The following is a 288,358-nucleotide window of genomic DNA, read 5'->3' as shown; positions in this document are numbered from 1 at the left end:
ATGAAAAAACAATTATATGACACTCAGAGCAGAGTTGTCTGAAATATTCTTCTGAGTTTCAGCTCTCTTGCCCTTTTTTCCAGAATATCGTTTCACTATATCCCACCTGCATTTGTTTCAGCATGATTGCCTTTCCTCACTCCAGTATTGATATCAAATTTTGCAAGTTCTCCAGGTTCAATCAGTTATTATTTTTATAATAAAGAGGCCTCCAGCTTTACTAAATTAAAAAAAACAACAAAGGCGTGAATGTCATACAGTGATATCACAGGATAGGGAAATTTTAGGCATTCAACATTTGTTGAAGAAATGAATTTATGAGGATTGATTCATTCTGAAAATGTGTATTTTCACTAATTTGTATTTCTGGAACATGTTGGGACTTTATTGGGCTGAAGGTTTTACTGATGCAAAATATGCTACCACGGGACCAACAAATCAAAGCCTGTCATTGACAGATATTACTTTGCAATGTATCCAAATATAACACTTACAGTAGTTAATTAGTTGCCACTCATCCCAAAAACCTCAAAATTTAATCTGCAATCGTTGTAACAAAGAAGATTGAAGTTTAAGATTGGTATGCACAACTTGCTCAAATTCCATTTAGTGTACCACAGAAGAAAATCCAGTCTAAAGAAAATGAGGTGTTTCGTGGCAGGGTGTAAAAAGGATTTATACACAAAGCCTTTCAAAACTAAAGAAGAATAAAACCAATAAAATCAAGGACAAATAATTAGTAGGCTTCTTTAGGAAATTTTCCAGGCAGTGCCTGGAGTTTATTAGTAATTGTATGACTAAGCTTACCTCATGTTTTGAATATCACTCTGTAGTGTCTGAACAATTCTGTTAAGAAGACTGAAATTAAGTAGTTTAAGACATATACCAGTGGAGTCATCAGATATGGTCACTAAGAAAAAACATGTCATCTGTTTAGATAAAAATCTCCCTTGGTATTATTTAGCACTTTGTGGCTACAGGCATTGTGGTATACAATACCCCTGAAATTGTTCCATATACCACTTTTTAATGAAAAATGGATAGGAAAAGTGCCCTGTTGTCACTACAGAAATCATCCTCATTATTCAGTATTTACAAAGCTCTAATAGGATTGAGAATCAGCTGTTCTAGTCCGTATTTTCAATCTTCTTTCTTCTCCATCATATAATCCGTGTAAGATGGCAGACACTCTCTTTACCCATAAACTTGGCTTTTGAGTAATTACTCTTTCTACTATTTTAAATTTGCAAGAGGTACTTCAGTGTAAGTTCCAAATGAACATGGGTTCATTTGTCTCAATATCCCTTCTCAAAACTTTGGAAAGTAAGAAAGAACTGTAAGAAAGAACCAGTCTTTCTTAAATTTCAGCTGTAGGTATGGATAAGTTATTTGATAAACAATAAATTATATCTGTAATATAGGAGATCGCATTTAAAAGTATATGGTAGCTGAGCATTTCCTTCTGCTTTTCAGATTCTAAAATTCATACTACTTTTTATATCTATTTGGCCAGTTGCCCATTATCTTAAACAGTTGCATAGTTGGAGGTATGCATGTGCTCACGGTCCTTACATAGGAGACATGAAACCTTCTGAATAAAGATAGTGTTGGTGTTTCTTTTCATAGTAATAACAGGATTTTGTACAGAAATTCAGGAAAGCTAAAAAAGCAAAACTTTTAAATCAGAAGCTTATGTGAATCCTGATTTTTATTTATTTACTTGAACATATGTAATTTTTGTGAATATAATCCACCCACCCCTTGAAGGCAGATGCCGCTTGTATTTTCAGAGATTTCCCTCAAATCCTAATAAACACATCTATGTACTATTTTTGTCTATGTCAGTATTATACAGTACAAAAGGATACATTAATCCTGTTACATGGTAAATTAGGCAATGAGCTACGGACGTTTCCATTCCTTAATAAAACAGCAACTATTTCTGGTTTGCTCTCCTTAAATTAGAAGTTTTCAGAATAGTAGAGATGTAGGAAGCGATGAGAGTGGGGTTCCAGAGATTTGGACGGTTTATTTGGGTGAACTATGTTTGGATTTATTTTCAATTTCATGTATTTCACTTAGAGAGCTCAGGGCTGTCCATCTTGTCAGCTTTAAAAATAAAGCCCTGTTTCAAAGCTGAGTGGTTGCTTTTGACAAGTGGATGCCTGTTACCAAACTTGCACTTTCTGCTTCAGAAGGATGATTATCTGCCTCCTACTTACGTAAGTAGATTGCTCAAACCAGATTAATTAGCCTAGAAAAAAATGCTGAAAATGCTTTTTCTTCTTATCAATTTCCCATAAAAACATTAATATATACTCTATTCCTCAAAATGACTTACTGTTTTGTGGATAGCAGAATGCAAAATAATTGACCAGAGGTACTCCGGTGATTTAGTCCATTGTGCAAATATTTAGAAAGAAAAGTGTCTATTTGTTCCTGATTGTTTTAAAAAGAGGCCATTAAAATCTAATACATCTCCTCAAATTTGATGAGATCATTTTTTCAGCATACTCAACGAACTATGTACCGTAGAAAATGCAGATAGAATCTCCTCATTACCTGCTGCCTTTAGAGAGTTGTTTTCTTTGAACATGTCTAATGCATCCTGTATTTTGAATTAGATTTAGGAAAAAGACTTATTGAGATAAAAAAATGCAGGATTCATATTTTTCTACTTGTGTAGTCTTAGGAAAAAAGCTTTTCTTTTCTGAGATTGCTAAAATCAACCCTTCAAGATAATACTGTGCTAGATAAAACAGATTATCGTACCCTCTGAAGCATTATTTTTTAAAAATAGATCCCTATACATAAACATTCCATTATAAATCATGATTAAAATGGACCAGTATCTGAACTTATTCTACACTAGCAGATCTCCTGACATTAAATACATATGCCGGCACTTATGAAAATAATTCTGTGGAGTTAGTTAATTTATACCCAGTTAATTTATACCCTTCCAAATTTACTGCAACACCTGACTAGAAAAACTACACCCCCATTGAGACAGACATTTGTCTTTTTGATATAAAAATAATAAGAAAGGTTTCTTTGGAAGAGATATACTCTTAGTTTTTTGTGCCATTTATGACATGAATAGTATAAACTCCCATTGTACAGGATTTTCTATATATCTGGACTGAAGCCACGTAAAGAGTGAAATGAGAGGAATGAGAGAAACAGAATCTGGAGGCTGCCGGAGGATTTCTGAAGCTGAGTTTCACATTTACATTAGGCAACAAACCATCAACATTCTGGATAAATGGACTGAACATCTCGGTTTCTCTCCCAAGAACTTACTAACCCTCAACTAGATTTCATTCTGTATGAAGTGATTAGAGACTGCCTTTTTTATCTGTTTGCTATATTACATCTGAATGGCCCAGATTTGTTTCTGCTAAATTTAGCCATTTAAATGTAGGCATCTAATCTGGTCATCTAAATTACCTAAGAGCTTAGAAAGTCCTCTGAAGGCCTGTACCACACTCTCATGTGAAGGAAAGTAGCTGGGAAAGACATACATTATAATAACAAATACTGTAAAAGTGATTTTTGTTAACTCAGGAATAACCTTTCCTGAAAAAAGAAGTGCCCTCTATGGTTCAGTTTTTCTTGCCCTTCTCCAAAACTGTGGAAAGTGGACACTGCTGGAGTCAGGGGCATTGGTACTCCCTCTAGCGTGGGGTTTTATCTGGTGCCCAGTTAATGTGTCCTCATATGCTCAGAATTAGAATGATTTATGAATTCACTAAGGCTTCTGCCTGAAAGTGTATCGCGCTTGCATATATTCACACACACAAACCAATGTACACTTGATTGGATGTAGACCCATTGGCTTAACCACGCACTGCCATAAGCTTTTTCAAAGGAAGTTAAACATACGCTTTTAAAACAAACTCGTGAGAACACCAAATCCATTCTCCTTAAGATTCAGTACAGGAGATGGGCATTTTCAAGTTTTCTTGACTTTGTGGGAAATTGAGTTTATTCAATGTGGGTAACATTTTAACTGTAGTTATAGCTAATAGGTAAGTTATAGTTACAGTTAAAACTATAAAAAAAAGTTATAGATAATAGGGAAATAAATGGTTTTCAAAAGACCAAAACCTGATGTTTTTGTTGAAACTTGTTTTGCCAAGCCATGCAATCCTTTATTCAAGTAAACAACTGTTCTTAGTTCAGCAGCTGATGCAAATACCAGCCACGATACGTATATTATCTTTTTGCTACAGGATCAATTTTCAGATTTAAAGTTTTCAATCAGTTACTGCAATACCATTTTTTAAGATGGAAAAAAATGTAGAAACATCACCAAATACATTCATTTACAAAATTTTCAACACGGCAACAGCAGAAATTATTTATTCCCTTACTTATTTTGATTCCCAACTAAAAAAAAAAAACAACAAACAAAAAAACCCACAAAACAAAACTAAAAGAAGCAAGTATGAATTCACTTCAACAAACTGTGACATTACAGAAAAGACACTACAATAACAAGATGATAAGTAAGATATGTGCTGAAAGTAAAATTATCTGCCTATGCATTCTGTTAATTAGGTCTTCTAATTAGTAATCGTTGTAGTACAAGAACTAAGGTACTGCAGCTTGGAAAGAAATGATTGAGAGGAGATATAATAAAGGATTCTGAAAGGAATAGGAGAAGGATTTACACAGAACATTTATTTATTGCTTCTTGAAATGGAAGAGCTAGTTGTGACCAAGGATAGTGCCAGGCAGAAGATTTTAAGTAAACAATATAAACTATTTTTGCAAAGTGTATACTTATACTGTGGAACTCATTTGTAAAGCTGTGGTGGCTAAAAGAATAAATGGGAATAGTAGAGGGATTAAGCAAATTAATTAACTAGGGCAGGCCAGGCACAGCCATAGTCTTATTTTCTGGAACCTGGAAGGACACAGAGGTGAAAAAATCTTTCTGTATTTTTCCTATTTCATATATTCTTCTTACAATTATTTGCTACTGGCTTCCTTCAGAAACAAGATGTGGGAATGTTTGGACTTATCATTACAGTTGTTGGAACACCTGGGAAATAAGAAACTAGAAGTGTCTGTCCAAACTTAAGCAGTTTTCATACGAAGAGATTACAGGACTAGGTTCCTTCAGCCTGGAAGAGAGATGATGGGAAAGTCATACACACATGTAATGCCATCGATGATCTAGGGAAAATATGTTTTTCATCTGCTACTGTAAAAGATGGCACAATGAGTAAATCAGACCTTAGTTTGATCCCCTGTGACAGCTATTAGAGAACAGCTAATCCTAAAAGAAATGGAAATGTTAAATCAGGCTTTCAGAAATATACCAAAACATTCTTGAAATCCCTGCTAGGCATTTGTTTATTATTTTAGGATAAGGTTTGTTATTTTTCTTATGCAAACCCACACTGGGCATTTTGAGAATAGACTGGCATAAAATAGTAATTTTTATTGAGAACATTTCGGTAATAAAATGATGTTGTAGAAAATAAATCTTTAAAGCAACTTTCTGGAAAAAATAATCTGGATCATATCAAAAAAGCCTGTATGAAAGAAACACACAAAAACTAAAGTAATTGAAGGTTTTTTAAGGAAACAAAGCTTATTCTGAAAAGCCAATTATCTGCATGAAAAAAGTATATGAATTATATAATTTATCTAGTATGGTCTCTAGTCACATTAAGGATTTAGGTTTAGCATAATGAACAGTTTCTTATGGTGAGAACGACTGCACAGAAATGTTGTGGAATTTCAGCAACAGATGCACTTTAAAATCACACATGACAAATGTTTGGAATGGTGTATTTAGACTTGGTCCAGGTTTGAAAGAATGAGATGGACTATATGATCTTTCCCATTCCCTTTCAAGTCTATTATTAGAAATTTCTATTATTCTATGATTTACTGAGAGCATATGACATTTACTCAGCTTCAGTATTACACAGAGCCAGATCCCCAAAAAGGACTTTGCTAAAGGTTAGATAACAGAACTGAGATCTCTCAATCCCAAGTGGAGAGCCTGAAAATCCTGATTAATAGGTGCCAAGTCCTGCAGACATATAAACAGCATAGTGCTCTTGAGGATCACACAGGAGAGTTTCTAAAGAACCATGGGATCCTCATCCGCATGTGCTGCAAAGTTGTGCAGCTGTGCAGGCATCAACAGCACAGGCATACAAGTAACTGCAGCATGGTACAGAGATACGTGAGCAAACTGTGGGTTAAAGCTGGTCTTAATCACTATTGGCAAAGTAGTTGCAGAATAAAGGATTTTGTGCAGGCAGTTCACCTTGCTTCCCAGACAGTGCACAACTATGCCAGGAACATAAATGCTGTGACAGTGTTGTCAGGCTTGACATGACTGAATATTGTTTTGCATCCTCGTAACACAAACCTGAATCTAAAAACTGAGTATTCTCGATCTCTCGCTCTTGAAAGACTCACACAAGCAAATGTGCTCTGAAAATATCTATTCTACAATCTCTGACCTGGGCTCATGATACACTGCAGGCATCTGACTTCAAGTCCAGGTGGACAAAGTGCCTCTTGCCTATTTATACACCCTTCAGATAGCTGCAAAAGCTAAGAAAAGCAAGCAAACTCAGTAAGTCTACATAGGCATTTCCCTTCTTCTTAAAAATGTGGAGATTGCAAACTGTTATCCTTTTACTCCAAATAGCCCCTTAGCTTGCAGGAGACCTGGGTAGAATACCGTTTGTCCCTGCAAACCCCTGTGGGCTTCAAACCCACATCTCTACCTCCCCAGATGATGCTGTAACTTCCAGATCATACACTACTCTTAAGCGGTACTTACTCTCAAGCCTCCCTCTTGAAGCACTGCCACTCTTCAACAGAGTGGGGAAGTGAAAAAAATCCTGACTTTATTGAGTTGTTGGAGGAATTCTGTGTTCTTGTGTGTGTTTCAAGGACAGGGTACATTGATCAGTGAAGAACTGAGGACAGAAACAGGTTTCAAATACCGTTTCTCTGCAGAAGTGCCTGGCCCAGTGCTACAAGTGCTGCCCAATACAATAAGCTGATGCTTATTTTTATTCTGAAGCACTAAGTCAGAAAGTTTTACAATAAGGCAGACTTAAGATATAATACTTCTGCTCAGATTATTTTTCTGTTCTGTGTCTGAATCTTGCCAAGTCGTCACTGAACATACTTGTTATGTTTCCCTCTCTGAGACTCCTAGCTACATAAACAAAGTAGGGAGCCAATGCACTTGGCCCAGAGATCTGGAGTCTACTGTGGAGGCCAGGCATCTAGAAGCTTAGGCAATATGTACTCAACACTGTCAGTGTCACTGAGTGTTATGGATACAGCTCACAGTCCGCAGCTGGTGGGCTTGGTTTAAATGCTTTACTTTCCATGTAAGATATTGCTTCTGTGTGTAGACATTTCGGTGGGACTTCTCAGCTCCCTACAGGTGAGCATTTACCCAGACCATAGACTGACTCTGGAAATAATTGGTCTTCGAAATGGACCTCATCCTACCCTTCCAGTATGTCCCTGAGAGCTAACTAGTGAGATTGTTCTCTTCTGGGGAAAAATACAGAGGAAGCAAACCTCAAACAAAGCTATGCTTATTTCACATGCACATTATTAAAGCTTCACAAGCTTTCCTTTTCTAATTTTTGTCAAAACACCCTATGCTTCCTTGAGAAGTAAGTTAATGTTTCACTGCTTGCTATTCCAATACTTCTGCCTGATTATTTCAATGATGTAACTTCTGACGTGGGAAGAAACTATCTGAATTTAACTTGGCACCAGGAAAAAAGTCCTTACAGTCAGATCAAGTAGGTTAGAATAGTCTTTTAATGGAATGAAAAAAATCTGTGCATCTGCAGTCACTTAAAATGATATTAGGCAAAACATTCTGTCACTGCATTGACAGTTTGTGTAACAATTTTGCTTAATTTGTCTGTTCTTCCTGTTGACCCATCGGTTTTCTGAGAAAGTTTTCTGTAATAGATTTCAGGGCATGACTGTTTTTCAGATTAAAAATAGAGGTTCTTGAATGTCTCAATTATATTTCTAATAATAGAAGCATATATTCAGTATGAGAAATTTCACAGGCATTTTTAGTGAAATTAATTGGGGAAATCTGTCTAACAGATTCTTGCTTTCCTTTTTTTGTTCCAATGACTTTAAGAGAAAGATTTCATCTGTGCATCTGTGGACACAAAGTATTTGCATAAAAGGTTGTAGTATACCAATATAATACAGTTTGTAAAGATTTGGATGGGATTTTTTCCAACATTATTCTGTTAAGAAGATTGAGTCTGTTTGTCCTTTCAGTGATAGGGAATGTAACCTACATTTGCAGTTGTTATCAGATCCACACTGACAGAGGCAAGTGGTAGAAGATGGTAGGCATCAACCATGGGCCTACATGTGCTCTTCACATCCATTAAAAAGCTTCCACATATCAAATTCATTGTGCCTATTTGTTTATTTCCACCACAATTTGTTGTGCTACAACACAGCCACCGAGGCGAAGGGCTCCGGAGCGGAGGATCGCGACGGGGGACCCTTCCTGAAGCGGCAAAAAACCGCGGCCAAACCCGCGAAAAAGCAAAAGCGCAGGGAGCGAGAGGGAGCCCCAGCCCCGCCATTCCCCGAGCCGGAGGAGGGCGTTCCTGACGAGCGGCAGCTCTGACTCAGCGTGGGCGGGGACAAGAGGGGCGGCGGCCAAACCCCCTCACTTACAAGAGCAGCTCCAGGGAGCGCGAGCGACCCGGAGCGCGGCGAACAGGGCGGGCAAACAGGACGTGGCGCGTCAGAAGGGCGTGGCGCGGCAGTTTGCGCGGCAGTTCACGAGGGAGGGCGTGCAGGGAAGGCGAGCGGGTAAGGCGCAGCCCCACTCCCGGCTCTAGAGGTCAACTCAACTGGTAATCGTCGGCTTCCGAGAAGAGGACCGGCTATGGTTTCCACTCGGCCGAAAGCCGTCGCCAGAAGGAATGTGGCGACCCAGACGGAGCTCACACGCAAGCATACAGCTGTCCAGGTCTCTGGCTGCAGGGAGTGCCTGAGCCTGTCAGCTGTGCCGGAGGGCAGCAGAGACAACACCTGTGTGCGGTGTGACCAGGTGGATGATCTGCTCGGCCTGGTGGCAGAGCTGAAGGAGGAGGTGGAAAGGTTGAGGAGTATCCGGGAGTGTGAGAGGGAGATAGATTGGTGGAGCCGCACCCTACCATCCCTGAGGCAGAGGCAGCAGAAGGAGGCTCCGCGAGAAGCAGAGGATCCCCTGCCTTCTTGCCACCAGGTAGAAAGAGGGGACCTAAGCGACGGGGGGGGATGGAAACGGGTCCCTGCTCGGCGTGCCAGGCGAACCCCTGCCCGGCCTCCCTCACCTTCCCGGTTGCCTTTACACAACAGATATGGGGCCCTGGAACTTGAGGGCGAGGCAAGCGAGGATGTAGATGAAGGTCCATCCGGGGGGTCGCCTAGGGTGAGGCAGTCAGCCCCACGCATTACGACTGCCGCTGCTAAGAAAAAAAGGAGGGTAATTGTCATAGGCGATTCCCTTCTGAGGGGAACAGAGGGCCCGATATGCCGACCGGACCCGTCCCACAGGGAAGTCTGCTGCCTCCCTGGGGCCCGGGTCAGAGACATCACTAGGAAGCTCCCTGGTTTGGTACGGCCTTCTGATTACTACCCGCTGCTGGTTATACAGGCTGGCAGTGATGAGGTTGTGGAGAGAAGTCCTGCAGCGATCAAAAGGGACTTAAGGGCACTGGGGCGACTGGTTCAAGGATCGGGAGCACAGGTAGTGTTTTCCTCTATCCCTGCAGTGGCAGGGAAGGATACCGAAAGGAGCAGGAAAACACACCTGATCAACGCGTGGCTCAGGGGCTGGTGCCGTCGGAGGAATTTTGGCTTTTTTGATCATGGGGAGGTTTACATGGCACCGGGCCTGCTGGTGACAGACGGAGTCCAGCTGTCTCACAAGGGAAAAAGGATCATGGCTCATGAATTGGCAGGGCTCATTGAGAGGGCTTTAAACTAGGTTCGAAGGGGGAAGGGGATAAAACCAGGCTCGCTAGAGATGAGCCGAGGGGTGGCGTGCCGATGCCGGGGGCGAAATCGATAGCCCAGCTCAAGTGCATATACACCAATGCACGCAGCATGGGCGGCAAGCAGGAGGAGCTGGAAGCCATTGTGCAGCGGGAGAGATATGACTTAGTCGCCCTCACAGAAACATGGTGGGGTGACTCTCACGACTGGAGTGCTGCAATGGATGGCTATAGACTCTTCAGAAGGGACAGGCGAGGAAGGAGAGGCGGTGGGGTGGCCCTGTATGTTAGGGAGTGTTTTGATTGTATAGAGCTCAACGATTGTGATGATGGTACGGTTGAGTGTCTATGGGTAAGGATGAGGGGGAAGGCCAACGAGGCAGATATCCTGCTGGGAGTCTGTTATAGACCACCCAACCAGGATGAAGGGGCGGATGAAGCGTTCTATAAGCGGCTGGCAGAAGTCTCTCAATCGCTAGCCCTTGTTCTCGTGGGGGACTTCAACTTCCCGGATGTCTGCTGGAAATACAACACGGCAGAGAGGAAGCAGTCTAGGAGGTTCCTGGAGTGTGTGGAAGACACCTTCCTGACACAGCTGGTAAGTGAGCCTACCAGGGGAGGTGCCTCGCTCGACCTGCTGTTTACTAACAGAGAAGGACTGGTGGGAGATGTGGTGGTCGGAGGCCGTCTTGGGCTTAGCGACCATGAAATGATAGAATTCTCGCTTCTTGGTGAAGTAAGGAGGGGGGGCAGCAAAACTGCAACCATGGACTTCCGGAGGGCGGACTTTGGCCTGTTCAGGACGCTGGTTGAGAGAGTCCCGTGGGAGACGGTCCTGAAGGGCAAAGGGGTCCAGGAAGGCTGGACGATCTTCAAGAAGGAAGTCTTAAAGGCGCAGGAGCAGGCTGTCCCTGTACGCCGTAAGAAGAATGGGCGGGGAAGACGACCGGCCTGGCTGAACGGGGAGCTCTTGCTGGGACTCAGGAAAAAAAGGAGAGTTTACCGCTTGTGGAAGAAGGGGCAGGCGACTCAAGAAGAGTACAGGGATCTCGTTAGGTCGTGCAGAGAGGAAATGAGAAAGGCAAAAGCCCAGCTAGAACGCAATCTGGCTGCTGTCGTTAAAGACAACAAAAAAAGTTTTTACAAATATATTAATGACAAGAAGAGAGCCAAGGAGAATCTCCATCCTTTATTGGATGCAAGGGGGAACATTGTCACTGAGGATGAGGAAAAGGCTGAGGTACTCAATGCCTTCTTTGCCTCAGTCTTTAACAGGCAGACCAGTTATCCTCAGGGTACTCGGCCCCCCGAGCTGGAAGACGGGGACGGCGAGCAGGATGAACCCCCCGTAATCCAGGAGGAAGCAGTCAATGACCTGCTATGCCACCTGGACACTCACAAGTCTATGGGGCCGGATGGGATCCACCCGAGAGTGCTGAGGGAGCTGGCGGAGGTGCTCGCCAAGCCGCTCTCCATCATTTATCAGCAGTCCTGGTTAACGGGGGAGGTCCCGGAAGACTGGAGGCTTGCCAATGTGACGCCCATCCACAAGAAGGGCCGGAAGGAGGATCCGGGGAACTACAGGCCTGTCAGCCTGACCTCGGTGCCGGGGAAGATTATGGAGCGGCTCATCTTGAGGGCGCTCACAAGGCATGAGCGGGACAACCAGGGGATCCGGCCTAGCCAGCACGGGTTCATGAGAGGCAGGTCCTGCTTGACCAACCTGATCTCCTTCTATGACCAGGTGACCCGCCTAGTGGATGAGGGAAAGGCTGTGGATGTGGTCTACCTGGACTTCAGCAAGGCCTTTGACACTGTCTCCCACAGCATTCTCCTAGAGAAGCTGGCGGCTCACGGCTTAGACAGGTGGACTCTGCGCTGGGTCAAAAACTGGCTGGACGGCCGGGCCCAGAGAGTTGTGGTGAATGGAGTTACATCCAGTTGGCGGCCGGTCACGAGCGGTGTTCCCCAGGGCTCAGTACTGGGGCCGGTCTTGTTTAATATCTTTATTGATGATCTGGATGAGGGGATTGAGTGCACCCTCAGTAAGTTTGCAGACGACACCAAGTTGGGTGGGAGTGTTGATCTGCTCGAGGGTAGGAAGGCTCTGCAGAGGGACCTGGACAGGCTGGATGGATGGGCCCAGGCCAACTGTATGAGGTTCAACAAGGCCAAGTGCCGGGTCCTGCACTTCGGCCACAACAACCCCATGCAGCGCTACAGGCTTGGGGAAGAGTGGCTGGAAAGCTGCCTGGCGGAAAAGGACCTGGGGGTGTTGGTCGACAGCCGGCTGAACATGAGCCGGCAGTGTGCCCAGGCGGCCAAGAAGGCCAATGGCATCCTGGCCTGTATCAGAAATAGTGTGGCCAGTAGGAGTAGGGAAGTGATTGTGCCCCTGTACTCGGCCCTGGTGAGGCCGCACCTCGAATACTGTGTTCAGTTTTGGGCCCCTCACTACAAGAAGGACGTTGAGGTGCTGGAGCGTGTCCAGAGAAGGGCAACGAGGCTGGTGAGGGGTCTGGAGCACAAGTCTTATGAGGAGCGGCTGAGGGAACTGGGACTGTTCAGCCTGGAGAAAAGGAGGCTGAGGGGAGACCTCATCGCTCTCTACAACTACCTGAAAGGAGGTTGTAGCGAGGTGGGTGTTGGTCTTTTCTCCGAAGTAACAAGCGATAGGACGAGAGGAAATGGCCTCAAGTTGCGCCAGGGGAGGTTTAGATTGGATGTAAGGAAAAATTTCTTTACTGAAAGAGTGGTGAAACATTGGAACAGGCTGCCCAGGGAAGTAGTGGAGTCCCCATCCCTGGAGGTATTTAAAAGACGTGTAGATGAGGCGCTTAGGGACATGGTTTAGTGGGCCTGGTGGTGTTGGGTTGACGGTTGGACTCGATGATCTTAGAGGTCTTTTCCAACCTCAATGATTCTATGATTCTATGATTCTATGATTAACGCTATCAATGAAAATACAAACCTTCCCCTCAAAGGTCATAGGACTGTAGAATAAGTTAGGCTGGAAGGGACCTTTGGAGATCCTCTAGACTTGCTTCAAGGCAGGACTAACTACAAAGTTAGATCAGGTGGCTCAGGGCCTAACATTGCACTGATTCTAATGTGGCAAAAGGGTGAGAAAGGCAAACTAACAAAAGGCCTGCAAACTTATCTTTCCGCTTGCCACCTGTGTCTTTTCTAGGGCAGCACCTTCTTGATCTGTTTCTTTCAAGTGAAATTTTAAGAGACTTTCCTAGCTGCACAAACTCCACATGGTCTTACTGGGATCCCTTTGAAAGTCATCTTTTCTGTCACTTCTGAGGCCTGGTTTTGGATCTGCATCTTGCTATAAATGAGCTCCCCACCACTGCAACCTGCCCTCCCATAGGTTACTGCTTATTATTATTTCCCCCGTCTAACCAGACCATCTTCTTCTCCCTACTCAGCTTCTCTCAATCCTCCCCCAATTTATTGTATTATTGAAGCTGCTCCCAACAAGCATGCATGCTTTCTTCCAGGAAGAGAAACTCTTCTTCTAGAGATTCTCACCTGACCCAGAGCAAAACAAGAAAGACAGAGGACCTCACCTACACCTTTTTAAACAAAGCATGCAGCTTATGATACACTGAAAACAAGCAAATGTAATGCAACCACCACAGCGTTCTTAAGGAATATTTTCAAAGTGACTTAGGGATATTAGTTTTCTAGGGATCCCAGCCACAGAGGAATTGTATGCAAACAGGCAGGTTAAGCTAGTTTTTGAAAGCGAAGGTGAAAGCACAGATTTGTTCTCTTCTAAATGTCTGTAGAACATCTGAGTCCCAACCCTTTCCAGCCCCTGTTTTGGCAGCTACTTCTGACAACAAATAGCATTTGGTTTCTCACATGTAAATTGCCTGTTAGTTACTTTGTGTAATTGACTCTGCTTAATCTAATTTAGGTAAATGTTCTGGAGCACATTAATTACTTAGAACTTTAGCTATAAAATAATCATATTCTCCATGAACACGATGTAAATTACTAAGTTTCTTCAGGCCCAAATAGGAATTTTTTATGTTTTAATAAATATTTCGTACCCTTTTCATAAATGAAAACATAAGGAATGCTAGCTGTGTCTCTGTTATATGATCCAGTCTACTTAACCAAAATTATTGCTGGCAGAGGGCCAAATGCTTGCAATTTTTCACATATAAAATTCATAACAATTTCCATTTAATAAGACCTTGACATGAGGAAGGCCAGCCAGATGGATTAAAAAATAATTCTATCTAAACCAGAATGCATTTAAAATATTTTCAGCATTTCTTGACTTAAATAAATTCTTTAAGTTTTCCTTTCCTAACAAATTAGCATTTCATAATCTGGGACGAATACAGAAAGCTGTCTCTGAAATTAGGCATTCTGGGACTTACAAGGTAACTCACTCAGATAAGAAAGCTATTTATTGATTTTAATTTTCTGTAAATTGATTTTTTGAATATTTTCTCCTATTAACTGAAACTTTTCATGGGGCTTTATATTACCTAGATGAGGGGTTACATTTTTAAATCTAAACATTTAGCCAGCCATATGATGGATAGGGATTAAATTTCCCTTTTTTCTCAAGCACAGATCATGGCTGATTCCCCCCCCCACTTAATTGCCACCATTTTCAAATAGTGAATTTCTTAATGTTCACCTAAGAGCATAAATTCCCAGGGTTTTGGATTTTTTTTCTGGCACTGATGAACACACTCTGCCATGAACTAGGTAATAAGCCTTGCAATGACTTTTGACAGATGATTCCAGTCTGATATTTTCCCTGCAAATGTTTCTTTATTGATATTTTCATGCTAGTTTTGATTTAAAATCACGGCATATATATAAGTTTTACTTTGAATTTTTTTTCTACCTGATATGTAATCTGACAATAGATTCTATTTTCACCGTTTCACAATTGTTCCTCTAATATTCCATATAACTGAATTTATTTTATTTATTTTGGTACCTGGAGTATATGTGTAATATACAGTGTTGTGCATAAATATACATGTATACGTATACATATATATAATATAAATGTATAGTGTCATGGATATCTTCTGTGCATCTTCTATGGTGCCCTATGGTGGTGCAAGATATAAAACTGAAAGTGTTCATGAATGTTGGATGAAAATAACGACACGGTGATATTGATGTGTTGTGATCAAAGAAAACAGTGCAACTATGTGTGCAGGTTTTGGCTGGGGTAGAGTTAATTTTCTTCATAGCAGCTAGTATGGGGCTATGTTTTGGATTTGTGCTGGAAACAGTGTTGATAACACAGGGATGTTTTCATTATTGCTGAGCAGGGCTTACACAGAGTCAAGGCCTTTTCTGCTTCTCACCCCACCCCACCAGCGAGCAGGCTGGGGGTGCACAAGAAGTTGGGAGGGGACACAGCTGGGACAGCTGGCCCCAACTGACCACAGGGATATTCCATGCCATATGACGTCATGCTCAGTATATAAAGCTGGGGGAAGAAGAAGGAAGGGGGGCACGTTTGGAGTGATGGCGTTTGTCTTCCCAAGTAACTGTTACGCATGATGGAGCCCTGCTTTCCTGGAGATGGCTGAACACCTGCCTGCCGATGGGAAGGAGTGAATGAATTCCTTGTTTTGCTTTGCTTGCGTGCGCAGCTTTTGCTTTACTTATTAAACTGTCTTTATCTCAACTCATGAGTTTTCTCAATTTTACCCTTCTGGTTCTCTCCTACCCCATCAGGGGGGAGTGAGTGAGCAGCTGTGTGGTGCTCTAGTTGCTGGCTGGGGTTAAATGACAACACTATGTTATTTGATATTGCCTTTCTTTTCATAGCAAAATGTTTGGTTGCTGGTTTAATTTCTCAAGGTGCATGGAAAATTATCTCCCCAAATAAGTATATTTAAATGTAAATTCTGTAGTTGATTGATGCTATGATATTGTTTTTTGACTGCTTCACGATTCATTAGAAGTGATTAATAACTGGTTGGCATTTGCATATGTGAATATGCATTCACCTGTTCAAGAGATATCAGAGGTACTGGCTGATCTGAGGATGTACCAGTAGGGAACGTTTGTGGTGCCAGCTCCCGGTGCGGGCTGAACTCCTACCCAGGCAGTGGGCTCAGGTTCAGATCCTCCACAAAGCAAGTGCAACAGTTATATCCAGAGTGTATTTGGTGCCTTACACTATATCAGGTACCTTTTCACCTCAGCAAATCAAGCCTTTTTTCATGAAAAGGGGAAGAGTGCCTTATGCACCCACTGTCTTTTATAAAAGGGGCACCCTTCACTCACAACCTCCATTCTGAGTGTGCACAGCATTTGTGCTGCCTATTGCTGCTGTTGCTGTTGTCAGTGATCCAGATGAGATCTGTGACCAGGAGGCCTGCTACAGGCCATTGTCAACTTCTGGTAGCTAAACAAAATGTATTGTCGCCTGATCCACCCCGAGGGAAAAGCACATACTTTCTGGTGAGCAAGGCTGCTTGTCCCTGCTCTCTCCTCATCCTCATAGCAAAATGGGTTACATGCATGTAGGATGGTTTGGACTCAAGTGTATAGGGCAACACACCTCCTTCAAGGAATCACATCCCCAAGGCAAGAAATAGCCATCATCTTATGAAACCTGGCTATGCCAACGGGTGTCAGTAGAAAGTTGAGTGCTAGAATAGTCTTCCTTTTGTTTGCTGAACAGCAAAATAGTCTAGCCAGGCTACACAGAGTGTGTATATTCCTCCTTCCTTTTCCAGTTTCTGAATTGAAAACTGCTAAGCTTAATGGAAACACTATCTATCCCCTTATCTTTGGAGAGATATGCTATCTGCTCTTTAACCATCTGTTCCATTTATTTTTTACAGTTTTGTCCATTTTCACTATTTCATATAAAGGAGTTAAGCACAGATTTCTAAAATTTGCCTTCAAATTCTCAGTCTTCACAGGAATGACTTTCGGATGTGATTCACTTGCATTTGTGTAGTTGCACTGTGAAGGAGCAGTCTGTCTATGAGTTTGTGCTATTGCTTTCTAGATTGTTGCTGATTACCTCTATGGTCTGTTTGATATTCATTCCCACAGTCCTGAAGGCTACTGATGGGTAACTTAAGCTGAGCTCTATGGGGCACATTTTTTCCCTGTGGATGGCCAGGGACAATGAATGACAATGAAAGATTATGCTCTTTTCCAGAGGATTAATCAATCATGATGCAAAGTTAATTTATAATTTTTTTTCAATTAGATTCTAAATAGCTGATAATTGAGCAACTTTGCTCTTGATGTGGGAGAGCTCCTAGAAGAGTAGAAAGTTTTTGAAAATTTAATTCTCTCTGGAGTGGTCTAACACACCATGAACCTTACAAGCTTCCAGGCTTAATGGGCTTTCCTTCCAGCTTGCCAGCTCTAATTAAAGGCAAACTCTGTTTCAGTATGTTATTCTATTAGCTTGCAGAAAATCACTCACATTTGCATGAACCTGTCAAACCTCATATTCAAACCTGCCTAGTCTCCTGAATGAAGCAGGAGATTTCCTTTCTTTTTCTTCTGGCCATCATGGTCTTCTGAATTAATTGTTCAAACTCTTTGCTTCTGCAACTGTGAACCTAACAGGTAGTGCATTTCTCATTAACAAGGTATTTTGCTTGTTCTTGTGTCATACTGCTACTTTTCTTCATGCTGCATGGTAAGACTGCTTCCTAGTCAAAGAAGTAGTAAGTCAAAGGGTCTGGGAGGCTATCTCTATAAAAATGACTGGCACTACATAATGGCACAGATGTATCCTAGAGAAAGAAACTTGACAAAATATTCAGTATTATATATTCTCACATTCACAGAAAAAACCTCATTGAATTTACATTATTCTCTTACTTCATTTACAGCTTAATAGACATTAGTATCTTTAGTTGTGATTATGACATATAATCCATAAAAGTAATATGAAAAATGGAGTGATAGGAAGCCAACAAAATTCCTCCTACAAACTCTCTGTAAAGATATTGGCCTTTAGTTTGAAAAATTGGGTAACAACAATATGTAAAATGATTGACCATCCTTTTCTTGTTATATATATTTGTTTTATTTGCTTCCACAATTAAAACATTAATTAGAAAGAAAAAAACAGAATCCATCATGACTCTAGTTCTCTCTATCCAGAAAATTTGCAAACAACTTTACAAATCATACACTTTTACTCCATTGATACGGAGCTGCTTTGTAGTGAAATAGGGTGCTTATCCATGTAGAACAACTCTGTAATATGTTTGAGGCAGATACTGTAGCGTATTGCATCAAATGCAAATTCCAATGTGATTTTTCAGGTAGATAGAGTGTAATTATCCGCTTTAAGTTTTAGCTAGGGCCATTCAGCCATAGGCCTAATTTGTTCCTACTGCTTTGTAATGTCTGAGTGCTTCACTGGGCATTAATGGATTTAACTTCACAATACCATTGAGATATGGTAGTATGATTAACTTTATTATGCAAAAGCAGAACTGAGACACTGAGAAACATAGGATCCAAATTAAAATCCATTGAGAAAAGAAAATATTTGGTCAGCTACAGCTGGCCTTGGATCACACCCAAGCTTATAGATGAGACCTGGAAAGACTCTATTGTTGGCAAACAGTCTCTTAAGCAAAAAATTATTCTATTATGAAAGGGTAACGGGATCTTTAATCAGTGCAAGTGATATGAGCTGTAGTTTGAAATGCCAGGAACACTGAAATGTCAGTATTTGTACTAAACAGTCACCAAGAAAAAAAATAATATCATCAGTAGTTCTCTCCCGAAGGAAAAACAATTACAATGGGACAGTTTTTCTTACTATTTTCTAATTGAATAGTAAAGTATTTGAGTTGTGATTACAACAGAATTACTATCCCTGAAGCTTTCACGTGTGTCTCTATTAAGAGCAATTTCTTGCTGCAGGCATTTTCATAAAATAATATCAGCAAAGAACTCCTACAGTGAATGCATCCATACATCTGTTAGTACAGTTGGTTTCACTCAGGAAAACTGTCTCCTCACACCCAGGATTCATACAGCATCTCTTATACAAGGACTGCAGGATTGATCTAACATTAATGAACAAAATATTGTACACACAGATTGCTGGAAATATAAATGTTAAATTGGCAATGTATTATAAAAATACTGGTAGATCTCAGCTGATATGATTTAGCTTTTAGAGAATTTACTATGGATTTATATATTGAGGATGACACTAAGAAAATTCTAACATTTTAGTAATTTTTAAGGGTCTTTTTATCCTCTTTGATATTTGTAACTGTAGTGAGCTTTAGTATACCCAGCTCCAGCTTCTGTCAGGATTAAAAAGCTCCCCAAAGCTCATTACAATTATATGTATCAGTGAAGACTACAGCAACATCCATGCTAGAAAACAAGTTATAAATTCCCTAATGAGAGAGGTCAAACAAACTGAAACCTTCAGCTTAAGGTCTCATTATGTGCTATTACTCAAATAAACTCATCTGTTGGGATGCTAGGTAAATAAAAACATTTTAATAATTTTTACTCTTAAGAAGGGGGAAAAAAGGCAGAGAAACCTTGATGTTCAACCATATGGGATTTCATAATTCTAATGGATGGATTTGGACCACTGTAATGACCCAGCAATACCACACAGCATTTTGGTATGTCAGCTTTTGTAGAACAGCTCTTCCAGACCTGTTCTTTGTGTTACTACCCACGTGATTTTTTGAATGAAAGCTAACTCCTGGACCCAAGGTGCTTCCAAGGCAGTTGGATCTAAGAAGTGGCTGGTTAGTGTCTGCCTCTGGCCATCACAGCATGCTTATTATGGTGCCATTGTTCCCATTTGGCCCTGTTCTTTAGATGTAGGATTATTTAGCTCTAGTAACCAAAACAACCTGCAGACAAAGCTCTCGCCTTCCAGCTCACCGCAGTAGTTTATTTATTCCTTTCTCTTAAATTTTCTATTCTGTACTGAGAGTCATTTGACACATCCTTTGCATCATAATTATAGAAAAGTCCAAATAGTAGTTTCCCTTTTATTTTGATTATTTGTGTGTTTGTTAAGCAATCAAAATTATTCTAGGAGTCAGACACATAAAAAAGACACAAACCTTTCTTCAAGGTAATCAGTGTGAGAGACCTGAAGAAAGAACTGTTGATGGAGCAAGAACAGATCATTTATGTTCTAATACAAAGCAAATCACCTTGAACTTTCATCTTAAAAGTGAGAAATTGATATCAGATTGTTCAACAGATTATTAGACAAAATTCAGTAAACGGACCCTTGTTAGAAGAAAACTTTTCAGTTGTCTGTTCCAAATCAAGCTCTTACACAAGTGTTGCGTTATGAACCCAGATGTTGTCATCTATAAGCAGAATTTGAGCTACATCACATAAGTTATTCTGATATCTCTTGTTATAGTTTTTCAGTTCACATACTCATTTTCTGATTTTTTTGGCAAAGTCATACTGTATTTTCTTTTCTTTTTCCCCTATGAAATGACATTGCATATGCTGCCATCATATTTGAAAAATTCTTGTGTGGCCTTCCTTCGCCTGTGTATATCTTACCTGCTTAGATTAAAACTCCCTGAAGCAATGCTAAAGAATAATATCAGTCTGTTGCTCCTTTTCTTGAAGCAGTCTGAGTCATCAATAACTTTTTATATTTAATATATAATCATAAATATCAATTATCCATTCCAATTTTGGTAAAAGAACACTAATAATGATCAAGGATTAAATGATTGCTTTACTCTTACAAATACCCAGAAGGTTCAAACCATCTGAAGTCTAAAATTGTGTACACAAAGGGTACTTTAATATAAATTCCAGCACTCCAAAGAATGGCATTGTGTCTTTTTTTCCATCACAGAAGAGACTGCCTGAAATGAATGACAATTGCAGTTAAGATGACCGAAGTCTGAAGTGGCTTGACTTAAGTGTCTCTGGTGAATAAGTTGACCAAGGCTTCTGCCTTGTACTTTGATAAGCAGGTGAATACAGAATTACTTCATTTCTGCATGCAGGTGTGCCAAGACAGTCTGTTAAATGACTACATTACCTAAACTATTAATACATTGGTAGATAACTGGAATTGGAGAGGCATAGGTTCTTACTGATTAGGTTTAAACAAATCACAGAATTGTGAGGGGGGAAAAGAAGTCTTTGGCAAAAGCAAAGAAATAGTGACATGAAGGCCAAAATTTAATATGGGACTTAGTGTGTGGTGAGCCAGCAGAATCTGTTAGTCTTGGTTGCGTAGATATCAGCCTGTTTTCAAGTGGTAGTAACAGTTCAAGTGGTCTCCAGGGATAGGACTGCAGTACTTCCCTTATGAACCACGAAGAAAGGGCAATGGGTCTGCACAAACCAATTACTAACAAACAAAATCAACCCACTGACTTCACACTGGACGTCCCAAACATGAAGGACATGCCAGGAACCAGGGCGCAACCTGAGTGAATCTTGCACTTTTCTTTTACAGGTTTGTCTATTTTAGTGAAACCTATTTATTTCTTCCAATCAGTGATTAAGATGAAGTGTGACAAGGGAGGAAAACACCTTGGAGAGAACAGATCTTCCAGTCCCAAAAAGGAGGGAAGACTCTACTTTCTCTCTGCCTTTGCCTAACTTAAGCTTGGCCCTGTTTAGAGCATCTCTAAGTGGATTACCTTAGTCCTTACTGATTGAGAAATGAAATGCAGGATCCAGTCCAAGGGCATTTCTGTCTTTGAAAGTGTTTTTTCTTATAGTTCATGAGCCAAATTCCTCTGAATACACAGCTCCCAGGTTGCCCTGTCTTACACTAGTCCAACAGCTTTTTCTGTTCTGAACATTAATCTCTCCTTACCCATAACTCCAAATGTCCTCTAACATTTATATTGACAGATGTGCCGCTACTTCAGCAGCTTCCATATGTCCTTCCTCTCTCCTGGCAGGGCTCCCTTATGTCCCTCCTGCCTCCTGGCACAGCTCTACTTTCAAGAGTTAGAATTCCTTTCACTTTTCTGTTTGACATTTCCATTTCTCTCATCATTAATAAATGTCTGTTGTTCAAGTTCTGTGATGCCCTATTAATCATTAACTAAAGTTACCAGGTACTTTTTTTTTAACTTAGATCATTTTTTCCCCGCTTGCTTTTGCACTGTCACTTTGACTGTGTTTAAAAAATACCTGGTATCTGTAGATTATTTTAGCCAAAGACTTTCTGCACTTTCATCAGATTGGAAGGTGTGCAAGTATTAACAAAATATGTTACAAAGTTCTACCAACCTTCATCTTCGTGACGCAAAGAAAATTCAGTTGGAAACCAAAAGATGCAGATTTAAAAGCTTTTAGAAATATTCTTCCAGGTGAAAAGTCAAAATGTAATGAATGAGAACAGATTAATTTGTTTCTCTATTCTTGGTCTTCAGTCTGAAAGGAATTCTTTTATTGAATTACAGACAGATCTTTGTCCCTTTAGAAAATATCAGTTGTAGGTTTTCCATATTGTCAAAATTTAAAAAATAAATTCCAAAGAGGTGAATGATCTAACTAATTGACCTAAGAATCCATAGTCTAATTTAGTATTTTTCTAGTACATAGCTTGATCCTGAAGTGGAATTTCCTGTATCTGCCTGAATCTGTTTTGATTTCTATGGTAAAATTTGAGAATCTGCCTCATTTTCATTAAAATTGTTGAAAGTGTAGATCATTATAAGTAGACGAGTATAATAGATGCTAAGAATCATGTATTTGTTTTATGTAATTTTATTTATCTAAATCTGTTGGTGCCTTCCAGAGTTGGAGATCCACAACTATTTTTAGTAGGCAGTCAAAGCATGTTAAAAATACATATAATAAAACATTTTATTTTTATCCCAAAACCATTGAAGTCAAATCCAAAAGATAATGGTAACTACTTCTTAAATTGTAGGAAAAGTTAAACTGTAGCCTTTTTGAGAATAAAAAAGGATTATAGTTTTCCTCTGTCCATTTCTGAATACTAGGACTCAGCTGGTATTCCTGGTAAGAAACAGAAAAATGCTTAAAACTTTTTCTCATAAATTTCCATTCTTCAGTTGAACTGGAAGTCAAAACAATTCACAAACTTAATACATTTTGTACCCTTTTGAATTCAGGTACAGAAAGAATTATAAGGAGTAGTCCTTCCTACTAATTTATTGCCTTATTTACTATTAAAAGAATATGTAGATATTTTTATGAGATAAATTTAATTCAGATCACTTTTGTGCTCTGAATAAGGCTAAAGTGTTATGCTTTCCCTGGGAATATAGTCTGCTCATGTGTGCCTGAATGTCCTTTCTATATGCATGAGTGCTCACAACTTGCAGCACCAACAAATTAACAGTCTGCACTGTCTTTTCAAAGAGGAAGTCGAGACGCATGAGTCACTTTACTATTGATTCAGGGATTGGGACTGCCAACTTGCTACCAATAAAGTAATTTCCTAAAATCCTAGCAATCATGGTCTAAAATTTATCACTGTCTTTATGTAGCAAAGCATCACTTTTAAAAGACAGAAGAAAATTAATTAGAAATCCAGTGATGTTCAGATGGCAATAGCAAAGCTCTTTGAAATAATGCAATATATAGAAAGAAGATATGTTGATAGCAGGAAAAAAACCTTTAATTTTTATGTGTTTTATCTAAAATCACTAGGGAGAAAGGATTTAAAATAGTGATTCATCTGCAGTATTACAAATCGTATTATGGTTCAAGAAAAAAATTAAATTGGATCAATCCCGGACACAGTGTACTATTTAGTTAAGGTAAAATGGTCTCTTCATTGACAAAATGTATGGTTGCCTAAAGAGTTTCTCATTTCTCAGAAATGGTTGTAGATAAATCAGGTGACGGTCAGATCCACTGTGTTATTTTCACTACTCCCGCTCTACCACAGAGGAAGCCCATGTCATTTCTCCTTCCTTTAAATATGTCCCCAACTATCTTACTGCCAGGGGTAGCATAATAAGCCTGTAGGATCCTGCCATGATGTGACTACAAAATGGCTCTTTCTTTCAGGCCACTGTATTAACAAGGTGTTCTTCAGTTACTGACATTATTTTGTTGCTTTGTTTTCTTGCTTCCCAATCTTACTGTATTTCTATAGAAGCAGAATTTGAAGGCCCAGAAACATCTGCTGGAGACTTGACAGTCCAACAGTTTAACCAGAAAAGAAGCATCAATTATAGATATGATTTTTTTCTATTAAGGTTAACTCTACTTTCAACCCGAATAGCATTCTCCTAAAGTTATTAAATGCAAAATCTGTCTCCTCAATTTCATCTCTGATCTCAGTGGGATGTACATCATCTCTTATGAAAATTTTTAGATATTTGTGGCAATTCCCTTGCCCCAGTGGCACAGCATCAATATGTCCTTGATACGTTATCTTGTCTAGAGAAGATATAGTCACAAAAGAATATGAGAATCAACCTTTAGTTTATGTTGAAAGGCACTCTACAACCCCCCTGCAAATTTAGCTCTGGCGTTATTCTTTCCCTCAACCCAAATGCTATGCAGAACCTTGGGCAAGGTAACTTTGCCCTTCCTAAGGCTAAAAATTCCTCAGGGTTATTTCTTCTGGCAGCTTTCTGTCTCCTCTGGCAGTCCCGTTCCAGAGTCCCTTCAGCTGTAGTTGTGTACTCTCTTGCTCTGAACCCCATCTCTAACCATATGTAGGTTATCATACCCCAGGGGATCCCTCTACCTCCTGGAACTAAATAGTCTCCACCAGAGAGTTCCAGCATCAGCCCTTGGCTGTTTGTACATAATTCTTTCCAGTGCCCAGCCATGTATGTAGCTCCAAGCATTGCCTCTGTTTAATCTTCATCCTCACCCTAGGCTGAGCCATAGGGAGCCAGGGCTCTTTGATTCATGCAGAAACAAAATGCTCGTTATTTAAAAATCCCCAATTTCCTTTGACAGCTCTTCTCTATCGTTATTTCTTTTGTAGCTCTGGGCTTTCCCTTTCTCTCATCCCTAAGCTGAGACTTAGACAAGACACCCTTTGTCTTTCTTCCTCACAGAGAAGAGTCATTCTTGTGTACTTCATTTTCCTCTCACAGCCCCTCTCTGGCTATATTACATCTGTAGCTGGGGACTTTTTCTTTCTTTCACCACCTAACTGTAGGCTGAGCCATTGGTCAAATTCCCTGCTCCATCCAGGGACTAAACCAGTAGCAGCTCTAATGCTGCTTAGTTTCTGGGGATCTCCATGGAGTATTTTGCAGTAAGCTTGTGTTTATGCATGTCTATGTATAACACACCGGAGATTTAGAACAGTATCATAGAAAACATGAACAGTTTAGGCTATTTGCTGTCAAGACAGTACTAAGAAAAAAAAATCTTTCTATACTTTGGAAAACTGAAAGTCCTTCTAAATTTTTCCTACATGTCCCCCTGCCTTTTTTTGTTGTTGTTTAGCCTGTATTGCCAGAGAAATTCCCACTAAGATTTACTCTGCACAAGAGCTGTAATGCATTAGTGAAAGCTGTATCAATGTGAGCATTAATGGAAAGAGGGGTATGTCACTTTACATGTGACAAGTTGCTACACATCCCACATTGCTCCCACTTCTACATCTTACGTTCATATTACAAGTTATGTTTGCTGTGTTGTTCATGACACTAGTAGCACAAAATGACAAAAATGTCAGTGAGGTTTGAACAGTTCTGTTGGGTTGGCCCCAAGGTAAGAGCTGCCCCTGACCTTGGGCAGAGAGCCCGGATTTTACTTTTCGTGTCAGCTGCTGTTTATGCAGATTGTGTTTAAACCTGCCTCCCGCTTCAGCCCCAAAATCTACATTTTGCCATTGAGATTGAACCAAGATACTTAGCAAACCGTACAGAAAGGCTGGAAATATGTTTCGTTCTCTGAAACAATTTCTTGTAAGGAATTGACATTGGACAATCTTCATCTTAGGTGAATGCTCTAGCCATACTGACATTGATCTCTGTGAGAGACTGTATTCTGAAAAATCTGGCCATTGTTTTTTATTTAGCTGGAAAAAGGGCTTTAAGACCTGCACAGAGATAGACATAACCAAGACATGCCCAGAAAATGGCAAGATTTAAGATATATGTCCTCAGCATCGATATTGGCTGCCTCAGCTGACATATGATGCATTTTAAGGTATATGTATAGGGCACATAGGGTTATGGAGTGCACTCGAGGACCCAGAAGCCAAACTCACTCCACTAAATTAGGGTTCAAAGTTAAGAGTACAAACATTTTAGGTTCCATAAATTCTGGATCACCAAATGAAGGTGAAATGCTTCTCTTTCCATTAACAGACTGGAAGACTTTAATGATTATGCTTTTAACTCAGATATGTTTTAGGTGTTTGAGTCTAGAAGCCTGTCTCTTTGTAGAAAATCCTGTACAAAGTACTCAACAATTACATTTTTTTAATAGGCAAAATTATTTTGTTGTTTTTGTTGTTAAGCTAAATTTAACAATGATGAGGAATTGCTTCAGGATATAGTTGTTTTGAACTTCCTCATGCTTTAAAAATCATTAGCTGAGCTACTATGAATGCAATATTTTTCATAAGATTTCTGTGTAAAGAATGAGTTTTGAGGATGAAGCATAACTTTTAGAGGCACTTCCAAGAAATTCTGCAATAAGGTATTATATAGTGCTGAAATACTGTACATTCACTCAAGAAGGCTTCTTCCAGGGAATGTGGAATTTCTTCTGGAGGATGAAATGCCTATATTGACTAAACCCTAAAACTTAAATGCACAATTGTTTCTCTAGACATGTGGATCTAACCCCAAATTTATAAAAGTAGGTTAAAATGAGCTCAGTCAAGCTATTAAAACAGGTCTGTTATTTAGGCACCAAAAATAAATGGTCAGATTTTTCAATACCTTTTCTGTCAGGTACAGAAGGGTGCCAGACCATTACCCTTGCACTTTTTTGAGATGTGAGAGTTGTGGATTGGTATACCTCTAGGCAGGAAGGAAATTGTATTTGGCTTATTAAAATCTTGATAAGTGACTCATATAAAGGGAGCTGCACTATCAGCATTTAATTAAAAGAAAATACCTGGTGCTGTTTTTGCAGGGTTCATGTTCAGAGAACATATTGTATTGGCCTATGAGAGCCTTGTGCATCTAAATGCCTGTGATGACCGAGGTAGACCTGGGGATGTACAGAAGTATAACTTTGGACTCCTGGGGAATTTTAAGATTAAAAAAAAAATTATTAAACAGAGTTCTTTTGCTTGGGTATTCTGTCTAGGTCACTGAATACAGAAAAGCTGGATTTCAATCCTGAAGGGTACCAAGTACCTCTTAGGGTATTTTCTTGGAATTCTTTTGTGAAATGACAAAGTGTTAAATACCAAAATGACCTGAATTGTCTTCAGTCCTGCGGACAGGTAACTACCCTGCTGGTGACTCTTAAGTGAGCTATGCAAAAATTATATAATAGCTTATATAGCTGATAAATGTAGCTGTTTTTCATCCTTTTGATTTTAGTTGGAGAAACATATTAAAACACACACACACAAAAAGAGGTTTCCTTAAGTTTTAAAATCCTGGTCACTTGTTTCCAGATTTAACTGATATAACTGAATAACACTTGAAAGAAGCAAATAGAAGAGGACAAGTGAGGTATGATAGGACATGTCTGTGTTTGTGTAATAAATTTCATATGAACGAATCCCAGCAGAATCCTCACAGGGAACTCAAACCATCATCCCATGGACTGGGAAAGAGGATTCTCTCTCCAGTAGATAGAGGAACTGGGAACTCTTTATTAAATCAATTCCATCAGAATCTTTCTCCACCAGCTGTGCACAGGCACATATGCATGTTTACACTCTTCTCATATATTCATTAAAATACAAAATCAAGTTGATAGATGCTACAATAATTACAGGGAATGTGATGAGTTAGAGAATATCACCGGTGATTTTTAAGAGTCTGTGTACAGTTATTTCTCTTTGGGGCACACTTTATGATTGCCTAAGGTCCTTTCTAGCCTTATTTTCTACGATTCTACAGTTAAATGCTATTCAAAATATGTTCTAAAAAAAAATATAGAAGATTTGTATGTGCTTATATAGATAGTATCTGACAAGTAGAAAAATCTGTGGACAATAGTACTAAATTACGTCTGAATTGCCCTCGTGCTTAACCTTATGACTATACGCACATAAGTATACACAACAATAATGCACAATAAGTATACACAAATTAATGTTTTCAGGCAGCTACAAATTTATACTTAAGCTCTTTGTGGCTGACTGATTTTGTATAACTTGATACCGTAAATAAGATTTAAAGAAAAGGTTGAGGTTTTTTAGCATGTATATATTTCTAATGGAGTATTTTCATATGTTAGATATTATGGTATGAAGATGAGGACTGTAGACCACTGTTGTTTTGGCACAGCAGATGATATAATTGGAGTACACTTATATCATACCTTTTATTTTAAACAGTTAGTGACCTAAGTTGTAACTTTAAAGGAAATGTTAAAAGTTCAAGAGGAATCAAGAAGACCTGATCTTAGTGCAAACCAGATGTACTTCAGAGAGGTCACTTAATTCATTACATCTGTTTGACACTATCTAAAAAGCAAGTTCTAAACCAAGTTTGTAAATGAATTAAGTTTAAATACTGTGAAGTGAGGTTCCTATGCTGTATAAAATATGTCTCTAACAGCAGTGCTATACTGTACCTAGTGCTGCTGTTGAGGTTTTATTCCTCTTTGTTCCAGTATGAAAAAGATCATTTTCTTTTCTAATATTATCCTGTAATTGGTCTGGCTTCATTATACCAATGTCAGTGTACTAAACTAGAAAATATATGTCCAGTTTATCTTCATTATAATGATGAAAACAATATTAGCAGATTCACAGAAATTAGTCTCTTTTCTCTACTTCTAAACTTCATTTTGTGCTGTTGAAGGTCTTATATCCTGTGACTTTTGGGAAACACTAGGGAATTTTAACCAGTCAGGTTTTCTTTTCTAATAATTTCTGAAAGAAATATGAAGAAGTGACTCTCATGAAATGTTGATACCCCAACATCATACTAGCAGATCTGGTAGTGCAGCATGTTCAAATAAATCTGTAAATTAGTGAATAGACATTTATATAAACAATCTTGTAATACAGAAGAAAAATGTTATATTTTGTGAAAAGACTGGCATGGCTTCTGAATGCTAGTGGAGACAATGAAACAGTAAATTGTAGTACGTCATTTCCTTGGATAATTTTTATTTCATCTCTGACACATTGTAAGTGAAACGAGTGTGTTGTTTACATGTGAAGACATAACGTCAGTTTTTCTGTATTATACCAAAAGAGAGTAAATTCCCAGTGGGTAATTTTTATTTAAAATCCTTTTGTCATCATTTCAACACATATAGTAGAGTTGAAAATGTAACTGATCTGATTCCTGAAAATCCTGAAGGAAAGCTTTAGCTATAATTTATACATTACAAGGTATACCTTTCAGGCTCTTGACCTCTAGAATTGTTTATTCCCTCTGTTAACTGATGAGGCTCCCAAATATGGTGAGCTAGGTACCTAGGGATGGGCTCTGGGCAGAAGAGAAAACCTGGATGTCAAGTATCTTAGAGCTAGTCAAAACAAAATGCACAAAAAGGTGTGATTGAAACCCTACCATTCTCTGCAGAGCAGAAGGGCTTTTGAGAAAGCACCTCCACCCCTTTGAGATCCCAAAATCACTCCTTGGAGTAGGCATCTGCAGCCATTCTTACAAACAGATGAACAGGGCTTACTGTTTTGTTTTAAAATGTGGCAAAAGGAAAGAGTAGTGGTGGTGCTATTACATTTTGTGGGTAAAGCATTTGTCAGACAGGAGGTAAACAGTTCCTGTGTTTCCCTTTCTTCCCTCTTGGATGACACTGCTTAGCATGCAGCTCTGAGGGTGAGACATCTACTTGGTAATGGGTGGATGTTAATCCCCTCAGGCTATGGAGAACCTAAGACCAACACTTTCTGGATGGCACTTTCATTATTAGGATGAGGTCTCTTGGAAAGTTAGTGATTGCAACTGCTTTTTACATTGTACTTACTTGTTAGGTGCTGAGGGAGAACAAAAAATGAAAGGTCAGGATTTAGAAGGAGAAAAAAAAGAAGATACTTTCTGCATACTTGTATTTCTCCTCTCTGATAACTGTTGAATGTTAACTAAAAGGAGTATATATTGGAACTCGATCTGTATGCTAAAACATATTTCTGTGGTATTTGGCTGTTGAAGTTATAACTAGCAAGAAATACCTAACACTGCTGGAAAACATCAGAAATAAAAGATGTTCTAGAATATAAAAGCTAGCAGCAGAGGCCAGGATACTAAATGAAGCAAGTATAAATCAACAATTTAAACAGGACGTGCTGAATTGACTAAACACTGTGAAAAGAATCAGGGTTTATATTTGCATGTTAAACCTCAGACTGAACCTGTGTTCAAGCTTTAAGCTGTTGCTTTTCACATCTTTTAACTGAAGCCTAGGCTTGAGCATATAAACCCTGAAAACCAGCAACCCACCCAAATTCAGATGGGTCCTGAAGACGGGTCCTACAGCAACACAAATGTCCATGAACAAGCTAGTCCAAGGGCTATTTAATCTAGGTGCTTTTGTGCTCAGTTACTAGCTATTTTTGATGCGAATTGTCTCTTATTTCTTACCAAACTCATTTACAGGGTAACAAAGACTTCTCAATCTTCCAGTACTTGTCTATCTCTTCACATACTTTCAAATGTCTATAAAAGCACTAAAAAAGCAAACTCCTTAAACTTGAAATGACCTTTATATAAAATTGATAGTAAAGTGCTGGCTATGTAGCAAAAGACAAAGAGAATCACCTTTCTTTTTAACAAACAAAGGCTGGTTGACAAACTCACAAGTCACTTTTCTCTCCTTCCTCCACATAGATGATTCAGCCATAACTGATTGTGCTGACCCCTTATACTCATTAAGCAGTCTGTTAACCTGACATTAAATTGAAGAGCAGAGAGGAGGGTTGGTAGTACACTGAAGGCATTCATCAGGTACTTGTGGATATTGCTGCTGCTTCTCCTGGATCTAGATACTTGACTATATCTGTTCGATTGAATGCTGATAACCTAAGCTAAAACTGTGGCTTAGGAAGCAAAATGTTTTGCCATCTACGCTGGTGCGCTAAAAATTTAAAGTTGTCAGGGGAGGCAAGGAGCAAGGGGAAAGCTCTTCTGAACTTATTTTGAAAAGAAGAACAAACTATTAATTCAGACCTCCAAGCTGGAACTAATACTTTTGGTGTACCTACAGAAATAAATAAACCAGTCTTAAACCAGTTCAGTCTACACAAATTTTTCAGTGGGTACAGAGGATCATCTATTGGTGATCTATATCTATCATATCTATATGATCTATATCTATCTATCACAATCAGGGAAGTGATCGTGCCCCTGTACTCGGCAGTGGTGAGGCCGCACCTCGAATACTGTGTTCAGTTTTGGGCCCCCCACTACAAGAAGGACGTCGAGGTGCTGGAGCATGTGCAGAGAAGGGCAACGAGGCTGGTGAGGGGTCTGGAGAACAAGTCTTATGAGGAGCGGCTGAGGGAACTGGGGTTGTTTAGCCTGGAGAAAAGGAGGCTGAGGGGAGACCTCATCGCTCTCTACAACTCCCTGAAAGGAGGTTGTAGCGAGGTGGGTGTTGGTCTCTTCTCCCAAGTAACTAGCAATAGGACAAGAGGAAATGGCCTCAAGTTGCGCCAGGGGAGGTTTAGATTGGATGTAAGGAAAAATTTCTTTACTGAAAGAGTGGTTAAACATTGGAACAGGCTGCCCAGGGAAGTGGTGGAGTCCCCATCCCTGGAAGTATTTAAAAGATGTGTAGATGAGGCACTTAGGGACATGGTTTAGTGGGCATGGTGGTGTTGGGTCGATGGTTGGACTCGATGATCTTAGAGGTCTTTTCCAACCTCAATGATTCTATGGTTCTATGATTCTATGATTCTATTTATTTATCCTGCAGAAATGACTGCAACGTAGTATGAAGGCAATATTTCCTGGACTTACAGTATCTCAGTATTAGATTAATATCAACACATTCTTTCTGTGTAAGAATACTTTGACAGTCTTTTTGAAGGCTTACAACTATTGTTATAAGGCTTATAACTTTCGACATTTCCGTATCAGGGAGCCATCTATAGAATTTCATAAAACAGTGAACTGAATTAAATAATAAAGTTCTAGGAACTTTTTGCTATTTCATCTGCAGTCACATTTCTGTGGAGATGAAGAATGTATTTGCCAACTCTACTGTCTTTGAAGGCTGACTCCAAAACAGTTGTTTCTTACTGTCCTCTTTTTTTCTGTATCTCTACTGATTCAGAGTTAGAAGGTTTGTTTTCACATGGTATTACTGATGAATTGATGGATAATACCTTGTCTCTGATACTCTGCCTCTAATACTGAGATTGGAGTGCCTCACAGTTTGTCAGAACTCAAATGCTACAATAAATAATTCCTGCAGCTGCGTGGAGAGAACCTCATCTTTGGTGAATAACTTGTATTTGAAATTAAACATAGACACGTATTAAAGCAAAGACTTCATTGTCTATGAAGACCCATACCCATATCTTTTGTAGTTGACTTCAAAAAAGGGTAGTTTATCTGTTGGTAAATAATTTTCCATCCTTTTTGCTCATGTATTTTGACACCTAAGATACATTTTTCCTAGCTATCACTTTGAATTCTACAAGTTCTTTCTTTCCAGACAAAAAACTAAGTGCAAGCCAGCCTTCTGTTCTACTATGTTGTTAGAGTGTGTTCCTATTCCTCACTTACTGTTGGCTGCTCAAAGCAGGTTTAAAGGCAGGAAGAAATGGTCCTGAGGAGTGGTAATGAAGGAGGTTCTTCCTATTGCTTTACTAACTATAGATCCTGAAAGATATTTAGAAAACTTGGAAGGGTACAGAAGAAGAGGAGGAAGTGTGTCAGAATGAAGATTATGAGTTGCCCACAGAACTGGAGTTTGTCTTTGCTGCAAAATTCTTTTCATATGTAGCTACTGACTTTCTGTTTGTTATTTTTGCCACTCTGAATTTTTCAGACAACCAGCTGAGCCAAAAAGAACTCTCTGAAGATTGCTTAAAGAATGGGACTTGCCTATATAGTAATTCCTGAAGTGTCACTTGTTTTTCTCTTAGTATATCACCTTTATTCAGTCTCAAATCTTGGGTAGACAATCTTACTTGGGTAGAATTTGAGGAATTGGTGTGTTTGCATGAATTACATTTTTCTGGAGGTTAACAGCAAGAAAACAAGGAAATGTCCAAGGTGTGAATGTCACACAACTGTGCAGTACATGGTCTCTAGGAGAGGTGCTCCCTGAAAAATGATCCTCCCTAACAAATGACTTTTTCTATTGCTGTGCACAGTGTCAGTTGATCTAATTCTTTCAGGATATGGTTGTACACCCAACGTACATAAGTGGTCTATTATATATCACTAGGTTACAAACAGAAATGTTGTAGCCTATCTCGCTTTGAATATTGCTGCCTGTTCATGCTGCACTCCTATATTTAGTCAGTACTTTATGGCACAATTTATGAAATGGGCATATTATGCATTTTTAGGTTTGCTTTTAGTGGGGGAAATGACTTATTCTTTAAGAACTTTTAGCATGGGTCTTTTTATCATGGGTCATTATTTCTAGGTAAACTATATTATTAACCTGTGTTCTGAATAGGAATTTTCAACATTAGTTGAAATGTTAAAATACCTGTTCACTGACTGAAGGATACATTCAGGTATGTGTGATCACTGCACTCTTTCTCAGAGCAAATCTTTCTTCATTTTGATACCTTCCTAGCTAAAGTTATAAAGGCATCAACTTCGGTGTTACAGGCAAATCAATGATCTTTTTATTGTAGCATAGCAGTTGCTGCTCTCATGTATTCTTATTTTCAGGAACTGAAAGCTGCTAACAATTCTATTACATAGAATACAGTACATTTAAATATTTACTCTGTAAAGAGATTATTTCTAGCAGGCTAAAATCTGTCCAGAGGGAGTATTTTGACTGGGCTTTCTGGATCTTTTCAGGCTATAATGACTTTCTTATTCCTTCTCCCTTCCATATTTCTTCACTACTTGGGACAGAAGCTAATATTTTGGATCTATATTAAACCACTCTGAATCAGACTCCTTAAAACAAGCCAAATGTCTCGGGCTGCAAAAGTAAGAGCTCTACTTGTGTCTTGCTCCCTTCATGGAATATTAAAATATGAGTATGTCATGATACCCAGTGGTCTTTTTTCTAATTTTTGGAGGCCTGTACATGTTTTTGAGGTAGAACATCTATTATATCTTTCTGCCTTTTGTATGTGGAGCAGAAATGCCTTTGCCTTACTAATCCAAGACAGTATGTTTTCATACCAGAGATTCGATTCTCTAATGTTGTGGTAAAACCACCTACAACTTTTTCCTTGTCTTTACAAGTGGGAGTTGGAAGAAGTAGGTTAATTCTCAGCTCAGCCACAGAAATGCCTGTACAATGTTAATGAGCCAGTTAACTTACTGAGCTCCAGTTTCCAAATTTGTAAAATAGGATATTATTAACTGCCCATCTCAGATTCAATAACAATTTTAAAATGCTGTAAGATTTGGAATTGCTTTTTTCCAAAAGTACACGTGACTAACAAAGCTTTTTGGAGAATTTGTTGCTAAGTTGAGCTGACCTTTCTCCCCTTAGTTATGCCTGCATTAGCAATGATTCTGCCTACAAGAGAAGATTTGCAGAGTGAAATGGTTGGTACTGAGAGCCTTATATTCAGAAAAAAGGGTTTATTTTGGACTAGTTTTAGTCTGATCTCATGGACTGAATGTTTGGAATGTGGTAAGTAAGCTCCTGGATCATATCTTCTCGTCCAGTTTAATCAAAAAGAAAAGCATTTATTTGCTCCAAGACCACTCCACAATGTAAGTTAAACACACAGTAAGTGCAGGTGGTTAGTACATTCAAAAGTACACTGTTGATGCAAACTCAAACACTAATGTAATTGCACCCTTAGCCTCTTATGGGAGAATCAAATTTGAATACAGCAGATTTTTTCTGTGTTCTCACAGAAGTCAGAGAGTATAAATTTCACCCTTTAATAAAAAGACTTAATTCAAAGTATTTGGTTCTCTCGGACCAGTCAGACCAGTCATTTGTGATAGCTCCCAACAGTCCCTCTCCCTCAAATTCCCAACCTTGTTCTGGCAACAGATTCCTTCTCCAAATCTTTTTAATGCCAGTTTTGAAAGGAATTTTCCTAAGGATTTCCATTTTTTCAGACACTGCTTTTCTCTCTCTTCACTCCCTTACCTAGGTCATTATGATATAAGTAAAAATCTTGTGCAGGACAGAAACTGTAGTTTCTTTATAGCTCTGTGTCACAGGTGAAACTGCTACTCCTTTGGAGAAAGCTATAATGGATAAGGAATAAAAATCATTGCAGCTGCTTGTTTTGACCACAGGGAATGCAATAGATCTGTAGGCTTCAAGCTGGTGAAAAACAGAGAAAAGCCTCATAACTCTCGCAATCATAATAAAGGCTGGAAGTGAGGCAGGGAAGAAGACCTGCGATAAAATCCAAAATATGTCATTTGCAGACAATGGTTCCCCCTCAACTGTGATGAGACCATTTTGTGTATACTTTCACAAGGATAATGAGGTGGGAATATGGTATTTCATAGAAACTTTATGAAAGAGTTCTTGTCACACACACAGAGAAAGGAACTGAAAAGTATATTCACATCTTTCAGTCTGTCTGTCTTGGAATACCAACTGGAGTATAACAATAACTAAGCATTCATCAGCTTGTGCTTGGGGTTTCAAAGTAGGCCAAATCCTGTGTTTGAAACAGTCAAAATGTGTATGTGAAACTATGTAGAAAATTACATTAGTAAATTTATATGTAAACTTTAAATAAAATGTTCTGACTGAGTAATCTTTAAACTTGAACCAATTCTACCGCAGTCTGGGCAGAGTGCCACATTGATTTTCAAATGGGATCCATTCTAGTACCATAATGCAGAACAAACTAAATCTGTTCATTTTTAAGTAAAAATCCAACAGATTGTTCATACAGGTTGATATCTGACTAAATAAATAAATTTTAAAAAGTATTATTAATACATGTTCCAATAATAATAATAATAATAATAATAATAATAATAATAATAATAATAATAATAAAAGGTTTAAAGGGCAGATGTTTGTATACACATATATATTCTACTAATAGCCCTGAGCATGGCTTTACAAAACACAGTTATAAGCAGTTATTCTGTCATTAATGCAAAAAAAAAAAAAAACAAAAAAACCCCACCATCATGCCATGCTTACTTGTCAGATGCAATCCCATAAAGCTTAGTGCATAAACATGCCAATGAACTCTTCATATATATTCCTGTTAGAGCAAACATATGTAAAATTGTTAGCACAACTGCATGGATTGTTTAGAAAGAAAGTTAAAAGAGACTTAATTCTGCCTCCTTGTACGCACCTGGAATGGCAGGATTATCCTAAGGGATTTTTTTCAGTGCTTCACTTTTTCATCTCTTCATCCTAATTACCTAAAACAACTGTAGAGAGAGCAAGGAACTGCTAACAAAGATTGCCATCATTCATGCAATGGCAGCTGCGGTTGAGCTCTCAGGATCAGTTGATATGAGTATTAGTTATCGCAGTATCAAGATTTATTCTACAGTCAGCATAATACAAAAATAGAACACAAAAATTTCCAAGCTTCAATACTTACTACAAAATTCGTTCCACATTTAAATACTTTTTTCAAATAAGATAAAATATACAAGATTTAAAAAAATTAGTTTTCACTTAATATGCTGTTCAGGAAGAGCTAATAAGAGCAGCGGGTTCAAACTTTGTAAACCTTTTTTTATGCTATCTTTTTCCTTACATCTATCTCTTTTTCCTGATAAAATCATCCTTGCAATTTGTCAGGAATCTTCCAATAAAAACTAACTTTACAGGTGCGGTGAAAAATTATTAGTATTTTTTTGAGAGGTCTGGCTAAGTTTATCCTAACAAAATTTTGCCTAAAGGCTAGCAGTCTATGATGGTTTCCAACCCCCACTTCCCAGCTAAGATGATACCGGGCGTACCACTCCCGCAGGCTCCACCAGGAGCCATCTCTCTCTAGTGTCAACTGTGGCAGTTAACAAGCTCCCTAAGGAGTCCATCCCTCACAGGCATGGGTACTTGGCTTTCTTAACGTATTAATGATTGTCTGGAGTCCATCCTCCCCATGAACGCACACCTGGCTTTGTTAACGTTAGAATGATTTTCCTTACCTCTTTCCTTTCTTTGAAACAGTATGTAAGTGGGGTCTCTGCGACCACTTGGCAGAGAACAGGGGCGCAGGGCTGAACCCTGCCTGAAGGATCTCTTGTTATGATCACAGCTAACAAAGCTTCTGTCCTGCCTATCTTAATTTGTACTGGCATTACAAGTCCTGAGATTATTTCACATCACCTCTTTAATTTAGCAAATTAGGTGGTACATATGTGGATGGCGCATATGTAGGTGGCTTTCTAACCAGTTCTACAAGGCACAGACCAATTTATTAGAAACTGAGCAGTTGATAGTGTGTATATGAATACCATTAATTCAGTAGAGATCCTGAAATGCAAAGTTGCTCAGATGTTTGAGCATTCTAGTTGAAGAGGTTTATTATCGCTTTGCAAAATGTTATGTATGTACATTTGCACGAAGAGCACAACTTTGCACATAGCGAAAAATATAAAGTATTCTTGATACGCTATCTATTAGTGCCACTGTGTTGTCTGGAAAAAGCCTAGAAAATGGGTCTTTGAGTTCAAACATTGTCATTTACCCAGCTGTACAAAGAAGCTGGATTCCACACCTTGTTTCCCTTCGTAGCTGGAAAAATTTTGGCTACACTTGCATAGAATGGGTTACATGAAAATAATAATTTAGGTTGAGCTTGGGAAAACTACAGGTATGAGAAGAAGTTCCTCTAATTAAAATCTAAAACTAGAATATTTTTGGGATATAAATGTTACTGTATGAAATAATGTGCTTGCATTTGTTCTTCATTTCTTTATTGATAAGAAGTACAAAATATTTTAATTCCTGATATCATTGGGGTAACATGCAAAGTGCAAGGTGCAGTTTGTATTAAATTTTTTTAAATTAATATCATTGTTGCTGGTTGTGCATTCATATTTACTGTCTCAACCAACAGGTTGAGATAGTGTTTCTTTTATGTATTCCATATAAATACTCTTTGTCGTGGGTAGCAGCTGTGTTATGGTAAGAGGGGAAGAAGAAAGGTCATAGCTCAGAATTGTAAACCAAAGTGTATGTTAAGGAGAAAGAGGAAAGCAGAGTGAATGAAGCTGAATCTCCCTCTGCTCAGCCAAAATGAGATCATCACTTATATGGGTAATTAAAATTGCAAGAGGCTAAGATCATGTATTACCAGTAACCCTTACAGGTGAAGTTCATGCATTGCATTCACTTATAAATTATTTTGCTCTTATTCTTTGTATGCAAAAACTTGCTTTTACCTTTCCAGCAAACACATTGCTTCTGTGACTCCTAGGAGAAGGAATTACCATTAGATGGTACCTTAGATGATTTTCCATTATTATCTGACCCTCTGCTATCTTATCACTGTCTTCTATTACCCTTACAGGTTCTGTCAGTTCATGGCTTTGGACTCCAGAGTGTCATCTGGAGATCAAATATTTTGCTAGGGAGCTGTGCCAGTGCAGAGCAATGATCAAAGATACACAGTAAACAAAACAAATTGCTCAGTATCTATGTGGTTAAGCTGACTAAGTGCTGTTATTACAACTCCTTTTTTTTTTTTTTCTTTGATGTGGATGCATCAGTGCAAATATTTCAATTTTCCATTGTAAATACACACAGGAGAGCCTGAATTCATATAGGGGACTGATCTCTTGAGTGTGAGATCCAGGCAGCTTAAAAACCCATGCCCCTGTGTAATTTATAGTACTATTTTAATGTCTGGCATCTACCCCACTTCATCTCAGTCTAAAACTGTCCCTTTGACAGTTTTTCATAGTTATTGTGAAGACCTTTTAATTTTCTGTTCTGTTACAGAATGATGTAATTCATGAGCAGCATTCATACAATTGTCAAATTGTGTTGATACATCTATGTGTATTTGTCTCGCTGTCTATCTTCAATCTATCTTCAATGTGTAGTAGGAAAATAAGCATATGACCTCTTGTACAGAGCAAACATCTCATGAAGTACAGATGCGGTGACATACATAGTTCAGAAAAAAGTGGCATAACCAAAAACATCTGATCAAATTCAATTGTTATGAAAATAAAATAGTTCATACTAGAAGAGCAGTCATAGGGCAAAACAAAGTTATAGAAAGTTTTGATAAACAGCTGGCTATAATGGGAACACATAGGAGAATAATATGTAAAGGAGGTGTCAAACCAAGCATGCAAAAGAGAAGTTGTTTTATTCAAGCTTGTAAGGTATTTCTATCAAACTCAAATGGCCTATGCCTTTGACAGCAGTGTTATTTTAGTCCCAAAAGGCACAAGCCTTTTACTGATATCCATTATGAATGAGCATTTAAGAAGCAGTAATACAAAGCCATTATAATTTCTTCCAGAGTTAAATGAAATAATGACTTTTAGGGGTAAGACTTCTGAGAATTAAAATTTAAGAGTAAAAAGAAACAGAGACGGACGGGGTTGGCAAGAAAAGTGTGCAGGATGATGCAGGCAAGACAGACCTTGTAATCAACAAACTGGATCCTATCAATGTGTATAAATACCTGATGGGAAGATGTAAATTCTCAGTGGTGCCCAGTGCCAGGAGAAGAGACAATGGGCACAGATTGAAATACAGGAGCCAAGGAGAAGCTGAAAAAGAAACTCTTGTTTTCTTGGTGTGAGTAATTAAGATTGGCCGAACTGATCTAAGAGTTCACTGACACCAAAAAGGCAAGCTCACGCCAGTTTCCTCCCATCCCACTGTCAGCTGCCTGGACCTATTTCTGTGTGCTGGAGGCAGTTTTCAGGCACCTAGATAAACTAGTAGGTAACGCATCAGATCAGCTTGGGGGTGGATGAACACCAGGGCAGAGTACCTGGCAAAGAAGAGGGAGTACAATGTCCTTTTGGTTAGCAGCAAGCTATTAGATCGTTTCAGCATCTTATTTTGGACGTAGGCATAGAAAATTGCAGAGCCTCTTTTCTTTATGAGCAATACAGCCTGTGTGTAGTTTCTCTGGAGAGCTAGTAACACATCAGGAATCATAAGTTTAATAGAATACATTTGTGATATTTAACAGCTTTATACTGAGTACGTTTGATTTGATGAGAAGCAGGCCCAACAAAGGAAAAAAGGAGTAAGAATACAAGGTGTGTCCATCAGTGGCACTCATCAAAGATATTTGATGATCACTGATTAGGTGTGAAACAGGATGATAAATGAATGGCCTTTAAGCGTGAATAGCACCTAGGTTCAGAAAAAGACATCAAAGACATTTGCATGGTGGTCCCACCACTGAAAATAAAGAAGTGGGATGAGGAAGAGATGAAAGTCACTCAGGAAAAGGTAGTGGGTATGACAGAACTGATCCACAGAAATTCGGTCAGGGGATCTGAAAGCTGACATGTGTCTTGGGAAGAAATACCAGATTCAGAACTTGCAGCATAGCTGAGGGCTCTATCCATCCTGAAATGCTGGATCCCTGATGCTGACTTCTGGGACAGGTTTCCAGTGAAAGGTTCTGCTTGAGTTAAGTCACACTGGGTTTTTTGATTTGGAAAACTTATCAGAGAAACAGTGCTTAGCCTGAATGCTAGCCTTTGAATGGCACTAAATACATCTTTTCTATGTTCAGCTGCTAATCTTAGCTGTAGCTGAAGGATCTTGAATCGGTCAGTTGAAGGTTTCTCCATAAGTGAATCCAGCTCAGGCATCCCATGGAAGCTATGCCTTAGAGATTAAAATGCTGGTCTTCTAACTAACAGTGCTTTAAACAGTCAGGTATGAGGGCTGATATAGCCATGTCGTAAGCTTTGGGAAAGTGTTGCTTCTGGTAGGTGCTAATGTTTTCTACAAGGAAAAAGTACCGAAAAACTTCTAAAAGTAGCTCTGGGTAAATCCAGAAATGTCACATTTTGCCATTGACTTCAACTGGGTTTTAGTGAGGTCCAGGAAACGCAGTATTAGAATAATTTTCAGATGCCTCACACACCTGAAACACAGAGTTGCCAGTCTCTATTGGAGGCTTTAAGCAACTCATACATGCGATTATATTTAATCACTAATACTGGTACTGCCGCAGTGTTTTCAGTAGAGTAGATGACACGGTTTAGTTCCAAGTATGTTATCTCTTCAAATGAGAGATATTGCTGAAACTCCAGCTCTGTTTCAACACAGCATAAATCTATTGTCTTTAATAAATTTACACTGATATAAGCAGATTGTGACATGAAATGAATAATGCATTTCAAAGTTGCCTTGCACATTTAGGCCACACTTTCCCCTCCCTCCTGCTTTTGGAAGCTTTCCTAGTCCAAGGCTGGAGGAATCGCTGTGTTCATGTCCAGTTCCACCTGCACAGAATCTGTTAAAGTTGGTGTTACAATTCATAAACAAGCAGCTGAAATAATGGTAAACTAGGTTTCCAGGGCTGAAGTGAGTTTCCCTTTTAGTAATTTGAATAGATGAAAGGTGGAAGTTACTTAATAAACTGGTCAATGGAAAAAGTTCTCCAACCATAACAGTAATTAATTCTTCTCGGTCAAAAGCTATTTGACTAATCATTAATCAACTCACTAATAGGTAGATATTCTCTGGCTTATTTTACATAAAATGAGATTAGATGATCATAATGGTCCCATATAATCTTCTGTGAATCAGTGGGTAGAACTCTTCTCTTAATCAATCTTGTCAGAAATAATCTCAATATACCTACAAATAAAATGGCTTTTAATCAGAAAACAACATCTTCCAGTGCAACTTTCATTTTTGATTATGTGAAATTCAGTTATTTGTGAAAGCAATGTAAAACAAGATAATTTACTGTCCCTTTCTCTAAGCCTTTTTCTCTGCATCTACATGGTTCTCAATGCATTTTCAGTTTTGCTTCGTAGCTGGGGTTTGGATTCTTCTTTTCAATACGTATAGAGGACTCCACACAGAAGAAGACATTCTGACTTCTTTGAACTATTTGCCAGCAGTCTTTCAGTGAGGTATCAGAAACGTCTATGCTCATTGATAGGCAGGAAACATTTAAACTTTCCTTCTCTGTGGATGACTTTTTCTTGCTTCCTCTTCTCCGTGTCATTTTGCTGCTTTATCACACATATTTTCAGTTTCTTCTCTCACCCCTGCCTGAACTCTCACGTATTCACTACACATTGTCTTCTTTTCATCCAGAGTGTTTCAGTTTATATATCTGAGCAAAAAATGAAAGAATTATAGGTCCCATAAATTGACTTCAGACATGTTCATTGCTGTTGCACTTTACAAAGGTTTGGAAGTTCAATAGATGCAGAATCACAACCACAAAGCGTGGAAGTGGTTGTCATCCTACTCCAGCCACAGTATATAATTTCAGTTTAAAATAATTAACGTAAGTAAGTTCCTTGCTGCAAAATCCAGGTAAATGAACAGGAAGAAAATGAATTGAAGAAACAGTGATAAAAGACAGAGTGATGGAAGAGATTAAAAGAAAATTATTTTGAAAAACTCTAACTCTTTTGTAGACTCAGAGACAGAAGAGAACATTGGCTTAAATGCACAGTGATGAAGCATTTCAAATACACAATAAGAATTCTATCTGTAGAGGATTAAAACAAAAACATCTGTACTACTAAATTAAACATGAAAGATGTAACTGAAGTTACTGTAAAAGACAAATGCAAAACTATTTGTAGGAGCTCTGGCTTATGGTTTTTTTTTTAATTTACTTTGTTCATTTTACTATTCATTCATCCCTTGAAAGTGGGAACAGTCTGTTTCTATGAGAAACAGATGTGGGTTTACTTTTTTCTTCCCCCCCCACCCCAAATGTCTAAAACTTAGGGAAACCTTAGTATGGAAAAAGGATGGTGGAGGCTCCAGCTGGAGATGGAGAACAAGTTATACTTTTACCCTTTCTTTTGTTAAATATTCTGTCTATGTTGGAATTGCAAATAGTGGACTTGTTTCTCACTTGAAGTATAGCGGTAGTTATTATAACATGGTGCAGCAAAGAAATGGGGCCAATATAAGAGCTTGGATGAAGGAGCTCCAGCTAGTAGCCTAGTGGATAGGTCACTCCTAACTTCAAGTCCATGATCTGAAATCTGTCTTCCAAGGACTGTTTCTGCACCTTATCTAAATATTACTTACTGTAAAAAGCATAAATAACTTGCACTCAATTACCTATCTTGCAGTTACTCATATTATTCACTGCAAATAATTGGTCATCAGTTTGTAAAGATTTTCTTCTTTGCAAAGAGACCAGAAAAATCTAAGGCCTAAAAGACGAAATACCGAAGTGAAATAATTTCTGTGAGTCCGGGATTTTGGGGTTTTGGGTGTGAATGCTGGGGGGTGTAATTCCAGTAATCAGCTGGTATCTGAGACTTGGATGTGAAATGTAGGACATCAAAGTTTATGGATAAATTCAGTAGTTATAAAAAACAGCAGACTGTAAGGAGTCTGAATTTCTGCACAGCTTTTAATAGATGCTACAGGGCAAATCTTCAGCTATTATAAAACAGCCATGCTTATTGTGGAATGAAACAGATGCCAAAGCTACAAGAAAAGGGTTAATTTGGTCTTGCTATTGAGGATCTACAAGCTCCTCTGAGTTCAGTAACATGGTTTGAATAGCTATGAACAAGATGATTCAGATGATCAGCCGGCCAAAAAGGGTACCAGATGAAAAATTCTTGAGTGCAATTAGTTTATCAGATGGACCAAATCTGAAAAATATCCATAGTCTCAACAAGATTGGGGGACCAAACCCATGTTCTGAGCTGGACCGAAGCTTTGAAGTAGCAGCACCACTGGTGATAGGATGCTTGCTGGAAATTAAATGGTGGGGGAGGAGTCTGAATCTTTCTAAGCTAATGAGAGATTTGGAGACTCTTTATATGAAGTTATGAAGATGCAGAATTACAGGATTTAAGATGCAAATTATATTACTTCTTGACCATCTGTGGAAAAAAGATGTTTTTTTCTGTTGCTTCTAGAAGGAGGCAGATGGAAATGTTACCTTCAGGAGTGAAGCAGAAGATGAACAGAAATATTTATCATGAAAACACGAAAACTTCACAAGTTTAATTTTACTGATGGCAGAATCACAACACGAGCAAGCAAGATAGCAGTGAAATTCAAAGATACTATGAGTTACAAATGAACATCTGAGTGTTGCTGTTGACTTCAGCAAATGCAACAGACACACTACTTAACGGGATTTGAAATGGAACAAGTGGCATTATACTCCTCTTTGTGTTTTCATTGCTGCTATTTCATTCACTTACCACTGAATGCCACATTACACAATATAAGTGCATATTTTACATTACGAATACATCATCAGTGAATTTAGTCTCATAATACTATGACGAACTGTTTTCTGTATTCAAACATACAAAAGAATTTTGGGATGATATAAAATAGTTTTGCCTAAATTGTTTTTAAAAGATGAGGTAGGAGGCTGGAAAAATATCTTGCTTGCTCTTTAGAATTAAATAGATATAATCTACCCAATAATATATATTGTGGGATATATATCTTTTATATTTTTCAAGGTAGAGTTTCCTGCCTGTATATTCATATACTCTATTCTTATAATAGCTTATTATTGTATTTCAAGAAAGCATTTTCTTGTGATATTAAAGGCTTTTTGCAATACAAATAGCTGGACACCTCTAAAATGCTTTAAGACATTTACTAACTGTGAAAGCCTTATCTTTCCTCTTAAAGCTCATGTTTATTTTTTCGTGCTGCCTACATAAGATTAAATGCATATAGGTCTGCCTTTGTAGAATTTAATGGAGTAAAATCAGCATTTACATTTTGTAATTTTATTTTTAATATACACTAAAATTATTTTTACATTGGATGGAATCAACAGATTCATTATACAAAACTGTTTTTCTTGCTCAAGTTCAGATGTCCCAGTTTGCTCATAACCAGGAATGGGTCTCTACGCTGTGAGACTCAACAAGCCTGAAAGGAAAGCACCTGCTGTCATGCTAATTTCAAGAAAAGCATTCATCCTATTAGAACCTATTCTAAAATAAGAATTACTGAGAAAAGAAAAAACTCATGAAAAATTTCTCTCTGGTCTTTCTAATTTATGCATTTTTCAATCAGCTGATCCCTGTTTGCAGTGTTTATGTGCCAGTATAACAACTTTTAGAAGCACATTATTTCAGCAGTGCCAATAAAGCCACAGACTAGTGTGTAAAACCCTGTGTAAATCATTTGTTGGACAAGCAAGCAAAGATCTTGAGGCTGAATTCATCATTTAGTTGGAAGTGTTTATGTCTTACAGATGAGCAATCATTATGGTTTAGTGGATAATATTTTATATTCGCAACACTTGTAAAACCTATGTGATGCTTGCTGCAAGAAACAAATTATGGGAGGGAATGAGGATCTAAGTTTACATTTGAAACAAAAAAGGTGACCTGAAGCCACAGTGGCTAAGTCATCTTGATATAGATTTAAGTGCTATGCCTTCTTCTATATGCTTCCCTGTGTAGGGTCTGTATAGCTTGTGTGCCTGAATGTAAGAGAACTTTACCCTTACAGCAGGGAGCTGAATGTGAGTGACTGTTCTGTACATTAGAAATGCTGGCGTGCTTTGACTGTGCTAACATGGATTCATTGGAGTTGTAACCCCAGTTTCAAGAATTATTTAAGAACAAATGCAGCTAAGTTCAAGAATGGATTTTAAAGAGACTATTTTAATTTATAGGTACTACAATGAAAAAAAAAAATACTCTGTCCTTCAACGCTGAAGCACAACAAAGCCTGACCGATTTCTGTGCATGAAGGGAGGAAGAGATGCAGTGAGTGATAGTATTGGGTTGCTATTTAGACAAAGTAGTAGAGGAGTAGGTGTGAACCATCAGCCTGTACTTGGCTTCTATCTAATTCCATTGTTCGACAGGAGTACAGATGTAGAGAGCTTTATTGGATGGACACATTTGCTTGAGAAGGTAACAAGCCACTATGGACTCCTTTTAATCTTTGCTGGCAATAGCATGGATAGAACTTATCCTAAGAAAGGAAAAAGGATAGACTTACAAATATTGGAAGTAAGTGGTAAGGAGGGCTGGCATGAGTTCATCCTTCAAAGGGCAAAAGACTGCCCTAAAGTATAGCTCCCAATGTCAGCAGCAAATCATGGTTTAAAAATGTCTCAGATAATGGATAGGGTGTTCACTGGGAAATATAAGCAAGTATTAGCTGCCAGTATTCCAGCTGACAATGTGAGTGGATACTTGGGCCTAAAAAGTCATTTATTGTATATTTTATTGGCAGATTATTTTTACATATCTAGTAAATCAAAACTTAGCTCTGAAATTTTGAGTTGTTATATCTAAACCTGCTGATATACCCTAAGTAATAATAAAACTTCTTGAGGTCCTGAGCTTTGAAGATATTAAATGCAGTCTTTCCTACCTTGTCCTTTGTAATTGTTAAGCAAAGACACACATACTTATTGTTTGTTCTTAAATATCCAAATCAAATCCTCCAGCCCTTTAATGGTTTTCCTCTTTTTCCTGAATTCCCTCCACAATGTAGTGTTAGTGAGATGCCCTGTCCCCTTTTTCCCACACATACACACTTGATGTAAAGCTATGGAAAACTTCAGCGTTCAAATACAGGCTGTCCTTTCCTCACACTTGAAAGAACTGAATTTGGTATGTATTTTGTGATCCAATACCCTTCCAAGATGTTCTGATTTTATTTTGTTTGCTATCAAAAGTTAAAAATGGCAATCTGAATGATATAGTCCTATTCATGTTTGCACTTAGTAAACCATACAGAAACAAATTAATCTAAAACCTTTCATGAATTTTTTTTTATACAATAGCAATTTCCACTGCTACCTGTTGAGAGAGGAGGTTGTTGGTTTTTTTTTTTTTTCCTTTCATTTAAAAGAAAAAGGATTAATTGGACAGTTCTATTCACAAAGGTGGAACGCAATAATAAAAAATTCATTTGGAAAATTTAATATACAAATATTTTACATGACAGTATTCAATTATCTCTTCCTTGCCTGACAACTGTTCATTATTGGTAGTGTAAATGGGTCTGAATTACAACCAAGGATCTGAACAGTTTCAGCATGTGAAAAGTTGATAGGCATGCTTGAATTTTAATGCATGTCCTATATTTCTCCAGTGAGCTTCATCAAAGCTAAGATACAGCCAGCACTTTTCCAAATTTTAATAAGCTAAGACAATTTGTGATAATTTCATCGGTGCTTGGTACCTTAATGCCTAGTGGCTTCAGAGTTCTAGAATTACACATTATGTGTCACCTTTGAAGGTAAGAGGACCTGATTTTGCCAACACATGAAAAAAAAAGATTCCTTACTTAACAGTGAACATAATTTTGTTTTAATACTTCAACAGTTGACACTGATAATATACTGCATGGAAAATCTACCTATTTTGTCTATGTTTTCTCCATAATATTTTTTCAAAGATCAGATAACTAAGGGAAAAACAAAAAGCTTTTATCCAATCAATTTAATTGCACCTATCTTTTACATAGGTATATTAGATACCTAGATGAAGCTCCTTCTGTAGTCAGTGGACAGAACTCAATGGTCCCAAAGAACAATTAACCATCTTCCAAAGGCCAACACAATTGTTGTAAATCTCCTGAGTGTGCCTGGCTTTTTCTGTTGATTTTAGAGTATCCAGATGTTGAATTTAGACTAGATGTGTAACTTTCAGAGAGTTTGATTCTGAGAGATGAATCCCATCCTGAGCCTAATAAATGGAATCTCCTACAGTCAGATGACCGAATTGGTACAAAAAACTATTTTAACAATATCACTGAGATTAGCAGAAATTATCCAATGAAACAATTTACAAAATAAAAAAAATGTTTACTGATATGGTGAGATCACAACCATTTAAGTCAGTCCTTCTATCTTTCCTCCCTCCCCTCCCTACCCGCATGGAAAAGAAAATCTTTTTTTGCAGAAGGAAAGCCCCATGAGGTAGAACAAAATAAATGCAAATACACACATTTTTTTCAGAGCAAAGGTGTTCATTGTAATCAGTAACGCATAGGCAATAGAAAGCACACACTAGAGTTGAGTACATACAGACACAACCTGGAGTTCTAGTTGCCCATCATATTTGTTTTCCTATCCACATGCATAGTAGACTCACGAGAGCACAGCATTGAAATACCCGTTTTTATCTATTACTATCTCATGGTAGATTAGACATAACTAACATCAGGTGACCATATTTTTTCTCTTTAAATAGGAATTATTTTTCCAGAGGCTCTTCTAATGTGTTTATCACCATTCTATATGAATTCCTCATAAACAGCAGCAAGTTTATGCTCATAATATCTCTGTGAAATACAGGTAAAAATGTTGCTAGCAGGAGCAGATGTTGACAAGGTCTAATTGACATCAGTACAGAGATGTCTATACATTTCAAGGGGACAATGAACCTAGCAGCCCTTATCAAGTAGGCACTTGCAATTGTATGCTGAAGTCCCATCGACTGTAGTGGGATTTGAGAATGTACTTATACATGTATATAAGCACTTTGCTGAATGCAGATGCATATCACAGAGGATTGGAAAAGATGTAAGATTCCCGAATGAATATCTCAGTCACAGAGTCATTCCTCTGACTGCTCTGTCTGTTAGCTCTCCAATACAAAGCTTAGGATTAAAAAAAACAACAACTCCCCTAACCCAACGAGTACTCTCTGCTGGCAGGTATGTTTTATCTGACTAAAAGTGTGAGTTCATCAGTTGCTACTGCCATTACTTGTAGTCTAAATTGATAATAATCATTAACAATGTAATGAAAAAACCCAACAAAACATTTCTACCTTTTCAGTCAATGTATGATGTGAAAAAAAATAACATTTTGTATTAAATCAAAGAAATTTTGCTGAATAGAAAACTTTTATTTCCATCTTCTCTTAGTTAACCCATAAAAGATCTTAATCTCTAGTTTGCAACTGTTCAGTTGTGAGAACAGGGAGAGGAGGATAATTAAGCTTTCAAGCCCTAAGGAGATATCAGTGTGATGTGTTGACCTATGATTAAAATACACCAGCTATTGGAAATGAAATCACTGTATGACAGTCTTCACATGCTGGTTTTGGCTGGCATAGAGTTAATTTTCTTCATAGCAGCTAGTATGGGGCTATGTTTTGGATTTGTGCTGAAAACAGTGTTGATAACACAGGGATGTTTTAGTTACTGCTGAGCAGTGCTTACACAGAGTCAAGGCCTTTTCTGCGTCTCACACCACCCCACCAGCGAGCGGGCTGGGGGTGCACAAGAAGTTGGGAGGGGACACAGCTGGGACAGCTGACCCCAACTGACCACAGGGATATTCCATACCATGTGACGTCATGCTCAGCATACGAAGCTGGGGGAAGAAGAAGGAAGGGGAGCACGTTTGGAGTGATGGCGTTTGTCTTCCCAAGTAACCATTACCGCGTGATGGAGCCCTGCTTTCCTGGAGGTGGCTGAACACCTGCCTGCCGATGGGAAGGAGTGAATGAATTTGCAGCTGAGTCAGTTGTGAGGACTGGGAGAGGAGGATAACTGAGCTTTTAAGCCCTAACGAGACATCAGCGTGATATGTTGACCTATAGCTAAAATATATCAGCTACTGGAAATGAAATCACTGTATGACAGTCTTTGCATGTGAGGCCTCATATGAGTCATGGGGATGCACAGATGTGGACAATAATGTATAAGATGGAGAAAAGGACAGGGTATGTCCACCCCTGGTGGCCTGCAGTCAAAAAATCAAGGTCTGTGGCTTTTAAAATTTTCAAACCGCGAGTGTGGTAGAGACATTTGGTCCATGAACGAGACTGCATCTATTCCAAAATAACCCTGTGGAAATATGTAAAATACAAATGTGAGGAATTTCAGCACGTACTGTTTTAATCCACCAATTTGCTCTTTTTGCATTGATTGGTAATGTATAACATACTAACAAAGTACGTTGAAGCCTACAGGAACACAGTGCATATGTAGTGGGGGAAAATTAAAAGGTTGTGTCCTTTTAAAGACAGAGTTTCACACAGTGCATTCTAAGACTTACTAGCAGTTTCTCATCAGCAGCACCTACATACAAACCATCATGCTTTAGAAAAAAGGTTTTCCTGTGCACTGAATTTTTAACTCTTCTATTAAACAGCAGAGAAATAACTATCAGAATAAGAGCAGTTATTTTGCTTCTAGAAGGCATAGCTTTATCAATTAGAAATAGTTACTTTGTCAGCCAAATTTTAAACCCGGGTACTAATCTATGAATTAGCTGCCTGTTGTCTGAGGCTATGTATCACTATGCAAATATGCATATTGCTAAATGACCTTTGTGGTTAAATTTAGATGATCACTTAAGGAAAAACTGTCAGTTTCATTTAATTTCCCCAAAGTCTTTGTCAGTGCATTCAAGGATCTCAGTCACCCCGGAGTGTTACCCAAAGTACACGAATAATTAAGGAGATCTTATAATTGAATATTTTGAAGTAGTTGTTTAAAAAAATGCTAAAATGCATTGATGACGTGATTAACAAAACAAACTTGACTAGTTTCCTCTTTCATGGTCCCTGTTGCCTCTTTTTGTTTGAGAGTTGTTCCTTGACTTGTTTTACTTAAAACTATGCACTATTAATGCATAACTATTTTATTATAGGTATTGTTTAATCTGCATTTTCCCTCAGAGACTTCTTTCAAATATGGGGGCAAATTTTTATGAAGTGGCACCTCCTGAGACAAATGATGGTGGGATTTTTTAAAGCTAAAAGTTCTATTGTAATGAACTGGTTATACTTCTATATATGTGAAAACACAATCCTTTCTGGTTTAGAAAAGAGGAAGTCACAGTAAATGTTTTCATAAGTAATTGAACTTCATTTACCTGGTAGAAATGCACTGCAGCAGTGATATTTACCACATCAGTGATTACAAGGCAATTATAAAATCACACCAGCTTATTAAAATTGATGAGAAATGTTATACCTATACATGATTTGTTAAAAGTATCACTGTAGCTGATAATTTTACTAAGTATGCAGTGAGAAAATTAACAAGTTATGCTTATAGTAAAAACAGGAACATTTAAATTCTTCAAATCATTTCTTGCTTGCATTTTTTTGAGTGATAAATCACAGGAAAGAACTTACAATTAAACTGGTTTTTTCCACTAAAGTTGTAGTAACAGGACCACTTAAGATCAAGGCCTTCCCTTGATCTTATCCCCTGAAAATAGTTCTGCATATTTCACATTTCCTTTAACAGTTTTCTAACAACAACAACAATAGCTGATATACTTATACTTGTCTTTCTGGTTTAGACTAAAATTTCAACTTTTAAAATATGCATCTATTTAGGTAGGTTTTCTTAAGAAATTGCTTGGGCTCTTCCATGAACTTAAATAAACTAAAATTAATTTTTACTTCAGGTATGGTTTATTTAAAGTCTATTGAAGCTCATAGGAATGTTTCTGTGGACCTGCACTGGCTTAGAACTTCAGTCAGCAAAGTTTTTGTGGTATTTTAATTGTTAGGGGTTGCTGAATTCAGTAGCCTTACAGCGGTGAGGCTGCTGCAGCTCTGTGTTCCCTGGTCCAGCTTGCAGTGAGTCTAAGCATGTCAGTTTGTGAATTTGTATAGTGAGTGTATTGGAAAAAAAAAGATTACTGATGAAATTTTAATTAAAAAAACAGTATTCAAATCTATATCTGAAAATATTCTGAGTTATGTTTCTATAAATGCACAAGTGCTCAGCCAAAGAGCAAAAATATTAGCAGTATTACCTAGCCAATATCCAGTGTGCAATATTTAAATTTTGAGTCATTATTCAAATTATTCAAGATTTTTATATGACAGCTATTGTACAAATTTAAATAACTAGCAAATTGAAGGAAATTGTAGTTTGCTCCTAAAATTTCAAAAGCAGAAACAGCAGCTAAACTAATTATTCATCTAATATGTAGGTAATTCAATTTTCATTCTGAATTAAATAAATTAACTAGAGAAATTAACATAGGGAGTTCAGGAAAAAGTAGGGAATGATGCTATCTAATAGTTTCCTTTTAAATTTACTGTTAAATTTGTTCTTTAGTCAAGAGTTATAAAGGTGACACCGTGTGGTAATAAAGAATATTGCTCCAGTATTCGCCACCAAAAGGGTGTTTTAAACTGCCTTTTCTACACATACAAACAGAATAATGTCATAATTGAATCACCGATTTGGCCAGTAATCTTTATCTCTGAAAGATACTCATTATACATCATGTTAATACTATTTTAGATTCAAAGTGTCTTAATTTAAAAAAAAATAAGAAATCTTCACTTTGCCTTTTTTTTTTTTTTAACTTGCTCTGGGCTTTTGTAATAATTTTACATCTTTACAGTACTAAGTGGATTTAAACACTGCTCCTCAAGTTCAGCTGAATGTTACGCTTACTCCTGGTTTAGGTGAACATGGAAAGCACAGAAAACCCGAGAATCAGATTAATTGTCTGCTCTATATAGATACCATGTGCACGAATACGCCCTCAAAGGCAATACAGAGCACAGATCATGTAACTACATCTGCAACATACCCAAGGACTATACAGTGGTATCTGTGTGCCTGCCACCTTCCTTTTTTGTCTATGCACAGGCTAAAAGGATAGTTCAGTGGTCTTAAATGATGTTGGGAAAAGGGGTAGCCAAACTATTGCATGTTTAAAGCTGCTCTCCTAGCAGCTTGATCATTACAGCTGCACAGCGCTGAGCCTGAACTGATGAGGTCTCTAATTCTGGTATGAGTGGGCAGGAGTCATTGTGTAAGTTTGAAGTATTTCTTATTCCCTTCAGTCTTAGCAGTGTACTTAAATGATATGTTTAGATCATATTTACCATTGGATGTATGTTCACTGCCCTGCATAAGTTATAAGAGGTATGAACTAAGAAGCATATTCCAACTGCTTTCCCCTCATTAGGCTCAGTGATTAAAGTTGAGGGCTAGGGTGAGAGAAAAGTTGCTAAAAAAAATTTAACAAATGGGTGACGAATTTCCCTGAGTAGGTGGCCAGATATCAGCCAAAAAGTTATTAATATTGGTGAAAGCAGTAGTTAAATGGATTCCATCTTAATGAAATGGTTCACCCATGAAACAACATGGAAGAATTTGAAATATTGCATGACATCAAGCAATTTATTAAAGGAGTAACTAAAATGTGACAGAATTATAATCATCGTTCTTACTTTTAAAGCCTTTGTTCCACTGGGAGGAAAGATGAAAAATAAAGGCGATTTTAAGAACACTGTAACAACCTACTGAAGAAATAAAACAGAAAGGGATAAAGAAAGATCTTTTAAGGTTAATATAATTTTAGGAAAGGATTGATAAGTATTTTACTTAAACCTGAGGATTTTTTGTGGTATTCCAATGGCACATTTGGTTATAATAAATGATTCTGTAGTTCTATTTGAGAAATATTATCAGGAAATTTTATGTTGCAGCATTGCATAGAGAGTAGAATAAGTAATGCTATAGTAGGTGTAGATACTGATGACCTAGAAAAATTCAACATTAAATATCACTCAATCCAATGAGCAGACAACATCACAGGGTGGTATGAATATGATTATGAGTTGATACAAATTAATTACAGATGAACAGTAAATGAAAGAAGATCTTTAAGTCTGTGACAAATTATGGTGGAACGAAGTGAAAACTTGCAGAGTAGTCAATTGTACATATGGTCACACTATTTGTAAAGTCAGATCAGTTCACTCTTCTTTCAGTGAGGTATTAGGCAGGTACAAGGGACTGTACAGGTGGTTACTGTGGAGCAGCTGACATGCTGGATTTCAGTGCATAATTTATACTTATTCATATACCCATTCCATGAGGTTCTCATTTTCAAAAGGCAATCTTTCATTCATCAAGGGAACTAATTAATAGAATCAACTAGTTAAAGAAGCTATATAAGACTATAAAAATTGATAAAACTATGAGGTGTCAGCATCTCAAGCAAAAGTGGTGTGGAGACAACTCATATAATTGGGGTCTAACCTGATGGATTGCCATCTGTGAAGTGCCAAACAAGCTGATAACCTACATGGAATGGAAAAATCGCGTGATCAGAGGAAAAATATTATCTCTCAGAGGTCATATGTAAGGGTAATATGAGAATTGCCAAGATTCAAGGAGAATTACATCTTGCCAGGATACTAAAATAAAGTAAAAAAGGCTTTTCTATTTTATATTAAAATAAATATAAGCTGTTCACACCCAGTGCCAGAGTCCTATTCCTGCTACCCAGGAAGTGTCAAAGCTGGCAGGTGTTGTGTAGGACAAAACCAAGTAAGTTAAGTCAACCTCCTAACAGCTAGGGGTAGTAGAGCATCAACCTCATTGTGAAGTTGTAAAATCCGGGATAGGGGGTAGGGTACAAGGCTGTTATCATCTTCTCTTTCTCCAGTGAACAGACTTAGTGCCTCAGATCTACTTTTCAAAGAAAAAAATCCAGCCACACATTTATAGGCGAGCCAGCACATCCACGAAAGGAATAGTCTGCACACCTGCCACTGACCTTTGTTTATATGAACTCCCAGTCCATTTCAGAAAGACTTCACTGATCCAATACAACAAAGAAATTGAGTAAATGGCATAATTTACAAGAACCCCTAGTAGCTGCAGCCATGGGAGCAGAGGACACAAGCAGCATCAAATCTTGACCTCTTTGAAGGTCGGTAAGTAAATAGTGATATAGCACTGTCATGAGGCAGGTCTTAAGGCACATTTTTGTATTGACTTTAAACATTTGACTGTCCGATTCAGTGAGTATCTCACATCAAGCCTGGCCAACTGTGCAGCTGGCAGGCAGGAAACTGAATAGACTGGTTGTGCTGTGGATAATAGCAAAGGCTAACACATATACACACACTCACACACAAATCAAACAAACCTAAGTTCCTGAGAATGCAGGCACTTCTTACACTTTTCTGTCACCATCAAAAGAGCAGTCACCAGTATCCATTCTGTATAATGATTTTACTTAACATTTCTACTGATGGCTCCAGAATAGAACAGAAAAATTAGAAGTGGACTAATGACAAATACCACTAATAAAACAGCACTGTCAAGAATAACTGGAGAAGACAGAAATAATACAATTGAGGAAATGAGTATAGAGTTTCAAAGTACAAGGTGGTGCACTAGCAGATCAGTGAGGAGCAGCCTTGCCATCAAAACCTCCCAGCTAAGCATAGCAGCTGGAAGCATCTCTGTGCACTAATTAGTCATGGAGTGACTACTGCTGAGATGCAGCTGCAAAAAAGAAAGCTTAGGTATTTCAAACAGGTGAAGTATTTATCAGTGCCAGGAAAAATCTAATTAAAGTCAGACAGTTTTAAATAGTTTAGGCCTGATGAAATTTACTGCAGGATGCTTAGAGAATGGGTGAAGTGCTTTTAATGCAGTTAGTGCGTATCTATGAGAATCCTTGCAGGTTAGGAAATATATCAAAGACTGGAGAAATCATGTCCTCTTTAAAAAGTGAGTGTCATTGGGCAGAAGAAAGAGGGATGATATCTGGATTCTAGCTGTTGAAAAACAACAAAATAACCAAAATTTATAAGCCTCAAGAATTCTACAGGTAACAGATCCATGTTACTTTTCAGGTACAAATTATGACAATCTAGCTACTTTTTGTGTTAGGCTAACAGGTTTACTGGACAACCGAATCAAGTATCTTTTGGTTATTTTCTAGTCCAGGTAACAAATGTGGCTTTGGCCATCCTTTAACAGTTTGTCAGAGAAACTATATTTTCTCTTCTTGAATAGATGTAACTAGATATTCCATTTTAAAGAAACTGATAATCTCGAATTAGGCATCAGTGCTCTTTGGGGCTCAGAAGGCAAACCCTTTTCACTGTAGTTTCCAAGAGGTTTCTCTGGAAAAAGCACACTTTTCTATTTTTTGCTATGGGCTCATTTCTATTTTAGTTTACTGACTGTGAATCATGCCTCCCAGATGATTTCCAGCATCTGTGTACTGTTTGTTCATAGAGCAGAGCAGATGCTTGTTTAGACCCTTAAGGTGTGCTGTTATATGTTGTTCTGCTACAAGATTAGAGTTAGGAATAGTCTTCAAATATCACTTTGGTATTACTCCTGGGAAAAATTCTCCATGTATGTGGTTCAGGCAGCTGGTATACATGAAGGTTTGAAGCTCAAGATACCAGTAGATCAGTCTGGGGTTCATCTTCTGCGTGATTTCTAGCAACTTCAAAGGAACACGGTTAGTCACTTGAGAGAAAAGAACATTGGAAAGTTTCGATTAAATGTATTTAACTTCTTTTGTTGCAAGGTGCTTTCTACTTCTTTGTGCTTTTGCTCTTGGAGGTTTTGGCTGCTATATAGTATAGTATATATATAGTATGCACACTGCTGTGAAAGTTCTTCCCCAGGGTGCTGTTCAGAGCATTTATAAAGAATTCTTTTTCAAATCTGATTTTTAGATGAGAGTATCTAAGAGTAGCTAAGAACCACTAAGCAACAGTAGACAGTATCTTCCTTGCAGTTAAGCACACTCAGCTAACTGGGTGATTTGGGCCTGTTCTTGGGCTCCCCACAGCTTTAAACATTGATTCCAGCTGCCAGTTAACCACATGCGTTTCCCTTTGTGATTTCATTTCTCACACATTTTATACCACATGGAATTTCATACCACATTACCATTTTTGTTGGAACAGAAATTTACTTTTTTGTGTCCAAGACAGAACTCCAAACATTTGAGTTCCCTCCTCCAAAGCATAGGGATTCCAGACTTCAAATAAAAGGTCATCAGAATTTGTTTTGTTCTCTAAATTCTTCAAAATTACAGTTATTTTTGCAATAGCAAAAAACTCTCAAGTAACTTGGCCAGACAACATAGAATACCTTCAATAGTACTTGTCAGTGGCAGAAACCTAACAAGCAAAATATCAGCGCACACTGATATTTGAAGCTTGGCAACTGAGAAAATGAGCTCTGATAATGAAGAGACCTAAGAGAATCTTAATGACAAACAGTGGTATCAGTCCCAACTGTAACTATTCAATGCTGCATCTAGTATTCAGATCGCACCTGCTAATGGAAACACTTTCTAAACTAGGACCTTTGATGACAAGCAAATGACAGCTAATAAATGAATTCAGCCTCCTGTGTGTGGCCCTAAACTTTCAATATCTTACTGCTGTCATCAGTCTCATGACCTCAGAAAAATACTATTGCCCAGAAAATAAGATTAAAAGAGAGGAGTTAAGAAATTAATGAAAATCCTTTACAGGAGACAGGTACAGCTGCATGCTACAATTCCCACACAATCCTTACTCGGGCAAGCTGCCTAAGGTCAAGATTGCAAAATGGCAGTAGAGCTGCTTAACCCTTTGTAAAGCCTAAGACAACGTTTGTACTGAGTCATGAGTCACTTTAGGAGATCGGTGTCAGGGCCTTGAGTGATTTTCCCCTGACCTTCCTGGGGGTTCGGCTGCCTGAGCTCAGCGCCAACTTAGAAATAGTACAGCTGAGGGCCTTGAAAGAAAGAGCAAGCAGACACATCCTTGGAGGCTTGCTCCAAGCAGCTCTGCTAGGAAGACTGAGCTAGGGCTCCTTCCACCTTCGCTTGGGGCTGCCGAGGCTCTTGTAGTTGATCCCTGCCTGAGCTATGCTGCAGCCATGTTGCGACTGTGCCCTGTTGATCCAGATCCTGAGCCACTGACTTGACATCTGCGCTGGAGCTTGGCCCTGCTCTGTCACCACAAACATCCCTGATGACAGGGGCTGTGGGCTGCCCTCCCTGGCCCTTCTTCCTCACTGGGGGTGGTGGGAGAGGCCCTGGCTGGCAAGGTCCTGCCCTGCCAGTGCTGCTCTGTGTATGGGTGTGCATCTTTGGGGGAAAGTGTAGGGTGAGAGGGGTGTTTGTCATTTTACTGAATAGCCTTTAATACTGTAGACACTCAGAACCTCAGTGATTATACAACTCTTTGCAGTTCTTATTTTTCTTCACAGTTCTGAAATCACATTATGGTATCTTGTGCCAAGCAAACTGTGCTTTCGAAGCACACTTGAAAAAAAAGGTTTTGTTCCAGTTCCTTTAGGTATTTCTATTACATCAATTTCAATAATAATAACAACAGATTAACTCACTGCTGCAAAATTATTGGTGGGAATATATTGCTGAACCTCTCCCAAAGTTGTAGAAGCTGTACAACCAGTTTTATCAGCTCATAGCTCAGCCTCAGCCTGGTGATGATAGGTTCACTTCCTAGCATGTTTCCATGCTCTTGATAAAGTTGTTTCTGTAGTATTCATATGGCTGGAAAATTCCACAACTCCTATGCTAGTACATCCATCTTTCAATGATGTCTTCCACGCCACATATTGCCTTGTACTGTGATTATATTTCCTAATTCACAGATAATAATTCTAATGGTTTAAGAAAAGCCAACGTGTTTGTATAAAAGAGCGTCTTTGCCTACTTCCCCTTAAAAATATATCCAGATTGTATTCATGGGTACAGCTTGTGGGCGTCCTCAAGGACATCTCCCATGGGATGAAGAATGTCTGGGAAGTGCCATTACAGAGACAAATAAACTGTTAGCTCAGCTCTGTTCTAGGGTCTGAGCTGTGGTGAAACAGAAAGGGGAAGTAAAATCCAGTCATATAGAGAAAATTATCTGTGAAATATCTATAAAAAGTAAAAAGGAAACAGTAGTTTCACAGATCATTTTAAAGCTGTCTTTTCTACAAAAGAAAACTAATAGTTCCTTTCTTGAAGAAGAGAATTTCCACCATATGTTTCCATCTCCAATTCCTCCAAAATACAGATGTGGGTGTAGAACTGCAAATTATCTCTTTTCTACTGAGATGTTTCAGCCCTATAGGAGTGATTGCAGGCATCAGGATGCACATCACACTTTCAGAAGTTACCTTCCAGTCCTACTTCTTCAGGAAGTTTTACTCCCTTTTAAAGTCAAGGGAAGATAACTATATAAAACTGAAAATGAAATATTGAAAAAAGTTCTTTTAAAACTCTATTTTTAATTAATAGTGAGACATTTGCCTCCTAGGATCTGGCATTACTTTGTAACTTGGAAATACTCTACAAACCTGTAAGTTTCTCCGACTTGTTTGTTATTTCTGTGACAAGTAGCTCTACAATACACATAAAAAATAAGAGAAAAAAATCTTTTTATAGCTGACTGTTCCCAAGAACTTGGAAAGTCTGGACTCATGTTGAGTTCAGATTATATGCTGAAGCAAACACACTTTATGTAGTCTAAAACAATACATTCAGATTGTGATGCAGTGACTTGCAATGAAACAGTTAAGAAAATGTTTTTGTGGACCTAAATATTATTCTGTTAATTCTCATGCTTAAAGGTTAAAGTAGGTTCTGACAATGTAGGATGGGATCACCTCACATAAATGAGCTGGGATAGATTGGAGAGCATAAGATATTTTCTGATCTAGAATATGACAAATATACCTAAAGAATGCATATAGAGCAAGGTATTTCTTTGGCTGACAAAAAGGCTCTTTTGGCTGAAAAAGGCTTCTAGCCAGAAGCGACTGTGGCTTCATGACTTTCTATGTAATGTTGGAATTAGGATTCCAGAACATATTCCTTCAGGTACAATAGTTAACTTGGAGCTAAATCACAGTTTTCTGTGTATAGGCAACATTCAGAACCTACTATGATATTCCCCTGCAGCGTTCTCCCAGTAGCTGTTCCTGTGGTTAACCATCCTCACTTGCAAAGGTATTTGTTTTTTTCTCTGAATTTCTGTGTGTTCATCTGTAGTGAATTAAACTGAAGAGCTGTATAAGCACTCTTCTAGCTGCTCAACTCATCTCCATCCTTTAAGATAAACAGACAGAGCTTCTTGAGGTTTTTTTTCTATAACACATTTTATGTCTTCTACTGCTTTGAGTAATTCTTTTAGTGCTTCTTTCATCTGTCATCCTTACAACTGTAGCTTACTCAGAATCAGGGCTTTGAGCTCAGCTTAGTACTATAGCAGCTTCTCCCACTGGATATGGGAGCATTACAATTGCATGTTTCCAGCCTGTCAGCCCCACGGAACTGCCCTACAGCACTGGTGGGTCAGCTCTTTTCCTTGGCCCTCGCCATTGCATCCCCTTCTGTTATCACTGGGACTAGGGTCCAGGTATGTTTCTGTGCACCATGTGTTGAGATCTCTGGGGAAATATTCAGATGTTCAGATTGATGGCAAAGGAGAAGAGACTGAGTTGTGTCTCCGTTATCTGAGTCCTGCCCAGGGAATCTCAAACTCTTTCTTTCGTTCTGTAAGAATGGCCTCCATCCTCTGCTCCCAAATGCACATATTACCATATTGAATTTTTCCTTCATTGACTGAACCTGCCTTCCTTGATCACTCATTGAGTCAACAACAAAATTTATCAGCACTGACTGAATTATTTTTGTCCTCAGCTCTGTAAAAATATAAATAAATGTAAAATCAGTCCTGGAAAAGTGTGATGAAAGAAAAATAGCCACTTGGTGATATTCCCTATTTACATTGCATGTTGAGATCTGTTTGTTACTCAGCTTTTAATCCCATTAGTATGTGCCTTGATGATTTTTATCAACTGAATTTATAATTTCATAAAAATTATACCAACTTAATTTGACAAGATCTATTTTCCATGTACCCATGTTGATTAGCAGTAATTATATTATCCTCCTTTAGTTGCTTATTACTTGAAACCCATATCAGGCTTTACATAATTACAACAATCTCCTAATACTGGCAGCATGAGACCTTTCACTGATGACACTTAGATTATCTTCCCCATGATAATGCAAGGTGTTTTTTTTTCCTCTAAATATTCCAGATAGATGCTTAGATACCTATTTATACCATTCACTAAAATGTTATGATAGTTGAACATAATAATGGACTGAATAATACCCTGTCTCATATTTTATGTGGTGAAAGATTTGACCAAAAGGTTCAGAATTACTTCAGTCTGAGTTATCACTTCCCTGGAAACTTGGGGCTTTTCATATTCAAAAATCTTTCTACAAGATTTCAGTACATTAAACATTTTTTTCCTAACAAAGGAATACATTCCAGGCCTTATTCTTTATTCCTGAGGATTCTTACATTGTTGTATTGGAAGTTACAATCTGAAAGAGTTGATGACTAGATTTTATGTAGCCTTTATGCAAGCACATATTACATAAGGAACAAAAGAGCCCCACTTACTGCAAAGACTACAAATCAAACTGACCCTTAGTGAATGTTTTTCAGATGCACCTCCCAGAAAAAGCAACTGGCCTCAAAGTAGGGGGGTAAGGGGAGGATGGGGGATTGAGGGAATCTTGGTTACCTATCATCTCCTTCTATCTTTTTTCTAAGAATTTAAGGTTTATCGTACTTTCACTATTGGACTTCATACATAGTTTATCTTCATGCATTCAGTGGCTAGAATGTACTTTGAAAATTTGATTTTATTTGTCTATAAAGTGTCAGGTCCCTGGTATGTTTTGCCTACAAGATAAAGTTCAGTGAACCTAGTCACATCAGCTATATGTTTAAAAACAAGAATTACCTATATTTTCACACCTACAGTAGACAGGAAAATATTTTTCTATGTCTTTTTGTAAGCAGATATCAATTTCTGGCATTCAAAATACCAAAGGCACACCTGTGTAAATAATACAATGAAGAACAAATTCAGAAATTAAAGAACAAAGTCAACTGGACATTTTTATCCTCCGTGTACTTATTTGGATTAATTTGGTCCAACAATTATATTGTTTTGTTTCCAATTAGTAAAATAGTTTGCAATAGCCTAGGTCCTCAGATGACTGAAGAACTGATATTCAAGTGAATTTATACTTCTGCTTCTGATTTTGTTTTGCTGTGATTTTATTTTAATTATAAAATATGATCAATTTTGCTTTGTTTGTCACATTCCTTCATCAATTTTAATTAGTGAAGTCATAGCATTTTTAATAGTAAGAAGCCTTTGAACACAGTGGAAAATCAACATCTATAGGATAAATGAAAGTCTTTGCAAAGTTCAGAGGCTCTAATTAGAAGATTGAATCTAATACATCTCTTTCCCTAAGTGATATTGGATTTTATACATGATTTATAAGATCTGAAAGGCCAGAATAAATGTAAAACACTTAATACTGATCGTATAGATTGATGTCCCCTGACTTTTTGAAAAGAGTATCTGAATTTACTTAAATGTATATCAGCTTATCAGGAACTTTGCTGCTGTTTCTGGAAAACTTGTATCTTTTTCTGAACAACAACTTTGTTTAAAGTGTTTTGTTTAAAGATCAGTGAATATTTAATATCCTTTTCTAACTAGTTTCTTTCCTTTGGAAGATCCCTTGAAAACCAATCTTTTTTCTGAGATAGGTCTTAAGTATGCGATTAAAGGAATGAAGGACATCCATACTTCTGTCGTGTGGTTATCACTGGCCATGCTGCTATTGGCTTAATGATAATGATTTTCTCAAAGGAAGAAGATAAGTGTTTTTTTGGTATTGCTATCTGGGGAATGATTTGATGGATTTTTATCTGGAAGAAATAAATATGATATTTTATATCACCTTTGGATTCACTAAGAACTTTTTTTATTATTCTGTGTTTCAGTGAAATCTTTGAGAGATACCTGTGACCAGGAGCTTGGGGTGAAGGTGAGAAATATGTGAGTGCTCTAAGATAATGATGCTTAATGATTTTGAACTGAGAATGACATATATTCATGTTTTAATGGTTAGTCTTCCTTGATCTTTAGTGGTTTGGTGTCATAGGACATTAAGTTGATAGGTAAGTTTCTCACATGCAAAGGCAGAACTCCTGTCTGGTTGTAGATGCAAAAGACCTACAATTATATGTAGGAAGCAAAATGTAGAGCATATTACAAAGAAAAAGAGCTGTGGGTTAGATCCTTAGCTACTAGTGGAGCACAGTGATTGATACCAGGTAGGGACATGGTCCTAGATAAAAACCCCTATATATAAATCTGATAACAGTGATTTTATACTCTCTCAAATATTATTTGGAAAGTTTTTATTTTTCATGTAATTGTTTTCAGAAGATGGTGGGGAGAGGTGTTAATCTTTCTAACTTCTGAATCCAGAGTAGCACATCTATCTGGGATACTCCAAAAGGGAAAATAAAAGAGTCTATGCCTGCTAGAATGTTTTGTATAGAAAAAGAGCTATGTAACACATATTATTTTTCTTATTTTTTCCCTGCAAAACTTCTAAAGGGAAAATGACTGGTAGGAAGAAAGAAAATATTTATTGAACTTTTGCAATGGCTGTTAAAATTCAATACTTCAGTTCAAGCTGAACTGTATGTCATTGTATAATCCATGAGGCATCTTGAATCATCCTTCGTAGGCACCTTGAACATCCCTTTAGTAGGGTGGCAGAATTTGGTGTACAGGGAGGATTCATTCCCATACCAAGTGTTTGAACACTGTATAAAGATGCAGGGTGACTGCTGCTGAGTCATAGTGGTTCATGCATCTTATTAAATTCAACTGGAATATAAAGTGAGTTGAACTGGCCGAGTGACAGCATCATGCCATGGAAAAATATCTGTATGTCAAAGATGATGTTAAACTTTCCTATGTGTAGAAGTAGGGCTTCTAGGGTGTATCACTTACTCTTAAGAAGTAGCAGAAGGTTGAGCTGCTCAGTGAATATTTTCCAATGCCAATCTTGGCATCCAGGGTAATTGGGACAGTGCTGGGAGATTAGGAGTGTTCAAAATGGAAATATTCTGTGTTTATACTGCAGAATAGTGGGTAATCAGTTCTCCAGACATAAGCTTTAGTTTATACCCTTAAATAGGAGTGGTGGGAAGTTAAGAGCAACACTGGAGGAAGAGATATTGTACATGGATGGCACTGCCATCTGGAGAAGCCTTTTTCACTGCAGTTTTCAGTAAAGATGCTGTGTTTTCAAAGAGAAAATTCCAGGAAGAAGGAATTTGTTTCAGAGGCATAACATTTGTAATCTACAGCAGTGTCATATGATGACCTGCTTACAATTGTCCACCACGTAAACATGTATGTTTAAATGAAGCTTTCAGCTAGTTTTTGAAACTGGCTTGAACAAGAGAATTTGAAGATATTTAAAATAAGGCTGAAGTCATTGTTAGCATCAAAAAGAGGCAGAACTAGACTTGCTCATGGAATTTTCCATAAAGCAGGTTCTTTTCTGCATAAACAAGGAAACTTATTACCCTGTTTTGTTCATTTCTCTCAAAAGAGAAGACTTTTCTGAGTTGTTCAGAATAAAAATGCAATAGAATTGCTTGCCCTAGATAAGATTTGAAATTTAACAGGCTTCCTTTCAATATTCAAAAATTAAAATAGCAATCAAAAAATATATATATTTAAATTCTTATGCCTAATCAGCTATTCCCTCCATTCTTAAAGTTTGGCATTTTATTTCTTTTTCCCAAATATAACACTTGTGCTTTGAATTTCATCATACCTTTTCTAAGATCATTTTTTTATTTTGATGCTGTGCTTATAACCTTTCCTGTCTTGGTGTCATGCACTATTTTTAAAGTGTATTCTTTATTATGTATTTTACAACATTAATGAAAGGGTTTAATAGGATTTGATCCTTGATTGTTTTCTCCTCTTGCTCCCTGTCACATTCCATTTGCTTCGTCATCTTAATTTGTAGTTATGCTCCTTTAGTTTCCTTCTTGCCTCAGGGATTGTTTCCAAGTTGATTATTACCCCTCAGGCAGTTCCTTTTCTCCTGGGGACTGTCCTTCTCTTTTTCTGAGCCCTCCTAAACTTTAACTGACTGGCTAGCTTTACATGAACACTCTACAGTGGATGCTCCTTGCTCCACTTTCTTTAATTACAGTTAATTTTTTATAGGGTATATTTAGCATTTCGTGACGAGCATTCAAGCCAGAAGATGACAAAGCTAAGGTTTCACTGTCAGCTTTTACTCTGTTCTTTTAAAGCACATCTAGTATTATGCAATCCTGATGTGCAAAACCATACTGTTCTTTTTGTTCTGGTTCTGTCAAGTGCAATGCAGGCAAAATGTTCAGGAAAGAAAAAAATTGTTCAATGCAGATGTTATGGACCAAATGCTAAAGGACAGATCTGATGACATGGCAGATACTATACATCGGTTTATTCCATGAGTAGTATCCCACTTCCCTGAGGGAAGTGTTGAATTGAATGATAGTATTTGCCTGGCTATGTAAGAGGATGTACAAAATATCGTGTAGTTCAGCTTTGGTTTTAGAGCGTTTGAACCTACAGGTTCACTAAGCTTTTTCTGGAACTCGGGAATGTCAGACATGCAACATAGTACAAATGTCCCTCTGGTCTAATTTGACAGTGGCCCTAATCTGTTGCTCCAGGAAAGAATTGCTATGGCATGCTGTGATGACATATTTTCTTAATGCAAAGCTATTAGTGGTACAGTTTATGCTCTGAAGCATGGCCTAGTGATGTTCTAGGCTATTTTATTTTACCCTAATGTAACTCTAGATGATGGTCTTATACATGTGGACATCTTAGGCCTGTAAAGCTTCACTGTTGTCTCTGGCGGAGTCTTATTGTGGCAATTATAGTTTAGGGGTTTTTTTTCTTTTTTTTTTCCCCATCTTCCCCTTAACAAAAAATATCTGTCCTAAAATGCTCCCTTCTTACTATCTCTAGTGCCATAAGTACATAAAAGAAATAAAAATACTGGTTTACTTCTTGCAGACACTAAATTTTTCAAGCTTCTAAGCAACATCATGGGAGTGCAAACAAATATGATTCCAACTTGCACAGGCATATGGAGTTTGCCCAGGGTCCCAGTTATTGTTACCAACTGAGATCATGTTCCACAGCATTACCACTCTCCTGTGAACATGAGGCTTGGATGGACAAAGATGATCAGAAATTAGCACTTGGTCTCCAAGTACCAGGTACCTTCAGTGCATTGGAAAAATCAAATTCCAGAATCTCTAAATCTCAGTTTTCCCAGGTGATAGTGTTTTTTGTTTTGTTTTGTTTTTAAGGCAGGTCACAAAACTCTTGTTTTACAGCTTCAGAGTTGCTGTAATTCTGGCTATCTAGTAAGACTTAAAGAGGTATTTGAGATCCATGAATACTTGTGGTTAAATTGCAAATGTAGCTTTCAAAGAGAAACCCACTGCAGAAAATAAAGTTGGCTGCAATCCCATCATAATTTTGAGTATAGTAACAGAAGGAAGTCTGCAACAGATTTTGAAGCCCAAACAGCATCAATTATGAGCACAAAAAATAAGTCAGAATTGTACTTTAGCAGACTACAAAAAATATTGCAAGTGTAAAATTTGCCAGAATAAGCCTTCTGCTTTGGTTTACAAGCTCATTTGAAAGATTTCACTTGAACTTTTTCATCTTAGAGGTTACATGCTACGATGTAAATTAATTTTTTCAGAAAAGGGGAGAACTGCATGCTTTAATTGATTTATTTTTTTCTCAATTCAAAGTTTAAAATTCTTGTGGAAGATAAATGCACCTTCTTTCATATCATACAGACTTTTATGGCAACTTATTGTACATCTATGTTTTTTTCCTCTTGTACCTAATTTTATAATAAGAAACCCTCCTGTAGCCCAGGGGTGGACTTAAGAGGCCTGTGGAGACACAACATTTAAACTCCTTATTGCAGTGTATGGTATCATGGCAAAGAGGAAAAAAACAAATACTTGCCATCCCATTGCATGTTATAATTCTTCTTTTATTTTAAAACCGTTATAACAACATATGCATATTTGAAGCATCGCATGAAAGCATGTTCTCAAGGCATTTTTGTCTGTTACATGTAATCTCTATTCTCCCTGACTCAAGCGTCTAGAAGACTGTAATAAATTATCTGTCAAGGAATCAGCATTTTATTTGGTGTCACTAAGAGATTCTGTCCTGTTTCACCCCTCACAGTAGCTGAACTTTAGCACAAGTGGAAACAGGTTCTGAGAGCTATTCCCACTATTACATAAATTTTTAAAAAAATTAAAAATCAAGTACTTATGGCTTGTACTGTAACAACATCAACCGTCCTCATGGCTACTGGGGATTGCAGATGTATGGTAGTATAACCACATCCTGTCCTCCCTCTACCACAGATATTTCTAGTTTATTTTCTCTGACTATGGGTGATAGAAATTCTTCTCTTCCTCTTAGAAATATCCCCTTATTGAACACATTTCACTGCTGAGCACAACATTGGACCACTACTGTAAGAAATATCTGAAGTTTTTTTCCACTTTTGATATTTGAGCCTGTACCAAGCTTTTACCAAACCCATTAAAACTGAAGTAGCATTACTTACTTTCGATCACTTTCCAATATTAATTCATCTAAAAATGTACTCGTTCCTTGTACTTAATTTAATCTTCTTACTTTTTTTTAATCTTTAAAAACTTCTGACTAATATTCTATATAATAAAATTTTTGAATAGAGCTCTTGCTCACCTGTCTATTTTTAGGTAACAGAACATCCATTTACAGAATGAGTCGTCATATCCCAGACGTATTTGTTTATCATCGTCATAGACTAACATCATAAATATGTGTTGAGTTTAAAAAAAAAATCTTAAAAGCTAGCAGTAGAAGAATAAGCTAGAGGTAGATACCATCTACAAAACTTGGCTTCAGATTTTAAGACTGCAGTTCTGAGGCTAGTACAGGTAGAGGATTTTGAATTAATTTCTTACAGATAAAATAGAAATTAGTAGAAGTTAGCTCCTTGTCCTTTTTTTAGGGTGTTAGATATGGAAATTTAGCTTAGCCAAGCCATACAGAAACATCTAGTGAGTTTTGTGGGCTTTTGAAGAAGATTATTTCCATTCATGACCAGAATGATGAATATACAATTACGTTGTTAAAATGTTCTGTAGTTCAGAAATAGTTGACAGAAATGGATCAATTCTCACGGAAAAGAACTGAGTCACCTAATCCAGTTGGATCATGTTTCAGCCAAAGGATGCATGTTCCTGTCCCTTTGGATGAACAGGTAATAATATTTTTGTTTCTGCTCCTCACATTTGTACACAAAACTGCTATGGTTAGTTCTTAAACAGAGTTTTCATGTCTTTTACACCAGAGATTGGTCCTGGCCCTGATCCAGGAAAGTAGAGATAACAAAAGATTTGCAGGTAAATACTGATGTTCCAAGAGGCCCAGCATGAATGCAGTGAAGAAGGCATTCAAGGAAAAGGTGAAATTGGAATGATGGTCTCTATACCACCAGCTTCTATACTGCTTGTTGATAAATAGTTCAAATGAATTTTAGTGACGAAAAGCAGTTGAAAGTGGAGAATTATTGGATGGCAACATAAACAGCTACATAATGGGAAATGGAACAAAAATATGCACATCAGTTGTGTCCCAGCCTGTTCAGAATAAAGTGAAAATGTTTAGCTACCTTGAGTTTAAACTATGGAAAAAAACATTAATGTAAATGCAAATACTACCTCCAAAAACTTGTAATTGAAACACTTTCCCTCCCCCAGGGCAATTAACTAAAATCTACCTTTTTTCCAAGCTTCTATTAATTTTTCCTGCGGAGGAAAACTTTAAATTGATATGGAAATATAAACTGTAGTATAGAGAATCATATTGTTATTACTATTTGAATGAACTATAGATGCTAATCTATAAATTAAAAAATAAAGAAGCTATTTTGTATAAAACATTTTTATGTCAGTTAAAAGAAGCAAGGGGTTAAAATATTACCCCAGCTAAATCTATTAAACATAAAATGGCTAGAATAGCTTTGACAAGCTCATTAAAATTAATACGAACATTTCAATGGGACAGACTGGCTGTCATAAATTATTCAGGAAAAGAAATTATGCCATTCAACAAAGCATGCATATTTTATTAAAATACAAGCAAAATTTTAACTGGTAGCTAATTTCCATTTCACCCTGAGTTACTAGTTTTATTTTGGGGTTTCATAACAAAATAATTTACCATAAACACACCCTGTATTACAGCATTGTGGATCACTTAACTTTATTATATTGTGTAGCCATGGTTACCAGTCACTGAGAAGAAAAGAGACAAAGACTTGACAGCAGTTTATTGTCAGCCAGAAAACCATAAATCAGATTAATTTTATACCTTTTTAGACATGAACTAAGGCTATTAGTTGCTTGTCAGGTTTAGGTGTGTGTATGTGTGTCTGTGCGTGTTCACAGTGTGTAATGTGACAAGGAGTGGCAGGAGTCCGCTTGCAAGATGAGGTGGATTGAGCAACTGGTATAAAGGATACGTTGATAATTCCTGTCCAGTCTATATCTGTCTGTATAATCTAGAAACACAAAAATGGACAGAGAATTCCTCTCCTTGTGACTTCAGTTCTCCACTGTTGAAGGCTGCTGTTATAAAACCTTTCCTGAACTTTAAAAACTCCATTTTAAAATGCTTTAGGTATTTTCTCCTATTAATCCTGCTGGAAGGTTGTGATGGTTAGGAAAGTACTTCTAATTCCCAATCTATATTTATGTTTATGTTCAGGAACCAGTATTGTGTTTATCTAACTGGAAATAATTTTTCATATTTTCCTTTTTACTGGCTAGACAAGCTTTTTTTAGTTTCCTTTCAAGATCCCTTCTCCTTTTCCATGATCTTTTAACTATTTCTTCTCTGCAGAAGGGCTCAGCAAAGAGATTCAGTGCTTTAAGTTCATTCTTTTTGAACATACATGAGCAGAACTATGCACCATGCTGCAGAGGAGATCTCCTCAACCTCTTCTAGACTGGCATTGACAGTTTGCTGCCCCTCTTAGAAATATTTTCTCAGTATGTACTGGGATCGTATTTACATTTGGCATGGCAATGATGAGAAAAATGTGAAGCTCTTGATTAAAACTCACAGTACTTATACAGTATGTAATGAATGAATCAAAAAGACTCCCAAGCAAAGCCTAAGGGCAGAATAAATTGAGTACAAATGGTTCAGTAAGCCCACAGTAGCTTTGCTGACTTTGCATGCTGAGTCAATGTAGTTTTACCTTGTGTCCCTCCTTGTTTTGTTCTAAACCATTCAGCTCTATGCACACTCTTGGTAGCATTTGTTTCTGGAAGATTTTGGAAGATCTTGCAGACTGACAAAAATCTAAGACTTCTAGGAGTTTCTGTATGTCTAAACAGAGAGATGAGCTAAACTATTCTTGAAACCATTTGGTTTTATAAGTACCATAAAATCTGTTATTGTATCAGCTTATTTTAATGCTTGACAGGTGTTCTCAGAAAAACTTCCAGATTTTTTTGTAGCATCTTGTTTTCTCTGAGGAATGACATTTCACCAAAACTCCATAAGAAAAAAAAAAAGAACATAAATTGGCTATCTCCATTAGTAATTATTCATTTAGCCTGAAAAGTGCTAGTTTTTTAAAATGTTTGGAAGTATATGAAACAGTAATCTTCTGATATTATGAGTTTCTTCAGTACAGAATAATTTCCTCTTTCTTTCTAGAAATAAAATACTCCAAAATACTTTTACACATTTGGTTCTATACCACTTCAACCTTTTTTAATTCCTTTCCTTAATTCCTCAGGCACGGACATGGATCTTAAGAAAGTATTACTGTTAACACTTAGAAATAAGCATTCTTGTTTCTGATTGCATAATATCTGCATTTTAAATGATTTGCATCCCTTCACCTCAAAAGACTCTAAAAGGGGCTAACTCATTAAAAGACAAGCGAATAATGCACAGTCTTTCAGGAATTTCTCTTCCATTCTCTTACTGAAGTGACTTTTTATAGATGGAGTTCAGCTTTGAAAATACTAGAAATAGTATCTTTGTAGAAGCTCTTCTGCGACATCTGCTGGTTAAATTGGCACTTGCCGTATAAAGCTGGCATGTAATAATAATAATTCTGGCTGGAATCCTTACAGTTCTATTAAGCTCTTCTTATACGTAATTAGTCTTCTAATATGTAGAAAACTAGATAGCTTCTGATACGTAATTAATCTGCTCTGGCCACAATCTGACCAAAGGCCAAAATTAAAATGAGTGATAACATTTCTTGAAGTCATACTATCAAAATTGGACTCCTAAATAGAGTGCAATGATGATAAAGGTTATGTATGGATTTTAAAGTATTTTAACAAGTTGAAGAACCAGCAGTTTTTCATTTGGGAAGTACAGCACAAAAAGTCTTAATGGGAACAATGAAGTGGTAGGTGTTCAATGGACAAAAAAGGTCAGTGAGATCTAGGCATGTAAGACCCCACATATGGCTTTGGAAAATCTTCCGTCAAGGGGATATACACACTGTGACATAAAGAATTTATATATATAATGGGGACTTCAAAAGCATATGAAATTTTTGAAAGACTAAGAATAGGCTTACAATAGTAATGACAAACGGTTGTCTTTCACTTAGAATATGGATAAGGACAAAGTCTTACACTTGCATATTGTGTTATAGAATAATTTTTCTTACATTTATGATACTTTCATTGTTCAGGGAGAAAGGATGAAACATGGACTTTGCTTTTCTATTCTTGTGAGCTTTACTATGATTTATTACAATATCAGAGTAGATTACTAATTCATAACAAGCCTTTTGTTAACCTCTAATAGTATATGAGAAAATTGTTTTCATTATCAGTCTGTATTAACAATGGGAGCTCTTCAAATTGCCAGATTATAAATGAATTTTTATTAAAATAAAACATTAATAAAGTAATTGAAGTACTAAGGCAATATTTTTCAGTTTATCAGAATCTTGTAATGATGCAGGCTGTTGCAAAAACCGAGTTGGGTATTTGGGAGGAGCGGTGTTTGGGAATTTTTTTTTTTCTGTAGATTATGTTGTTGTGATGACTGAGAAAGACTGTTGAGTGTTTCCTGGAGAACATGAAATACAATATGAGGAATCAACCTTAAAGTTGCACTTTCTGTTTTAGAGTTTATCTAGTAATCATATTAATGATTCTTCCTCTCTGAAGAAAAAAGTATGTCTGTTCACAAGGAAACTTGCCATTAAATTCTTTCAGCCCCATAACATTCATTGTGTACGATATGATTCAACTCAATTTCAGACCAGCTGAAATAGGTATGCTTGCACTTTTCCAAATGTCTACACTATCTAGAATTATTAGGAGACCTCCTAAGTATATTTTCAGAGCATCATGCAAAGACCTTGTTTCTACTGATATATTAATAATGATTGCATAATTAATGGGTAGGCAGAGTCATTAGAGGAAAATATTCTAGCATCTTCATGAAAAAGGAGACTTTGAAGGAGTGTCGGAACAGGCTGGTACCTGGTATTCAGTATTCAGATATACGTTCAAGCTCCTCTACTGCTTAGAACGAGAGGAGTTGCAGATAATGCGTTTCTTTGGTTGACAACTTTTCCGAGATGCATCAGAGATGCTCAAGAACTTTTTGTTGCGTCTTAGAGTAAAGATTATATGGAAATAAAGGAGTGGTTTCAACTGGGCTATTTTATGCCAGGTTCCTGAGTGCCCCTGCCCTTTCAGGGGTTTAGCTCACTGCACTTAAGACCAGCTCATTGAAATGAGTTGAGAAGAGCTGGAAGGAGCCTCTGCTGAGGCTCCCCCGCCAAACAGCTCTGCATGTGAGCTCCCTCCCACTTTACTTGGGAGGCACTTTTAAGTTGGGACTCTTGTGCTTGAAGATGACTTTGCTACAGATAGTTATTTCTATGAAAACAGTACTTCTCCCAAGACTATTGAAAGCATAAAATAACTCGTTTTTGCAAGGGGCTTGGATAGTATATTGATTAAATGCCATCTTAGTTTTTTTTAATTAAACCCATCTGTTGTATTCAACAGCTTACTGATCGTGCTTATTGAGCCCCGTTTCACTAAGTAAAGAGAATTTGTATTTTAAATGTTGAATATGCAAAGTCTGCTTTATACCTTTGCACTTCATCAGTCTCAGACGCAGTTGGCAACCCATCCTGTAACAATGCCACAAAAGGAATACACGTGTTCCTTCCTTTCTTTTCTGTGTAACTGTTCAGTATTTAAATAATTAGCTTCTGTATTCAGTCAGCCAAATTATAGTTGTCTAGGTGGTTTCTGTATGAGCAACTGGCTTCCTATTTTAGCTCATTTTCTGTTCAGTTGCCTTCACCATTTAGCAGAAATATGCAGCATCACCTTTTATTTAGGGGTAGAAAACATACCCATTCTAAGCAATAAAGCTCAGATTTTGCTCTCAGTCCTGCATATTTTTTACAGCCAATAAAAACACATAGCACAGAGCAGATTTGTCCCATATAGGCCACATTCTTTCCTACATTTTGATTTCAGTTCAGTGAATCTAAATCTCACTGAGGGAACCCTTTCATTCAGGAGAAAATATTTGATTGAATGAAAAGCAAATGACTGCTTTGATGCTGGATAAGAAATTGGATTTTCCACAGCAATAGTCCAGTCATATCAGCCTGTGACTGGCATTTGCTATTTGGAAAGAAGCAGAATAGTCAGATATTCATCCTTCCATAAGGATTGAGAGCTGTCTCAGCTGACGTTCCATTGCTCCTCCCTTTTCGACAAGGTCTCTTTGGATTCTGCTACAGCTTGATTTTAATTTACTTCAGCCAGAAAGACCTACATTTTGGGGTCTAATTGCTGCTATTGTCTAGTTGCTGTCATTGTTCTGTTGCATAGAAGGCCACATTTTGGTCTGAAACCTGTTTTGTTTGGAGGTTTTGTTTACAGACTATGAACTTTAGAGGGGGAAGAATCTCTTCTCTGACAAAATATTGGAATAAAAAATGTATCTGTATATAAACCTGTTGGTTGAGACCTAACATGAAGGGAACCCCCACCCATATTCCCTCCTCCTGCCAGGAGTCCCTGGGGTCAGGGAGACCTAGAGAAGGAGGGTGCTTCTGGTAGAGCAAAGGAAACCTGGTAGAGCAAAGGAAACAAAGTGGGCAGGCGTAAGCATGTTTGCTTTGCATGACTTGTTTATATAAATTTTTGTTAAAATGTGCATTTTAAATATGCTTTTCTGTTAAAATGTTTTTGTGAGCACAGAAAGTGTGTGCTCAATGATACCATACTCTTCCAGGAGCTGAAATAACAAAAAAGTGGGAACAAAAGCTATGACGGTTACCAAGAACAGCTAACAGGGAAAGCCCCAGCACAAGGCAGAACTGGTGGCAGAGATGAGGAGGGAGAGGAACAGAGGAAAAGCACATCACCAGCCAGCTCAGCTTTGCTGGGCCAGAGCAAGACTAGCTACTAGTTTTAGACTGTGAGTGTTACTGCAAGAAGAGAAAAATAACTAGTGGGCCTAATGGTTACCTCCTTAGAGAAGAAGAACATGAATTGTTATGGTTATATTAAAAATTGTTATTTTTTTATCTACCTTATTAGGCTTTTCCCACTCTTTAATAAAATATATGGTTTGTTTACTTACTTGATTAGTGTTTGCCACTAATAAAAATGAGCTTTTAACATGAGCAAATTTAATATAATTTTACCATTCAGTTAATGTAAAAAATAATCCAAAAATCCTAGGAAGAGGAGGCTGAATGCAGTTGTTCCCATTGTATGGGAAACATACTACTGAAATGCCCATACTTCTTGCTGCTTTGCACTAATGTTAATGATACTGTACAATGGAGTATCCAGGTCTTTATAGATGGCTTTTAGTTTTTAGCAGTGTTCTATTCACATATTTTTCAGCATGTTAATTAGAATATAATTTCAGTAGAAACACAGTTATAAAAGTCCAACCCTGCTAATGCTCTGACTTTTAAAAATTAGATTAGTCTTACTTAGCATTCTGGAAAGAAATGAGTTTTTAGAGATTAAAATACATGGCTAAGGAATAACACAAATACACCTGGCTTACTATCTGTACCTTCAATACAAGAACCCAGTATAATGAATGAAATTGCAAAGCACTACATTTTAAAACGTATATGAAGAAATACTCCTTTTTCCAAATTTGATGGTAACCTGAAAAAAAAACATTACCATGACAGATAAAAGTGAGGCAACAAGTCTGGTAAATTCTGGAAACAGATTAGATATTCACATGTGGTAACACTGAAATCTGCTATGACATTCACAAGGATAAAAAACATTCACTGAGAATATAAAAGTCAGGATTAATTGCTAACAAACCCGAAAGTAAGAAGAAATTTCCTGTCTGTGCATTATAATGATCTATTATGCTTTCTTCTGAAGAACGTGGTAGCTATTACTACTGGATGTAGAGTAATCCATATATCATGGAATGAATCATAAGATTTTGATAAAGTATAGTGAATAATTCCTAGTGTTTAAAGTATGTAGAAATATGATTCTGTTAATTGAGTATGGTATGTGCAAATAATTAAAGTCCTTAGAAACCTATGCAGACCAGTCTATAATCCTTCATACCTATATTTTCAATATCTCACTTTTCCACAGGAGAAATGTTCACTTTTAGCAAGCGAGGACGTTGCTATTATACTTTGCTTTAGTAAAGAGGTTGCAAAGTAACAAATAAATAACCAGTCTGATCCTGGACTGGTATCCCTGTCACTTGTTCATCCAAAGATATCACAGAAATATTCACACTTTTCAACCAGAAAGAAGAGAAATGGGGCTGTTAGTTGCCAGTGATTCTGTCAAGTGAACACTTTATTTTGCCACTTAAAACAAAGTTCTTCTGAAAGATCACTTCTGCCACTCTTCCGCAAATAACGAGACAGGAGCTGCTGTTTATCAGCTGACCTTGGAAGGGTCTTTTTCCAGCAGCAAAGCAGCTCATAGATCTGGTGTGTTAAATTATCAGGGCACTTCAGCCTAACAAGCTGAAGTACGCTCCGCCGAACAGGTAAGCATAAAGCAAGCAATGATGTATTGTCTTCTGCAAGCTCTTCTGCAAGCCAATATAGCAAGTTGTCCCATAGGGCCTCTGAAGGGTAAAAATTAGTAAATTAAGATCATTATTCTTCTGCTATGTAAATCTTTCTTTCTTTTGAAAAGCTTTCTAAAGCCGGAGGCTCAGCAGGTGAACTCCCCACCTAAATATGGTTTGGTTTTTACTTTAATGAAAACATCGTCACTTCTTATTTCTGATGTAATTTTTGGTAACTGCACTGAGACATGAAGTGAATTTAGTCAAAAGCAGATTCAGCAATGATCTGTAACTTCTGGGACTGCATGGGGAAAGCTATCAATAAAATAAAAGGGTATGGGCATTTCCTATGACTGATACATAACTCCATACTGGAGCTTTCCAGTACAAACTGAATCTCCTTATACAGAAAATTATATGCTGCTCAAGCACCCCACCACAACATTATCTCACAAGAGCTTTTGCATTTCCTGGTAAACAGATCACTTTTTTTTTTTTTCTTTGAATATCTTTTAACACATTAACTATTTTGGTTCATGAATATGGCATTTTAAAATGTCAGTAATAGCTGAAACAAATCTTGGCATTTAAAAGAAGTAAATAGGAAATATAACTATTATTTATATTGATATTAATATATTATGTATGTATTCTTACCTGATGAATCGGAAGAAATTCTTCTTGTGCTTCGTGGACGGTTGATCAACTTTTCATGCTATCAAAGAAAATGTGTTGAGGAAAGAGAAATGACTAAATGAGTAAGGGATAAGGTGTAGGATATGGGGGTGGATTGCAGTAAATCAGCATTTAAGATTGGTCCTACCTACATAGAGGATTTGTGTCATTATTAAAAACCAGTTAACACCATCAGCAGGTAAAAATCAGTATACAGCTATTAAAATAATGAAACTGTTTACAGCAAATGCATCTTATTAAAAAGCTTATAATTTACATAATTTTATAAATGTTTGATCAGTAGCATTATGTCATGACTGGTGTATAGAAACTGGGTGTATAGAACATCTGTATGGAACCTTCATACATGAAATGGATGCTAATTTTGAATACTGCATTAACTTCGCCTTGCTGTCTCTGTGTTCTTATTACAACCGTGTGCATACCATACTGTTTCAAGGAAAATAACAGTTTCTAGGTATGCAGTAGCTATTGTTAGGTCTAGAAATCATACTATGTTTGTAGCTATAGTTATTCATTTTACACGGTTCAACTTTTAATTCTAAATCACTAATAAACATCAGAATTCAAAAGACGAGTTCCATTAGAAAGTAAAGAGTTTCTCTTTCTTCCTCTGAACACTGGAGGGAAAGAAAAAAATACTTTGTCCTTTTTCCCTATGACTGAGAAAGAGGAAAGTCTTGTGGGCTTTACTGTTGTTCCCTACTCCATATAGCACAAGAAATTACTTACATAAGCACTGAGCACAAGAAGAGATTAATTTGTATCAAGTGGAGTTCAGCTCTTTTTTTGTTTAAAAGCTGTAATTTTCCTCTTTTAGTGCCCATGTTACTTTTGTCACACACATTCAGTTGCGTTACCTGGCTGTTTATGCACAGCTTTCCCTGTGAGACTTTCTCCAGGTTTATTCATTGAGCTTCTTTTTTCCATTTGTGAATTAAGAGCATGAAACGCTGACTGGATAAATTACTCCCCTTTTCCTGCTGGGCATACTGAGCCTTGCTGAGCTTATCTTAAATACTCTTACAATACAGACTTTATATATTGTTCAATATTTGGAGTGTTTCATATGTACTGAGCTACACATCCAAAAGGTCCATATAATCATAACTGTTACCTATTCACTTGTGAATTAAACAACTTTTTATCAGGCCTGTACTCAGTCATCTTGGTAGGGGGGTTCAGTGTGCACAGGATGCACACAGTAAGCACTGCTTAGCAGTCCAAAACCGTCCTGTGCTGTACTCATCTTGAGATCTGAATCTGCCTCGTCTTGCGTGCTTCTACAGCAATTCTGTCACCGGACGTGCCCTAGTGGCATAACATGGCTAAAAAAAGCCCTCAAAATAAAGGGAATATAAAGCTCTCCCAGAAGGGGGCACTGTTTTTCTTCCAAGACTCAGCTTGCTTTGGCTGCGTTTAATTATGCATTTATATTTAAACTTATTTTCATTCATTAATGAGAATTTAGCACCTCAAAGGCCTGTATGAGATTTTCAAAGTTATTGTAGATGAACTCAGTTACCCATGCATTGACTTCAATCTGAACCACTTTATGCTACATAATGTTAAAATAGTAGTACAAATGGTAAGAATTGAAAATGAGTATTGTCTAGAAACAGTGTAATAATATACAATGCATTAGATCCAAAACATTAAATCTGCCTTTAAAGATTAAATATCTGTGGTGAAGCGCTAAATTCACCCACGGTCCAGCTGCACTGGCATGTGGCCCCACTGTTCTGGTTGATAGCGTAAGTAAAATACTCTTAGCGGTCAAAGCAGTTTTCTAGTCTGGAAGGCCCTTCAATTAGCTAAGCCTTTCTGAAGCAGAGGATCACATGCTATTTTGCTGTTAGACAGTCATTAGACATAAAACTTCAGCAGAATAGTAATTTGATAATGCTTGTATGTATTACAACAATGTCTTTTTGCAAAGCACTCTGATTTCAGCCAGCAATACTGAAGTGCTCTGTCGAATGGACCTCTCAGACATGACCAGACTCTACTAGCATATCAAACAGGACAGACAGAAAAGGAGAAATTAACCTTTTAAACTCTTTAGCCCAGTTTCACATAAATAGAACTGCTTTGAAATCAGTAGAAATATTAGTGATATGCATACACATACTTGACATCAGAACCTAATCCACTGTATTTAACTTGTGTTGAAAATAACAGGTTTGACCAACCAGTGTTTTCCAATGCTGAGGAAATGAAAGCTCCATGATAGGAATTGTTAGTGAAGATCAGCTTACTTCTGTACAAGTGTAGCATGTTTAAACTAAAAACTGACGTGAATGGCGGCATACAAGGTAAACAACCACTGCTTCGACCACTGTCAGAAATACATTAGTAAGACAGTGGATAATGTGGGCACATACATATAAATATGGCTTACAATCTATATATATAGTCATGGCTTATAATCTATATATAGTTACTGTCTTCTCTCCGCAATTCAAGAGAAATTTAGGTGGGAATTTTACAGAAATGAGTGAAAATGTAGTCAGAATGGTTGCCTTAAAAAGATTCCATCTGTCTTTGTCGCAATCAAAATCAGGCACTGTGGATGGTACTAACTTTATCATCTGGCAAAAAAAGGAAAAAGCCAAAACTTAATTTCATTTTATTAAGAAAATTTCTGTTGTTACTGGCAACACTGAGTATTTGTGATCTCATGTGTATTAAAACTAATCTGTTAAACATGTTTAAACTAAACTTAAGATATTTATTACTCAACGAAGTAGTAGAAATGTAAACAGTCTTTGCTGTTCTTACCCTGCATTTACTGCTATTTCAGGGATTTTATTCCCAAACCATGAAAGGTTCCCCCAGCATAATGGGAGCAAGTGAGAAGTCCATCAAAAATGCTACAACTTAGAGTCAACCAATTCACAGTTAAGACACTAGAGCCTTACTGTGACAACTGGAATTTTGTAAGCAGCTGTGTTAGCGTGAACAATGCTGTAAACAACACAGCATCATCAATAGGCCAGATATGAACACTGAGCATTACATTTTAATATGCTTGTGAGATTTGCGACAGTTTAATTGCTGTACTGTAGTAGCATACATGTGATAGAAACTAGCAAAATTGAAGGATCATTGCTTGAGTGTATGTCTGTGCACACGAATGTGGTCAGAGAGTTCCAGGTGCTTTGGCAATATATATTAATAGCATCAACATATGACTAATTATGGACAGTGCCAGTCTCGGTTCATATTATATGAACATTAACACAAGACTTGTACTTTAATGAAGTGGTAAATAGCAGTTGCATTTGACAGATGGTTGGTGTAGTTGTTTGTATAATTAGTGCATTAAATTTCTCCATAACTGTGTTTTCTCATCCAATTTTAACTATTTCCTTCTATTTCTTGTATTCATTAGAAAGCCCACCTAGATGTGAAGATATATCTGATTAAAATTTGTTGATCAGATCATGGATAGTAAAAACAGGATAAAGTTCTGATGTTAATTTTTACTGTCAGTGCTTTCATCACTGTTAATAATTATAGAACACATAATAAGATATGGTAAGTAATTAGAATTTCCTTTTCATTGCTCTGGCATTTAATTGCATCTGGATCATTATGTTTAATATATGGTTCTGTCTCTCTTCCAGTCAATTCCTTTTCTAGCTCAAACACATTTTTAACTGCTGCAAATATCCTGTGAAAATGAGTTCACCTTTTGATTATTTTTGTATGTAAAAAGTACGTTCTTTTATATTATTGGTTAAACCTGCAATGTACCAATATCATTGTTCTTATATCCTGCAAGAGGGGATATAATCATTCCTTTTTCAGTTCCTCCATAATATTCATACGTGTACACAATATTTCAACTTCTATCAAAACTGCATTAAGCGTTGTCATCAACATATTGTCTCTCTACCTGGAACCACTCCATGTTTCTGATCACCTTCTCTCTGTCCTCTGCTTCCAAATCCTCTTTCTGAGTTCTATGGCCAGGACTGCAGAGTGCAGTCATGATGTGGATGCCTCATAGATATATGGCGTAATCTTGTTTTCATTTTTGTTCTCTAATAATTTTGAACATTCTGCTTACCTTTTTATTTGCTGCTGAATGCTCTGGAAGTTTTCAGAGAGCAAAATGACCAAAGATTTTTTTTTTGAGTGGTAATAGGTAATTTAGAGTCTACCAGTATAAAATTAGATAGGTATTTCCATGCCAACAACACACTTATTGGCATCTAAATTATCTAGTTTATTTTCTAGTCACTCAGTATCATTATATTCTGTGATTCTTCACAGACAGCTTTAGTACTCTGAATATTTTGTACTGTCATCAGACTTTTCACTTACTTATTCAAAAGTTTCTGATGAATATATTAGCATGGATCTGTGTGGGACTTTACTAGTAATCATCTTGAGAAAACCAACTGCTTTTTCCTACTCTTTTTTTCCTATCTTTCAGCCAGCAAACAAGCCAAAAGAAAATATTTTTTGTTCTTAAAATTTCTGTGAGTTTGTTCAGTATGGAATTCAAGATTTACTTGGCTGGAAGAAGGTATGAAGAACAAAAGAGTGAACAACATTATAACTTTGTGTTAATGAATGTTACATACCACTAGATATTCCCATTTGCCTTCTGTATTTATATACCAATTGTAAGGTATGTTGTATTTAATTACTAATTATTTGCTAAAGTCAAATAATCAGCTTCATTGATGTTTTATAATTCTTCAAAAAGATGATAACTGAACTAGCTAAATTATTAAGGAATATTTCTTCTCTATTAAAAAACCTGACTTTAAGCATTATCAATTTTAAATTATTACACTGGATGGATGAAGATAGATCAAAAAGTAGGAGGGTTCACCAACTATAGCAGAGTATAACATTTTGTGTACTAAGATGACTTGCAACATAAGGGAAGATGTTATTTTGATGCTATTCTTCATTCTAGAGAGAGGTATTTCATTCTGTGTAAGACAGAAAATACAAATCACGTAATGAAAAAGTTATCAATATGCAAATGTTTTCAAGCATTTTGATCGCTTTTTTTGGCCTAATATTTGCATTTAATCAAGATTCTGACTCCTTTGAAATGCATTTCTCTTAAAATTTATTTACCAGAAGCAAAAGAAAAATTATTTGCAAGATGCTGCAACACTGATTTTCTAAAGTGATATAATAACTGTCTCTCTAAGTAGACTTTTTGCGCATCAAACTTGGGTCTTCTGTGCTTGAACTGATTCAGTTGAAAGTAGAGCCACTACTCAAAAAATAGATGTAGAGAAAATATTCCCAAAGGCTATCACCATTCCTGAAGTTTGACTTCATTTCTAATTTTTAATTTACCAGCGATGATCATGTTACACAGTTCCTCCATTTATTTCCATTTGAATGAGGAGGCTGCCTGGGTGCTACTGTGTACCCACATATATATTCTCACACGCTTATACAGACTGACCAGACTTCAAGATCTCAGCCACACTGGGAAAGAGGAAATGCAGCCTTAAATTTAGCAGGAGAAAACGGGTAGTCAGAAATACTTGTTTTGAAAAGTCTGAATAGAACATTTAAGGACTAATATGTCTAGCAGTAGACCATATATGCCAACCCAAATCTAAGACACTTGATAATTACCTTTGTGGTTTAATACACATGGAGTTCAATCCTTTAAATCTTATTCTTATTATGCAGTAAGATTAGATAAAGTGGAACAATGGGATGGAAGCTAGGCAGGCGGATGGAAGAAAACTTACTGATGCCTAGGGTGAGCCACAGATTACTTTTTTTTTTTTAATCATCCCACTGAACCTCTAGGGTTTGTGTTTCCCTCTCTGTGAATACTGCACATGGAATGCTAGCCCTGTGGAAAAGCAAAATGCTTGAAAGCATGTGATTCTCAAAAGAAAATTTACATTTTATACGGAGTTTGTCACTACAAGAGACGTCCTCTCAAAATTTTGTGCAGGTAATTGTTCTTAATTTTTACTTGGGATAGTGGAGATGAGAGAGAAATCAAGAGGTATGCTTATGAAATAAAAGATGTATTTGCAGGTGATAGCTTAAGGACGAGTGAAATCAATTAAATTCAAAAAGAGAGAGATGCTACTGCTTGTCACCAGAGATTTAGACCAAGTGTTACTGTACATATTTTGACATTAAAATGTATGCAAATTTGATAGCAGTACTCTAGCAACAGCATTTTGCACAATACAGGGTGCTGATACCTAGGCTCTTTGAAAAGATTACAATGAGATTTCATTGTAGGAATGTTGAAGGTTAATCTTTGTAGCAATAGCTTTCACCAGAGATGGAGATAATTGCCCACATGGCTGTATTGCAGAGGCTTATCAGGCATAGTAGGAGAATCAGGTGATAGGAGAAAGATAGGTTACATGAACCACTTACTGCTCCTACAATTTGCAGTTCTGCACTCCCAAGACAAGGATACAAGAAGTATATAACTGAAACTTAAGTAATAATTTCTCAGGGCCATATCATTTGGGGAGAGCAAATGGGTGAAAAACTTCTGCTAAACATTTTTTTCCATGCTCATGCTTGGATGAGGGTCCCTCCCACATGCTAAGAGAAACTGAGGGTGTTTGTACATTGCTGATGGATCAGAACTGCTCCATCAGTGACTCCCGTGTGTATCTGTAAAGCAAAAATCATACCAAGATCCTTTTGCCTAATAAGTATATGGTAAGGGAAAAAGGGAAAGATCTCTAACATTATCAAATGAGAAACCCACCTTTGGTAATGTTAGTGCTAATTTACACAGTGGAGACTGGTGTTGATATTCACCATATGGCAAGGGTTGTTCCCATTTCTTGGTTATCATCTCTCTGGTAATTTTATAAAACACAGCTGTTCCTTTGTAATGAGGTGAACTGTGGTTACCAAATTCATCCACTTCTTTAATTTGGAGCTTCAGCCTGGGTTTTCTTTGTGAATGAAAAATCAGCCTGTAGACTTTTCCAAAATCTTTTCCATTCTCTGCAGTCCATACAAAAAAAAAAGGTTTTTTTACATTGTATTTAGATGTGTGGCATCTAAATTAATTCATTAGGGTGAGTCAAATACGGGTAATCACATAACATTCAGTTGTTCTTTATCATTATTATTACTTTAAATTGAACATCTGAGGTTCAAACATTCCTGCCAGCCTGCTTCAGTAGTTGAAATGTCTTCATAGTTAGCTGTCTTAGCCCCTGAATTGTTGGCATAAGGGACAAGTGGTGAAGGCTGTGCTACAAGTTGAAAAGTGAGGAACATGGAACAAAGTACATAACAGAGAGAGAAATAAAAATAAAACAGTGTTGTGAATGGAATTAGAAGTATATGCTTTCTGGTTATTCAGGATGGATATCTGTCTATCTGTAACAACAAAATGAGTGGAGGCAGAGGGGTAGGTGCATTTTTAGGATTTGTAATTCCATTTTAATTGATACATCTATAACACTATCCTTTGCATATATGAGCAGGCAATCCTTGGGGGCTGTAGACTTCTCTTTTTGAAGAATAGTCCTTTCTTTAGGGTAAACGGAGTTTTCAATGGGAGAGTTTATGTACAAAATGTTCAGAGGGCCAAATATATATTTATATGTTCTTTCCAAAACTGACAGAAAAGACTATACGTAATTTTGGGTGAAAACTTTTCTGAGGCTTCTTATCTCTTCCCTTTAAGCAAATCTCTGAATGGTGGCAGCCACTGCACGGAATTTTCGAGGCTGCTAATGGCAACGGCGTAACAACTCTCTCTCATCACCGCAATTCATAATGCAACTCACAAAAAGCAACATTGTGCCCTGGATTTCAGTGTTTAATCTTGCTCATTTTAAGTGAATTTACACAGATAAAATAGCAGACTGTTTCTTTTTGTCTGGAATCTGTTTAATTCCTATCAAATGTTCTTTATATTAAAAAGCCATTTATGGAATCCTGCCCTTTGGAAACAAAAGATAAAATACCAGCTGTTTCCAAGGGACCAGGTTTCACAGAATGGCCGAGATTGGAAGAGATCTCAGAAGATCATCTTGTCCAACCCCCCTGCTCAAAGCAGGGTCACCTAGAGCAGGTTGCTCAGGATCTTATTTAACTACTACATTTTATTTTTCAGTTGGAACTGTTTCCAATGTAGTTCCACGTGCCTATCATTTACCAGAAATAAAACATTGAAATAACTAAATGTGCTGTGACTAACCACAATCTACTAATGTTCACATACAGTATTTCTGAATAGTTGAGGTGATTTATAATGTTTATCCAGATGCATGAAATAATTACCTTACCTGAAGCAAAAATATTGCCTCTAAATCTAAAATGAATCTGCTCTCCTTCTCTTAATGGGAACTGCTGCGTAGGTTCTGGGGGACCAAAGTAGCCCTCCTCGTGGAGATTTTGAAGTTCGCAGGTCAATTTTTTGGATGCAGATAGCAAAACTACTATTTTATATGGGTTTTCTCTTTTCCGATACAGTATCACATTAGCCATTGTGCTACAAACAGCTTCTTCCAGAGCCCGAGCAAAGAGGAGAAGATATGTGTTTTCCAAGAGGAACGAAAAGCGAATGACCACAAAGCTGTATTAAAAAAAAGGTAAGAAAATAAATAGCTCCATCTTAAACAATTTTATCAATTGCTAACAATTTATTATGCAATAATAATACAGGGCTTAGTCTCCAATGGACCTTTTGCTACCTCCTTTTCATGCTTGTTTCCAACACATGAAAGTGTGGAAATTTGCCTGCATCTGTAGCACAGAGATTCTGTATCTATGAATTCAAATACATACAAATTTTAGATGAAAGGAATAGAATATTTCCTAATAAGAAATTCCAAAAAATATTATGGTTTTGTAGTTAGAGAGCTAAATCACATTTTTAAATTAAAATTAATATCTGCATTTCCTGTTTCAAGTTTTGTATGTATTATGTTGTGTACAGTCTATAGATGAAAAAATATTTAAACAAATTTATATTTTCTGTAATTATGAGTAACAAATCTAAATGATCTTATACTGCAAAGTGGAAGAGATGCTGGCATGTTAATAACTAATAGTGGATGATTTCTTAACTCTACTAATTTCCATTGATCCGTATACTTGGAAGTAAATATTTTAGTAAATACAACTTTATGAAATTATTCATACATTACCTTTCTAAATGCTCATTTAGTTCAAATGATACAAGCCCATTCCGTGCATTCTGGATAATAACATCATCAAACACCTTCCACCCCTCTTCTTTGTTTCTGTGACCTAATAGTTTCAAAGTATCACTGAGATTCTCCCCATTTTTTCTCAAAGAAGCACTCACAGCCCTGGAAAGCCAAGGAATTATAGGAAAAAATATAATGAAAACTAGATCCTGCAGAAAGAGTAAGCTTGTATTTATAGCTCTGCCTTCCCTTCTGCTTTCCTTGATGACTACATATGTTTTTCCCACCTTGCTGAAAATCTACATCTGGAACTATACTCCAGAGTACATAAGTGATGTAATTGTTAAGAGAGATTTTTTAATTTTTTCAAATTCTCCAGAAAGAAGAAAAAAAAGGAAAAAGAAGGCTTCTATCTAAACGAATCTAGTTTAATCTATCATTTAATATCATGCATAGTAATTATTATAGATTGTTTTTGATTCATTCATCAAGATTTAGATTCTCTAGAAGTAGATAACTGAAAAAAAAACCCAACCCAAAACACCCACCTTTTCTTCCAGAAGCAAATATTACTCAATAACCACAAAAGAATTTAGAAAATAAGACATGACTGCTATCCATTATCTCTTTCAAAAGAGAAAATAAAAGTAGTTTCTCTTCAAATCAGGTGATTACTTTGATATCACACTCAGAATCAAGCAACTGTGACATGACATGTTCTGGCTAATTTATTCTAATGAATGAAACATGAGGGTTTTTTCACAGAAGCCCATAGTTCTCGTCTCACACACACCTCTCCTTATCAGTTTTTTAAAACTGGATGTGAATAACCCATTCACCTCAAATGCATACCCTATGTACAATCCAAAAAAGAAAATACTCCAGACAGGACAGCCTAAGCATTTCTCAGCCTCAGCCCATGTGCAAATACAGGCATGTTGGCATCATTTCCTAAGGAATTTGTATAGAAATAAGCAATCAAGCCATGGTCTTTTCATGGATGTGCTTTGACTGAGAATCTAAAGTGCCATTTAGACTGGTATTAAGAACAGACAGATGCCATGAGGGTACTGCAACAAAATTAAATGCTTCTGGTACAGGAAATGAAATTTGAATCTCCTATAAACTGACATGGGCACCCTTCCCAAATCTGAAGTTTGTGATAAAGATAGATGTCTACTCTAAGAGACCAGTGTGAGTGTAGAGCTCTTTAAAACATGATCTGAGTTGTTTAGAAATGGAAAGCTAGAACATTGTCTACCTTCTCCATCTGTACCTTGCTTATTTTCAAGACAATCATAATCTGGGCATGTAGATGAATTTTGAAAAAGATAATGTTTAGCGTAGTAGGAATAAGCTAACTCTTTAATGACCTGAAGTAGAAGTACTTCAAAGCTGACCCTTGTTCCAAGCTAGTCACTACCAAGAAATCCCAGTAAGCCTTTCTGAACCTGGAGTTGTCCATGATAGCAGAACTGGAAGGACAACAATCAAATGGTAAGTTCATATTGATTTTTTTTCCTGCATGGGATGGTAAAAACACCATTTATTTTGCTGACTGTCAAAATAGATGAGGTCAGCTTTGGCCTTTTTTTCCACCAAAAAATTTTATCCATGCCTCATGTGCATGATGGATAAATTTTATTGAACTGCCAGTTAACAACTGAACTGTAGAGATTTTTTAGGAGTCCCCATGTTTTAATGCTTTTTTAAGACATTCCACAAGGTCTAAGTTTTAGAAATTTTGTAGTGAGTGCTTTGGAAAAATCTGGGCCTTCATATAGTGTGCCAGTTACCACAAAACTGACCTACTCCAAACTGTTGTGTCATAAATTTTGACTCAGGTAGCCATTGGAATGTGTAGAAATAGAGATCAGAAAATTCAAAGGCCAGGTAACCAAGCCACCAGCTGGTAAAATAATGATCACAGCAGCTTTGAGACTTGGTTATTCTCTATGTTCAATATTTGGCTTTGGTGAAAATGGCTGAACATTTCCTGCTGAAAAAAACCCATGCATTTTTCATCCTGACTCCTGCTAGAAATATAGTAGTCAGTATATTTAAGGCTTATACATCAAATGCTGTATGAATTTTCCCGGTGAAGTTATAGCATGAGAATTGTGGGGATTTGCTCTAGTGTTTCTTATAATGTTTCTAAGTATAGCAGACTGTATTAAGGAACTAACACATTTTTAATACAAAAAATTATTAATCAGCAACTGTTAAAATTAATTCATTTTGATGTTTTGAAAATGCTGAGTTTGTAGTGAAGTTGTTCTTACCGAGGATGGTATGCTGTAGCAACCCTCTTTACTGTAGCTCTAATGGCTCTCGCATGTTCTGTCTCATCTCCTTCCCTTTTTTTTTCTGGGTTTGGAGGACAGGGTAGAGTAATAGTGACTGAGCTGTTAAATGGTTGGGCTGAAGGATGCTGGACATAAACCAGTGCACTAGCAGATACCACTGAGTGGTACATATCGTGTCTTGCTTTCAGTGTAGAAACCAATGATGGTTCAATAGGCTGAACCTAAATATGGAAAGCAATTGTACAATTAATTTGCAAGTTAATAAATCTTCTTTTACATGGCTGCTTTTTTACAAATTGATTTATCTTTTGGAATTGGATTAGACTATCACTATCGGGGAGACCTTATTGCAGCCAATCAGTACTTCAAGGGGGCTTATAAAAAAGATGGCGGCAAACTTTTGAGCAGGGCCTGTTGCGACAGGACAAGGGGGAATGGCTTTAAACTAAACGGGGGTAGATTTAGACTAGATACAAGGAAGAAATTTTTTATGCTGAGGGTGGTGAAACACTGGCACAGGTTGCCCAGAGAGGTGGTGGATGCCCCATCCCTGGCAACATTCAAGCTCAGGTTGGAGGGGGCTCTGAGCAACCTGATCTAGTTGAAGATGTCCCTGCCCACGGCAGGGGGGTTGGACTAGATGACCTTTAGAGGTCCCTTCCAAACTGTTCTATGATTCTATACTTTTAGAAGTTTTAGGCTCCTCTCTATAACGCAGGAACAACCCTATCAATGTATCAGCACTTTATACAATGCACAACCAAGTGCTTGAAAGTCATCAAAAACTGGAACCTTTACTGACTAAAATATTTTGATATTGTTTTGTTCCTGCTTTGAGTTGAAGTTTTCAAACTCCCGAGTTCCCTCAGAGTATGATAATTTTTTAAGATTTTTCAAATCTGTATTTTTTTCACTGTTAATTTTAGCTTCTCTGTACCTCAGAATCAATGTTTTTGTGGGGGAAGGGAGAAACACATTATAACTGAAGCAAATTTTGAGATTATTCTCAGCCTAAGACTAAGAGGTGACAAAACCTTCTGTTGCACTGCCTGGTACAAATGATGAATGTCAGGTGAGAAAAATTGTTCTGTTAACTTAAACACTATGCCAAGCAGTTGAAGTTTGGAGTTGATGCTTATGTCATTGTTGAAAATAACTGTATTTTCTGAAGTATATCAAACAAAGGTAGATGGTTCTTTTTTTTAGCTAGAGATATCATGTTGACTACTGACAATATTATGCGGCTTTAACAAAATTGACAGGAAACCATTTGCTGTGTATACAGGATGTGGAGCTGCAACTACTTTTCACTTTTTCTACTAATGGAACAGGTTGCCCTTTAACATTATTGGCATCCTTGCTTCAGAACTGATCAGATAACAGACTTATGGTACAAGTATTGTGTATTTCAAGCTCACCTTTAACTGCATGGGTGCTGGAGAACTGAATGTTTCTGGTGGGTAATAGAAAGAGATTCTAGAATCCACGCTCAGCTTTTGTGAAAGTCCTACTTTTGGAACAGTAAATGTTTGTTTCTTTAAGCATGACAACACAGAAAAAACACCCAGCTGATAAATTTTCACTTCCGCAAAGGTTTCCTGTATAAAGAGATTGTGGGGTTAGAGTACATCAGAGGGAAAGGAAGCTGTATTCCGCAGCAGATCAGCATTTTGAGAAGGCAACATTATTTATAGAGCAAGGTGTGAAATGAAAATAAATTTAATATTATTGCCACCTGGATGCCCAGTTATCTGGTGATCTATAGTCATCATGTGATGTCATTAATATTCCTGTGTATGATTGGGGTGAAATGAAATAAGCTTGTAAACTGGGTGTTGAACCTGGCCCAATGCAATTCTGCAGTTAAAAAAAGGAACCATCCTGTGTTTCTTTGAGATGGAGTTTGGACTCATACACACAGAATTGTGTTACTTCTCTGTGATCTGAATGCAAAATAATTCCCCTCAAGTTTTTACTTTTATCAAATAATGCAATGTATTACACTTATTTACAAAAATCATGAACAATTACTCAATCACTAGTATTGTGGGACCAAGCGCTTGCCTTAACATTATGAGTGGAAAAAAAAGGACCTTGTTAAATACTAGGTTTCAAACAGAATTAGTTCTTGAGAAAGTAGGAAGAAAAGTTGTTTAACCCCACATAGTGGGCAATACAGCTTAATAATGACTTTACTTGTATAACTCCACAGAAGTTTAACTGGGAACCTGGAATGATGTTTTTACAATGCTTAGATGAGAGGTTACCAACCTTATGGTTTCCTTGGTATCCCTCCAAAGAAATAGGAGTTAAGTAGTTTGATTGAAAGTTCACATCAGTCACCTTCACCACAATCTCCCGATAATTTCCTCTGAAGCATGAAGTAAATGGGATTGCAATGTTGATAGGGAAAGGGATTGTTTTGTCATCATCAGAGCATTCAATACTGATGACATTGCTGACCAGCTCCTCAGAATCATCCACCACCAAAGAACTAATGTCATTGACTATCTTACACTTGAGATTCTCCAGAGCAGTTGCAGGGGCTTTAATAAAACAAGCTACTTCACACTCATTCTTACCACTCTCTTCCACTAGAAATCTGGAGAAAAAGAATATAAAATATTATTCTTTGTATTTTGGGTGGGATAGTGTCTTGTATTTTTAATTAAATACTTTACTGGAATGATGTGCTACAGTGTAGCATAAGCAGATCATTCATAAAAATATATGTTTATGAATAGATGGGAAAATAATGAAAATTTTTATGTTCAGCTTGTTTCAGAACAGCTTACAAGTTATCATAAAACTGACTAATTGGGGCCCTTCCCTACCGATTTCCAACAATTTGGGAATTATTGACCTTACTGGCTGTGACTCAGTCCCTCTCTGGCATACAGAAAATCTATGCAATCAAATAGAAAGTTACAGTTTACTTTAGACCAAATGGAAGATCTTCATTGTGCATGCTTAAGTTGTAAACTGTTATTATATGCATGACCAGCAGCTGTTCAATACATGCATATTGAGTTTCTGGGCCCACAGATGTTTATGTGTGTGCTAATAAGCAATATTTATGTACATCTGTTCCTAAAAAGAAGAACATGTGCTTACCCTTTGTTCATCCAGTGCCTAGATTTTTGTATTTCTTCTGAATCATTCATAGAAGGATTCACAGCAGTAAGATCACATGTTTGTGCTGAAGATGTGAGGGTAATTAGGTCATTCCTACAAATCTCATGATTTGTTTCCATTTTACTGTCTTCCATTTGCTCTGCCAGTCTATATTCTTCACTTTCTACCCCTTTTGAAGATTCTTTGACTACCTCCTTTTTTTCCTGTTCAAAAAGATTCGTGACAGTTCTGTCATAAATGTCTTTCAATGTCCCAGATAGAATGCCTTCCTCACGGCTCGCAAGAGCATCTTGAAAAGCCAGTTCTGGAGACTTTTCAGTAACAGAGCTACCTCCATGAGGTTTATCCTTTCCATTGCAATCTTTTTTCTGTGTAACAGAGTTCATTAGTAGTCTGTGTTCACCATCTTCCTTTTTCACTGGACGTTCTCTGCTAACGTCCTGTTCTCGAGCAGATACATTTTCAGCTAATGATACAACAACATCTTTTTCCACAGTTTTAGTTTCACTTGGCTGGATTTGATTAACATTCTGACTTTCCATCTTGTTCAGGGAAGGAGTTCTTTGGGATTGCTGACTGGGACTAGAAGATGCTTGCACAGACTCTGTTGCTTGTCCTTCAGAACAACACGCATCTATTTCTCTAGAAGCATTTTGAACAGTCTGGACCTGAGAATTATCATCTTGTCTGCAGCTAGCAGCATAAAGTTTATTTTCTGCCTCTTGAATGTGTGAGACTGTATTTATCAAATAATCCTTCACTTTCTGCAGACAATCTATAATTCCATTGTACTCTGAGGAAAAAAATAGGTAACCAATTGAATTTTGCTATGAAAGCTAGCCAAAAATGTGAAAACTCTTATACACACACCTAATGCCATAGTGCCATTCAGTACATGAAGCACAATGTATTTCCTGGCTTCCATTTAATATTTTTGCATTGATTTTTATTCATTTTGAGTGAATTTCTGAAGAATTGAATACGGACAAGTACATTTGTTTACTTGTCCAAGTACAACTGTGTATTTGTCAAAATACTACTGTGGCAACTCTAATGAACACCTTTCTAATGATCAGACGCTAGCTAAATTTTTAATGACAATCAATCTATGTATCTAAAGCACGGAATTGGTAAATAATAGTCAAATCAATTTGGGAAGAGCTTTAAAACTTAACATTAATTATATATATTTCCTAAAATTGAATCCTGCAAGATTCTAACACATAGTTCTCTAACAAAGCTGTTATACATGGGCTTAATATTAAACATGCTTAGCAGCTTTGAATTTTTGCTATGGAGAATAGAGGATAACACAAAAACACCAGCACATATACAATACTGAAGTTCAGCAGTTTTTTAGCATCCAGTTATAGGAATGGTGGAGGTTGCTCTTGCATATAACTAAAACACTTGGTGAAGAAGGATGCACAAAAAGCACACAATCACTGTGTGCCATTCATGTAAGATTTTATCTTTAACCTATTTATTTTATGACCCCTCATTTTTCTTATCTTACACCTTTTCTTAGAAATCCTTCAGATATTCTCTCCAAGGATTTCAGATGTATTACTTTCAGCTCTCCCCTCACCTTATGCTGTCAATCTCTATAACTGGAACTGTATCTTCATTAGTTAGGTATATTGCAAACCTCTTGGAAAATTTCTTGCTTATTTCTGTTTGCTGCATGAGATCCTGGAAAGCTTTGTTTTGCAGATTAAATCCAATGAAAGTCAATACAAATAAGAAAATTGTACACAATGAAACACAGTATGGTGTGCTCTCCACTTATAATGGACAGAGACAGACAAGGGAAGGACAACAGATATGGCTGATACAAGTCTTATGGGAAACCACTGGCTTACAGTCACTTTTTTAAATAATGTCATATGAGGTAAATCAATATCTCAAGGTTTTCGACTTGGAAAATAATTTTATTGAGTAAGAATGTCATCACACATCAATGCGTGATGTTATATGATCTAGATAGGCCTTTCACTTTCATTTCTATTTGCATCTGATTAATTTAAACCTACAAAGAGTATACAGTTCAGAATAAAGTTTTTTTCTTGTTGAACTCAGCCTAAAAATTATTCCTTTGCAAAACTTTCTCAGTTCCCAAATGACTTGTTATTGGATTTTGACTATACTTGGGGGGGGGGGAAGCAGCAAACACATTTTTAATATATTTTTCTACTGGTAGTTCAAAGGAAAAATAAGTTTGTTCTAAGGTACTGCTGTTTTTCCAGGGGCACTTTTACAATAATGAAGAAGAACTTCTAAATAGTTTAACAGGGCTGAGAAATAAAACAAAAGGATTGGAAATAACATAGCTTCATTTGCATAAGAGGTTGTAAAAGACCACTTCCCAGTCTCACTGTAAGGCAAAGTTCAAGCTTTGGCAAAACTGCCAAAATTAACCTGTTTTCTCCCTGAATTTTGCATTCTATAAAAAACCCCAAAACCCTAAAACAAATTGTACAGCTCTTTAAACTTCCCTAAAATCAAATTTTAAGATAACGGGGTCATTTGAAACAATGGCATTTTCCTACACTGTGAATGTGACTTTTCTAATACTTCAGTGCTTAAAGCCAAGCAAAGACACAGCCTTGTAACTTTACACTACCCAACTGTGTCACATGAAAAGACACTTTTTGCATTCTGTCACAAGGCTAACCTCAAAAGAAGCCTTCTTTTGTGTTACACCCTGCCTCCATCACTTTTCTAACACTGCTTTCTGTGCTTTTTTGATGTTTGATAACATGGCTTTAGAATACAGTGGCACTTTATATGCAATTGTCTTCAAACCTTTTTGCTGAGTGTTTCATGGGAAAGTGTCAGATGAGGAAAAGTAGCTTTTTGGAAGGAGAATGATACTGAATTCTTAGAAATCTAAAAAAAACAATAATAATCACATATGCCATGAGGCCAACAGGGCAAAGTTAGCTTGATCTTGGAGCCTGGAAGCAGGTCCTTTTCTTTACAAAAATGTTCTTTTATTATTGCGGACACTCTATAAACCTGTAGAACAAAGACTCATAAACGTGGGCATAGCTAAAGATTTCTGCCTGGAGTCTCTCTCTTTCTCTGTTATGCATCATGCTGTTAGACCATTATTAAATGCAGAAATGTTAGTTTTCTTTTCTACTTTGATAAATGTTTGTTAAGATGTTGTTTCTGAGGAAAGAGAGTTTGTTTCATTTGTCTCAAAATGATCCTGCCTTTTTTTCAGGAATAAAATCTGGATTTGGTCCTCACAATAAATAACACTATTATTATATCCACACCGTTATTATAAATGCAAGAAATTAAATTCCATGTGTTTACCTGTGCATGAAGAAGGCAGAAGTGTTTCTTATTTTTATTGTCATCTTTTTAACTATGTTGTTACTTGTAGAGGACTGTAGACTATATATATTGGGTTTACTTGGTGAGGTGCTGGCAGCGGGGGGGCTGCAGGGGCGGCCTCTGTGTGGAGGGGCCGGGGCTGCCCCGTGCCGGACACAGCCGGTTCCACAACAGACCCACTGCAGGACTGAGCTGAGCCTGTCAGCGAAGCTGGTGCTGCCTCTGTGAAAAGATATTTAAGAAAGGGCAAGAACACCAGAGAACAGTGAGGAGTGAAGAAAAAAGTGTGAGAAACAGCCCTGCAAACAGCAAGGTCAGAGAAGAAGGAAGGGGAGGTGCTCCAGGAATGGAGTGGAGAGTCCCTTTCAGCCCATGGGAGACCAGGCTGGAGCAGGTATCACTCTGCAGCCCGTGGAGGACCCCACACTGGAGCAGGTAGATGTTCCCTGAAGAAAATGCAGTCCATGGAGAGCCCAGGTTTTCCTGACAGGAATTGTGGGCCATGGGAAAGGACCCATTCCGGAGCAGGGAAAAATACGAGGAGGAAGGAGTGGCAGAGGGAAACTGTTATGGACTGATTGGCACCCCATTCCCCATCCCCCTGCTCTCCTCCGGACGAGGAGTCAGGAATGAGGGAGTGAAGTTGAACCTGGAAAAAAGGTGGGGTGGGGAAAGGTGTTGTTTTAACTTTTTGCCTTTGTTTCTCACTATCCAAATCTATTTCAACTGGCAATAAATTAAATTAATGTTTTCCGTAAGTGGAGTCCGATTTGCCCGTGATGGTAAGTGGTAAGTGATTTCCCTGCCTTTATATTGACCCACGAGCTTTTCCATCTTATTTTCTCCCCCTGTCCTGTTGAGGAGGGGGAGTAAGTTGCTGGGTGGGCATCTGGTGTCTGGCCAAGATAAACCCACCAAAGTATAATATACATAAAACTTTGAAACAATTCTATTTACTTAATTTTATTTTTTTATATATATTTTTTCTCACATAATGAGAATTACGAGTCTTATATTGAATCTCATGTAATAGACTCAAAAACACTGTGATACAACTGTTGAAATATGAATTAATTTGGTCTAATGAATGACCAAATACTGAAATACTAACAAATGAAAAGTGAGGTCCCCCAGCATCATCACACAGCAGAACTTAGCATGCAATATACCCAGTCCATTCTCTTTACAGGTAAGTCCCTCCATACTTGCCTGGACTTGCAGTCAATTCTTTGTGTTTGTCATGGAGAGCACTCAGCAAGTGGCAGGTGTCTTGAATACTTTCTGTAACGTTCTCCAGCTGCTGGCTGAGAGATCTGTTCAGCTCTTTTGTTAAAGAGATCAGTCTAAGCACATACTCCACTATACCTTCATTATCCAGATCACTTTTCAGAAGCATATCTCTCGCTAGCAAGTTTAGGTGCCAGATTTTTTCCAGGAGTTGTTCTGATTTGCCTGCAGGTGTAATCTTACCTTCAGCCATTTCCATTTTTTGTTCAGAATATACTACTACAATTTTTTTTCTGCTCAAACACTTCCACAGGGTGTTGTCCTTGGTTCAGTCTACTACACTGTTTAGTGTTTGTAGCCTAAACAGCATTTTTAAAAGTACTGTATTCCACACACACTGACAAATCAAACTCTAGCTCAGAAACTCTGAGTTGATGTTGACTATTAAAAAGTTACTAGGTGACAGAAAGGAGTGGCTCTCCTGTAACTACGGGCAAGGATTGCCAAGAGATGCCAATGTACACCATACACTTCTAAGGGAGGTTATGTAACTCAGTTGACTTAAATTTCAGGAGCTCTGAGCAATTTCTCACTTCAGTGGCTGTAAATGATCAGTACCTATGAAATCAAACTTAATTGTGAATTGATAATTATATAGTCACCAACAACGAGGAAGTGTTTTCATTGCAAGCTAACATTAAATGCTGTAGGTCACTTGACGCCATTTTCAGACAACTGTATTTCGTTTGTTAGACTCATAGAATCATAGAATCATTAAGGTTGGAAAAGACCTCTAAGATCATCGAGTCCAACCATCGACCCAACACCACCATGCCCACTAAACCATGTCCCTAAGCACCTCATCTACACATCTTTTAAATACTTCCAGGGATGGAGACTCAACCACTTCCCTGGGCAGCCTGTTCCAATGTTTAACCGCTCTTTCAGTAAAGAAATTTTTCCTTACATCCAATCTAAACCTCCCCTGGCGCAACTTGAGGCCATTTCCTCTCGTCCTATTGCTTGTTACTTGGGAGAAGAGACCGACACCCACCTCGCTACAACCTCCTTTCAGGTAGTTGTAGAGAGCGATGAGGTGTCCCCTGAGCCTCCTTTTCTCCAGGCTAAACAACCCCAGTTCCCTCAGCCCCTCCTCATAAGACTTGTTCTCCAGACCCTTCACCAGCTTCGTTGCCCTTCTCTGGACACGCTCCAGCACCTCAACATCCTTCTTGCAGTGAGGGGCCCAAAACTGAACACAGTATTCGAGGTGCGGCCTCACCAGTGCCGAGTACAGGGGCACGATCACTTCCCTGGTCCTGCTGGCCACACTATTTCTGATACAGGCCAGGATATTACTGGCCTTCTTGGCCGCCTGGGCACACTGCCGGCTCATGTTCAGCCGGCTGTCAACCAGCACCCCCAGGTCCTTTTCCGACAGGCAGCTTTCCAGCCACTCTTCCCCAAGCCTGTAGCGCTGCATGGGGTTGTTGCGGCCGAAGTGCAGGACCCGGCACTTGGCCTTGTTGAATCTCATACAGTTGGCCTGGGCCCATCGATCCAGCCTGTCCAGGTCCCTCTGCAGAGCCTTCCTACCCTCGAGCAGATCAACAGTCCCTCTCCTCTTGTTGTTCAGAGACATCAAATAGGTGGGACAAGTCCAAGCTGCTATGCAGTCTGAATGATGTATATGAATTTTGCGTAGGTTTCAGCAATACAAGAATCTACAAATCTAATTTTGTGGTTAGCAAGAATTATTTATTAGCAATAGACATTTAAAGAAACGTACAATGTTTTCTGGGGTGTGTTTATATAACAGGTGAAGATATGTAAAGAAAAAGCAGTAACAGCTAAAAGTTCAAATAACTAATGACTGAAATTTTGCTTGACACTTTAGAAGTTGAGAAGCAAACTTACAAGAAAAACATGAGTTCACTGACCTTAACTGCGGCATCAAGAATTGACTATATGGAGATCACAGGGAAAAAGGACTGTCCTCAAGAGTACCCCCATGAAAGCGGGCAGCACTGCTTTCGCAGGGGCTCACAACCATGTGCTCCTGGAGGCAACCTGGGCCAGTGCCTGTCAGGGCTCCTGTGCTGTTCATTGTCTTCAGTGGGTGAAATTTGAGCACTGGTACCTCAATGATAGTGTTTGCAATGATTTCCATCTCACCCAGCAAGTTCAGGAAAAGAATTCTCACCAGGACAGCAATGAAAACAAGTGGAGAAACAGCACTGACATTCTCTTACCGATGCTAGTTCACATCGTGCTCTGCTAGGGGAGGACAGGCCTGAAACCCTCGTTAGCAGAGTTCAGTACTGTGCTAAATCTGAAGTATCACATACACTAAAATATTTTATAGTTTAAGAAATGTACTACACAAATTGTTGGTACAGTGGCTTTCCTTCTAAACATTCCTTTTTATGGCCCATTATAAATATAAGTAATGCAGGTTTAAATAGCAATTAAAATGGGACTGTGATATAAAAGCACACTGAAAATTGCATCTAAGCATTGCAAGAACTAATAAGGTAATGTCAGCAGAGTGCTTTGAAGATGTAAAGCACTGTATAAATGTTAAAATAACAATGAAAGATATAAAGTGTCTTTTATCAAACTTATGAGCTGAAACCAGCTGTAATTATTAAATTCAAAAGGAAAATTTCTTTTGACTCATTATACTTTGCTTGATCACACTGAAAGTACACTGCACAGCTAACACAAAAAGGTATGTGAATCATTAACCTATTTACCATTTCTGATGGCCCAGCATCTCCACATTTTTCCAAATTATTCCCAGTACAAAGGGAACTCTGAGAAGAATATATACTTTCATGTACAGGAAGTGAAAAATATCATCTTCCTACCCAAAATTTTTGGGATGTGTAATGAAAAAAAAAGATGGGCAAAAATGTATTATTATATATTTACTGTATAGCATTGCATAGACCAACTTCTCGGTGTGAATCCATATTGTTCCCCTAACCATAGTATAGCTGGATTCATCAGCTCTGGATCTTTTCCAATATCAGTATTTGTTTAGATTACTTCAGACTAAATCAATTAGTGATGTACAGATGTGAGTTATTGTGCAGGTTTTGGCTGGGGTAGAGTTAATTTTCTTCATAGCAGCTAGTATGGGGCTATGTTTTGGATTTGTGCTGAAAACAGTGTTGATAACACAGGGATGTTTTAGTTACTGCTGAGCAGTGCTTACACAGAGTCAAGGCCTTTTCTGCTTCTCACACCACCCCACCAGCGAGCAGGCTGGGGGTGCACAAGAAGTTGGGAGGGGACACAGCTGGGACAGCTGACCCCAACTGACCACAGGGATATTCCATGCCATATGACGTCATGCTCAGCATGTGTAGCTGGGGGAAGAAGAAGGAAGGGGGGATGTTTGGAGTGATGGCGTTTTGTCTTCCCAAGTAACCGTTACGCGTGATGGAGCCCTGCTTTCCTGGAGATGGCTGAACACCTGCCTGCCGATGGGAAGGAGTGAATGAATTCCTTGTTTTGCTTTGCTTGCATGCATGGCTTTTGCTTTACCTATTAAACTGCCTTTATCTCAACCCACAAGTTTTCTCACTTTTACCCTTCTGATTCTCTCCCCCATCCCATCGGGGAGGAGTGAGCGAGCGGCTGTGTGGTGCTTAGTTGCTGGCTGGGGTTAAACTACGACAGTTATGAAATAAGACATTAATTTGAATAAAGCTAAAAGATCTGATTTTTAAAAAGTAACCTTTGTGTGTGAAATAGATAATAATAAATGGACCTATTGTCAGAATATGCTATTCATTGAATGTTGTAGAGCTTATGAGAAGCTACTACAACACACTGTTATAAACACAGTTTTAGAAGATATGACAAGAACTGATCTATATTCATGTTCTTTGCCATAAGCAAACTGTTTTGTATTGTTTTTTTTGTCAAAAAATTACATATCTAACTCCTGCTTCAGCTAATACATGCTATCTGTATAAATTGTCTGTGCATATTTGAAAGAAGACATTAGTTTAGAAAATACTTTTGTCTAAAACATAATCAATAGGTGGATAAACTGTTGTGATTTTTTAATGGGTAGTTAAAACAATTTCAGGCCTTAGAGGTAATATTTTTTATTGGTCTTCTCTGTAAACATGAGTGAAACATGCAAAAAAAAAGCTTTTGTAAAAATATGAAGTACTATATGGTATAAGGTTCTGTAATTATTCAGTGGTCTGTATAAGAATTTATTGTAAAGGCAATTAGGTAAGCTACATTCTTACTGAAACAGTTACTACACAAGCACTGCTATTGGAAGACATTTGAATTTTAAACACATGATTATGTATCAGGTTTCATGACAGAAAATGAGGCAGTAATGGCCACTCAAATTACAGTTGACTCTTCCAGCTTTTTTAGTCTTCAGCAGTAGTAAAGAGAATGTATATTTAGGTTGTCTGAGGTCTTTAAATTAATCTATTCATATAGCAAAAACATAGTTTTGGTTAAACAAAAATAGGTCCCACACCCTATTTTAATTTCAGTCCCAGTGTTGGACTATGAAAACCTGTTCTTTGTGATATTTGCTACTAATTCACCAGTTTCTCCTTACTTGAAGAATGGTGATAAATTATGTAAATGGAATTTATTAATCTTTGATGCTATTTAGTGGATAGTCTTATGATTTAAGGCTTGTGTTTATGTACCATACTGGCAGGTATTAGTCAATATAACTACAAAGTCTTTGGGAACAATCAGACATTTTTTATTTGACACAAGCTCTTTCTCAAAGAGATCCAGTTGCAGTAGTAGCTTTCAGGGCCCTGCATGCACCCATAGGCCTTCATGGCCCAGACCAGGCTCACGTGGTGCGTGCAGGTGATTAGCTGGGCCATGTTTGAAGCTTTCTGAACACTGCAGATTGTAAAAGTAAATGTTGCTGAAATGAGTAAAATATAAATGGAAAACATGAAGGGTAAAGAAAGTACAGAACATGAGTCATTCAGAAATATTACAGAAAAGTGAGTGTATGTTCTCTGAAAATATATGACTCCCTATATTAATATATAGTATAGAGTATACTGAAGAAAATAAGATCCTATAATAGATGACATACGTGAAAGAGGAAGTCTTTTCAATGCAATATGATAAAGAATCTAGTACAAAGGTTATTTAAATAGAGTTTATATCATACAGTTAATGCTGGAGTTTTACAACCACTTTAAGCTCGTACTTTTGTGAAGTCAAATTCAGCCTGGATTAGTTATCTGAGATGGTTTACTATGCAGCACACCAGCTACACAGAGGAGGTTGAGACAGTAGGAATAAGCCAACTTGATAAGGACAATATTATTCCATTTTCCAGCAGAGTCAACTTTAACAGTGAAACTATAGTTTGATCTTTCAGCTTTTACTACAAAATCCTGAGCAGAAGAAAAAAAGACACACAAAAAAAGAGATGCAAAGAAAACCAGTTCTGGGATATTGTATCAGAAGAAACTCACAATTTGGCCACTGTGGATCCCCAGCCTCACTGGAAATCACTGCCTAAAACATATCCTTTAACTGAGAAAGAATCAGGCCCATAGGGGTAGGATGAAGACGCAAGCTATCATGTTTACCATTACATATGGACACCAGCTAATCGGTCTTACAATAACAGACTCACAGGAAAAGAGACATGGGTGTCCTGCAACCCGATTGTCAACATAGGGCCCTATGTCTGGGTAGGTAATATAATATAGAGGAAAGAAAATGAAAATAATTAACAGACAATATGTAAGAAATAAAAGTGCAAGAACAATTGTGATAGATGTAGAATTGTTACTAGATTGTATCTTTTCAGGTCTTGGGTTGTTTTTTATTTATTTATTTTGTGTGAAAGAACTAATAACAAAAGAGCTGTGAACCCATCCTCAGAGCTTAGTTCTCCATTGAATTTCGCCTTTTTGAAGAGAGATCCTACTCTTCAGCAAAACTACATCAGCAAAAAAAACAAAGCAGAAAATTGGCTCTCTGCTTGATTTTGTTTTAAAACAATTCCTGTTGCTGGGTTACTTTCACTCTTAACTATATTCTGTAACTATTCGAAGAGTCCTTAAAAAAGAGAGCTTTCACATCCATATTAAATAGTGGCCTTGGATGTAGGAGGAACAAAGTAACAAATTTAGAAAAATAGGGATCAAAGTATACATTTAAATTAAGTTATCCTTTAGCAGATGTACATGTTCTTTTCAGAATACCTTAACACTGTTGCACAGCTGATAAAGGAAGTGGACTTTGCTCTGCTAGGAAAAGAGATTAGACTGTATGATGCAGACCCAGTAAGTTCTATCTTTATACTCTGTGCATAGTGCTAAGTTCAGTATGTGACAATAAATACATTTTGGTGTGTTTATTGATCTATTCATTTTTGAAAATATGTGTAATGGTTTATCTTCCTCTCTGGTATTCTAAGGCCCAGGTGAGAAAACAATAATAGTATAAGAAAAGCAAAGAAAGTGCTATAGATGTATCGTGCCATAGAAATTATATTATATGCTCATGTGGGTGGTTCATTTAGCATTATACTATAGCGACCAGTGCTGGATGTTTTGAAGAAAGTCATAATACCCTTCAAATACATAATTATGAAATAACATGGTTAGAAAAGGTATATCTCTCTCAGCACAGTCACAGTACTCGACATTAAGCCATCTTAACTATGAATCAGGGTGCATGAGCCTCACGTTAGGAAAGGCAAAGCTCCAGACCGTAGGAGGGAAGGAAGTCTGAGCCTGTGCTAAACCCCGGTGCGGGGCCACCTATGTACCTATATTCACTTAAATGCAGCATAGCATTCTTGACCTGAATTTGCCATTATATTTAAGTTAGCTTCTGTGGAGGTTTCAGGCGACCGATGTTGAGAAAACAAGCCATGCTCAGCTGTGCTGCGGTAGAGCTAACACACAGAACATGGGATCAGGGTGCTAACCGTGCTTTTCTCATTTCTGAGCCTGATCTATGCCAAACTGCATAGGCACAGCCTTTGGTTAGCTTTGTGATCTGGGGGGAAAAGAAAAAGCAGCTTATGTTTTTTATGTGTTCTCTTTTAGTTTAATTGTTGATAACTATTTGTAAGTGGTTTGAATAATATTCCCTGGGAACAAATAATCATGTACATACTGATCAAAGACAAAGAGATTGCAGACTGGGATTTTATGAGTCCTCAGCTTTGGTGGGAGAGGTCCTCATCTTTGGAATGGCCAGAGGAACTTCTAGCCCATCTAATCTGTCCTTTACTACTTGAGCACAGACCTACAAAATATAGCAAGAATGTAGGGGAAGACAAACATAGCAATATATACTCTCAAATCCATATAATATATTATCCTATTTACATTCTTCTGCCCGAGATAATCTTGACTTAGCTGAAAACCTACTCTGCCTGAAATCCACCTTGAACTGTAATATTAATTTCCTATACCTCCCTTTTGTGAAAGAAATACAAACCACTTTTACTGATGCTTCTCTTACAATGGACAATTCCTTGCAGGCACAAAAGCAGTGAACTTTGATGACAGACACGAAGAAAAAGTGGCCTTTCCATAGCCACTGAAATACCCTAATCAGTTTTCATTACATTTTTTCATGCTCATTTAGACCCTTGGTGCACTGTAGAAATGGTGAATGGTTTTAATGCGTTAATTTAAACTAGAATTTCCTTTATTTTTAAATTTATTTCCTTTTAATTTTGTTCAGTATGCAAGAACTGTGAAGGCCTCCAGGATTCTGAGCATTCATAAACAAGCGATGTTTTCTATTGCAGTAACTGAACAGAGTATGTAATTTGAATTCCATACCAGTGATTTAGTCAAGAAGCAAAAACATTTAGTCAAGGTTTTGATCTTGCATAGTTTTTTTTCTTTGTGCATACAAAATTGAATTATCTTGAGCCTTTATCTGATACATTGGCTTTCCAATTATTTTGTAAGGAAAGGACAAGATTACCACAGTGTCTCTGAAAGGTCAGAAGCTTGATTAACTGTTTACCTGGAGAAGATCATAATTTTCACAGCCTCTCTGTTGTTTTGTCTCATTTTATAAGATTAAGTTATAATTTAATAATAACCTTTGGGAAAAACTAATTCTTGAAAGAAAAATGCCTTTTGATGTGATCAGTAATAGTATTTTGTAGTTATTAATCATGATTGATGTTGTTTTGATGTTAGTGTTTAATCAGGTAAGAAAAACTGTAGGCTTTTCTATCCAATATTGAAGTGACACTTACTTAATTGCAATTTTAATTAATTTTTAGAAAAGGAGAGGCCGTAGAAAGTGTTGTTTTCACTTGATGGTATTTCTTTTCCTAATGACAAAGTCCTACTCTCAGTTATACTGCTGTCCTCAATAGTGGAGTTAAACCTTCATTGCTCTTAAGAGATAGCCTTTGGTACCAAACAATCCTTGAAGGAAGTATGAAATTTTCTGAGTAGAAGGTGAAAAAGATAGCAAGAACTATAACTATCTGGATATAGAATGGTGTGGTGTGACCAATTTCAGTAAAGCTTGTAACATCAGCTGAGTATTTGAATGAGATTTCTTAAATGGCAATCTAATTCAAAATTGTAGGCAGAACATATATGCCATCCTTTGTTTACCTAAAATGACTAAGTTTACTGGTACTCACAGTACCACCTAGTACTCCCCAGGTGGCTTGGCTACTTTTAAGTTTTCTTTTAGCATTTTACGTTTAAGGCTGTTTCTCAATTTGTTATTTAGAAAAGAGACTGAAAACTAAGGAAACAGTATGTGAAATGGTATGTATGTAGTAAAACTTCAAAGATTTGATACTTCTCAGCTTCTGACTTAACCTAGTAACTTCACAAGAAATTATTCATGGACAGATGGGGTATCTTCATTATGAGTTTTCTATTGAAGTATTATTTGTATATACAGTAAGCCTCCAGTTTAGTTCCTTTAATAGCATCAGAATCCTGGGGAGTGAGCCAACTATCATGAGTTGGTTTCTTTGGTTGGGCGGAAAGCAAGGAAGAAAAGAGGAAACAGAAGAGAGATAATGTGTTTCACCAGACCTAAATAATAATATGAAATTATGTTGAACTATATACAGTTTTAACTGTGATTGTACTTTGGAAATTTTTTCCTCTAAAAATAGTTCTGTGATGTCTATTATGTCTCATTACTTTCCATGCCAAATTTGCTGAAGCAACAAGTAAAATGAAAGAGGGAAGGAGGTATCTGAGACAGTGACCTTTAAAACTAATAGCATCTTTAAATGTATCATATGTGGTTTCTGTAGAATGTGAGCAAGCCAATGCTGTGTAGATAAAACCTTAATGATGTGTGATTCATTACAATTCAATGAACCGCGCAAAAGATGAATATGGGAAAAATTTAGCACTTTGATGTGCAGGAAAGTTCCTCGGAGGGATTTATTTTCAAATAAGTTTAAGAATGCTCCATTAGACTTCTCAAAGATGACAAGAAGTTATGCCAAGGTAACTAGGTTCCCTAAATGAGAGCAATAGCAAAGAAATAAAAAGGAACTTACCACATGCTTTGAAGCTGCATTTGTATTCAAAAGTAACTTGAAAACTTTTAGATATAAATGAGAGACGGAAGTGCTGGGATAAGGTCCCACTGAACACAGGTACTCTGAAAAGAAAGTATTGAAGCCACCTCTCTAGCTTTTCTAGTGACAGATTTCTTGAAGAAACCCTAAGCAGCAGCTAGAATGAGAGATTCATGCCAGGTATTTTTTAAATCTGTTTTTTTTTCTTGGTTAGATGCCTTTCATTTGAAGCAAGAGCTTAACCCCCCTGCCTTGCCTAGAATAAATTTGTTGTTTTCATTTTTAGGCTTGTGAACTCAGGTGAATCTTATACACAGGACATGCTTTTACTTCCCCATAAGCAATGAATTCAAATAAAGCTGTACTGCAGACAAAATTCTCAGGTTGTCTGCAGATTGAAACACATATCAACGTATATAAAAGTGGGGGATCACCAGTCCATAGGGCTGTATCAACAGGCTTGGGTGCTGGCTCAAGACAGGACATGGAGCGGGTTAGTCCAGGGAAGTACTGTATTGTATGCTTTGGCAAAAGGCAGTAGATAGACCCTCCTTAACTTCCAGAAACCTCACATTGTCCCAGGGGTGTATTTTGAATTGCCATCTTTGCAGACTCCCATTGAGAGTGAGGTCAAGTTCAATGTTTCTGATTCACCCATCACCACTATACAAGAGATGTTTTTAGAGCAAACATTACCATTGGTTTATAAGTGTTTTTGTTCTCAGAAAGCGTATTTCAGTTAATCTGAATAACTTCTTGCCTTTAGAGGATTTTGCATGTGTAGTTGAGTGCAATATGCAATACACAAGCCAGAAAATTCACTCTGACTTAACTGTCACCAGAATTGGTAAGGGAAAGAAAAAAAAATCAGTATATTGTAAAAGTAATCAGTAAACAGTATATCACCCTGTTACACCATCTTTATGTCATTTGTTTCAAAAGTCATATATCAATATCAAAATAGCTTAAAGGGACTACCTCATGAGCCCATCAGTAGTTTTAAGAAAACAGAGACTGTGTTAAGGTCAAACATATAACCATTAAGGAAATAAGATGGCAAAAGCCACAATCATTGTGTTTTCATACCTGTAAAGAAGAACATTAACTAGTTTATAAAGCGATAGTCTAAAAATACAAATCCATCATATAGTACAGGGAGCTATCTTACGATGCTTCTTGGAAATCAGATTGACTATTATACAATTACATTAAAATACGGGGTATGGGTCAAACTGGCTTACGCGTCTGAGTAAAAATGTAGATTGGTGTCCAGTGAGACATACAAAAGAAACTGAATTATAATGCACTGAATAATTGGCTGAGAGGAATCCCAAGGTCACATAAACAGTTGATAGCAAACGCAAAAACTGAACCCAGATATCCCAAGTCTTGTGCTTATTCTTAACTAGAGTCCTACCATTTTTCTGAAGCTTTGTAGCAATTTCCAAGGTTAGCTTTTCTGATATTTTATTAGCAGTAATATCGATGCTATAGAATCATAGAATCATAGAATAGTTTGGGTTGGAAGGGACCTTTAAAGGTCATCTAGTCCAACCCCCCTGCCATGGGCAGGGACATCTTCAACTAGATCAGGTTGCTCAGAGCCCCGTCCAACCCCACCTTGAACGTTTCCAGGGATGGGGCATCCACCACCTCTCTGGGCAACCTGTGCCAGTGTTTCACCACCCTCAGCATAAAAAATTTCTTCCTTGTATCTAGTCTAAATCTACCTCCCTTTAGTTTAAAGCCATTCCCCCTTGTCCTGTTGCAACAGGCCCTGATAAAATGTTTGTCCCCATCTTTTTTATAAGCCCCCTTGCAGTACTGATAGGCTGCAATAAGGTCTCCCCAAAGCCTTCTCTTCTCTAGGCTGAACAACCCCAACTCTCTCAGCCTTTCTTCAGAGGAGAGGTGTTCCATCCCCCTGATCATTTTCATGGCCCTCCTCTGGACCCGCTCCAACAGGTCCATGTCTTTCTTATGCTGAGGGCTCCAGAGCTGGACGCAGGACTCCAGGTGGGGTCTCACCAGAGCAGAGTAGAGGGGCAGAATCACCTCCCTCGACCTGCTGGCCACGCTTCTTTTGATGCAGCCCAGGATACGATTGGCCTTCTGGGCTGTGAGCACACATTGCTGGCTCATGTCCAGCTTTTCATCCACCAGTATCCCCAAGTCCTTCTCGGCAGGGCTGCTCTCAAGCCCTTCATCCCCCAGCCTGTATTGATACTGGGGGTTGCCCCGACCCAGGTGCAGGACCTTGCACTTGGCCTTGTTAAACCTCATGAGGTTCACACAGGCTTACTTCTCAAGCTTGTCCCGTCCCTCTGGCGTGTCGACCACACCACTCAGCTTGGTGTCATGCGCAAACTTGCTGAGGGTGCACTCAATCCCACTGTCCATGTCATTGATGAAGTTATTAAACAGTACCAGTCCCAATATGGACCCCTGCGGGATGCCACTCGTCACCAATCTCCATCTGGACATTGAGCCATTGACCACTACCCTCTGGATGTGACCATCTAACCAATTCCTCACCCACCGGACAGTCCACCCATCAAATCCATACCTCTCCAGTCTAGAGAGAAGGATGTTGTGGGGGACCATGTCAAAGACCTTACAGAGGTCCAGAGAGACAACATCTGTAGCCCTTCCCGTGTCCACTGATGTAGTCACTCCATCACAGAAGGCCACTAGGTTGGTCAGGCAGGACTTGCCCTTGGTGAAGCCATCCTGGCTGTCTCGAATCACCTCCCTGTCCTCCACGTGCCTTAGCATAGCTTCCAGGAGGATCTGTTCCATGATCTTCCCAGGCACAGACATGAGACTGACTGGCCTGTAGTTCCCTGGGTCTTCCTTTTTGCCCTTTTTAGAAATGGGGGTTATGTTTCTCCTTTTCCAGTCAGTGGGAACTTCTCTGGACTGCCACGACTTCTCAAATATGATGGATAGTGGCTTAGCAACTTCATCCGCCAGTTCCTTCAGGACCCACGGATGGATCTCATTGGGTCCCATGGACTTGTGCACCTTTAGGTGCCTTAGATGGTCTCGAACCTGATGTTCTCCCACAGTGGGCGGCTCTTCCTTCTCCCAGTCCCCGCCTTTGCCTTCTGCGGCTTGGGCGCAAGGCAAAAAAGTCATTGAGTACCTCAGCCTTCTCCGTGTCCCGGGTAACCAGGTCTCCTGTTTCGTTCCAGAGAGGGCCCACATTTTCCCTTGTCTTCCTTTTATCCCCGACGTACCTACAGAATCTTTTCTTGTTGCCCTTGATGCCCCTGGCCAGATGTAATTCTATCAGGGCTTTAGCTTTCCTAACCTGATCCCTGGCTGCTCAGACAATTGCTCTGTATTCCTCCCAGGCTACCTGTCCTTGCTTCCACCCTCTGTAGGCTTCCTTTGTGTGTCTGAGTTTGTCCAGGAGCTCCTTGTTCATCCATGCAGGCCTCCTGGCGTTTTTGCCTGACTTCCTCTTTGTTGGGATGCATCACTCCTGAGCTTGAAGGAGGTGATCCTTGAATATTACGCAGCTTTCTTGGGCCCCTCTTCCCTCCAGGGCTTTGTCCCATGGCACTCTACCAAGCAGATCCCTGAAGAGGCCAAAGTCCGCTCTCCTGAAGTCCAGGGTAGTGAGCTTGCAGTGTGCTCTCCTCGGTGCCCTCAGGATCTTGAACTCCACCATTTCGTGGTCACTGCAGCCCAGGGTGCCCTTGAGCTTCCCATTCCCCACCAGCCCCTCCTTGTTGGTGAGAACAAGGTCCAGCATAGCACCTCTCCTCGTTGGGTCCTCTACCACTTGGAGAAGGAAGTTATCATCGGCGGACTCCAGGAACCTCCCAGATTGCTTATGCCCTGCCGTGTTGTCCCTCCAACAGATGTCGGGGTGGTTGAAGTCCCCCATGAGGACCAGGGCTTGTGAGCGTGAGGCTGCTCCTATCTGTCTATAGAGGGCCTCATCCGCTCGGTCTTCCTGGTCGGCTGGCCTGTAGCAGACCCCCACCATAATGTCACCTGTCCCTGCCTTCCCTTTAATTCTGACCCATAAGCTCTCGGTTGGCTCCTCATCCATGCCCAGGCAGAGCTCCATGCACTCCAGCTGGTCATTGACATGGAGGGCGACACCCCCTCCTCATCTCCCCTGCCTGTCCTTCCTAAAGAGCCTGTACCCCTCCATCCCAACACTCCAATCATAGGAGCCATCCCACCACGTCTCCGTGATGCCAAGAAGGTCGTAGCCCTGCAGGCATGCGCACATCTCTAACTCCTCTTGTTTATTCCCCAAGCTACATGCATTTGCATAGAGGCATTGAAGTTGGGCCCCCGATGAAGCGGTCGTACTGGCTGGAGTTCCTTTGTGCTGCTCTTCAGGCGCTCTCCTGCTGACCTGTGTCCCTTCTCCAGGCTCTGGGCATCTATTGCTGGCCCTGGCATCAAACTGGTAGGAGTGGGATGGATTGAGGTTCCCCTCCCCCAGCATCTCTAGTTTAAAGCCCTCTTCACCAGCTTGGCAAGCCTATGACCAAAGATGCTCTTCCCCTCCTCTGACAGATGGACCCCATCAGCCCCCAGTAGACCACGTTTCTCAAAGCGAGTCCCATGGTCTAATATATAATATATTAATATATACAATATATATTAGATATATAAATATATGTTATATATTTATATATAATAAATATATTAATATATAATAATAATGTAGTGAAGCTCAAGTCATAAAAGGCCTAGATATTCACCTGCTGGTTGTTTGAGATGTAGCTAACATTCCATTTCTTACAATGCTTCATAAGCTCAAAAACTAAACACATTTAACCTTCTCAACACCTTGAGGAGACTGGTGGATGAATTTTATTACCTGTGCTTTAAAGAGGAGCAAATGAGCCTGAAAAGATTGCTGAAGACCAAGTTTAGAACTTAGACCTTGCCACCTAGCTTGGTCTGTGTTCAATGGGAATATGTGCTATTTTTACAGCAGAAGGAAAAATTATCTCATTAAAAGTCACAAATAAACTCAGTTCTTCGGTGTATTTTTAGATAGCTGACAAACTTGTACAATATCAGAGCTACTTGTAGGCCATCCATAAAGGAAGGAGTAGCAGTTGTTTCCCCCAGTTTATCTTATAAATTTTCTGTTTGTGCAGCTAGTTTTGGAGTTCTTAAATGCAATAAATATGCAGCAAGTAGAATTGATCCATAGTTTTAAAGATACACACATCCAAAAATTACAATATTTGAGAACTGGAAAATGGCTGACCAGTTTGAATCAGTTATATTACTAGCTTAATGAACAATAAAAAAATGTGGAAAACATCTACTTTGACTTATGACAAACCACACAGGTAGAGTGTGGAAATCTGGGGTAGATTCATATTCTAAGGATCAGTTTCTGTACAGTTTAGATGATATTATTCCATCTTCAGTTAAACACAGACTTACATGGTTATTCTCATGGACTGATAATATTAAAAATAATCAGGCCAATATCAAGTAATGGAAAACAAGGCTATTTTAAAGGTTTTTGTAACCATAAATCTGAGTTGGAAGGCAATCTTAGCATGTTCACTATGAATGACCTTCTTGTACGGTCAAATGTAGTTGCGGATGCAAAAGGCCCTAATATCTTTCAGAGGATGTAGCAAAAGTCTTACAACTTCTTTTTATAATTAATCTTTAAACTGAAATTTTATCTTCACCTACTAGAAAAACATTACCTACCTAACATTTTTTCATTATAGCAACATAGAAACTCAAGGGAAGACAAAATTACCAGATAATAAAATCTCTGCAGTTTTCAAGCCTGTCAGCAGATTTTCAAAACTCAGTATCAACAAGCCATAGAACAGTACTGTGCCTTATGTCATATCTGAATTACATCAGAATTAGTAAGATGCAATTTCCTTTTAGATTTTTGTAAGATTTTTTTTACCATAGTGATAGAAAGCTGCCATTCCATGCTCTGACAGAGAACTATATGCTGTAGATAAACCAGAGACTTGGGAGCTTTCTTAGCATCTCATAAATTATGCTACTTTATTTCTAAAAAAGAGTAAAATAGCGTATAGGTTTGCCTGATACTGATAATGTCATTTAGACATACACAAAAGGACAAGAAAAACCCCTAAACCCCCAAAAGCACAACATGGCTTAAAATGAACTTTTATATACTGCAATTCTTCTGGACATACTGCAAACAGAAATATGTAAACACAACTGAGTAGGTGTTTCAGACATTTAATGTCTATTTCTCCCATTCCTCGCCCCCCCAAAAAAAAACCAACCCTGAAAAAAAAAAATCTCAGATCTTGTGATCTCGTACTGTGGTCAAGAAAAGTAGGTAAGTATAATTCTGGTTGATACGCAGTGTGTCAGGGTGCAGTGTCACGTTATGCTCTGAGGGGAGATGCTATTACTGCACAAGCATAAATGTGCTGAAGGCAACCTCTTTTAGTGGGTTCCATGTGAGAGACTGACATCTGTTTCAAAGACAAACACTGAGGGGACCATTATCTGTGGTCTCTGCTGCTGGCCCACTTACACGGGCAAATCACACGGGTCTCCTGGAAGAGAAAGAAAGGTGGACTTTATAGAAGGACTTGGGAGTTTCTTGACAGAGAAGAGAGAAGAGCTCAAGGGTATTAATCAATGACTATAGCTTAAGACTTGCAGGAAAAAGAAATTCAGCCCAGCATAAACTGCTAATTAATTGGGTTTTTGCATGGCAAGGCAAGCCTTACAAAGGGGGTAGGTTTTTTGTTGTTTACAAGACCTGAATCTTTCAAATATTTTAAGTTACTGTGGTTAAAATTCCTTTTCTAAGTCAGCATTCGTTGGCATTCTTACTGTTCTGAAAGGAAGCTAGGCTTAGGTGGAAATCTTAGGCAAATATGTGATCGGATGACTCTGTGAGTCATTAGGTTACAATCCAGAAAGGCTATGACCAAAAAGGGTGTTAGTATACTTACCTGAATCACATCTGTGCACTAACTTGATTTGGAAACATATGGGTCCCTTTGCAAATAATTGGGAATGACACTGAGACAGACTCAGCAAAAGCATTAGTAAAAAGCCAAGCAAAAACATAACGAATTTCTATAGGTTATCTAAAAAGGGAAAACCAAAAGTTCGCACTGGAGTGGGACTTTCTTGCCACAGAATTTCCTTGCATAATGCAAGTTTAGGAGGTAAAATTAACTGCATTTTTTTGGTACACTGGTATTTAGGCATCTAATAATTAGGACTCGCAGCGGGATTTTCAGAGGTGCTTTGGCACTGGTGGAATTGGTTCTGTAATGCTGAACTTCAAACTTCTAATTGTTTTGACTGGGAGCTGGAGTGAAAAAGTTGTTTACATTCAAAATTGTGATCCTGAAACCTCATTTTACTACCATGGCACCAACAGTTTTTAACAGCCTTACTATTAGTAAGGATATTTAGTAAGGCTGTATCTAGCATGTAGTAAGCAGTCTTTGAAGCAGGAAAAAGAACCGAGGTTTACTTGCTCCTAAATGAGCACTTTAATTACTGGCCTCTTTTTCTCAGTAAATCTTTCCGTCTTTTCTGCTTCAATAGAGCGGCAGACCTCAGACTTCACCTACAGCAGTGTGAGCCTTCTGGTATGTCCTTAGATTTAATTAGAAAAAATCAGAACTGATACATCAAGAGGAAGATGTGTACGTACACTGATGGAATATACGAACGCACTTTTCAGTCTCATTTTGTGTAACAAAAAGCTAGTTTCAGCTGAGCGACAGTAATTCACAGATGTGGGCGAGTTCCTAGAAGTGGGGAAGTTACATGCATTACCGAAAGCTTAGTAATTTTTTTTTTTTTTTAAAGCAAGCGATCACTCAACAGCTGTTCCACTACTGTAAGGCAATACTGCTTCCTCGCACCTGGAGCGCCTGCCCTCAGCGTGCCTCCGTTTGGTGCCGGAGGTGACACAGGGAAGCCCTTTCCTCGCTGGCCGGGCTGCCGGCTGCCTCGCAGCCCGCGGCCCCCAGGCAGGCAGGGAGGGAGGGAGGCCCGCCGTCACCCCACCCCACTCCACCCCTCCCCAGGCTGCGGGGGGGAATACGGGCGCCTGTGAAGCGACGCGCTGGGGCAGCAAGTGCTCCCAGAGCCGAAGCTTGCGGCTGCAAGCGGGCTTCCTCCCGACTCCTCAAGAAATATGCTGCCCGGCGAGCACGCCCTGAGCACCCGCCCCGGCGGCCCACGCGCGGAGCGGCGGCGCGGAGGGGCGCGGAGCGGCAGGCGCTCCCCGCCCGCGCCCAGGTGCGGCCGCCTTCTGCGGAAGCGAAGGAGGGAGGGAGCTCCGCGCCGCGGGCGCGGCTTGCTGGGGAGCAGCGCGGGGGTGGGGTGGGGTGTGGAGGCAGGCAGGCAGGAAGGAAGGAAGGAAAGAAAGAGACAGAAAGCAAGAAAGCGAGCGAGCGGAGAGCCGGAGGGAGAAAAGAAAGCTGAAGCGATCTAAAGTCCTGCTCTTCCTTCCCCCTGCCCCCCTCCCCCGCCTTCCCCCGCTGCTTTTTCCCAGAGGTAAGCCAGCCTCCGCGGGGTGCGGAGTTTGCGAGGCAGAGGGCAAGGACTGCCCGCCCGCTGCCCCGTGCGCGGCGCGGCGGCCTGCGCGGGCGGCTCCCCGGGCCGGGCCGGGCCGGGCCGCGCCGCTGCCGGCACGGAGCTTTTCCGCGGGCCGCTGCTGTGATGCTGGAGGTCCCGGTCCCGCCGGCAGCGCAGCGGCCAGCGACAACAGCACTGCTGGAGAGTAAAGTTACCGGCGAGTTCCGGGGCGAGGCTGAGTAGTTTGGTACAGGGCATGTCTCAGAGGAGCGTCAGATATCCAATTTGGAATCTGACAAGAAATAGCTCGTAGGCAGGTAGAAAGTAAGGCGTGTGGTTTTTTTTCTCCTGTTTTCTTTCTGGCTTAAATTATTTTAACGGCCTGTATGTAAATGTCATACTAAGGAATAGTGTTTTATTATTGTGTATTTATTTACTCTATGAGTTGTTTTTGTGAAGTTAGACACGAACAGACTTCTTGTTAGCTGCCAGTATATTTCTGGAAATTTTATCAGGAAGTGCATGAAGTTCACTGTGAGAAAGTCAAAGAGCCACTAGGATGTCCTAGATAGAAAAAACAAATTGAATGATACAGCACCGAAGTGTTGCCACAGCAACTTGCTAAAGTGTACTCAGCCAATTCCACCTTTAGTTTGCTTGTTTATGCCGTGCAGTTCCTTACCCCAGAGACTATCTGCAAGTTGTCCCACTGGAATTTCTTGCAGTATGAGGTTTGACTCCGAGGTAGTGAAGGTGGCTGAACTTTTCTCTGGAAGAGAAGTGTTCTGAAATTAAAAAAAAAAAACCCAAACAAAAAAACCCCCAAAAAAACCAACAAAGAAACATTTTGACAGAGGATGTGCTTAATGGTATTTCGTAATTATCTACTACGTTGAACTACACTTAGTAACTTCTCGCATTTGGAAGGGGAACAGTTCTATCGGAATTGTTGCAATCAGTTATCCAAATGTTAATTCATTAAGTAACCACTTTAAAAAGGTCATTGCAGAGGTTGGGTGGTGGTTTTTTTTTTTTTTTTGAGCATGCAGTCAGTATGCTGATTGCATTATGTAGGTTTTTGGAAAGATCTTTAATGATCTACAGCGTTTTCTAGGCCTGTTAATCTTGTCAGTTTGTATGCAGTCAAGTACAATGGGAAGATGAAATTCACTACTGGCAGATTTCATTCTGCTTGATGGTAAGTCCTGTTGTAGTGGTTTTTTGTTTTGGGTTTTTTACCTGTTTTATTTGGATCTTAATCTAGTATGTAGTTTAGCAGAAGCTGGGAGCAAGCCTGAACTTGCTTGTGTTTGTTGAACTGATTGCTTAAAGTGTGGTTATCTTGCCATGCAGTTCTAAAGGTTTGACACTTTCTTCAGGCTAATATCTGTAGTGATCTTAAAAAGGGGGAAAAAAAGAGTCTCACTTGAGTCTTTCTATATTCAGCTATATCCTACTGTTCACACGTTTCATTATTAAAAGTTGGATTGCTTGCTTGCTTCAACATAGATTCGTCTGTCTATCTTCCAATTAATGTTGTCTTGAAGACTTTGCAACATGAAAATCATAGAATAGAAGAATCATAGAATCAACTGATACGGCTTTTCAGAATGTTAGATGCAAGTACTTATCCTCAGTGTGAGGAAAGGTCCTGAAAGTTATGTATGTTTTTCTGTGCTGTGCCAGTGTTGTCATTTTTCTTTGGTGCTATTTAGCTGTCACTTTTAGTAAAACAAAAAGAACTGTTATGCCAGTCTGAGTTGTTGTACCTCCTTGTGTGAGCCCCTTCCATAAGATGGGAAAAGGAAGGATGTGAAAATCAGTTTGAAAAGGAGTGTGAGAAACATCATCTTCTGTGGAAGAAAGTTGGATGATCCCATGCAAGGCTTGGGATGTGCAACACAAATTGAAATTCATCCCCTGCCAAAACATATTTTCTTGGAAGAAAAGCCCAGATGGTCTCCCTTGTGTTGTTTTCTGCACATTAGCAATTTAGATGTTTTACCCTTATTTCTATAAAATTGAATGGTCAAGTGTCTTCCAAGAAGCTTGATTTTTGTATAACAGCTATAGCATTTTCCTGGTTTTGGTAACCATGTTGAATGATGACTTTTGTCTTGGTTACTCTATATTGGAGAATATGATAGTACAGCAAGAATCAGTTTTATTTAAGCAAGACCAAATTCCCCTCGATTTTTTTTTTTCTTTTCTTTTTTGATATTTATTTCTATCAAATACTGTGGGAAAAATCTATTTTGCCTTGCTGCTGAGAGAAAAAGTTTTGTTTTACAGGCTGTATGCAACCACGTGCACTAATGTCGAAGACTATTGTTTACTTAAACTTGTAGTGGTACAAATATGGATGTGAAAGTGAATGTATGCATATAAATGTGTATGTAGCATATATATGCACTACATATCTAATGCTGTACAAACATTCTTTAGGGTTTGTTGTGACTTATTCTGCAATTAAAGCCATGGAGGAGATTAAATTCTTTTTTTAATTGATATTAATTACATTGAAATAGATTAATATATTGGATAAGGTGGTCCTCGAGTTCTGCTTTTCTGTATACTTCTTGAGCTTAAGCCTTTACTAAGGATAAAACATTGTAATGTAAGAAACGATTCAGTATTTATCTTCTAGCCTGCGATACAAACATTCACCAATGTGTGTAGATTTGTTTAGCTGTTTGTTACTTGAATCTTTGTCTGAGTAGTCAAACCAAAACAGGTGTCAGTATAACCCTTTGCTCAGACCCACAGAATATGTGTGACTGTGAACTTGCTGGTATCTAACCAGCTGTATAGCTAGGCCAGATCTATAGCATGTCTTTATAAATCTTGATGGATGCATTGACAGCTTCTGCCATAGATTACTACAGAAACAAAAAGTGGCTTGGGCTTCAGCATCTAGCAGTGCTGGCATTTTGTGGTCAAAATGTCTTCTCAGTGAGCATTTTCTTCCTTTCTCAGTCTGCTACACGTTTCATTTATAAAAATACACTGCAAAAAGTAATGGTTCTTGCAAATTTGGAAAGAAAGTTTGTTCTGTGCTAGGTAATCCTCTGCGTTGTTATGTGGTTTATACAGAGATAGGTTAGGATCCAAATAACTGATAATACCTGGCTATTTCAGTTCCTGAAGTAACAACAGTGGAGGTGTTCCAGAATAAGGTGTGGGCAAAGCATGTAGAAAAAACAGTATTTAGATACCGAAAAGAGTATGTGTGGGTTTAAATGTATATGTTTATACAAAAATATATATTTATTTATAAATGTATAACTAAAAGCTACTTTCCTAAGTGTCTTTTTTGTTACTGCTGAAGATGGAGGATTGAGAGAATGATACTGTCTGAAAATAAACACTAACACCTCAGGGAAAGAATACCCAAACAACACCGTGAAACCCAGAACGGCCAAGGAAGGTGGAAATGGCTGAGATAAAATTGCAACTCTAACTTTAAAACACTTGGACTCATATGCTAACATTGCAGGGGGGTTATATACTTGAACATGTGGGGTTTTTTTGTTTTGTTTTGGGTTTGGGTTTTTGTTTTTTTTCATTAATGGATACCTGAAAGACTGTTCTTTGGCACAAACAGTGCCTGCCTGATACTTTTTGCCCACTTTAGTAATTTCTGTACTATTTCTCATTCTGGACTCAGAATATTATTCAACTTCTTAAGAGACTATGTATTTATATTTGTATTTTTCAGGGTTTAGAGATGTGTGGAGGCCATACTGTTGAATTTTGTCTTGTATGGCTAGAGGCTTACATGAAAAGCTTGAAGAAATGCTGATGTCTGAAACTTTTAAAGGAACGATGAGTGTTTAGATAAGTACGCATGTTGGGAAAGGACAAAGTTAAATCTAAAAGCTGATTGTTAATCAGTTTAGCTCAATACAAGGCTTTTTGAATTTAAATGACTTTTTGGAATCTTTTAGTGAGGGTTAACTCCCTAACAAACTTCATCGCTCTTGAGAGGTTGATATCTGATTGGCCTATAGAACTCTCTCTCTAAAAAGTTTTAACTGTATCAATTTCGTATTCGAGATAGTAAGTCACTTCTCAGGCTTGTGGACAGTGATCAAAGCTGATAAAAATATTGCCCCAAAAATGAAGTTAAAGAGATTAGCAAGAATTTAAAGACTTACTATAAATGTTCCATTATTTAAAATGTGTGCTGTGTTGATTTTTATATCTTCCAGAAAAATGTAGGTTTGTTCATCATCTTTTTTTCCTCTTATTATGTTGCCTATATATATGGTGTAAGTATAAAGAGGATTTTTTTTCCCTGTTTTTGATTACCAGTTTTTGAAAGTGTGGGATTAATAAAGTTATTTACAAAATTTTGCAATAAAAGACTTCTAGTGATTGAGTCGGTTATTTAATCATTTATTTCATAATCATAATAAAGTACAGTCACCAATAGCAGTGATAACAGTTGTGCTCCATTCAGTACATGATTTTAAATTTATATTTATTTGTATGTGGCTTTGGGCAATGAGGAGGGGCACAAAGATTTATTTATGACTGCTTTTCTGAATAACGACTTAGTTATTCAAAAGACATTGGGGAAATCTTACAGGAAGAGGTTCTATCTTTTATTGGAGGAATTGATACAGTACAAAAGCAAGCAATCTTTTAAGCTTCAATTCTAGATCATAAGTAGTGCCCTTTTTGTCAGGAAATATTTTGAAGAATAAGGTATCAATACCTGCTACTATGGATATTTTCTGGGCATATGATTTCTTTTCTTTCTAATTGCTACTCAAGTCTTAGGCTGTTCTACCGAAGCTATTCTTTCTTTTCCAGGCTGCTTAAGGCTAGTACCTGCATGCCACGACAGCTGCTACAGTCAGCAGGTTTCCCTAAGGCCAAATTACTCTTTATACAGGAAGAGGGAGGTGAAAAAAACTGCTGCTGATCTTAAACCTTCTTTAAAGAGATGCAATTTCAGGCTGTCTCAAACACCTTCAGGATGGTAGCTTCTCCATCTGCTTTGGATTTTGTAAATTGTGAATTTGGATATGGCCCTGAAAGAAAGAACAACTCACATAGGTGGAGTCTGGAGAGTGCAAGAGCTGAGTTGGAAAATGCTGAGGAAAAACTGTCATGAGCATTGAGATACTAAATGTCCCTAGTGTAGAGGCCAGAATTTTCTATGGGGTTATGCCTCTGCTACTGTTTGTGGCCAAGGGAAAACTGCTTCCTTGACAGAGTTGAAAAGCTAGTAGTTAGTCGTTTCCTGTTTTCCCTCCCGACAGTTCTTTGAAGGACCTGATCTGCAAGATGTATTTTGATCACCTCCATAGCTTTCTGATTGTAGTTATTTAAACAATTAAGGCACTTCTACCCATGCCGCCACCCCCCCTGCTCCCCCATGTTCAGAAGTGATTCTACCTTTGTAAACTTTACTGGTTATGGTACTTGTTCAGTTGGATTCTCAGTTGAAGAGGGCTTGAACCCACAGTTCACATAGAGTGCTCTAGGCAGTCATTTTTCCTTTTTCCCATTGAAGGTGTGTTTCTGTGCTAAAAAGAGTTTAAGGCTCAGAAGATAAAGGAGTAGAAGCTCTACGCTGTAGTTAATTGGTGCTAGCGTGGGAATAGGAAAGCTTTGGGTTCCAGTTCTGGTCTTAGATCACTTTTTCTCCCCCTTATATCCAAGTACTGTATAATAAGAGTGTGTGCGTACATAAGTGGTTCATCTCTTAACTGTTCATCTTAACGTTAACTACTAGCATTATATGTTTTAAGACTGTATTACTTGTGCTGAGTTAAGACTTTGATTTCTCTGTTCTCTTTATACAGGCCAAGATAAAAGAATGGAGAGGTTATGCTGTTTACCCTCCTTGAAATTTTCATATATAAGCAATTAAAAAATATTACTGTACAAATGACAGGCAGCCTTTCAGAATTTTATCCAAGATTAATGTGAATTCAGGTGGGAATTTTTTTTAATGCCCTTTTTCTTTTCCATAGGTTTGCAGTCTTTAAAAAAAAATAAAAATCAGTTGGAACTGAAGAAACTTGAAGTGTCTTGAAGAAACTGATATTCTCCATTGGCTGGATGACACCAAATTTAGAGAGCTCTCTTGCTAGTGAATATGCATGCATCCTGACTATATTTCTACATGACTGTGTGGGGCAATACTCGGAATGAAGCTGCCATCATGTCATCCACAGGCAATGGCATAGATATTGAAGAATTCTTGGTCAACATTAACTTGGGACAGTATCTTCCTAACTTTAAAGAATATGGCTATAACATTGTGACAGATTGCTTGGGAATAAATAACAATGTGCTTCAGCAAATGGGAGTGTTGCCTACAGGGCACCGGAGAAGGATTCTTAAGCAATTAGACACCACTCTTTCAAAAATGCAAGGAAATTCTCTTTTCCGTGAAAATCTAAAACTCAAAGACTTGAAAGGTTTAGAAGAGAAGCAATATTCGTCCTCGGATCAGGAGTCTCCAATAAGCAATTCAAGTGTAGATGGGACTAGTTTGATGCCTGCAACATTGTCAGAACAACTTCTTAATAAAGCTTACCTTGATAAAGAAAGGTTTGAACTTGCAGAGCAAAACTTACTGGAGGCAAATGATGATAGCTTTACAAATTTGGATTTTTCTAGTTTATACCAGAATTCAGACAGCATACTAAAAGCTATCAATGTAAGTGGAAGTATTAAGATGAATACTCAGCCAGATACATCACTGGAAGAAGCTGCTGCATACCAAGCTGATGAGCACTTGACTGGCTGTTTGGCATTTCATGATCCTCCTTCTTCATTTGCTCATTCATGTGAGACAAAATACAGTGAAAACAAACATCTGATGTTTGCAGATGAGGATGATTTATCTGATAGTGAGCCAAATTCTCCATTCTTTAAGTTTAAAGGAGAAATGATAGACAATGACTTATATGATTCTTATACGCAAAACTGCATGAAAGTATTTCCAAGAGCAAGCCGGTCTTTTATATTAAGGCATCGACCTGTACCAGAAATTCCCGAATCAAGTAAAGTTCAAGCTTCGTCAAGGTAACTGCTGTTTCCTTTTAATGAATAATGGCTATCATTGTAGAAATTACGGTTTGGGGTTTCTCACAGGTTTTTTATGTAATTTTTTTTTAAATTTTTTTAGTATGTGTTGTAAGTACACTGGATCTGGTATGAATGTTGCCAGGTTAACTGAAGGAGGATTAAGCTTCAATGCAAGTTAAAAGCGCAAATGAGAGTATAAAGGGAAATTTTAGAACAGTGTTTCCTTATAACCTCCCCAATTATCTCTGTGTCTACTTATTTTCACAGAAAGGAATCTTTATTGCTTTAGATATAACCCTTGTTAAAAACAACTATATCAAGCATTTTTTAAACTTAATCTGTATGCTGTTAAGATAGGGTAGAATGGAAATACACAAATGTTACAAAACCAAGATTGAAAAATAACAGAAAAAGCTGTTGAATCTATTCCAAACCAAAACATTGCTAATAATATTAATTAGACCTTAGCTCCAGTGTTTCTGACGAAATTCTGATCTATCACAGGAAAATGGTGACAAAATGGTGATTTCAAGAGGACTAAAAATTCACCCTTAGGTATAAAAATCTACTTTTATGAGACAGCAGTTATAGTGAAACACAAGTTTTCAGGTTGTGTCTTGGTAACTTTTAAGGTCGTACCTTTCAAGGGATACTGTTCTTGGAAAATACAAGTTTATTATTTTTATATATGTAACTCAAAAGAAAGATCTAGGAAGTTTTACACACCTACACATATTAATGTAGTTTTATCTAAAAAGTCGGGCAAAATTTAGAAAATCCTTCTTGTCTGTTTTGTGCATTATATGGTGTAGCCACCCTGTAAAGAAAGCAGGATGTATCGATATGATTGCATGCATGGGCATAACAAGATGATTACATGAGAATCTTAAGTCTCAGCCTTAAAGCACGTAAAATTTATATGTAAATATAAATATGTAAATTTTTTGTTTTAAATTAGAATAGGATACTTTGTGGAGGAGGAAATTACATTATACTGCGGGTCTAAAGCAAGGACTTTCTTCAAGATGGCTCTTAGATTAATTTCTAAACTGGTTGTCATTTAACTGTTAACTCAGAGGATGAATGCAACCAGTTTGTAATATTAGGTGTTGGCTTTTGCTGGTGTTCTCATGATAACAAAACCTTAGCTTTTAATGATGCCTGTAATATAAAATATTTTTGAGGCATTCCAGCAGGAAAAAGAAAGTGGAAAAAGGGAAAGAAAAAAAAGGATAGATGTGGGGGGCGTTCAGAGTTTATCCTTGTACAGATAGTTCTGTGCAGCATTGGTGAGGATAGTATTGGATAGAGTCCAATAAAGTTTGTTATGATAAATTGCATAGGAGAGTTTGAATTTGTTTCAAAATATTCATGTGATGTGTGTGTGGATTTTTCTTCCTTCAAAATGGTTGAGTTCATAATTTGAATCCACAAATTAGTGAGTAGCGCTTATTGTCTTGAATAAGCATCAGTTGTTGTAGCTTGTCTTGCAAAAATGGGATAAAATGTAGAGGAAAAGGTCTGATGTTAGAACTTAACTCTAGGCCTATCTTAATAAAAGTAATATTGTTTGAATGTTAAAAATAATAGGCACTGAATGTGCAGTTGATCACAATATTACAGGCTGTGTAAACGAAGAATATCTCCCCACAGATTAATTTGTGATAATTTTGGTTCTGTTAACTATAAGCTTTTACTGATCATGTTGGTTAAGTGTCTTAGAGAAGAAAAATTCATGCAAAGGCATATGCAAAGTTTTGTCGGTGTAGCCATATCCAAATCATTAGGTTGCACTTTTTTTAGTCAACTTTTTTTTTTTTAAACCACTAGCTATGCCTGGGAGGGACATGTCTGAGAATGTTTTGTATTTATCTTGTCTTTTTCATCTGCATATCTCAGCAGTTAGAAACATCATTAGCAAGTTTATACATGCCCTAAATGCGGAGTTTTCCCAGCATTTATAAGTTTCTTTTAGATTATTGGAAGAAGTCAGTATTAAATGTTGTAATGCAATTGTTTGATTGAACAGATGGAGAGGCAAAGATTCTTTGCAACAATTAAGAGATTTTTGTGTGCCTTAAAAAACTGTTTCATCAGTTCCTTCTAAATCACCAAAAAATTGTGCTTATTGAAACTTAAGTATAACCATCTTTCAGTGAGAAGTAGCTTTACGTTAACTTTTGTAGAGCGATTATCCCTACTTCATATAATAAAGCTATTCCTGCTGGGCTGAAATGGGAATCTCATCCTAAAAGATGATAATAACTAGCTACTAAAAGAGTACTCTTAATGTCTTTTGAGAAACAGTCATCCAGTAGAGAGAATATGCTGTATTTGTAATGTTCCCACCATTGAAGTAAATCCTCCAAATCCCAGTCTATTAGTGATTGATATGTGACTGGGTCACTAACTTCATTACCCACCATTTTGATTTGTGAGCGCCAGCTTATTTTCTTCATCTTTATGCTCCAGTTATAACAATATGGAAATCCTGAAGGACAAGTATGAGGAGACAGGACCTTCCTGTCTGAGGAAGATCAAGGCTAAACCAGAACTTCAAACCAGAACTTAAACTTCACAGAAACATTCTTGATAACCTTGCCGGGTATTTTTTTAGAGGCAAAGAATTAATACAGAATTTTAAAATGGCAGCTTGCAGCATCTTTACCCTCAGGAAAGATCATGTCTGTCTTACAGAATTGCATAGACAAACATTCTCAACTGACTTTTATTGATAGATGCTGGTTTCATCCTTATTACATTGTATGAAGGCTTTTCCATAGAGGCAGAGAAATCCTGCTGAAATCTTCTGGGAAACTCAACATTTCCTTCTAGTTGTGCATGGATATTAGTCATTACATTTTTATGCAAGGAAATGCTTTTCTCATGATCTCCTATGTGCCTTCTGGCACAAAAAGTTCATACAGTGGGTCTCCTTGTGCCCCTTAGTAGTGCTGTGACCATGTCACTTTTTATTACTAATAACATGCTTGCCTCTTTTGCAATTATATCTGCTTCCCTGTGCGTCAGTTGTGCTCCTGGCTCTTGCCTGTAACAAAACACGCTGTCAGCTGGTAAGACACCATAGCATTTTAGAAGTTGGAAATATTTTGGTTTTGTTTCTTCTTTGAAGTATATGTGGCATCACTGTAGTACTGAGGGGTGCAGAATTAAAAAAAAAAAAAGTGTCAATTACACAGTGTTCTTGATAGTGGGGTTATTGTGCAGATTTTAGTAGTGTTTTTGGTTGATCAGTATTGAAGTGATGTGTAATTATGCTAGATTCTTGTCAGCTAGACTTTTCCTTCTTACCATAACATTATGAGCTCTCTGTTGATACAGAACTAGTAAAGATCACTCTAAAGGTGTTTAAAAGCACTGGAATTGTTAAGAGGATTGCAAATCATCTTCTAAAATTGAAATAATCTGCATCCAAAACATCTTTATTAGACAAAGTCATCACCCTTTCTGAGACCCTGCATTCTGCGTTTCACTGAGCAGTCTTAAATTTTTAATATGGTTTCCCAGTCATGTTGTGAGACAGAATGAAGGGTTAAACACAGTGGATTGGAAGTTTCATGGTCTCTCTTGATACTTTTGGTCTATGACTTCTTCCATACAGACATAAGTGAAAAATTGAGGCTTTTGTAAGACAAAGTAGTGAAAGTAATGCAACAGATGGAGCTAACCACTGACGTGCCTTTAGTGCAAGATTAAGGATAATAAGTATAGAGATAGTTTTAGAGGCTTTGGATGCTTTGGATCATGTCATTTAGCAGTCACTCTTAGTTGAAATAGCTACTGTTGCATCATTCAGAGCAGCAATCTGTTCAAAGAAAAAGCTTAAGCAGATTTACAATGTGGTAAACCTGTTTGTTATACAGAATGCTACACAGATAAAATTTCAGGCTGATGAACTCTATATACTGTTAATTTTTTTCATATCCCCCAACTTTGTTACTTGTATTGTTCAGTAGTGGGATTGCTCTGATTCTTTATCAAAAGAAATAAAAAGAAATAGACCAAAAGTAATTCTGGAAAATATTCTGCATTTGGGGGAAAATATAAATAAATAAAATAGATAATGATGCTTGGCCTGAGCAGGCACTATTCGTTTTCTGCAACTGGCAGATCCTATGGTTGAAACTTCTTCCTTGGTACTGATATTCTTTAGACTCCATTTCTTAACATGTAAGTAGTCAAGATTCCTACTGAGGTGCCCAAGCTGATGCTGCTGTGTCTCTCTACTCTGTGTTCTGTCACAGAAAGCAAATTTTTTAGGAGAGAGAAGCTATTCCCTCTCTTTTCCTATGGTCAAGCATCACCATTAATTTACCTCTGCAAGCAGTCTATGAACCCCAAAGCTCTAACACAGCATGCTAGAGCACTTTTGACGTGTTTGCATTACGGGAGGGTTAGGTCTTGAGGTAGATAGAAAAGAAAACATGTCTTGAATGAGTTTGACAACAAAAGCTTCATTCATTTAAAACACTCAGCAGATGAATGCCAGTAAAGACTTTGAAGCACTGGCTGCTTACACTGACCGACAGGAGTATATTGAATAAAACAGCTCAGCCCAGTGCTACGCTCTTACCTTTCCAGTCTCTCAGCCTTTAGCAAGACGACTCGCTGCCTCATCACACCCTTTCATCCTGTTTATGCATAAGGAAATGGCGGTGGGGAAGAGTATGCAGCCTGAGCCTCATCCGGTACCTCTTAATATGTGAAAATAGTGGGTCTTAATCTCCACAGTGGTAACAAAGTGATAATTTAATTGAAATTATTATTATATCTTTGTAAAATTGGCACACTGTGACTGGCAGACTGCTTGCACTAACCTTACTTTAAAGAGCAAAATAAAGAAGACCATTAATCTGAAGAGGTCTTAAATTTTGGAAATGGTTAAGGAAAGTCATAGATTGGTGTAGATACAAGATTTTTTTTTTTCAATCTTATTTGACCCCAAAGAAGTCTTCAGTATTTTCCTGTCTTTTAATCCAAGTATTCAATTTGTACAATAACTATCTAACTATTCTATTCTATTGAGCATTGACAAATTATCAAGATGGCGGCAAACTTTTTAGCAGGGCCTGTTGTGACAGGACAAGGGGGAATGGCTTTAAACTAAAGGGGGGTAGATATGAAGAAGAAATTTTTTATGCTGAGGGTGGTGAAACACTGGCACAGCTTGCCCAGGGAGGTGGTGGATGCCCCATCCCTGGAAATATTCAAGGTCAGGTTGGACGGGGCTCTGAGCAACCTGATCTAGTTGAGGATGTCCCTGTGCACGGCAGGGGGGTTGGACTAGATGACCTTTAGAGGTCCCTTCCAACCCAAACTGTTCTATGATTCTGTGATTTTATAGCTTGTACTGTTTGTTGTTTGTTACACATAATCTTTGAAGCAGATATTCAGAGTAAACGTGTTTGTTTGATTTTATATCTTGAGATAGTTTTTACTTGATGTAAGTTAGAACTTTATTTTCCAAAAATGACAAAAAGGTTTTACTTTTGATTGCTGGAAAAAAAGACTATGATTGCTTATTAGCAGGTTTTCTTGCTGTGCATACATACATGTAGGTACATAATCAAAAAAGAATACACAAGTCCTGAAAAATACATGAATTAAAAAATTGCAGGTCTTTGTAAGCTGATTTGTTATTTTTAATTTCCTGGTGAATTTATCTTCACTTGTTGCTATTGCCATTACCCACTTTTAAATCCATCCACCCTGAAACTAAGCCAATGACTCACTGTTTTACATAAGGAAGAAAACCATCATTTTAAAAGCTCTTTGAGTCAAAGCTGCTTATCTGTATCTCTAATTTATTTTAATGCTATTAATAGACCTAAAACCCCCCAACCTAACAACAAAAGAATCTGTTCTGTGTTGAAAAAGTTAAGTTTGTTTTGGTTTTTTTTTTTGTAAGCATACCAGGTTCTTTAAAATTACGTTACTACAAATGCATGAAGTTAGTTTGCTAATGTAGCTTCAAAAGATGTAAGCACATCAATTTTAGTAAAATGTATGAAGAAACAGAGACTTTTAACATATTTGCTGTGGTTTTTTTGTAATTGTAACTCAGGAGAGTAAACAGTTACGTGTGGGAGCTAGGCCATGATCCACCTTCACTGGCCAAACTCACCCTGTTTTTTCTAAATCCAGGATTTTAGAAGATACCTTTGAGGAACTTAATTGATATAACCTGGATAACATTTGAAATGTCAAGTAACTTTATAAGGCGTGGCTTCTGTCTTGATTTTAATCTAATAATTTGTTTGGGGCAGATTTAAGGATGGATTAAAAATTATATGAAATAGTAGTTCATAAATGTATGCCTTCTGTCAGAGAAAAATCAGCCTGTAATATGGAGTAATTAAATTTGGACTTCATGGGACAGTATTTCTAAAGTTTTGAATATAGCTAATCTTAAAAGAATAAAATTTCTCAATATGTCAAGTGGGGAAACAAAAATTAGGAATATTGGTATTTTTAGTAAAACATACTTATCTTTGGCTTTGAAGGATGGAGGACCTGCAAACTGTTAGAAAAACTTCAAGGATCTTGTATGGCATTTATCAGTCAATGAATATTCTGTAAGGATGCACGAGGATCTGTATCACTGTTATTTCAAGCAGAGAAAATGAAATTAAGAGGAAAAATTACTAATTATTCATGTTAACAGTGGAAACCAGAGCTTGGCTGAAAACAGCTCTAATACAGGTTGCTAGAGTAGTGAAGATGGGTTAGAAAGGTGCTAATGCAGGCATATTTGTTCCTGTGTTGTTATTCTAAAGCTGCTGTCTCAGCCTGAAATCTCAATAATAATAATAATAATAATAATTTAAAAAATGTGATCTTTAGCAGCGTGATGAGTGCCACTATACATGAAATTGCTGAAATACTTAGTGGCCAGCACAACATCAATAATAAAATAATTTTTCTGTTGTGTATGGGGATACATTCTTACCTATCTACAAAATGTGCAGTGGTAGTCACAGGCAGTTGCAATGCAATGTCGTTTATGTCTCAGATTGAAAACTTGCTGAGAAAAAATTCATCTTAGGAAATCAAAACTTTACAGCGATTTTTTTCAGTGGTTGAGAGCATGTTTTGTCTGGATTTCCATGCCCAGGCTCCCTTTGAGCTTAATGTTAAATTAGACTTTCATAGTATATCCTTCTTTAAATATAGTCATTGGTAATCAGCAGGAAGGAGAAGGGAGGGTGAAGAGCGAGAGATCTCCATGCTTCCCAGAAATCTAAATGTATCACATGGTCAGTTCAAAACAAACAAAACCAAACTCAAGGTGTGTGCTAGGGTCAGAGAAGTATTCAGTGTCATAAAGGGAGGAAAACACAGTTGGGTGACTTTTAAATTAAATCAGAAGTTTTCCCAAGACTTAAAATTGACTATTTCTATATTTGTATATAATTTTAATAGTTTAACTGCATAAGATATTTTTGTTCCATTTCTGGGAAATTTCACTTAATGTTTTCATGTTGTGCTTTGTTTTGTTCAAGTTCCCTTCAGAAAAGAAGAAATGTGGATCTTGTAAATATCGCTTGCACTGGGAGGCAAATTTCACAAAACAGTGAGTTAAGCACACTGATATTTACATCTTGAATATTGAAGAAAAAGAAACCTCAGACCAGAAGTTGTCTAAAATGAGTATAGACTTGCTTATTTTAAGAAATATTGGGCATCTGGAAGGTCTGGAAAAAGTGATGTGTGTAATAACAGAGCATTTAACCACTTCTGCATTCTTACTTAGTTTTTGTTTATGAGCTAATAAAATGAAAATTAGAAAATCCAGTCTTTAAACCTAATTTATTTTAATATACTTTTTTAGACTACAGTAGTTTGAGTTTCTAAGATTAGATCCAGATTTTTTAAGCAGAGTTAGCTTTTTCTTGAAAGATATAAGGAGCGTATTCCTGACTAATGCAGCTTAATTTGTTAGTTACTGCTCATAGCTTCAGGAAATAACAGGAAATTAATTGTATTAAATACTGGAAGAGTTTAGAAGTCTTGTGCAGTCAGTAGTAAACAGAAGTTCTTTTATACTCTAGAGGTATGTCTTGTTTGAAGTCATGCATATTAATTTCAAGCAAATACTTGGTCACAAAATGAAGATTGTGCACAAATGAGTTTTTGTGTGGGGTTTTGTTTTGTTTTTTTAAGTCAGAATAAAGGACACTTTGGAGCTATTGCTCCTAAGAGTATGCAACAAAAAGGTGGTTTTTTTTTTAACTTGATGCAGGGTAGGAAAGACGAAAATGCCTGTATGCAAGTTAGGTCCAAATTATATAGTAAATAGTGTCTGACTAGGTAGTGTCTGAGACGGAAAAAAGTGTCTGGAGTTGAGTTAGAAATGGGAAATTGTTTCTTGTTCTTCAAAATTTTTTCTGAGAAGGACAGAGAAATTACAAGCAGAAAAATCTGTGTCCCTTGTTGATTTTATTAGTACTTTAGTAGAGTATTGCACTGTATGACTCTGAATTTATTTATTTTTTTGCTTTAAGAAACTTTCACAGAAGAAAAGCCACCCATCATCTCTCCATATGGGGAAACCTTTATTTGTGGCAACCCTAAAGATGATAAAGTAAGTTGAGAAGTCTGGATATAAATGGTCTATCTTCACTTTAAGCTTCATGTTATGTATTTTATATTGGCCTTAATTCTATTTTCCTCTGCTTTTTCAGTTCCCAATACCTTTTCTGTCTTTTTAGGTACATGGAAAAGTTTTGTAGTGTAAATATTTATGGACTAGTGACTTTTCTTAATCTGGAGATACACTTTGTTCAGTAGTAATAGGAAGCTGTAGTGTTGGTTGGTTGTTTTTCTTGGTTTTGTTTTTTAAACAACATAGGACAGATAACTGACTTTTTTTTTTCTTTTTTTTTTATGCCCAGAGCTGCCGTATCACATGCAAAACAGTCAGTTACAGGCAGTTGCAGACTACCTTGATGCCTTCCTTTTACCTTCTTAGGTACAGTGGTATATTGTAATACTTTGTGCCTAAGTGAGGCTAAGTGGTGGATAACCATTAGAATTGGCTAGTAAAGGTAAAAGTGGCTTTTCTCTCTTCTGATAATTGCAGATCGAGACTGGGCATGTCTACACAGGCTTGGGTATATCCTATGAAAGCAGTTTACATGTTAGCTTAGATGAGCTAATGGTCACTTTTGGCCATACCCTTTTTTAACTCCTGTATATGAAACTTCTCAGGACTTGGGGTATTTTTCATGCATCCCCTAAACTTGCCGTATACCCGGAAAGTCACTTTTGTTGTAGGATTCTCTGAAGTGAACATTTTTATTGGGGTCAGTAATTGATGGTGTGAATGCCATAGATGGCATGTGGACAGACTTCTGAATCGTGCAGATCTGGGAGGTAAACTAGCTTAGTGAGGCATCCACCAAATGCCGCGAATCCCAGCTCCTGCTGGGTCTTAGCAGGATGCAGACCAGGAATTGTTGATTCTGTGATTGCTTATGCTTGTCCCAGCTGATCTCAAGCAGTTTCTCTGAGTTAGAGAAAACAGCAAATTATTCTTAGTTTCTGTCCTGTCCTGGTCTTCACACTAATGTTTCACTTTTTAAACTATTGTAAACTACTGACTAAAATCAAAGCTACTAAAACGGATGCCTAGGATTTTTTTTCCCCAGTTTTAATTTGTTAAGAATTGGTCAGTGAAAATAAATGGTTCAAATTTCATCTTCTAATGGGAGTGGTTTTAGAAGTATGAAAATTATCTCTGTTTTTGGTGTGTACTTTCTTTTCTTTGGAAATATGTTGTGCTCTTCTTTTGTTGACTTTTTAAGGAGGTATGCATAAATTCATGTCTTGTTTCTCCTTCTTGTTATCTGCACACAAAAGTGACTTTTGAGCTTTCGTTTTCTTTCCTTGTGTACAATGTCTTGTCTGTGCCAATTATTGTTGTCTATGCCAATGTCTGTAAAAATTCAAAGTTTAACTTCTTTGTAATTAGTTCAATAGCATAAGCAAGTTTTCTAGAAAAAGTTTCCTAGCCTTCTTGTTACTTCTTAGCATTCTTCTGTATATTTCATTGAAATGGTTGGTTGTAAAAAAGCATACCCAGGAAGGTTGTCAGCTATCTTTGTTATCTTACAAAGGCATCAAATACAAAAATACCATGCTGTTAAACTGGATTAACTACTTGAAATATAGTTGCTATTTCTGCTGGTTGTAGAGTCACGATTAATGCAGTATATTATAACATGCTTTCCCTGATCTGAAGATTTGGATTTTAGTTATCACTTTCACGTAAGTGAATAATTTTTTGAGGTATATTTATCACATGCCTGTTGGAAACTTCATAGTTAATTTTGGTTCCATTAAAATTTTAATTGCAGGCAAAGGTCATAAAGAAGAACCATAAAACAAAGGTCCTAAGATCCATTTCACTTACAGATTTTTTTCAGTGGGTATGAAGTATCCTAGGAACAAATAAAGTTTAGCTACTTTACAGTGTTATCTGAGATTTTAAGGCTTATAACTGCTGCTTCATTTTAAAAGATAACCTCACATGAGAATACAGTTTGTTTATATACAAGAAAATGTAGCAAATTGTTATATGGACTGACTGAAGTTTGTTCTAAGGGCTTATAAGCCTGTTTCATTGGTATAAAGAAGAAAAGGCTTCTATAGGCTTTTATAAAGGGAATGTCTGTAGAAACAGGTAATGAGTCACTACAGACTGGAGGTAAGTGAGCATGAGAGAACAGGGAATTAAGGTTATAAAGAAAATACGCCTTTGACTTAGGTCAGGAAGAAAGACAGCTAGAAGCAGAAACCTCTAAAGGGCAACCTGAAGAAGGAACTTTTATAGTGCTTTAAAAATAACACAAAAATCTAAATGTTTTAGAGCTGATTTATTGTTGTGTCCAACTGAATAGTCAAGTATATTAGAGTTCCTTCACAGAAAAACTGCATTTTAATGAGTTCAGGCCTTGAGTGAAATCTTGGCTTTATTTCTTGCTGTAGATTGTCAGTCTAAATTAAACATGTATGTTGAGTTCAGTAAACTATGTGAGCTCCTAAGCATTGTGATAGTGTGGAATGCTGGCCAGATTGCAAACCTTACCACTTTAAAGTAAGAACCCTTAATATTTTAAAAGGAGGAACTTCTCTTTATGGACCTGTTATAAAATTGTATTGCCATACTATGATTCAAGAATCAGCCCGGGGAGAACTGTGTGACATTAGCTTTAATAGGAGACTAAGGCAGTATCTCTTAAGGAAGATGCCTGTCCTGAATGGCATTGAGTCTTTGTTTAATGTAGCCTCAGTTCTGATACTTTTAATGCCGTCCATGTTTTAGCATTCAGGTTTCCTGACTTGCTGTTGTGATCAGCAAGACTACCTGTTAGAAAAAACTAAAAAAACCAAACAAACCCCTAAAAAAAAAAAAGCTTCTGTATTACTTCCTGATCGGAAACTGGAAGTAGAGGATTTTTATACAGGGCTGCAAGTAGGCAGTTCCATCTGTCTGGGATCCAGAAGCCATATTTCTTCCTTAAGGTTAGGTTCTTCCTATGCATAAGAACAGTACATATTTAGAGACAGTTTCTGTCTAATATATATACACTTATCTTTTAAGAAATACTTCTCTCTATAAAGGTGTCTGCAGGAGAAAATGCTGCAGCTACACTACCTTTGTATAATACCTTAGAGATTTGCAGGAGGTGGGAGATGGGAGTTTTGTCTCGTCTTGAGTCTGAGCATCTCGCAGAGAAATTCTGTAAACAACACATTGGAAATGCTTGAGATTTAATTTCGGTGAAATGTGTATTTGTGAGCAAATAGAACTCCCTGTCCCCACAACCTGTCTTCATTTGTGGACTCCTACATTTTAAAATCTACTAGCAATAGAAATGCAATTCTTGATTATTGCTTGGAAGTTCTTAGGCTCCCTGAATTCACTTGCCCAAGTGCTGAAGATTGCAAAGTGGGCACAAGCAGGACATAAAACTGTTATCGTAATGGTTCATGAGAGGGAGGAAGAGGTACTACCACATAGATTCAGTGGGTATGGTTTGCAGATGCATCCTGATAAGCAAACGAAGACAAAAGATGCTGACCATTTTTACTCTGAAGATGGTTGCTGGGCAATGATGATGTTAGCCTCTTGACTATTATGTAGAAGTGGGACACAGCCATTTCCCCTCCTTTCATGAGATTCCACTCAATCCAAGCATTTGATAAGCAGTGGACAGGTTGCTTTTGAGTTTTCTGTTTAGTTTGTTTGCAAGGTGTATGGGTGTTTTGTTTTTGAATTTTTTTGGTCTAATCCTTGGTGCTACAACATAGTTAATAGTGTGGTGTGTGGGTGGTGGTGGTTGTTGGTTTTTGCCTTTTTTTTTTTAATAATGGATCTGGCTGGCAGAGGAAGGCAGACTGTTCACCCAGGCTTATCACAGCAGCCGCCTGTGATTTCCACAATTTTTGCTGCAGTGTACACTCACTCAGCTTTTGGCTATGTGCTTTTTTAAGCTTGCCTTTTCATGTTGCCAAGGTACAGCCCTCAAGTACAAGTTGAGGTACCGCTGCTCAGGAAACAAATGGCAACCGTTGTGAAAGCTTACCCACTTTCTTCTGCTACCCTTCAGCTTCGTGGCATACACATCAAAGCTTAAATGAGTAAATTAAAATACTTCCATCGGAAAGCACAAAGATGTTCATTTTAGTTTGGTTTTTTTAAAGGAAGAAAGATGAGTATTGGGAAGCTTAGTAATGCAATATGATCGTCAGGCCAAGTTTAGGAAGTGTGAAATGTAATGTTCTTGAACAGTGTTAACCTTGACATTTTGTACGCTGCAAGCAGTTTGTGGTAAAGATTTTTAAAAAAACATTAATAAATGTGCCTTTTTAGGAAGAAGAGCTTGGCAAGAAAATGTGAGATATATTCGATATGGCTGAGTTCAGTCTCACTGTAGGAATTTGAATTTATCATTATTTTATCTTTAATGTACTGTGAAAGCTGTACATTTAATTCAGAAAAGTATTGGTATGAAAGATAGGCTAGCAGTGGCAAGTCATAAGTGGTATACTTAACATGCATGCAACATGTGGCTCTTGAGCTTAGAAAATTTCAGGGTAAAAATAATACTGGGTTGTGCTTCAAGAAAAAGCAGAGCACTGCTATTTCTATGCACTAAATTTATCTAATTTGTTTGTATCAGGTATTTTGGACTATGCTGATGTTTTATCTGAGTATTATTTAAAATGGAAATATGAAAGTAACATTTCTTAAAATACTTTTAAAAACATGATCTTTCAAATGCCTATTACTTGAAAATGTGGCAAAGAATACTTTTGCTAGTTAGGCTGTTGTTTGTGTGTGATTTATGTCTACAGTAATTTAAACATCACTTACTACTTCAGTACAAATGTTGGTTATGATATATTTCTTTTCTAGGAACTTCATGGAAATGAATTCCTGGCTTGTGAAAATAAATCAGATCTAGGAATGAATGAAGAGTATTCTTCGTACAAGAATCTATGGTACTAAATAAGAGTTACAGAGAAATTCAAAATGTAAAGAGGGAAGAGTTATTTACTGATATCACAAGTAGATCTTTACTTCTGAAGGCACAACTATGACTGTATTTATTTATTTTTTTTCTCCTATTTGAACCGTTACCCCATGCTATCAGAGGCAAAGTTTGGCTCTGTGGCTGTCCTAAGACTGTCTAACCCAGGTTTCAGAATCTTTTGTGGATTTGGAAGATGTCCCTCTTTTCCTCAGTCAGAACAAGGAAGACACAAGTTTATTCTTGTATGTCTCCTAGGTAACCATGTCTGAGTACTCTCATATTCTACCTCCTCATTAGAAAAAACAAAACAAAAAACCTAAACAAACACAAAACTAAAACCCATTCTGTACTCCTGTCATGAGGCAGTGGCCAGGGGTTTGACGAAATGGGAGCTAATGTGCTCCTTAAGTCTCCAGTCTGTACTTGGCTTCTATTGAGGTGGGAGAGGAAAGAGAGAGGTGATGCTGCAAGTCCTCCAAAGTATTAAAATGAATGAAGCTAGTTTTCTGAGGAAGGAGAATTAATTTTAAATTCTGTTCAGGCTTCTAAAGGAACCAGCAAGTGTTACCTTGCTACATACGAGTCCTGTTGAATGGAGAAAGTAGAATTCGTTATGGTCATAGTTATAACATACATTGTGTTTAGCATGCCTGTGGTTATTGCAATGGTTAAACAAGTTTTAAACATATTTATAATGTCTTACCAATGTTTGTTCTAATTAATAATTTTATGTATTTGTGCATTGTAGCAGTACATTAAGAGTAAAATGCACTTTTTCTTTCTAGTTCCTTTAGTAATCAGGAAGAGAAGACAAAGGAATTTGCAAAAAATGAATCCCTGTCTCAGGAAAACAGATCAGTAGCGCCAGAAGAATCTGAAAGTGAATCTGTGTATTCTATTGTGGAACAACGTTCTTTGCCTTTAAAGAAGAAGAAAAATAAAGACAAGACACACTCAGTATCTTGTAGTAAGATACAAAGTGGAGAATCAGATCGCTTGGTCAGTGAACAAATGCATTTGTGGCAATCTGATGGAGACCAAACTTCGACTGGAAATGATTCAATAACACCGTATGCTTGTTTTTATGGACCATCAGTAAAGAAGGTTAAAGCAGGATGGCTGGAAAAATTATCCCCTCAAGGGTATGGTATTTGCAGTGATTACTGTATAATTGTGAAGATGTATGTTTGCATGAGAGATGTTAAGTTTGTATTTGGTCACTGCTTACTATTTGTGGTGGGAAAGGAAAGGGAACTCTTTTTGTTGCAAGAGCATAGGGCTCTTCTGAATTCTTAGTTTTTAATGATGTTACCTATTCTAAAGTTTATTTAGGAGGTACACTCAGGAAAAATATTTTTATTAAAAATGTTTTTCACCACTCATGAACTGTAGCAGAAAAATACAGAATTAATTTGTAGCAATATTTCCAATCTGTACATTTTTGCTGATTTTTTGTGGGCCACAGAGTGATTCTGAAATACTACTTTACCAATCTGGCCATGCATGTATAAATTAATAACTACTGTGACTGGAGATCCTGTTGGTTTCAGAATTGTGCGTGTAAGTTGAGCTTTGAGTTTAGAAATGCATCTAGGGTAAATTGTCTCCCAGTTTAGTTTATTGATGTGCCTAAAGTTTGGTGGGAGGAATCTGAGCCCAAGTCTTGCTTTAAGATTTCAAATAATGAAGAGGAGAGAGGAACACAATAGAAAGAGAATAGACTCTTTGCCACATTTGTAGGTAAAAAAAATAAAAAAATCTCATGTTTAATTTCTGTAATTTTTTAAAGTATTTTTTAATTGTTTTATTTTAACCTACTTTAAATTCCAGCTCTTCTTAGATTGTTTTACACTGAAGAGTATTATCAGATCTTGCCTTCATAAATACTTGCAAACTCTGATGAAATTCTTCTAACCTCCTCCTTAATAAACTGATTAGACTATTCTTCATTTTAAATTGTAGTTTCCAGTTCTCCAGTTGTTCTTATGACTTTCTTCTGAATTCTTTTTTGTATTGAAAGTGGCACAATTTTTCTTTTTAAGTCTATTTCTGATCTTCACTAGTATTTAGCGTCTAGAAAGTAAAGCTGTTGTCCTTGTTAGTGCTGCAATACATCTATTTTACTGTACTTCTACTCAAGCCTTAGTAGTTCTGCATTCTTTGTTCTTAGGACTGTACGTTTAACTACACTGAAAGGTGATATTAAACTGTTTGGCCTTTTCTTTCATTATTTGTGGCTATAATAATCATCACTACTCATTGACTAGTACAGCAATTAATTTTTTTTTCAGTTTAGTGACAAAGTTGTTGAATTAGATTGGTTGAAAACACAATCTGGTTTGAGCCCACTGGAAGGAGCTCTATTGTATAGCAATTTCCATTTTTTTTGTTGTTGTTCCTTTTTAAAGAGTTCCGATTTAGCAAGCTTTAATTTCTTTGATTTTGGCTTTATTTGTGTTGATACAGTGATACATTGTTCAAGCTGAATAACAAGAAGGAGTAAACCTGGTTTAATAAGCCTATTTTACCATTACGGAACTTCAATCTGCTCAAGTTTTTTTTTTTTTTTTTTAAATTGTTTCAAAAGTTTCATTCACATTTATGGATTGTCATTGTTTACTTCTGTTAAAGAATCAAAGAATAATTATACATAGAGTCAAAAGACTTTTTCCCAGTGTAATACGCATTTGCACATCTCTTTTTCAGAATTGTTAGTGTATTGACTTCTCAGAAAGATGCAGTTAGCTTTAACTTATGTTTTATTTCACTTACAGGATTTTTTTTTTTTTTTTTAAAACCAACACTTCTGGCAGTTAGCTAATAGACTGATAAAAAGTACAGTTCTTGATTCCAGTTGACTCATCTTGTGCTATTTGAAGGAATAGAGTTGCGAACAAAGTGTGAAGGCTTTAGATAAAGTACTGTGTGAGAATATATTATTTGAAAAAGATAATGAGTTAAGCACAAAATTAGTACTGGTTAGGATTGAGTAGAACAGTTGCAGGGTCGTTAGTTTTGAGCCAGTGATATTCCTTGGCTGAATTTCAAGGACTTTTTCTTAAGCATGGTTTAATGAATGCTACATTTTTTTGGTTCTCTTTCTTACAATACCATTTCTCAAATATCAGAAGACTTAAAGAAACCAACCAAAGCAAAAAAGCCCAATGATGTTTTTCATCCCTTAAAGCACTGTCATATTTTCAGTCCCCGCCAACAGAATGTTTCTTTCTGTTCCTCCCCCGCCCCCTTTTCTTCTTGTTATAGAGCTCCCATTTACACCTGGCACTTTGTGTCTCCTTAGGGGAATGAATATATACTGTTTTCTTAAATTGCTACAAATCATGCATTTAAAGTACAGCTTCTGTTTGTAGTTAACTCACTATAAATTGTGAAGCCATTCAGTTTACTCACAGTGTATGTGGTACTTAGGTTCACTTTTTCTTCCCTGCATCATCTTGAAGTTTATTGACATTTTAATGGAAAATAGATTTTACATTGGCCTTTCCAGGTTATGAAAAACGATGATTTATTGTAGTCATATAATACAAATTAATTAAGCCAGAGCTGCTATTTGATTAAAGTTTTGATAAACTATCACAGTCTACTAATCCTAAAGCAGAGCACTCATTTAGCAAGAAAGGAAATAACGTTGGGAAAAGAGATGTTAGAGTGGGGTCTTGTTCTTGCTTAATTAACTTGTTTAATAGATTTTAGAATTGAAACTTTTATAGATGATAACTAATAGGCTGTCAACATTTTTAATGAGCATAACGGACTACTTCAGGTTCACGTAAAAATAATTTTTTAGGAGGTCCTTATAGAGCATGAGTTAACAGCAAACTGAAATAATCAAATGGGCTTCTCATTAATTATGTCCAGTTGATAACGCAGATTGAAAATTAAATTTTATGCTGTACTTGAGTGATCGCTATTTATTCATTGGCCAGGGAAGAGAGTATTCAGGAGATGCTGATGACTGAAGAGCTCTGTAAACAGAGATGTCCTTCTCATAAACATGGCAATGAGATGGTCATTTTAGGTTCTCAGCTCTCCCTTTTTAGAAAGTATCTTACAGAGCTTGTAACACTTAAAGGTATGCTCTGTGTTCAGAATATTCCTTTGCCCCCAGTAAAAATAGCCAGTTCTCATCCTTGTTAGTTTCAAGCAAAATTGAAAGTTCTGAAAGTTCTTTTTCCTCTGTCGCTTCAGGTGTGATATAGAGCACGTGGGCAGGAAATAGAGAGAAAGGAAACCGAATTGATTAAAACCATGAAGACGCTGATTTATAAAAGAAGTCCAGTAATACTGCTCTTCTTGTTTGCAGATATTTTTATTATATTTGAATAGCATTCTCCTTTTGAAAAGATATGGTAGGGCTAAGATTTATTTTAATTTTCAAAATGTTTAGGCCCAAAGACAGGAAGCTAAACATGATTTAGCCGTTCTATAATTTGTGCTTGAGACATTCTTAAAAGCCAGTGTTACTTGTGTTTATGATTTTAAGTGTATTATTTTTGATTCACAGAAAACGTATGTTTCAGAAGCGCTGGGTTAAGTTCGATGGAGACAGCATTTCTTACTACAATAATGAAAAGGTAAGTGATATTTTTTGGTCATGTATGGGACAAAATACATCTGTGTAATACACACATTACCATGAAGCAATTCAGAAATAATTACAAATTAATATTCATCTTAAATTCATTTTCAATTGCAGAGTACTAGGATGAGGCATTAAATATTTTAAGGTGTCCTTGAGATCTTAATGTATTGTTCATCCTCTTGTTTTCTAGAAGGGCTGGTATTCCTGACCTTTTCAGGTAGATATCATCAGAAATTCTTACTTTATTGGAGGAGTGACACTGCTGCATTCTGCAAAACAGAACAGGATCATGCAAAACACATTTAAGAGATCCAATGTTATTTTGATGGTGGTATGTCTTGTCATGGAACCCAGCGTGCTGGAGATTTTGAGAGAGAAATGAAGTGTGGCCTGGAAGACCTTTTAAAAACCAAAAATCCCATACACTTGCTTTCTTTTTAATTAAAAATGTCTCTTTCCTTCTTGTCTTCTAGGAATAATCACATATCATTGGACTAGACTATGTTTGAATAGGTCTCTTTAAAATCAGCATAATACTGCGATGTCAGTGGTTGTTCTTTGTTTCTGTACCTAAGGATTGAATCTTACTTAAACATTTGCAGACTCATGAGTTGCTTTGATTAAAGTAGTTCACTTCTGATACGTGCTACAAAAATGGATTTGTAAATTATGGTTTTCAACAAAATGTGTATTCCCTCTGTGAAATTGAGATTTACAAAAGACTTATTTGACTTTTTTACTTTGCTTCACTCACAGTAGAAGACATGATTGTGTAGATGAAGGGAACAATAAAATAACATTTGGATTGCAGTGACAAAAAATGTTACCCCTTTGTGGTATTCATCCCAGGGCTTCAGAGCAGAGAAGCAGGGTTAGTCATTAAGAAAGACTTGAAAAATACAGCACTGGGATTTGCTTAACACTGTCTGTAGCATAATTAGGGAAAGAAACACTAATACAGAATTTTAAATCTTGTATCTGCACGGGGGATTTTTTTTAGTGTTTTTTTGTTTTGGTTTGGTTTTTGTGTGTGGTTTGGTTTTTTTTTTTTTTTTTGGAAGGTCACTGAAAAGGTTACTTGGAGGTCAATTACTCTAGAATAGTACTTGTTATACATTTGTCTGTCATAGGAGATTCCAGAAATCTTCCCTTCTGCTTAGGGGAATATTTAGTATGTCACACGATGCATAGAAAGCTACCAACTCTGCATCCTCTATTTAAAAGGTCTCTGTGATAGGTTAAACTATCAGGAGCTTGCAAAAGGCTTGGTCTGAAGCCTCTTTGTCTCCCTTTTCCTGGAATCTGAGTAAAAAACCTCACTCCTGGGATTGAAAGAGATGCTGGTTGGTCAGTGTTTGTATACAATTTGACCAAATCTGGGTGTCTGACTTCTTAACTTGATGAGTCACATATACTAAGAACTTTGTATGTCTGAGAACTGCGAGGCCTGAAGCAAATTCTGGGAACTGAGGATTTGGTGAGACTCTTGGACTAGCTCGCAGATAGGAGGAAAACATAGTTGTCTACCAGTAGTTCTCAGTGCACGGTGGGATTGTGTTGGGTGAGCAGTGGTGTCACTAGGGAACGTGAATTTCTGGTACATTGGTCTCTGCTACTACTCCCACACCCGGAGTATTCATATAGCCTGCTAGTTGGATACCAGCATGTTCCTGCTGTTGCTTGTGTGTTGTTACCTTGATATTGTAAGCAACTATTTGCAGACCCATCAAGACCTGCATGCAGCTCAGGAGCTGGTTCTGGTAAAAGACAGGGATAGTTACAGAGTTCATTGCAAGGCAGCGAGTGCCTCCTCCTAGCTACATGGCTAGCTATATATATAGATTTAAATGGGGAAGTTGTTGTTCTAACTTTAGATCTTAATGGGAAGATCCGTCTATTCTAATGTGTGTTTGTCCAAGGACGTTCCTACACAGACAAACATGTTATAAAGCAATTGTTATACTTTTGGTTTCACATATCAATTAAAAGTAGTTCTCAAAAGGAAAGCAATCCATACTCGGGTATTTTTCTGATTATTACAAGCGGAGAATGAATGTGGAATGAAACTGGTTATTTTACCCAGAAACACTACCAATATTAAAAAGCTCTATTTGTCATTCAAATTAGGAGCTTGAGAGGAGTGAGGTTCTCAAGAAGGGGAAATGTGCTACGTGGCTAATGAAGCGTGAAACAAGTGGAGGATGGGGAGGGAAGACACAGAGGGTAGTATTCCTGAAAATGTGTACTTAGCCCATCTAAACGCTTCTCTGAATGATTTAAACCTTAATTTTCTAAGTATCTCTTTAACCTTGTTCTAGTTGTGTGTCAACTTCTAATCGATAGAGATCTCTTCTTTCCTCTATGTCTGCATATATGAAAAAATATTTAGTTTTCTACAAACAGCATCTGACCTAGGAATGTTTTTTGTTTGAACATGTGATGCTGCTCATTTCTTCTACGTTCATGGTCCTGAGCAAGTTGCTGTGGTCATAGCAACATCCCGTGTGGTTTTGTCTTAACAGAATGTGGTTAACTGAAGTGAGAGCAAACTGAAGAGAGGAAGGTAGAATTTGAGAATTCTTTTCAGCTATCCAATACACATAGTTTTTTTGGGTTTTTTTGGTGGGTTTTTTGTTTGTTTGTTTTTTCCAAATGTCTTCCTACTTGTGGCAGGAGAACCAAAGAGGTTGCTTTGGTGCAGGTGCTCTAACATGCACTTTATAGTAAGGCAAAAACTGCTGGTTATATTGAAAGTTTTTATTTAAAAACATCTTAGGGTCCCTGACAAATATATTAGTGATTTAGGAAAAAGTCTTGCTTTTTTATGTGGAGAACATCAATATTTTGTTGTGTTATGTTGCATGTGAGCATAACAAATAACGAAATTCACTGCAAAACAGGTGAATCATTGTCATTCTTGAAAGACGTCATATTTAATCCGTTGTGGAAGGAAAGCCAAAGCAGTGCAAAACAATGTTTTCCAGGATCTTTTAGCCCAGCTCTGAAACACAACTGTCAAGGAGGACTCCATTGGGCTGTATTTGAAAACAAAAGTTTTCATCAAAGCAGTTGATATCAAAAAAACATTTTTCTTTCCCCACTAGAAAATTGTTCTGTCGGAGAACTTTCTAGCAGCCCTAAAACTAGTGTACACCTCTCAGTAACAGAAGACATATCTGTGAGGTTCTTGGCTGCGTTTATTTGTTTTTGTTTTCTATATTTTTAAATAATCTCCCTATTTTCTAGTCTGGAGTATTTCAAAGAGAGAAATTGTATCGTAATCAACAAGAGCTTTTTAACAGTAGGCATTATTTCTTGCAAGTGAAAGAGAAGCTGCTGCAGAAATGAGATGGAAAAATTATTATGGTTTAAACTATATTTGAAAATATGTATGCCTTCGAGAGCAAAGCTTTTAAAAAGGATTGTTTAAACAGTAAAACCAAAACTGTGCTCAGCTTAAAAGGAAACTGACTTTTTTTTTTAAGTAAAATAAAATAGCTGTGACTTCCAGCAGTCTGAATTATTCTCTTACAGTACCAAATACAGCCAGTAGATGCCTGCAAACACCGTAATATAATTATATCTGAACACCTTTAGAAATAGCGTATGTAATAAGTTTGCTTTGCCATTGTGAAGGATCAGTAGTTAACATAATATCCAACCTTATTAACATATAAGTTAAAATCTCTCTTCTAACAAATATAGCTATAATGAAAATAGATGTGCAATACTAAGAACGTTCTGAGAGACAGAGTAGCTCTTGCGTGTAATTATAGTAACATGTTCACTTCAGCTGTATTTCGATTTTCTATTTACTTATTTGCTAAACTTCATTCACTGATGTATATTAGTACCTAGAAGTGAAGCAACATAAGAGTGTGAATATGGTGAAAATCAGTAGTATATTAAACTCAGTAAACAAAAAAATGATCCTGTGTATTCTTCATGCTTAGCATTCACAGTGGTTCCTTAAGTCCTTGTATAAAGTCTATTATAATAATTTATACTTTGGGAGGAAAGTTATTGCAGTACAAAATCTTTATGGAGAGCTGACTCTTGGACTCTTACTGCATCTAGGTCATAAATCTTAGCAGTATATCTGAATTGTCTTAGTCAGAAAACCAATTGATCAAAGCACAGGGGGGACAGGAACAGCAGCGTTAACTCTGGAATCTAGGAATTGTGCAGACGTATTTCCAAAGTGTTACACGTCTGCTCGAGCTTTCCTCCCTGTTCCCTGCCCCACCTTCCCCCACACCCCCCACCCCCAGGAATACTTAGGTTAATTAGGTTAAGAGATGAACCACTCGAAGAAAGTACTTGTAGCAATTCCTTTCTCCTATCTTGCTTTTGTGTTCGATTCCTAGCTGGAAATTAGCAAATTTTGGGAAAATTTGCTGTGATGCCAAATGATGTTTTTGAGACATCGTTTCCCTCCTGCCTCATTTAGCAGAAAAGTATATACCTGATCCAAGCTAGAGGATTCTTGTTAGTAATGACAGGGTAATGGATTTTTCCAGAGAGTGATGACCCCCTTTCAGTTCAAAATTAGGGATAAAATCAGTGAATTTATTTTTCTTGTTGGCTAGCCACTGAAGGAGTGGGGAAGGAATAGAAAAATTCTTTGGAATTTTCTGCCTGGAGAAGGCACAATTTTTTCCCTTGTCTGATTCTGTTCTACAAGTATAATAATTATATTTTTTTTTAATTATGGTTCTGTGAGATAGTCAATGTAATTTACTTTGGCATAAAATTGCAAATTTAAGAGTGTGATATTTTGCAATATTAGTGTCATGAGACAATTTATGAAGTGGTATGAAATACATGCATTCTATCTCACCATGGGATTTTACTCTGTTTTAGAAGGCAGTAGGTGTGCATAGACCCCGAACAGTGAAGTTGGTGATGTGTAGGTAGTGAAGTGGTTTATTTATTGATGCAGTTTTATTAATAGTGTGGTGAATTTTTAGGAGCACAGCCTGTGCATGTGAACTTCCTAAACATCACGGCAAGTAATACTACCTGAGAGACATTTAATGTTCCATGAGTTATTAACTATTTCTATTGCATTTTTATTACAGGAAGTGTTCTCAAAGGGAATAATACTGCTCTCTGCTATAGCAACAGTAAGAGTTCACAGGGAGAATAAATTTGAAGTGGTCACATCCCATAGGACTTTTGTCTTCCGTGTGGATAAAGAAGGTAAGTAGAACATGTATAATTCTAATGATTGTCAAAAAGCCATGTAATCACTGCTGATAAATCATGTTTGTGAAATATAACTTGTTATATTACCAGAAATATTTCTGGAATCCAGCTGTTTTGGGCTCATAAAGTGAAACTGGAGATAACTGTAAGCTTCGTAAGAACAACTGAAATTGTTGGGGAATGCCTTTTAAGAATATCAAAATGAGAATACTATTTTTCAACTCTCTTGCTTCCTCCCCCATCCTTCCCAAAGATTAATTTTTCTGGATGTTCCTCAGGTCTCACTAGCAGCTCTTACAGCCTGTGTGCTCTCAGCCATCTGCTCCAAGTCACCACTTGATATAAAATTGACGAAGAGCAACAATGAAGTTGGTTTGAATGTGGTGCTGTCATCAAAGGAAATCTGGGGTTTTCTGTGTCTTTATTTACTGCCTTATACGGTATTTTCAGCCATGTATTGATAGAGAATACAAATGTAAATTGTAGTAGGGAAGTTAGCATGCCTTTTAATTTAATGCTTTATCAACCTACAGCTGTAATGTGTACAATCAATATCAGTGCATGTATGACTTATTTATGGAAACAATCAAATAAAATGGAATACACAGGGGAAAAAAAGATATGCAATATGTATTTACATCAGTACATGCCAGACCCATTATAGCTAAGGGTCTCGCAGCATTTCCATTATCAAATCCCATTTTTATGGGTTATAGCTTGGTTGTAAACATTTGCTGTAGGCTGTAACAGGAGTGCAGCATCAGTGAACAAATCCTTCTCATCAGGTTTGACTCAAATAATTTCAGGCATTTTTATGCCCTTAGCTGAGTTAAAAAGTATGTCTATTTTTATTATTTTTGCTTTTCTCTTCCAAATTTATTTTTTTACTTTTTTATAAATTGGAACATAACCATCTTAGTGCAGTACATTTTGTAGGGCCGTAATTTGTTTTATGGACCGTTGCCTTTGAATACTATAAAAACATTAACAACTTATACTGACTTATAAAATATATGCAGAGCAACCGCTTGTTATACATGAAATTGCATTTTCATTCAGTATATAAGCATCTTTGGACATAGTGGCCTGTCTGTAAAGCTATTCACTTAAGGTTAGAAGTGTGTGTTGTACAAGTAATTTGGTCCTTGCTGTATCCAGAGCTGGATGATATATTCATAGTAAATCATGTAAATAACCCTGCTTGCTTTCTGTTATGTGCACAAACTGTTACTTGCTGCTATTCCTTCTGTGGATTTGTGGTTGGGAATTGTTCTGCGACTATTCAAAGGGTACTTAACTTCTTTTCAAAGATTTTGAAATGGAGACTTTTATACATATTTCATCCTGTGGACCTTATTTATTAACTTACTTTCTGCTGGAGTATTAAAATAAAGGATGCTATAATTGTCTTCATTGATCTGTGTCCCTCGATAGCAATGTTGGTCTGCAATCAGTGGATTATAGTGCTTGTTTTGTTTGCTTTCAGTGCTCTGATTTATTATTTTTTGGTATACCAAAAATACACTGGTTTTGGATTTATTTAAATATCTAGAGGGGAAAAACTCTCTATATAATACTTTAGAAAGTTTAGAGATATTTGGGGGCAAAAAATTAAGTAGTTAGGTGATAGCAATGAATTACAGCATAATCTGCTCAGATGCAGCGAGATTTTGTTTAACTGGAATGAAATACCATTAAAAACCCGCAACTTTTAGAGTCATTTGATGCCCTCAGCTATACTGAAATATTCCAGTGATCTTTTCAAAGTACTTTAAAAGAGCGTGTATTAAAACAAAACTTCTAAGAGAAGCACTTGGATCACCTTCCCTGTGCTAGTCTGTCGGGCTGCTGTCTTCCTCTTCAAACTATTTTCTGATGCTTAAATTCATGTATTTGTTCCTTCTTGTTGCACACATGACACTTGTGAAGTAGGCACGGTGCTCTTTGCAGTGTTCGACACTGATTGTGTCAACTTATATATACTGTGGATAGAACTTTACTTCCCTCCCTGCCCCCGCCAATATATTTTATGACCTGAATCTTTCAGAGCAAAGAGTTGAAATATTCATGAATTTCCAATTGCATGGGGCAAGTCTAATTCATTCAGAGTATTCAGCATTAAAGTATATTGATCTTAGTCTGGTGAAATAGCTGAACATAGTGAAAGAGACTGAGTGGAACTTTATTACTTCACCTACTTGTGTTCATGGATTTGTAAGATGTTAAATTAATAATGCATGCAAAGATATTCAAACATGCATTTTCTTGATTACTCGGTACCCTTGACAATATCAAGCTTAACCACTACACCTTAATGCAATAGATTGTAAATTGCCAAATGTTTATGCTTAAAAGCATGGCCAAACATAGAATAGCATTGGGGATGGCTTGCCTCTTTAGTGACAGATGATATTTAAGCTCCCTGGTTTTTGCTTACATAACTTCTGTAGTTCTTTCCCATTGATCTGGCTTCCAGAAGGTGAACATGCCACCTGTCTATCACCTCAGTCTTTAAGCTGTCTGAAATTGAGCATCTTGGAACTAGTAGTCATGATTTTAAGAATCTTGATCGTCAGTTTATATAACTTCTCAAAGTGTGTTTTGATTGCTATTTGAATGGCTATCTTTGCTAACATCTCCACTGATACGGACTCTCGTTTTTATTTCCACCTCCTCTTCAAGGTGGATGTTCTCTCTGACGTGGTATAGCTATACTATCAACCAGCATAGCATAGTAGGAAGAGGAGGAAAACAAATGTGGTAGAGAAGAATGGAGCTGCTGCTTAAACATATGTCTTTGTCTAATTTTTTTTCTTGTTTAGAAGAAAGGAATGACTGGGTTAATACGATGCTCAATGCCTTGAAATCGCGGTCTGATAATAACTCTCAGTCTCGAACTTCTGTCGCCCCTGAGAAAAGTGGATATCTTGAGCTGAAAGGATACAAAGCCAAAATCTTTATTCTACTTCAGGGGAATACTGTGTGGATCTGCAAAAATGAGCAGGTAAGGTTTTTTTATATGCTTTTTGTGAATGAATGCTTATAAAGATGATTTAACTAGTGAGTTGGAAATTGATGGCTCTTTGTGAATAGGTACATTTCAATATAAATGCATATCTCTTTTTACGTAGTACTTTATTGCTGCAATTCTCAGAAGGCTTCAAAAAGCAGAAGTATCATTATGTCTATTGTACGATAGAAAAAACGAATATATAGTGAGGTGAAGTGAAAAGCTCTGAGTGTCACAACAGGTTAGTGGCAGGGCTGAGATTAATTCGCCCTTAAAATTTGTGTCATAAGCACTCTACTAATTCAGAAGGCTTATTTTGTGCACTGGTTTCACTGTCCTATAATACAGTGCTCTGGAAAGTGTACAGAAGTAGATTGTGGTATTTAAGTGATACTTCAGCTGAATGTTCAAAACTGATCATCTTTGTGTTTTTAAGAACCTAGATTGACCACTTTCTGTTGTGCACTGTAATATATTAAACAAATCCAGTATTAAAAAACATGAACTAGGTCTATTATTTCATCTCCCAAAATCTAGGGGTTTTTGTTTTGTATTGGGTATGAATATATTATGATGTAAAGTAGTTGGCTGTGGAACTCTTTAGGATGCATGTATAGGCAACAAATGGGGATAATTGGGTTCAATGACTGTGTGAACTAGTGGAAGAAAAATCTATTGCAGGACATTAAATGGAAGGTATTATTTCTGTGTGAGGAAATCAATGACCTGTGAGTAGCTGGAACCTGGCATGGCATTTGGGGGAGGTGTTGTTACATGTTTGCCTTGTTCTCACGTTCTCTCAAATTTATGTACCGACAAACTCCTGTTTCAAATATGAATGGTCCCTCAGTAGGACTTGTCATTTTGGAGTTGATCTCACTTCCTCTCCTGTTGTCCTCTTAAGTGTGAAATTATTTAGATGGGCTTGGGGGACCACATAATGTTCAATATTAGATCTTATTATTCTTTCCCAGGGAATGGCAGGAAATTTGAGACTGAGAAAGACCTTTTTTTTTTTTTTTTTTTTTTTTCTTTCTACTTACTGTGCTCCAAAGAAGTTTTATTTGTCAGGTACATTCTTTGAGGTCAGTCAACAACTAACTGATCAAAAACTTGATGCAATTTATGGATTTAAGCCTGCAGCATGTGTTTTTCGGAATGAGCACCGTGGAGAGGAACTGGTCTTCATAGTTGAGCACAGTACTCTTTAGCTATACTGAAACCCTCAGTCTTGATTATTGTAATGAATAGGTGACCTGCAAGTTAGTTTGTTTATTTCAGTAAAGTCTACAGCTAGAGGTCTTTAAGGAGGAACAAAACCAAAATGCAAACGCCACCCCTCCACCCTGAAACCCTGTACTTCACTGAAGTTCTCTTACGTCATTTCAGTAGAAAGAATGAAGTTGACCAAGTTACTTTACAGTCTCTGCCTGTGGGTTGATCCACAATGTGCTGCAGTGCTCAATGTTACTGTTCCGTCATGGTGTTTCCAGGTATGTCATCAGTGAGAATCCCTGGAATGCATTCTCATCAATGAGAGTCCTCTCTTTGTGGATGTTCCTTGTAATGAGCCACTTTTGCCTTCAGAATCGATACTGTATCCATCTTACGCCCCTGAATACTTTTGAGTGCTCCCTTATGGCTGTTATGAGCTGCTTGATTAAGGGACAAATGTGGTACTTCAATGAGGTATACAGAATTGTGGAGGAATTTCTTTTCCAGAGTGATAGGTCATTTGAAACTAGCTATGTTCCTCTTGAGAGTCTCAGTACCAGGCATCTGATTTTTGCTTTCTTACTCTGCCTGCATATAACTGTTGGGAGTATCTTTCTTGCCTCAAGTAGTCCCTTGATCTTTCTCTGTTGATATGGGGCACTCCCAGTTCTGCCCACTACGCAGAGTGAGTTTTTCTGACACTGTTATGTTATGTTAGAAAACTGTTCCAGAGCCATTCACCTTTGAAGGGTTCTTGATTGCTCTGTTACATGTTTCAGGGTGCAGATTATGACTGACTAAGATAATCTAAGACTGTTGTCCCGTCCCCCTCTCCCCCCAATCAGTTTCCTTTCTTACAGATTTTTTAAAATTCCTATTTTGTATGTGCATGTGTGTGTTAGATCTATTGCTTGTGTGGCTGTATGGTAAGTTGTATCAGCTCTGCCCTTTCAACATCATAGATTTCAGATTTGCTTTAGCTGATCATGAAAGAATACCCTTACACAGCCTTTCTACTAGATGTTTATTCCCTTCTACTACATGGATGCTCTGCAGAGATCACTGACTTCAGTGCAGCAGAAGGCAAACCAAAATCAAGCCCTGAAACAGAATGAAGGTTAGACATGCTGCCAGCCTGTCAGCTCCTTCTGTGTGTATGAAAATTGCAAACAATGGTGCAAAACCAGCTTCTTCCCAAAGCTTGTTTACTTAAAACCAAAAATATCAAATGGTCCTAAGATTCCTTTTTAGATCCTCCGTTTGAACAAATGTCTCTTTCTTTATGCGATTTCTGGCTATTTGGGAATCAGAAGAAATAGCTTCTGTCTTTAAGCTTTCATAGTCTGTAATTCTTCTCTCAGTACCTCTTGTGTTTTATTTTCAAGTTGAAAACAGAATTATTTTTACTGCAGCACTGAAGAAAACCCCAATAATACAGCACTAATCCATTAGAGGGCTCTGTTGTTCTAAAAATCTTTCCCTGTCTCAAGTTTGCGCTTTAGCCAGTAATTACCAGGCAAATATGTCCAGGGATGTCCTCGAATCCTGTTCATATTGGAATTTACATCTATACTAGAACGACTCCCAGAGAGACTTAGAGGGGTTTATTATAACTGCAGTGCTAAAAGACACCTATTTAGACTTCTTACAATGTTGAAATGAGATCAGATCAAGCTGATTTATTGATTTCTATTAAATTTGGTAGAGGAGAGTCCACTGTTACTTTAAAAGATTTTTCTTTGTTGTTAAAAGTGGAGAAGATCCTAAGCCAAATGCCAAATCCTAACATAACCACAGTGAACTTTGTGAAGTTCAGATTGAGATCAGAACACATCTCAGGCCCATTTCTAGTTAAAAAGTGATGGTTTAGCTCAAGCTTCTGGCAGTGATATAGTGCTAGTATGAAACCATCAATTTCTTTGACTCTCCATGTAGCGTGAATTTCTTAAACTTCCTCTCTGGAGCAAAAGTGAAAAATAGATCATACAGAATCAATTTGTTCAACCTGCAACTTGCTGAAATTCCCATTTCTATTTCAAAATCATTCGTGCTTAAATAAAAACATGTCATCTGATCCTTCATGACAGCTCAAACATTGGCTTGAAATGTCAGTCTGCTGTGGTGGTGCCAGTGATAACCTCCCCTCTGTGATCATCAGAAGGGCTCTGACAGGTGCTTGCCTGGTCTGCTAGAATATATCCCCTTTGTTAGGGTGTATTTAAGATTCGCAGGTATTTAAAGTCAGGGAGGGCCTAGGTGTCATAGTGTTTGCACTAGAACCTGGCTTTGATAAAAAGAATTCAGGATCCTCTTTGTTACTGCCTTGGGTGGTTCTGAAATAGATGTATTTACCTGAGATGTTTGAGGAAACTTTGCCAAATATAAAGACTGGGAAAGGGTAGGTATGGCTGTGTGCCATAATTATTTGTGACTTTTTTTTCCTCCATGCATGACTCCAAGTTAAAGCTTGAATAGTGATGAGTATTTTCTCTGTTATGTACAAGAAATAGTATCCATTTCTTATCAAAAACCTCTTGTTTCATTTTGGCTCAATGCTCTTATTGATTTCAGAGTTTTTTTTGTTTTGTCAAAGATTGAAATGATTTGCTCTGTGGCAGATGGAAATGTTTATTCATGTTGAGTGAACCAGTAAGAGAGTGCCTACTAATTTTCATTTCATCTCTAATGCTGATGGTACATTTAAAGCAAAACTGGACAACGTCAAAAGATGTGTTACAGGAAATTATATTAAACAAGTAGAAGATGGCAAAGGGTGTGTGTGTGTGTATATATATATATATATATAATGTAGAGAACCGGTAAGGGGATAGATGGAAGGACAAGTCAAAGATGATGCTTGAGCTTGACATTCTGAAAGAGAGGAAGTTATGTGAGTATCAGTGGAGGGAAGTGGAAGGGATGTGTTCATGTATCTCTGTGTGCATAAGAACAGAGATGTGTTCTTATCTCTGTTAAGAAACACAGACTTAAAGGGGAGTGCTTTGAGCAACCTGATCTAGTGAAAGATGTCCCTGTCCATGCAGGGGGTTGGACTAGACGATCTTTAAAGGTCCCTTCCAACCCAAACCATACTATGATTCTGAAATACAGTGCCAGAGACGATGTGGTTGAGATTCAGGGGCAGACTTAGAAGTCTGTGACTTTTTGGTAATAGCGATGGGCGTTTATAATGATCCTCTGCAAGGGGATTTTTCATTAGGAAACGTTCTGTTTTTCCCTGGAGAAAGTGTAATCCTGGTTAATAATCATGAACATGATGGATGAGAAAGAGAAACCCTTAAAAAATTAAGTGAAGGATCTATTAAGTACAGTAGAAAGTGTCTAACAATGGAAGGTGAACAGAGAAGAGTAGTTAAATGAAGTCCTGAAGATGAGTAGTAATGATTGTCATGCTAAAGCAGCATGAGAAAGCCTTTTTAATGTATTTAGATTCTTCGTTGTATCATCGTGATAATATTTGTGAATACGAAATGAGTCCAAGGTGATGGCAACAGCAATATGAAAGAAGAGTTGAGGAGAGGAGTTGAATGTAAATTGAGTAGAAAGCAAAATAGTTGCTTAAAGATTTTGAGATCTAATGAGGAACCCTGAGCAAAGCAACTGACAGTTTTGGAAAGGAAGCTAGGGAAAGAGCTGGGAGATCAAAGGCAATGAAAGAAAGCGGGAGGAGGAATGGGAAGACCTTTCACACAGTTGATAGGTGGTTAAGTGAGAGGAAAGAGAAGTGCCTGATACGCACTGGGGTGGGGCAGTGGAAGGTGAAATTATTGAGAATGAGAAAACAAGAAACAGTGTCGTCTGCGTCATTGTGTTCCCCCTGTTCCCTATCCCCACCCCAAGAATACGTGTCCTTTTGGAGATTTTGTGGTGATAAGCTGTTATTTGTAATGATAACTAGGAAGCTCTGTAAAGAAGGAGTTCTCTACTTGATTGCTGGTGCAGACTATGATCGAACATGTTTACAAACACATGAATGAGCCTGGCCCGGAATGCCTTATGTAGGTGGAGGTGACAGAAAAACAAATGAACATTTGTTCTTCTTTGTCCTTGTTTGATTCATTCAGGCTTTACTCCGGAACAATACAAATCTGTAGTGAGATGTTAAAAAATAAAAACAAAACAACCCAAATATATACCAAATATATTGGAGGGGGAAAGATTATGAACAAATGTTTTAAGATACAGATACACTGGTGACTTGAAGTGGAAGAAAATTATCTGGCCTCTTTTAAATACGGTTGTTTGCATCAAGCTGTAGCTGGGATGATAGATTAGGTCATATTCCTAATTTTCCAGCAGTTCCTTGGCAAGAAATTAATTCCAGTCGTCCACACTCAAAACTATGGCAAAGATCAATTGCTGTGCATGACATCAGAAACAACTAAGTAGGAAATAACTTGAATTCTGTAAGAAAGCTTAAAAACTTCCTTTTTTGTTTGTGGTGCAATACAAAGTGAATGATTACAGGAAATTATGTTGGGTGGGGGAAAGGTTTGTTGTTGTTCTGACCATTACTTCTTCAATTTTAAACTAATGGCACTCCTACTCCAAAAAAGATTAAAAAAATAATTTAAAATAATACGCTATTAAAGTAAGGTGGTTGAATCAGACAAGAAAAATGCGTCCGTGACCACCTGTACAGGGAAGACCTACATTTTACATTCGAAAATAATTTTGTGGGATGTTGTTCTAGGTGTTGAAGATATTATTAAAGAACATGGAGAAGGTCATAAACAGGAATACTATCAAAGAAAAATTAAAAGGTTAATGTTAAGCTCTTCTATGAGCAGTTAAATTAAACTTTGGCTATATGAGGATTTTTTTTTCTTGTTTATTTGTTTTTATGCTATTAAGATCTCATTGAGATGTAAGTACACCTAAAGCAATTATGAAACATGATAGAAAGCCTAATGCTTCCACAATGATCAAAAACTTCATGATTAATTTGATTTGGGGTGGAGGCTGGGGAAGGAGGAAGGAAAATGACGAAGTTAGCTTCTCAGTAATGCTCAGCTGAGCTTTCTAGATGACTAATACATATACAGCCAGCTACCTTGATCATGTGAAAATTAGCAGTGAAGAAAAGTAGGATTTGTTTGAATATTATGAAGAAAAAAGATTTTAGAGTGTCACAGCACATGCATAAACAATTGAAGAAGGTTTTAGATCTACTTGTCACAAGGTTTTAACACTATTAATGCTGTATTGGGGAAATCTTTTTTTCCTGTAAGACTACTGGAATTACCTGAGAGCATTATCTATCACTGTTCATGTTACTTGCATTTAAGAACTACTAGCTTGGCTTCAAATCCCATGGTAAAATAATCTATTGAATCAAAAGCCCTAAATATAGGAAGCAGGGCATCACTATGTGTACTTTCATTTATAATGGTAGACCAGGTCTGCATGCATTTATTTATTTTAAATTGCATGAACAAGTTATTTCTGCATTCAGTGAACCTGAAAGATTGTATAATCAGTGTGTGTGCATATATATGTATATATACACTTAGATAGTGGAGTGCTTTCTTTTTTTGTGTGTGCAACAGGAAGGATTGAGATGACAATGAAACTGAAGAAAAAGTACTTTTCAGGAATAGTTAGACCTCTCTTTTTTCAATAGCTCAATATACCATGGAATTAAATGCAGCTAGAAAGTCATTTTACTCCTAGTTGATTCCTGTTTAATTGTAAACATATCAGTCAGTTCTCACAGGAGGCATGCTGAAGAATTACTCAGTAGCTTTGGTTTGCTTTTTCTCCTTTAAACTGAGGGCAATGTAAAACATGTTTTTCCTATCCATCTGTTACTTCTACGCATTTGCCATGTTTGGGACAGAAGTAACTTTAAACATACCAGTGGCAACACTGATTACTTTTTTTTTTCCCTCAGCCTGCATCCTTTATTTCAGGTATTAAACTAATTAGTATAGCTGAAATACTAATATTTATGTAAAGTTACAAAGCCGTTACAACAGTGAAGAGCAGAGTATTTCTGAGGCAGTGTAGACAACATATCCTCACTGAAGTGTTCATTCCACAAACTTACAGATAGGTACAAACATATATTATAATAGTGTACGTGAATTCCATTTCCTAATTAGTTAAAAATAGCATGATATGCCATTGCAAATTTTTAATTATTTAGCATATATGTTCTGTTATCGACTTGTCATTTTTGAAATCTGTTACAACTCAATTAACTAAATGCAGTTTATGAATTTAATCTTAAGTTAATTGGTGTGGCAGAGCTCAGACAAGTAATGTCACAAAAGGATATTTTTGTTTTTGTTACATTGCCTATATGATAAAGGGCTAAGTTGTATGGATATCATTCTGTGAAAGCTAAACTTTAGCAGAGAGGTGAGACTATACTTTTGTCCAGTCTGAAGTGGAAAAGCAATATTCTTGAAGACCTTGGGACTTGCTTAATCTATGATGAGTATGATCAGATGAGCACTGGCAGTCACATTACGATGATTAAAATGTTCTCCTTGGTTGCAGTACTAAATAAAATGGATTAGTGTGCACCAGCAGGAGACCAAAGAGTATGCCTGCAATTCGTTAATGTGCCTTGTAACTGACACTGTAATGTCTAGAACCCCAAGCACTTAAAATCAGGTGATTGATCATAATGCATTTAGCTTGCAGTAGCTGAACAAGCAGGAAGAGCACAGTGTTCATGAAGAAAACTGTTTTGGCATTCATGGATTTCAGATTCATTGTTAGTTCATGATGATTTTCAAGATTGGGTGGTCTCACTTCAATCTCTGTTGAGTTCATCAGGGTAAGAACCATTGGAATTCAAGATGCCCAGAATTTGTAGTCATCCCCCCCTTTTTTTTTCCTTCATACTATTTCTCCCCCCATCTTTTTTTGTTACAAACAATTAATCAAACAGTGGACACTTGCTCCAGAACTGTTGTCTTCTGCACAATGTGCACTAAAAATGAGAACAGTATCTTTGGCAGTGGAGAGAGAGCAGGTTGGCATTGCGATTGGACTACTAAAATAATTAGGCCATTTGAGTTTTCATCAGTTATGAAAAGTGGATGATTTAAATAAGCATTATAAAGATGATGCTTAAAATACTGAGAGAACTTTAATATCATTGTAGCTTAATTGACTTTTTAATCTTTTGGACCTTAAATAAGTTGTTTTTCATTTGTGCTGGTTTCTTTATGTTGTTTGGAGCAGTATGGCATTGTTCAGATAATAACAAATCATTATTTTCTTTACTCCGCTATCTTACATCTATAAACTTTATTCTAAATAATTGCACCATCCTTACAGCAAGAGGAAGGAAATTTATTATTTGCAGCATAGTAAGAATGTGGGGAATACCCCAGTGTGCTTTCTCAGCAATAATTTCTGTCCCTGGTTAATAAATTGCTAGGCCAACAAATTTGAACTTAATCAACTCAAACTGAATTATTGCCTTATGAAACACTTCAATGCCATTGTTATTAAATGAAATTCTTTCTCTTAAATATTTTGCATGCAAAATAATATATGGTTAGAGATGGCATGTTTTAAAACTCATTTATTAAAATCAGTATCTTACAAATATTTCCAGAGAACTTCACTCAAAAGTTATTTCCATCTCAGCGTGTGGGTCAGACATCCCCCCCGCACCGAGATCCACCAGAATGATTGATTGATATCTAACACTTTTAAAGAAACATTTGAAAAATGTTACATGCACTGAATTGTAGCAAAAATCAAGTTTTGTTACCTTCATTTAAGGTGGAAGGTTGCCAAAACCTGGAGGGCATGTGAACAGGCCTGGACAGTTGAGAAAGAAAATATTCAGCTTAATAACAGAGAAGATAGAAAGCAATGATTCAGGAAATAAAAGGTGGAAATAATCTTGTTTGGTTTTTTTAAGTGATGCCTAGTGACATTAGTGTGTTTTGAGCATTTCAGACAACTTTTATTTGGTTGAGGTTTTTTTTTGTCTTTTGGGGACCTTTATGTTGTACTTCAGGACGAAAGGAAATGGCTTCAGGTTGTGCCAGGGGAGGTTCAGGTTGGATACTAGGAAAAATCTCTTCACCGAAAGGGTTGTCAAGCATTGGAACAGGCTGCCCAGGGAAGTGGTTGAGTCACCATCCCTGAAGGTATTTAAAAGATGTGTAGATGTGGTGCTTAGGGACATGGTTCAGTGGTGGACTTGGCAGTGCTAGGTTAATGGTTGGACTCGATGATCTTGAAGGTCTTTTCCAACCGAAATGATTCTATGATTCTACTTCTGCAGTATTTTCAATAAAAGTTGCTTTGAAAAAAATGTTGAGCCAAAGAATGCAATGGCTGATGAGTGTGTTTTACTCATGAAGAGAAACACTTTAATTATTGACTTTGCCAATCATTTTGGGGATTCTTATATCTAATATTTAATTGAATATTACAGCTCCTGTCCATTTCTTTGTTTAAGGTGAGTTAGGCTATTAAAAAAAAAAAAAATACTGCTGTCCATTGGACAGGACTCCATTTTGATTATGGCAAAATTATTGTCTCTGTCGTGTACCGTCCAATATTTTCAAATTCTACAGGTTTCTATACTCCGCATCTAGGCAGAGAGGAGTCTATATCCACTGTACTGCATTTGTCCACGTTTATACATGTCTACGGTCTTAAGTCCAGGGTGCAGAGCTGTGTTAGGGATACCTGAGTGAGGTTTGAAAAAGGTCTTGAAGCAGTGTGGCTGCATTAGTATAATTAATATGGCTTTGTATACTGCTTCCTGTTCTACAGTCAGGCTGTCTGGCTCTTGTTTGAGAGGCTCTGCAGGATGTTGTGTGATGATGAGATGTGTGATGTTTTTTCCAGCCGAGGGCTGTAATTCCTTGCTATGGGGTCATAAAGAAGTTCAAAGGCAGATAAAATGACAGCAGTCAGCAACAGCAGCTCGGTTCCTGCAACACAGGAGTAATTGCAGCCCATTATTACAATTGACTCTCACTTCTCTCCCCTGAAGGAACTGAGCAGCTGCCAATTTACTAGGCTGCAAGAAAACTGATGAGCCAGGAGATGGGGATCATAACAAAAGTTGAGAAACTGATCAAGGCAAAATTCATTAGTCCTGAGTAGCCATAAGAAGAGAAGGAAACAGAGCTGACTGGTCATCACTGATGCCCGGGTAGGAGATGGATTCTGACTTCCAGTTGATTTGTTTCACCTTGCACTTCTTTTTTTCACAAAGAGAAGCGAGGGGGATTCTAGCATCTTTTGTCTTATTTTGTTTAAAACAAACCAACCACACAGCAGAGGTGCCTGCCATTTTTATGTGACTTACCTAGGAAGGGCTTATTTCACCCTGAATAAATACATCAGCTGTTTCTCTTTGTGTTTTCTGTGTGCTCTGTAATAATTTCTCTGTGTTAGGTATTTACAGGTTTTTCACTTTCCTTCTACAGCTAAAACAGGATGATACATAACTTGCTTCCTGTTCTGTTTTATTCGATGACAATGTGCAGCTGGTAAAACTAAGAAGTCTGATCTGAGGTCGATCTTAGGTATTTTCACTTGCTTACGGTAAATGTGTACAATTAGCAGTTTAGATGTGAAACTTGTGTGTCTTTATTGGTGTTTGCACCAATAAATGCTAATGCAGAAATAAAAGGGTTACATCTACACAAGCTCTGTTTCAGAGGGTCTGTTTCTTCATCCTTCTCTCATTGATGAGTTACGGAATATCAGAAACATATCTCTTAATATATGCAGGTGGAGCTGTACTGGAATTTTAAAGGAAGAAGAAAAAATAAAGGTTAATAGAGTGCACTGTAGGTACAAACCCAGAAGATGTTACCTCCTCATAGTTATGCATGATTCTGTGGTGCTGGCTGTTCAGGTCTTCTAATTGTGCAGGTCTTTCATCCGCAGACCTAAATTTCTTTCTTTCTTCTACACTGCATGCAGATGTATTTTAAAATTAACCTTAGGAGGCCTGTGCACATTTTGTTCTAGCTGCTTGTCCTTCTAAATGGAAAAGTTAAAGATGCATTTTCAGTATATACAAGGCAGTTTAAGGAAAGCTGTTGCTTGTAGGATCTAAACACAGATACCTGGGGTTAATCTCCAGCTCTCTGAATGTCGGTTGGAGCTTTGCCATTAATGTCAGAGTTGCCAGTGTTTCATTTTAGTCCAGTTTTTTGTTTCATTCCTGAATGAATGTTGTTTGTCCTAGTTTCTTAAATGGCATGGTCATGCTGGGAAAATATACCTCCTTGTAACTTCAGTGTGTTTGCAGATTGCAGCTGCCCATCCTTGCTAATATAGAAGGATTTTTTGGAAGATTTTCTGTTCTCAAAAATCACTGTAGCATGTTACAAGTCTCCCTACCCGCAATTGGTACAAAATGCTGCTGCTGGCTTTCTGAATATCCTGAAATGGGGCAAGTTTATAATTCTAATTCTAGTTCTAATTTACTCTTTGCGAGATTTTCTTTTACGTTGTTATCTTGATCAAGCCTTTGCAATTTTGGTGCAACTTCTGTGTGATGAGGTGCACCTGCAGACCTTCAGTTATGAGCCAGAACAGCTTTTTCATAGCTGTGCTTCACATGACATGAAGTGGGTTTGCTGGTGCTAGGTCACGATGTTGCTGTTAGATCAGCCTGTAAATCAGTGCTTCACTTTTTTTGCCTCTTTCCATGAACAAATTGGTACTGTAGGTGCTGTTCTTTACGTCTCTGATTTGTAAGGCATCTTGACGTATCTGAACACAGTAATATGTGTATGTTTCAAAATAATTTTTATTTTTTATTTGTTGCATGATTTTGAAGGCTGTTCTAATAGAATATTGAGGAAACAAATTTATAAACTTGCAAAATGTGAAAATTAAGCTTCTATTTGCTATATTACTCAGAGTTTATTAATGGTTTGAGAATAACAGTTTAAGTAGTGATCAACCCCCCGTTGCCCCACCCCAAGAATGTGCTCCGAAACAGAGTTAACATTGCTGTTGACAAGTTTTGCTTTTTCAGTCTCTCATTAAATTCAGATGAGCAAGATTTATTTCTTCCTTGTGTAAGGAGATGGATGGGAGTGAGAGACCTGAGAAGTGAAAAGAATGCAGGAGACAGGTGGAATCATTACACTACCAGGGAGCCACGTGTCTATAGCTTATTCTGGGTTCTACAAGACCTTCCTGTATTGTTAATTGTGTGACAATGGGAAGCTCTGTGAAGCAAACAGAAGATAAATGTAGAAATGGTAAATGGAGATAATTTATTAAAGATCATGTAATTTTTAGTGTTCTTTCTACCCACTAGCTCTCTAGTTAGTAGCACAGAGTATGAAGGTGGTTTTAAAGGAGTATGTTGTGGGTTTTTTGAAGGGTTGGTTTTTTTGTTGTTTTGGGTTTTTTTTAAATTTTTAATTTGTCATAGTATTTTCTTTTGAGTATGGTTGCTCTGTGTTTGTACAAACAGTTTGTATCTTTCTATTGGATGTTAGCCTTTGTTTCTCATTAGCAGAAAATAGTTTCATTGCAAGCTTGAATTTACTTGATTTTCACATAAGGTGCTTCTAGCTCATAATTTTTGAGTTTTTTAAGACTGATATTCATAAAAATTTAGACTGTAACGTTAATTAAGACAAAGGCCTTATGGTTCAGTAAGGCTATATTAATTCTAGACCCAGTCCTGAAACATGAGTATAGTGCAGATGTTTTAGAGCTGGACCCTTGTTCTATTTTCAACTATAATTAAAATATTTGAATAGCTTCTCTATAATTGTGTGGGTTTACTGTTTGAGTTGTGAATGCCTTTGGTTAAATTGTGTAGCTGTGATGGTTGCCCTTCTTAACTTTAATCATTGTAAAATCAAAATTTAAAAAAGTCACTAAAATCAGATGGTAATGACTTTTAAATGAACTCATAGTAAAACTTATTTATGATGGATTTACTAGGAGTTCAGTAAACTCTATAAGCATCAATACTCTAGCTATTTCAGTATTTAAGTAGTGAAAAGTAGATTGCTTCTTTGTAAACCACATTGATTTGTGAAAGTCTCTTTTACATATTTACTTTTATACTAATAGTGTTTTCTTTATGCAGAATCATTACGCTCATGACAAAAAGCCTAGGCAAGTATGAAAGTAAATAGCTACTAAAGAGTAGCTGTGTGTGTGTCCATTAGTAATTTTGCTTTACAAAAATCAAAATACTTTTAGTGCATTCATCAGATATTTTCGTCTTTGTCTCATAAAGACAAATTAGTATGTGTGAATCTAAAGCCAGCAGAAGAAAATATTTTCTTTAAAAACCCCAAACAAAAGCCAAAAAAACCCCCACTCTATTTTTGGTTGAACTAAATGTAAGGAGAATGTCATCCCAGGAGAGAAGAATGCTGAAATGACTGACTGGGTAGGAAAGATTCCTGCTTATCAAGAGCCACTGTGCAGTGTTGCTGTTGTCATGGCATCAGCCCTCTCTTGGTCCAGGCACAGAAGAATGTGTGGCAAAACTGTTGGTGCTGCTGTCCCTTCAATGTTTTAGAATAAATATTACAGAAATAGGAAGAATTCACAAATCGTAGTTTGGTCTCCTTAGGTTTCTGATTCTAGGTGTCAGTGGGAAGTTGCTGCTTTACACTGGCTTCTAGAAAATGTACCTCCGTGGAGTCTGAGGCATGTTCTTCAAAGTGTATGTTCATGCATGCACACATTCAAAATATAGTTCTTCTACTAAACATGCATTTATAGCTTCCATAAGAAGAAAATTTGTTTTCTATTTTGGTTCAGATATTTCAAAAGTTTCTGAGTTTCAAATTTTAAGCAAATCTGAAATTTGATGGGATTTAATGTCTTCTTTCTGCCAGGGTGAATGTTTCTTAAACAGATGAGAATTTATACCATCTGGCCAAAAGCTCTTGTGTGGGTCTTCCCTTAGCGTATTTTTTTTCTCTTAAAGATCATAATGTCACTTGTTAAAATGCAGCTTTTCTCTTCATGGTTCTGTGAGCAGCAGGTGTCTAAAATCTCCCTAGCTGGAAAAAGTACTGTTAGTGCAATCCAGAGCTTTCCATATTTCACTAAAATACTCCTAATAAGGGGGTTCTGTGTGTTTTGTTGCAATTTGCATCATCTCAGAAGGGCCATTCAGTTTGGTAGGATCAGAAATCTGAACTGTTAATTTTATTAACATCAGCAGAGAAGTCCCCTAGTGATCCAGTTATGATAAAATGGGTACGTTTGGAATTTAGGGTATTTGGAAAGCCATAAATACTTTTTTTTTTTAAGATTTCAAAATTTCCATCATAGTTAATCCCACTTGAATGGCACTTTAAAAAGTGTTGAATTTTTTTTTAATATTTTTTTAAAATTAATTGTCTTGTAAATATTTTGAATTTTGCAGATTACTTGGAGATTAGATTAATGAGTAAAAAAAGCTTTGGAAAACTTTCTCCATCAGGAAATGTTACTTTTGCTAATACTTATTGAAAGAGAAATTATGAATTATTTTTACTTGTGAAATATGATGTCACAGAATTGAATTTTATTTTACTAAAGTAGGAAGTAGTAAATAAAAAGTTTTTATATGTACAGTGAGGACTAATTGTTTTAGCACCTTTCTGTTTGCAGTCAATAAGTAAAAGCATTGTGCTTGGTCAATGATACTTTTTACTGGTCGATTTGTTTATCTCCACAGGTAAATTTGGAGGAAAGCAGGAACTCCATTATTTGGAGATTTTCTTGGTTCATTAGGGGATCTTTGCTGGGGGTGGGGTGGGGTGGATCATACCAGTTTACTCTGTTTTCCAGTGACAACTGTACAAAAAGGTCTATAAAGAAGTTCATCAATTTTGCATGACCACTGTTCTGGATTTTAACATGTCACAAAAATGTTCACAATCTGTCCTTCCTCTACGAGTTCAAACACTGTTAGCAATTTGGACTATGAATACATAACAAGATCTTCGGTGTGTATGTAAAGCTTCAGCAAGAAAATGATAAAGATGTGAATTCAGAAAACCATAATTGTACGTGGTACTTATAAAATACACAGATCCTTCTTGTCTCCAGAGAACGGTCTTCATAAATCTTCCAAGAAGGTTTCCAGTTGTGAAGTACTTCCAAAGAAGTGTCCAGATGGCTACTTAAAATATTAATAGCTATGTTTAAAAATGTCCTTGTATGAACAAGATGTGCTCTGGATGCTCCTTACAGGGGAAGTGTTTAAAACTATGTGTCAGTTTGAGATGGTGGCTATAGGGATACCTGTTTCAGCTAAATGGGGAACAAAAAAATCATAGGCAGGTGGAAGGGCTCAAGCAATGAAAGAGAAAAATTGAGGAATTTCTAGGTAATGATAGGTTTTGCATATGTTAAACTGGCATCCCTTTGGAGTTAAAAATGTGTGAAGCGAGTAGCAAGAAATGAACTCTGAAATGGAATGAATTTCCATGTCTTGTGAGTTATATATCTTAAGGAACATGATTGTCTCTTTCAATATCAGGCAATGTTATAAATGGCCATTGGAATAAGACTAAAGGTGAAAGCCTTGAGTATGGGCTGTACTTGCTCAGGACAGGGTTTCAATTTTATGTTTGTGTTTATTTAGCTGCACTATCCTTATGTCATCTCATGATGTTTCATGAAGCAGCAAAAGTAAAGATCATACCCCAGGCAGGCTGCAGTTGCTTCAGCCTCTCTAGCTATTAAGATCGTGATTTCTGAATGAGCTCCATGCTGCGGAGGAGCCCTGCTGGAAGGGAGTTACTGTAATTGTTCAAATTGGAGCTTTGTCTGCATTAGTCTTTCACATGGGGGGGTGGAGTTGGCAACAAAGAGAGCAGTTTTGTCTCTCTTGCTTGATATCTGTCAGGGTATTTGGGAAGATAGCAAGACAGGTTTTGTATGCAGTGTTACCGGCTTGCTTTTGATGCTTGGTTCTGTCTTGTGTGCCTCAGATGCGAGACTGTTGCTTTCCTAGGATGTTGAGTGACAAGGAAAAGAAAGCATGTGCATGCAGAATGGCGTATGGTCTGAATCACACTTTCTGTACCTCAGCTGAACTGTGAATTGTAGAATAGTTGAAGAATTTAGTCCTTTCAGTATTTTTCTAAAGCAGCAATGCAAATGACTATCATACCCTGAAGTCATGAACTCTACTTTCCAGTAATAGCTTTAAATTGCTTTGTGTTAAAATGTGCAAGTTTATGTAGAATTCAGTTCCTTACATTGATGCAACAGCTCACACAAATTGTTTCAGAAATAACAAAAAGGTTATTGGTCCATCACTAAATGGCATGCATACAAATTATTTGTAATGGCAAGGCATGGTTGCAGCATGGATATTTCTTTTTCCCTTTCAGTATGTTTCTGCACAAGTGAGAAACTTGTGAATATTTTGAATTATAACTTTTCCTCTCCTCTCTGTCATCTCCTTGCTCTGTTTTTGAGGACTAAGAAATTGAAACTTTTAATTTATGTATTTATGTATTTGTTCGTAGCTGTTGTCTTTGAACATCTCTTTCCAGATTGTATCATCTTGTCTTAATTCACTGTGACCATACACTAAAGCCTTTCTTTCTGGGACTGGAGAGGAAAGGAGTGGGGAAAGTTAGTGTCCATGTCCTCTGCTCTGACTTAGGTTCCTTAAATCTTGTTAAGACCCGAGGTATTCAGTGGCAGCTATTATGTTGAATTTGATTGAAGCCAAGCATCTATCTAGAGTAAAAACTTACTTGGCAAATTGGCAAAGGCAAAGATAAGAGCTAACTCTCCAGGATAGTATTCAGTCACTTTAATTATGCCATCCTCCTTTTTTTGTATTTTGCAGCCTATACAGGAAGGGGGCTTTCATCTTCATGTGTCCTAGATCCATCCCATACAACAAGCAAGGCATGAGCCTGATGGTGCATAATCAAGTGATTTAAAATTGTATTGATACTGCAAAATACACACACGTAGCTGCTGAAGTGAGGATTCTGAATTACTTCTGTAGTAAGTGAATAGAGAGATTTGTAACTTACATGAAAAGTAACATCTAAGGTTGTAACTGCCTTAGAGTGTTGGTCAGGAATGCATTTTTGAAACAAATCTCTTAGTTGTCCCCACTTTTTATGGCTCTATGAAGAAAGCCAACACATCTCAAAGTACATGTACTAGATTTCTTTATAATGTAATGATTTGGAGCGATGTGGAGAGGGATGTGTTCCAGTAACATCCGATACACTCCACTGCAAACAAGCCTACTGCATAGCACAGACTAGAGCTAATCTAAGTGGCCCTTCTCAACTTTTGATCTTTTCCTTCTTTTTAACCTCCAAAATTATGGATGTCAGGTTGTCATTACAAAATGTTTTGCAATAATAGCTCGAATAATTTTCAAGTGGTTCTATTATGGGACATGGGAATTTTGCTTAGCTAAGTAAAGAACCTAAAATTGATGATGTGACTACCTCACGTATCGTAACAGATAAGCAAGAAGCTACAGAGTTAACATGGACAGACAACTTGAATTCTAGCATCTTCTTGCTCATCAGGGCTTGAGTTGGCAAACTTCATGTTCTTTTAACATCATTTTTTTGTGTGTGTAATTATATACTATATGCTTCACTGCGGTTTCATTTTGAGACCTCATTAGGAAGACTGTAAGAGAGAGTACATATGTCTTTACTCGTGGTGCTTTTTATTCCAATCCATGATATGTAACTATCACCTAAAATCTGTATTAAAAGATTTTAGGCTGTGATGAGGGACATAAGTCTCTAAAGATTTGAAAAGCCTGATGAAAGGTAAATGGGGAGGCTAAGCCTAAGTATAGTTTAAAAGGAGAGGAAATCAATATAAACTTATGGAGAAGAATTAATATCATCAAAGCAATTTCTGCATTACTAGTCACTGTTTCTCAAACTCTAATACATAAATATGTCTTAATTTTTCATTAACATGGAAACAAATTTTTCCCATCTTTCTGTTGCAGAAATTAGCCTTTCTTACTAGCTGGAAAGACTGAAATACACCTCCAATTAAGGAGGAGAGGAGAGAAACTATGATTGCTTTATCTGAAGGATTCTAGTTACTGGCTTTTAATCTTTCTGGAATAATTTGGTTGTTTGAAGGGAGTCAAATGCCATGGGGCTAGAATGAAGGAAAAGTCTAAATCATGTTAAATTCTTAAGGGAATTCTCAGATCTTTCAGAAATGTCTTAGTCTAATTGTCACAATTTTCCTTTTTCTCTGCCGTTGCTGTTATCCCCTTAGTCCTCCAGCAAAACAATAAGATAAAAATATGGACTGATGTTTCTAATGTGAAAATAATAGAGTTAGTTAACCTTTAAAATAAAACTTGGGATTTGTTTCCAAGAATTTTTATGTGAGGGGTAAGGGTAAACTTATAATTGTGGTTGGGTTTTTTTGTTAGTTGTTTCTGAGATGTTTTCCTAAGGCAAGTTTGGTTTTTTTTAAATCAACTTTATATATTTTGGAAGTAATGTTAGATTCATAAAAGACAGCACATCCAAAGACATGATTATAACTGCTAAAACAGTAAAAGCTGAGGAACACAGGCAGCAGCTCTAGACCTCCTGTGTTCAGATGAATTTTGGTTTGACTCAACCAACAAGTATGCCAGCCCAAGTGTTACTAGTGCAAAACTGAGTGGTAGGGAAAAAATAAAAAAAGAATGAAAAAGTATTATACTTTCTAGGGAGAAGAAGAGTAGTTTTGTATAGAAGGGCTGCTCATTAAATGAGAGCCCTAAGCTTCAGCCTCTGATTACAGATTTCTTTAAGAATTCCATAGAGAAAGATGCCTAGGCCTGGTTTTTTTTTTAAGACAACATACTAGAAGTTGTGTGTTCAGCAAGTTTGAAAATTAGACTTGTTTAGATGTAGCTGCATGATTTTATTCATACACGTACTTAAGTTTTCCTTAGCCTTGGTGTTTATTTCTGTGTCTGTAAAACAGTGGCGATATATTAGAAAAGGTATGAGACTAATTCTGAAGCTCCTTGAATTTCATCCAGAATAGAATCAAAGAAAGGTTAGCAAAGCCTGTCTCAGGGTAGCTTTTGCCTATGAAAAGATAATAGATAACAGAAAAAGCGATTTTGTACACTAATATGCACTTTATAGATACACATTAAAGGTATGTTTAGAAAAAGTTACATAATTTCACAGTTTATAAACAGGTGACAGGCTTTCATAGGTTATGTCTTTTTCAGACAGGGGTGATAATGACAGCAGGACTCACATACTATAATCATTCCTCCTTCAGGAAGGAACAACAACTTACTAGGAGGCCAGTACTCAGTTAATTACTTTCCCCTATTAGTATATTTAGCCTTCAGTTAACTGTGCTGTTTAGCGAATACTTTTGATCTATTATTATATCTGTAAAGAATTTGTTTTGTTTTGTTTTTTTTTAAAAAGGCTCTTACTGTCAATCCATTTTTCAACCTTTCTTCAAATTCATGAAGATAGTATAAATATAGACATTTAAGACATATCTATATTAAAAAACCAAAACCCCTCAGCTTTCTCTGTGGATTTTTGAATCTTCTTAAACTTTTCTTTGTTTGTCAGAAAGTCTAACACAGTTTAATCTATGTGAAACAATGAGCTTTCAGTCTGTAGAAGTAAGACAATTCTTATTCTGAAAGGGTACTGCTCGGTCTTGCTGTCAGTACATTTTGTATAGTGCTTGAATGGCCCTATTGTCCTCTTGTGCACTCAAAGTGAATGAATTTATCTTTCGAAGTGCAGCATTTCTTTCTTCCCTGTACCAATTCCCACTTCTGTTTCTGAAGGAGAGAACAAGACTGCACTCCTGAAAGCGTATCGTTCTGAACCTTGAAAATGAGATTCCAGTGTACCTGTCGCTCTCAAAGCCTGGTTTATGCCACGTGTTGTATAGTTACCGTAAAGAGTTTGTTTGGAACGTTATGGAAATAACTTCATGCTAATGTACCAATGAAATTGGTTAATTTGCCACCACCTTCAGTTCTGAAAAGTATATTCCTCACTTCTAATTTCTTAACCTTTCTGACATTCCTCACACTGAAATTCAGTACTCTAAGTTCTTATGCACCTGCTGAATTTAAAACACGGTAATAGTTATCCTCTCTTCAGTGGGATTGTTCATACACTGGGTACATGTGCAAATTTTGGAGGGTTGGTGCTCTAGCTAAAGGTGAAGATTTTCAAATTAATGCATTCCATTTCTAGAGTGCTTTCTTAGTTCTGCATTCTTAAGTTCGGTACAACAAAGTTTGGTGTCTGTCTTCACAGACATAAATGTGTGTGATTTTCGGCCTGCAGGGTGCTTCCATTCAGCCTGCTCCCTTTTTGCTCCAAGGAAAGTGGGCGCAGCTAGCTGTTTGAAGGCATAAAAAAGAAGAGACTGAAGGGAATATAGGATAGACATTCTGAAGAAGGAATGGTATGGAATATGTAGATGGATAAAGTTTAGGTACCGTTTCTTTTGTCTAACATCATGTAATGAAATTCTCAGTTATCAGGAAAAAAAACAACCTACCTGCACAAAACGAACTACTTTTTTGCTGAGTCAGTATTTGGGAAATTTATGAAGTAGGATGCTGTGGAGGCCTCAGAGCATGAATTTGTTTAAATTCCTTGAGGATGTGGCTGTCAATGGCTAGTAAATATGATGGCTTGGCTGCAACTATTGGTTCAGGGACTTTCCGAGCTGGAAGTCCTTAGATTACTGGAAGCTTATTTGGGAAGATGAGAATGTACCTTTTCTTATTTACATTCTTTTTATGACAGCTGCCAGTAGCAAGTGCTTAAAGGGAAGCTACTGTACTAGGTGAACTTTTGATCTGGCTCAATATGGTAGTTATTATTTCAGTCATCTTCATTACTCATCATTTACCTTCAGTAAACTCTAATCTGGAACTAAGAGTATATTGAACTCCTATTAACCATGGCTTCTGGCAGTCATTCAGCTGTTATTTAATAAACAAAGAATGCATTGCACTGTTGTTCAGGTACAAGTATAGTCTCGTTACCTGTCCTTTAAACATCAGGACTACTTAAGACCAATTGTTTGAAATAACTGAAACCAGCAAATGAAACCTGCATCCAATTTACATCTCAGAAGCGCAAGCCTTTTCATTCTAGAAAGTTAAAGGTTATTTTTTTTGTTTTGCTTATTTGATTTTAGACACTGCTGCTAATAGAAATAAAAATTTAGTATTTTTTCTATCCTCAATTCTTTTTTTACCTTGTGTTTCATGCTTATTTTTCTCACTGGTGATGTCTGACTTTAAGAATGCTTCACTGCTACAGAGCATGCTGTCAAGTTCATACTCAAAAAGAGATTATTCTGCCCACTGCTTTCCCATAGAACTGATCTTTGAGGATGAATTAGGGACTGTGTAGGCTTCACAGAACTCTCTACTCTCTTCTAAGGCAGATGTGTCAGTATGAAAACCATTGATTTATAGGAAAATGGGGTGGGGGCTGAAGATGAGGGGGTAGAATAAAAATGTCTGTGTTACAGGATATGAGGGTAGAAGAACGGTAGAAATATTAAAAAAACGTATTATATGAAGAGTGGCTAAGCCAGGATACTTGTTGAAAAGTTATTACTTTATAAAAAGGTTTGTGCTGAAATGCACACCTGGGTTCTACATCGTTACTGTCAAAGGTAATGGAAGGTTAAAAAAAAAAAAAAAAAACAAACCCACTTAAGAAGTCTGGCAAGGAAACATTAGCTGACTTATCCCACACTATGTTTAATTAGTGGAAATTATGGCATTTTAAAAATCTTGGCTTAAAATGAACACTATAATGCCTTTCGGGGCATAATTCTCTTCAATGCTCTTTGTTACCCTAATGTGATGTAATTAGTACCTCCACTTGTGCGTAGACCCATATGTGTGTTTTATGTCAGATTTAGCCTTATCTATCATGGCTAAAATGATATTTTTATTTGCTCATACCTGAAATAGGAGAATGAAGTGAAAAGAGTTTTGTGAAGTATCTTTTCCCTGTGAGCTTTAATGTTCACAAAATTTGAAAATCTTACGAAGAGCAACTTGTCAGTGATGCAAGTTTAAATATGAATTTACTAGAAAATCCCATCTGCACAGGCAGGTAACTCTGAAGCTTTTCCCCTACAGTGCTCATATTTTATCAGCCCATACCCAACTACTTGTTATGTGGGAGGTAACTTAGTGAACAGCTTGCAGATGGTAAGATATGTGGATTTGGTTTTTTGCTTGGGTGATGTAGTTTGTTTTTGTTTCTGATGGAGTTACTGTTTCCAAGAAGTATGCTAATATTTCCAGCAATTAAACTTGTGAAAGTGACTACCATTAGATGAACATCTAAATAAGTTTAAGAAGGAGATACTGATGGTGTTCCGAATAGATCGGAAATAACATATGTGCCTATCAGTGTTTCCAAAATGCATGTATTTGAGAAAGCCTTACAAGAGTTCACTGAACATTTTATTTCCCAACTGTGTTAATGTAAGATTAATTTTTATTTTAAGTACGTTGTTCCATGTGGTGGTGGGGAAAATATTTTTCTTGGTTTAAGGCAAAAATGCTTAGCATTTCTAATAATTGAATCACAGATAACCCTTCCCCTATTTTAGCTGTTGTATAGGACTTTTTTCCAAAGGTATGTTTGACAGGTTTAGTTCATGTAATACATCAGAAGCATGAGCAACCAAAGGTTTAAGAACAATTTTATACGTAATGTATTTTATTTTGTTAAAACAGTCTGTTTAAAAGCAGGCAAAACTGCTGTTAATGAGAAGGATTTAGATGTATAAACATAATTTAGTCACTAAAACATCATTCAAGCTAGATACTTTCATAGTTTTGGATCCACGTTTTAATGCAATCTGTTGTTTAACCTTTTTTTTCCTTTATTAATAGTTACAGTGCACATTTTTTCTGCTACTAACAATCAAGTAAGGTCATTCTAGCAATTAGAAGCATAGTGTTTGGCCAAAATGTAGTGTAGGTTTATTTATCCCTTGATGAATTAGAAGCAGCTTGCATGTTGTGGCCAAAATGTGTATTACTGGCCTTGGATTTTTGGACTATGCTGATTTAATTGTTTTATACATGTTTGATTCTGGAATGATAAGTCCCTGAACTTTTATTGTCTTTTCCCTAGGATTTTAAGACAGGATTTGGTATCACCTTAATCCCTATGAATGTGGCAAATGTAAAAGAAGTGGATCGGACTGCAAAGCAATCTTTTGAAATAATTACTCCTTATAAAAGCTTTAGGTGAGAACTTTAATATTTATATTACAAAAGATGCAAATAACTAATGCACTGAAGAAATACTTGCTTCATACTACAGTGACTCATCTAGTTTGGATGCAAAGGTAATGTTTTTATTAAGAATGCGCAGCATTTTTTAAAAAACAAAGTCTCTGTGTTTCCTTAGGTCATTCTATGCTTTCGTTAAAGTTCAGGCTTTCAGTTTGGTATGTGGTAACATAAAAAGATTGAAAGTAACTCAGGAACTTAACTTGAACGTTACAAAAGCTATGTAGCTCATGCTAGTAGTGGTTGTGTTGAAAACTGAACACAAAAACAGAGGGAGTTTTCATTGACTAAAAATACAAAATAATCATTCCATCTTAGGTTTTATATATGTGTAGAGGAAGATTTTTTTTTTTGATGGTGATTTCGAGTGTAAATGTAATAAAATAAATAAGAGAGACTACAGGCTATGTTTAATTGGGCTTTAAAATAAAGATCAATAACACAGAAAAGTCAATTGTTTCAGCTTTACAGCAGAGTCGGAAAGAGAGAAACAAGACTGGATTGAAGCACTACATCAATCGATAGCAGAAACTCTGTCTGATTATGAAGTAGCTGAGAAGATTTGGTTCAATGAGTCCAACAGGAGCTGTGCTGACTGTAAAGCTCCCAGTCCTGACTGGGCATCCATCAATCTCTGTGTTGTCATTTGTAAGAAGTGCGCAGGTAGAGTAATTAATGACAAGCTCTGTGGGTTCTACAAAATGTCATATTTGCATATCTGTGTATGTCCTTGAATTGGCTTGTTTATTTTTACAGTGCCATTCTTGTGAACGTTTTGACAAACAAAAAGTGAACATACCTTTTTTTTTTTTTTTTTTTTTTTTTGTTTAATACCAAGGTCATCCTTATTCTAAAGCACTTCCATGCATAAATGACAGGTCTGTAAGGTGATTGGTTTCCCTCAGATGAATAATCCTTCACAGTTAGTGGAAATTAAGACATGTTAGCACTTCATGGGAAATGGCTGGTTTTTGCAAGGCTGGATGCCAAAGGATAACAATTATTCTATTACATCAGGGCATATTTTACTGCCAATAGGGATAGCTTTTTCAGATACTACTAAAAATCTAGTTCTATCATGTTTTTATATTTAAATATGTGCTTAAGCACTAGATTCAGGAAAATAGTTTATAACTAGGCTTTCTTTCAACACAACCCTCCCAAAAGTATTCTACATCAGATAGCCAGCTCTGTTTATTCATTACTATCAAATGCAATCCACTTTTTTATTTTGGTGCTTTTATTTTATATTCAAATGTCAAACCAAGCCTTTTTTAAAAATAGCAATTAGAATAAATCTGTCTTCATTAAATATTTTTGTGACATCAGCAGAAGAGAAACCCAGTTTGAGTGCTTTTGTTAAGTAAAAATACTCTTGGATTTTCAGGACAGCACAGATCTTTAGGACCAAGAGATTCAAAGGTCCGGAGTCTAAAAATGGATGCCAGCATTTGGAGCAATGAACTTATTGAGGTATGTTGTGATATTCTAACTCTTTGTTCCATCTTGAAACCTACTGTATGAATAGGAGTTATTTATTGCTTTACTCACAAGAAGGCTGAATATATAGCTGCTGTTAGAGTAAACTCAATGTTTCTGGGAATAATTTACCTTTGTGTCATTCAAAATACTCATTTAATTTGATAACCATCTGTACAATTTCTCTTAGTATTTCTCCAAGCATCTAGTTTTTTTGGGGAAAAAGAAAGAAAATCCTTTTGGAGAGCAATCATGATGGCCAATATTGGGAAGGGGAAAAGAAAGGAAACTTCTCACTACCAGTTTAGTTGCTTAGAGTGTTTAAAAAGTGGTGCTGATAGAGAGGGTTGAGTCATCAGTGTTTTCTTTAAAACATATGCTAGACGTCTCTGGCCTTTTACTGGTATTTTCTAATATGTACTGAAATATTAACTGGTTAGCCTTGTAAAGCTATGTTGCTATTGATGGTAAATGATGACAACAGACTTTATTATTCATTTATAGATGATACAGGCAGTGACTGAGAGAGGCTTTCATTTCATCTCCTGCAGGCATTTTCCTTTCTTGAATAACTTTCTTTTTCAACTTTTAGCAGCTGAAAACTATTTAGAGGCTAGCTTCATATCCTTTATGCTATTTTGCTTGTTTTTTTTCTTGCATCTCATCCAGCTTTTTATCATCATTGGAAATAAGAGGGCAAACAGTTTTTGGGCAGGAAATCTTCCTCCAGATGAAGAGCTGCATATGGATGCACCTGCAGAAAAAAGGATAGCATTCATTACACAAAAATACAAAGAGGGAAAGTTCAGGAAAGCACCTTTTCCCTACAAAACCAAGGAACAGTTGAATAAGGTAATACTAGAATGAGTAAGCCCATACCATACCTTTTGTGTTCTATTGTATCTGTGTGCAATTTGGTCATCTTGTTAAACAGGTGAGAAATAAATTCAGAATCCTGAGTGACATTCTCACAGAGCTGAATAAGGGTTGTTTTGGAGCGTTTACTGGAGTCATTTCATGATTTCTTAGTTCCTAGTTTTTCCAGTTTGCTTGTAAAAGGTTATGGTACCTATATGGTGCCTGTAATATGTCTTCCAGAGCATTCAATGAATATGGTTCTTTATTTTTCTTCAAATGCACACCCTAGGGATGCAAATTTCCACTTCACTTCTTTAGATTCCTTCTTTATGTGTTTTTGATATCTTATATATGTCTGACATCTAACATTCCAGTACAGTAGCTGATTCAGTGTTATCGATGGTGAAAGTAGCTCATGCACAATTACATAGTAGCTTGTAGCTAATTGGAAATGAAACAAGCTAAAATTAATGTTGAAAAATGTGTGTTCACAGTGTTTCCTTTTACACAAATAACACAAATTCTTTACAGTTATAAAGTGGGAAATGGTAATTATAATTACCAATTTCTGTGTAATTTCTGATGTCCATTTGACTGACTTCTAATATCTGTTCATTTCAGTCATGATTGTTTAGGGTTTATGAATATAGAAGAGTCTAAATGCATATATTTTTACAATGCTAATGCATTCAATTGCATGAGTCAAATTGTCTCAAAGGGTGTGCAGAGATCGTGGGGAGGCAGTAACATTTGAAAGTTATTGTGGTTTGAAATAGAGAGGTCTCGTTTGTTCAGTGGTTATTGTGTCGAAAGGAAGTGTTATTTTTCCATACATTTTATAAGTTGTATGTTAGTTATACACATAAGAAGTTAAAATAAGGGCATATAAGAATAGTTGTCATTAAAACACTTCTAGCCAAAGTATAGAACCATCTCACTTGTATAGTTTGAATTTAGGTTTTCTGCATTTCGTTGGAATTGGGAAACATTTTTGGGCTTCATGGGGAACTCTTTATGTCTTTGCAAAGTAAAATATTTGGATTGTTTTCTTTTTATTGGTAGCAACTGTGAGAGACTTTATTTAATATTCTAACTGTGGACCACAGAAAATAGCTCTGTGTTTTACAGGCTTGATTTTTCTGAAGTCTGTGTTTTTTGTTGGCTGAGGGGGAAGGGTGTCTGTCAATTAATCATTTAACTGCTGGGGAAAAAATATCAGATGTAATGGTCAAATCCTCTATAGAGACATAAAATTACCGTGTAATAAGGTGGTCATTGCCAAGTAATTCTAGAACTTTTACTGGATGGTCTGCCCTGTCATCTCGTGCCTGCTGGATGTTTATATGTCTATTAGAGCAGCTGAATTTTAGAGTAGTACTCTTCTTATGTTGAGTGACTTCTGCCTTAATCATTTCAGAAAAACTCATTCATTAACTAAGTGATTTAAATACATACTAAGTCAAAGAAATTGTTATGAAATAGATTGCTGTAATTGTGTAGCTACTCCTGGTTTTAAGGTTTTGGACCAACATTTTGAAAGGAAAAAAAAAGTTTTGTTATGTTTGTCTGTCTTTGTGTATACAAAAATTGAAAGGGGACTGATGTTTTAGGATGCGGTGAGATCTTTAAATCTCAAGGAAGATGATCAAGTATGAAAATACTCTAAAGAATAGTTGCCTTATTGACTGTGACCATAGTTTTGAGAAACTACCCATGAATTTCAGTCTGTTTCCTAGTAATAGAGTTTAAGTATCAAATCTTGTTTGGTTGAACTTTTGAGGTCTGAAATAATAAGATTTTTTTCTTCAGTAGTTTGGTGTGTGAAGGAAAATGAGGGGGAATTTTTCATGTAAGTATCAACAAGCTTCCCCTCCAGTTGTATTAATTGATGTTATCCTTCCCAAGTGAAACTTGTGGCAGCAACATCTTGCAGGGTTTGGGTTGATGATGTTTTTGGGTTTTCTTTTTTTGTTGTTGCTGCTTTTTTCTAGATTCAGACCATACTTCATGATTCCTGCTACTTCTCAATGTTTATGGTCTTTGAAAATGCAGAGGAACTATGTTGAGGGTGAAAGGATTTGCATCTAAATTACATGTATTTGTTGCCAATAACTTTTAATTTAAACAGACGACTTATTTTCCTTCTCTGTGATAAGGCCCTGTGTGCTGCCGTAGTTAAACAAGATGTGCTAGAAACTCTGATGTTGCTGTTTAGTGGGGCTGATGCTATGTGTGCCACTGGAGACCCTGTTTACAGTACTCCATATTTACTAGCCAAGAAAGCTGGACAAAGACTGCAAATGGAATTCCTGTACCATAATAAGTTCTCAGGTAGGATATATTCTCTTTGTTTTGATCTTCTAATTTTATATTGAGCAAAAGGGAAGGAAGGAATTCAGAAGAAAAATTGGCATTGAGTTGAACAACAGTGGTACAGCAGAGGGGGAGTTGTGATGGCATTAACTGTATTTCAGCAGACAGCGTATGTAATTATGTACAAGTTACTTTTATTTTGCTCAGACGTAAAGTTTAGGACTTAAAAAAATAATAAAAAAGCCAGTGATAACTCATACCCTTATTTATAACACAGAAGAAAAATGTAATTTGTTCTGCCAATATTATCAGTTTTTTACCAGAAAAAAATGGGTATATACAGTTAACGTGTATCTAAAGTATTTGTCTGGGGCATTGTTTTTTCTTAAAAATTGTTTAAATGGATATCTACCCCTACTGCACACAGACCTACCTGTTTTTTCAAAAACTCTCCTCCCAAAATAAAACTCACCTCTTGAACCTGTAATATGATCTATCCCAGCAAACTATCTTTTTTTTCAGATCACAACTTCTGTTACAGCTTGGAGCACGTGATAAACTTTGGCCTTGAAAGTCAACAGTTCTGGTTGCTGTGTGTGACTGTTACGAGGCTCTTGAAAACAGAAGGCTATTCTTAAAAATAAATACATACATAAATTTTAGAGTAGGGCCGTACAGTATCTGAAGCAGTCTGGGAATGAAAGTTCACATGCAGATTTACACTGGAAAAAATAAGCCATGCTATTCTGCAGCCAGCATTGTGGACATACTCCTGGACCAACTTTCCGTTGTCTTGTGCTACTCTGCAAAGTAACACTGCATAGTCTGAACAACAAAAGTTTTAGTGGGAAACGCAGGAATGATTTAGGGCTTCCTAGGGCAAACACGGCACCTTAAGTTCCTCCTGAGCATTGCTCTGTCACAAGTGCCAGGCACTGGATCCTAGGATGTTGAGCTCAGTCACTGTGCAAACATGCAGCTATGGGTTTTTTTTCTAGCTATGCTCTCAAGTGGTCCTAAGGCTATAGAGAGAAGTTTGCTTGTCTTGGCTCTGTCTTTTCTACTTAGAGCCTTCCAGCCAAGGCAGCATCACCATGTGCTGGTGCTAGTGTTTGTTCTTCTCTTCAGAGAAAGGCAGGTCGTTGCAGGTTGACAGCGATTCTCTGAATCGTTGTCTGTCTGCTGCCAGAGTTGGTGGTAAACTTCTAGATAAGCCCCCAAGAGAAACAATTCCCTTCTGTTGAAGTATGTTACATAAGGGATGAAAATAAAAGCTTAGTACACCAGAAAACCGTATTTTAGATTACGTTGGCAAGCAGTGGTAGACAACGGCAATGTAACAAATGTGAACCAATGTGGGGTTTTTTTATTAGTATGTAAGAATTTTACTCTAATCGTAAAAATAAATCGGTAAGATGTATTTGTGCTGTAGTAAAGATATTACAGAGCAACTGCATATCTGCAGATATGCAGTTAGAAAGACCTGTGGAGAAAATGGTTATAACTGATAGAACTGAAGTTCTGTATGTTACTTACTCCTTTGTCTTTTAATAGACTTCCCAAACTATGATACTTGTTTTGAAAGTGGCTTCTCTGAAGATTCTTCACATTCCACCTTTCTTTGTGAATTCTTATACAAAGTTTCTTCCAATACTGCTAAGCTGCTTACAGAGAAGAAATTAAAAGAAGGTATTTCACTTTTACTTTATGCATTTGAATAAACATGAATATGTATTGTTTGGATTAATTTGGTTCTTTTTAACCTATTGCATTAATTTTCAAAAGATAAAATGTCTTTGACATGACATATCCTCTTTTGATTCGGTAGACCACTTTCAGATAAAGAAAATACTGATTGTCTTTATCGCTTTATTCGGTGGTTGACAGGGGGAAAAAACTGAACTGCTGAAAAATTATTCAGTTAACAACAGTTATTGATAAATAAAAAACACTTAGAAACGTTTCTCACTTTAATTATATTTAGATGGATGCTACTAACTGCCAAAAAGTAGTTTCCATCTAAAATGATAACATTCCAGAAATCATTTAAAAGTATCACTGACTTCTTAGTAGGAGTCCAAATGGCTAACACCTAGGATATTTCTCAAGCTCACAAATTTTAAAAGTATTCTGAGTGGAAGTGAGCCCTTCCAACAACTTTACAACAAATTGAGCTTTATGGGGTGAAAATGTGTGTATATCACAGTAGATATACATGGTCATCTGTGTATATCAGTCTTCCATGATTTTTTTTTTTTGAGAGAGATGTTTCAGATTTTTTTTTTCAGCTTTTTTTTCCTTTTTCTCCCCAGTTATGTTACTATATTTTTATTCCATCTAAACAAACAAATGATGTGGATTTTTAAAATCTGGGCTGATTTATGGTTGAGTTTATTGTTCCTAAAATCTTGACATGGTATCCTGTGTCAGTATATACATATTTTTGTATGATTGTGTCCATATTCTTGTGGTGTATGCCTTTAAGATCCTTAGTGGAGATTAAAGCATGTTAAAGCATATAACTCCTATTTAAATATGCTTTTGAAGAATCTGTATGTTAGTGTGGGTCCAAATACTTGAAAGCATTGGATGATCAGCAGAACTAATGCCTGATCACAGGCATTTCCCAGTAACTTTGCAGTTGGCAACAAAGATACCTGTTGTGGCAGAGGACTGTTGCTGGACAGGACTTTCTTGAGGATTGTTCTGAAACTGCACTGAGATTATTCAGGAAAGAAAGGAATAATTGCAAACCTCACTACTACTTGCTCTAAGTGCAGACCTTGTCTTCTGTGCTGTGGGTATCTATATTCATTAAAAACCTTAAGGGGGGGGGGGGGGGGGCAAAAAAAGACCCCACTAAGAGAAGTAGAGAGCATATACAAGGCAATACTACTGGTCTCTTCTAACACAGTGGTATATTAGAAGTACAGTATAAGTTTGTAAATACCTGTATTTAGCTTAGCATTGCACTTACTACTTGGAGGAAGGTACAATAAATGGAAAGGAACCAGATTTCCCTTAGCTCAGGTTTTGGCCTCTCAAATTGTGATAGTGTCTTGTAGATCGTAAATGTTCTGCTGTTTGTTTTTTTGGGGGATTTTTTTTTTCGGGTGTGTGTTTGCTTTGTTTTTGCATTAATGTTGAATTACCTATATGTTTGTCAGGGCTGATGTTTCTGGGATGGGTGCTTTACAGATACATAGGAAGATAGGTTTCCCTGACCATTTGCAGTTTAAGAAGACAAATGACAAACGGAACAAGGGAGGAAGTGTAATAATAACATCCTTTCAACAACAAAAAAACCCTGCAATTTTGAATTAGAAACTGCTCTTGCCTGAGGGTTCTAATATATCTCAGACGTGTAAGAAGTAGTATGACAGAAGGTTTTTTTTTGCTATTTAAAGCAGAAACATGTAATCTTTTTTCCCTTCTGTATTGATTTTTTTTTTCCCTACATCAAGAACCTTTCTACTTTTATAAAATCTCATTAACATGAAGTAATATGGGATATGCATATCGCAGATTGTTGGGAATAGGTAGTAATATTTTTGTTTTTCCTTCTTACTGTCTTTAGAAAATAATTTGATGGTTAGAGTACTAATGTTTGAGAGATACAGTTTCAGTTCCCTCCTCTGCCTGCAAAGATTCAAATAAGAAGGTTACATTACCCAAAAAAGTGACCTAGCTGTTTAGTTCTAGAGAAAAGAAATAAGCTCTCCTGTTGAAGCAGTTCTGACTTTCTGTGAACTAACTGAGTTCTCACTGGGCCAGAGAGGGAGCAGCACCATTCTCTAATTGGGGATTACAGCACTTGTCTAAATTTTGGGCCCTGTCCCAAAGCACATTGGGCTTTTGATCTACTGATTTTTATTTTTTTTTTAATGCTGTTTGTGAAAAGGGCTGCAAGCCAGAATCCTATTAAGCTGTCTAACCATTAAACTAGAGTGAAGTTCTTCCTCAGTGTTAAGAATCTCTGAGGCAGTTGTCAGCCTTGCCTTTAGAGCCAAGGGCTGAAAATTTAAGCACTGTTTGTTGTCACAGAAAACTCATCTCTTTGTGGGCTGAGCCCTAATGGTAAGAGGACACTCAAGAAATCATTCAGTGATGTGAATTGAACCCAGGTTTTATAACAACCAGGTGGAACACCTGGAAATACAGACCAGCTTTTCATTATGTGGGTTTCGGGTATTGCAGGAGAGAATAAGCCAACTTTGTGTGTAGTTCTCATTATAGCAGCATCAGTGGTTTCAGCAGGGGTGCATAACTTTTGGGGAAAGTTGTTGTTAATTATCAGCTGTTGATGATCAGCAGGAAGAGAGCTCAAACACTGGTGCTATTCTGATGCAATGGATCAAAAAGTAAAGGTTAGAGGTTTAGTGGCTCAGGTTTGATTTTTTTACCTCTGTGTTTAGTGTAAAAGGTTTTATGGAGCCCTGTTAAAAGTCTTGACATTCCAAAATCATCCTTGAGAGTTGTAACAGTTTAATGAATATTGAAGCAGTGAGCTATTTTGTAGAATAGACTTTGGGGGATGGGAGGGGGAAAGCTGGGGGACAAAACCCCCTAAACAATCAAAACCTCCAAGTTTGATGCTCAACTCCTGTAAACCTATACATTTTCAAACCTTTTATCTTATGTATATTTTAGTATTTAAAATGTGTATTTAGACAGAATATAGATAGAACTAGATAGCAAGTAGCATGATAGAAATAAATACTAATAAAATAGTGCCGAGACATTTATAAAACTTGTATAAATCATATAGCAAATAACAGAAAAACTTATTGGATGAAATATCAGATAACATACTAAGTAAGTATTGGCTAACTACAACTGCAGTTTGGGTTTTTTTGTTTGATTTGTGTGGCTTTTTTTCCAGAACTGTTTTACCAAATTCTCACAAATACTTTACCAGAAAATTTGGAGCTGTATAGGAATTTTAAGACCGTAGAAGTAAAGAGAGTATTTTCTCTTAGGACCTGCTTCTCTGCAGTGGCGGTAATAGGTGCACCTAAAATTATATTCTAAGAACTAGATGTAAGCTAGAATGAATGCATTAATATTTTGAGTGGCAAATAGTCATTAATATGCTATGTCATGTGCTGTATTCATATTTTAGGTTCATAAGAGGGAGTAGACGTTCGGTCTTAATTAAATATGCCAAATAATACTTTTAAGTTGCTCTGCAGATTTTATTCCTCCACCTTGTATTTTTTTTTTAAAGTATAGATGGCAATTACTAGATACTCCAATATATCTAATTCAAAGTTATTTGAAGGTAGAATTCTTAACTACATAATTTAACCATGCTTAGCAACTGTAAATTCTTAAACATTGAAAGCACCCTACAAATGTTAGCATTTTGTAAACTACAGTGTTGCCAAATGAATTTACCCTTGCCAGGTATATATATGAATAGCAACAAGAGAGATCTCCAATTCATTCTAATGTGAACATGACATCCTGAAATGGCTATAGCTACTGCCTGTCTATGATGTATCCATTTATCTCCCCCAGTATACAGGAATAAATTCTGTACAATTTCATTACTATCTGACACTTGGGCGTGCAGTGGGAGAGAATTGAGCTCAACCACTGATGTACCTAGAAAGGGTTGTCCTATTAGTTTTTCTGTTCTTCAGTTTGTCATCCTCTACTATTTTGGTAGTGTATTTTTTTTTTTTTTTAAATTAATCATGTTAAATAATACAACTTCTAATAGTGTTTTCCTTGTGTTTTCTAGTAGTGTGCAATGGATACAAGTTCTGGCATGAATAACATTTTTTCTAGACTATTTGAAAGGCTGAAATCGTTTTCCTTGATCTTGTGACAGTGAGTGGACACCCAAGTGTTACCAAACGATGGAAGACAGATTGACTTGGTTTTGGCCTCTAGTTCCAGTAACTTGAAATAAAGAGTAGCCCTTTTTTGCTACTGCATACCATGATTCACTCACTCATTTTGCTATCTGCTCTTGTCAGAATATATTGTTCTTGTAGCTTTCAGTGTTTCTAACCTTGTAGTGTGTTTTCTTTCTTAACTCTCTTCTGCTAAACATGTAACGTGGTATTGGGTACCAGCTTCCCCCATCAAGTTCCACAGCAAGTGAAGTTAAAGCCCTATACAATGGCAAAGTTAACTTATGAAGCGCTTTAATATACTCATAAAGTAAAAATAAGTGTGTTATATTTGAAATACTCTTTTCTTAAATTACCATGTGCTAGAGTTTCTATAGGTTAAATAGTATCAACACAGACATTGAATTCCTGGCCCACTGAAGTCAATGAGACTGAGATTTCATCATAAATGTATTACTGTTACAACAGAGCTATGCATCCTGTGAGGCAACTTCTATAGGAAGAGGTAGTTTTTATTATTATGCCAACTGACTTTTCTATTATTTCTTTAATCACAGATTGCAACAAAAGGTGGTGCACTTTGGAAAGTGGCTTTCTGAGCTACTATGAAAATGATAAAACTACCACTCCTAATGGTATGATTGACATCAATGAAGTTATCTGTCTTGTAATGCACAAGTCAGACTTCTTTTTAAATAGAGGGTAGGTTCCCAAATTAATATTTCAATAAACAAATTCAGGTATATCAAAGATTTTATTCTGGGTTTTCAGAGCAGTTCATTTGTTCCTGAATTTTGAACATGCAATTTAGAAAAAAAGCTGAATTGTTTTATGTTGACTTAAAGAAATAAGTGGTAAGTGGTATTTGGGGATTTCTTTTTTTTTTAATAGTGATATAATGAAAATGTTAGGGCAATTTAAAAAGGCAGTGTAAATTAGATACATCTTTCTTATTAAAACTGTAATGCATATTCTCAGTGCTTAAAAGGTTACATGATGATAAATTGAACAATTAATACTCACTTTTCTTTCTGGGATTGACCTCTGCCTTAAGCCAAAACTCTTGCTTTGTTTCTTCCTGATAATAATGCAGCAGATTAGAGTTCTCCACAATGCTTTCTGTTTTGGTCACAGATCTATTGGTCTTTGAAACCCATTCTTTGTTCTGCAGTTGAGGACAACAGTGTAACTGTTGAACATTGTGTTAGTTTGAAGATAACTTTTTTTGTGGTCTTGTTTTTCTTTTATAACTCTCTCACATCCCATTTGTATGTTAAAAACATCACGTGGAGATTCACCTAAATCTGAGTTGCACCCCAGTGACACTTGATTTCTTTAGGGCAGCATTTTTGTTTAAACTATACTTTGGATCTGTCTAACAAACTCCGTAACACTTCCTTTTAAATTTCTTTGTGTGTGTGTGTGTGTGTGTGTGTATGTAAAATAACAAGATCTTTCTACAGTATAATCCTGTAATGCTTGTAGTTACAAAGCAAAAGTGTCTGCAAAGAAAACGGGCTATTCAGTAAGCTTCTGGAAAAGATAACGGGAAGAAAGGATGTTAGCTACTACAGAGATAAAGGGCATGCAGAAAGGAGAAATCCTGAAACATGGTGATGCCTCAACATGCTATAAAATACAGTGGAGATGGCCTTCACTATTGTGCAGTAGCATAGCTTTGTGGTATCCAGAAAAAAGAAAAATATCATTTTCTTCTTCTGTCATCAAATCTAACCTATTGCTTGCTACATCTCCAAATGGTTCCACTCCAGGATAATACCTAAATTAAAAACATGTTGGCTGAATACTTCACTTTTAGGGAATGACTAACCTCCTGCTGTGCTTTACCTGCAATTGGGTAGTTTTTTGAGAAACTTTCCCTAAATTTGATATTTAATGTAGTGAAACTATCGGTCCTTAAAATGCCTATTCTATTAGTCAGAATTAAGTATTTACATATAATTTTCAAAGTGGTTATTGAAAATGAGAGAACTTACTCATGTTCAGTTCTCCAGATTTAGACAAATCTCAAGTCCAGCATTGAAAGGAAAAAGCATACTCCCATCTATTTGGATTTTAGGGAGAGGTCACAGACGAAATCATACTATAAATTGGGGAGCCATAATTTAAAGTTAGAGACTGACCCTAAGTTCAACAGGATATTTACTTTCCAAATTCCACCCCAATTTCAACTGGTATGCTTTTTCTTCTTTTACTATCTTTATTATTTGTCAGTTAAAAATGGAAAAACAGGGTCCATCTGTTTAAATAATGATATACCTTAAAAAAAAAAAAAAAACCAAACCAAAACCAACAAACAAGACCCCCCCAAAAAAAACTTTTAAGAACTTGAGCTACAGCAGCTTCAAAGGGTAGTCATAAACATGACAAAATCAAACTCTTCTTGGTGGTGGTAGGTGATACAAGGAGTGGCAGTGACCATGCATTTCACCCTAGGCGGTTCAGGCTGGATGATAGGAAAAGCCTCTTCATTAGAAGGGTGGTGGACAACAAGAACAGGTTGCTGAGAGAAATAGTAGTCTCCATCCTCAAAGGTTTTCAAGGCTTTTCATTGCTGTTCTGATCTATGGTTAGTGATAATCCTGCTTTGAGCAGGAGATTAGACCAAGTGACACCTAAAAGCCCCTTTGAACCAACATTTCTATGATTCTGTGGTAACTTGTTTACAACTTCCCATTCAATGAGTTGGTCTGCTTATATTAAACCTAAACAAAATGTTTTGAATGAATCACAAAAACATACTTGCTGGAATCACATGAACTTGCAAAAGCAAAAAAAATTCCTCTGTGAATTTTAATGACTATATGTAAACATTTTTATTAATTTCAGAATTACTGAAAAAACTATTATGCAGTAGCCTCTAAACACGTATTATTGACCTGAAAAGCACTTTGATCATGTTGTGTTATAAAATACTCTGTTATTAGCTGGGTTGTACTTGTAAGATTGGAGGAGAAATGCAAATGGATTCCATTCTATAGGTATGAAATAATGAAAAAATAGAGCGAGAAGTGGGACTCGTGTGTGTCTGCTGTTACGAAGGCTAAATACAGCTGCCTTTTTCCTCTTGCTTGCTTTAGGGACATATTTACCTTTGAAATCTACTTAATGTCAGAACGTGTTTTTCTATTTGGAGCTGAAACTGCATATTCACAAAGAAAATGGACTTGGGCAATAGCTAAGGTAATACTGATAATTATCTTTTCCAGTTAGGCCAGGAGCCTTTGCACGAAGAATAAAGTGTCATTGTTAGCTTAAAATCCTCTGAGAAGCCATTCTTGATGAATACTGATCTATCTCACGTGTAAAGGTTTCTTGTGCAGCAGCAAGAAATAACTTCTGTGATTTAATGTTTGAAACAAGAGAATAAAATAAAATGGAAAAGGAATTGAAGTAACATTTTAATGCCGACCTTAAGAATATATTAAAGGTGCTCTAGTATAAAGACATACACTATACGAATTTATTTCAGTTAAGTTGTTTATGGTTGCAATTCTATTATTTTATTTGCTGAAACAGAATTCATAAAGCAGTACCGTATTTTATACAGTACCAAATGCTAATAGTCACATTACTAATTACATCAATTGTAGTTTAAAAAACAAAAATGTTTGAATTGTAGAGTATGAATGGAACAAATGTTATACTTGATTTTATAATTTATATTTAGTGTATATATGGGTTTATCAATGATAAATCTGAAAGTCTTACTTTTTTACTGTGGCTTTCATCCTTGAATCTTATAGATTTGCAATATCTTGATTTGTTTTTTTTTAGGGGAAGAGGGTTTTTTTTCTTCATCTGACTCACCCCATTTTCTTTGGTAGCATTTTGTTCCCCCTGTGGCTGAATGCTTATTAGAGAGAGACTGTGACCTGATCGGCCAGCTGTACTACAAAGATTGCCATAACCTGGATCAGTGGAGAAAAGGCTGGTTTGCTATAGAGAAGTCGAGCCTTTATTTTTGTCTTGAAATGGAGAATGCTGAAGAAGATTCCATATATCTAAGGAGGTTGCAAGAACTAAGTAAGAATTTTGCTTAACATCTAGAATTCAGGAAATACTCTACAGAATTAATTCATTGTTAAGGACATTTCTGTTAAATTTTAAAGTCAGGAACAGTAGGGAGCTCGGTAACTATTCCTTTGCATGAGCCAGCTGCTCTCCCAACTGTCATCTAAATATGGAGTTGGTAAAGTTCTGTCCTGGATTTTTTTCCCTGCTTAGTGGCACACGCTAGAGAGATTTTTGCACAGCTTCATAATGAGAGAAGACAATTTTTGCTCCAGTTGCAGCAGTATCTTTCTTACAAGAGTACAGAATTGAATAATAATATATGACCTTTTGGGATTATTGTCTCATATTTTTGACAGGGCAGAAATACTCACTACAGAACGTGTTCTTGAGATGATTGACATGCCTAGTTTTAAAATACTCAAATGAACTGGAAAAATTATAATTCTCTTGGAAAACTATTTCACAGATTAATAGCTTTTCTTTTTTCCTGATACTAAAAATATTCTTTGCTCAGTATCATGACGTGGAAAGATAAGACTATTTATACAAATGGTCTTCTATGACCAATTTTATATCATTGTCTGTAATTATGCTCTGAATCCTCTTTAAGCATATCTGCCCTACTTGTTTTTATATTGAACAAGGCAATATGTTATGCAGGAAAGTAAAAATAATTTGAGATTTTATATTAAAGTAACATAGAGAAGATAATTCAGCTCTTTATTGATGATCCTCTTTGCAAATGCTGTCAGATTATGGACTGTTTTGCAGGAACTTGCCTAAATGCCGTTGGGCTTTCTACAGTTTATTTACTGCCACCTTACCTTTGCTGTGAATAACGCCGTGAAGGTGGTTTTTAATCAGGAATATTTTTATGCCTCTAGCTGTCTTTTAACTTGTGAATACTTTTTGATCTTGATTCAGAATTAAAAGGTTAGGCAGTAGAACTGTTTCTGATATTAGTTTTGATAATGCAACTGTAATTGCTCCTACCCTAATCACATGAGCATCCAAAATCTGTGTATGTCTCAAGTATAGAAATGAAACACACATTTAGCTTTTGGTTGAAAATAATTTTTGCTTGGGTTTTGATTTTTAAATATTAGTTGTATAACAGAGTTGTATTTCTTGGAAATTTTGTATATCCCTACTCCTGTCTTTTCTTTGTTTTCTGGTTTCCCCAAAATAATCTGCTCCACTATTAAGACTGAATTGTATAACTGAAACTTGCCAAATAATGAATCATTAGTGGAAGTATAGTCACTTACCTTCTTGGTATTTGACTCAGTAAATGTAAATGAGGCCAGGAGTATGTGTGATACAAAAACATCATATAACATGCAACAGAGTATGTTTGTTGAGCTTGATTGACATTCAGGACTTTACTGACTCTGGGAATTAGTTAAGATGTGGATTATATGAGAGACCTAAACTTTGAAAGAATTAACTTTCAGAATTTTGAATTAGTAAACAGGTTACACTTAATTTACCGTTTTTAGTGTAGTGCACAGCGTAGTTTTGTAAGCACTGTTACTGGGAACTATCCAGATGTATTTTCTGTATTATGTATAATGCAGGTGTTTTGCAGGGTGCTTTTTTTAGCAGGAATAGCATAAGGCAACATAAAGAAGGGTGGAAGTGATCTTCACAGTACAACGTATAACTCACGTTATGTTATTGTAAATATCTGCAGCCATTAGAGTGCAAGTAACTTAATGGATTCTGAAATCCAGCTTACTTCTGAATCACTGTCATCTAAAACTTGTATTTACAAGTTTAATTTTAATATAATAAAACACTGTAGCATGTTTTAACATTAAAAATTACCTGTTCTAACCTTTCTTTATAATTTTCTGTATTAATTTTTCGTGTAAATGTGAGTGTATTGTGGCATTTTGTGGAGTTTTGTTTCTATTATCAGCAGCATTCTTTATTTGAAATGTTTAAGAATTACATGCTCCTTTTGTCATTTTGAAGATCATTTTGAAAAAACATGTCTATATGTGCATGTATGTGCTTGTCTATATATATATGTGTCTGTGTAGATCATATGAATGTGTATGTGTTTTGTTTTCAGCAATCAGTAGTGTCATGCAAAACGGAGAGAAAATAGACGTTCTGCTGCTCGTTGAAAAAGGAAGGTAAGGTTCCCATCTGAATAAAGCTTTGATCTGCTTTCATATTGATGTCTTCGAATTCTGGCTGATCAGTCATGGAGCTTTTTCACTTGTGGTTGCTAGAGAGAGAGTAAATATGCAGACTTCTTAAAGGAGGGAAAGTCTTTGTGTATTAATTACGTTTTATGTCTGTGTCAGGAAATGCTAACAAGTACTGCTTAATTAAAAGCAGTTTTCCCACTGAGGAAATTATTCCCAGTCAGATTAGTCTGCCAATAACGGTTTCTTCAAAAGGACTTAACTTCTTTTACCCTGTAAAGAAAGAGTACCTCTTTGGAGCATTTACCACTTACTTCTCAATTTTTTTATCACCCTTATGTCCCAGAATTCTGTGTCTCAATCTGTGTAGGTCAGGATTGAGAGGGTATGTATGAGTCCCCTGGTTAGTCTTACTGTATTGTCTGATCTCAGTTAGCAACATACTAGCTAGAAAAAAAGATACTTGTGAAGCAAACATGATCCACGTCTGCTTCCAAAGTAGGTAATATTCTGCTGAGATGACTCTGTCAAATATAGTGATATGAGAGGTTGAAACTTGAAGTGAGGTAGGGTATTTCTGCCTCATATATGGGTACAAATTTAAAGAGAAAAGTAAAATTATTGAAAATAATTCTTATTTTGTAATAGGTTGGGGGTTTTTTATTTCAATGATAGATTATTGGTATAAGAAGTGGTGCAGTGTTTACACAGTCTTCTGAACAGCCAATAATAGATTAATAAAGGGAGGTTGTTTTTATCTTTGTTGGGGTAACAAAAAAAAAACCCCACAGATACCTTTGACATCTATTCAGAGTTGGAGAAACTTGTTGGAGAAACTGATTGTAACTTGTGTGTTCTGAATTTTAACTCTTCCTAAGATGCTGTTTAAGTTCCAGAATTCAGTAAGGTGATGCAGATCAGAAACAAACCCTTTTTCCTGTTGTTTTTTTTTCGAAGAAGCATATTGAAAGAATTCAGCGTTAAGTAAGCTGTGTAGACCAACCAGGGAACCAGAGGTATCCTATTCAAGGTGCAATCCAATAGATGAATACAAACTGTGCATCTAATTTCATAGATATCAGCACTGAGCAAAACTTCTAGCTCCAAGTCAGCTTTTATTATTTCTTTCATTATAATATTTCTGTCAAGTGAGGGTAGGTTTTCCCTGAACTGCTTTAATAGTTTAATGGAAATTCTGAACTATTTGAAAATAATTTCAATAGGGGCACTGGCTGATTTACAGTGGCCATGAATATGTTTAATTTTTCTTCTCTGAAGTCTGCCATAAAGAATTTAATTGCATAGTGTTCACATTATCTTAACCATTAAAAACCATATGGTTATATAAGCTTTGGCATAGTGATTCTTACTTAGGATATTACTCCAGAAGTATCCAGGTGTTCAGCACAGTTGCATGATATTGCATCTTGCAGTGATCAGAAATGTAATATGTGTGTGTGTGTGTGTAGAAAATGATTAAATATAAAATCACCTTTATCTTTAGACTCAATTATTGTAAATGGAAACAAAACCAGCAATCCTCCTTCTGCCCCTCCAAACTCTAATGTTGTGGTTTAACCTGGCAGGCAGCTAAACACCACACAGCCGTTCACTCACTCCCCCCCCACAGTGGGATGGGGGAGAGGATTGGGACGGGGAAGAAAAATTTGTGGGTTGAGATAAAGACAGTTTAATAGGACAGAAAAGGAAGGGAAAATAATAATAATAATAAAAGAATATACAAAACAAGTGATGCACAATGCAATTCCTCACCACCCACCGACCAATGCCCAGCCAGTTCCTGAGGAGAGGCCCCCCCGGCCAGCTCCCCGCAGTTTATATACTGAGCATGACGTCATATGGTATGGAATATCCCTTTGGCCAGTTTGGGTCAGCTGTCCTGGCTGTGCCCCCCTCAGCTTCTTGCTGGCAGGGCATGAGAAGCTGACAAGTCCTTGACTAGTGTAAGCACTACGTAGCAACAACTGAAACATCGCTGTGTTATCAACATTATTCTCATCCTAAATCCAAAACACAGCACTGTACCAGCTACTAGGAAGGAAATTAACTCTATCCCAGCTGAAACCAGGACACCTAGATAAATTAATTGATAACTTTGAGAAGTCATCAGCATCAACTAAATGATATATTATAGTTTCTAGGTTTTCCTATTTTGTCTGTTATTTTATAGCAGTGCTTGTCTAATGCCAAGTTTGGCATAGACTGATCACTTGGAAGAGACACTAAATACTGATCTATTGACAACTTTCATGTTAATTTGTTAGTCACTTAAATGCAGGATAAATGATAAAATCCCAAAAAACAGTATGTCAAGAATGAAACAAAATGAGTAAGATTTTTCCAGAATTAGGAAAACTTTTTTTGGGGGAACCACAAAAAAACACAGAAACAAAACAAAAAAACCCCTACCCTTTTTTGTGTAAAGAAATAAATGTGGTCAATGTCTTACAACATCTTGCTAAATTTTATTAGAAGAAACGATGAAAATACCTTGAGTATTTTCTTAATGAAGCTCATACTGTTCTTCTGTTGTTTTGTTACTGACTTCAAACTAACTTTCCGTTACTTACAAATACTTACGCCTTTTTTTTCAAGTCTCAGTCATTGGGTTGATTAATTAGGTAAGATCATACATTACACATATCATACACCTTTTTCTTTGACTCTTTTTCCTTTGGCTACTGTAGGCAAAAGAATGACTTAAGTTGTTAGAAACAGACTTCTCACTTAACAGTGATTGCATACGCAAGTAAACAGTTTCAGAACTATAAAAACTTCAAGTCTTACTGCTGAAATAATTATAATGTAATAAATCTATGAATTCTGGACTTTTTAAAAATACTTAGTAAATTTATGTGTATGTTAAATTCACAGGGTACACAAATTGAACGTTCATCTGATCCATAACTATTCAGAGGAAGAGTTTACAATTGATTTTGAGCTGTAAGGTGCATAGTGCTTTCCAGCTTGTATAAAATGCAAGAATTCAGACAGAATACTACCAAAAGGCATGTGAGATTTTTCTGAAGTGTCTTAGGTATGAATACAATCCACTTCTGCCCCCTCCCGTTTTTTTTTCCCCTCTTCCTCTACCCTGTTTTCTACTTACAACTTGCTGTTCATTTATTCTCTGACATGTTCAGCGAAAGACTACCAGCTCAGAAATGTGAGGTGGTAATCATACTATACAAACTGTTGTACATTGCAAAGTAATAGCATGTCATGAGAGCCCGAACCAGGCTAAAACATTTTTAAAGCAACAAGACTTGTTTCTCTTTTGAAGATTGTTGTTGTTTTTGAAGCTCAGTGTACTTCCTAAATTTTTACAGTAATCCTAGACCTTTTCTAATTCTAGAATTCCCCCCCCCCCCCCCCCCCCCCCCCCCAGATCTCAAAGATGTTTCATGTTTGGTTTTGGGTATCTTTGCTAAAGTAAATTAGAGAGGAGCACACTCCCTTTTGTAGCACCTATTGAAATTTTATTGCACTCTGATCTCTGTTGGAACATACTGTCCAACCTGTTAGAACTATCTCCAACCCAGCTAGAAATCCTGACTTCTCACTATGCTGTTTTGGTATGCCATAATCAGATGGTCATTTGCCTCCTCTTAGTTCTGCTTTCATAGTTAAAATGCTTCTTGACTTCTTGCTAGAAGTGGCAAACCATTTTCCAGATTTCTGTGGCTGACACTTCCCTCTGTCACACAGAGATGTCCTCTGTTTTGCTCCATATTCAGTTTGGGGTTTTTTCCCCTTGATCTCTCCTGTCTATTTGTAGAATTCCCGAAGTGACTGGTGATACTCGATCTCTTGTTGCCATCCAAACAGAAGTTGCATAGTAGATAGGTGAAGAAGCTACTCCTGTGTAGTTCGACAGAGGAATCTGTACACTGAAGAGAGGAAAGGTGTTTGAAAACAACTCCGTACAGTAATTTTAAAATATATCTTCTATATATAAAATTTAATGCAAAATCTCTAATGCCATACTTTAAGGAAAAACAGTTGTGCAGACAATTCAGTTTCAAAAGTTCTTTTTTTTCTGTAATCATTTAAGCTCTCTCTTAGGTGTCAGCGAATGTTTTCAGACCATGATGTAATCCAGATGGTGCTCCCCCTTGCCCCCCCCCCCCCCCCCCGTTACACTTCTCTTGTAGTTAGATCTTTCTTATTATAGATAATAAACCTTCCCTACATACTGGCATAACTTCTTTATGCTGATGGTTCATTAATTACCCTTCTTAACCCTTTGATGATAGCAGTAATATTTCTTGTAAAATGCAGGTATGAGCACAAAATTCTAGAATCCAGAAATAATCTAAACGTAAGACTCATCTGAGTGAAAGGACTTGTGCTTCCAGTATGATGTGATATCCTTTGAAGAAATATTGCTGACCTTTGTTATGTATCTGTAATTATTAGTGGAATTTCCATGCTTTAGTTGCAATTTGATTATTCCTATATAATTTCATAGCAATGATACCTTCTTAGTACCTCTGTTTTCAGACATGTAGATTAGTAGAATAACTTTAAAATTGCCGGAGGGCAGTGAGTTGTGCTGATGTCTGTTTCTCACCCTTCCTCCCCACAACCCTTACGCAGAATCACTTAGTATCACTACTTTACCAATGCAGAGTTGTGCAACAAAGCATATACACATAGCTAAAGCTAGTGGACTTTGCAAGATGGGTTAAAGATAAGCTTTTGCACTGTTGTGGATGACGTGTGCTCATGTATGTTGTTTGTCTGACTACTGGTGCGGAAGGATGTGATGGTAGTCCATGATAAAGTTGAAAAGCTAAGGGTAGCTTCCTTGATGTTGAGACTAGGTGATCTTGGACTGCTGCAGTCATTTGTGCCAATTCAGTTGCCTCAATTCACTAAGGCAGACATCTACATCGGTGGGCCTTCTTGTTTGAGTACTTACGTTATTGATTTCTTGGGTATGGACTGTATGTTCTTCACACTTAACAGAGCAAAAACTCTGCCATTATTCACCATGTAGTCACTATTGCTATTTGTTATGACGTGTGTGCTCTTTATCAATTTTTTGAACTGGAAGAAGTAGCACATACATAAATGTACTGTAGAAGGCACTGAATTTATATTGTAGGAATGCATTTTGGTTCAGAGTCTGTGCAAAGTAGTTGTTAGTCTGCATGATAGGTAGATCTTTGTAAAGACTGCAGTAAAAATTCTTTCAAACACGATTACTTCTATAAGCTTAGAAGTATTCTTGATATTAAGGTGCCCAGTTTTGTGGTACCTGGGACATCAGTACACTTCAGCTTGTGTTTATATGCTTAGTCTTAAGCCTTGCATTTAATATAACTTTATGTTTTGATAATAGCAATTAGTTCAGTGAGAAATACATGTATTTGTTATTACTACTGTCTCTGAAAACTGTGTGGAAGAGATGATGATATTGACATGAAAAGCAGAAGCTAGATCTGCAAAACTGTCTCTATTACTTCATGAAGTTCTGCAGAACACTTCTACTGTGCTTTGAGGAAAGTTTTGCTTTTCTGCTGGTAACTATTTCCCCTTTCCCTTTCATACCACCTTCCAGGTTCATTGAGATCGACAAATGCTTTCCAAGTAGGAAAAAAATGTTAAGTTTGGCTGAAAGTGTTAAAATTAGAAGGAATGCTTAAACTTCTTATTTGTACATTGTATGTTTTTATGATTTAAATGCATCCTAGGCGTGCTCTCTCTCTGCCAAAAATACTGTGGTTTGAGATGAGCTTAACTAAGCCACTTCCACAGTAAACTGACTGAATTCTGAACTGTGTCTGGTACTGGTTTCACTTCCTTTTCTCCCTTTTTCTCTTTTATGGTGTTGTAGTAAATGCTGAAACTGCTTCTCTGATTTATCTGACTTTCTTCGGTGACCACTCTGGAGATTTTTGACTGGGCAAAGTTAATAATTTTTTGGAAAATAATTAGTTTCCTTCCATGAATGATCCGAGTTCCACAATAGCAGCAAGATTTTTCACGTTTATATTTCTTACCAGCAACTTCTCTTTCATGACTGTGTTGTTGCTATAGGACTGCTACTTAAAGAGATACACCATTTTCTTTGTTAATTATTAAGTAACCTCTTCCTCTGTAATTTGAATTTAACTCAACAACTTTTCAAATTTTAGAAAACAAAGAGGACATAATCTTTTGGTAGTTCTAACGTGTTTTTTTCTAATGTGGTGCATTGAGGGGAAGATCCATAGAATACAAGATGGTCTTTTTTGCATAGTTTAGTTAATTCATATATCATGACAGTTGATTGACAGGCACATGATTTAGACTTTCATATCTCTGTGAAAAAATACAGATAAGTTTAAGTTACCTTTGAAGTTCAATACACTACTATATTTCCTCTCTCCTCCTCTGGTACTGAGTCTTTGATATACAGCAGAGTTGCCCTTTTCTTGTTTAGAAGTAATAATATTTTCACTTTACCGTATGCTGCTTCCTGTACATATCATAATTCTTTAGATAACAAAAAATAATCTGTTGAGACTTCCATTTATCCTTTTGTATAATTCCATAATGCGAATCCTGCTGTTCTGCAGGGAAAATAAAAAGACAGTAATATGCAAATATGTGTGCATCTCGTGTGTTGGGAAGAAACATAAATCTTTTATAAATCATAGTCCTAAGCTCTGCTGATCTGTGAATAATAGTATTAAAGGAATAGTGTGACATGCACTGTCAGACTCTCTTCCGCTCAGTTCAAACTTTTTCATTTCCTCTTATATATGGCTACAGCAATACCAGAGGACGTCAGGGTGATGTGTTGTTTGGAAGCCATTGGTTGAGAACCACCCATGTAGGATATCGGTTCTGACAGGTCTTCAGAAAATGTTTGAAAGTATTGAATTAGGCACACTCATTTCACCGTAAAAATTTGAGAGCTTTATGCAAATTACTGATTTTTCTTAATGGAAGAGAGAGGCTTAGTGTTTCTACTAGCCAGGTATGTGTGGTGGTTAATATGAGTTTTGAAGTCGTGAAGTAGAGGCTTTTTAAAAAGGGTCATCAGTAAGGTGAAATATTTTAGTGTCTCCTACTCTGCTGCTGAATGGCTAAGTCTGTATGGTGGATCCTGAGAATACTTCAGATCCTGGGTCTGTGTGTGTATATTGACTGCATCCTCGCTTCCTATTGGAATAGGAATGCTAGGATGGAAATGTTTATAAAAGCAAAATTGAAAGATGCTAATAAAAAAAAATCTGAAATTAAATATTCCATCAATATATAAAATGCTTTGGGTTTTTTTCTCTAAATAATAAAAATGAATGTTCATATTTTGATGAAAGTATTTTCATTGAAGTTCAGTAGAACATTTTAAGTTTTCCTAATTAGCAAATAAATTGTCATTAAAGAAAATGAATCTCTTACATTTCTTTAGTGAGAGACGAAGAGTGTGTATGTAGAAAAGTTTACTTGCTATTTTAACACTTAAACCAGTTGTTTATTACATACCTGCATATGGGTGGACATACACCCTTAAACTTTTCAATTTTGGAATTGTCTCTTAGAAGCTAGCCTGTCAAGGGTAAACAGAGGAGATTATTGTAACATCTTTAAATAATAAAATCAGAACAGGGCCATCCTTCGAGTTAAACAGGTAATTAAAGAGTTGCATTAACTTACTCTACCTCAGCTCTTAGTTTTTTCATAGATGTTCCTTAGCTCTGTGATTTGCTGAGGGTGATCATTTTGATACGTGTGAAGGAGGGAAGTTCGATGTGTCTCAGCTCCTCTACAGAAGTGTGGGGGGGTGGGGAATAGAAAAGAAGGAAAGCCTTTTCCAGTATTGAAAGTTGTCTGTAAACCTCTCTTTCCTGCTTAACTCTGACTTGGACTTAAGAATGCACAGTGTAGGAGCAAGTATAGTAATTAAAATGTTGGTCAGGTCCTTTCAAAGGCCTGTGTCAGTGTTTGTGGATCTTCTTTCATTTATTGTGACACTGCTAGTACAAATGTAGTTGGAAAAAAAAAAAGATGCTGTAACAATAGGCCACCACCACAGCTTTATGTGGTGGAAAGTGCCTTGATGTCTTATTCCAAGTATTTCTTATTTTTTCTGGACATCTGCTGTGTTGCTGTAGTACAATAACATCAGTTTTCTATTTCTTTTCTGCATTCAAAATATTTTTATACTTTTCAGAACACTATACATCCATGGCCATACGAAGCTGGATTTCATGGTCTGGTATACTGCAATTGAAAAAGCAGCAGGTACAGATGGTAATGCATTACAAGATCAGCAGCTCAGCAAAAATGATGTTCCTATTATAGTAAACAGCTGTATAGCGTTTGTTACACAGTATGGTAAGTATAGTGGATTTTATTCAACCTAAGATCATTTGTATAATACCTAAGCCCCAACACCATCAGATCTTATTGAATGAGTTTATATATTACCTAAAGTAAAACCATACCCCTCGTTAGCCTCACTGCTCTTCGATGCGATGAAGTACACTGCCACACATCTGAGAATGGGCAGTTTGGGGAAATGCAACTTGGTAGATGCCCTTTATAGACACCTTCCTATTTTAAAAATTTACTTGTTTGCCTGATGTAGCTCAGCCTTGGGGTCCAGTGCCTCAGTGCAGAACACCTCAGCCCTGAAAGTAAGCTATGTGAACCGGGAAAGGCTATGGCCTGGACTGGTCAGCACATCTTCTGGGAAACTGATATTAACTGTGGAGTCGAGTTCAGGCTTAAGGCTGCTGTTTTTTCAGCATAATAGCCTAAGGACATATAGTCAGTTACCATTTGTTTAAGTAAATTTTGCCAACATAACTTTCCATGGCATTAGATCATATGCAGATGATGTCTGTGTCCTTTTTACTACTTCAAATTCATCAGTTTTCTTGTGAAATATTAAATACATATCAACCCTGTACAAACCTGTCTTCAGGATAAATGTCTGTAACCTCTGTCAGTATGAGAAAGCCTAATTTCTATTTCAGGGATTGAAGTTTAAGTAAATAACTTTTGAATATGGCAACACTGCATTATGGTAAATAGTTGTGTCTGGGTTACAACTATTGCCTAAAACCAAGAAAAATGTTTTTGCTAAATTATTTTTTAATTATTAGCAATAGGAATTATTCTAAGTATAGGTTACACTGTTTCATGCACTGAAATGTTGTTAAAGCAGGGTAATTATGTCCACCACTCAGAACAATTGCTCGTGTGTGTTCTAAATTAAAATTCAATTTCCTAATGTCTTTTAAATAAGTTAGATCTTTATTGAAAAATGTTTTTTCAGGATCAGCGTTACTAGGTGTTAAAATTTTTGAAAGCTGAAGGAATTATTTGTATGCATTACTTGTATGCATACGTATTTTTGTGTCATCATGGTAAAGGTTGTCTCTTTCGTTGTGGTCTACAGATGACAGACACTATCGGGTCCCACAGCTGTTCCTGACAGTAACAACACAAAGGCAGTATCAAATGGTAGTGCTAGTAGGCATTACAGGAAAGGTGAATTGCAAGAACATAAGACATGATTTCATAGGTTTTGACAGAGTACTTTATTTGACAGGTACCTAAGAAAAGCAGGGTTTTGTATAAAATACAATTCTTTTTCAAGAAATGTGGGGAATGTGGGAAACACCTCTACAAAGAGAAACAATGCGACTGTACATCTATGCCAAACTTATATAAGTTTAAAAAAAAAAAAGTTTTGGCTACTTTCATATGCAGTAATTGAAAGTAGTCTTGACTTTGTTTTAGACTATGAATTTTCTTTTAAGTTGACTTTGGGCTTTGGTGTTTTTGGTTGTAAAATACAAGAATAGTGGCTGCCTGATGTCTTCCTGAACGTGAGAAGAATCAGAAACAAGGAATAATTTCTACTAATCTCGAGGCTTTTAAGAGTTAAATGTTTCAGGTTGGTTGAATACAATAATACTTTACTGAGGCCTTAAGTTGAGTTGATCAGTAGGGTAATAAAATAGTGGGAGTTTTGCTCATGAAAATAGCTGTGTTTTCTGTGTAATACAATACCAGTCAGCAAAACTTCTTTCCTTTACTGTGCCTTTTGAAACTATTGTTTTAGGAAGTCCTGAAGAGATTTGGGGATTTCAATTGCCTGTAAAGTATTCCTGAAATTGTGATCCCAAGCTTGCTTAATATTTTGATGTGTATTTTTGCAAAGAGGTCTGGTTGGGTGTAAGCAGACTTGGCAGTGTTTGTACTAACAAAGTGAGTATGTGCAAAAGGTCAGAGAGATTTTAGTAAGACATACGATGGGTTTGACAGCCAGATATGCTTTTCATATAAGAATGTTTGGAATTTTTAAAAGAATGCTCGATTTTACATTTATTTATTTTTCTGTCCTGTATTTCTGTAACTTAGGTTTAGGTAGCAAGCAGATCTACCTTAAGAATGGCAATTCTTCCAATGTGGCTGAACTGCTGGAAAGCTTCAAAAAAGATGCAAGGAGTGTTAAACTAAGAGCAGGAAAACATCAGCTTGAAGATGTGACTGATGTATTGAAAAGTTTTCTTTGTCAAATAGATGATGCACTTCTCACTAAAGAACTTTACCCGTTCTGGATCTCTGCGTTAGGTAATGCATTCAATAACACTCAATACAGGAAAGGTTGTATGTACATTTTTAGTATCAAATTTGAGGGGGTTCTTAATTACTTGCCCTGTGTTGACCTATGTTGTTTGATAATTGGCAAAACAATCGTAGTGAGGAAAAAAATATTTAGAGCTTGGCTGCAATAGACTTATATTAATCAGAGATTATTTTATTGCCTTTAAGTGAACCATAATAATAATAATAACAAATAGCTATGTTTCCTTGACAATATATCTGTAAACAGTAGACCGATATTGCACTGTGTCATAGTTGGATCAGCCAAGGTAAGAAGTGATGATTAATATTTTATGGAAGCATTGATGGTAGAATTCAAGAAATAGACAAATGTTAGAGTAGGAAAAAAATGTGTACTCTGTCTTTTGACATATGCAGAAGTTTAGTTCAAAAGTGGCAAAATGTTGATGCTATCATCTGCATGATAGTTAAATGACAGTCTTGCTGCTTAAATTGTTCAAGTGACTTTTATGAACATTCAAACAAAGTTATGTATATTAACAATGTAGTCTTGTTAACAACTGTTACTTGTTTTTTGTTTCCTTAGAAATATTACTTAAGTTTTCTTTCAAATTAAATTAACTCCAACCCAAACTGTAACTTGTGATGTATTTATAACATGAGGATGTGTGTCTCTGTATGGTTGAAAACAGAACCATGAGACTAATACATTAATTAGTTACTCATTACATAAATTGGTGATTTTTATAGCGTTCTTACAAAACAGCTATATTTCTATTTTTTTCTATATTGCAGTATTTACAGTCTGCAAGAAACAAACTCTTTCCCTCATGAACTGTGCTATAAAATTGCAGATGATGCGTAGCAATAAGAGTTGCATAGGAAAAGCTAAGACAGAACATTAATTTCTTCATTAGTGCATTGAAATCATATAGGCCTATTTACTGTATGGCAAGTTTTGTCTTTAAAAAAGTTAGTAAAAGCATATGCCTCTCTGATTTTGCTTAAGTTCAAAGATACGGAGTTTGCTTTAATATAAACCACTACAAGTTTGGGAAATTCAAGTATGAATATTACACATTTTTGACCTTTAACCTCGACTTGAACAAACTAGAGGAAAGAATATTAAGAATTTATTCATTTACCACAAGATTGCTCTCATCAGAAATCAGAAAAAGTTGTATCTGTAGCAGCTTAGATTTAAGTTGGCTCTTTTACAAAAGTGCAAAATGGTGCTACAAATCAGGAAGTTAAATCACCGTTCATGGGGCTAAAATTTTGCTTCAGCTTTACAGCAGAGAATCTTGTTCTGTTACAGTTAAGTGACACTGGAAGTACTTGTGGGAAGACTAAAACACCGAGGAAGATAGAGTAGAAGACCTTTAAACTGTGTTTTTGTTGTTTGTTTGTTTGTTTGTTTTTCCTTCCAATTACCAAAGAAATCAACACATAGTGCGGTAGTTAGTGGAGAATGCTAGCAATCAGCTGGAAGAGATAAGAGTTCTTCTGTGCTTTTTCTTTTCAGAAACTCAAGAGAAGCAAGGGACTGAGAAGAAAAAGCTAAATAAATAAATAAATAAATAAAATTTGCATTAACTTTGCTCATGCCCAAAGCAGGTTTATGCTCTGTAGTATCTATGCAGCACGAGGCAGGCTTAACTTGAAGGTAGAGAGCTGTGGCTGTGTCTCAGATACTGTAATTCCCAAGACTGGAATTCCTATCATCGGCTCTGCCACTGTTCAGCTATGTAACTTTGTACAACTTATTCACCACCTCTTCCCCTTTGCTCTCCTCTTATCAGTCTTATATATTTGGATCTTTAAACTACTTTGGACCTTGAGACACTTTTCCAATAAAAATTAAAAAGTTGAAAAGGTCTTTTCCTTTCTTATCTCTGGGAAATCTTAGAAGTACATTTGCATTTGTGCATACACAGATGCGCTCACACATGTACGGGCACAAACTACAGATTAAATATCCTTTGAGAGGAAAAGCTATTGCTATCCTGGGATTTAGTCTCAAACTGTAGCAAATGGTGTTTGAATATAGAACTGGCCCTCTTTATTGCTGATATTGTTTCCCTGAACTAGTGTACAATAATAGACTTTGATAATAGTAGATTGTCAGTATTGCCTTTATGAAGAAGAGGTTGATTGGGTAAATTGTAATTTTTAAATGACTAGATGATGCCAATATAGTTAATGAGAACTGCTGTTTGTCTTTAGTGTGCATTGTTATTAATGCTCAATGATTATTATTTTCTGGCAGATACACAGAATGAAAAGGAACGTGTGAGGAAGTATGGAGCTTTTATTCGGACGCTTCCACCAGTCAATAGGGCAACTTTGGCTGCTTTGATTGAACATCTTTACAGGTCAATGCAAATGATGCACTGTAGCGGAGAAATTCTTGTAATGTGTTCTCAGTATAACTCTACCATACATGAAATGTGGCTTGTTTCATTAACTAGTAAGCATCAAAAGCTTACCTAGTTGTGACTGTTAATTATATTTGATTCCCTTTAATTTAGAATGTGTTTTTCCTTTGGTTGTATTTTTAGCAGTAGGTATCTATAAATATCAATGGGATGGAACAGCCTTACAGTGAGAGGGCTGCCAGTGTATGTGTCCAAGTAGGGTAACTTTTGATGTACTTTCTTTATACGAACTCATTTCACCCCAGTCTGCTAGTCTTCCAGAGGATTGTTGGAAATGGTTCTTGAAACTAGAAGATTTTTTTCAGGGAAAACGCCCTTCTCCACAATCTGTATTGCACATAATAACTTTGAGAATTAGCTACCCTTTCTGTTTTTCATCAATGCTTCATTTTGCAACTGAGGTAGTGGTAGAGAATATCCAAAATATAAACTTGTTTAAGCAACAAAGGTCATGTCTTATTCCTAGATCAAATAAGCAGCAGCAAATGTACAAAAAAATGTGTCTTGGATGATTCTGCAGTGTCATGGTTAAATAGTAATGGTCTATATTATATTATCTATTGAACAAGTCAGATTGTATTCCTGGTAAATTGTAGTGGGTAGAGAATGTGTAGAACGTTTTCTTTATGGGTTATTGTGTTCAGAAATTACATTACATAGCCAGGTACATAGCAGATGTCCTTTAAAAACTATTCATATGATTATTAAATTGATTGGTGCCATTTTTGGGATAAAGATTATAGTAAGTATTGTGTTTAACGATATTTCTAAGCATATCCAGTTCAGATATATTAATATGCTGTTATATCGGTTCTGAAAGTAGTTTGAATTCATGTGTATAACAGCCAAAATTCTGTGATACTTTAAAGTGTTTGCTTCCAAAAGAGGACGCATTATGTAAACAACAGAACTGATATGAAAACTTTACCATAAGTATAGAAACTAAGAAAGGTCTCATTTCATTCCACATTTTGTTTGATCTTAGATCCTAAGTTTGTAGGATATACGTACGTAACATAATACAGTGTATTTAGCATTGGTGCAGCCTCATCTTGAGTGCTGTGTGCAGTTCTGGGCCCCACAATTTGAGAAGGATGTGAAGGTCCTTGAATGTGTCCAGAGGAGGGCAACAAAGCTGGCGAAAGGGCTGGAAGGAATGTCCTCTGAGGAGCGGCTGGGGACTTTGGGCTTGTCTAGTTTGGAGAAAAGGAGGCTGAGGGGCGACCTCATTGCTCTCCACAGCTTCCTGAGGAGGGGAAGTGGAGAGGGAGGTGCTGATCTCTTCTCCCTGGTGTCCAGTGACAGGACGCGTGGGAATGGTTCAAAGCTGCACCAGGGGAGGTTTAGACTGGACATGAGGAAGCATTTCTTTACTGAGAGGGTGGTCAAACACTGGAACAGGCTTCCTAGAGATGTGGTCGATGCCCCAGGCCTGTCAATGTTTAAGAGGCATTTGGACAATGCCCTTAACAACATGCTTTAACTTTTGGTCAGCCCTGAATTGGTGAGGCAGTTGGACTAGATGATCATTGTAGGTCCTTTCCAACTGAACTATTCTATTATATTTTTATTCTATTCTAAATAATTTTGATGTAACTTGAGAGGCAGATAGAAAGTATAAGGTTTCATTTCTGTAATGAGATGTGAGATAAAGAATATAAAGAAATAAATATAAAAAAGAATAAATAATATTAGATTTTTTTCATTGCATTTAATGTCATTATTCTTTTTGAAATGCATTCCATGTTCCGTAGGGGAGCCTCAGACAATTAAAGGAACAATGAAACCTTCTAAATATGTTTATTTTTCCTTCAACAGGGTGCAGAAGTGTTCTGAAATCAATCATATGAACCCTCACAATCTAGCCATGGTGTTTTCCTCATGCTTATTTCAAACTAAAGGCCAAACTAGTGAAGAAGTCAATGTAATTGAAGATCTAATTAAAAATTATGTGCAGCTTTTTGATGTAGGTACCTTTATCTAAAAGCGTCCTAATTTCTCAGCTGTTAGACATGCTAAAATGTAGAAAATCTTCTGAAAGATGATCTTGCTATTAGTTACACTGTCTGAGGATTTGCAGGGCTTTTGAACTGTAATTCAGTGGACATTGTTCTTTGTCTGCTTTAAATTTTATTTCCCAGCTAGCTTAGCCTGTGTAGGAAAGGCTATATTTATAGGATTGCTGTGAGCTGCTGTTTTCCAAAATGGTGCACATTCTTCTTGCTGACACCAGCATACTAATTTTAAGAAAACTTCAAGATTATGACTATCAAAAATAATACTTCTATTCAAATTTTATGGGCCTGATCAGAACTGAAGCATGGAAGAATTCTGTGTTCTTTATTGTAATCACAGCTCAGAGGCTAAGACTTTAGAGAAAGTGTTTGGTTCCTTAGGCCTAGAAAGAACATGAAATCCAACTGGATAGAAAAGATACTACTAGCAGCAATTCATGTTAGCCATTTTGGTTTAGAGTTTACTGTGCTGCTATAAAATTGTTTGGCAGTTTTTCATGGAGTCCTCTCTCTTCTAATAAGTATTTGGTAAAGTTTATAGTAACGAATCCCATCAATGAAGTGCTGTTTCTAACTGACAATATTTTGCATAGCTGCTTCTATAAGAACATGATTATCAGTATTGTTAATTGTAACAATATTTATTATCGTTACATTATTATTTATTATTTACTATTGTTAAATGTAAGCATTTCTCTATATTTGTATTTATCTTTATTACATTAAATTAGCGTTTGCTAGTTTATGTTGTAATTTTTATACTAGCTCCCTTATACTTATTAATTGATCAAAAATTATCCATTTTAAACAGATAAATGAAGACCAGGTCAAACAAATGGATATAGAGAACAGCTTTATTACCAGGTGGAAAGACACTCAGGTAAGTGGCAGATATCAACCGGAATGAAAACAGTTTTAACAAAGACTATTTTGTTGTTTACATTTTTTTTATACCTAGATTTCTAAATGTAAGTTTCTAAGTTTGTGTAGTGACCAGTGTTGTTAACTACAGAGCTGAGGGACATAAAAAGAAACAAAAATGAGGAGGCATAAACAGATAAAGCAAAACAGTTCTGTGTAAAGCATACTGTGGAATTATGTTCTGGCCTGAGCACTGGGATAACTTGCAGATGGTTACATGCTTTTACTATGCTTCATAAATTGTACTAGAAGGAAATGGTCAACACTTGCAAGTGTGAAAGTGATGACCTGTCTTTTTTTAATTTTAAACATGCATATTAAATACCGTCAAGTGTATATTAATACTTCTATTATTTCATGAGCTTTGGGTATACATGGTCTCTCCTCATTAGAGTTTCACCATCCCTTTGAGTTTAAAGCATCCGAATCTTTAGCCGCATCCTGTTTTGTGACCATTTCTAGAACCTGAAGCACAAATATTATTTGGGGAAGCTTCAGACACATACTAGCAGTCAAACTGAACTTCAGAACACAATGTAAGAAAATGGGAGATCTTATGCCACTTACTATCATCTTGAGTTCCAGTCTTACCTGTAACAACTCTTGAATAACTTCAGAGTGGTAAGAAACAGTGAAGTGGTACCATGTTTCAGTCTCTGAATGGTATTTGTGTACAGTCCTAATTAAAGCAAAAATTGTAAGTTTCATAACACTACCAAGGCAGTTGAATTAGGAGAGGTAAAAGGAAATATAGGGAGCTTAAAAGCTTTTTCAGAAATCTAAAGTAGTGGAGGAGAAGCTTTCAGTGATTTTGGAGCTTATAGGGCTTTAGAAACTAATAAAAAGCTAGCAGAAAAAAAATCTATAGCGCTTTGTCTGTTGGCTGCCTTCCCCCTTCCAGCAACACTTTTGTGGTACCTTGTAAGCCATCATTAAGAAGACAAGGTCTTGCAAATACACGTTGAAATTGCATGTTCTGTGAATTGCTATCTGGAGTCTTACTTTTATCTCATATTACCTTATTGTCTGGGTCAGAGTGGCGTGAAGCTTTCTGACCATAATGGCCTACTGTGAATGTGCATATAGAAGGTAGAATGCCTATTTCCTCCTTTTGGTGCCTGGTGGGGAGTGACGGAGTTACTGGGAAACCAGCTGAAGTTTACTTCTGGTGTTTGTCTTGCAGAATGGAAACATCTGCCTTGGTAATGGCAAAAAAACCCCCAAATTTTATATCCCTAAAAGCATTCTGCAATGCAGGGGTTGAAGTGTCTTTAATGGAACTTACTAATTCTGGGGTCCATGAAAAGGACCTTATTGAGATTAGAGAATAATGTTTTGAAGCCAAAGACAGTGGAAAAATGCACAGACTTTAAAATACATTCTTTTCTGTGGTTTTAGAACAAAAAAAAAGCTTGTTACAGCTTTTTACACTATTAACATTTTCCAAGCAACTCTGTAATGGTTAAATATTTGTAATACCTTCTGGAAAAATTAGGGAGATATGAGAGGAGTTTCATGAGTAGAGAAAGAGATAGTGGAGACATTTTAATTAGATAGGGAGAAAAAATAGAAAGGAAACTGGAAGGCTGTTGATGGATTGAATAATATAGTAGCAACTGCTGGCTAGGTGCGTTTGTCTAAAACTGAAGGTGTGAGGAATATAGAGAAGACCCAAATAAAATGGTTCTGTTCTGTATTTTTCCACTCCAGATACCACTGCGAAATCACGTTTGAGGTGTATTGTATTTAGAAGGCTGCCTATTGAAGAAAAAGAGAGAGGCTTGCTTTTGTTTTTTTAAAATAAAAGTCTAGGCTTTCTAAAATTGGTAAGGTTTTTATTAAAAAGCTTCCAGCCCCTGAAAAGCTAGTCTTCCAAATTTTAAACTTTATAATCAAATTGGAACCTTCATGAATAATTGGGCCTGTTTGGACTGGTTTCCCTGGGGCTCTCCAGGTTGTTGGGAGGTGGAGTTATAGAAAGATTGAACTGGGATTTTAACTGTTCTTATTTTGCTCTCAGCAAAGTCTCTAGCATTAATAATCAGCTTTCTGAATTGATGGTTACACCTACTGTGTTAATAGACTCTGTCTTAATTCTCATAACACACATGGCTAAGCTTTAAATTCTTTACCAAAAATAGTAATATCACTTTAACCTTAAAAATGAAACAAAATTTGCTACCTCATCACAGAATTATCATAGAATCATAGAATATCTCAAGTTGGAAGAGACCCATAAGGATCATCGAGTCCAACTCCCTGCTCCTGGTAGGACTACCTAAAACTAAACTATATGACTAAAAGTATCGTCCAGATGCTTCTTGAACTCTGACAGGCTTGGTGCTGTGACCACTTCCCCAGGTAGCCTGTTCCAATGACTGACCACCCTCTCAGTGAAGAACCTTTTCCTAATGTCCAATCTGAACTTCCCCTGACACAGATTTATTACAGTTGTCTAGGTTGGAAGGAACCTGTTGAAATCATCTAGTCTAATTACCTTGTTGCTCAAGCACGGCCTCTTAGAGCAGGCTGCCTAGGACTGTGTCCTATCAGATTTTTAATTTCTCCAAGGATGGAGCCTCTCTGGGCAACCTCTTCCAGTGTTTGCCCACCCTCACAGTATAATTGTTTTATTGTGTTTAGATTGAGTTTTGTGTGTTTTTAATTTGTGCCCATTGTCTCTTGTCCTGTCACTGGATGTCACTGAGAAGAGTATCTCAGTTTTCTTCATTCCCTCCCATTAGATACTTGTACATGTTGATAAGATTCCCCCCAAGCCTTCTCTTCTCCAGGCTGAACAGTCTCAACTCTCTCAGCCTCTTCTTATATGAAAGATCCTACAGTCCCTTCATCATCTTGGTGATTCTTCACTGGACTCTCTCCAGTAGTTCCATATCTTTCTTGTACTGAGGAGCCCAGCACTGGGCACAGTACTCCAGGTGTGGCCTCATCAGTGCTGAATAGAAGGGAAGAATCACCTCTCTCAACCTGCTGGCAGTGCTTTACCTAATGTAGCCCAGGAGGCCGTTGGCATTCTTTTCTGTGAGGGCACATTGTTGGCTCATGATCAGTTTGTTGTATGCTAGGACATCAAGGTCCTTCTCGGCAAAGCTGCTTTCCAGCTGGTCGTCCCCCAGTGCATACTGATACCTGCGATTACTCCTCCCAAGGTGCAAGACTTGGATTTCCCCTTGTTGAACTTCATGAGGTTCCTCTCTGCCCGGTTCTCCAGCCTGTTGAGTTCCTTCCAAATGTATCAGCCACTCTTCCCAGTTACTACCATCTGCAAACTTCTTGAGGATGTGCTCTGTCCCATTATCCAGGTCACTGATGAAGATTAATGGTCTCCTGGGTGTTCAGCCAGTTTTCAGTCCATATTACTGTCCACTTACCTAACCTGTACTTTGTCAGCTTGTCGATGATGATGTTACGGGAGACACTGTCAAAGACTTTACTAAAACTGAGGTAAACAACATCCGCTGCTATCCTTTCATCCACTAGTATCCTCATTGTAGAGGACTATCAGTTTGGTTAAGCATGATTTCCCCTTTGTGAGTCCACGCTGACTAATCCCAATCGTCTTGTTCTCATTCATGTGTTTGGAAATGCTTTCCAGGAAGATTTTCCTCTGTCACCTTCCCAGGGACTGAGGTGAGGTTGACCAGCCTGTAGCTCCCCAAATCTTCCTTCTTGCCCTTCTTGAAGATGGGATTGATACTTGTGCTCTTCCGGTCTTTGGGGAACCTCTCCCAGTCATCATGACTCTTCAAAGATAATTGGAAGTGACTTTACAGTGACATTAGTGAGATTCCTCAGCATTCGTGGGTCCTACTTGTCAGGCCCCGTGGACTTATGTACATCTAGTTTCTTTAAGTGCTTCTTTACCCTCAGTGGAGGACCACCAGGTTATCTTCCTGGCTCCATACCTTCCATCTGGTTTCAGGGGCCTGGGATTCCTGAAGGTCAGTCTTATCAGTAAAGACTGAGGCAAAGAAGGCCTCTTCTGTGTGATTTGTCACCTGGTCCCCTGCCCCATTCAGCAATGGGCCTGTGTTTTTCCTAGTCTCCCTTTTGCTGTTTATGTACTTGTAGAATCCTTTCCTGTTGCCCTTCACATCCCTGCAAGCTTCAGGGGGTCAGCCCCTTGCTTTTTCTAACCGCATCCCTGCACGATGGGACAGTAGCTCTATACTTTTCTTGGGTCACCTGCCCCTGCTTCCATCTCTTCTATGCTTCGTTTATATGTCTGAGTTGGTTCAGGAGCTCTTTGCTTATCCATCCAGGCCTCATAAATAGAAAGGGATGATTTGCAGTGCTTTATCATACTTAAAATCTGGAAGGCAGCAGTGAAGGGGCTTCTTATTTTATTAGGTGGTATGCAACTGTTAAATTTGTTCTCATTCATTCTTAACACATTGCTAGAAATTACTATTTTTAGTTTCAGAGAGAACACTTGTATAAATAGAACTTAGAAAATAGAAGAAAATGGCACTTCCTACTTTAGTTTAAGGGGAGAGAAAGGGCTAAAAAGAAATGCATTAGGAATTGTATTTAAATGTATACATTTGAAAATCTATTTTTTTCATTCCATGGGGAAAAAAGTTCTCCAAAGAATGTGGTAAGAAAGTGCTAAATACTTACTTAGGTATGATGTATGAGTCAGTCTCAGCTGGACTATGGAGTCTGCTTACTGAGTCTCCCAGATATGACAAGTCACTGATATTAAATTTCACTGAATCGTGTTATCATTTGGGTTTATATTTCATAGAATCATAGAATAGTTTGGGTTTGAAGGGACCTCTAAAGGTCATCTAGTCCAACCCCCCTGCCGTGGGCAGGGACATCTGCAACTAGATCAGGTTGCTCAGAGCCCCGTCCAACCCCACCTTGAATGTTTCCAGGGATGGGGCATCCACCACCTCCCTGGGCAAGTTGTGCCAGTGTTTCACCACCCTCAGCGTAAAAAATTCCTTCCTTATATCTAGTCTATATCTACCCTCCTCTAGTTTAAAGCCATTCTCCCTTGTCCTGTTGCAACAGGCCCTGCTAAAATGTTTGTCCCCATCTTTTTTATAAGCCCCCTTGCAGTACTGATAGGCTGCAATAAGGTCTCCCCAAAGCCTTCTCTTCTCTAGGCTGAACAGCCCCAACTCTCTCAGCCTTTCTTCAGAGGAGAGGGGTTCCATCCCCCTGATCATTTTTGTGACCCTCCTCTGGACCCGCTCCAACAGGTCCATGTCTTTCTTATGCTGAGGCCTCCAGAGCTGGACGCAGTACTCCAGGTGGGGTCTCACCAGAGCAGAGTAGAGGGGCAGAATCACCTCCCTCGACCTGCTGGCCACGCTTCTGTTGATGCAGCCCAGGATACAATTGGCCTTCTGGGCTGCGAGCACACATTGCTGGCTTTTCTTTAGAAGAATTCAACACTTCCCTAACTATGCATGGTGTTGTCAGTAGGTTTTGCTGGAGGAATATATTAGAGCCAGACCTGGACTAACACTAACTGCTTTTGAAAAAGATCGACCTTCCTCTTTGTTATACTTTACATTTATAACTTCTGCCATGAGTATAAAGTGCATATTACTTATAATTTCGGAAGACTAGATTATATGGATGCCTACACTTTATATTTTACCAGGCTTGGCCATATAAACTTCTTTTTTAAACTGCTGCTGTGAAGTCCAACTTAGCATTTGATGCTTTCATTAACACTGTATAAAGAATAGCCAGATTCCAGCCAATCATCATGAGCTGTATTTGCCAGTACAGTCCTGAAATAGGATAAACATTTTCAGAATAGAAGCAATGGTTAGCTGAATGTTGTAGCTTTAAGTTGATATCTTTCATTATTTCAGTGAAAGAAAGAGGTATGCTGAAACATACTCTTTTTCAGCTGCTCTACTTCCTCTGTCAGTAGCTACCATCATTCAGCCTGTAACCAGTTTGCAAGACCATGCATATGCAAGACTTGCATATGCAGACCACGTAGCATGGAGACTGGACTTCAGTCTCATACAGGAGAGGTAGCTCTTTGGGAATGTTTTTGGATGGGCTTCCAGCTACCATTAAAACTGATGACATGGTGCAGACCAAGTGATGTAACAGCATGGCTGATTGGCAACTTAGGCCTCAAGCAGCTGTGGTTAAGAACGGTGTGTAAGAATCCTTTTCATTTAACATTTGATAGTGTGACATTATTGCATCAAGACGTGCACATATTTGTGGGAAAATCACTGAATGCGGATACTTAACACATTTGAGTAAATAGGTTGCTATAGTAGAATTATCTCCAGGCTGGCGATGCAGAGTATTCAGAGAAAACTGAACCAAATTTCTGCTGAAGGCCTGGAAGTTCTCATGTCTGAAATGTCACTGAAGTTCTGTTCCAGGTGGCACTTCATTAGCTGCTCTTCATTTTCTGTCCACCATATACTTATGCCAGCTGTTTCTGTTTGCTGCTGTAATTTACATCACATTTTCTCTCCATACAGTTGTTTACGTAAGCCCAGTGGAAATCAAATGTCAGCTTCATTCTTATTTCCAACCTTTTTCTGTAATACCATCCGAAAAGCAAATTTTACAAGTAAATGAGCTTTTCTGAGTCAGTGCCACTATAATTAAGCAGCTTTCTTCAAAGTAGCTTTGTAATGTTTTTCCTCACAAATGTTTCCATTAGTTTTCTATTCTCAGAGGCTAAACTATAAAGTCACTGGTTTTCAGAATGTTAATGTTCTTTAAAATTGAGTGCTGCCATTTATTTTTCTATAGAAATGTAGTTTTAGCTTCTGTAAATTAGTCAAAATGTATCCCAAAGCTCGCCTCTTTCTATCATTTTCTCCATATCTTATTCTGTATATGATGCAGTTTTTTTACTTTTCTTAACCTCTTCCTCTGTAGTAATATATAAATACGTAGCATCACTATGAATACTGTTCTCAAAATTAAGACACAAATTGTTATTTGTAATGTTAATTTGATTATTCTTTATATTGGCTTATTAAAAAAAGGGTACACCTCCTGAAAGGTCCAGTTTTCTGCCTTATTTTTTCTTCCTATGCTCTGATCAACACCGTGTATTTAGTTTTAGAAAATATTTTTGGTACTGGGATGAATTACAATCTTTTGAAGATGCTTATGACTATACTGCAAGGGAATTAGAGCAGGCAAAACGTGAGACATTTTTAACTGTAGAAAAGTAAAGTAATTTTTCATCCACAAATATAATTTTATTGCCATAGATGAGCAAACCTAGTAATGGTGGAAAATACTAAATTCCTTCTCATGAATCAGATTTTTCTCCTTGATCATAAAATGTTGGATTTATTGACTTTCCAATTTCTTTGTAAGTTTCATATTATTAGACATTTTTAAATTATGTTTGTTGGTATTGAGTATATTAAACAATTATATATTATGTAATACATTTGCTTTATCCTCTAATTATTCCACATGTTAGCATTGTACATAAAGTTTAGATATCTATCCAACAAATTTGAAGAGCTATCTTTAACAGAGGCTGATATCAAGAGCATTTGTTTTGATTCCTTTTTTAACTATGTAATGACAAGTTTTCATTGTGATTAATAATCATAAATGTAGTCTTCATAGTAATGAATTTTGATTATGGATGTGTACATATGGCTATATGACTGAAATGTTCTGTTATCTGTAATTTTTCCTCTCATTTTTAAGTAACTCAGTTTGAGGTGCCTGTCCTGTCTTTTTTCATGGTTTTAAATTCTATTCATCTGTTTTGGCTCTGAAGCGAGCCTGGGTAACCTCTAAAGCAGAGTTATGGTTCTGGCAGTTTTAAGATACTAAGGTACACTCATGTCTTAGACTTTGCAGTCTTAAATATAAATTTAAAATTTCCACTTATTTCATGTCTCCCCTAGCTTTCCTGCTCTTGAATGTATATTTGTAAAGCATGTTCATTTTGTTTGATATGATTCTGTTGGATTTAGTCAGGGTTTGGATTTTCCCCCGAATCTGTGAATAGATTTCCCCCCCCGCCCTTACAGTAGTCAAATAAAAGTTAATGTAGTGCAGGTTTTTCCATTAGAGTCAACACTTGCATTATTTTTGTAGGTAAGTGGGTGAAAAAAAAGTTTGAGTTCAGTAGGTTCTAGCACATCTACTAGATAATAAATGCACTTTCTCAATTTAAAAGGATATTTAAAATATTTTTAAGATAGTCTAATTTTTTTTTTTAATTGTGTTTTGTTTTAGGTTTCCCAGGCTGGAGACTTGCTTATTGAAGTTTACGTGGAAAGAAAGGAGCCAGACTGTAGTATTATAATCAGGGTTAGTGTATAGAAGTGATACAGTGTTTTTACTAAGCACTTTCTTATGAAGTATACCGAATTTATTTTCATACATGTTTTTATATAATTACATAATGAAAGTATGAATTTATGTCTCTCACTATTCTTTTAAATAATCTTTTTTTTTTTTTTTTAAATTTGCTGTGTTGCCTAAATTTTGTAAAGACTGCATTTTTAAGGAGACTGTTGTTATTACAATTTTAAAGGGGAGATGTCCTCCTTTAGTTTTACTACGGTATAGAGTGATACAAATTCTCACAGCTCTATGGCTGCAACTCACAAGACCATTAACAAGTACACAGTGAATGATGGTTTTATTCAGTAGTACAAGGCCATTTAAATGACCTTCCTCCTGATTTTTCTTCTTGCCAGTGGCTATCTGCTTTCCTTGAGTGCTAAGAAACCAAAGCTTATTACTTACTATAATTGAGATTTTTCAGCCTTGTATCTGATAGCGTATTTTAAACACACTCATCTCCATGTAGTAGTGCTCTATTGTTTGGATGCTGAGGAAAAAAAATTCATTTCTATGAAATGTCCTGACAAATGACAGATATTGTTAAGAAGGAAGTAGAAAATTTAGGGCAATGCATTATTTTTTTTTTTTTAAATGTTATATCTCTCTGTTTCTGTTTCCTTTTTGTTCTGTTCAGCATATGACTCTCAAACACTTGTGTTTGTACATATATGTGGTGTACATAGATACACACATACATACATACAAGCACATAAGACATGCTTTTTTAAATAGGAATAAAAATGGGAATATGCATTGCTAAGATAAAAAAATGGTACTTCTGTAATATTTACCTTCCCATACCCAAGAAAACATGTCAAGATCTTTTTTTTCCCTTAATTTTTCAAGGGTAGAGAAAAGGAATTTCAAGTTACAAAGTTATCGGTCAGCTGAAAATTCTAACTTCGATTTCATGGAACAAAATAAGGAAAGCATGCTGGAGTCTGATAAATAATTTATGCATTTCCAACTCAGTATATCTGCTTTTTTTGTTTGTTTGTTAAGTCAGTTGCAGGGAGAAAGATTTTGAAAAAAATAAATCAGAAATCGGGAATTGTAATACATTATAAACTGACTCAATTTATATTACAGGTATCACCTTTGATGGAAGCAGAAGAATTAACTAATGATGTTTTAGGAATCAAAAACATTATTCCCAACAAAGATGATATCTGGGCTGCTTTTGAAGTACTTGAAAATGGAGAACTAGGTTAGTGACACTTAAATTTATGCACGTTCATCAAATTTTGTTGTTCTTATTTTTTCAATACTTAACATAATTAAAAGCTTAGTTAAAGAGTTACTAAAAAGGATATAGAAACAAAACAAAAATTATTCATGCCATTGTTTTACATTTGAGACATCTACATGATTTCTTTCTACACTTTGCCAGAAATAATGTGATTAATTGTTTTAAAATACTTATAAATTGGGGGCTGAAAAAATATTCTTTATATTACTCTGCTTTGCAGTTCATTAGTCATCAGCTATAGAAAAGTAGGTCTTACCAATATGTCTCAAAGAAGAAACTTATTTTCATTAGAATGTAAGCTGTTGATTTTATAAGGAATAATGTTTTTCAGAAAATGAAATGAGAAACTATATGTAATATCTGGGAAAAGGATCTTTTTTATTATTTAGTCAATTATTTTCTGTGTGTAGATGAAAAAGGAGGCATAAATTTGTGTAATCCTGTGTTTATGGCACGTGGTATTATGGCGTATTTAGCAGAATCTTGAAACATTTGTTTTAAATATGGTTCTGCTGCCAACAGGACCAAATGTCACACAGTCACAATATTCATGAACTGTAAAGAGGTTTTAACATTGGGAGTGCTTTATGCATGCTGGCACTTGCACTTTATTATTAGAGATACTTAACATAAGGTAATAGGTTTGTTTTTTTTTTTTATTAAAACATTGTATTTCGATGAATACTCACTAATGTAATTGATTTTTGAAGAGCACATGGGGGACAGGAATATGCTTTTAGTAAAAAGCAACGTCTATTTGCACTTAATAGTAAGTTGCTGCTCTTAGTATTTTCATGTTACAGAAGTGGACTGTGGACTAGTTTATTTCTGTAGTGAAGATACCTATTTTCAAGTTAAGGAAAAAAAAAAACCAACTATAAAAAAAATGGAGGAAACTAAGATTACTAAATGTTCCAAGATTATTTGAATAGTTTTGTTGTACTTGATTTTCAGATGCGCTTACAATAGCCTCTTTAGATTTACTAGTATTCCTGATATACTCAGTCTTGACCTTGGCAGTATCAATAACGAGAATGGAATTGCATTCTCCCTTTTGACTTAAAATAAATGATCCTGGTCCCTCTTTGCATCTTGTACTCTTGTGGTGATGCTGTGTAGAGTTGTAACATAGAGTTCATTTCCAGATTCATAGATGTGAGTGTCACCTGACAAAGAATGCTAGCATCTATTATCTTTAGAAGAGTCCTGATAACTCCTACAAGTACTCTAGAAATCCTATTTCTTTTGACTGAGTAATGGAAAAATTTGAGGAGGGAATTTTATTTTCTTAAACTTGATATATGACACTTACAGGCAAATGAAAACTAAACCAGATATGGCCAAGAGAACATAAAAGTAAATACAAAAGATAGACCCCCACAGCAGCTTCTTGAAGTATTTGCGTGCAACAACTAGTATTTTAGTGTGGGCTAGAAATGTTGTCTAGCTAATGACTGCGGAAGATTGGCAAAATTAAGCTTAGACTGAGACACAACAGGCCCTATATAGGACAATAAATATTGGCAAGGGATTAGAGTGTATCCCATTGAAACAGGAGTTTACAACGCAGAGTAGAAGTGGCATACTGTTTTTTTAAAACCACAACAAACAAGCAAAAAGCAAAGTAAATAAAGTTCTAATTGAGCACCTGGCTCCAATCAGTAGAGTCTGTGCTAATGAAATATCTGCTTCATGGACCCCTTTCTGGAAGAATCTATGCATCAGAACAGGCGAACTGAATTAATAATGTTGAAAAATAAAAATAATGCATGTAGTAAGTGGCGCTTAATCAGGAAGACTCCTGGGTGCTATGGCTGAATCTAGCAGATTTTCAAAAGGCTGAAACACAGAGAAAATAACAGAGGAAAAACAGTCCTGTGCAGTCTTTGGTCCAAATGTGACACTAAAGAACTAAATATCTACTTGAGTCTTTGCTGCAAGTTGATCTTACTAGCATCATTTAACACCATTGAACATATTTGTAAATGCCTTAGATTACATAAAGTTGAGATTCTGACATGTCATGACAGAAACAAAGTTTGCATATTTTTTTCAAACGTACGTTAATGATCACAGTATCTTTCTGACACAAATAAATTTTCTGCTTCTGTTCCTGCCATGGCCTGGTACCTGTCCAGTGCATGGTGGTATTCAGTTTGTTACACTCAATCCTGAAGTTTTATAAGAGTTATTTTACTTTTCAAGATATACTGCCCTGAAAACGATCCCTGAGAAGTCAAGAAAATTAGAATCTTACATTTTCTAAAAAGTAATTTTCTCCTGATAGTTAGCATTGTTTAACATGAAAATGACTGGTTTTGGATATTTACCAGCATATGATGACCTAAGTAAAAGGGTAATTGGACGCATGTATTAACTGCTTGCTGTTCAAAATACTAAAATTGCAATATTAAAAAAATCAACCAAATTATTTGCATATAGAAAAGTTGAAATAATTGATAATTTTATCTAACCTAATGCAGAATGTTCAATACCATATGCTTTTACAAAATAGGGTGTATATTTTTTTAGTAATTTGTGCTTGATGGATAGTTTGTAAACGAGCTGTGTTGCCAGTAAAATAGCTAATACATTTCAGCATGATGATTTATGTACCGTGTAATCCATGATGACAGATGGTCTTAAATGTAACTATAAATAAAACAGTAGGTGTTTACTCTGGGAGTGCTGGTGTTTTAGGAAGATGTGGTGATTTGCCAGTGTTTCCTGCCTTAGATTTGTAAAGTTCTTCTCCTTAAAATGGATTTTTCTGTCTTGTACAAAGGCAACAAATTGTTTTAACTTTATCACATCAGCGTCCACAGTTTCCCAAAAGTTGAAAAGAAATTTTAAAAGTTTGACCATTTAAAACAAAAGTGCCAGAAGAAATGGTGTTATAACACAGTGATTGAGCTACTGTCTACAGAATGGTATTTTTGTTAGGCTGCTTATTCATGTCTGAATAATAAAATCTCTGTATAAGTGGTATAACAAGTCTGATAGGTAAGGTAGTTTTTTTGCATCCCAAAATAGCAGTAGTTTTTTCTGTCACTTAAGTGTGTTATTTGTGGCTGCTGCTTTCTGGAGCTCTGGTGTTCCTGTGTTCAGGAAAATGTGTTCTGCTAGAGTGTAGTGCTGGACAGTTCCAAAGCAGCTGTTGACATTTCATATTTGTCTACCCTAGCAGAAATGAAAAATGAGATTATGGTGACATACTTTTCCTCTCAGTACTCAAGAGACACTGCCTGACCCAACATGACAGTGTCACACAGGTGTGGCTTTCCAGGAGCTGTACTCAGCTCTTCTCAAGGCCTGACCCGCATAAGTTGGTATGCAAATGGGAACTCAGAACTTTTGGAAAAATCTCTCTTTGGAGATAAAATGACACTTGGATCCACTGCTCTAAGTTATAGCTTGCAAAGCCATTGTTAAGGTTTTTGTGCTTTCATGAATTATAGTAGGTGCCTACTGCTGAGCAGGTGAAAGCTTTCGGGGGGGGGGCGGGGGGGGGCAGGTATGTGTGTGTGGAGGAAGGATTAATAGAGAGGGGAACTGTACAGTCTCCCTCCATCCACATCAGTGTTGCCTTGTATGATACCTCAGGCTGTGTTGCAGTACATGTCACGCTCAGATTTCTGCTGGATCTGGTAATGCAGATTTAGGGCCTATTTGCAAGGTCTTCCCTGCTTTCACTTGGTATATGAACTGGGGTTTGTATAGGGTACTGGCTGGACTTTCTTATCACTGCAGTTTTTCAATCCTGTGAAAGGGTCTCAGAGTTTCTATTTTAGGATGGATGATACCTATCTATCACAAATGTATGTTTGCGTGCATTTCAACACTTCAGTTGCTCATACAGTCTAGTCATGCCTTCATCTATTGGTATTTTAATCTTGCTGTACTCTTTGTATGAGGTTAGAATATAAAAGTGCAAGCTTGGAAATTCCTCAACCACAGCAACAGGGAGAAGACCTAGTAAGACTACATAACTTTTCCCTTCTAGTAAAAGGAATGTAATGAAACCAAGAGTCTATCTCAGTCTGCTTTGATCATTAATAGACAATATAATCTATGCAAATATTTTTTTTTTTTCTCTGTAACTTTTCCAAATTCTTTGGTTTTTGATTACAGAGTATTGGTAGCTACGATGGTTCATTTTTGTATCAAGCTTAGGCCAATGAGGCCCAATATAGCTGCAGGTCTCAGTTCTGTTTGATCATGTCTAGGTATGTCCTGTGATAGTTCCTAACTTCTGTATTTAGTTTGAAAGCAGTGTTTTCCTGTCTTTACATAAGAAAATATTCATAACTAAATACAAAAGAATCACTGAACATTTGACTATTGCTTGTTTAATTTGATATTTGTTACCTGTGCAGACTCTGTCAGCAAAGGTGTTGCTGCAGAAAGTCAATGAAGTGCCTAATTGACCTATTTTGAAAGCAGTGTTTTTCTTCTATAGTTCAAAGTGAATGAGACAGTGTTGTGTGTAGGCATGTGTAACTTCTAAGGGCCTCCAATCTTGTTTGGTTTGGGTTTTTTGGTTTGGGTTTTTTTTTTTTTTTTTTAATTTCAACATTGTTGGTTTCTCTTCCCCCCCCCCCCCCCCCCCGGCATTTTTCAGAACGTCCTCTGCATTATACAGAGAATGTACTAGAACAAGTTCTTCACTGGAGTTCACTACCAGAGCCTGGCACTGCATATCTGATAGTAAAGAGATTTCTAACAGCAGACATGATAAAACTCTACAGTGGTATGTATCTTTTTTAAAAATTTAAGATATTTCATGTGGGGACATGAGGGTGGCAGTTCTTTATAGCCATTTCTTTGGGGCAAAGTGTCCCAGAACATCTGAACTACTACTACTTTATAAAAGTTACTAATTTACTGAGGCTTGTGCTGGCTTCCTTTTAAAACATAGAAAATATGTATGTTCTTGTTTCTACAAACTGTAAGCTCTCCCATTTGAACATAAAAGTATACAGAAACTCTGCATTCATTTCACAGTTTGTGAACTTTTGCTGCAGAGCTTGAGACTGCTGTTTTATCCATAGTACAGTTCTGCACAGTCCATCCACATATATAATACACTATACTCTCTCTCTCTGCGGACTATATAAAAATATATCTTGTATATATATAATGATTACATTAAATATAAACCATATAATTCATATATAATTATATAAGTATGTTATATAATAATAATAGTTTCTGTTATATAATCTGATGCCTCCAAACTACAAAGCTAATTTGAATGACATACTCAAGCAACTGAATGACTTAGAGAGTATGTGGCCTTTAAAAAGGATGAGGATTTTAGATCTGACACTTGACAGGAAATATAGCTCAAATATATAGTGGAAAAATATGATTTATAAGCTGCCCCAGTCCTATTTTATTTTTTTACATAATATCTGGATTTAAATCTCCCGTATAATAATATGTAGTACTCGCTTTGAGGGAAGCAGGAGTTTAGAAGTTAAACATGTGTCGTGGTTTAACCTCAGTCGGCAACTGAGCACCACGCAGCTGCTCTCTCACTCCCCCCACAGTGGGATGGGGGAGAGAATCGGAAGGGTAAAAGTGAGAAAACTCATGGGTTGAGATGAAGACAGTTTAATAGGTAAAGCAAAAGCCACGCACGCAAGCAAAGCAAAACAAGGAATTTATTCACTACTTCCCATGGGCAGGCAGGTGTTCAGCCACCTCCAGGAAAGCAGGGCTCCATCACGCGTAACGGTTACTTGGGAAGACAAACGCCATCACTCCAAACATCCCCCCTTCCTTCTTCTTCCCCCAGCTTTATATACTGAGCATGACGTCACATGGTATGGAATATCCCTTTGGCCAGTTTGGGTCAGCTGTCCTGGCTGTGCCCCCTCCCAGCTTCTTGTGCACCTCCAGCCTTCTCCGTTGGTAGAGCATGGGAAGCTGAAAAGTCCTTGACTAGTGTAAACACTACCTAGCAACAACTAAAACATCGGTGTGTTATCAACATTGTTCTCACCCTAAATCCAAAACACAGCACTGTACCAGCTACTAGGAAGGAAATTAACTCTATCCCTGCCGAAACCAGGACAGTATCCACCCCTTATTCTATACCATCTACGTCATGCTCAAGTCCCATATTTTCCAGTGCAACCTCATTAACCACCCACCCCGCTTTCCATCCTTTGATATAACACACAGATATCATTCCCTTAGTCTATGGACCACCCTTGTGGAATGTCTGCAAAATGTCCAGAAATGTCCATGAAATGTCCATTGAGTTCATTTAGTCCGTGACTTTGGGCTCCATCTGTGATGGTGGTCACTCAGGACGGGAGAGGTGGTGTGTTGCGTGGAGTTACTGGGTACCAAAGCCAGCTCAGGTCAGGTCACTGCTGCACTTGCACTGCTTCTTGTAGGGCTTGTCCTCCACTGGTTCGGGTGGTTCCTGCTATAGTAATTTCTATAACACGCAACTCAAATCATGGGTTACAACAATTTAAAGGTGTTTCCCTTACAATCTCCACCCCTGGTCCCTTTGGGCCAGGTTATAGGGTTTAACATTGCAATGAACTCCTCCCCTTGCTCCTAGCCTGGCTAGCAACAACGGGTTCCTGCTACAGTAATTCCTATAACATGCAACTCAAATCATGGGTTACAACAATTTAAAGGTGTTTCCATTACAATCTCCACCCCTGGTCCCTTCAGATCAAACCATAGGGTTTAACATTGCAATGAACTCCTCCCCTTGCCCCTGCTCCGGCTTGGACTTATCCGCAGACTGCAGTCCCTTAGGGTAGTACCTGCTCCAAGTGGAGCCTTATCTATGAGCCACAGTCTCTCCAGGGGTACGCCTGCTGCGGCATAGACTTATCCACAGTCACTTTGAGATGCACCTGTTCCAGCATGTCCTTCTCCATGGGCCACAATGTCTTCAAAGATATACCTGCTCCAGCGTGGCCTTACTCACAGCCACAGTCCCTTCAGAAGTAAACCTGCTGTAGCACAAACATAACCGCAGCCACAGACGCTTCGAGATGTACCTGCTCTGGCATGGGCTTATCCACGGCCACAGACGCTTTGGGGTGTCCTGCTCCCGCATGGACTCATCCACGGGTCACAGTCCCTTCGACTCGAGTTCACACTGGAGTTCCAGCCTGTCCAGTACAGCAGTGCAGAAACAGCAGCGATGCCCTGGCCATCTGCCAGCCCAGGCGCATCCCCATTGCTGTTATCAAAATGTTCCCAGGCACAGCAGAGTAAGATGATAAGCAGTACAGCAGCACAGCAAGCAGCGAAAGCAAAAAGCAGCCACTAACGAGCACTAGACTCTAATATACAGTGAGGCAAGCAAGCCCCATGGCAAGCACAGGAGCCTGTCAATTAATAGCTAAACAGGTATAACAGGTATAAATTCGATCTAGCACATTCCAATCAAACCTGTCATTATCTCGAACCCTTCGAGCCCCACGTTGGGCGCCAAAAAGGACTGTCGTGGTTTAACCTCAGTCGGCAACTAAGCACCACGCAGCCGCTCTCTCACTCCCCCCACAGTGGGATGGGGGAGAGAATCGGAAGGGTAAAAGTCAGAAAACTCATGGGTGGAGATGAAGACAGTTTAATAGGTAAAGCAAAAGCCACGCACGCAAGCAAAGCAAACCAAGGAATTCATTCACTCCTTCCCATGGGCAGGCAGGTGTTCAGCCACCTCCAGGAAAGCAGGGCTCCATCATGCGTAACGGTTACTTGGGAAGACAAACGCCATCACTCCAAACGTCCCCCCCTTCCTTCTTCTTCCCCCAGCTTTATATACTGAGCATGACGTCACATGGTATGGAATATCCCTTTGGCCAGTTTGGGTCAGCTGTCCTGGCTGTGCCCCCTCCCAGCTTCTTGTGCACCTCCAGCCTTCTCCGTTGGTAGAGCATGGGAAGCTGAAAAGTCCTTGACTAGTGTAAACACTACCTAGCAACAACTAAAACATCGGTGTGTTATCAACATTGTTCTCACCCTAAATCCAAAACACAGCACTGTACCAGCTACTAGGAAGGAAATTAACTCTATCCCTGCCGAAACCAGGACAACATGTCAAAAAATTACTATCCTGTTTTCAAACAGTTGAAAGCCTGTATACTGTCACTGTAAAACATGTGATGGTGACACATAATGTCTGGTTTAATGCCCATCTGATTTTATCTAATTAATTATTCAAATATGTAATCTTTTCTTTTCCTGAAGATCTCTTCCCCATACACAGAGGTATTAATCTCTCCATCTGTATATCTGTTCTGTCTTGATTTCAAGAAGTAAAAGTTACGCTGTTATGCTTATTCTTCTGAAAGTAATAGCCTTCTCTCATCATCCTTTATTCCTGTAAAAGCATATTCCACAAATATTGAACCAACCTTAACAAGTGTGCTATTCATGACTTTTATGTTTGAGTTTCACTATCTCTAAATGTGTCAATAGCAGATAGTGAATAGAGGGAAATGGCTTACTTCATTAAAAGCTTGATATATGAACTCCAGTCACCTCACTCAGTATGTGTTGAGGTATAATCAGAAAAGGGAATGGGTCATAAGGACTGTGTGAACCACTGCTCTGAGAAACACATAAGGATTAGGCTAGTGTCTGAAGTTCAGTTTATGAAATGTAGTACTACTTAAAGGGGAGATCTGCCATTTGCCCTCCTTCTCTCCTAATTTCTACACCCGTTTGTTCTCCCAACTCATCACAGTAATTGCATCAATTCTATTCAGTTTGACCTTAGTCTAGACACAGTGGCTTTTGACTGAATGTTTACATTTACTGGCTTTTTTTTGGTGTTAAAATAATTAAAACCTTATTTAATAAGTTATATTGGTTTTCTTAGTGGTTTGAAGGGAAAAATCTCTGCCATATTGCAGACTTATAGTGTTGATCTCTGCAAACTCTACATGGCAAAGTAATCTCATGTATTACAAAATTTTTCTTGAAAGTGGAATTGCCGTTTTAAGGAACTTTTACATGGTGAACATATTTTAATTTCTGAAACGTTACTTTTTCTAACTGGATCTTGTTAAAATAATAAACACAGTTCTGTAGTCATTTCATCTTGTTAGAGTTTTTGAGTCCACTTTTAGCTTGTAAATTTACTCTGAAACATTAGCAATACTGAAGAACAAGTTCACTAGCTTCAGCAAATATATTAAGTGTAGGCAAAGATGCACAGAAAGTCTGCACCATTCATCCACATTTTGTAGTTGCAGGAATCTACATGTTTATTGTTTCTATTTCTAATCTTGCATCTGTACACATTGTTAAAAGAAGTAAGCAGCTATTTCAGGACAAAAAGATACGGGTTTTTAGATAAACGTACTTCCGTCATTAGATAGTGTCAGAGTGAGAAAAGATACAGGATGACGTCACTGGGGAAGGGATGTTCCCAGTGTCTAGAGGAGGAGGCAGTTGTGGTTATGCTGGGGCTCTCCATCTCAAAGAGCACAAGAAATAACTGCTGGCTTGAAGAAAGAAGGGGAGACCTTAATCTTTTCAGTCTTTTATGCTCTTTATGTGGATAATTCCTCCTCGCTGAGTAGTAGGCCGAGGCCAGATGTCCAACCACTACTATTTGAAGTATGTTTTTTAACAGTGGATTCAGCCCATAGAAATGGACAACTGGGTAGATGGATGTCCTCCTCCTTTGCAGTAAAATAAATAGGGCTGTGATCATATTATGTTTATAACTGAATTCCATTAATTTCCCTTGGTTCTCTGATTTATGTTAGAATCTTATAAACTAAATTAAGATATTCCTGACCTTTTTTTCCGTTAGTGTTACCTCAGAGCTTTGTGTCATCAGCACTTTTCTCCTTTTTCTTCCAGAGACTTAAATGATGTTTGAAATAATGTTGGTTCAATAGTGAGCTTAAAGGAACAACTCTGTTAGCCTCATTTCATCTTGGCAACTTATCATTGTCTTCCCTGTCAGTGCAACTTTTCCCATGTTCCTTACACGTAATACATTCTCCTTTTTCATAATTATTATACTCATTCTCATTTTCTTCATTTTAAACTAATTTCTCATGTTGTGCAATATCAAACAGTGTGTTGAGGTCTAGATGTATATTTTCTCTTGTCTAGAAATAAACTTTCCTTTTCAAGGAAAAAAGATGTTAGTTTATTTGTATTGATATGTTCCAGTAGATTCGTGGCGAGTTTTCCACTTTCCTCCAGATCTTTAGTTATTCTCTCTTGACAGTTTATTCCATAGCTTTTCATGCTTCTTGCAGGAGCACTCTTTCAAGTGCTGTTTGGAAGGGCAAGGTGTGCATTACATTTTGGTATAAGAGATACTCAGTACAGCTGAGTTCTATTTCAAGACCCTTTTTCTTCTCCTTACCTGAAAATTTCCCACATTAAAGTTTTATTTGTTAGAAAAATATGAGAGAATAGATTCACTATAAAGTGTGTGTATATAGGTCCTTGAAATTTTACCAGTAAAGAGTTATTTTTTGAGTGGGAGGTATTGATTTCTGAGAACAGGGGCTATTATTCAGAGATACTCTTTGAAACGCAAACTTCTAAACCATAGGTGGATCAATCCTGAATGGATTGAGTGCATCTAGTTCCTAGTAGTTGCAAAATTCTAGAAAGTTCTGCGTGTTTTGTAAAGTTTGTATCTGAAAAATCATTCTGATTAGGACACATCCAGATTATTTTAGATCTACTTTATGAAATACTGGCTACGAAAGACTATAGAATATCATCATTTTAGAGGATTATTTTTCTTCCTTCAGGCTTTTCTAAGATCTTTGTAAGTATCAAGTGTTTGATAGATTTGCTATGGTGGGAATGCTGTGAAGTTTAGAATGAATTTTTGTCATTTCAAGAGCTATGTGCAGAAATTTAGAATCTTCCAATTTGGTATAGACATGGAAGTATCCTGCTACTCTCACTTGGTATGGTTAAAAAAAAAAAAATGTGATTGTGTGGATAAGGATTCATCTTCTATTCTGAACATGAAATAAGTATTAGTGGCAAAGAGGGAGTATGTTAGCACTTTTTTAAACTGTGCATATATATTTGCACTTATAACTGAGGCAATCCAAGTAACTTCTGATTTTAATTGTTGAAATGTATTGATTCTGGCTTTAGATTCTATCTATAATGAAAATACTGGGAAACTTTCTTTTGAGATTTTTCTTTCATGGCAAACATGCTGATTAGAATGTAGTTGGTTTTATTTGATGACATCAAAGAAGTTTATCTTTTTAATTTCCATTATGTTTTAAAATGTTTTTCAGAACTTCAGTTTGTAATAAGATATAAAGCAAGAAGCAATTAGATTCACAATTTTTAATTATCTTCTTTTTTGCAAATAATTAGGGTTAATAGGAGGAATAATTTAATTCTGACTCTTTAAACAGCTGTTTTTCAGCCAGTATGAAAGATGGGATTGAGATACAACTTTTCAAGTTAGTCCCAAAGTCTCTCTACACCGTACAAATGACAGTAGAATCTGAGTTTTGAAATACAACCTAACTGGTTTTTTTGTATGCACTTTAAAGAGTATTTGCATAATTGGACGTTTGAGACTGGATATCACTCATGTACTTTTTGTGCATGCACAGCCATGCATCTAATGCATTAATACATTTTTCACTGTCAAAATGTTGGGGCTCTTCCTAAATAGTCATGTGTGGAATGACTTTCTACAGGTTCTTTAAAAGAAGGACAAAAACCATAAATACTGAAATACAGATAGTTGCAAACAGTATCATGCAATATATTTGTATTAGATCCTGCATTTTATGATCATTAGTGATGTTTCATGCAAATTCTTAATCCTCCCTTGTCACCTCTCATACTTGCTTTGTGCATGTCATGCAGTAGCTGAAGATACTGACTGCTCACTTAGCAGAATGTATAAAGATGGAAAAAATACATAATTTTGATTAGTACATGTTACAGCAAGTGTTGCTTCCAAAGCATGACTATTTGTGTAGTTAGCTGTGGCTGTGTAATACTGCTCTTCACAAATAAAAAAAATTGTGCAAACAATGACAGTTGGTCTTTTCTGTATCACTGTCTTTCGTGACCAGATGAAAATGTATTTTATGTTGCTTTTTATTGTTGATTTATTTAAAACATTTTTTTCTTATTTTTTGAGATTATATTGTGTGCTACTTCTAAATAAGAGAGTTTTGATATCAGAGGCTCAAATCCTAAGTGGAATTTTAATGAAAAAAGCCAATAGAGTAGTTGGGTAAGGATGCTATTCTCCATATACCACATACTGTTTTACACCACAGTTTTATTTACTATCTTGAAATTAATATATTATAAAAACTAGTGGTATCATTCTGGGACTCCTAAACAAGTATATTCAGTATTTGCCAAATAAGTGAATGACTTAGGGGAAGTATCTACATTTAGCAAATGAAAATAGGAGGTGAAAGCCAAAATATGGCATAAGTAGTAGGCTTGTAGTGTTTTGGGTTAAAGGAATTATTAGTCCTGCTAGTATGGCTCCCTCCTCAAGGTGAAATGGTTTTGACTGGAATGGAGGAGAAGAGTTCATCTCCTGCCTAGCTGCTCTCTCTTCACACTGGCAGTCTGCTTCCAGCACTGGTTACCTCAAGGAGAAAAGAATACTTCAGAATTCTACTGAATTCTGTGCTCTTTCATAAAGACTTCATAAGATGCAAGTAGAATTTTTTTTTCTTTTATTGTTCCTTACTTTGTTAAAGTGCTGTTTTGGTTTGAGTTTATATGCAGGAGTCATATCAGCATGGTAATTACTGTAATTAGTGGTCAGAAGTTTTTGCTATTTGAAAGTGGACTTGCTGGGAAAAGCTGATAAACTAGTTAAAAAAAACAAACAAACATATATTGGGCAGAATAGGAAAACCAAAAACATCTAGAAGTGGTGGTGCAGTAGTTTATATGTACTAGTAATACTTTTTTTGTATTATTTTATTTGGAATTTTAAATTGCTGAACATGTACTGAAAAACCAAGTCTCTAACACTGAAAACCTTCAATGGTTCTGATTTTTTTTTTTTTTAAATAAAAGCTTTTTCAGTACGAAGTTAAATGCTTTATAAAGCTGACTGCAAAGTTGTGGTTTGGGTTTGGGGTTTGGTTTTTTTTGTGCAGGGATTGTTGGGGGTTTTTATTACTATTATTTTTACCGAATATATGCGTGTTTCTGTGTGTATTTTGACTCAAACAGAAAAATGTAGACAGACTCATGACAAAATCAGATCTTTATGGAAAATTTTTGCCCCTCCGAAGCACAGAGATTAAAATTATCCACATCATACTTCTGGACTTAACTGCACATTCTATTCTGAAAAGATTCTTGTAATTAAAGTGTCTTGGTGGATTCTTTCCATGTTATCTTAGAAGTGAAATGCAGAAGAGTTCCCCCCCCCCCCCAGTAATTAAAATCATAATGGTATCAATATTTAAGAATACCTTTCTTATTAATATATATTAATATATAATAAGTATTTAAATGTTTTATATAATTATATATATGATATGTAATTTTATTATTTTTTATATATAACATAATAACAAATCAGTGGAATTGTAATTTTAGTCTTTTGATAAACAGTAATACTAGGGACACTTAAAAACTAGCAGCTTCTAGTGTTGTAAAATCTTCTAACAAAATGCTTTTTTATTTTCTTGATAGAGAAAAATGAAAAAGGTAGCATGAAAGCAGGCAATCTGAAGTACAAAGAAGAACCATCAAAGCTACTGTCCGGAAACAAATTTCAAGAGCGTTATTTCGTGTTACGGGAAGGAAACTTGCTTCTTTATAAGGATATGAAGGTACAACAGACAAACTCTTCACCAAACTCTTAAGCACTCACTTAAGCTTTTTTTTTGGTATGAAAAAGAGAAGAAAGGCAAACATATCAACATTTCTGATACTAAATGGCAACTGCTAGAGTCTGGGGTTGAAGAACAAGATTTTTATCTTACTATTTCACAGATGCTTTAGTAAAAGGAGTTTGTGTCAGTTGCTTATTTAGCTATTGTAATTATGCATTACTATAAGCTTTAAAAAATAAAACCAATGTTTAGGAATGCCTACAGGTTGTGCTGTGACTAAGTTTTTTGAAAACCTACTGTAGTGAGCAGTAGTAGAAGTAATACGAAACTTAAGTGAGCTGCAGGCCGTTTTTTCTTGGTATCTCGCACAAAGGCTTTAGAAATTACAAGCAACAGGTGTCGTGATGGAAGAGATTATAGTAAACAGTAACTCTCAGTGCAGTAGCAAAATCTCCCCCTGCTTCCAACAACAGTTTTCAGATGTATTCTCAGTCCCCCAAAAACTAGTATTCATAATTAGATATACCTCAGAATTCCACAGAAGCAAATTTAGGCATACTTAATAGCATGGTGGGTTCAGTTTTAAATATTTCATGGGGGTTTTCTTTAAAGAGTGGTTTTGGGTTTACGCAGCTGGTATTAAAGTATAAAACTAAATAATATGCATCGTGAACTAGTTTTCATTTTAGTTTTGTTAATGTCTGTTTTTAAAAAAAAAAAAAAGCTCTTGAAATTTAAAGTGCTTTTATTTTTGCTGACTGCTGGTTTTGCCCATCCAGCAAATATAGATGTATACTTGCTGACCTTCATAAAGTATTTTTTTTAAAGACAGATCCATTGCTCAAGTAAGCTAATGCAAAAGAAATACTGTGTCTTCTTGTGTTACTGTGGATATAATCTTAATTAGAATGATCTCAGAATGTCAAAAATAGTGTCTCATAATTTAGTGCTAAAACTCAAATTGGCACACATGTGAGAATAAATTAATATGCCCATAAAACCTTAATTAGTATCTTGGAAAGAGTTTATGATAGGAGGATTGTTGTACTACTTTATAATCTGCTTTTTTAAGCCATTCTGATTTATAAAACATTAAATTCCCCAACTCAGGTGGAGTTTTGAACAGTGTTGCTTTTAAATGGCTTTACATTTGTTTTTTAAAAAAGCAAATGGAAATACCATTCTGACAAAATAGTGTGTATCAGTTCATTATTTTTTTTTTTTTTGGAGACATGTTCAACTACCGCTAATAATCTTGGTTTAATTGTAGTCATATTTAGAAATGAATAGTAGGAAAGCTTCATATTGCAGATGGAAAATTGTATTTAATAAGACTGCATGTACTAGTTAATTTATAAATTCTCATTAAGAGCAAATTAAGTTTGTATATGCAGGTGGAGATACACTCTGTTAAGTGTTTCTCTTGTTCAAGAGCAATTATCAAAAAAGTGAAAAGTTTCCATGATACTGTATGTTAAATTACAATATTGTGCTAATTGACTGAAATAGCATACCACTTCAATGTATTGTTGTTAAGAGATAAGCTCACACACAAATGGCTTCCTTAAGGTACATTTTTGTGAGAAGTATACTGTTGAACTAAATAGAATGTTTTGTAGGGGTGCTTTTTTATCCTGGCAGTATCCTTGCTTTGAGCGGGAAGTTACACAAGAATACCAATCATAAAACTGTTGTGTGGGGTTTTTGTTTCGTTTTCTTAAATGTTTATGCCATCTCAGATTCTGTCTCTTTTTCCCCACGCTGGAGTGTTAGAGATGGAAAGCTGAGAAATTGAGAATCCAGGACAGTAAACACTATGGAGTAGCTTTATGTACTGGGATTATAGGATTTGTTAAGTAATTTTTTTTTTTCTAAATGGAAGGCTAAAACACTTGACCTAAAAGTACTAACGGGATGTTAGTGTATTGTGTTAGATGTTAGTTGTGTTCTGTAGTAGTATAGCGTACTCGAGAATTTTAGTTTCCTTTCAGCATTTTATCCTCCAGGCACATTCAGTTCTCATACCTAGTGTGGGTATATGTCTGTTGTAGGTTTCCTGAAGGTAGTTTGTTCAAGAAGGAACAAGGAAGGAAGGAACCTCAGGAGATCTCTAGTCCAACTTCCTGTTCACAGCAGGGCTAGCAACTGAGGTCAGAACAAGTTGCTCAGGGACTGATGGAGTTAAGCCTTGAAAACGCCCGAGGATGGAGATTGCACAACCTCTCTGGGCAGCCTGCTGCAGTACCTGACTGTCCTCATGGGAAAAAGTTTCTCCTTATATCTAGTCATCTTCTGACGATGCGAAGAGCCTCACTTGGTCTTCTTGATAACTTCCCTGTAGGTGCTGGGGGGCTGCTGTTAGGTCAGCCTCTCCTCACTGGGCAAGTGCTCCAGCCCCCAGCCAGTTTGGTGGGCCTCTGCTGAACTCACTCCAGATTACTGATTCTCTTTTTTCTATTGAGGGGCCCAAAACTGGATGCAGGACTGCAGATGCAGTCTCACAAGTGCAGAGGAGAGGGGGGAAATCACTCTCCTCAACCTACCAGCTGTGCTTCTGCTAACACAGCCCAGGAGACCTTCTTTGCTGCCAGGACACACTGCTGGCTTATGCCCAGCTTGCCATCTACCAGCACTCTCAGGTCCTTCTCAGCAGAGCTGCTCCCCAGTCTGTGTCATTGCAGGGGTTTTTTGCTTCCCTGGTGCAGGACTTGGTATTTATCGTTGAATTTCATAAGATTCCTGTCGGCCCATTTCTTTGTCCTGTATAGAAATGAAGTCAGCATATTGACTGGTCCTCTGGGTCATTGTGCAAACTTGATGATTGACTCCTTCAGGTCATTGATGAAGATGTTAAAAAGGACAGGTCCCAGGATAGACCACTGCAGTACTCCCCTTGTCATAGGTCTACAGTTAGAGTATGTCTGATTAACTGTCACCCTCTGAGCCTGATCATGGAACTAGCTTTTTACTGATACAGATGTCCACCCATCCAGACCATAACGTCCCAACTTGGGCAGAAGAATGTTGTGGGAGGCAGTGTGAGAATCCTTGATATAAAGCTGAGGTAAATGAAATCAACTACTCCCCCCTCATCCACAAATCCAGACATTTTATTGTAGAAATCAATCACGTTGGTCATACTGCATGTTCCCAGTAGCACCGTCTCTTCCACATGCTCAGAAACATGCTCCAAGAAAACTCACTGTAGGATTTCCCCAGGGACTGAAATGAGGCTCACAGGCAACTAGTTCTTCAAGTCATCTTTTCAGCCTTTATTGAGGATAGATGCAATGTTTTCCTTTTTCCAGTTACCAGCAGTTGCCCCTGATCTCTGACACTTCCAAGATGACATAGAGCAGCCGTTCAAGGATGTCAGCCAGCACACTCAGAACCCTTGGATGCAGCCTATCTGATGCAATGGACTTGCATGACTTAAATTCTCTCAAGTCTTTCCTGACTTGATCCAGTGTTCCTCTGGTGCAGCTGTTATTCTCCTCCTTGAACCCTGTCTGTAAGTGTAGAGGCCTAGGAGACCTTGCTGGTGTGAAGACTGATGCAAAGAAGATACTGAGTTACCTTAGCCTTACCTGTGTCTGCTGTTGCTAATTCACCCTCCCTGTTCAGCACTGGGTCTACATTTTCTTTGTTCAGCCTTTTACTACTAAGGTACCGATGTAGAAGCTCTTCATGTTGCCCTTAAAGTCCATAGCAGGTCTCAATTCCAAATGGGCTTTGGCTTTCCTAACACCATAGCTTCATGACCTGGACAGTGTTTCTAAATTTCTTCCTTCATAGTCTCTCCCTGCTTCCATCTCCTGTATACTGCCTTTGTCTGCATTGGAGCTCCACCATGAGCTACCTATTTACCTGGGCTTGTCTCCTGATAAATCTACTTGTTTTCCTGAGTATTGGGATGAACCGTTACTGTTCTTGGAGAATGCTGTCCTTAAAGACATGCCAGCTTTCCTGAGCTCCTTTACCCTTCAGAGTTGCCTCCTCCCATGGACACCCACTTATCAGTTCCTTCAGTAAGCCAAACTTTGCTCTTCTAATCTCCGTGGTTTGTCTTCTGCTAACTTGTCATCTTTTATACCTTCAGGATATTGAGCTCTGCTATTTCATGGTAACTATGGCCAATACTACCATTGATTATCACATCCTTGACCAGTTCTTTCTTGTCTGTGAATAGCAGATCCAGCTGTGCATCACCCCTTGTTGGCCCATCCAGTACTGGTGTCAAGAAGTTATCCCTGACACCCTCCAGAAATCAGCTGGATTGCTTGTGTCCCATTGTGTTGCCCTTCCAGAAGATACCAGGGAGAGCAAAGCCCTGCCTTCCCCATCCCCTGCCCTGTAAGAGTCAGGAGCTGTTATCCAGAGACTTCCTTGGGTTTTTTAAAGACTTCATCTACTTTTTTTTTTCATCCTGATTGGGTGATCTGAAGCAAATACTCAACGTGATATTGTCCATCCCATAGAAGAGCCCCTTTAACAGAGGGCAGCCCCACTCCTCATCTTCCCTGACTGTCTCTCTTGAAGACCTTGTGTCTATATATTACAGCATTCCAGTTTTGTGAATCGTACCACCACATCTTCATTATTCCAGTTGTGCTACAGTTTTGTGACTTCACATGGACCTCAAGTTCTTAATTAGTCTGCTTCCAGAAATAGTGATTGGCACACTTTGTTAATGGGAAAGAGAGAAAAAACCGTAATGATCTGTTAGAAAAGAGGGGTGCAGCCAATGAAAGAAGCCTAACTGTGAAGACAGTCATGTGGAATTTTCTCTTTTGCACATTCTTGATACAGTAATTAGAATCAGAGTACCATGGGATAAAGCCCTGGAGGAAGAGGGCCCCAAGAAAGCTGGTTAATATTCAAGGATCACCTCCTCCAAGCTCAGGAGCGATGCATCCCAACAAAGAGGAAGTCAGGCAAAAACGCCAGGAGGCCTGCATGGGTGAACAAGGAGCTCCTGGACAAACTCAAACACACAAAGGAAGCCTACAGGGGGTGGAAGCAAAGACAGGCAGCCTGGGAGGAATACAGAGAAATTGTCCGAGCAGCCAGGGATCAGGTCAGGAAACCTAAAGCCCTGATAGAATTACATCTGGCCAGGGGCATCAAGGGCAACAAGAAAAGCTTCTGTAGGTATGTTGGGGATAAAAGGAAGATGACAGAAAATGTGGGCCCTCTCCGGAATGGAACAGGAGACCTGGTTACCTGGGATATGGAGAAGGCTGAGGTACTCAATGACTTTTTTGCCTCAGTCTTCACCGGCAAGTGCCTGAGCCTCACCGCCCAAGCTGCAGAAGGCAAAGGCGGGGACTGGGAGAATGAAGAGCCGCCCAGTGTGGGAGAACATCAGGTTCGAGACCATGTAAGGCACCTGAAGGTGCACAAGTCCATGGGACCCGATGAGATCCATCCATGGGTCCTGAAGGAACTGGCGGATGAAGTTGCTAAGCCACTATCCATCGTATTTGAGAAGTCGTGGCAGTCCAGTGAAGTTCCCACTGACTGGAAAAGGAGAAACATGACCCCCATTTTTAAAAAGGGCAAAAAGGAAGACCCGGGAAACTACAGGCCAGTCAGTCTCACGTCTGTGCCTGGGAAGATCATGGAACAGATCCTCCTGGAAGCTATGCTAAGGCACGTGGAGGACAGGGAGGTGAATTGAGACAGCCAGGATGGCTTCACCAAGGGCAAGTCCTGCCTGACTAACCTAGTGGCCTTCTATGATGGAGTGACTACATCAGTGGACATGGGAAGGGCTACAGATGTTGTCTATCTGGACCTCTGTAAGGCCTTTGACATGGTCCCCCACAACATCCTTCTCTCTAAACTGGAGAGGTATGGATTTGATGGGTGGACTGTCCGGCGGGTGAGGAATTGGTTAGATGGTCACATCCAGAGGGTAGTGGTCAACGGCTCAATGTCCAGATGGAGATTGGTGACGAGTGGTGTCCCGCAGGGGTCCATATTGGGGCCGGTACTGTTTAATATCTTCATCAATGACATGGACAGTGGGATCGAGTGCACCCTCAGCAAGTTTGCAGATGACACCAAGCTGAGTGGTGTGGTCAACACACCAGAGGGACGGGATGCCATCCAGCGGGATGTGGACAAGCTTGAGAAGTGGGCCTGTGTGAACCTCATGAGGTTTAACAAGGCCAAGTGCAAGGTCCTGCACCTGGGTCGGGGCAAGCCCTAGTATCAATACAGGCTGTGGGATGAAGGGATTGAGAGCAGCCCTGCCGAGAAGGACTTGGGGATACTGGTGGATGAAAAGCTGGACATAAGCCAGCAATGTGCACTTGCAGCTCAGAAGGCCAATCGTATCCTGGGCTGCATCAAAAGAAGCGTGGCCAGCAGGTCGAGGGAGATGATTCTGCCCCTCTACTCTGCTCTGGTGAGACCCCACCTGGAGTACTGTGTCCAGCTCTGGAGCCCTCAGCATAAGAAAGACACGGATCTGTTGGAGCGGGTCCAGAAGAGGGCCACAAAAATGATCAGGGGGATGGAACACGTCTCCTCTGAAGAAAGGCTGAGAGAGTTGGGGTTGTTCAGCCTAGAGAAGAGAAGGCTTTGGGGAGACCTTATTGCAGCCTATCAGTACTTAAAGGAGGCTTATAAAGAAGATGGTGGCAAACTTTTGAGCAGGGCCTGTTGCGACAGGACAAGGAGGAATGGCTTTAAACTAGAGGAGGGTAGATATAGACTAGATATAAGGAAGGAATTTTTTGCACTGAGGGTGGTGAAACACTGGCCCAGGTTGCCCAGAGAGGTGGTGGATGCCCCATCCCTGGAAACATTCAAGGTGGGGTTGGACGGGGCTCTGAGCAACCTGATCTAGTTGCAGATGTCCCTGCCCACGGCAGGGGGGTTGGACTAGATGACCTTTAGAGGTCCCTTCCAACCCAAACTATTCTATGATTCTAATCTTATTTTCTTTGCAGGCTAGCAAACCTGAAAAAGTGTTGCCTGTCAGCTCCCTGAAGCTTTATCTTGGAGTGAAAAAGAAAATGAAGCCACCAACAAAGTAAGAATAGAAAAGAAAATAAGTTAAACACTGTGTGGCAGGATACTTGTAGTATTGTCAAAAAAGGGGAACATAGAACATTGTGGAACAAGGAAAAGTCAAGAAGCCAATTGAAGTAGGCTGAATTAAATTACCCTCTATAATATTATTTGTTCTGTTTCTGTCTCTGTTTTTGTGTTCCCTGTTAACTCTTCTGTGCTAGGAAATTACTTTATTGATTGGCTTTTCTTAATCTTAAGTATATTATCTCTTGTGGATATGTTTGCTGTTAGCTCACTTAGTTTGGTATTATGTCTCCTGCATTTCATTGGTGGACACACCTTCTTTGCACCAAGAGAGAAAAGAGAAAACCAACTAGCCATGGCCTTTTGTGATAGTTCCTGTTGTTCAGTAGAGGATTTTCCTTTCTCAGGATCCTTGTTATTTTGATGATGTTCTTCTAGCTGAAGACTACAGTGCCCTTTACAAACATCAGTGACTATGTCTCTGGAAAAGAGCAGTGAAAAATGACACCTGTTTTTCTCAGACATTTCCAGAATGCTGACACTGAGACAGTGTACATAGGATCCTACCCCAAGGGGATTCTAAGTTGTCTGTAGTCTTTAAACAGATCTGCTTGAACTTTTCCTTTACAGTTGGCACATCAAGACGTCTCAAAAAGGTCTGTAAATTTCAAAGCTTAGTTCTGTTAGAGAAAAAGGAGGTGTGTGGGTTTTTGTTGTTTTTTGGTTTTGTTTTTTTTTTTTTTAGTTAAGTGCAGAATGAGTAGGAGATTAGTCCAAAATAAGAATAAAAAGATTATGTAAATGAATCTTTGCAGATAGGTTCTTTCCTTGAGGTTTATTTTCAGTCTACTTTTAACAGTAGACTCTGCCAAGTCTCTTCTGGATCTCCAGTAGTGTCTGTGTTTCTTTCACCTCAGAGGCTTCACTGTGCACCTACTTCCTTTTTTTCAGTTACTTTTTAATCTCTGTAGACTCGTGTGATTCCTTCTGTTTATAGTGCAAGCATACGTCTCTTCCCTCTGTGACTTCCACACTGTAGTGGACTCTTCGCTGGGCACCATCTTAGCAGTTTTACTTCAGCAGCTTTCAGAAAGTACAGCCACGGCCAAAGTGAGGCAAGTAGTTAGCCATCGTCTGCAGGGCTTGGCTATAACCTGTTGTCCAGAACAGAATGTTCATTACCTGTGAATCAACTGTGAGAAAATGAGCAATATCCATCATCAAACCCACAATTTGATTCTAGATTTGCAGTACACATTTAAACTTTGTAATTTTTTTTTTTTCCTACTTAAAAGCACTATATAAATGTAATGGATCTGTGCAATTTGAGGAATGTGTCCCTGTCTCGAGTTTCTGGAATTAATTTTTGAAAATTTTATTTGTTTCAGCTGGGGACTTGCAGTATTTTCTGAAAAGCACCAGTGGTAGGTAAACATGAAACACATGATTCGTTTAACTTCAATGTTTAATATTTGTCAAAATGTTCAATTTCAAAATAAGAATGTTTGAAAACTAATGGGCATTATTTTGCTTGCATGTTGACTTTTTGCTATATTTTTCTTAATTAACTAAACAGTCGTAATTCATATGTTTTGGTAATCTTTTGTAGTTAGGTGTCTGTCTCCCTTCTGTGGCCATAAAGCAAATGAATTTCATAAATTTAGAATGATAGATTTTAAACCTATGCACATGCTTTAAATGAAGCACATGCATTGTCTTCAAAGTTAGGGTAAAGTGATAATTTGAAGTATTTATATTTCCCTATCTTTTTATGGGAGTGTTAATAATAAATACAGACAGCGTTCATAAATTAATGTAAGCACTGTTTGAAGTTGTTTAGAAGCCTATTCTTTAATATGTTTAACTGCAGCAGGAGTTTTTGTTGTTTTTCTTGTTAATGATATATTGTGTTCTAGGTATATATGTTGTGATGGACAAGATGCGCTGATGGAGTGGATGATCAGCATTTTTACTGCACAGGTACTAACCTGATCAAAGAAATGTAACTTTTACTGCTGTTACAAAAATCCTATTACTCATATGTATGTTATGGATACGTTATAGATGAAGTTGCAATGCCATTAAAGTTTCTGGAATACTCAATGTAATAAAACTGCAAAAAGATGGTCTTAGTCTATGAAGACTATTATTTATAATGTCATTTTCATATGAAAGCTGAGTGCTTTGAGATTAAGGGAGAAAAACATTACATTCTGGCATCATTTTTTTTTCCTGCTGTGTTGTAGAGAAGCTGGTTAAAGAAAGACATTCATTTCCTTTGCAGTAACGAATCTCTTCTGGGTGAAATTCTAGCTATTGACCTAAAGGGTGTGTCTGTGTGCCACAATGCCCAAGTGCTATTTCTCTGCTCACTAATTTGGATGCTGCATGCAAAGTAGTCATGAAAGAAGGGAGCCCCGTTTAAAAACGTAGTGGTGTGAACTAGCTCTGTTGAAGAGCCGTGCCAATACAGCTGTATTTCTCTGGTATCCAGGTTAGCTTAGTGTTGTGGTTTAACCTGGCAGGCAGCTAAACACCATGCAGCCGTTCACTCACTCCCCCCCCACAGTGGGGTGGGGGAGAGAATCGGAAGAGAAAAAAAAAGTAAAATTTGTGGGTTGAGATAAAGACAGTTTAACAGGACAGAAAAGGAAGGGAAAATAATAATAATGATAAAAGAATATACAAAATAAGTGATGCACAGTGCAATTGCTCACCACCTACTGACCAATGCCCACCCAGTTCCTGAGCAGCGGTCACCGCCCCCTGGCCAACTCCCTCCAGTTTATATACTGAGCATGACGTCATATGGTATGGAATATCCCTTTGGCCAGTTTGGGTCAGCTGTCCTGGCTGTGCCCCCTCCCAGCTTCTTGCTGGCAGGGCATGAGAAGCTGAAAACTCCTTGACTAGTGTAAGTACTACTTAGCAACAGCTAAAACGTCGGTGTGTTATCAACATTATTCTCATACTAAACCCAAAACACAGCACTGTACCAGCTACTAGGAAGAAAATTAACTCTATCCCAGCTGAAACCAGGACACTTAGTTAACACTGACAATTCATTGTGTTGGATAGGCGTAATCCCAAATTAAGTAATCTTCTGCTTGCTGCTAGATTGTGAGTAAGGAGGGTGTACGTTTGAGTGCCATATAACACATCCTTGCAAATGGAGTTTAGTATTTATATAGGAGGAAGTGGGAGTAAGAGAGATGGGAAGAATTCAACCTGACAGGAGACTGGAACGTAGTTTAAGGTTTTAAAAGGATTTTGTATTTGTGTCAGAGTTTCTTGTCTTTCCTGTGACGTTCAAGGAACTTTGGGGAATATCACTGTGAATAAACATCACTAGATTTATGATTACCTGTGAGCTTTACGTGTTACATAAAGTGGACTAGGCACAAGACTGTCGCAATATGTACTTCTTAGAGGCTTTCTAAAACAGAATCTGACCTGCATAGATAGTAGTGCTACAAGTACAATGCATGCCTTGTAAGTAAGACTTCCAAATTTTTGTCTTATTCAGCTCCCTTAACTGAAGTAACTATTGTAGTTTCTATGGAAACAGCCACGGGTCCTGATATACATCTCATGGGCATAACATGCACGGTGTCACAACAAATAGGCTCAGAGGTTATTGATATAGGCTACTTAGGAATAACTCATACAAGCTTGGTAACTGTTGAAGTCCTTTTGACATAAAATCACAAGAAGGGCAGTCTATTAGGATTCTGATCAGGTAGCGTGGTATGTAGAACGTTCCTCTGACAATATAGATAAAAAACTGAGAAACACTGCTCGATGTTCAGGATATTTTTTATAACAGAAAACATTAAATCATTTAATGTGCATTTTTTTTCTTTTTAATTGCTATGAATTAATACTATTGTTTTTTTAAAACCTCATTCCAGTGAATGAACAGTACAATGAATTAGTGGTACTAATGAGCTACATTGGGAGGGTTTTTTGGTGGTCGTGTTGGGGTTTTTGGTTTTTTTGGGGGGGGGGAAGTTATCAGTATTCTGGACATCAGTAAAGTTGTCAGTCTTTGAATTACATGAGAAATTAAGTGCTAACAATGCAGACTTGCTGTATTGTTCTTATTACAGTCTACTGCTTCAAATATAATTTACAGTGAAAATCTCCTTGAGAATGCAATGGCTCATGTTACTAAAGCTTACTGTACGATCTCCAAATGTTTTGTATCATGCAGCAGCAGACAATTGTTATCATATTATCCTATTTCTAAACTAGAAAACTGTAAATGTCAACTGAGGTTATTTCTAGTTAGAATTTTCAAATTGAGGCCATCTTTACGGAAGATAGCTTGTCTTTTACCGTAGCTGTTACCACAGTACTTGAACACCTTTATGTTAGAGAGACTACAGGCAGCACATTTTATTTGTCAGTGGAATAGCTTACATTACAAATTGAAAAATGCTGTAAAGTAGGTTTTGAAGTGTTAAGACAGTGACATTTAATGATCCAGTGCAATTAGGAGGGAGATAAATCTATGTTACTGTGCTCCTCAGTGCTTGAGCAGAATAAGACTTTATTGGTAATTAATATCAGTAAGATAGTAGTACTATTGTTATCTCTCCCCCCCCCCCCCCCCCCCCCCGTTTTCTGATAATGTTTATTCCTGTAGTAGAAATAGTGCAGAGAATATAAATAGCAAAGTGTAGGTACCACTGTAATCTAGTAACAAGAGTACTTTTGATACAGAAAGTCAGATTAGCCCAGAGGTTATTAATTTTGTACTTCAAGCTGGTAAATACTAAGAGGGTCTGAAGGAGGGCCATTGTTTCTTTCAGTTCTATGCAAAATAATCCTGAAAAGTATGGCTGAAACTTGATTCTTGAATTCTATAATAGTTTTGTACAAAATCACTTAATAGCATACATAACATACAGTTGAAAGTAATTGATATGAAGATGGACACAATAATACTCTTCCCGTTCCATTGCCTTTGATCAACTAGAGAGAGGCACATTATATTACCATGAGGTGCAGTTGAGCAGATAGGTCAAAACTATGAATAAATACATTTATTATGTGGCCCAATATGTTGCTAGCATTTCTGATGTACTTTCCTAGAGTTCTGTTTTAAGAAATGTTACAGACACAAAAGGGAAATCAGGCTGCTTAACTGACAGGGATAGTTTCCTTAAGCTTGCTGAGAATTAAGGGAGGCGGTTTCCATCAGAAGCTGACTTAAAGTTTCTCAGTCACTTCCTGAATTGTATCTGTTTCTTGTATCTTGGTCCACAATAAACTGATTTTGGTTGGCAAGACCTGCTCTTTCAGATAATACCTTCTCAATTTTCAATTGGACGAAAATGTTCTTAACGTTCACTGGGGAGAACTCTTATAACAGTCTTTTACATTACCCTGGTCAGCACCACATGTGAGAATTTTTTACTCCATAAAGATGTGAATCTATAAAATACTTTTTCTAAATTTGGAATTGGGGTTTCTGATTTCTAGACTGCTATTCTAAGTCAATAACCACTGATTCTGATGGCTTTTTAATAGTAGCGCTGTTTTTACTTGCAGACCATCTGCAAGTATGATCACAGCTCCACAACTGGATTTTTGTATACAGTTTTGAAGAGACTTCTTACTTCATGGATTTGGAAGATTGAATGCCATTAAAACAAATAAAGGACACTCAAGATCCTGACACCTGTGAAAAGAAATCTGTTACAGATTTGGACAGTGTCACAGAATTATTTAGGTTGGAAGGGACCTCTGGGGATCATCTAGTCAAATCCATCTGTTCAAAGCAGGGTCAGCTAGAGCAGATTGCTCAGGGCTGTGTCCAGTCAGGCTTGAATAACTGGAGACTCCGCAACCTCTCTGGGCAATTTGTTCCAGTGTTTAACCACTCTCACAGTAAAAAACGGTTGTGTTTTTCTTATGTTCAGACAGAATTTCTTGTTTCCTATTTATTATAACTGATGCTTTGGATTAGTATTATGCCAATATTTACACAAAGTATTCTCAGCTTTCATGAAGGTTCCTCTGCAGTTCTGGCTTGCCATTTTCCTTTGGTGTTGTGCTGATTTAGCTTCATGCACTCATCTCCAAGCTTTAGAAACTATTCTTCTGTAGGCCTTCTACATCTTCTTTGATTCACAGAATCTGACGTTGAAGTTTTTTCAGAAAAATATTATTACACTACCTTGTCCTCAGACCTATCTTTTTGGTTACCATTAACATCACCAGAGGACTCTATGAGCTTCAAGCACATGTGCTCAAATTTCTACATGTGAAATTCTACATGATCTGCTAACGAAAGTTCATTATAGACCTCTTACAGGAAGAGGTTTTAATATTTTATTTGAAATACTGTTATTTTTTGTTTTTCTTCCCTTCTCTTTCCAGTCATATTTTTCACTCAGAACGAAGCTGCACACATTGGAGTTCTTCCCAAAACTGACCTGTTTCAGTAGAGCTAAAGCAAAGACTATTATTGAAGCCAGATCTGTTTGTTTATAGATTGTGTTTTTGGAGCATTCAGAATGTCAAGCCATTTCCTTTTGGATAACACATGTTGTTATTGTAGGTTAAGCAATGATTTTCTCCTAAATTATTAATATAAATTTTGAAACACTTGTTTGCAAATGGGGGTCATTTTATTTTATTTCAGAAACTTTTGTTGGGACTCCTGAAAGCGTGCTTATGTGGAATTTTGAAATTGTGAATCAAGTCAATGTGTGTGTCTTGTTTGATGATATTTTCTATTCTTAGAAGATAATTGTATTGATACGTAATATGGAGGGAAGATGTTTGATAAATAAAAATTATGTAGAGACACTTTGGTTCTGTTCACTCAATATTGTGCAGCACTTACAAAATATTAATGTAATTTTAGGCACCATAGTGTTTTCCCCCTTCTCCCACAAGCAGAGGGCATGGTGTTGTGCAGTAGATAGCTGTTTCCAAGAGAGTTTTACATGCAAGAGAATGTTGTGTATTTATGAAATTGCACACCAAAAAAAGGATTATTTTGTTCTTCAGCATGCAGATATATGGCCACCTGCTGGAAAAGCAAGAAAACAGTCTATAACTAAAAGTCCAAAGATTGGAGGCTTACCACTAATTCCCATTCAACAGGAGAAGAACACTTGTAAAATCAGAGGGAGTACAGAAGTAAGTGGGGTTTAAACTTGGTGTAGAACTTCTAACCACAATGCTGTACTTCTAAATAGTCCAGTAATAATGAACTCTCTAGAGCTGGATAAATATAAAATGTAGATGCTCTTATTAGCAATGTCCTTTTCATTGTTTTGTCATTAAAGGAACAGTTAGGACAATTTAATTTAAAAAAATATTGTGACCTAAACTTGTGTCACCTCTTTGGCTGTTCAGTAAATCAATAGTGGATTTTTATTTGTGTTTGGGGGTTTTTTTGAGCAATGATTGTTCATTAAAAGTAAATAGGACTTTTACCTGGAAATATAATGCACATTATTACAGTGCACTTTATTACAGTTTTATTTTAATAAGGTCCTTGAAAAGTGTCCTGCATGTGTATTCTACCATATCTTTTCTTCTGTCTAAAATAACTGCACTGTTTTAGTTATCTGCTCTGTGAATGTAATGGAAAAGCTCAGATGGAACTAACTGTGATACATTTAAGTTGTAGTATTATTAGACACAAAGATGAACAAGAAGGTTTAGGTACAACTCTTTGCAGAGCTGTGTCACTACCTTACATGCACTAGTGATATGTCTCAACCTTATCATATTAGCTTGAGATGGATTTCTGGTATCCACATAGAGATACTGATGCCTGTGGGGAGGACTTATTTGTCTTACTTCCAGCTGAGAGGAAGCAGCGGTAGTGGAGGCACTGTTCTGCTTGGTGCAAATAGTGGTAACTAATCTGAATGCAGCAGAGAATAAGTGTGGAAACAAAACAGCTTGGTCCTTTGACTGTACGCAGTATTATTTTTTGCATGTTTTAGAACATTTTGAAGGGATGTAGATAATACATTATGTGTTATCACCACTTACAGAGACAGTGGTTTGGGCACAGATTGGTGAAGCTGACTCAGTTCCATAGCAAACCAAAAGCAAAGGTAGAAGTAGTGCATTATGTAAAAGGCAACTCCATCTTTCTTTTGTTACGCTCTCTTCAGGCATTTCTGCTCTGCCTTACCAAATGAGTATAATACAGTGTGACTGCAATTATGGTTTTCCTATTTTGTTTAATTTGTCCTTTCATTTAACCTGCTCTCAGAAAGTATTTTTGCAATTCTTTAAGTTCCTTCTAATGTTTGCGTTTTTAAACTTTTTTGATGAAAGTAAATCATAGGTCTTGTCATTCAAAAAACTTCATAACCCTTAGGTACGTCTCTTACTTGTCCTTTATGCAGGTACGGTTGAGATCTCTAATAAGTTCTTTGAGCTGGCTACAAATTCAGACATTCTAGGATAAAGGTTTTATTGGATTTTGAGCTTCATGATTTGAAATCCTTAACACCTTCTAGTACTAGAATTATTTTTTTATTATTTTTGTTGATAATGTGCTTCATTAGGAAGGACACTAATGTTTTGTACACTGCAACTTAGAGGAAGTCTGCATTTAAACTTAAAAGTAGAAGATCACAGTCTTCATTATTTATGCCATGACTAGATCTAGAGAAGTTTTATGCAAAGGGCATTTGCATACTTTAGGAAGATTACCACAAAATTATATAGTGGAAAATAAAAACTAACACTTTTTTTACATGGAAAGCCCAAACTGGAATGAACAATAAAATAGTGGTGGAAAGTAAGTATATGATATGGTTTATTAAGGAGAAATATTATACAGCAGTGTAGTCAGTAAAGCAGTAGATACCCATTTGGAGACCATGCCTTCAGTCTTTCCATGGATTTGTAGTACTTCTCCAACAAGCAAAAATATCTCAATTTTAAAGCACTAGAGAGTAATAACATGAGCAAACGTTTTCTGAAAGATGCTGGTTTATGAAAAATGGAGGTCTGTTTACAGATCAACGCGTAAACTTGTAGTAGAAATGTGATCAAAGTTATCTTCATATAGGCAGGAAAAGAGACTGAAAGTTTTCTGAACAGTGAAAAAAGTGACATCTTTGTGATGTGAAGATAAGTGGGGAAAAAATAAAAAACAAAACCTCAAAGATACCCAGAAACCAACAAGTTTAATGTTCTGTGCTAAAAAGTCTATACTGAATGTCTTCTTTTTTCCCATTATTGGAAGTAATTTTATTGTGTGATAACAAGATAAATACATAATACAGAAAGTTTGACAACACTATATAACTAAGAATCCTTCTAATAACAAATAGAATCAGATTTCCATTATTTCTGCACCAATTGTTGTATACATGGATAGTGCATTTAAAATATGTGTATTTCTCATATAGAATAATTTAACTGAAATAGAAATACATTGCAGTAGTCTGTAATTTTATTTCAAAATACGGGAAGATTGAGGAATGAGGATAAACTTTCTCTTTCTTTCAAGCCGCAGTCAAATACCATACTGACTTGTAATAGGTTATACCTGTGTAGTGTTTCGAAAGGAACAGTATGACACAGGGATAATGGAGGATGCAAATAGATAGAGTTGCTCCATATTTTTTTGCTGGTGATATGCAGGAAAAGGAAAAATGTAGTTAGATGTACGTATTATTATCAATTTATTCACCGATTACTTTATTAAGGGGCTGAAATTCTAACTGCTGCTTCTAACATGAAATTGTTACTTTTTATGTTAGAGGTTATGGGGGGGAAAAGTATGGAGTCCAGCAGTGTAACTTATCGCATGTGACTAACAGTGGGCAGTGGACCAAATACTAAGAAATAATATTATTAAGAAATTTGATGTGGCAGTTTTGTTCATACATCATTTTGATACGATGTTTATAAGGGAAACTGTTTATAACTGTAACTGTTAGTGCTTTAATTTGAACAACAGAATTTGGCTCCATCAATTGAATATTGTTACAATGCAAATGTCTGGAAATTAGGATTCCTGTATATACTGAATCTACTTTAAATGTTCAAAATGTTGAGTAGTAGTCTGTGTTGAGGGGCTACATGCCAGTATACAAGACTGTTTCAGAGAAGTAGGCAACCTTTAAATTAGGGTGCTGTATTTGATCTGTTCCTACTTTCATTATATAAAGGGCTCCTGCTATACCCAGTTTAGCAGGAGAACTATACTGATTTCGGAAGTGTAGTCAGTATTTTTATTCTCCAAAGATGCAAAATTGAAACATGATGTAAAAAATTCTGTAAATAGAAGATTGTTGTTCCTGATTGAATTTTACGACTAATTCATACCTTAGTTTGCTGAGTAACAGTGAATAGCTTGGAGTGTGTTACTGTGTTTTCTGAAAGGTACTGCACGACAATTTACATTTCACATATTGCATGTACATTATCACAGATAGTCCTTTAATTATTATTTTATTAATTGAACATGAACCACTGGTGATAATCTCACTGTTTTCTTGTTCATGCAAGGACATTCTTTTAAATGGAAAATTATAGCTTTTTCAAATATTTGGCAGAACAGCACTCCCCATATTCATGAGTCATTGGGACAGTTCCTCAGTTGCCTTGAACTTTTTTTCACTGAATATAGCTGAACGTGTTAAATATTAGGATGCTTCTTGCTGGCTTAGGTGATAGCAGGAGATTCTAAACTGATAGGAGTTGTTACTGATGGCAGTAGAATTTAAAAGAGTCTTCAGGCAAGCTAAAATCTGCTCCATAGCACACACCAGTGGTAACCCGTGTAGCAGTATGAACTCTTGCGTGCATTGTTGTTCTGGGACGGATTTTTTTTATTTTTTATTTTTTTTTTACATATCATGGCCACTGGTGCTTCATTATTCATGGATAGTCTTCATTCTTGGTGAATGCAAATAGAAATATCAGCCTCCTTAATGCTAAAAGTAATATCAATAAAATAACTCCTTTATCTGCTCTTTTAAAAATTGTGATTTATATAATCTAAATGTTTGTTTCTTTTATTGTTGAACAGATGCTAGCTCAGGTGAAATTTCAAGACTGCACAAATTTAGACTTTGTTTTATAGCTTAGATCTCTTAAATGTAAACGCATTTAATATTTACTATTTTTCTTCTGACACAGCAACTAATTTGCTGCATCAACACTCATTTATACGTTTGCTGTTCTTATGAAGAAAGATGTCACTTTAAAACATATGAGGCAAATAAGAATGGTAAAGGAATTTATTGTATTCTGTCTGCTCAGTTGGTGTGGCACTAGGCAGATCATTCCTTTTGTGGAAGAGCCTTACAGTTCTCAAAGAAAATGATGTCTTGGAATTCTTCTTTCATGTGTGACATCTTTGTTGACTACTAGAATGTACTCAAAGCTGAGGGAGACTTTGATTCTTTCTGTCTTTCCTGTGTGGCGTTCGTTCAGTTTGGCTGGATTTTTATGGAATTATTGATCCATAGCGCATGAGCAAGTTCTCATGGAATCTTGATACCTCATATGTTAAAGCAAACATGAAAAAATATTCAAACACTAGAGAGGAGCTAGTTTAGATACATTTACATGAGTGTTCTAGTTAGTATCAGGAGTGCACTTCAGGAGCGAATCTTCCAGTTGTTCCCAGTTACTGTGTTTTGCTTCGTATTGTGGAGTGGTTCTGAACCATGTGAACTTGGATTGCTTTCAGATGAAACTGGAGTTGAAGAGGTTCTGCAGGAGCATATCTAATGCACTGCAGCCAAAAATAGGCCTTCTGCCAGTAGGAGAAAGCTAAAGCTAGTCTGAAGTGTATTTAAAAAAAAAAAAAAAAAAAAAAAAAAGGGAAAAGCCCTGAAATAGTGTTAGTGTTGATGTCGGGTTCTCAGCACTTTTCTTTCACTGTACAGATGTGCTCTTATTGGGCCACACTAGTTGCAAATTTAGATGCAGCATTTGATTTACCTTTAATTTCCTCCAGCTTATGAACTTGAAAACAGCCCACCAATATGGAACAGTTGCATTGCCATCAGTTTGGTTTTTTTATCTGAGTTCCCAGTATGTTACTTAAAATTGCTAGCCAAAATTTGAAAAAGCAGACCAAGTCTTTATAATTTATCAGATAGTAGTGAACAGCTGCTGAAAATGTTTGTGATCATGTAAAATCATCTTTTGTACATTGATGTAGCTCAGTCATTAAGTTATCAAAATTGCAACATTCTTGGTTGTATTTGTTCAATTTAAGAATTCTGAGTTTTTAAAAGTATATGGATGTAATGTAATGCAAACATTAAAATTTAGTCTACTGTGGTAGAATGAAAAATCAAATTGTGAATATATGAAAATTAATGTCTTCATTGTCATGGTGCGTTTAATTGAAAGATTTATGTAATTTTCGGAAGCATCACTGAGAAAATATGCTCACTAGCATTCTGCTTACTAAATGATAGCACAAATTGTGGGAATTAAACTATTAACTGTGCTGTCTCAGCTTTTGAGTAAAATTGTTTTTTTCTTTTAAACTGTTATGTGAAACTAATGAGCAAAAATTGCAATCTAAATATTATTGAATATTGCGTTAATGTGAATGATCTTTTCTCTTTGCTTGTTTGCTCAGAATATAGAACTGCAATCTGGGAAACAAAAATTCGGTGAGCATCATGAAAATGACTTTCTGGAAGAAAGAAAGAACTTGAAAGAAAAAGCATCTATTGTGGCACAATGTTTGGAACAGAAGGAGGAGAAAGTGCGAAATCATGCAAAAACACATCGGAGCTTGATCTCTGTTGAGGATGTAGGTGCAGGGATGACTGACCTACACCAAAGACCACATAAGGCACTGAAGAAGAATAAGAACAAAACAAACAAAACTACTTTGGAATTAGATAACAAATTGCCATCAAATGTGATTCAGGAACTAAATACAGTGCTGCAGAAAAACAGAGCGCTTCATGATGAAACCTCCAACTGATTTCCTGAATCTGAAAAGAGAGAGAGATATGTATGTATGTATATATGTGTGTGTATGTGTGTTTTCTGGGCAAAAGTAGTCTTTTTTGATGTGTGTAGTTCGTACAGTGCAGAGGAAATATAATTTGTTTATATGCAGCTGTTGATTTTGTATATGCATATGCCACGTGTTATAATTTAAGACTGAACTGAGAACTGATTATGTGAAACTCCTGAAATTTGCAAGTTTTCCTGTGCAGTGCAATGACACCAGGGTTTTGTCTATTTTTTGTTGCAGATTTTGTTTGATATAATAATTATAACGACTATTAAAAGCTTTTGCTCTGTGTATATTCTGTACCATCTTGTAGGTACTGGAGAGATATTTTTGGAAGGAAGACAAGATATACACTGAAATTCATACTGTTGGCCTGCAATATTTTTAATTGTCTAACACTATAAAAATGAGTAGCATCTGCTTTGAAAAGTGACTTAGTTAAATGGGTGAGGAGCTTAACCCCTCCCTTTACTATGAGGACAAAGGTGAACAGTATGCTGTTTGTAGGGACTAAGAAATGCTTGTGCTGCAACGGTAGCACGGCTCTTTTGAGTGTGAGGAGAGGTCCCAAGGTTGAGACAGCCTCAGTTACCTTATTTGCTGCATTCTGAGTATGTAGGTCGCAGTTCCTGAAGACACATGATGTACTACCCTGCAGCTACTTTGGTTTTTAAGCCCCGAGTTCCTTAAATTTAAAAATCAGAATCTGGCTTCAAAGCAAAACATATGTGTGCAATGAAATTATTTGGTTTTCTTCAGTTGTTTTGTGGATCTCACCTTCACTTATCCCATGGGATTGCCTCCTTTCTGTCTCATGGCATATCCCAGTTTTTCCTTTGTCCCATAACAGCTGGATGGGCAAAAGGCACCGCTGTGCTGAGGCTGTTTCCAGGTGTGGAAACTGGTTAAGCCACGGGACCAACAGAGCAGAGAGCTAATGAGCTCACACTGCACCTTTGCTTCAGGGGAGGCATTAATAACAGCATCTGCTTTATTTTGCTGCTGTCCCTTTTGTGCTCCGATTAGCCACTCTGCCACAGATTTTCATCAGCCTTTTAAGAACTTACTGATGCCTTTAGTCTTCCTCAAGTTTGATTGGAATTGACCAGACCTCTTAGGGTAGAAGAGAGAATTTGAAACTATTTCTTGTTTATTGGAAGTTGTTTTAAATAGTCTCTTAATTCCTTAAAATTTCAGAGGAAAAATTCAGTTTAATCAGCATCAATGACATTTGATTTTTATTAACAGATAGTTTTGAGGATGCTTTATGCTGCTACTGAATTTCTTCCCATACAGAAGCAGTATGCTCACTTATCCCCTCTTCTATTTTTGGTAGTCACAGATGCCGTAACATTTCTCACATCATTTACTTCTATTCTTGATTGCATTGAGCATCTTAATTGGAAAAACAATTTGTTTCATTGAAGAAATTAGACAAATGACTCAAATAATGTATCTGGCAACTCTGCTAGGAAGTATGGGGAAAATGAGATCAAACCCAAATGTTTTATAGTGTTTTGTATTTATTCTTCTGGAATGTAGCACTGACAAAGCAAGTTTAGTCTTTCAGACTTTGCACTTACCATATTTGACCAGTTGTTAAATCTGAAACAAGTTTGTAGATTTTAATTTTCCCAGTGCACTATTGACTGTTTTGCTACCTTTAATTTGTAATTGAGCCTATTCTAGTCATTGAGGCCCTGGCTCAAGAAAGCATATAAGCCTGAACTTAAATTGTATTGACTAAAGCCGGTGCTTAATGTTAATAAGCACATTCTTAAATGCTGATTTGAATCAGGGCCTAATGCTATCAGGAGAAATTACTTTACTTTTTGTCTGAGGCTGGACCTGAATGTACTGTTTACAGTTGTACTTTTATTTGGAAATATTTTTCAGTGTTGAGTTATGGTTGCTGTATTGTTTATCTTTTTATTGGGTTCTAAAAGTGACATTCGCCTCTGCTGAAAGCCTCATGCATCATTTAAGCCCCTACACTAATAGAATAAATGGAGCAATGGAAGGGTTTTGTGCATTGAAGTGAGTATGTCGGTGAAGAAAATGTTTTTTGTATTTTTATTGGATCTAAGGACTACAGAAACATTTGTTCTATTTCAAAAGCATATCACAGATAAAGTATCTGTATGGCTGCTGTTAAACAGCCTTAAAAATCAAGAAGAAAAGATGTTTACTAAAATATGTTTAATTTTGGTTTTGTATGTGTATACACACAAACACTCACGCTATATATGTGTGCATACAGTTATGTGCACACCCACAGAGGCATGCTGAATGGTGACAGCGTTAACCCAAGGAAAAATTATTTGGGAAAGTAGAAATTAAATTTGCAATTAATTACTATAAATGGGTACCAAAGTTTTGGAGCAATTATCTGACATATCATTGTTGCACTACACGTTTCAGACTGATTTAAGACCTGCAGAATAAATGTGTTTTGTTGCAATACCTTAATGGCTGCTAATCTTTTATTGTTCCTGTGCCATATTGTGGAACAGCAAAGGAAGTGTAATTTTCAGAGAATAAATGGTAATTACTTGGATAAATGCTGTTTCTCTAAAATAGGCGATGGATTTTTTTCAGAAAAAAATTAAATCAATAAAAATGTTTAAAAAAAAAAAAGATTTCTGTGTGTCTTTCTGTATGAAAACTATTGAATAGCCTGGTAAGTGTTTACTTTCTGATCTGCAAAATGAAGTTAAATGAGACACAGGTATTTTATGTATGGGCTTATAACGGTGGGAAGACAGGATTAAAAACTTAGTAAATCTCAGGTTCATCATTACCTTGTTAGACTTCTGGAACCATCGTAGGTGTAAAGCTGACATGTAAGCATGACTTATACCAATTGTTTTAACGTAATGCCTGTTTTCTGCTTGTGTGGGGTTTTTCACATTTATTAGGATAGCAGAGGGAAACAACCCAAAACCCGAAGAAAATTATGAGCTAGAATCTGTTTGTTTTCTTTTTTCCTTTAGTTGAACTGAATATTGGCTACTATTTTGGAATTTTTCTTTGAAACAGATCTTTTTCCAAGATATTATTTTGGGCTACCAGTTTTTTGACATAATTTCTGCATTATAAGGCTTTGCAAATGTTATCCAAGAATCTGTCCAGTGAGGGAAGGATATCCCCAAGGATTTCTTCAGTTAACAGGGAGGGCTTGGCCATATCGTTGATTTTTGTTCCTTCGTTGTGAAGAGCTCTGGGCTGTTGTGCCTAAAGCCAGTTGTTAGGATGCCACTGGCTCTTTCTGCCAGAGGCACCCCTGGGGTGCCTTCCACTGTCACGTATGGGGGTAGTTTTGGACTGCTCTGCAGTGTGTATATATATAGATACAGGTCTATCAGAGAGTAAGAGTTACAGAATTTTATCTCACTGCTATGATTCTTCTCTCCCCTGATACAGTGCTTGCACAGTTTGTGTTCCTATGAGTGCTGCCAGGTTGCCACCAGCTCCACATCTCAAGTTCCAGATTAAGGAGTCCGGGGAAAAACTTACACGCTCTGCTGGGGATGGTGGTGGTGCCTGCAGGAGTCAGGAGGTAGAGGGTACGTGTCTCACTGGCTGAGACACTTTGTTATGTGCCTACCCTGTCATATCACCTTTCTGATTTTTAAATTGTTTTCCAGTGCAAGCTGTTTCAGTGGGAGAGAATCAGTTATCAGACTGTTGCTGGCATCCGACTTAGAACAACTTCAGTTGTGCCTGAGTCCAAATGGAAACTGAATTTTAAAAAATAAAGTACTGACTCAAGTCCTTGTTTGAACATAGCATGCTCTAAAAAATACATTTGATTTGGGCTACTTAAGGCAAATCTGCAGTTTCAATAAGTTACATTAGGAAACCTGAACTATGTATGTGTGGGGTAGAAACAGATTACCTTGATGGATGGATGGAATGTATTCCAAGTTGAATTGTTTGAAGAAATAGGTACTAACTTGCAAGACTGAGCCTATTGCTGCAAGATTGGCTGGGAGGATTCAGAATGCTTGGATATGGTCTGTACAGTATTCCTGTTTCTGACCCACCAGAAATATTCTCTGCGCTGTCAGAAAAGAAGTATTTGCCAAACTCGGTGTTTTTTGAGGCTAGATTGTTCTCCGTAAAAAAGGCAGGAAGCCTTGCAAAGTTTTCTTCATGGTTCACACTAGAGTTGGATGTTGTACCGCTTTACTTGCAACTCCACTGCAAATGGGATCCATCTGCAGCTCAGTTAAGGGGAAAAACAGTCTTGCTATTTTACTTCTTACAACTGCTGTAGCTTAACTGTCTACTTACTGTCTTTGCTGAAATTTCTATGAGAATATTCCTGTTATGCTTTGCTGCTCATGTTTTACTAGAAAATCTTGGCAATCTGTGATACTGAATAGGAAGGATGTAGATGTTAACGCCACAGTTGCAGTAGGCAATTGTATCTTCCTACGTACCTATACTCTTGCACTGCAGTTCAGGTTTTTGGGGCACTTTAGTAGTTGCTTAGCCTACCTGACCTTACTTGAGCCCTTCCTGCTTTTTGTTCTAGACCCTATTCTGTGTCATAGACTCTAGAACATCCTAATCTTTAGGTTGTCTTTCATACACACTGCCATTCTGCTCATTGGCTTGATGTGTTTTTGCTCTGCTTTTGTAATTTATGACTCAAACTTTAGCCATGCTTTCTGTTTAGACCCCATGACATCTCTGACTATTGACTTTGGCTTGGTTTGCAGATGGTGTGTGCATTATGGTCAAGCCCATTGTATCAAGCTTGCCTTAACCTTTATCTTAAATCCTGGTAGAGATCTTTTCAGTGTTTCCCTATAGAGAAAGGGATTTCACTGAACTGGCCAAGAGAGAGAGAGGTTTAGATGTTGACAAATAGGTGTTGCAAAGTTCTGTAACCCATTTCTATAAATGCCCATGAAGGTCTTCTACATATTTACATTTGTAGGTCTCAGCAAATCAGAAGGCAGACTAAAGCAAATGTACTCTGTTTGCCTTTATAAATTATTTTAGTTCAGTGCCTTAATGATCCTATGTGTTGTGCCTGATAATGAAGAACGCGATTTCTTGCAAATTATACCTTTGGTTACATAAATACTAAAGCCTTTTCCTTCAAAACTTAATTAGCATTGGTTTGTCCAGTACTGCAGACTGCTTAAGAACTAATAGGTCTGAATAAATAGAGGTTTGTTGTACGTATGAGTATTATAACTTGTCATTTCTCCCCTATCTACATTTCCAATGTGTTCCATTTAAAAACTAATAATGTGTTTGTATTTGACTAGTTTTGCTTTATATGTCTATTTAAATTACAGCATGATTGAAATATAATTTCTTCAAATAGGCTTTAGCCATTAGCCTTTAGTTTATTGTGTCTTAGTAGTTTACACTTGTGGTTGGTGTCCAGCACTTAAGTTTGTTTTCAGGTTTTTTTTCCTCCCCACTGTTTACTCATTCATCTTATACATTGGAACGGTTCAAGCTCATTGGATGATAAATACCATAAACTGCATATAACAATCCTAAGGTCTTCCCAGGTTGTTATAGGTAGAATATTTTTCACATGAGGATCCTTACAGGCTTTCCTTCCGGGGGAAACCAGGTTTCACGGGAGATTATACAACTTTCATGTAGGAGAATATGTCTTGGAGTCTTGGTTAAATCCCTGAGTGAAACAACAGTACATTTTGTCCATATCCTGGAGATTGTTGGTTTAGTTCCCTTTCTGTCACTTTTTGATCTTGTATAGCACAGCTTAGACAAGTAAATGAGTTTTGAAAATGTTGGCATAGGATCTGTTCTAAGAACTAGTGTACAGACAAATAAATATGAAATATCTGTAAACTAGCAAGAAATCCCACCATTAGATTAAGAAAGTTTCTTTTATTGCTATTCATTAAATAGCAAAATAGAAGTAAATTCAGATTTATTGTTTTTTCCTCCCAGCTTTTAAAGAAAAGTTCTCACTAGCTTGAACTTTCTATGAATTTTCAATATTAGTAACTAAGTTTCATTTAGAAAGCTTATCTTCCAAGACTTAAATCTTGATAGAGAGAAGTTGCTAAATGTAAAATATTTTTAAAAGACTTTGTATAAAGGTGTGCTTTCCTACAAACTAGCTACGTCATAGCAGCATTAACTTGTTTAGTTCTCTCCGAATAGTAGTTCTGGGATAAATACATATCCTGTGATGATTATTCATCTTTTTTAATGTCAGTCATGAAAAAAATTCAAAAGTTTCCCGTATATAACTGAATTAATAAAAAATGCAAATTTAGGATATTTACCATTTACTATTGGGATTTGTCAAAACAACCTGACAGCATTAGGCAAAATATTGCTACTGAAATTCAGCAGCCATGAATATGTTGCTTACTTGAATAATGCAACCTTGACTTGTTATGGCCGATGATGAGGAACTAGTCACAGGGAATCTGACGTTTCTGCAGTTAGCAGTTAGTTTATTTCCAGTTGAGTCTCTTGTGGCCATCTCATCTTTCTCCTAACTCCTTGGGCTTCAATAAAAGGCATTATTTTAGAGTTCCAAATATACAGCCAGAGATTCATCTTGAATGTTCTATTTAAAGAACAAAAAAAAACCCAGAAGCCCCCCCCCCCCCCCAATGTGTTTGCATAAGCTTCCTATATTAAATGATTTTTGAGAGGCATATAACAAAACAGAGGGATGACACCCATGCTGAAATACAAACCAGTTCTGCAATAGGTGAATGCTATTTGCCTTAGAATAGTTCTTTCTTCATCAGGTGGGTTAGAGTGATCAAGCAAATATTTCAAATGGCTTGAATCAAGGTCAGAAGTCATTGGCAAGAAATTGCACCTGTGTCTTGCTAAGGACTTCAAAGATGAATGCTCTCTCCATGGTTTCACTAATTTTTTTATTTCAATTGTTATAGAAAGGCCCCAAATGTAGCTCAAGAAAGTGGAATTTAGGAGTTTCTCTGATTCCCTTCCAGCACTGGAAGGGAATCCTTCTGGACACTGTAGTCCAGACTTAGGCCTTGTTGGCATGCATCTGGTCATCCATTGTTTACTGAGTGTTGCTAATTACTTCTCTGCTGTATCTTTTGGAAATTTAATTTTTAGGACTTAACTGATCTGCAGAATTCTACAATTTGTCTGGCATGCCTAGAATACACAACTAGACAAGAAAGGTGAAAACCCCTGCTCTGTAAAGAACAAAGTGTTTTTCCACCTTTGAGCATATGCTCTGGCCTGAGCATATGTACCTGAGATCTGTGCTCCCAAGAGGTATCAAAAAGCATATCTTATTTGTAAATGGTCTTTTTTAGTTTATTGTCACACTGGACTTATTAGTGAAGATTAATGAAATCTATAGTGAAATAACATTTTTGTGGAACTAACCTAATTTATTTCTTTGATATATTCTGAAATGAATGGCCACACTTTAAATGGACAAAGTTTATAGTCAGTTTTTAGTTAACTGTACCAGAGTATTAGGTTGAATACTCTTTTTGTATGTTTACATTAATCAGAATCTTCCTCCTCACAGGTACTGGAGGTTTCACGTGCTTTCGTTTTTTTGGCTAATCAAGCCATGGAAGTCATGCAGCCGAGTATTGGATCTCTGGTAGAACATAACCTGGTATGTTTGAAGATACATAAGAAAACAAAACAAGTTGTTAAAGCATGCGGTCAGTAGTATCACACATTTGTCACTGATCAGTGACCTTTTTTGATAACGCACTTACATCACTTTGGTTTTCATAGTAAATCTTTCATTACAAATAAAAACGTAATTCAAAAATGTTTTACAAATAAACTAATATTATTTCATTCAAGTTTTCCTTTCAAGCTTTTGCTTTGGCTTTTTAAGCAGACATTTTAATAGGCAAGTACAGCACTCAATTTTTTTCCTGATTGCCCTAAGCAAAAGCAATGGATAGCCATGAACTATCGTATATACCTTATTTTACCCTTTCCAGTACCTGCTTCCTCACTACCTTTGAAGGTATATTTTTGTTATTTATTAAATAAAGAGTGGTCCAATTGTGTTCTGTTGCACTCGCATTCCCTTGTTTTTACTTAACACCTGTGATGAGAATCTTCTTTAGCCTTGCCTGTTGTCAGCTGTTCAGGGCTGAAAAATAAGCAGTAAAAATTAAAGGCAGGCCAGACACCTTCTTGCTTCCAAAAGTACTGTATGTTGCCCATTCTTATAAATGTTTTCAGCTTCCTAGCTATTGATGTCCACCTTCCTATTCCCTGATGTATCATTAGTGAGAAGAACACATTAAAGTGTATCCCATCCTCATGGCCATACAGGACACTATCATAAAATGACAAACTTTTTTTTTTTCTTTCAAGTTACCTCTTCACAATTAATGAACTGTGAAAAGAAATTGCACAGTAAAAGGGTACTACCTATGCAGCTGTATTTATGATTAGATCTTAAACGGAGGGCCAGTTCATATGCTACTTGTATTGCAAAAATCACTTACTTTCTCCTATTTTTTTTTTATTATCAAGACAAAAATGTCTGCTAGGCCAACAGGAGGAAAAACTGAAGACAAGCAAAATTATATAGGCTTTACTCTGAGAAAAAAAAATCTCGTTAACTTTCTTATTTATATACTCCATTTTCAGACAATAACTTTAGTTTTATTAAAAGGCTAGAGTCCATGTCACACTCTGCTTTTCATAACAACTTCTGAACTACTATGTACACCAGAAACTGTTTTCTTTCCCAGAATCAGAACTCTTTGCCATAGATTTCTTGGAACAAACTTTGGTATCTAGATTTATATTTTAAAATTAATTGTTAACTTAAGTTCTTCTGGAATCAATTAACTCATTAATTGACAGTTGACTGAACCATGAGAAAGCTTTACTACACAAAGATACCTAATGTATTCAGTATGCCATACATTTTATGCTATTGAAAAAAGTTACGTTGCCACTTTTTATGTTCCTTTTTAAGACCAAATGTTTGCTCTTGTGTTCCCTGACATTTGTGTGCACTTTATTTTCAGTTGCAGAACTCCAGATTCCAGTGGAAAAGAAAAATTTCTCATCAATTTATTGGGTGTTGCCCTAAACGTTTGCAGGTGAAGGAGGTGTGCCTCTTAAAAGAGGTTTCAGAGTAAGGTGATCAACTGGTTTGACAGTAATAAAAGTTCCCCAAAAAGTCCCATCTGCTTCTTCATGAAAAGAGTAAGGTCATTTTACTCTGATCTACAATTTGGTTCTGGCCCCCAAAGGTTAATGTCCAGTACATTAGGCATGTTATAACTGAACTGTTGAGAAACAAATTAAAATGTTAATGAACTGTCTTCCCTTTGGAAGTAAACTCTAGGTTTCTTATTACCAGCACTGCCAGCATTCTTGATCTTATTGTCTAATCGACACTTAACGGCTCTCTCTTGGTGTCTCTAATTTTACATAATTAATGTGCATGTAAAATGAACCTTGTAAATATTTTGTGCTCATATACCACAGGCTGAATAATGTAAGCAAACTATTATAAGTTGCTTATGTTTGTCCCTTGTAGTTTCTTGATCTCAGAACTTTGCATTAACATGGAGCTGTGAGGGAGAAATGTACCAGGCAGCTCACCTTGTTGAAGCATATAACCCAGAAACAATGAAAAAATTCTAAAGAGCAAAAAGATCACCTAGGTTCTTGTTGATCTTCACTAGACAAAGCAGTCTAGTGAATAATAGATTGCAGAATTTTCAACTGATACATATTAGACTGTTTTACAAATATACCTCTCTAAACTGATTATGTTTTTAACATCTAAATGACTTACATATGGCCTTTATGGCTATTTATCAAGGCAAAACTTGTCCACACTTGTAAGTAATATCTAATGAAATTATGAAGTATAGAATACAAGATGAAAAATGAAGACAAGTTTTCTAGCTTGTTGAAATTATATGGAGGGACTCTAGGAAGAGGAAACACTCTTTTCAGTTTTAAGTATGGGCTGAGTTTCCAGAAAATGCAATATCAGGTCACTAACCAGAAATTTATTGTGCATTAGTGAATCAAAAATTTATTTTTTTCATCTTTTCTACCAGTCTTTACTCTGCAGTGCAGAATACTAGCTTAAAACTATTGTATTTGATAACTGTGATTAAAGAAATAAGGATTTTCTCACCTTTTTATTTTGCTGCTCTTATTTTGTATTTAATCCTGCTCTCCTTGTAAGCTTTAGTGAGTTTAAAGAACTTCCCATGAGACAGGTCAGGGTGGCTCAGCCCTCACAGAAAATAGATACCATAAGAGTGTAATCTTTTAACAGTTATGGTTTTAATTTAATTTAATACTTTAATTATTTTTTTCCAGCTGCAGCTTGTAATATACAGTCTGTTTCATGAAAATCAGAGTCTTCATTTTTTCTTGTTGAAGTTAGAAAGGGCTTGCTCATCAGAATTATGTAACAGTTCTCTTTTTCCATCTCTTCATTTATCACCCTCCACTGGAAATTACCTAAAGGTTGAATCTAGGTCCGTGCAACAATCTGGCAGCTATGATGCTTTCTTTTGATACATTTTTCCACACTGATTCAAAGAAAAATTGTTTTAAAATAGAGAAAAACTCAAATAAATATGGATTCGACTTAATTGAAGGAAAACTTATGGAGTCCTGACTACAACAAAGATGTCTGTAAATAGCTGGCAATCTGCTGTTACACGTATTCTAAAATTGGAGAAAATGGTTGTCTACCAGACTGGTAACACACACTTTTGTGCTTGTACATGCACATTTGTTAGTGAAAATATTTAGTCATTGCATTTCCCTGTGCAGTTCATCAAGCATCTCTCTAATGCTAGTGCCCCTTCTGCTGCTGTTAGTTGGTATGTATGTGTGTATTAAATGTATTTCAAAGCTGCTGTCGTGACCTTGCGGTTAACCTGATGGCAGGCTTGCTGTCCAAGCCAAGTGGATTGCATTCCCGTGGAGTGCCAAACTGGTCTTCAGTACTGGCTCCGTTTCCCCCTTTCTCCAGGCTCCACCTTCCTATGCTTCATAGGACTACAGAGAGAGAGGTCCCTCCAGTCCCACTGACCCATTTCTACTGTCAGAGTAAATTAGGACCTCTCTATTCTACTCAGATTGGAAAGTGGTCACACAGCTGAGTTACCAAAACATTGGTGGGAACATTATGGGGGACAAATATTAGCAGTGATTTTTTTAAAACAGTAATGCAGGAATCAGTTACAAGTGCCTTCGTTATCTTTTCATAGTATGTTGAATGTCTTCAACAAACAATGAGTGAAGGATATAATTCATGTTTTTAGTCCCATAGAGATTTTTGTTGACCTGTGGGTGACAGTGAGATAGAAAAAGTGTTAATCATCATTAATGGATTATTTTCTTATTTAGGACAGGAGAATAACTAAATATATTAAATCAAATCCCTCCCCCCCCCACCCCCCCCAAATTCCTCTGCCTGCAAAAAGCAGTGGCTGTTGTGAAACACTTCAAAAGAAATTTTGTTCTACAGAAATTTGGTCTCAATTCTCCATGAGTGTTAAGTCCTGTCTTAAAGTGTTATAGAAGAATCGTTAATCAGTTAGTAGTTGAACACAGAATTATTTCAATATTTTCTGAATTATAATTTAATATTTAAAGTTAATGAAACAAATATTTAAGTAACTTGCTAAAAATGTGCATTTTCAAGGTGTTTTTTTCAAACAGATAAATCAGCACAGATCAGACTTTAAATCTAAATGAAAGTCCAATATTATTCTTGTTTACCAAAATGAAATCATGTCTTCGTTATAGACATACAAGTGTTGAATAATTTCATGTTCACCAAAAAAACCTTTGTGTCTTAAATTACAGAAACTTACGCTAGCATCCTATTAAAATCAGTTCAAGAGAAAAATGAAATGGAATTCCTAGATAAACCTTTTCTATTTCATCTCAGCAATGTAATTTGAAGACTTGGTGATTATGTATTTTAAGCTGGGAAGTTGATACTTTTTTTATTGTATTATAGTTGCCCTACGGCACATTCATCTCTTCTGTTGCCTTACAGTGGCCTAATATGAGTGAGGTCTGAATGTAGAACGATCTAGATAGGAAACAACACTTCAGTGGGCAAAAAAATAATGGCTTAGCCTTTGGAAGGCATTATAGTGAAGGACTGAGGCTGATGCATATTGCTATGTGCTGCTTATCTGATGAATGTTTTCTTCTTTGTCTGCAACTTCCTAACCTTAAAGAAAGGTTTATGTAAAATTACGAAAGGCTATTTCCACTGTATGTAGTTGCTGCCAAGAATCAATTGATTTTATGGTGAAGGGTTATTTTAAAATAAATTTTCTCAACTTTGTGCTGCAGAGGTAGAGTTCAGGATAATTGAGACACTTGGAAATTCAGGCTTTCAAACTGTTCCTTTCTTTTATACTGAATCTCCTGGTTTTAACTCCAGCTAACAAAGATTTTTCTAGACTTAGAACACAGGCAATCTACTCCTCTAGAGCAGAAGATAATTTTATTTCCTAGGTTTCTCTGCTGTAATATAAACAATAACAAATGCAGATAAGTGGAGGTCACCTGCTGCTAATATGAGCAATGTAGAATTTACCCATTTTCCGCAGTTAATCTGGACACTAAACAGAGCTAATCTTTTCTTTCTCTGTTTTTTTCTTTAATAGATGCACCACTATTATAAGTAAATACCTTTCCCAACTACTGAATTTCTCTACCACAAGAAGCATTAATGGATGAGATGATTCTGTCAGGTTTTGAACTGGAGGGGATTCAGCTGTTACAAAACCAAGTAATATTATCCTCCTCCCTCTCCCCTTGACCAAATCAGTAAGTACAGTAAGTACAAAAATAATGTAATACTCTATAATATTAAAAATTGATAGCACAGATGTTTAAAATATTTTAGAAAAAATATGCCTAGACTTATTCTTTTATATTAACACTGCATTGCTTCCCATGTAATCTCATCATTCCACACACATTGGCAAATATTCCTTAAGTGCAGAGAAGGACTGTAAACCTCTAGAAATAGTGGTGCATAAAATATTTGCAGATAATTTTAGTCCAACTGCTTGCAGATTTCCAGTTACAGGTTGCAGTGTGCATTCAGGCTATGGTCATATTTAATATATCACAGGCATAAAATTTGTGTTTTGCTAAGTCTTACATGCAAAGAAGTTTTCATCTAATTTTACTTCATAAGTAATGAATGAAGGTGAGATAATGATGACCTACCATGATTAGGCGTACTGGCAAGGGTGACTCATCAATCCTAACTCACCCCTGTAGAAAACAGCATTTTGGATAATTTCACAAAGAGAAACATTACACTATGTACAGTCTTTCAGCACACTTCCATTTTAATGTTACTTTCAATACAAATTAAAAAAGGAGACTTTTTTTGGCAAATGAACAGTTTTGCCTTATTAATGCTAAGTGGAAAAGAGAGGAAAAACAGCTATTGACAAGTGAAGATACGTATCCCACCATATGGAATCTAATGCTTTAATTATATTGTTCTCTTTCTTTTTATGGCAACTTTTAGTGATAATAATTTTTCAACTAATTAAAGACCAGCTGCTACTTAGCAAGTTAGGCACCCAATTAGGAATCCAGAACCTGGTAAACAACCTTTACTGCCAGCCAGCTAGTTGAATCACCTCCTGTCACTGGCATGGAAGTCTTTTGTAGTTGTTGTTTTATAAATGCACATTTTAGTCATATTGACTGGCTCTGCTGAATGCCTTGAGACTAGCACAAGAATCTGACATCATGTTCACTTATTTTTTTTTCAGGGCAGCCTGCAATACCTTGTGGTTTTCTACATTTTTTTTAAAGTTTACTAGCAATTAAAAGACTTTTTTTTAGGAAAAGTTTTACTGAGCAGAAAAACAGATATATTTCCTGGATGCAGAAAGCAGTTTGCCTACAGCAACTCCTGCTACTTAATGATATTTAGAGAAATTATGTTGTTATTTCAGATTGAATTCTAGCTTTTCCATGCAGTGTACAGTCCATATGAATGTGGCCCATGTTTATTCTGCCTACTGTTGTGGAGTATATAAATAATCCATATATGTGTTGTCTTGACATTGTTTATAAAAAGTAATCACCACAGAACTCTTTAGGACCAGCAGCCATGAAAAAGAAATCTGTGTAACTTGTCCTGACTGGTTTTGTTCACCGGTCACTCTGAAATATACACTTAGTTATTAATTTACTGGCAGAGACAATGGGAAAAGGGAAGGAAATCTGCAGATGACAGAATCACTTAGGTTAACCAAAGCTAGAAAAAGCTGAGTGTAAGTTCAGGTGCACAGTTCTGGGTAAAAGTAAGGTGATTCATACTGAAAGGAATAGTTTGAATGATTCATATATATCGCAGCAAGCCACCTTCTTTCTTCTCAGGAAACAGATTTGGTGTTGTAATAAGAATAATAAGCTTGTATTTAATATACACCCTTGCTCAAAAAGACAAAAATGTTAGTATGTTTCAAAATAAAATAAAAAAAGAAGTAGCTACAAAATGAAGTTGACAGCTTTTCCATGGATCTAGTGCTTGCTTAACTAATACTGAGGGGAAAAAAAAGCATCATTAACAGAGCTAAGGGAAGAGTACAGGCATTTTACAAGCATGAAACAGACATTGAGAAGTCTTGGGCTATCTGTGTTAAAAAGGAAGTGAAGGAAAGTGTTTGTAAAGGAATGTCCTGGTTTCGGCAGGGATAGAGTTAATTTCCTTCCTAGTAGCTGGTACAGTGTTGTGTTTTGGATTTAGGATGAGAACAAAGTTGATAAGGCACCGATGTTTTAGTTGTTGCTAGGTAATGCTTACACTAGCCAAGGACTTTTCAGCTTCCCATGCTCTACCGACTGAGAAGGCTGGAGGTGCACAAGAAGCTGGGAGGGGGCACAGCCAAACTGGCCAAAGGGACATTCCATACCATGTGACGTCATGCTCAGTACATAAACTGGGGAAAGCTGGCTGGGGGGGGCCGCTGCTGGGGGACTGGCTGGGCATCGGTCGGCGGGTGGTGAGCAATTGTACTGTGCATCACTTGCTTTGTGTATTATTATTATTATTATTATTATTATTGTATTATTATTATCATATTATTATTATTATTATTATCATTTTATTTCAATTATTAAACTGTTTTTATCTCAACCCATGAGTTCTTCTAACTTGTGCTCTTCCAATTCTCTCCCCCATCCCACCGGGGTGTAGGGGGGAGTGAGCGAGCGGCTGCGTGGTGCTCAGTTGCTGACTGAGGTTAAACCACGACAAGGAACAACATGAGAATTTCCGTAAATTTGATGTATGAAGATTTATATTTCACAGTTTATGTGATGAGAAATTAGTCATGTGTTGACAGCAGACTGACAGCTCCAGATGTTAGAGAAAGTTTCCTGTACAAATGATAGCCAGTTCCTGTGGCAGCCTCTGCTTTTTTGCCTTTGTTCTGGCTTAGCAGGTGTGTCAGCACAGGAGAAGAAAGGTAAGCTTCATTCTCATGGAATGAAAAGTAGATCTTTCAATGGAAATACAACACAGTAAGTTTTGAAATTATTAAAAAAAAGAAAAAAGGTGGTATCTAGTTCGTAACAACATGAGAGCTCTGCCAAAAGGAATGGCTCAGATGAAGATTTTAGGAGGAATAGATGCTTTTATGAGCTATGGAAACATCCTTTTGTTTTCAAAAGAGAGAGAGAATTGAGTTACTTTGGGGAACAATATGGATACTCTTACGTGTTTTTTACTGGAAATTGTAGATTCTCGTGGCAGGATTAAGAAATGTCACAAAATTGCAGGGCCAGTGATGAAAATCACAGTCACAAGTGTGAGATCAGGCAAGTTTCCCAGGCTCAGATTTTCAGCTAAATGTCCTTCTTACCAGTGATTACCATCCTTTTACACCACACTCTTCATCCATTCCTAAGTTTGCTCAAGAAGACTCAATTATCTGCTGTAATATTTCCTCCCTGCTCCCGCCACATGTGAACGGTTAATTTTGCACGGCTCTGCCCACCTCTTCTACTAGTCTTGATCAAAGTGACAGAATTGCAAGCAGAATAACTCCATTTGTGCTTCTCAGAAACCACCTGGAACCAAGGAGTCTCTTTTGCTGTGTATGAGAAATAGGTTATCAGCACCCTGCAACAACCGGTTCCCGATTCCTTACGCTGACCGAGCTGGTAGGTACTTTAGCCTATGCCTCTGCTGAAAGCCCAAGCTTTTATTATGCTGCTGAGTTTTCTTGGAACCTTGTTCGATAACAGAATGGAAAAAACAAACAAATGAACTGTGGTAGAAAACTGGTATTGGGAGTATAGTTTTCCCTTTGTGCTTTGTTTCCATGAATCTGGGATAGCAGAGATGGCGATATTAACGATGGAGCATGCCCCCAGCATTACACTAACTTCATGAAGCTGCACTGGAAATGAACTGCTAGTTAGAAGGTATATTTCTCACAGTTAGGATTAGATTAAAACTGAAATCAAGGTATATTTGTCAGAACTGGGTTTGAGGCTTCTCAAAGGTGTTTTCACAGCATTAGTTTCTGAACTGCTTTTGCAAATGACGTTCTTTTAACCCAAATAAAAGTATTCTGAGCTTTTGTGAGACGTTTATAGCATTAGTAGTACTGAGTATTGTGAATGCTAAGCAGCTGTTTCGCACAGTTAAATAACTTGGCCATTTCCCAATATTTTTTTTCGAAGAATTGATGAGCTTAGTGTGCTTTATGGATGGTCTGCAGTAACATTTAATTTTGTTTCTTTTCTTTTCCTTCTGTTAAGCCCCATGAAAATAAGTTTAAAACTGTACCAAAGTTGTATGCTTCACTTTGAATAGGTGGTAAAAAGAACATATAAGCATTAGATATTTCATTGTATTGTTGACTTATTTGATTACAAATAAAATTGATTTATCTTTCCTTTTTCCTGTCTATCCAAAGTGACCATATAAGATTGAAAATGTGCATTTGTTTGCCTCTGACAGCCAGTGTTTAATTTTGTTGTTTTATCTATGGGTAGTCTTTCTACTTAGGAGTAGAATTTATTTTTATTATTAGTTACATTGTGGCTTTACCCAGAAATGTCAGTCTTAGTGTTCTAGACTATGTGCAAATACATGGCGTGGGCATGGGGGTTGATGATGGTGGTGGTGGAGGAAAAATTGACAGTAATGTATATTGAAAGGTGAATTCGGCATTACAGAAATGCTAAAATTGCTCTCTAATAGAGGGAAAACTAGTTAAGTCAAATGCAGTCACTTTACTGGTATCTTTATACAACGTATAACATTATACAAATCATTATACAAATTATAGAAACTGAATTTCATTTGCGGAATGGGAAAAAAAAATATAGAACAGTATTTGTCCAGAGATTTGACTTAATTTCTTGTTCAATGTCTTTTTCATCTTTTTATGTAGGTGGCAACTAGGATTGCCATAATTTTTTTTTTTTTTTTTCCTGAATGAAGAGGCTACAGTTCCATTTGGAGACCCAAATGCTAATTATTTGTCAACATTATTAGTATTTGCTTTGTTCTTTGAGACAGATCTTGATGAATACACAAGTACCTTTGTTCATTATTGTTCCAGAAGGGAACAGGGATTAACAGCCTGCAACAGGTAAGGAAGACAGCCTGTGTGAGATTCTGGAAAAGTGTTATTAGTGCTGAATTTTTTCTTGAAGGTAAAAGGATACGAGATTGGCTTTAGATCCCCAGACAGAACATTTGAAAATATAAGTTATTTAGACCTAATACCCACTTCTTCTTCTTGACTTAGTGAATGCTTCACTAGGAAATGCCACTTTAGGAACTCTTCTTGAAGGACCTCTTAACCTAAGCTGCAGTTTGGGTATAACAGCTCTGGGTAGATAAGCTCCCTTTCTTTTTACCAGAATTCTGAAGAGTGTTTGCGAAATGTACAATATTGTTCCTTTGCTCAAGTACAAGTATTGTTATTATTTCCAAGACTAAAATATCTTCACATATTTTAGGCATCTTAGTTTGGATGATGTAATTTTCATTCTTACTGTATTTCAATGGGAACAAAGCTAAGTCAGCAATCAGTACTTTATGGTGCGTCTCCCAGAATTAGAATATCCTGCAACTGAATTAAGGTAGAAGAATACAATATGACAATCATAATTTATAGCTAGGAATTCAAGGATGATCCTTGAATATCTTTATTACTTTTATATTGTCACATTATTTTTGTCATTTATGATATTTTTCCACAGGAGAAAAGTATATTTGATTTTTCTTATGATAACAGTGTCTTAATCTATTCATCTTTGATTTTCTAATAATAAAATATAATGCTTTCTTTTCATTTTCAAAGAAAGTTTTATATTCGACTTTTCTATAAAAAGCCACGACAACAACAAAACCTCTAAAGAATGTTAAATCATTAGAAAAATAAAAGAAGCGTGGTCTACCAAGAAAATTTTTCTCCTGTTGCAAAGTATGTCTATTCCAGAAAAATTAAAGGGAAAGAAGTTCTAACTTAAGACTTGGTGGAAGGTCAACATTTGCATTTTAATAGGAATATTTTAGCAAGTATTCTTTCATTATGAGATCATAAACTCTGTGCATTTTGATATTAAGATAGAATGAAGGCATAAAAGGAGCTACGGGTTCTTGGAAGTTGAAAAGGTGTAATACATTCATGATTCGTCCTCCATATGCCAGTGGTACTAGAAGTTCATACCTGCTGTAAAGCAAACAAAACACCCAAGCAAATTACTAAACAAAAAAAAAATTCTTCTGCTTTGACATGTATTCGTCAGGAGAAATTATCTCTTTGTAGTTGTTGCTCCTTTAACACATGCAAGTGACAAGCATTTAGTACATCTGTTCAGCTGACAATAGAGCTTTGACAACGTGATGACAAATTGAAAAGGACTGGATTAATTTAGTTATAAAGAGATTTACATTTTGCTGCTTCTGACTCGTCTCCACAAGACTGATGAATTAGAAATAATAATTCGTTCTGAAGCCACTATTGTAGAATGAGGTAGAAAAATTCCACTCACTGAAATATGTATCATATATCTGGCAGGTAAACCCAAAGAAAGTTCCTTCTGTTATTAACTAAACTCACAGGAGAGAACAGAGTTTGTAAGATGTATGGCCTTATTACGTTGCTGGAGCACAGGAACTCTACTATCCTGTTGAGCACAATACGGTCACCATTTTTTTTTTCCTGATATGCTTTGGCACATTTAGTGGTGGAAGGGTTGATGTTGCGATCAGTGTAAGATTCCTCAAGTTTCCATGTTTTTAGAATGATACAGATGGATATAATTTGAGCTTTTTACAAAGTACGCTAAACAGTGGTAAAGTGATTCACTTGTTTTCTTAACCGTTGCTTTTCATGTAATACGCATTGACTAGTTTATAGTCTGGATTTTATGTAGTATCATACTTACGCAAAATTAACTGGTACATGAGCTTAGTGGTAACCTGAACGTCTGATGGATCTTTCCTAAACACCCAGATAACACTAAAAGATCAACATAAAAACGGTAAAGTGAATTATAGAACACAGGATCTGAAGAGAAAGAAGAAGGAAAGTATTTCAGAAGCATAAAGTCATCACTGAAACAAAATGACAACAAAGGCTTGTGGAAATAAAACTGGCAGTTTTCAAATGTACTTATAACTGTGAAATAGCTCCTTGTGCTTTCCAAAGCACAGTTGTGTTTTTGGTCAGATGTGACAGAGCAATTAAACAAGAAACAGAAATTTTCACCTGCTGGCTTTATTCTCTGAGTCAAATTCTACCTGCAGAAATCCACACACTTATCAGGCATTAAGAAAGCATACCAGTCTAAAAATGGCACACTATATTAAAAAAAGTTCAGAGATTCAAGAAACGATACTTTTCATCGTTGTTTAAAAAAACCCAAACAAACAAATCCACAAAGGTCAATTAGCTTCAGCAATATGAATATATCTGACTCCTGTTTCAAGTTCTCTGACATGTTTGCACTTTTATCTATAGTACGTTTTTGTCAAATAGCGGTGTTTTTATCTCTTATTGTAATACAGTTGGTCTTTCAACAATATGCAATAATCGCACAGCTGGGTCCCCAAATCATTGCGCTTAGTAAAAATATGCAAGCATCACAGCCTCGGTTGTGTACGTGTTGTGGTGCTGACTGACAGCCTCAAAAGCACAGCATGCAGTAAGTACCTATAGAGGGCTCCTGAGATATTTAAAGAGTTATGACCCTATTACTTTTCCTTAAAAGGTTATTTTTCTCTTACAGTGTTTTGTCTCTGAGTTTCTTATTTCCCTTCCTTCTTTTTTTTTTTTTTTTTGAGTGTCACCATTTTTATCTCTCTTATTAAATGTTTCCATGCCTATTTAGGTACTTTTTATTAAAATTTCCTCATCAATTTGTTTGCTTCCTTTCTGACTCCTTTCGAATATACACCTAAATTCAGTCTCTACTGTCATTGTCTTAAAAGCAAAATCTGAGATCTGTTTGCTGCTGTGTGAAGAACAGTGGCGGGGTCCTGCTCCAGGAGAGTTTTAAGCTATGAATTCAAGGTCTCCCTTGAGCCCTAAATCATCAGCATCAACAAAGGCAGTATTTCACACATAGCCCCATCCTTTGCATGTCTTGTTCTTTGCTGGCTGGTTTAGTTTCTTTATGCTGTCCAGTGAGTTAAATTATAAGCCTTATTGGATGTATTTCCTTAGGTTTCCAAAATCGTAGCTTTTGAGCCCCTTGCTCTTTTCTGTCTCGCTGTTGTCAGTGTGCAATGGGAATTGGTACTTCAGACCTAAACCTTAAAGGAATTGATACCTATTCTGGTGTGCAAGTGCATTGGTGTTTGTGGGAGGGAGGAAAGGTTAACTACTGGTGATTTGATGCAAACTAGGAATACTTTTTGTTTTCCTGTGAGGTGTAACACTATGCCACTTCGCACATGTGTAGTAACCAACATTGTATCAACCATGCAGGCAGAACACCATACTGAGAAAATGTACATGTTGTCTGTGTTCCTCTCAAGAAACAGTTAAATAAAAAGTATAGTTTACTGTGTGTGTACCTGCCAGTTTTCAGAGATAAAGGCAACTGAAGTCTGAATATGGTCCTTTGGGGTGAAACCCTGGTTCCACTGAAGCTGGTTGAAGTTTATGGATTGACCTAACCAGGGACCTGGTTTCGACGACTTCTTTGTATGTGTCCAGGAAGAGTAAGGTGAAGAGTAAAAAAAGTAGTTTCAGCCTAACCTGTGCCGTCAGGAAGTGTACTGTATTTTCTGCATCTGGAATAAACCACAAATAGAAGGAAAGTGCGAAAGGACTAATCAGTAGGATAAGTTAATAAGTGTGGCATGTGTCATGGCAGTGCAATATGATGATATAATTTACATGAATGTATGGTGTAAACAGAGGCCACAGAGAGCTCTTTTTCAATTGCTTCTTCAGCTATATCATAGGGAAATACCTGACAACAAAGGAAATGTCTCTGTAGGGCTTTACTCAAGCCTCTTCAGTATCCACATGAAGTGCATGGCAAATGAGTTGGCCAGCAGTATTTAATGTTGACAATGAAAAAACTGAATCAAACTTAAAGTTCATTAAACACAATTGTACATTTGCAATCACTTCGTATATATATAAAAAATGTACACACACACATATGTACACACATATATATGTGTGTGTGTATATATACATATACATATGTATATACATACACATACTCCTCAAAAAAAAAAATCCAAAAACCCCTTATGGTGCCAAAGCCATCTCTGTACAGCAAAGCACATGGTTATGTTATGTTGGTGTGGTAAAACCCCTCATGAAAGAACTGTGAAAGTTAAATTGCGTATTTGGTCATTCTTAACCTCATCCTTAAGCAGGATAGCCTTAACCTAAAGGAACTATGTTTGTTTTTTTTTTAATCTTCAGGTTTTTGAAAGCAAGACAGTTGTTTTGAGCATGCGTATTTGATTTAAGAGGTGAAAATGCAGATTGAGTCAACCAAGAAGGCAAGGGGAAAGAAATTTACTATTATTCTTTTGAGTGATGTGGATAGTACAGGGATTGTACATTTCAGTATGGTGTTTTCCGCTTCTACAGGCCATTACATTGTCAAAATGTGACACTGACTTATATTAAGCTTATGATCCAATGCAACTTCCGCGTAATTTTCTATAGGATGGTGTTTTGGCTTGTCATTTCCCACTTTGGTGTGAGAGATTTAAAAATACAGCCACTGTTTAGCTTCAAGAGAGGACTGGGCAGGACATTAACTGTCTCAATATGCAACACAGCTACTGCAAAGTAATAAAGAAAAATCTGGGTTTTTTAATAATTTCCATTTATGACAGAACAAGAAATATTGGGCTAAACTGAAGGACCTATGATGCAGTTCAGAGGTCAGGAAATTTAACAGACACTCATGAGGCACCACAACATGTTGCCTGAGGAGTTTATGGAGTCTCTGAGCACACGTTTAACATGGTCTGTCAGGAATGAAATAGCTGAGGGTGATCCTGCACGGAGAGGCACCAGGTTGTCTTTCCAGCTCCATTCTGGTGCTATGTATAGACATAATGTTGTTGTTATATACCATGGTCTAAAGATGAACAGGGAGCTTCAGTGGTGCTTCAATCCAAAAGGAAGCATACCTATAGCGTGCAGCAAAAGAAAAAATGCCTATTTACTTGTACTTTTGGCTCATTTCTGTATTATTTTTAACGCTGCAAAAGAATGAGGTAAAGAAAGAGAATTGTCAAAGGAAACATTTAGCTTTAGGTATAGAATACCAGCAAAAATAGATGCATAATAAAATAAATTGATTAAAAACAATGTTTTGTAATTTGAGAGTAAGTAGTATTGTTTTCTCCTGTATTTAAAATTATTCTTTTAATACATTTTACACGTAATTCATGAGGTAAAATTTGTTTGTGAGCATTTTTCTAGTATTGAATACTCCAGAGCTTCTGTCTTGCTTTGGTGGGGTACGAAGGTCATGTATTTTCTTTTGTTTTGAATTAGATAGCTTAACTTTAAGGATCAGTGTAATTTTCAAGCCATTCATGGCATTTTTCATGCAATTTTCAGCATAATATTCATGCCAAAGCCAAGATTTATTCTTGTCAATGCTTTTTTCATTTATGTGTAAAATTACCTGTCCTTAACTACTACTGCTGTGAACTTGAGCATCTGGGCCAAGGCTACCAATAAAGGAAATTTTATATTTATTTCAGTAAAAATTCTTAGGAAAACTTTTTCATATGGCTTTAGGTGCTTAAAAAAGTCCATATGATTTTTTTTTTCCTAAATTTTGCTGCACCTGAAACAATTGAACTTGGCTTTCAGTTAGAAGAAAATAACTTTATTTTTTTGAGAGGGTTCTCATTTTAATTTGGGTTTTTGGCTCGTACAATAAAAATTGTGTTAATACTATTCATAAAACACCATCTACGTTATTGTGTAAGGATTAGTACTCTGTTGAAAGTAATTAATTTAAACAGAGCTATATTTATATCTGCTTTTCTAAATATTTATACCACATTTATCATCTCATTCACTGAGTGCTTGCAAACAGATCTGCCAAGCACCAAACATCAGAAATGATAGATGAGACACCTTTTAAGATCTAACCAACAGACGTGAGTTCAGTGATGCTACTGATTAAATTAAAAAACAAACAAACAAACAAACCCAAAACCCACAAGGCAGAGCAGTAGTAAGGAACGTATAACAACCAGAGGTATGGATAGAGTATAACTAATTTCTATTTCTCCCATTAGAGGTCTAAAACTGTTAACCCATTTACACAGATCTTCTTGAACAAATACTAATTTCTGGTCATGATCTTCTCATATATTACTTCAAAACTGTTAGAAAACATGATGATTTGAAACAAAATTAATTCAGCATTTCAGAATGGGCTAACCTGCTTTTAGAAGTTTTATTATTACCAGCAAGGAGAGGTTTATTTTTATATGTCATGTTTTTTGTTTAGTGCAAAGAGAGTAAGTATGTAAGTACTTGTGCGATTCAAAACCCAGGAAGTCCACTTTCCTTTTAAAAACTTTATTTTAATATATTAATATTTCTCTATTGAATTATAATTGCCTCTGTATGCTTGTTATTGTTGATGTCATTTACTTTTAGGTATAAGGTTTGACTCCCTCCAGGGTGAAGAGCAATCCAGATTATCCTCTTTTCAGGCAGAAATGAACGGGAAATAAAATTATTTGTATCACCACTCTTCCGGACCTGAACTGAGGTACCTTTGTGCTGCTTTCGTATGATGTTGAAGCTACACAGAGCCTTAGGATTTCAGATCAACAGCTGTTTCTAATGTTTCCAGTTTGGCTAGCAAGAAGTACTTCTTATCAGTGTATAGGTCACTTCAGATTCCATTTGTGGTGTCCAAGGTTATGCTGAATATTGCTATAGCAAGGATCAGTCCCCAACTCTTAAGCCCAGCTGCAGCCACTGTCTTGTAGCTTCATTATATTTTCTTGTCAGAAGGAGTCCTGGGCATGGTTATGCCACTTGTTTCTCTACTTTTGAACAAAAAGCCCCCTAGGAGCAGGACCAGTAATGTGTTATACAGAAGTGGTAGTCTGCATGATCTGTAAACCACTGTGTTGAAGTGCTCATTGGACGATGAGAATAGATGCAGCTTAACTGTCCCTGTGCGCTGCAGGTTGCCATTATGCATCTCAGGGTTTTAATCCTAGAGTCCTCCTAGAGCTGGACTGCTGGTAATATACTGTGCTGACTAATTTTTTGGCATTTATGTCATTTCATATTGTTCATCCAAAACTGAATGACAAACCTCTGAGCCTGCTGCTTAGTGGACTTGAGTTTACTGTTAAGTAAAGTAGCCACTTCTTGATAAATACTTGTTTAGTCAAGGAGAGGAAAAGCTTAGCACTGGTAGAAGAGAATCTTTGCAGGAAAAATAATAACATTTTGAGGAAATTATTACCCATTGATTCTAAAATCAAGCTATTGTTCATACATGATATTTTGGCTTACAGACTGAAGAAGTACATATTCAGTAGAGAAAAAAATAATAAAAACTGGCAATTTTATGTCCTGAAGAAAAGTTCGGGAGGTATAGAAGTAGTCAAATGATTTCCAGGGTGATGAGTCCTATCAATTTTAATTTAACTGAAATAATAAGTGATATAATAAGCTGTGAAAAAGAGCCTAGTCATCCCGTTGCATACATTTTACACTTCAAATAGGCCTCTAACATAGTAGTTTCTGCAGCTTTGAGAAGACCATTACTGAGTATAGTCAGATGATTTAAATATTGATCTGATCTGTAACTTAGCTGAGTGCACAGCACTTGACGAAGCTTTCAAAGCTGAACTGCTTTTTTTGACTAGGTGTCAGGGGAAAAGATAGCAAATGACAATAACAGAACGTTCATATTTTCAGCTCAGCTCTAACTTCTGCGGTAATGACACTGCATATCTGTCAGTCAGTCATGTTTGTTTTCTACAAGACCTTAACTCTGACTGGACTAACATTTGTTTTTGTTTTAAGTGGCACAGGAGGAAGAGAAGGCAAAAATACTTTTTTATCTATGAGAGCTAGTAGGATAAAGTGATGTGGGCCATTAGGTCTTAGAGATAGAAGCATATAGCTCCATTTTTGTTCTTGTTTCTTTGTCAAATGAAAAAAAAATTCCTCCAATCTTTCCTACTCTGGTTAACTTAAAGAATTTATCTGAATAGTTTGCAAATGCACTAGAGGTGGTTGCATTTTAGAAGTGGTATGCATGTGTCAGGGACTTGAAGATCTAAGTTCTAAGGTGAATAAATACAAAATACTAATTTTTCACTGTAGAATAAGCTGTGAATGAAACAAGGTTGGTGAACACTGCAAATAGTAAAAGGAAAGTATAGAAACATAAAGGATTTCTGCAGGCTTTACAAGCTAAGGGCTTCTTTTTACCCATTGAGAATATTTTGTATTGCTCGAGTGATTGTTCTCTGGGTGCCTCTGCTTGATGAATTGATTCAGCACATCCCAACTATCATCCTTCTTTTTTCTACACACTCAATCCTAATAGATTTGCATTAGTAACTGAAGACTTTTTTGGTGTTAGTTGTGCTTGGAAAGGGTGATTTAGGAGAGGATCACATTCCAGAGCATGGCCTATGGCACATGGTAATTGGGTAATAAAGCATGGGTCTGTCAGTAGGAATATAAATATTGCCAGACATAATTGCCATTCCCTGTTCTTGTAGTCCTTCAGTAAGCCTGTGGAAGTGGAGCAGCTAATATGCTTCAGAAAAAGCTTCTTTTTTTAATGTACATCATTATTTTTCTAGGTTTTATAATGCTTAACTGGGGACTGTAAGATGGTTCCTTAAAGTATCCCCTGGTCCTGTGGAAAGACAGAAACAAGATGGCTGTTTTTATTTAGGTCTAAATGTCACAGTTTCTCATAGCCAATATTTTATGTGCTGGATGTACATCTACACAGCCATTCACATCTGAGCCTCTTCTCCAATGATCAGGTGCGAGTGCTAACATATAAACTATGCTTCAAAGTAGAACTCTCGAACAAATAACTTAGTAGACATTAAATAAAAATTCCATGAGTCAATAATAACCAATGTCAACAACAACTGACTCAAAAATAACAATTCCATGAATTCAACAATTCCAAACTAGCAAACCCCAGCTTCTTAGCAATTTTTGTCTTATGTACTTCCCACACTCCCATCATGATATAGCCAGCTCTCTCCAGGTCCATAATATATTTAATCTTCCTCATTGATTCCCTCTGGTAATATTTCTGGATCCTGCTCATGTTCTTTGGCCCCTCTTACTGAATCGCCAGTCACTTGCTATATCCATCCATCATCTCTTGCTTGATTCCACTTATCAGGCTCCTGGGCGGACCCTTTTGTGTTGGGGCAAAGCCTGTGGGTGCTGACTGACCTGTCGATTCTCCAAATAGCACAAATAATGCTAAACACACAATGCAGCCTCTCCTTTGGTAAGGCACTTACTTGAATTTCTTTCCTTTGTCCATCTTCTGCCTTTCATGCAAAAACTTAACGCCCCTGCGCTGTGTTTTTTCAATGCAGCTGGCAGGTCCCAGCTCCTCACGTCCGCAGCACGGGGCCAGAGGCAATGTGCTGTCTCCTTGCTCCTTACAGTGCAGAGGACAGGAGCTTTCCTTTGCCCTGGGGGAAGAGGATGGTATGCAGCTGGATCTCATGTGGCCAGTGAGTGGGCAGCTGGGCTGTGCTCAGGTATGTAGGTCCTCTAGTTTGGATAAAGCCTTTGAGACTCCTCTACCAAACAGAGTCAGTCCTGGAAAACAAGATCAAAAATGTGTGAAGAGGAGGGGGAAAGGAAAGAAAGAGTGATATCACAAGAACTTAATTTCCTGAGAAAACAAGGTCTCGGTGTAATCTCCATTCAGAATATGATCTCCTTTTCATAATAACTATCAGGTTCCCCCATAATACTTATTTCAGGCTTTTTCTGAAGAATATCACAAGGCACATAACCAAGAATAACATTTACACACAATAAATTACCTGATAAGGGATCCCTTTGGCATAATGACCCAAAGGGAATCATGAGATGCTACAGTAAATAGCAAACTTAGTAAATAGTACAGTAAGTAGAAAATCTAACTTTTACTATCTTCAGGTATTTTAAAACCCTATTTTGGGAGAGAAATAAACAAGACTGATGTTCATTTTCATCTTTACAACACTAGATAATGTCCTCTATGTCTCTACAACACTAGGTGATGCCCATTTAAAGTTTGCTTAGTCTATATGGTAGAAAGTAATTTACCAATATCAACTTGAGGTTTCAATAACAAATATTAAAAACACAAACAAAGCACAATAGCATTTTATATTGTATGAAACTGTTCCTATCTGATCAATAATGTATTCCTTCTTAATTATTCAATATTATTTAGTGAAATTTTTATGCCTACTGGAATATTAATATGATATAACAACTGTAAATACTCCCATTTTAATTAAAATACTTTAGCAAAAGTTGGATGAGAAAGTTTTGATGCATTGATAGTCATGGCAAAGCAAAGTAACCCATTGAAGTGCAAAATAAAGACAAGGAATTATAAAACTACTAAGGAAATGCAGGAAAATTACCTTTATAAATCATATACTTTATTTTTTGCTTTCAAACTCTATTATATATACAAATGATATAACTAAAACATTCTAAAATAATCTGGTTTTCTATTTATTTTTCATGTGCTGTGTATAACTTTTCTATTTCTGGGAGCTTTTAGGAATAGAAGATGCTCCTATTTAGTGCTATAGAATGGTAATCTCAGATCTCCAGGAAATTAGATTTTCTTTTAACTAAAAAGGTTCATTTCAACTGGTAAATATTCCAGATGAGGTATTCCTGCCAGAACCCATGAAAATATTAACAAGCTCCTGGATATGTTTCATGTAAGAGTGATAGCATCACCGAGCAGACAACCTTCACAGTATGGAGGTGCTTCACATCCATTGTACGCTTCAGGCTGTGGCTGCAGTCCTGGATTCACTGATCTTGATAGCGAACGATCTTCTGAGATCATTGCATGTCCCCTCTACTGTAGGTGGCTGACCATGATACCTGGGCAAACATGGAGCAAGGAAAGGAGAAAAGAAATGGCAAAGATATTCTCCAGAAGGAGCCATGAAAATGTTTGCAAAACTTCTTAATATTCCACTTCATGATAATACTGTTATGTACTTATTTGGCAGTAAAAAAAGGAAAAACAAAACAACTTCTCTCTCCCCCACAAAACTACCTAAATAACACTGCAGCGTGAGAGATAAGGGAAGTTTATGAGATAGAGAGACCTGAAATATTTTATGAATAATGTTAAATCTTTGAACTTGTACTGTCCTTGGGGTAATAATCTCGGACAAATTGGAAATTTATCTTGTCAAGTGATGCTTTCAATAATGTATAGAGCTACCTAAAGCATACTGAATCTGCACCTCCCAATACTGGGACTGCCTCTATAAGGACTAACTGAGGTAGTGCCTCATCACATCAAATCATCCCACGTTGACGTTAGTGCTGTGTGGGGCTGTTCTCAGGGTTAATGTGCATGCTTAAGTTACTTTGCTCAATGAGACCTACAGCAGTGTGAAAATATGAAAAGAGAAAGAAGGAATAAATTCATTAGAAAGGAGATAACAATCACAGAAACAAAAGCTAGGGGAAAAAAAGAAAGGATTGTAATATATTTCCCCTTTCACTATTCGAATATATTGCTGTTCCGTTGCTAGAAAATGGCCCTTCTCACTATAGCGGCACCTTATCTTCACAGCCTCATGTTTCAAACTGTCAAAATGTAATAGGCCTTACTAAACTGCTACTGGTGGATAAGAGGCAATGCTTAAAAACCAGAACAAAATAATGCAAACAGAAAATGGATATTCCTCTCTCGCAGACACAAAGTTAGAAGTAAAGCAAAAGCTAAACCAACTTAAAATAGCAGAGATTATGAACAATGCTGTAAACTGTTCAGAGATATCCTAAGTAAGGTAGGCTGAGCTATCCCAAGATGGGATGCCCTCTGTCAGGCTGCATAACTTGCATATGCCCACAAGACAGGGGTTTGTTTGCTGATTCAGATCTGTCCTTGATTTGTTACAACATTTCATACAATTTATTTTTAATTTTTACCCCAGATATTTTTGTTCTTCAAGATATGCATAAAACCAAAGTACTGGAAAAAGATAATAAGCTATGAGAAGATAGCTGTACAGGACACCAGCCTACTAAGTCAGACCAATGGCCTGTCTAGCCTGCCTCTTGCAGTGGCAAAAAAGTGATGTTATTTAGAGAACAAAGACAGTACCCGAAGTCATCCCCAGGGGACATCACTTCTGGCTCTTCTCTATCCCCGACAGAAACTATTAAGTCTTAACCCTTTGTTTCCTATCTTTTAGCCAGCTTTCAACTCATAAAATGACCTTTCCTACATTCAAAGACTATGAGCACGGCAGCTTTGTTCCTGTCAAAGCTTTTAGTGTGGAATCTTCTCAAACATTTCTGAAAAATCCAAATACTTTATGTCCACTGAATCCTCTTTATCCATGCTTGTATTTATATGCTCATAAAATGCTGGGAGGTTAGTGAGACAGTGTTGTCCTTCACAAAATCCATACTGACTCTAGAGCTCTTCTTTATTATAGATTCTTCCCTTTTACCAGAGGTGGTAGTCAGAGTCACCAGTTTATAGTTTCCAGAAAACCCATCCAGATCTTGAGACACAAAAAATTGCTGCAAACCGTTTCTTTTCATTTATTTATTTATTTTTCAGGAAAGATTTAACAAATATTTAAGGGTTTGCATCAGTGTTTCCATGTGTTGCATGGAAGTCTCTCCAAGCACCCCTACATCTTAGGTGAAAAGGGGAAAAAAGGAGGGGGGGAAAGGGAAAAAAAAACATTCTCTCTAATACCCTCTGAACGTTCCCCTATTTTTAATACAGTGCTTATGGAAAAACTGAAAGTGACATCTCTAGTATGTCAGTGGAGCTACTGTGTTTGTTGTCATTAAGGTTTAAATGCATAAATACTATAACTATAGTTAGCAGTAAGCAATATGAGCAGAAAACATATCCATTTGTTCAAATCCTGCAGTGTTTGCCCTATGTGGGAAACCCTTAGAATTCTAATTTAAGGCTTTGAGTCACCTCTAAGACAGGGAAGCAAAGTTGTGTGTTATAAAGGGAGGCACAATACTGTAATTACTTTTTATGCCAGTGTCAGCATCTTTAATAAGTATCCACACTCTCCTCAGCATGTGTACTAAACCTTGATGCAGTCAGTGTAGAATAAAATTGGCACTTCTTTGTCCTGCTTTGTCCTTTCCGTTAAAGTTGTATAGCTAAAACTGAGTTAAAGACGCTATCTTCTAACTAATGAATAGAGAAGATGCTTATTTTATTTATTTGTGGCATTATTGAATACTTAACACAAGACCCATCAGGAACAGATTTTGTTTTTTGTAGAGTGCTCATCTAGTAGTCATGCACAGTAGGGGAAATATAACCTGGGGCCTAATGGTTTTTTTTCTGTTCTTCTGATACTTGGTAAAATCCCATCTGTTCTACAGGTGTTGACCTCCTTTTTCCTTTCAAACTGTATAAATGAATAACATAATAAGTTAAACTCAGAGTAACTATTTTGAACTTCTATCTCAGAATTTGTTGCTTCTGTTTCAACCTGTAGAATCACTTATGTGACCCTAATCTTGTCTCCTTATTCCTGTTTCCCCTTTTCATTTAACCTTTTTAGAAAAATCTCATCTCCTTTTAAGCCTTGCTTTCTCTTGGGTCTTAGGCTGTCAAAACTCTAGCAGCGTTACAACCTCAATAGCCATGGTAGTTAGTGGATGACAAAACCAGTAGCAGTTAATTTGAAGGAATTTCTGAATAAGTGATCAGATACATTCACACTGTGATCATTTAGTTCCTTCTTTTCAGAATACAGGCCATAGGTCATCCTCAACTTTCCACATGCGATGAAGCATATGTTTTAGAAAATAGTCAGTCTTGATTTCTAAATTGCCAGCAGAAACCTATGTAACCTGTTCTAATTATTTTCCCTCACAGTTAAAAGTGTGTACCTGATTAAAAGGCTGAGTTTGTCTAACTTCAGCTGCCAGCCATAGGATCTTGTTATACTGCCAGCTGCTAGGCTGCAAGCCCATTATCAATACCATTATCAATTTAATTGATCTTTTGCTGCTGCTTCACGATTAAGCTCTTAACTGGCATTTGTAACTATGCTGTAAAGTCATGTGAAACATTACTCACTGCAGCCAGACATTCAGGGCATGACTCTCCCCCGACATTTACTTGGAAAACTGGATGTGCAAAAAGTGCAACTAGAATGAGAATGGATGAGTCTGGTTTGCTAGTGAGTAACTCCTACACTGTTCATGCTTCACACAAGTGTAAATGACTAAGTGAAGTACATGCATTGGAAAAACAGATCCACTGAAATTTTTTTGTCTAGATGCTGGAAAGCATGAATTTAAATTCTGAACAGCTGTCGTCTTTGACCATATTCCTGCCCCCTTTTCATTTGCTATTTACAAATATTCATTTGAACATATTATTGTTCCCAAGAATGTTTGGGGAATAGCTACTCTACATATAGAGACATGTATTTGCATGCAAATAAGTATTTCTGCAATAAAAAGATTATTCAGTCCTTGTATTTTTCCATTTTAAAGCATTTCAACCAACCAATCAGGGAACAGAAACAAACTCTAACTATTGGATGACCATTGGCATGCCCTGAATAGAGAGTGGCAAACAACTGAATGACAAAATGTTTCAGGATTTTTTGGCTATCTGTCAAGTAGGTCTAAATAATAAGCATTTCCACAGAAATAAACCTTTGTTTACTGAACAGAACTCACTACAGATCTTGTTTACTATGCATAATTTCCTCAGTTGTTTCAGAAGACAAAATTATTTTTATCCACTTCTAATACTGGAAGAATGTTATTAACCGTCAAAAGCTGGTCTTTAGAACAGTCTCGGCTTTCAAATTTTGGTGTTTGCTTGCTTTCCGTGCTCCTGCAGTGTGCAATCTTATCTCTTTAGGTCATCGCTTTCATTCACTGAGGTGCTGGAAGTAGAGCAGGCAATAGTGCTTGAATAGATAAAACACGTTCTCAGTACCTGTGTTAAAATATTAGGACTGCTGGTCAGGAGTGCTCAGACTTGTTCAGGAATTTTCAGTTCACAGATGAAAGTACAAACTATTTGATATTGGTGCACATGGTGACATCTTTGATGGGTACAATAAAGTCTTTCTGCTACACTTGTGAGTAGCTGCAGGAATATATTTACAGCTCAGTGACTGAATTTGCAAATCTGTTTCTCTCTCCATTTAGAGCATGAAAAGTGGTGTAATATTTGTTTCTGTTTTAAGAACTTAATGGTCTGATAAACATCTTTTTCCTTTCAAGGGGGAACAGAGAGAGCAGATGATGTTCCCTAAATATCTATTTTAGAGAAACCTAAATTGCATCTGATTAGCTTTTTATCAAATTAATAGGAGGCCATCCTTTGTGAAGTAGACAAGTTTATAGCCTTGTAAAATGCGGGGATGAGATATTTCTCTAATTTGCCCTTTATCTCTTCTTTCGTGGAAATCTATTTTCTACTGCCTGGAGATTTTAAATATTTCCCAGATCTATTTTAGAAACTGGACAGACCTCATTGTCTTCCTCTTGAATTTTCTACTCTGAAACTAGCTCTGGTGATGAACAAATGTACTTTGTATGCTCTTGGCACTGCCAGTAACAGCTTCAAACTAGAAATTAATTTTTAAAGACCAGGCTTCTGTGACCACTGCACTGCTATTAAGCTCTCTGGCACAATCTTTAGTTTTACTCAGTCACAGTTGATGACCGCTTTTTTTGTGCCTTTTTTTTTTTTTTTAAGCTCTATTTTATGGTGCACGTTACCTTTTCCCCAAAATTAATATTTAAGTCAAAGTATATTGGAAAATAAAAAACCAGGCATATTAAATGTGCATATGCCTGGTCAAGTTAGATATTTCACTTTATCTGCAAATAATAGAATTTCAGTTTGGCTCAGCTGTTTAGACCTTGGTGGAAAAACACTATATCAACAATTTTCTGTTCCTTTCAGTGGCTGTTGTTCTGTAAAAAAGGCTGCAACATCAGCAGGCCCAGCAATCCGAAACCTTTTAAACAACCTACTTGAAAAGGCAAAGCCAGCTGTCTCTCCCAAAGTGTGCCCCTTGGCTGTCTGAAGGAAAGAGAATAAGCTGGAACATCCATTGCCAGCCTGGCCATTCTAGTCATCTTGTAAAATGGTCCTTGGGGTCATGACTATCTCGATTGACATCAAAATACAGGTGAAGATCTCTGATATGTAGCAGAAGAGGGATGAAGCTGATGAAGCTCAGATGGGAACTGGGAAGTGTACACTTCAAATGTACACCTTTCCATCCCTCTGGTACCAGTGCTGAATAGGGTTCAGAATACCTGAGAATCAAGATTAAAATTCGTTTTGCATCCTAAATTCATCATGTCTGAAAGAAAAAGAATCTAACACTTCCCTTATGATTCCAGAGGGCAGAAACCTAATGCTTATAGCAAGAAAAAGTAATCATGCAAATAATTCTATCTTCTTTTTTTTCCTCTTTTTTTTTTTTTTGTGTGGTGTTATTTCAACTGCTACAAATTATACCACTAGACTGAACGAACATGATGTAACTGAAGATTTAAATATGAACCTGGGCTGATTAAACTGCTTGTTTATGTGGAAAGAGCAGGTGCTATCAGTAACATATTGAACTTCCTTAAATCAGCGTTCTCCAACCTTTGTGGTAACATAGCCCAACAAGGACTGTGCTGTTACTAAAAAATATTAATCTCTCTCAGCCTTCTTGATTTTAACTTTTTAAATTTCCTGTGGCTGCAAGGGTGTTCTCTGTAAGTCATGGCTTGCTTTGAAAGTCTAAAACACAATGCTCATTTATATTTCATGTAAATTTGCAGAAAAAAGTTCCTTGCGACTTGGAATACTAAGGGGTGAACAAAATTCTGTCCCCACTGAAATCAACAGCTGTTCTGCTTCTGAGAGTAGCCTAGGTCAGATTTCATCCTTGTCAATGAAAATAGAAGATGCTTTCTTTGACTTCACTAGACTCCAAAAATTAAGAAAGTTAAGTACAAAAATCCTCTCTGTTTTGATTTTGGAGTTCCAGGGCATTTACCTTGTTTAGCATTAGTTTGGATGGGATTATTATTTTCAGAAAATAAACAAAACTGCAATCTGTAAGTGAAAATACAGAGCATATGAAATAACTTATAAAGAATTTTTAGAGTTGTTGTTATGGGAGCTCAAATATTTCCATTTTGTTGTCTTCCTTCTGAATTGTTGCCTTTAATTGCAGCAAATACTTTGCTACTAGTAAAGCAAGGTAATTCCTATATGTTGTTATTGTTTCTGCTGTAGAGTAAGTAAACAACAGTATGACACTGTGTAGCAGCTGTGTTATGCTCTAGATATTTCATATATAGTTATTCCATACGAACTTTTTTTTATACCAGTATACCAGGTTGTCATGGTTTAACCTCAGTCGGCAACTGAGTACCACACAGCCGCTCGCTCAGTTCCCCCCGCCGCCCCCTGCAGTGGGATGGGGGAGAGAATTGGAAGAGTAGAAGTGAGAAAAACTTATGGGTTGAGATAAAAACAGTTTAATAATTGAAATAAAATTATAATAACAACAATAATAATGTAATAATAATAATAATACACAAAGCAAGTGATGCACAGTACAATTGCTCACCACCCGCCGACCGATGCCCAGCCAGTCCCTGAGCAGCGGCCCCTCCAGCCAGCTTTCCCCAGTTTATGTACTGAGCATGACGTCACATGGTATGGAATGTCCCTTTGGCCAGTTTGGCTGTGCCCCCTCCCAGCTTCTTGTGCAGCTGCAGCCTTCTCAGTTGGTAGAGCATGGGAAGCTGAAAAGTCCTTGACTAGTGCAACCACTACTTAGCAACAACTAAAACATCGGTGTGTTATCAACATTGTTCTCACCCTAAATCCAAAACACAGCACTGTACCAGCTACTAGGAAGGAAATTAACTCTATCCCTGCCGAAACCAGGACACAGGTAAAATATTAATCTGGTGTGATATTAAATTACAGAGGTATCTTATTTCTTTATTTCTGTATGTTGTGGTTTAACCTCAGCCGGCAGCTGAGCACCACACAGCCGCTTGCTCACTCTCCTTGCCCCAGTGGGATGGGGGAGAGAATTGGAAGAGTAAAAGTGAGAAAACTCATTGGTTGAGATAAGAACAGTTTAATAATTGAAATAAAATAAAGTAAAATAGTAATAATAAAAATAAAAGAATATACAAAGCAAGTGATGCACGATACAATTGCTCCCCACCAGCTGACCAATGCCCAGCCAGTCCCCGAGCAGTGGCCCCCCCGGCCAGCTTTCCCCAGTTTATGTACTGAGCATGACGTCACATGGTATGGAATGTCCCTTTGGCCAGTTTGGGTCAGCTGTCCTGGCTGTGCCCCCTTCCAGCTTCTTGTGCACCTCCAGCCTTCTCAGTTGGTAGAGCATGGGAAGCTGAAAAGTCCTTGACTAGTGCAACCACTACTTAGCAACAGCTAAAACATCAATGTGTTATCAACATTGTTCTCACCCTTAATCCAAAACACAGCACTGTACCAGCTACTAGGAAGAAAATTAACTCTATCCCAGCCGAAACCAGGACAGTATCCACCCCTTATTCTATACCATCTATGTCATGCCCAGGTCCCCCACTTTCCATACATTCCCATTAATCACCACCCCTTTTCCTGTCTTCTGATATATATACACACACAGATATCATTCCCTTAGTCTATGGGCCATCCCTCTAAAATGTTCATTGTGTTCATTTAGTCCATGACTTTGGGCTCCATCTGTCACAATAATCTTTCAGGGCAGTAAAGATGGTATGCAGTGTTGAATTCAGTTCTGATTCCATCATCACTGTACTTTTCTTGGTTTCATCAAAGTTCATTCTTCGTTAATCTGGGTGATTCTTATTATACCATTGATATGACATATAATATTATGTAGCAATTAACATCATACAGTTCAAATCACTGGGTATTCTCACCCAAAATCAAATCCCCTTGAGGTACACATTCCCCATTCTTCTGCATTATCCACCAAGTGCACTCAGGTCCTTGAGCAAAAGCAATCCCACAGATGGGTTTGTCTTTGCCCGAGGCACAAATAACCCAGACTGTCTTCCCCAGCATATTTTTTACGTGCACTACAGGGAGCTTATCCCCTTCTACAGCGCATAAAAATTTTGACTGGGCAGGGCCAGCTTGATCAGCAGATCCCCTAGAGTTGACTAACCAAGTGGCCTTTGCTAAATGTGTACCCCAATGTTTGAATGTCCTGCCACCCATTGCTCTCAGTGTAGTCTTTAACAGTCCATTGTTTCGTTTGATTTTCCCAGATGCTGCTGCATGATAGGGGATGTGATACACCCACTCAATGCCGTCTCTTTGGCCCAGGTGTCTATGAGGTTGTTTCGGAAATGAGTCCCATTGTCTGACTCAGTTCTTTCTGGGGTGCCATGTTGCCATAGGACTTGCTTTTCAAGGCCCAGGAGAGTGTTCCGGGCAGTGGCATGGGGCACGGGATATGTTTCCAGCCATCCGGTGGTTGCCTCCACCATTGTAAGCACGTGGCGCTTGCCTTGGTGGGTTTGTGGAAGTGTGATATAATCAATCTGCCAGGACTCCCCATATTTATATTTCAACCATTGTCCTCCATACCAGAGAGGCTTTAACTGCTTGGCTTGATTGATTGCAGCACATATTTCACATTCATGGATAACCTGTGCAATGGTGTCCATGGTCAAGTCCACCCCTCGATCACAAGCCCATCTGTATGTTGCATCTCTTCCTTGGTGACCTGAGGTGTCATGGGCCCACCGAGCTAGAAATAATACACCCTTATATTGCCAGTCCAGATCCACCTGAGCCACTTCAATCTTAGCAGCCTGATCCACCTGCTGGTTCTTTTGACATTCTTCAGTGGCCCGACTCGGGTACGTGAGCACCTATGTGATGGACTTTTACAGCCAGGTTCTGTACCTGGGCAGCAATATCTTGCCACAATGCAGCAGTCCAGATGGGTTTGCCTCTGCGCTGCCAGTTGCTCTGCTTCCATTGCTGCAACCACCCCCACAGGGCATTTGCCACCATCCATGAGTCAGTATAGCGATAAAGTACCAGCCTTTTTCTCGGTCAGCAATGTCTAAAGCCAGCTGGATGGCCTTTACTTCTGCAAATTGGCTCGATTCACCTTCTCCTTCAGCAGTTTCTACCACTTGTCGCATAGGACTCCATACAGCAGCCTTCCACCTCCGAAGCTTTCCCACAAGACGACAGGACCCATCAGTGAACAGGGCATATTGTTTCTCATTTTCTGGCAGTTCATTATACATTGGGGCCTCTTCAGCATACATCACCTCCTCCTCTGGCAATATTCCAAAATCTTTGCCTTCTGGCCAATCCATGATCGCTTCCAAGATTCCTGGGTGACTGAGGTTTCCTATTCAAGCCCGTTGTGTGATCAGTGCCACCCACTTACTCCACGTAGCATCAGTTGCATGATGTGTACAGGGGATCCTTTCTTTGAACATCCAGCCTAGCACCGGCAGTCGGGGTGCCAGGAGGAGCTGTGCTTCAGTACCAATTACTTCCAAAGCAGCTCAAAACCCCTTCATATGCTGCCAATATCTCTTTTTCAGTTGGAGTATAGTGGGCCTCGGATCCTCTGTATCCTTGACTCCAAAACCTATGGGGTTGACCTCGAGTCTCCCCAGGTGCTTTCTGCCAGAGGCTCCAGGTAGGGCCGCTCTCCCCAGCTGTGGTGTAGAGCACATTTTTTACATCTTGCCCTGCCCGGACTGGCCCCAGGGCTACTGCATGAACTATCTCCTCTTTAATTTGTTCAAAAGCTTGTCGTTGCTCAGGGCCCCATTTGAAATCGTTCTTCTTCGGGTCACTTGATAAAGAGGGTTTACGATCAGACTGTAATTTGGAATATGCATTCTCCAAAAACCCACAACGCCTAAGAAAGCTTGTGTTTCCTTTTTGCTAGTTGGTGGAGCCGTGGCTGTTATTTTGTTGATCACATCCATTGGGATCTGGCGATGTCCATCTTGCCATTTGATTCCTAAAAACTGGATCTCCTGTGCCGGTCCCTTGACCTTACTTTGTTTTATGGCAAAACCGGCCTTCAGAAGGATTTGGACTATTTCCTTCCCTTTTTCAAAAACTTCTCCTGCTGTGTTGCCCCACACAATGATGTCATCAATGTATTGCAGGTGTTTCAGAGCTTCACCCAGTTCCAGTGCAGTCTGGATCAGTCCATGGCAAATGGTAGGGCTGTGTTTCCACCCCTGGGGCAGTTGGTTCCAGGTGTACTGGACGCCCCTCCAAGTGAAAGCAAACTGTGGTCTGCACTCTGCTGCCAAAGGGATTGAGAAAAACACATTAGCGATATCAGTTGTGGCATACCACTTGGCTGCCTTTGACTCCAGTTCATACTGAAGTTCTTGCATGTCTGGCACGGTAGCACTCAGCGGCAGCCTGACTTAATTCAGGCCACGATAGTCTACTGTTAGTCTCCACTCTCCATTAGACTTTCACACTGGCCATATGGGACTGTTAAAGGGCGAGCAAGTCTTGCTGATCACTCCTTGGCTCTCCAGTCGATGAATCAGCTCATGAATGGGAATCAAGGAGTCTCAGTTGGTGCGATATTGCTGCCGGTGCACCGCTGTGGTGGTGATTGGCATCTGTTGTTCTTCGACCCTCAGCAACCCCACAATGGAAGGGTCCTTGGAGAGACCAGGCAAGGTGGACAGCTGTTTAATTTCCTCCATCTCCAAGGCAGCTATACCAAAAGCCCACCGGTACCCTTTTGGGTCCTTGAAATACCCTCTCCTGAGGTCGTCTATGCCAAGGATGCACGGAGCCTCTGGGCCAGTCACAGTGGGGTGCTTCTGCCACCCATTCCCAGTTAGACTCACTTCGGCTTCCAATACAGTTAGCTTTTGGGATCCCCCCGTCACCCCAGAAATACAGATGGGTTCTGCCCCTGTATAGCTTGATGGCATTAGGGTACACGGTGCACTGGTGTCCCCTAGAGCCTTATACACCTGTAGGTCTGATGTGCCAGGCCATCAAATCCCCCTACTCTGGGGTAGTCTGCCTCATCCACTTCTTCATCTCCCCTCTTAGAAGAAGCTTCTTCATCCCTTACTGAATGAGCCAACTTCTGCTTTCAACATTTCTTCTTGTGTATAGGGGCGACTGATACCAGCATGGGTTGGTTCTTTGATTCAGCCACGGTGTCTGTTGCGGGAGTTGGAGTAGCCACAGTGCCTGTTGTTTTGTCATCAGATCCAGAGACCTTCTCTTCCTCTTGAGGGTATTGAACAGTGTTGAACAGGGCTTGGTAGGCCAGGCCCCAGCATGTTGCAGTGATCTGTGTCTCTCTAGAGTTGCCAGGGTGACAGCATACTTTGTCCAAATATTCTACTAATTTTTCAGGATTCCGCACTTGCTCAGGGGTGAAGTTCCAAAACACTGGCAGTGCCCACTGTCCTAGGTATTTGCCCATGCTATCCCACACACCCTGCCACTCATAACTATCCAGCCTTGGGGCAGATCTCTGGATGATATTCTTAAATTGCGTATTAACCTTAGACAAAACTGAAACAATATTCCCAAGAAATACCAATAGAAGTATCTTAACTACCCAAGGCTGTTCAAAATACTGAAAAGTTACTGTAATGAAGGAGGAAACATCATAGAAGAAGGTAGTGGAGGTGCCATTCTGTATTTCCTCCGTAAAAAAGCTCTCAGAGAAGTCCCTGTAATTGCTAGTTGTCTCCACGAATTGGTACCCGAAGTACAGTAATGGCTTCAGTACAAAGCTCAAATACCAGATTAAGCTCAAGGCCAGTGTTTTAATAACAAATCTCCCAGGCAAAACATCACTAATCACTGCAGACAACAGGAAACTGCAAAACCCAACACCAATCTTTAACATGGACAGCAAAAACAAAGAGCATGGTGCAGATCAAATAAACTAATATCGAGAACAGATGAATCAATATTGTGACCCGCAACTGTTAACAGATATAAATTCCTTAATGCACTCTGCTTAATCTGTTATTATCTCAAGCCCTTCGAGCCCCATGTTGGGTGCCAAAAAGGACTGTCGTGGTTTAACCTCAGTTGGCAACTGAGCACCACGCAGCCGTTCGCTCGCTCCCCCTGCCACAGTGGGCTGGGGGAGAGAATCAGAAGAATAAAAGTGAGAAAACTCGTGGGTTGAGATAAGAACAGTTTAATAATTGAAATAAAATAAAGTGAAATAATAACAACAACAACAACAACAACAACAACAACAACAACAACAAATACAAAGCAAGTGATGCACAATGCAATTGCTCACCACCCACCAGCCGATGCCCAGCCAGTTCCCGAGCAGTGGTCACCACCCCCCCAGCTAACCCCCCCCAGTTTATGTACTGAGCATGACGTCACATGGTATGGAATATCCCTTTGGCCAGTTTGG

At 37.3% G+C, this 288,358-nt stretch overlaps 2 protein-coding genes across 3 annotated transcripts; one reads left to right on the top strand and one right to left on the bottom strand.

Annotated features, from left to right (window-relative positions):
* Positions 1-75,930: 75,930 nt before the first annotated feature.
* On the bottom strand, positions 75,931-96,265 carry DTHD1 (death domain containing 1). The gene is made up of 10 exons (XM_076336074.1): positions 95,995-96,265; positions 91,420-92,233; positions 90,577-90,907; positions 89,724-89,903; positions 88,282-88,526; positions 85,997-86,161; positions 85,133-85,422; positions 83,593-83,837; positions 76,821-76,878; positions 75,931-76,220 (listed from the first exon to the last, which is right to left on the bottom strand). Exons 1-10 carry the CDS (start codon positions 96,263-96,265, stop codon positions 75,931-75,933), a joined length of 2,889 nt encoding a protein of 962 aa, XP_076192189.1.
* ARAP2 (ArfGAP with RhoGAP domain, ankyrin repeat and PH domain 2) lies at positions 81,445-249,796 on the top strand. Of its 2 annotated transcripts, XM_076336072.1 has the most exons (35): positions 81,445-81,501; positions 82,659-82,809; positions 85,320-85,438; positions 120,106-121,165; positions 128,692-128,762; positions 129,694-129,773; positions 134,613-134,698; positions 135,516-135,872; positions 139,256-139,325; positions 144,415-144,535; positions 147,364-147,545; positions 170,891-171,006; positions 171,515-171,714; positions 172,439-172,524; positions 173,200-173,382; positions 175,545-175,719; positions 177,256-177,390; positions 182,120-182,264; positions 184,664-184,766; positions 185,411-185,609; positions 187,678-187,741; positions 195,945-196,108; positions 198,146-198,358; positions 200,622-200,727; positions 202,609-202,756; positions 203,617-203,685; positions 211,956-212,030; positions 213,159-213,276; positions 217,940-218,068; positions 226,990-227,129; positions 234,092-234,174; positions 235,568-235,603; positions 236,096-236,159; positions 241,203-241,334; positions 246,778-249,796. In XM_076336072.1, the coding sequence occupies exons 4-35, from the start codon at positions 120,258-120,260 to the stop codon at positions 247,129-247,131; spliced, it is 5,112 nt and encodes a 1,703-aa protein (XP_076192187.1). In that variant the 5' UTR covers positions 81,445-81,501; positions 82,659-82,809; positions 85,320-85,438; positions 120,106-120,257; the 3' UTR covers positions 247,132-249,796. The 2 variants fall into 2 exon arrangements, with proteins under 2 accessions (XP_076192187.1, XP_076192186.1); XM_076336071.1 differs by lacking the exons at positions 81,445-81,501; positions 82,659-82,809; positions 85,320-85,438 and adding an exon at positions 114,075-114,097.
* Positions 249,797-288,358: the final 38,562 nt, after the last annotated feature.

This window comes from Aptenodytes patagonicus, chromosome 4 (genome assembly GCF_965638725.1).
Source record: "Aptenodytes patagonicus chromosome 4, bAptPat1.pri.cur, whole genome shotgun sequence".
NCBI lineage: Eukaryota > Metazoa > Chordata > Aves > Sphenisciformes > Spheniscidae > Aptenodytes > Aptenodytes patagonicus.
Note: the sequence above shows the minus strand (reverse complement) of the source record. Positions and strands in the feature narration are given on the sequence as shown.

Bases quoted from the DNA above. Each gene is read 5' to 3' on its own strand.
- ARAP2 (XM_076336072.1), top strand. From the start codon at position 120,258: ATGACTGTGTGGGGCAATACTCGGAATGAAGCTGCCATCATGTCATCC. The intron at 171,007-171,514 runs GTGAGAACTTTA...CAATTGTTTCAG, and splicing joins ACTCCTTATAAAAGCTTTAG to CTTTACAGCAGAGTCGGAAA. The intron at 173,383-175,544 runs GTAATACTAGAA...CTCTGTGATAAG, and splicing joins CCAAGGAACAGTTGAATAAG to GCCCTGTGTGCTGCCGTAGT.
- DTHD1 (XM_076336074.1), bottom strand. From the start codon at position 96,265: ATGGCTGAAGGTAAGATTACACCTGCAGGCAAATCAGAACAACTCCTG. The intron at 83,838-85,132 runs GTAAGGTAATTA...TATGGACTGCAG, and splicing joins AGGCAATATTTTTGCTTCAG to AGAATGGAAAAGATTTTGGA. The intron at 76,879-83,592 runs GTGGGTTTCTCA...TTTCTTTGATAG, and splicing joins TAGCACTAACATTACCAAAG to CATGAAAAGTTGATCAACCG.